This window comes from Scyliorhinus torazame, chromosome 4 (genome assembly GCF_047496885.1).
Source record: "Scyliorhinus torazame isolate Kashiwa2021f chromosome 4, sScyTor2.1, whole genome shotgun sequence".
Classification (NCBI taxonomy): Eukaryota; Metazoa; Chordata; class Chondrichthyes; order Carcharhiniformes; family Scyliorhinidae; genus Scyliorhinus; species Scyliorhinus torazame.
Window position 1 is genome coordinate 242,257,585 of NC_092710.1, and position 243,793 is coordinate 242,501,377.

Below are 243,793 nucleotides of genomic sequence, written 5' to 3' on the forward strand. Positions count from 1 at the left end.
CTGTAGTTACCTTTATTTAACTGTAACACCTTTACATCTGATTCTACCTTCTTTCTTTCAAATTGGAGATTGAATTCTACCATATTATGATCACTGCCTCCTAAGTGCTCCCTTACTTTAAGATCTTTAATCAAGTCTGGCTCATTACATAACACTAAGTCCAGAATGGCCTGTTCCCTCGTGGGCTCCATCACAAGCTGTTCCAAAAAGCCCTCCTGTAAACATTCAATGAATTCCCTTTCCTTGGGTCCACTGGCAGCATTATTTACCCAGTCCACCTGCATATTGAAGTCCCCCATGATCACTGTGACCTTGCCTTTCTGACATGCACTTTCTATTTCGTGGTGCATTTTGTGCCCCCGGTCCTGGCCACTGTTAAGAGGCCTGTACATAACTCCCATTATGGTTTTTTTGCCTTTGTGGTTCCTCAACTCTACCCACACAGACTCCACATCATCTGACCCTATGTCATTTATTGCTATTGATTTAATTTCATTCCTAATTAACAAGGCAACCCCGCCCCCTCTGCCCACCTCCCTGTCTTTTCGATAGGTTGTGAATCCCTGGATGTTTAAATGCCAGTCCTGAACCCCCTGCAACCATGTCTCTGTGATGCCTACCACATCATACCTGCCAGTCACAATCTGGGCCACAAGCTCATCTACCATGTTCCGTACACTGCGCGTATTTAAATATAGCACCTTTAATTCTCTATTGACCGTCCCTTTTTGTTTTCTTAGTGTGGTGGACCTTGGTTTACTGAGCCTTTCCATACTCTGTGTCATATTTTGTGGGATGGGGACTATCGTAACCTCTCCTGAGTTTTGTCTTTTCGTGCTTTTTTGTATACCTAAGCAGCTATGCTTCCCACTGATTACTTCACCTCTTGGTTCCCTGACTTTCCCTTCCCCCCCAATCTTTAGTTTAAAGTCCTATTGACCACCCTATTTATTCTTTTCGCCAGAACACTGGTCCCAGCTCGGTTCAGGTGGAGACCATCCCACGGTATAGGTCCCCCCTGTCCCAAAACTGATGCCAGTGTCCAATGAAAAGGAACCCCTCTTTCCCACACCACTCTTTCAGCCACGTGTTAACTTCCCTGATTCTTGCCTCCCTATGCCAATTTGCACGTGGCTCGGGCAGTAATCCGGAGATTATGACCCTTGAGGACCTGTTTTTTAATTTGAATCCTAGCTCTTTGTAATCTTTAAACAGGTCCTCTTTCCTAGACTTGCCTATGTTGTTGGTACCGACATGGACCACAACAACTGGATCCTCCCCCTCCCTCTCCAGTATCCTTTCAAGCCGGTCAGAGATGTCCCGCACCCTAGCACCGGGCAGGCAACATACCATGCGGGACTCTTTATCCTGCTCACAAAGGATACTATCTATCCCCCTGATAATAGAATCCCCTACAACTACAACTTGCCTATTTACTCCCTCCCCTTGAATGGCCTGCTGAACCATGGTGCCTTGGTCAGCTGACTCATCCTTCCTGCAACCCTGTTCGCCATCCACACAGGGAGCAAGTGCCTCATACCTGTTGGACAGAGTCAAGGGCTGAGGCTCCTGAGTTCCTGACTGCTGGTTCCCTTTACCTGCCTGACTTGCAGTCACAACCTGCTGTCCCTGGCCACTGGCAGGATTTAAACTACTTACTCTGACAGGTGTGACTGCCTCCTGAAACACAGTGTCCAGGTAAGTCTCCCCCTCCCGGATGTGCCGCAGTGTTTAAAGCTCAGACTCCAGCTCATCAACTCTGAGCCGGAGCTCTTCGAGCAGCCAACACTTACTGCAGATGTGGTCGCTGCAGCTCGCAATGGGATCTGCCAGCTCCCACATCAAGCAGCTCAAGCACATCACCTGACCAGCCATCACTGATTAATTAATTAGTTTAATTTAAGGTTATGATATCTGTCGTTACTGGTTGCAGATAATCTTGAATAATACATGAGTCTTCGATGTAAAGTAAACAAATTTATTAAGTAACGATAGAAGTAACAAATGAGTTTGACACTCTACTGAACTAACTCTAGAAATAAAGTAATGAGAAATAACTGTACAAACATATCTGAACTATACGTGGTGGCTAGGCTGTGACCTGACTCTACTACATGACTGCTAGCTAACTACTCCTGTGTGGAAAGAGAGAGAGAGCCTTTGGAAGCTGATATTTATACTGGATCTTATAATGCCCTCCAGTGGTAGTGCCACAGCTAAATGTTGTGATTCATCTTGTAGTTACATGTCTATCTGCATATCATTACATCCACCCCTTTTCTTTTTACATTTCTTGCTTGGTAACAAGGAAAAATGGATAATAATATGCAAGGTAAGAACATGATATGTATGACTTATATACACAGCAAATATATGAGAAACAAAATGTTCATAAGTCCAGTCTGTTGGGTTTCCTTCTTCTTCTTGAAGACCTTCTCAGGATACGAAGTGGTGAAGTCGATGTTTTGATTGTTCTCTGTGTGTTATTACAATTCGAATATTTGATCACTTTTGTCGTATGACCTGGACTTTTTATTCTGCTTGTGAAATCGATTCAGAATGTCATTTGCCTTAAAAACCGTGTTTCTTCGTTGTCTTGGAGCAGATATGAATTCGTGAAATTAATTGGCATGACATTTGTCTTGTGTGTACAATGTCCATGTTATGTTTGTACTCTTGCCATTGTTTTGGACTGTTCTCTAACATTGTCTTGTAGTTGTAGAGTTATACCATGTTGTACAGGTTGTTGTTTCGTGGTTGTTGTTTCTGTTATTGTTTTCGTTGTTGTTTTTCCTGTTGTTTATGTTGTGCTCAACGACTGTTCCTGGCGGATGATTTGAGTCATTTCCACATTTTTCAGTATCAGTGTCTTTTGTGGTATCTGATGTTTCATTGAGCTTTATGGTTTGAGGTTTGTGTGAATGATCTCATGTTGCACTGATCTTGGCGACACCAATCATTTCTGGTTGATCTGCTACATCTTGGTGCTCCTCTTCTGGAGTCAACATCGTCAAGATTTCAGTTTCTTACATTTGTCAAGAGTAGATGAGGTTTTAATTGATGCGGTCTCACGGGACTCATGAGTAGTTTTACTTTGATTGTTGAATGCTTCTGTATAGTTGAGCTGAGATCTGTTAGTCTCGCTGTGATCTTGCAGATCTTGTATGTTGATAGTGATCACATTGTAACTATGCTCACATACAGTGGGTAGACTTTCATTGATTTCTTGCTGTTGATTAAATGAGCTAGGCAGTCTTTCATAGTCATCTTCTAGTTGCTCAAATAAGGTGGATAGACTTTCATAGCCTTCTTCATGCATGGTTGTTACTCTGGAGTCTTTACTTAATAATAATAATAATAATAATAATCGCTTATTGTCACAAGTAGGCTTCAATGAAGTTGCTGTGAAAAGCCCCTAGTCGTCACATTACGGCGCCTGTTCGGGGAGGCCAGTAGGGGAACTTGCTTCCATTCTGGAGTCTGTCAACGATCTCTATGTGGAGGTTTCCATCGCTCTCTGTGTGGAGTCGTGCAATTCTCTCTGTGGAGTCGATCATTACTCTCTCAACAGAGTCGGTCAGTACTCTCTGTGTGGGATGTTTTCTTCTTGGCTATATGACAGGTTGCTGTCATCCAATGTATCAACGATCTGCCATTCCATCATGGTATTGGATTCATCTACCATGAGTAGAGTCGTATTGAGCTTTGCAACTGTGTCGCTGATACTATGATTATCACACCCGAATAACTCAGCCATGTCTGAGTAGTATTCTTCAATAAACAAATCATCTTCTTTGGTTTGGGATTTGTTATTGAGCTCTTCACTTTTAGACCATAAGTGCATAAGACATAGGAGCAGAGTTAGGCCACTTGGCCCATCGAGTTTGCTCCGCCATTCAAGCATGGCTGATATCTTCTCATCCCCATTTTCCCGCCATCTCCCCATAACCCCGATCCCCTAATTAATCAAGAACCTACCTATCTTGGTCTTAAAGACACTCAGTGAATTGGCCTCCACAGCCTTCTGCGCAAAGAGTTCCACAGATTCACCACCTTCTGGCTGAAGAAATTCCTCCTCATCTCTGTTTTAAAAGCTCGTCCCTTCAATCTGAGATGGTGTTCTCTGGTTCTAGTTTTTCCTACAAGTGGAAACATCCTCTCCACGTCCACACAATTCAGGCATCGCAGTATCTTGTAAGTTTCAATAAGATCCCCTCTCATCCTTCTAAAGTCCGAGTACATACCCAGAGTCCTCAAATGTTCCTCATATGACAAGTTCTTGATTCCAGGGATCATTCTTGTGAATCTTCTCTGGACCCTTTCCAAGGCCAGCACATCTTTCCTTAGATATGGGGCCCAAAACTGCTCACAATACACCAAATGGGGTCTGACCAGAGCCTTGTACAGCCTCAGAAGTACCTCCCTGGTCTTGTATTCTAGCCTTCTTGACATGAATGCTAACATTTCATTTGCCTTCTTAACTGCCGACTGAACCTACACATTAACCTTAAGAGAATCGTGAACAAGGACTCCCAAGTCCCTTCTACTTTCCGAAGCCTTTCCCCATTTAGAAAATAGTCTTTGCCTAAATTCCTCCTTCCAAAGTGCATAAGCTCACACTTTTCCACATTGTATTTCATTTGCCACTTCATTGCCCACTCTCCAAGCTTGTCCAAGTCCTTCTGCAGCCCCCCTTGCTTCCTCAATACTACCTGTCCCTCTACAGATCTTTGTATCATCTGCAAACTTAGCAACAGTGCCTTCAGTTCCTTCTTCCAGATCATTAATGTATATTGCAAAAGGTTATGGTTCCAGCACAGACCCATGAGACACACCACTAGCCATCGGTGCCAGCCTTTTAATTAATAAATCGTCTTTTTTGGCTTTGGATTTGTTAATATGCTCTTCACTTTTTAAGCTGCAAATTGCTTGTTCCGTGGTGCTGCGTAAGTTATTTTCAACTGTTTGTTCAAGTTCAGGCATTTTTCTGCCTCTCGAGGTAAAAAAAATGGGTTTTGTAGCTTTAAAACTCCTATTTTTAATTTTCAGGCAGTTTCCCTTTAAGTGTGTGTAGTCTGAGTCTTCTGATGTCATGATGCTCGTGACGTAATGCGTAGGAATCGATTGTGCACGCGCAAATCGATTTTCTTCCAGTGTGCGCTCTTTTTGTAACTGCGCATGCGCGAGAAGCTGTTCAGAGCAACACTTCTATGATTCACAGCACTCTAACCAGTACGCACATGTGCACATCCAGAAAAGACGCAAACCTGCAAAATAATGTTTTGCACATGCGTGAGAAGCTGTGCATGCGCAGAACATTATTTTGCAGGTTTGCGTCTTTTCTGGATGTGCACATGTGCGAACTGGTTAGAGTGCCGGGAATCATCAAAGTGTTGCTCCGAAGGTGATGCTTCTGTTGCTGAATAGCTATCTAATTTTCTCTCTAAACTTACTAAATTTTACGAGGTAGATACAGTGGTGACTCCTGGTACCATGTTATATTATGTTGCTTCTCCTGATAGTGTGTTGTATTACTTGGTTAAAATAACATCTGTTGTTACTGGTTGCAGATGATCTTGAAGAATGCACGAGTCTTCGATGTAAAGTAAACACATTTATTAAGTGATGATAGATCTAATAAACGAGTTTGACGCTCTACTGAACTGACTCTAGAAATAAAGTAACGAGAAATAACTGTACAAACTGTATCTGAACTACACATGGTGGCTAGGCTGTAACCTGACTCTGCTATACGACTGCTATCTAAATACTCCTGTGTGGAAAGAGAGAGAGCCTTTAGGAGCTGATATTTATACTGGATCTCGTAATGCCCTCTAATGATAGTGCCACAGCTAAGTGTTGTGATTAACCCTTTAGTTACATGTCTGTCTATATATCATTACAATTACCTAGCTGTTACTTCTGCATATTAACCCTTTATATACTCACAGATATACAGATCATTACATCCCCTCTTTTTGTTGCACATTTTCTATACTTGTAAAGAAAATTGTACAACATATTAAGATAAATAATGATATTTCTATCTGTACAAACATGATGATAGTGAGAACTATACATAGTCAAGTATCATTTATGAGTCCAATCTTTATAAATTGAGTCCGTTAGATTTCTCTCTTCTTCTTCTGTTAGATCTTCTCAACTGTTGAAGTGGTGAGTTTGAAATCTTTATGCCTCTGTGAATGTCATCTGTTTTCTTGCTGTTAAGTAAATCTTGTCGAAAAAGTGACTTATTCAAATTTGTGGTTGAAGTTGAATCTTCAGTAAATCTTGCCGGTTGCGTCGAAAAATTGCCCCCTCCACAGATTTGACGATGCAGGACCCTGGTGCTGCTTGCCTGAGTACAGTGGCCGGAGCAGACCACCCTCCCTCTGGATTCTTTAGTCTGACAGTGTCATTTTTTTGTCAGTGGATTTAGTTTGATCGCGTGCTGATCATAGAACAGCCTCTGTTCAGAACGTTCTTCCTTGATTTTGTTGAGAACTGGTATGTGATCAGGATCTTGAAATTGAATTGCTGGTAAAATTGTTCAGATCTCTCTGGTGAAAAGCATTTCAGCTGGTGATAGTCCTGAAACTAATGGCGTTGCTCTGTATGATAATAAAGCCAAATGTATGTCAGATTGTGAATCATTCGCTTTACTGATAAGTTGTTTAATGATGTGAACACCTTTTTCAACCTTTCCATTGGATTGTGGGTAGTGTGGACCACATGTCACATGTCGAAAGTTGTAGTTTTTTAAAAACTCCGTCCATTCCCAACTAGCGAAACAAGGACCATTATCTGACATTACCATTTGTGGAATCCCATGTCGCGAAAATGTTTCCTAACATGTCTTTATGACAAATGAAGATGTAAGATCAGGAAGTTTCATAACCTCCAGAAAGTTTGAATAGTAGTCCATGATGAGAACGTAGTCACGACAAGTTGCATGGGAAAGGTCGATCCCTACTTTACTCCATGGTGATGTGATTAATTCATGTTGCTGAAGTGTTGCTTTACACTGTGCATGTTGATTCTTCTGACAGGTTTCACATGTTATGACCATGTCAGAGGTAACTTTGTTGATGCCAAGCCAGTAAACTGCCTGTCATGCTCTCCTTTTACATTTCTGAATTTCAAGATGTCCCTCATGAATATTGTGTAGTATCTCAGAGCGTAGACTCTGTGGAATTACAATTTGACCATTTCTTAACAGTAGCCCATTAACTCCTGTTAACTTGGTCTGAATGTTTTGATAGTGTGGACATCGTCCTTTTGGCCAACCATGCTGGAGATGATGTGTCACCCTGAACAAAGTTGCATCTTTCTTTATTTATTGATGGATCAGTTGTAGTTTCCCATCAGATGCCAGAAGATTCTCCGTACATAACTGAGTTTGAGCTTCAATGTCTCCAATAAATTTTAGTGGTGTACTTTCTGTAGCAATTGATCTGGATAATGTATCAGCAATGATGAGATCTTTTCCAGGAGTGTATATCAAGTTAAAGTCATACCTCCGTAACTTCACCATGATATGCTGTGGAAGAGAGGTCATGCCATTTAAATTCTTCTCAATGATATGGGCCAACGGCCTGTGATTCGTTTCCACTAGAAAGATTGGAAGCCCGTACACATAGTCGTGGAATTTCAGTATTCCCGTGAGTAGTCCGATACATTCATTTCTATCTGTACATATCTGCACTCTGTTGCAGTCATAGCCCTCGAAGCACATGCAACAGGAACCCAATCAGATTGATCGTTTTGCTGTAAAAGAACTGTGCCTATTCTATCCTGACTTGCATCAGTGGATATCTTGGTTGCTCTTTTCCGGTCGAAGAAAGCAAGTTTTGGTTTGGTCATTAGTTGATGTTTAAGATCCACCCATTCATTTTGATGACTTTGTGTCCATTCAAAAGTGGTGGACTTTTTGATCAGATTGCATAATGCAGACATTCTTGTGGACAAATTTGAGATAAACTTGCCCAAGAAATTTACAAAACTCAGAAGTCCTAGAACAGCTTTCTTATCTTCCGGCGTTTTCATATTTTGGATTGCAGAGATTTTTGCGCTACCTGATCTGACACCTTGAGATGATATGGTATCTCTCAAGAAGTTTAATGATACTTGTGCAAACATGCACTTGGACTGGTTTAATTTCAATCCATACTTATGGATTCGTTGAAACACCTTTAAACGACAAATGTGTTCTTCTTCAGTCATGGACCAGATGCTTATGTCATCGACATACACCCTTACACCATCGATACCCTCAGTCATCTGCTCCATTATCCTATGGAAAATCTCTGAAGCGGATATTATCCCAAAAGGCATGTGGTTAAGGCATAAGCATCCAAATGGAGTATTGAAAGTGCACAATAATTTGTTCGAGTCGTCAAACTGCATCTGCCAGAATCCCTGCGAAGCGTCGAGTTTTGTGAAGATATGACCATTCGCCATCCCACATGTGATTTCTTCACGCTTAGGGATGGGATAATGTTCCCTACGCATATTTTTGTTTAAATCATTCGGATCAATGCAGATTCGAAGATCTCCAGATGTTTTTTTAATACATACTAGAGAGCTGACCCAGTCAGTCGCCTGCGTGACTCGAGAGATGATTCCTCGTGATTGTAGTGGTCAAGTTCTAGTTTCAACCTCTCTCGCAAAGGAGCAGGAACCCTCCTTGGTGGATGAATTACAGGTTTTGCATCTTTTTTTAGTAAGATCTTGTACTGGTACGGTAAAGTGCCCATATCTTTAAATACATCAGGGTACTGTTGCAGGATATGCTGGATTTCATCTTCCATGTGAAATGTGTCCTCAGTAATCACATAGATTCTTTGAACAAGCTTCATTATACATAGAACATACAGTGCAGAAGGACGCCATTCGGCCCATCGAGTCTGCACAGACCCACTTTAAGCCATCACTTCCACCTTATCCCCGTAACCCAATAACCCCTCCTAACCTTTTTGGACACTAAGGGCAATTTAGCATGTCAAATCTACCTAACCTGCATGTCTTTGGACTGTGGGAGGAAACCGGAGCACCCGGAGTAAACCCGCGCAGACATGGGGAGAACGTGCAGACACCACACAGGCAGCGACCCAGCGGGGAATTGAACCTGGGATCTGGCGCTGTGAAGCCACAGTGATAACCACTGTGCTACTGTGCTGCCCATTATCCACAATCTCAAATCGTAGTGTCTTTACTTTCTTGTTTGTGACTTTAAGATGGCATGAACCTCTTGAAGCGATCTGATTACCATTGTCGACGTTCAGCCTACATACAGCAGGAAGCATCTCATGTATGCCGTATCGAGAATCGTATTGAGATCTTTGTTTGTCAGGAGATTGGCTGAAACCCCAGTGTCAAGCTTGAACAATACTGGAAAATTGTTAACTTGCACTGTTGAAGTTCATTCACTGTTGGAGTTGATCATGTTGACTGGTTGAAGAGTGCTTGTTATAGTTGTAGGCTCCTCACTTTTTTCAATTATTCCCACGTGTTTTCTAATGAGACATTGTCCTCTTCTGAAGAATAATTCTCTTCGGATTTTTTCTTCTCCGATGAATCCACACTGCGAATGTTGATTGTCCTTTGTTTTAGTATCGGAGATTGAAATTGTGCTGTTGATCTGAATTGTGAAGCATAGTGATTGAGTTTTCCACATTGTTTGCCTTGAGCCGGACATTTCCTTTTTAAGTGGCCGTTGCCACATTGGTAACATGTCATGACGTCGTCTCTCTGACGCATGAGACACGTTTGTGCATGCGCAGACTTCTTTTCTTCAGTCTCGCATTTTCAAGCAGAGTGTGCATGTGGCTGAAGTGTGCGCAAGATAGCTGCCGTCCGAAATGTGTTTCTTTACTGCCTGGAATACCATTTTAATGCTCTCAACCTCGTGGTTGACTTTCGCGCCATTTTCATGGTGATAAAATTCAATATATTGGTTTTTACTCTGTTCATGAGATAAACACTTTTCAGTTGAGATTTTCAGGATTAAATCTTGCTCTCTTAACAATACTTCTCTTAGACTCTCATCACTTATTTCATACACTATTTGATCCTGGATCAGCAAATCACTCAAAGCTGCATTGTTACAAGTTTGTGCTGGTAATTTTAAATTGGTGACAAAGCTGGTGAATGATTCCCCATGTTTTTGCAAACGTTTGTTGAACCTGAATCTCTCAAAATTTTGTTTGTCTGCATTTTGCAATGGTCATCAAATTTGTTAATTATTAAATTAAATTTGCTTTTATCCTTCCCTTCAGAGTAGATGAAAGAGTTATAAATTTCTATAGCCTGCTGTCCTGCCATGGATAAAAGCAGTGTATTTTCCTAGCCTCAGTAGCGGTGGTTAAATCATGTCCTTCTAGATATATCTGAAATTGCTGTTTGAATAGTTTCACATTAGAATTAAGATTACCGGTTGGCTTGAGTTGACGTGGAGCTTGAACGTGGTCCATCGAAGGATCCGAATGCTGCGTAGCCTCCCCAGTTGAATAGTCGGTACGAATTTATTCTTTTTTCTCACTGATTCTAATCTAATCTAATCTAGTAAATTTCCCTTAAGTAAATATCCTGGTACCATGTTATATTACCTTATAATACCTTAATACTCATTTGCTTCTATCCAAGATGGTGTATTTGATGTTCATTATCACTCAAAGTCTTCAATTAAAGCAAACTGTTTATTGAGTAACGTTAACACTTAAACTGTGAGTTTGTTCTCTCTTCAACAACTAAACTAGAGATTACATTGACAAGATTAAATATTTATTAACTATGACTAACAACACTACACTCTGAGCTATCTCTCTCTACCTCTGGTTACTAGTCACTCCAAACATGAAGAGATGGGACTCTGCTTGAGCTTGTCTTTTATATCTATCTCTAGTGCTGCTATCTAGTGGTTACCGAGCTGTTACTTCTGTATATTAACCCTTTATATACATACAGATATGCAGATCACTACACCCTCCATCCCGCACCTCCACCCAACTACCCCCACAACCCAGACTCCACCCCACCCTCCGCCGTACCATCCACCCCCCCCCAAACCGGCTGTCCTCTGCCGGTGGGGCATCATGTGGCCCACCCAAGGACAACACCCACGGGAGCTCCTACAGAAGGGGGCTCCAGATGGGGGCCGCGGAGCATATCGGAGACATGGGCAGCGCCAGCCGAAGGTACTCCCGCAGGAGGGACGGTGCAAGGGCCAGAGGCCCCCGCAGTGCCAGGCACCAATGGGGATGGGGGGGTGACCATGTTAGGGCAGAACCTGCAGTACCAATCTGTGTAGCCCAGTGAACCTGGTTGGGCACAGGGTACGCACCATGCTAACATGTCTACCTTTCAGCTCCTGCAGACTATGGATATTGGAATTTAACCAGCAATGGTGGCCTTTCACCTAGTAGCCGCAGCCCTGCGGGATGCACTTCAGCTTTACGAGTGGTAGCTGCTCGAGGAGGAGGACGCTGCAGCAGCGGAGTCTGCCCCAGAAGAACAGGAGGCAACCGTTGAGGATGGAGAGCCAGCCTCCCAACAGGCTGAGGAGGAGGTGCAAAGGAGGTGTTGCATGAGGCCTCGTGTGTACTGGAAGCACCTGTTTTTTGAGGACCTGCCGGACCAGGCATGCCGTTGAAGACTCCAGCTGAGCAGAGAGACAGTGCAACATATCTGCCAAATGAGGACACACCTTGCACCGTGGGATAATGGGGGAGGACACCCGCTCCTGGTGGTCATCAAGGTGATGGTCGCCCTGAGCTTTTATGCCATGGGGTCCTTCCAGGCGCCGAGTGGGGACCTGTCCAGGATCTCCCAGAGCTCGGTACACAGGTGCATCCGGCCATCAAGGAGGCCCTATATGTCCAAAATACATTCATTTCAATGTGGACCGACCCCACCAGGATGCCCAGACAACGAGGCTCACCACCATTGCCGAGATGCCTCGGTTCCAGGGGGTGATTAATGGGATGCATATCACCCTACAAGCACCTGCAGATAATAGGCCGCTCTTCACAATCCGAAAAGGGTTCCGCTCGATGAATGTACAGCTGGTGTGTGACCATGAGATGCGCATCATGCCCATCCGTGCCCAATACCCGGGCAGTGTGCACAACGCCTTCATCCTGGCACACGCGACGATTCCCAGCCTCTTTGAGGCGCTGCCCCGGTTGGGGGGTTGGCTCCTGGGCGACAGGGATTATTCGCTGTGGTCATGGCTGATGATCCCTATCGAGAGGCCACTGACCGACGCAGAGACCTGCAACCACGACGCCCATGCCACGACCAGGGGCATGATTGACCGGTGCCTCAGCACCCTGATGATGCAGTTCAGCGGCCTGGTTTGCACTGGAGGGGCCCTCCTCTACGGTGCTGGAAGGGTCGCCCGCATCATGGCAGCCTGCTGCGTCCTCCACAACATCACGCAACAGAGGGGTGACATGCTGGAGGAGGAGGGTGTACACCGGTCCTCGTCCAACGAGGTGAGAGAGAAGATGGACAGGGCATGGGGCTCGGGCAGGCACGGGAGGCCGCACAATGTGTATGCCCCGGCCAACGTGCACGGGGCGCTCTGATCGCCTCCAAGTTCACCCTATGTGGGGGGGGGCCTGGCCAGGGGCACAGATGCCGCATCCCACACTCCCCCTCCCCGCACCCCGGCCGACGATCCCCTCACCTGCAACCCCCTCCGTGATACATACCTGCCGCACTACAGTCTACAGGCCCCGAGTTGGCAGTAACAATGGGTCTGGTCAATGGGATGGAGGATGGTGACAACCCGCTCTGCGATTAGTTTCGGTGTTCCGCATAACATAGAACATAGAACATAGAAAATACAGCACAGAACAGGCCCTTCGGCCCACGATGTTGTGCCGAACCTTTGTCCTAGATTAATCATAGATTATCATTGAATTTACAGTGCAGAAGGAGGCCATTCGGCCCTTTGAGTCTGCACCGGCTCTTGTTAGTCTGACAACATCTGACTCCTGCCTAAGGTAGCACTTTCCATGTCTACTTGGGTGATCTCTACATGCGAACTGGCCATTCCATTGAGAAATTGAAGAAACAAATGTGATATAAAATAGTTAGTTCAAATATTAGTTACAATAATGTAGATGTGAGCCAGTCTGATAGTAGTGAGTTCACAAACAAAGGACAAAGGGATTCAGAAAGCCTGGCAAGGATGGAGAAAAGGATGCTGGGTAACAAGAGGCCCAGGGTTAAGGAATGCAAAGTGAGCCAATCAGGATATATGGCCAGGTCAGGAGGTGTATAGGATGACCTATGGGAATCTTGTATGTGAAACTTGTAGCCATTTGAATGAGATTTGTAAAGATTTCTTTGTCTCCGATAGCACTCTGGAGTTCCAGGAGACCACTTGTGTGTTCTGAATCTCTGTGGAGCGAGTCAGCCTTGCAAGTTGGTTAAAAATAAATAGTACTATACCTACAAATCCATCTCGAGTTTTATTGAGGCCAGACTGACGGGTAAAGAATTCAATATTGTCACCATCACACGGTCCCAATGATTCCCTGTGGTGATGGAGGTGAGGACGCTGACGGATTTGTGTGGTACACCAGAGCATTGAGCGCTGGCTAAACTGCCGTCCCTGAGTCAAGCCCATCCCCCTTAAATGAACATAATCTGGAAATAACAGGTGCGCAGTCTTGATTTTTAAAACAAAATCAAAATTAGCCTGCAAATGGTACATTCTCTTGAGAAAATCTCAACCAGTGCAGTTGCAATCAGCTGAAAGATTCCCTTCACTGTTGTATTCTACATGCTCAACTGGTGGCATAATGGTAATGTCACTGAGCTAGTGATCCAGAGGCCCAGGTTGATGCTCTGGGAACGTGGGTTCAAATAGGTGGTTAAATTTAATTTAAATGAATAAATATGGAATTTTAAAGTCGGCCTCAGTAATCATTGATTATTGTAAACACCCATTTGTTCCTCTTTAGGGACTCTGCTGGCCTGGCCTGCATGTGACTCCAGACCCCCCAGCAACGTGGTTAATTCTTAACTGTCCTTTCAAGAGCAATTAGCAATGGGCAAGAACCGATGGCTTTGCCAGTAACACCCACAGTGTGTGAAAGGAAAATAATCTTTATATTCAGCCTGCCTCCGCAGTAGAAACCAGGCCAGCAGCAAAGGGTTTCAATGCCCACTCTTGCCATGTAGTCACTCATCTGTTCCAGTGGAACATGATACATTTTGATGACCATTTAGAACTGGACATATTTCCCTATTGTTAAAAATGAAATATCTCAGCATTTTGTCGAGGCTGTATTTCTGCTGTGGACTATCTGGTTGGGGCGGGGTGCGTTGTGTTTGGTTAGAGGTTTGGTAAATTTCTATTTTCACCCAGTTGGGTGGCAAATTGGCACAGCGGATCATCCTGCTGTACAAACCCCCCATGTTTCATTCAATTAGGAACATAGAGACAGGAAGGGGCTGTTCTGCAATTCAGCAAGATCATGGCTGATCGGCAACCTCGCGCCATATACTGCCCTTTGCCCCATATAGAACATAGAACATAGAACATAGAACAATACAGCGCAGTACAGGCCCTTCGGCCCACGATGTTGCACCGAAACAAAAGCCATCTAACCTACACTATACCATTATCATCCATATGTTTATCCAATAAACTTTTAAATGCCCCCAATGTTGGCGAGTTCACTACTGTAGTAGGTAGGGCATTCCACGGCCTCACTACTCTTTGCGTAAAGAACCTACCTCTGACCTCTGTCATAGAACATAATATCTATTAATATCTTTGGATAGGAAAAATCTATCAATCTCAGATTTAAAAATACAACTGATTTAGCAGATACTGCTGTTTTCTGAAACTGTTGCCAAACTTAGAATCATAGAATCCCTAGACTGCAGAAGGAGGCCATTCAGTCCATCGAGTCTGCACCAACCCTCTGAAAGAGCACCCTACCTGGACCCACTCCCCCACCCGACCCCCAGAACTCCACCTAACCTGCACAACTTTGGACACTTTAGAGGCAATTTAGCATGGCCAATCCACTTAACTTGCACACCTTTGGACTGTGGGAGGAAACCCACACAAATGCAGGGAGCAGTGCAAAGTCCACACAGACGGTCACCTAAGGCCGGAATTGAACTCAAGTCCCTGGCACTGTGAGACAGCAGCGCTAACCACTGTGCCACTGTGCCGGTGATTCCTTCCACCATCCTTTATGTGTAGAAGGATTTCCTAACTTGTCATTCCTGAATAGTTTGGCTCTAATCCTGGGCCTGGATTTGCATGGTCCCAATCAGGACCAAAATGGAATCCGGGGTAGGAAAAGTGCCGTCCGGGTCACGGTTCTGATGTCCCACCTCCATTCCCAACATTGGCTATTTTCACCGGCATGATTATCACGTCCGGTTATCACATCATTTATAATAGATCCTAACATTCCCCCTACTGTGATGATATGCACAAAGAAAATTTGTACATAATGTTATGCATGACCTCTGGCCACTAGGTGGCAGTGTAAACCCACCACATGACCCTTTAGTCTGGGAGTTGGGAGTAGGTCGTGCTGGATGTTAGACATATTTTGCAGTAGCTCTACCATAGTTGATTAGTGTTAGCAGTTTATTATTTTATTTATCCTAGTTATCTTATCACGTAGTTGTTCCATAATAAATTATTTAACTATATGTTCTGTAGTTCATCATTCACTTTGTCCAGTCTACAGAACATGACATGGTACCAGGATTGATGATATACTAAGAACTCGAAGATTCTATACGAAAAAATCTGAACCACTAAAAATAACTTTGAACAGTAAGGAAGAAAACGCATCTTTGCTACTAACCTTGCAAGCTACTGGCATCTGGTGCTCAACACGCGTTAAAACTTCGAAGCCTGGGATGGAAGGTATCAAGGCATCTCAATAACTTCGGATGATCGGTAATGTAGACGAGAATTGGAGGGTGTTTAAGCAACAGTTTAAACTCTATGTTGCAGCCCTTGGTCTGCAGACACAGCCCGGTGAGAGGCGTATCGTGTTGTTGCTCACTATAGCAGGTCCACAAGCAATTGAAATTTTCAACACTTTTATCTTTGAAAGCGAGGCTGACAGTAAAAGCTTTGATGAAGTTTTTAAAAAATTCGATTGGTATTGCTCCCCTAAAAAACCGAAACCCTTGAGCACTATATATTCCGAACGCGCAACCAGAACACGGGAGAGGCGTTCAATAGCTTCCTTACTGACTTGTGATTGAAGGCGCAGTCATGCAACTTTAGCACACATCAGTTGCCAATGATCTGTGATCATATAGTGCTGGTAATCTCTGATAATAAAGTTCATGCGCGGCTTCTGTGGGAAACAGACCTGCAACTTGAAAGTGCCATTCAAACATTCAAATTTGGGGCAGCACGGTAGCATAGTGGTTAGCACAATTGCTTCACAGCTCCAGGGTCCCAGGTTCGATTCCCGGCTTGGGTCACTGTCTGTGCGGAGTCTGCACGTTCTCCCCGTGTGTGCGTGGGTTTCCTTCGGGTGCTCCGGTTTCTTCCCACAGTCCAAAGATGTGCAGGTTAGGTGAATTGGCCATGTTAAATTGCCCTTAGTGTTGAGTGGGGTTGCTGGGTTGTGGGGATGGGGTGGAGGTGTGGGCTTGGGTAGGGGGCTCTTTCAAAGAGCCTGTGTAGACTCGATGGGTCGAATGGCCTCCTTCTGCACTGTAAATTCTATGATTCTGTGATATGTCATGCCAGTGAGATTGCAGCTCAGCATGCTGAATCTCCAGCATTTTGGCCCGATGGCAGAAGAGGTGGCAGATGCCATTAGTGTGGTGATGCAGCTGAATAAGAAACGTGCTCTCAGTGCGGGCGGTCATTTTGAGCGATCCTCCATTTTGTGTCCACGATGTGGCAAACGGCATTTGCCACAGCAATGCCCTGTTTATCGAAAGAAGTGTGCCATCTTTAATGGCAGGAATCATTTTGAAACCCAATGTTATTCAAGGAGAAGGCCTGAACAAACAAAGAGTATCAGCGTTATTGATGAAGTGTGCCGAGAAGACACATTCTTTGTAGACAGGATCTCCAACAAAGACAAGGAGACTCAAGTCACACCAAATAACAATGTTTTGTACCAATCTGCAGCAATAGTGAATTGAAGGCAGATAATCACAAAGAGAAGGATTGATGATTAGGGCAGCAGGGTAGCACAGTGGTTAGCACTGTTGCTTCACAGCGCTAGGGACCTTAGTTCAATTCCTTGCTTGGATCACTGTCTGGGCAGAGTCTGCATGTTCTCCCCTTGTTTCGTGGGTTTCGTTTAGGTGTCCAGTTTCCTCTCACCATCCAAAGATGTGCAGGTTAGGTGGATTAGTCACGCTAAATTTCCGCATAGTGTCCAAAGGTTAGGTGGGCTTGCTGGGTTTTGGGGTTAGGGTGGAGGTGTGGGCTTAGGTGGGGAGCTCTTTCAGGGGCCGGTGTAGACGCGCTGGGCCGAATGGCCTCCTTCTGCACATTAAATACTATCTGTAATGTTCTTTGATTGGGCTGATGTGGAATCTCGATATTGCCGTGTGTACAAAGAGCATTAGACTTTGTTTTATAAACAAAGTTATTTATTGCTAACACTACACTAACGAATAACTAAAATGTCTAAGATGAATACAGTTCAAAATAGTTGTCTAACATTAACTTACACTCAGATACTACAGAGCTACTCTAATATGCGACTGCTATCAACTCCTAACAAACACCTTCTGAAGGAACACATGGTGCATCCGGGTCCCGTGCCTGCATACTCGCCCCACCTGCAGGTCGGATGCTAGAACTACAACAGTAAAACATAACTTAAAATACACATGCAGATGATGATGATCTATTCATATTATATACAGATGATAGTCTACCTTTCATCGCACAATGTCTATTTATAAATGGACAGTACCATAAAAGGTAAATGGCACAGTGATAACTGTCAAGCTCGACACTGGTGCGAGGGCCAACCTCATCAACCTGTCCGATGTAAAAAAGCTGCGGATTCAACCAAAAATAGTTACGAGAATGGCATTGTTAAGAGATTACAATGAGAACAAAATCTCGTTGTTAGGAACATGTCAGCTTGATGTCGATGTCAAAAAACAAAATTCACATGTTGAAATTTTCTGTGTTGGCGGCGGACCACGAGTCTTTAATTGCAGTTGAGGCGTGTGAGGAGCTACAGCTAGTCCGATGAGGCTATAGTGCAGACAATGCTGCAACGGGCCCTCATCCCTCAGGAGACTCCATACTGAATGAACTACTTGAAATTTTCCAAGGTTTTGTGATGTTACCATACACTTACAAGATTCAATTGAAGGAAGATGTGATGCCTGTGATTCATTCACCGAGACATGTGCTAGAGAGAACGACTGCCTTGGGGTCATTAAGCATATTGAAGTCCTTACAGACTGGGTTAATTCCATGGTCTGTGTAAAGAAGCACAACGGAGACTTAAGAATCTGCATGGATCCATAGGATTTGAATCTTAATTCAAATTAAAAGGAACAATACGCTATACCAAAAAGGGAGGAAATAACGTGTGAAATGGCAGGAGCAACGTGTTTCAGCAAATTGGATGCATCACAAGGCTTCTGGCAACTGAAACTAGATAAAGAAAGCACCAAAATGTGCACGTTCAACACACCCTTCGGGAGATATTGCTTTTTGGCATTATCTCGGCTTCAGAGATCTTTCATCGGGCCATGGAGCATATAGTTGAGGGAATTTTGGGGGTCCGTGTGTATGTGGATGACATTATTATTTGTGGATCGACCTGGGAAGAGAATGATAAACGGCTTCTCAGCGTCCTAAAAGGTATCAAGAAAAATGGTCTGAAATTGAACAGGGCGAAATGTTAAGTCGGGGTGCACAGCATCACCTTCCTGGGAGACAAGCTGTCCATGCAAGATGTTCAGCCCAATAAAGATAAGATAAGGGCAATTCTGCAGATGCCATTCCCGAAGGATAAAAAAGGCATTTTAAGACTGCTAGACGTGATCAATTTTATGGGCAATTTCATTCCCAACTTGGCACATCTGAGGGAGACCATGAAGAATGATGTATAATTCCAGTGGTCCAGCAACCATGAACAAGAGTGGCAGGCATCGCAGGTCTCACTTCCCACGGCGCCAGTTCTCACGTTTTTTGACCCAGCCAAAAATACATAAATCTCAACTGATGCGTCCCAGGATGGTTTAGCACAGGCTGGTTTAGCACAGTGGGCTAAACAGCTGGCTTGTAATGCAAAACAAGGTCAGCAGCGTGGGTTCAATTCCTGTACCGGCCTCCTCCCCCGAACAGGCGCTGGAATGTGGCGACTCGGGGCTTTTCACAGTGACTTCATTGAAGCCTACTTGTGACAATAAGTGATTATTATTATTATTAGGATGGTTTGGGGGCAGTCCTACTCCAGCAGAATCTGGAAAGAGACTGGCTGCCAGTGGTGTATGCGTCCCGGGCGATGTCTGACACTGAACGAAGATACGCACAAGATACAAAAAAGTTGTGCCTCAGGCTCATTAATGGGTTAACGAAGTTCCATGATTGTATGTATGGCTGCCTTCATAAAAAGAAAATCTGAGCGAGATGTCGGCGCGACTTCAGTGGATGATCATGAAGTTGCAACGGTATGACTGAGTTGGTATATACGCCGGGTAAACATCTTATTGCAGCTAACACACTTTCCAGTGCTACCAGCAATGAGGAACCACTCCTGCTGGATAAGGACGTACATGTCCACGTTAACATGGTCACAGAGTCTCTTCCAGTCTCTGACAACAAGTCAAAAGTAATAAAAGAAGAAACTGCCAAGGAAAACGATCTTGCAGAAAGTGCGAAAGTATATCAATGAAGGATGGCCCAAAGGATCCTGCTCAGGTTTCTACAATATTCAAGCAGATTTGAGTGACGTGAATGGATTTTTGCTGCGGAATCAGCGGATTGTGATTCCACAGGTATTGCAGTCAATGATCCTCGTCAAGTTACATGAAGGGCACTTAGGGATAGAAAAGTGCAAGAGGAGAGCCAGGGAATAATAGTTCCTTATTTAGGGAACTAAATAAGTTCCCTGTCCTTATTTAACATTACCATGCCTCCTGTTTTCCTCCCCCCTTACTGCTGACGTTCAGTTTTTGTTAAAGAAATCGATGAATGGCTGCCAACTCCGGGCCAATCCCTGCATTGATCCTCTCAGAGCGAACTTGATTTTCTTTAGACTGAGAAACCCTACCATATCGCTGACCCACACTCTTGATTTTGGGGGCTCCGAGTCCCTCCATCTCAGCAAGATCTGTCTCCGGGCCACCAGGGAGGAGAAGCCCAGGATATCGGCCTCCCTTCCATCCTTTGTCCCCGGATCCTCCGACGCCCCAAATATTGCTAATTCTGGACTCGGAGTTACCCTACCTTCCAGGACTTTTGACATAACATCTGTAAATCCCTGCCAGAATTCCCTCAGTTTCTGACATACCCAAAACATATGAACATGGTTGGTCGGGCTACCCCCGCACCGCCCACATCTGTCCTCCACCTCCTCGAAGAACCTACTCATCTGAGCTACCGTTGTGTGGGCCCTGTGGACTACGTTGAACTGGGTCAAGCTAAGTCTAGCACAGGACGAGGATGCATTTACCCTTTTTCCCACAGTTCAGTTTCCAGCTCCCCTTCTAGCTCCTCTTCCCACTTCCTCTTCACTTCTCTGATAGGGGCCCCTTCCCACTCTAACAATAGCCTGTATATGTCCAAAACCTTCCCACCTCCAACCCTTGTTTTTGACAGCACTTTATCCTGCAGTCCCCTCAGGGGGAGGCGAGGAAAGCTTGGGACCTGTCTCCGTACAAAGTCCTGCACTTGAAAATACCGAAACCCGTTCCCACCCGGCAAATCAAACTCCTGCTGTAATGTCTCCAAGGTCGAAAAGCCCTTCTGGATGAATAACGCCCCAAATTTCTCAATCCCTGCCCACTGCCATACCTTAAAGCCGCCAGCCCCCCCCCCCCCTGCCATACCTTAAAGCCCCCAGCCCCCCCCCCCCCCCCCCCCCCCCCCCCCCCCGGGACAAACCGGTGATTGTTACAGATCAGTGATCACACTGATGCCCCCTCCAGTCACATATGCTGCCTCCATTGCCCCCACACCCTCAGGGCTGCCACCACCACAGGACTTGTGGAGTACCGAGCCGGCGAGAACAGCAGGGGAGTTGTCAGTAAAGCCTCCAGACTCGTACCTTTGCAGGATGCTGCCTCCATCCGCTCCCAGTCCGACCCCTCCCCCACTACCCACTTCCTGACCATCGATATGTTGGCAGCCCAGTAATAGTTAATAAAGCTCGGGAGAGCCAAGCCCCCTTCCCGCGGGCCCATTCCAGGAGTGTCTTCTTTACTCTCGGGGTTTTACCCGCCCATATAAACCTCAATATCGCCGCATTCATGCTTCTGAAAAAAGCTTTTGGGACAAAAAGCGGGAGACACTGAAAAAAAAAAAGCAGTCTCGGAAGGACCGTCATCTTCACCGTCTGAACCCTCCCCTCCAGCATCAGTGGGAGCATGTCCCATCTACGGAAATCCCTTCTCATTTGAACCACTGCTTAGCCCAAATTTAACTTGTGAAGCTGCCCCCAATCCTTGGCCACTTGAATCCCCTGATACCTAAAACTCCTCCCAACCACTTTAAAAGGTAGCTCCTTCAGTCTCCTTTCCTGCCCTCATGCCTGGATCATGAACATCTCGCTCTTTCCCGTATTTAACTTATAGTCTGAAAATCGCCCAAATTCTCCTAATACCTTCATGATTTCGGTCATCCCCCCACCGCATCCGGGAAATAAAGTACCAAATCGTCCGCATAGAGAGAGACCCCGTGTTCCACCCCCCCCACCCCCGCCCGTGTTCCACCCCCTGTCCCCCTCTCTATACCCCTCCAGGTATTCGCTGCTCTCAGAGCCATTGCTAAGGGTTCTATGGCCACGGCAAACAGTAATGGGGAGAGCGGGCATCCCTACCTTGTCCCCCGACAAAGACTAAAGTATTCTGACCGACCTCAATCGGGGGGCTTTAAGGTTCTAAAGTATTCTGACCGACCTCAATCTGGGGGCTTTAAGGTTCTTACATTTGCCACCGGGACCTGGTACAAAAGCCGGCCCCATTCCACAAATCCCTGCCCAAACCCAAACCTGCCAAAATATCCCATAGATACTTCCACTCCACTCGGTCGAAAGCCTTCTCTGCGTCCATGGCAACTACCACCTCAGCCTCGTGCCCCTCCGCTGGCATTATAATTACATTAAGAAGCCGTCTAATGTTGGATGTCAGGTGCCCACCCTTTACAAATCCCATCTGATCCTCTCCAATTATCTCTGGGACACAATCCTCTATTCGAGTGGCCAGCATCTTTGCCAATAATTTGGCATCTACATTTAAGAGGGAGATTGGCCTATACAATCCACAGCTCTCTGGATCCTTGTCGCACTTCAGGATGAGAGAAATTGATGCCTGTGATAACGTTGGGGGGAGTACTCCCAGCTCCATGGACTCGTTAAAAGCCTTAACCAGAAGCGGCCCCAGTAACCCAGAGAACTTCTTATAAAATTCTACCGGGAATCCATCAGGTCCCGGGCTTTACCCAATTGCATCGCCCCCAGTCCATCTATCACCTCCCCAAGCCCAATCGGGCCCCCTAGGGCCTCCACCAGCTCCTCATTTACCTTCAGGAACTCTAGTCTCCCCAGGAATTGATTCATGCCCTCCTCCCCAACCAGGGGTTCCAACTCGTATAGCTGGCTATAAAATTCCCAGAACACTTCATTCACCGCCCCCGGGTCCGTCACTGTCTTCCCCCTCATATCCTTTATTTTCCCTATTTCTCTCGCCCCCTCCTGTTTCCTCAGCTGATGCGCCAGCATCCTGTTAGCTTTTTCCCCATGTTCGTATATTGCCCCTTTTACCCTCCTCAGCTGACCCTCCGCCTTTCCTGTGGAAAGGAGCCCAAACTCCATTTGAAGTCTGACGCTCCTTCAGGAGACTGGAGGCTCCAGACGCATCATTTAATCCCATAGACACATTTGTTCAACTTCCAGAGTACCCCTTCTGTGTTAGCTGCCTCTTTAGGATGATGGAGAAAAATGTCTCTCTGGAGCTGATGCCCCTGCAAGAAGGCATCTTTTATATCTAGAGATTTGCATTCCCATGCCTTTGTGGCTAATAGGGCCAAGAAGACCTTTAAAATAATCTTTCCTGCCTTTCTACCCTTAAATCCTAATCTTCTAAGTTTTCTTCAAATCCCCTCGCCACAAGCCTGGCCTTTGCCTTATAAGTGCCATCCGGAAGAACCTTTTCCGTGCAAATCCATTTGTGGGATAGAGCTCTTGTCCCCTATCCGGTACTTCCGTGTATACCCAAATTCACTCTAACTATGCAGTTCTTGCTGTTTGGCATCTTTGATAACTTTTTCATCAAACTTATTGGAAGCCACCAAAATCTCACGTGCATGGGGGCTTTTACTGCTATTAGTATTTGTAGTCTTACTCGTGTTCCGAGACCTTGATAAACTACGTCCCCTCTCCCGCCTGGTATCTCATTCTGTACTGCTACTGTTTGATCTTTCCCTTCTGCTGTGGGATGTCCTTTCAATGGTTCTCGAACTTTTCCTTCGGACCTGTTCACTATCCGATGTACTATCTGAACTGGCACTGCGTTTCTGTGTCCTCCATTTTTGAACTTCGTGTTCCCAATCCATTGTCTTGACTCCCTCCCCTGAATGCTGTACATTCAACCAATGTTTATACTTTCCAGTGGCCTTCCCTGCTCTACTAATAACAGTTGCATCCTGCCATTGACTAGACTCTTCAGGCAAGTATGTCACTTTTGTACCAACTTTTGGCAGTTGTCCTTTCGGAAAAATGGCCTGTTCTTAATCATCAGAAGTGTTGTGTTCCTCCACAGAAACCCTGTCCATATCAGTTAACTTGTCCTCATAGTTCTGTAACACGTGCGTACCAGATGACCCTGGTTCCTCGTCATGTCTGTCTGCTCTGTCTAAATTTGAAAATTTGCAATCTGTGACTATTATCCTTGATGAATGTACGCTAACAGTTTGATTGCCATGTTGCAAAATAATTGTTTTGCCATCTATGCCTATGATCTTCCCAGGGCCTTTCCATTCATTAAAATTGTCTCTCTTACAGTATACTATGTCTCTTGCTGAAAACGGTATTTGATGGCCATACATTATGCCTCAAAGCTCTGTGAATTCTTTCAGAGACTTCTGCTTCCAAAAACACTTTTCTACTGCTATGTAATGCATTTAAATGCTCAGCAAAGGCAGAGCGAATTGTAGTCCCTTCCCAAGCTGGAGGCTGGTCATCTAAAATGGACGGAATTTTAGGATTTCTACCAAACACTAATTGATAGGGACTATAGCCCCCAACAATCTGCAATGAATTCTTTGCATGCACCGCCCATGTTGAAGCTGAATTTAGCTTGCAGTTTGGTCTATTGGCCAAACTTTTCCGGAGCATGTCATCTATTACCGCATGGTTTCTTTCACACGCACCATTACTAAATGGGCTTTCCGCAGCCGAATTCATAACTGTAATATTCACGTTTTCACACATATCCATAAACTCATCATTAGCAAATTCTCCCCCATTGTCCGTAAGGAATTTTGCCGGTGGGCCCATTCCTGCCCCTATCCATTTTTCCATGATTTGATCCAGAATTACTCTCTTTTCTTTACTTCGTACAAACGTTGATTGACTAAATCTGGTTGCTCAATCTCCAAAATGCAAAATAAATATATTATTGGCTTTATCCCAGATCTTAAGGTCCATGGCCACAATGTTGTTAAAATCCTTGACCAAAGGTAGGGTTACTATCGGTCGTGCTGGTGTCCTTCTGTACTTCCTACAAACTTCACAGCGATCACTAACCTATTCTATTAGCTTAGTATAGTCTTCATACTTTACCCCTACATCCTTTAATAAATTTTTCAGCCTCCGTGGAGGAGACAGATGCGCAAATTGCCTATGCAGTTTTAATACAAGTTTTTTATCAGCTCAAGTCCCATTTTCAACTGACATTAAAACATCCTTAACAACTGTAGTTGAAATATTTTTTGGCAGCAATGGAGTACAATAGTATCCCGACTGTGTAAATTGTAAGTCCACCGTCTTTCCAAAAACTGTTGCCTTATTCTGTTCCATATCCAGTTTCATGTGTGCTTTCTTCATCGACGGTCTGCTCAGAAGCAAAGGTATCTCACTTGATACAACATCCGTGCTAATGAAATGATTCACTCTCATTCACTCTCGCAATATTGCAAGGGATCACCACTCTTTTCAGCGACTTCAGAGTATTATCATCCCCAAACCTGAAACTTGTGGAACTTTCAAATCATTTACCTTGTTCCGATTTTCAGCATTCAAGGAGTCCAGGTAACATTTTAACCAGTCAATTCCACACACAGTAGATGTGCAGCCACTGTCCAATACAGCACAATTGAAGGATTCTGCAACCAACACCCTCATTACCGGCATAAAACTGCTCGTTAATAGGACAATGCCTTCTTTCTGGTCACTATCTTTTCCCTCTTCTGACTCTTCCGTATCATGTGTCGCTTCAAACACTCTATTATAACGTGTTGGACAGTTGAAAGCATAATGGTATTGAGAGTCACATCGAAAACATCATGCTCCGTGTATTTCTGGGGTTCATCTTCCCATTGTAGGTTCTAACTGGGTTTCTGTCTTGATAATGTCCAGGTCCTGATTTCCTTCTATAGCCTTGGAACCTGTTTGTAGCCATACAATTTTGTATCCTGGGACGCATTCCATCAGGGCCAGGAGACTTATATACCTTTAGCTCCATTAGTTTGCCCTACACTACCTCCTTAAATGACAATTGTTTCTAGATCCTTACCTGCCGTAGCCTCCTTGCAATCATCAATTATTGGCATGTTATTTGTGTCTTCCACTGTGAAGCCCGACAGAAAATACCTGTTCAATGCCTCAGCCATTTCCTCATTTCCCATTATTAAATCCTGCTTCTCATCCTCTAACGGACCAATGTTTGCCATAGCCACTCTTTTATATTTCATATATTTGTAGAAACTTTTGCTATCTGTTTGTATATTCTGAGCTAGTTTACTCTCAATCTATCTTACTTTTCTGTGCAGCTCTTTTCGTGGCTTTCTGTTGACCTTTAAAGATTTCCCTGACCTCTAGTTTCCCACAAATCGTTGCCACTTTGCATTTTCTTTCAATTTAATACCCTCCTTTATTTCCTTAGATATCCATGGCTGATTAGCCCTTTTGCTACAGTCCTTCCTTTTCACTGGTATATATTTTTGCACTGTGAAAAATCACTTTAAAAGTCCTCCACTGTTCCTCAGTTGCCGCACCATAAAGTCGTTGCTGCCGGTATACCTTCGCCAACTCCTCCATTATCCCATTGTAGTCTCCTTTGTTTAAGCACAAAATACTCAAATTGGATTTTACCTTCTCACCCTCCATCTGTATTTCAAAATCAACCATGTTGTGATCGCTCCTTCCGAGAGGATCCCTAACTATGAGATCATGAATTATTGCTGTCTCATTACACAGGATTAGATCTAGGATAGCTTGCTTTCTCATAGGTTTCATTACATACTGTTCAAGGAAACTGTTGCTGATACATTCTATGAACTCCTCCGGCAGCCTGCCTTGACCGACCTGGTTTGACAAATCAACATGTAGATTAAAATCCCCCATGACAATTGCTGTGCCATTTTTAAATGCATCAGTTATTTCTTTGTTTATTGCCTGCCCGACCGTAATGTTATTATTTGGTGGCCTCTAGACTACACCTATCAGTTACCTTTTCTCCTTACTATTCTGATTTCCACCCAAATGGATTCAACCTTTTTCTCTATAGAACCTACTTCATCTCTCACTACTGCCCTGATGCCATCTTTAAATATCAGAGCTAAACCACCTCTTACCTTCCTGTCTGGCCTTCCAAATAGTCTGATGCCCTTATATTTAACTCCCAGTCATGACCATTCTGCAACCATGGGCTGGATTCTCCATTTGCCAACGTCAAAATCGTGAAACGCGATTGGGCAGAGAATAGCTTCCAACGCCGAAATCGCGGTAGACGCCGGTTTGATGTCAAATAGGAATGTTCCGGCACCCCCTAAATGGCGTATCATTAGCGGACCTGATGCCCGATGCTCCGGGGCCTCCTCGATTCACTGCCTCTAATGGGCTAAGTTTCCGACGGTGTGGTTCACTTGTGGTTATAAAAATCATGAACCTGAGCGAGAGAGAGAGAGGAAGTAGGAAATGGCATGGAGTGAATGCGGGCTGTTGGCCCGGACAGCGGCCACCTGGGTTGCGGCGGGGGTGTTTCCAGCCTGGGCCGGACACAGGGGACTGGGGGGAGGGGAGGAGACAGGCCGAGCTGTCAGGGTGCCCCCCCCACAGGGCTGGAGCGGTGCCCAGGCACCGACCGCCATTACGGTGGCCATCTTGCTGACCACCCACCTCGGCCCTGGTTCTACACAGTGACACCGGCCCATCCCCACACACCAGCCCCCACCACAGCGCACCTCCCCCCCCCTTCCCCTGAACAGCGCATCTAATCGACAGCCACCCACCGGGGGACCACCCAGGGCCACACCCACGGCAGCCCCCAGTGAAGGCAGTGCCAGCCAATGGTGCCACTGGGAGCAGGGATGGGTACCAGGATCGTGGCACCGACGGGGCCAGATGGAGGGTGTGGGGGGTGGGGGGGACATGCGTGGGTGGGGCCCGCAGTGCCAACCAGGCCACCATACAGCCCATGGTACCTGGATGGGCACAGGAGTTTGCCAGTCTAACATGTTGGCCTTTCACTCCCTGGAGAGAATAACTTTCAGACACCAACCCACGATGGTGGGCATTGTGGTGATGGCCGCTGCTTTGCAAGATGCCCTGAGGCAGTGTGAACAGAGGCCGCTCAGAGAGGAGCAGAGCCTGCAGCAGAGGAGCAGGTTGTAGATCGGCAGGTGGTAGCTACACAAGCTGGAGGGCTGGCCGCCCAATAGGCCAAGGAGGAAGAAGAGGTGCCAAGGAGGCACCACATGAGGCCTCACGTGTTCAGTGACCGCATGTCGTTTGAGAACCTGCCGGACCAGGCATGCAGTTGGAGACTGCAAATGAGCAGAGAGTCAGTGCGACACATATACCAGATGATGGCATACCTGGCACCGCAGGGGTATGGGGAGGATACCCGCTTCCGGTGACCTGCTGCCGTTGCCAGGATGCCCCGGGTCCAGAGGTGATCAATGGGATGCATGTCGCCCTACAGCCACCTGCGGATAACAAGCTGCTGTACACAAAAAGAAAGTGCTACCACTCCATGAACATACAGCTGGTGTGCGAACAACAGATAATAATAATAATAGCAAGGCAGGTTTCAGCGGTGTTAACAGGTGATTATAGTGAACAGTTATAAGTGCAGTATGTGCCTTAGCTCCTATATCTAAACTGTGCCCTGCACCCGTGCCAACTGAACTGGTGTCTAACTTTCTGGCCTTACGGGCCCTAACACTATGCCTAGGCGGTTCCCCAGATGGTACAGCAGGCCTGCTGTGACTCGTGCCCTGCGACAAGGGTCCCCGCTGGTGCAGATCTCCAGGGGCGACCCGGCCTGGATGGGCCCGGCTGCTGCTCGGGCGTCCAGGGTATCGTGGTGTCCCCCTGTTCTGCTCACTGCCCAACAGATGCACCAGTGACAGTGGGGGGGGGGGGGTGGTCCGAGGTGCTGTGTTGTTCCAGCACCACCCCTGCGGGGCTCACCGAAACGGGCTCCAGCGCCTCCTCCTCCCTGTGGTGCCCGATGTACCCCGGGTTCTCCTTGGGACGGGGGTGAGAGTGGAGCCACCCCCTGAGGCCCCCTCTCCACCTGGCACTGCCAGTCCTGGAGGCCCTCTCTGGTCTCGACCAGGGTCTGCGCGTTTTTGGTCATGGAGCACAGGAAGTGGACCATCTCTGTCTGGGACTGTGCCTCCACCCTGAGGATCCATGCCACATCAACCAGTGAGTGGGCCACCTCCCTCTGGGACTGGAACACCTGGGTCTGGGCCACGTCCCTCTGGGACTGGGCCATGCAGCCCAATGTTTGCACCATGTTGGCCTGCGCCTGGGCAATGCCGCCGACATTCTCATTCAAGGCCTGCTGTGACTGGGCCACATTGAGGAGTGCCACTGCGATGTCCAGGTAGCTCAGGCAAATGGCTGCCTGTGAGAGGGCAGCTCTATCCTGGGCCTGGGCCTCGGCCCCCGCCTGCACAGATTGCCCCAGGCCTTGCACACTCTGACCCATATCCGCGACCGCTGCCTCCATTGCCTCCACCGCGGATGCCACCCATGCTGTGTCGGCCTGGGTGGCATACATGACCGGCACCACCCCCTGCTCCTGCAGGCGGATAGACTCCTCCACCTACGCCTGCATGTGCTGGAAGCCGGCCATCATCCTCTCCTGGCTCTGTCCCTGGCTCTCTGACTGCATCTCCACTGGGACTGGATGGCTGGGCAGCTGCTGGTTCCTGGGGCTGGCCTGCCCTCCGACCATCCAGTCCCTCGGCTGCTCCCACCTCCACCTGCTGTACTAGATGCGATGTGTGGTGCGCACCAGATCGTGTTGCATGAGCCTCTTCACCAATGTGCCCAACCAAGGTGAGTGTCTCTGAGATAGCGGAGGGTGTTGGAGACAGCTGTGACGGAAAGTCTGTGTCCTCCTCTGACCCGAACTCCGGGGTTTCCTGAGCCTCGGGCAGAGGGCTGGTGTTCAGGCTGCTCTCTCCATCAGTGCTCTGCCGTCCAACGGGCACTGGTTTAAGCACTGGCTGGGGACGGGGGTCCCCGGGTGGACCGGCCCCATCTCCGGCAGGTCCTGTAAGTCACAAGACATCATGTATGGTTAGAGAGTGTTATGGGGGGGTGTTGGGGTGGGGGGAGGGATGAAGGGGTGTAGGGTGAAGTGTGAGGGGCGCGTGTGGGGTTGGGGGGGTGTCCACACATGTGTCATAGGGATCCGCAACTAAGCAGGGTCTCACTTGTTCGACCAGCGCTGATGAGGGGCCGCAGGTCTGGTGGCTCCCGGCAGTTTTGCGAGGCCTTCTTCGGAGGCGGGGTGGGGGGGGGGGGGGGGAGGGCGTCAAACACAAACAAAGCCACTGTTAGATGTTCCAACGCATGCAGTGCAGGGGTTGGGTACATGATGGCATCAGTGGCCAGGTCATCTGGCCTTTGCGACTGGCCTGGGTGCTGGCATGTGGGGCAGGGTGGGGGTTCAGCCATCCTTGGAGAGAGGGGGGCGGCGTGGGTTACATGTGGGTGTGCGGGAGGGGGTTGGTGCCGGGGACGGAATGCTGCCTACTCACCCTGGCCGCCCTGAGGTTTCTTCCTGCACTGATGCCAGTCCGGATGACATTACATACACGGCTGCCTCTGCCACCTGCGCCCAGGCACAGCGATCGGCAGCGGCTGGTGACCTTTCTCCCGGGCCAGGGTACATGGTCATCCACCTCTCCTCCACGGTATCCAGGTGGGCGTCTCCTTCCAGCTTTCTACATTCATGTTGGCTGGGACGGTGTGTGGGGGAAGTGTCATTTAAGTACGGCTGCGTTGTATGAGTTCATGTGAATGTGGTAGTCAGTATTAGAGGTATTATGGTACTCTGTAATGCAGGGAGACCATTGGTGTAGAAGGTACTCTGTTCTCATTGGTTAAGCCTGTCTGCTGGCTCCGCCCAGCAAGGCGGGGTATAAGAGCCCGTGTCGCCCCAGCAGCTGCCTTCTGTACCTGCGCTGCTGGTGGAAACATCTAGTGTAATAAAGCCTTCAATTGTCTCCAATCTCGCTTCTGGAGTTATTGATCGAGCTTCAATTTATTACACTAGATTTTAAAGAATGGAGCTCCAAATCAAGCCGGGGTGTCTGCAACTCAGCCCCCACGCGGCAAACACAGCGGCAACCTTCCAGCACTGGCTGGCGTGCTTCAATGGATATCTCAGGACGGCCGAAAACACACCCACGGAAGACCAGAAACTACAAGTTCTGCACTCAAGGGTGAGCCCAGAGATCTACACCCTCAGGATGCGGACGACTTCGAAGCCGCAATGGATCTGTTGAAAGGACATTATATTCGCCCTGTAAACCAGGTCTACGCCTGACATCTATAGCGACGAGGCGACAAATCCCTGGGGAATCGCTGGAGGAGTTCTACAGTGCGCTCCTGGTGTTGGGGAGAAACTGCAGCTGCGCCCAAGTTTCGGCGGAAGACCACACAGAACTTTTGATCTGGGACGCTTTCGTTGCAGGTTCTGCTGAGCTCCCAAATCTGCCAGCGATTGCTGGAGAAAGAGACACTGGGCCTCAAGGAGGCACGGGCCCTTGCCAGCTCCCTGGATGTGGCCTCCCGAAACGCCTGCGCTTACGTCCCCGACCGCGCGGTAGCCCCCTGGGCAGCGCGGAACCCCTCCGCGGCCGACCCTGATGCATCTCCCATCCCCCCACAAGCTTGTGCTGCGAGACGGCCTGGCAACCCCGGGGGGGTCCCGTTGCTATTTTTGCGGGCAAGCCAAGCATCCCCGACAGCGCTGTCCGGCCTGCTCATTCTTCTGCAAAGGAAGGTCGAAAAGGGCGTGACGGTATGCCAGGCCCGGGCGGTCGCTGTGGTCCCAGGAGGCGAATACGGACCGCAACCACAACCCTCTCCACGGGCCCCGTGCAGCCAGCGGGCGCCGCCATCTTCCTCCTCCAGGGCCACGTGTGGCCTCCGGGTGCCGCCAGTTTGTCTCTCGGACACCACGTGCGATGGATGGGCGCCGTCATCTTGTACACTCCCAGCCATGTGCGACCAGTGGGCGCCGCCATCTTGGCTGGACTCTCAGGACCCCAATTCAGATGACCACACACCGCCCGAAGAAAACATCCAACTGCTGCTTGACTTGGAGTTTCAGCGGGTGCTGGTGGGTGAGTATTGAAGTTTGAAATAACTTACCTTGCAGGAGCATCTCTTGGAGTTTCAGCGGGAGCGGAGTGCGGGGGCTGCTGGTAGGTGAGTATTTAAGTAAACACTTACCTGGTCCCGTTTCTGTTCCTCTTTGCTGTTGAATTTTTAAAAGAAAATTTTTTTTTTTAAGGCGGGAACAGGAAGTTCCTCACCAATAAATTCTGGTGGAGAGGAAACCCGAGACTCTACACGTGTAGTGTCTCCCACCCGCCTTCCTCCTCTAACCTAATAATAAAACCCATTGGTGTGAGGTAAGTACCATATTGTATTATTATTATTTTTTTTTTTTTTAAATTTAGTTGTTAGCCAGATCTTGGTTGAAAGTTAGAGGGATGGCAGGGAAGGGAGTGCAATGTTCCTCCTGCAGGATGTTTGAGGTGAGGGATGCCGTTAGTGTCCCTGCTGATTTTACCTGCAGGAAGTGCTGCCATCTCCAGCTCCTCCAAGACCGAGTTAGGGAACTGGAGCTGGAGTTGGATGAACTTCGGATCATTCGGGAGGCAGAGGGGGTCATAGATAGCACCTTCAGGGAATTAGTTACACCAAAGATTGGAGATAGATGGGTAACTGTAAGAGGGACTGGGAAGAAGCAGTCAGTGCAGGGATCCCCTGCGGTCGTTCCCCTGAGTAACAAGTATACCGCTTTGGATACTTGTGGGGGGGGGGGACTTACCAGGGGTAAGCCATGGGGTGCGGGCCTCTGGCACGGAGTCTGTCCCTGTTGCTCAGAAGGGAAGGGGGGAGAGGAGTAGAGCATTAGTAATTGGGGACTCGATAGTCAGGGGCACAGATAGGAGATTTTGTGGGAGCGAGAGAGACTTACGTTTGGTATGTTGCCTCCCAGGTGCAAGGGTACGTGATGTCTCGGATCGTGTTTTCCGGGTCCTTAAGGGGGAGGGGGAGCAGCCCCAAGTCGTGGTCCAAATTGGCACTAACGACATAGGTAGGAAAGGGGACAAGGATGTCAGGCAGGCTTTCAGGGAGCTAGGATGGAAGCTCAGAATGAGAACAAACAGAGTTGTTATCTCTGGGTTGTTGCCGTGCCACGTGATAATGAGATGAGGAATAGGGAGAGAGAGCAATTAAACACGTGGCTACAGGGATGGTGCAGGCGGGAGGGATTCAGATTTCTGGATAACTGGGGCTCTTTCTGGGGAAGGTGGGACCTCTTCAGACAGGATGGTCTACATCTGAACCTGAGGGGCACAAATATCCTGTGGGGGAGATTTGTTAGTGCTCTTTGGGGGGGTTTAAACTAATGCAGCAGGGGCATGGGAACCTGGATTGTAGTTTTAGGGTACGGGAGAATGAGAGTATAGAGGTCAGGAGCACAGATTTGACTTCGCAGGAGGGGGCCAGTGTTCAGGTAGGTGGTTTGAAGTGTGTCTACTTCAATGCCAGGAGTATACGAAACAAGGTAGGGGAACTGGCAGCATGGGTTGGTACCTGGGACTTCGATGTTGTGGCCATTTCGGAGACATGGATAGAGCAGGGACAGGAATGGATGTTGCAGGTTCCGGGGTTTAGGTGTTTTAGTAAGCTCAGAGAAGGAGGCAAAAGAGGGGGAGGTGTGGCGCTGCTAGTCAAGAGCAGTATTACGGTGGCGGAGAGGATGCTAGATGGGGACTCATCTTCCGAGGTAGTGTGGGCTGAGGTTAGAAACAGGAAAGGAGAGGTCACCCTGTTGGGAGTGTTCTATAGGCCTAGGGATAGTTCTAGGGATGTAGAGGAAAGGATGGCGAGGATGATCCTGGATAAGAGCGAAAGTAACAGGGTAGTTATTATGGGTGACTTTAACTTTCCAAATATTGACTGGAAAAGATATAGTTCGAGTACATTAGTTGGGTCGTTTTTTGTACAGTGTGTGCAGGAGGGTTTCCTGACACAATATGTTGACAGGCCAACAAGAGGCGAGGCCACGTTGGATTTGGTTTTCGGTAATGAACCAGGCCAGGTGTTGGATTTGGAGGTAGGAGAGCACTTTGGGGACAGTGAGCATAATTCGGTGACGTTTACGTCAGTGATGGAAAGGGATAAGTATACACCGCAGGGCAAGAGTTATAGCTGGGGGAAGGGCAATTATGATGCCATTAGACGTGACTTGGGGGGGATAGGTTGGAGAAGTAGGCTGCAAGTGTTGGGCACACTGGATAAGAGGAGCTTGTTCAAGGATCAGCTACGGCGTGTTCTTGATAAATACGTACCGGTCAGGCAGGGAGGAAGGCGTAGAGCGAGGGAACCGTGGTTTACCAAAGAAGTGGAATCTCTTGTTAAGAGGAAGAAGGAGGCCTATGTGAAGATGAGGTGTGAAGCTTCAGTTGGGGCGATGGATAGTTACAAGGTAGCGAGGAAGGATCTAAAGAGAGAGCTAAGACGAGCAAGGAGGGGACATGAGAAGTATTTGGCAGGTAGGATCAAGGAAAACCCAAAAGCTTTCTATAGGTATGTCAGGAATAAGCGAATGACTAGGGTAAGAGTAGGACCAGTCAAGCACAGGGATGGGAAGTTGTCTGTGGAGTCTGAAGAGATAGGCGAGATACTAAATGAATATTTTTCGTCAGTATTCACTCAGGAAAAAGATAATGTTGTGGAGGAGAATGCTGAGATCCAGGCTATTAGAATAGGTGGCATTGAGGTAGGTAGGGAAGAGGTGTTGGCAATTCTGGACAGGCTGAAAATAGATAAGTCCCCGGGGCCTGATGGGATTTATCCTAGGATTCCCTGGGAGGCCAGGGAAGAGATTGCTGGACCTTTGGCTTTGATTTTTATGTCATCATTGGCTACAGGATAGTGCCAGAGGACTGGAGGATAGCAAATGTGGTCCCTTTGTTCAAAAAGGGGAGCAGAGACAACCCCGGCAACTATAGACCGGTGAGCCTCACGTCTGTAGTGGGTAAAGTCTTGGAGGGAATTATAAGAGACAAGATTTATAATCATCTAGATAGGAATAATATGATCAGGGATAGTCAGCATGGCTTTGTGAAGGATATGTCATGCCTCACAAACCTTATCGAGTTCTTTGAGAAGGTGACTGAACAGGTAGACGAGGGTAGTGCAGTTGATGTGTATATGGATTTCAGTAAAGCGTTTGATAAGGTTCCCCACGGTAGGCTATTGCAGAAAATACGGAGGCTGGGGATTGAGGGTGATTTCGAGATGTGGATCAGAAATTGGCTAGCTGAAAGAAGACAGAGGGTGGTGGTTGATGGGAAATGTTCTGAATGGAGTTCAGTTACAAGTGGCGTACCACAAGGATCTGTTCTGGGGACGTTGCTGTTTGTCATTTTTATCAATGACCTAGAGGAAGGCGCAGAAGGGTGGGTGAGTAAATTTGCAGACGACACTAAAGTCGGTGGTGTTGTCGACAGTGTGGAAGGATGTAGCAGGTTACAGAGGGACATAGATAAGCTGCAGAGCTGGGCTGAGAGGTGGCAAATGGAGTTTAATGTAGAGAAGTGTGAGGTGATTCACTTTGGAAGGAATAACAGGAATGCGGAATATTTGGCGAATGGTAAAGTTCTTGGAAGTGTGGATGAGCAGAGGGATCTAGGTGTCCATGTACATAGATCCCTGAAAGTTGCCACCCAGGTTGATAGGGTTGTGAAGAAGGCCTATGGAGTGTTGGCCTTTATTGGTAGAGGGATTGAGTTCCGGAGTCAGGAGGTCATGTTGCAGCTGTACAAAACTCTGGTACGGCCGCATTTGGAGTATTGCGTACAGTTCTGGTCACCGCATTATAGGAAGGATGTGGAGGCTTTGGAGCGGGTGCAGAGGAGATTTACCAGGATGTTGCCTGGTATGGAGGGAAAATCTTATGAGGAAAGGCTGATGGACTTGAGGTTGTTTTCGTTGGAGAGAAGAAGGTTAAGAGGAGACTTAATAGAGGCATACAAAATGATCAGGGGGTTAGATAGGGTGGACAGTGAGAACCTTCTCCTGCGGATGGAAATGGCTGGCACGAGGGGACATAGCTTTAAACTGAGGGGTAATAGATATAGGACAGAGGTCAGAGGTAGGTTCTTTACGCAAAGAGTGGTGAGGCCGTGGAATGCCCTACCTGCAACAGTAGTGAACTCGCCAACATTGAGGGCATTTAAAAGTTTATTGGATAAGCATATGGATGATAATGGCATAGTGTAGGTTAGATGGCTTTTGTTTCGGTGCAACATTGTGGGCCGAAGGGCCTGTACTGCGCTGTATCGTTCTGTGTTCTATGTTCTATGCTGCCACGACTCGCCTCGGTGACCCTGGACCAGTCTCTGCCCCGAACACTCTCGACTGCAACGACGACGGTGCTCATCAATGGGCATGAGACGTCCTGTCTGATCGACTCTGGGAGCACGGAGAGCTTCATACACCCCGACACGGTAAGGCGCTGTTCTCTCCCTGTCCACCCCGTTAACCAAAATATCTCCTTGGCCTACGGGTCTTATTCAGTAGAAATCAAGGGGTTTTGCGTAGCGAACCTCATGGTCTAGGGAAGGGAGTTTAAAAACTACCGGCTCTACGTCCTTCCCCACCTCTGCGCTGCCACACACCTAGGGTTAGATTTTCAGTGCAACCTCCAAAGCCTAACTTTCAAATTCGGCGGCCCAATACCCCCCTCACTGTCTGCGGCCTCGCGACCCTCAAGGTCGATCCGCCTTCCCTGTTTACGAACCTCACCCCGGATTGCAAACCCGTCGCCACCAGGAGCAGACGGTGCAGTGCCCAGGACCGGACCTTTATTAGGTCGGAGGTCCAGCGATTACTGAGGGAAGATGTCATTGAGGCTAGCAACAGCCCCTGGAGAGCTCAAGTAGTGGTTGTAAAGACCGGGGAGAAGCATAGGATGGTCATAGACTATAGCCAGACCATCAACAGACATAAGCAGCTTGACGCGTACCCTCTCCCCCGCATATCCGACCTGGTCAACAGGGTCGCGCAATACAAGGTCTTTTCCACGGTGGATCTAAAGTCCGCCTACCACCAGCTCCCAATCCGCCCAAGCATCCACAAATACACTGCTTTCGAAACAGATGGGCGGCTCTACCACTTCCTAAGGGTTCCCTTCGGTGTCACTAATGGAGTCTCGGTCTTGCAACGAGAGATGGACCAAATGGTTGACCGGTATGGTTTGCGGGCCACATTCCCGTACCTCGATAATGTCACCATCTGCGACCACGACCAGCAGGACCACGACACCAACCCCCGAAAATTCCTCCAGATCGCAAAAATCCTTAACCTCACATATAACAAGGATAAATGAGTGTTCAGCACCGACCGCCTAGCCATCCTCGGCTACGTAGTGCATAATGAAGTTATAGGCCAAGACCCTGAACGCATGCGCCCCCTTATGGAGTTCCCCCTCCCTCACTGCTCCAAGGCCCTGAAATGCTGCCTAGGGCTTTTCTCTTATTATGCCCAGTGGGACCCCAACTATGCAGACAAGGCCTGCCCGCTGATCCAATCCACGGTATTTCCCCTGTCGACAGATGCCCGCCAGGCCTTCAGCCGCATCAAAGCAGACATTGCAAAGGCCACGATGTACGCCATCGACGAGTCCCTCCTCTTCCAGGTTGAGAGCGACGCGTCCGACGTAGCTCTGGCGGCCACCCTCAACCAAGCGGGCAGACCCGTGACCTTCTTCTCACGCACCCTCCACGCTTCAGAAATCCGCCATTCCTCAGTTGAAAAGGAGGTCTAGGCCATAGTAGAAGCTGTGCGGCATTGGAGGCATTACCTGGCCGGCAGGAGATTCCACTGACCAACGGTCGGTAGCCTTCATGTTCGATAATGCACAGCGGGGCAAGATAAAAACGACAAGGGGCGCGATTCTCCGACCCCCCACCGGGTCGGAGAATCGGCGGGGGCTGGCGTGAATCACGCCCCCACCACGTCCCAAATTCTCCGCCACCAGACATTCGGCGGGGCGGGAATCGCGCCATGCCGGTCGGCGGGGGCGGGAATGGCGGCGCGCGGTCGGCGGACCCACCCCCGGCGATTCTCTAGCTCGCGATGGGCCGAAGTCCTGCCGCTGTCAACCCTCTCCAGCTGGCGTGGATTAAACCACTTTTTGAACGGCGGGACAAGGCGGCGAGGGCGGGCTCCGGGGTCCTGGGGGGGGGTGGGGGGGCGCGGGGCGATCTGGCCCCGGGGGGTGCCCCCGTGGTGGCCTGGCCCGCGATCGGGGCCCACCGATCCGCGGGCGGGCCTGTGCCGTGATGGCACTCTTTTTCTTCCGCCTTCGTCATGGTCTTCACTATGGCGGAGGCGGAAGAGACTCCCTCCCCTGCGCATGCGCGGGGATGACGTCAGCAGCCGCTGACGCTCCCGCGCATGCGTCGCCCGGAGAAGACCTTTCCCGCCAGCCGGCGGAGCGGAAACCACTCAGGCGCGGGCCTAGCCCCTCAAGGTGAGGACGTGGCCCCTAAAGGTGCGGAGACTTCCGGCGGCCCGACGCCGGAGTGGTTCCCGCCACTCCATTACGCTGGAAGCCCCCGCCCTGCCGGGTAGGGGAGAATCCCGCCCAAGATCATATGGTGGAGGATCGAACTCTCCACCTCCAACTATGAGATCTTATATCGTCCCAGGAAGCTAAATGAGCCTCCTGATGCCCTAACCCGTGGCACATGTGCCAACGCACAAATGGACCGCCTCCGAGCCCTCCACGAGGACCTCTGCCACCCGGGCGTCACTCGATTCTTCCATTTCATCAAGACCCGCAACCTGTCCTACTCCATCGAGGCGGTAAGGACAGCCACCAGGAACTGCCAAATCTGCGCGGAGTGCAAGCCGCACTTCTTCCGGCCAGAGAAAGTGCACCTGATAAAGGCTTCCCGTCCCTTTGAACGCCTCAGTATGGACTTCAAAGGCCCCCTCCCCTCCACCGACCATAATACATACTTCCTGAACGTGATTGACGAGTACCCCCTGTTCCCATTCTCCATTCCCTGCCCCGACATGGCCGCAGCCACCGTCATAAAAGCCCTTCACGTATCTTTACGCTGTTTGGTTTCCCCGCCTACATACACAGAGATAGGGGGTCCTCCTTTATGAGCGACGAAGTGCGTCAATTCCTGCTCAGCAAGGGCATTGCCTCGAGCAGGATGACCAGTTACAATCCCCGGGGTAACGGACAGGTAGAGAGGGAGAACGGAACGGTCTGGAAGACCGTTCTACTGGCCCTACGGTCCAGGAATTTCTCAGTCTCCCACTGGCAGGAGGTCCTCCCGGATGCCCTCCACTCCATCCGGTCACTGCTGTGTACCACGATCAACCAAACACCTCACGAAAGTCTCTTTGTCTTCCCTAGGATGTCATCCTCTGGGACCTCGCCCCCGACCTGGCTGGCAGCTCCTGGACCCATCCTGCTACGCAAACACGTGCAGGCGCACAAATCGGACCCATTGGTCGAGAGGGTCCATCTCCTCCACGCTAACCCTCAGTACACCTATGTGGCGTACCCCGACGGCCAACAGGATACGGTCTCCCTACGGGATCTGGCGCCTGCTGGATCCCCACACACACCCTCACCACCAGTCCCACCTTCCCTCCCACCAGTGCACCACACAGCCGCCCCCTTCCCAGGTGGATCGGTTCCCCCACCGGTCCCGTCTAGGGGTGATGAAGCAGCTGCCGAAGAAGCCGAAGCCACGCTCCCGGAGCCACAGATGCCCGAGCCGCCACCTGCATCACCAAAGCTACGACGATCACAGAGGACGACCGGGGCCCCCGATTGACTAATTGCTTCATTCTGAAATGTAAATAAATTTTGTAAATAGTTGCGATGTAACAAGGCAAAAACTGTACGGAGGTATATCAGGTACCTTCATAACCTTAACTTCTACCACTCTGTAATGCGAGGCCACCACCCCCGCCGGAGCCACCATCCCCGCCGGACTTTTTTTTTTAAACAGGAGGTGAATGTGGTAGTCAGTATTAGAGGTATTACGGTACTCGGTAATGCCGGAAGACCATTGGTGTAGAAGGTACTCTGTTCTCATTGGTTAAGCCTGTCTGCTGGCTCCGCCCAGCAAGGTGGGGTATAAGAGCCCGTGTCGCCTCAGCAGCTGCCTTCTGTACCTGCGCTGCTGGGGGAAACATCTAGTGTAATAAAGCCTTCAATTGCCTCCAATTTCGCTTCTGGAGTTATTGATCGAGCATCAGTGCGCCAATCACGGACCCGACGAATCCGGCGGCATGATGTTTGGGACCAGTTGTCCCAGGACACCCCCACACACACACCCTCACCCCCCGCAACCCACACTTCCCTCCCCCACAACCGGCAACCCCCCTCACCCCCCTCATTACCGAGCGATGGTGCTAGCCCATTTAGAGTTGCTGGATCGGTGCACCTGTTGAGCCATTTTTGCTGTCGTAAAACACCACTGTTTCCACGCTGGCATCAACACTTAGTCTCAAAATCGGAGAACCCAGCCCTATGTCTCTGAATTGGCCACTAAATCATACTCATTCGCGATGATTTGTGTCGTCAACTCATTTACCTTATTTCGAATGCGACAAGCATTCAAATAAAGTGCCCTTATGCTAGGTTTTTACATTCTTTGTGAATCTAAACACCGCCATTAATGACATCTCCTCAGTTCTTCCCGTTAACCTTTTTCACAATTTTCCCTGTAGTTGAACCCTCCTCCCCACATGCTAACCTACTACTTTGCTTCTCATTAACCATTATTCTTCCCGTAGTCTCACCCATCCCTTCCTCCCGACTGGCTAGTTTGAAGTCCTTGTGACAACCCTATTTATCCTTTCTGCTAGAACACTGGTCCCAGATCCTTATAAGTGTATTTATTCTAATTTGAGTTCTGCGGTTAAGAGTGGTATTCATCACATCCCCCTTTTTATAGACCTAATTACTCAGTTGTTCTTACTCAAGCCTGTCTGCTCGCCTACACTAACATTGACGTCTTCCTTCCCTACTAAAGGAGAGCCTTTAGTCAGAAGGAGTATATATGGTGCATTTGTTCAGTGAACTGAAGTCCAAGTGGACTACATCAAATGCATTTCCCTCAGCTACACACCTGGTCACCTCTTCAAAAATGTGAATCAAATTGGTCAGACATGAAGTCCCCTTAACACAACTGTGCTGACCGTTCTTGATCAATTCCTGCTCCTCCAAATGTAGATTAATTCTGTAGTCTCAAAATTGCTCCCCATAATTTTACCATCACTGAGGTTAGACTGACTGGACTGTAGTTTCCTGGTTTATCCCTTCCTTCCTTCTTGAATAATGGTACCACATTGGCTATCTACCAGTCCTTTGGAACCTGTCCCGTGGCCAGAGAGGCATTGAAAATTATTGCCAGTTCTCTTGCTATTTCCTCCGTTGCCTCATTCAACTGTCTGGGATACATTTTGTCTGGTCCTGGAGAGTTGTCGATTTTTAAGCCTGCCAGACCACTCAGAACTTCCTTGGCCCGATTCTCCGAACCCACGGCGGGTCGGAAAATCGCCGGGGTGGGGTGGGGGGGGCGCAAATCACACGACGCCGCTCCGACGCCGGTCCCATCGATTCTCCGGCGACCGAAGAATCGGCACATCCCGGAGATTTTCCACGCTCGACGGACCGAATGCCCGCCGAGTTCAGACGAGTATCGCCGGCGCCGTTCGCGTATGGTCCTACCCGGCGGGACCTTGGCGTTCATGCTGCGGGGGCCGTCCTGGCACGGGGAGGGGGAACCGACTCCTGGGGGGAGGGGCCTCCACGGTGGCCAGGCCCGAGATGGGGGCCTACCGATCGGCAGGCGGGCTTAACCCCGGTGGGGGGGGGGGGATGTTCCTCCGCGCCGGGCTCCTGAAGGGCTCCGCCATGTTGCCCGGGGGCCAGCGTGGAGAAGGCAACCCATGCACAAACTCGCGCCGGCCGTGGCGCGCATGCGCGAACTCGCACCAGCCGTGCTGGCGCCCGTATCGGCAGCTGGAGCTGCGTGAAGCGCTCCAGTGCCTTGCTGGCTCCCTGTGCAGCGCAGGATCACTGCTCTTAGGGGCCAGACGCCGCCGTCGTAATACGCTCCGGCATTTATGACGGCGTCAACACTTAGCCCCAGGATCAGAGAATCCTGCCCCCTCTCTTTCTAGGTTAATCTCTTTAATTTAAGTATTTCTCCCTGATTTCTGTACTAACACTGTCCCTCTCACGAGTGAACACTGACACAAAGTATTCATTTAGAACCCTACCTCCATCCTCCAGCACCAAGCACAAAATGCCACTGCAGTCGTTCATGGACCCTACTCTTTCCCTAGTTATCCTTTTACTCTTAGTGTATTTGTAAAACAATTTAGGATTATCCTTTTTTTTACCTGCAAGCATCCTTTCATGTCCCCTTTTGATTCTCCTCTTCACATTTTTAACTTCCCTCTTGCACATGCTATATATACACCTCTAGCGCTTCTGCTGTTTTGAGCCCTCAATATCTGCCATAGGCCTCCCTTTTTCTCCTCATCCCTCAATATCCAGGGTCCACTGGATTTATTGGTCCCAGCCTTTTTCTTGATTGGAACATGTTGGCCCTGTACGCTCCTTATTTCTTGATTTAATGAGCCCCACTAAAGCACACTCTCCTGCACCAATTCTCCAGCCACTGTTGTTTCGTCACAGATTTACCTGAAAGTGTCTGCCCCCAGTCCACTCTGATCAAATCATATCCGAACTTATTAAAATTGGCCTTCCCTCAGTTTAGAACTTTGATCTCAAGGTCATCCTTGTCTTTTTCCATAACAATCGTGAAGTTAACAGAGTTATGATTACTGTCTGCAGGGCAGCACGGTGGCGCAGTGGTTAGCATTGCTGCCTCACGGCGCCGAAGTCCCAGGTTTGATCCCGGCTCTGGGTCACTGTCCGTGTGGAGTTTGCACATTCTCCCCGAGTTTGCGTGGGTTTCATCCCCACAACCCAAAAATGTGCAGGGTAGGTGGATTGGCCACGCTAAATTGCCCCTTAATTCGAAAAAATGAATTGAGTACTCTAAATTTTTTTTTTTTTAATGATTACTGTCTGCAAAATGCTCCCCTATTGATACTTCAACCACTTGCCCAGCTTCCTTATTGAAAATTAAATCCAGGACTCTTGTAGGTCCTTCTACGTTCTGGCTTAAAGAGTTCTCCTGGATGCATTTTAAGAATTCCACTCCCTCTAAACCTTTCACACTATGACTACTCAAGTTAATATTGGGGAAGTTGAAATCCCCCACTCTCACTAGCCTATTACTTTTGCACTTCTCTGAAATTTGCCTACATATGGCTTTAGTTGAAGAGCTTTCTAAGATGTCACCACTCCTTACCGCTGTAATTGATTCCCTGATCAAAATGTGACACACTGTCCTCTTTTACCCCCTTCTTTATCTCAACTGAAGACCCTGTATCCTGATTTATTGAGCTGCCAATCCTGCCCCTCTCTCAAACATGTCTAAGTGATAGCAATGACATTATGCCCCCATGTTTTAATTTGTGCCCTCAATTCACCTGCCTTGCTCTTCAGACTCCTTGAATTAGAATAAATACCATTCAGTCTTGCCAAACTCCCTTCTGACTTAACTGGTCTGGACATTCTATGCCTTTGTGTCTCACTTGATGTCTCTTCTAATTTTCGATGTGCATCTATTCTTGCTGAACCGTCTCTCTGGATTCCAGGCCCCTGTGAAGTTAGTTTAAACCTTCCTAAACACCACCAGAAAACCTCACTGCAAGGTCAGTGGTCCAATTTCGGTTCAGGTGCACATTGTCTGCCTTGCACATGTCGCACCAGCCCCAATAATGGACACAATGTCCCAGAAATCTAAACCACTCCCTCCTGCACCATCTCTCCAGCCACGCAATCATCTGGACTAAACTCCTATTTCTATGCTTACTAACATGTGGCACAGGAAGTAATCCAGAGATTATAACCTTCAGGTTCTGTATTTTAATCTACTTTCTAGCTCCCTAAATTCTGCTTTCAGAACCTCATCCCTTTTTCTGCCTATATCGTTGGTACCAATATGTACTGCAATATCTATCTGTTTGCCATTCCCCTTCAGTATGTCCTGTCTACACAAGATTTATATCTTTTTTTAATTAATTGGCTAAGCATTTGTTGAACATTTCCCTGCTGAGCTATATTAGGCTCGGTATGTTTGTTTAATTTAGTATAATCATAGAACATAGAACATGACAGCGCAGTACAGGCCCTTCGGCCCTCGATGTTGCGCCGACCTGTGAAACCACTCTAAAGCGCATCTACACTATTCCCTTATCGTCCATATGTCTATCCAATGACCATTTGAATGCCCTTAGTGTTGGCGAGTCCACTACTGTTGCAGGAAGGGCATTCCAGCCCTTGCTACTCTCTGAGTAAAGAATCTACCTTTGACATCTATCTTACATCTATCTCCCCTCAATTTAAAGCTATGTCCCCTCGTGCTAGACATCACCATCCGAGGAAAAAGGCTCTCACTGTCCACCCTATCCAATCCTCTGATCATCTTGTATGCCTCAATTAAGTCACCTCTTAACCTTCTCTCTAACGAGAACAGCGTCAAGTCCCTCAGCCTTCCCTCATAAGATCTTCCCTCCATACCTGGCAACATTCTGGTAAACCTCCTCTGCACCCTTTACAATGCTTCCACATCCTTCCTATAATGCAGCAACCAGAATTGCACGCAATACTCCAAATGCGGCCGCACCAGAGATTTGTACAGCTGCAACATGACCTCATGGCTCCGAAACTCAATCCCTCTACCAATAAAAGCTAACACACCGTATGCCTTCTTAACAACCCTCTCAACCTGGGTGGCAACTTTCAGGGATCTATGTACATGGACACCGAGATCTCTCTGCTCATCCACACTGCCAAGAATCTTACCGTTAGCCCAGTGCTCTGTCTTGCTGTTATTCCTTCCAAAATGAATCACCTCACCTTTTCTGCATTAAACTCCATTTGCCACCTCTCAGCCCAGCGCTGCAGCTTATCTATGTCCCTCTGTAACTTGTAACATCCTTCCGCACTATCCACAACTCCACCGACTTTAGTGTCATCTGAAAATTTACTCACCCATCCTTCTACGCCCTCCACCAGGTCATTTATAAAAATGACAAACAGCAGTGGCCCCAAAACAGATCCTTGTGGTACACCACTAGTAACTGGACTCCAGTCTGACTCCATCAACCACCACTCTTTGTCTTCTTCCAGCTAGCCAATTTCTGATCCAAACTGCTAAATCACCCTGAATCCCATGCCTCCGTATTTTCTGCAGTAGCCTACAATGGGGAACCTTATCAAATGCTTTACTGAAATCCATATACACCACATCAACTGCTTTACCCTCATCCACCTGTTTGGTCACCTTCTCAAAGAACTCAATAAGGTTTGTGAGGCACGACCTACCCTTCACAAAACCGTGTTGACTATCTCTAATCAAATTATTCCTTTCCAGATGATTGTACATCCTATCTCTTATAAACCTTTCCAAGATTTTGCCCACAACAGAAGTAAGGCTCACTGGTCTATAGTTACCTGGGTTGTCTCTTCTCCCCTTCATGAACAAGGGGACAACATTTGCTATCCTCCAGTCTTCTGGCACTATTCCTGTAGACAAAGATGACTTAAAGATCAAAGCCAAAGGCTCAGCAATCTCCTCCCTAGCTTCCCAGAGAATCCTAGGATAAATCCCATCCAGCCCAGGGGACTTATCTATTTTCACACTTTTCAGAATTGCTAACACCTCCTCCTTATGAACCTCAAGCCCTTCTAGTCTAGCAGCCTGAATCTCAGTATTCTCCTCGACAACATTGTCTTTTTCCTGTGTGAATACTGCCGAAAAATATTCATTTAGCACCTCTCCTATCTCCTCGGACTCCAAGCACAACTTCCCATGACTGTCCTTGACTGGCCCTACTCTTACCCTAGTCATTTGTTTATTCCTGACATATCTATAGAAAGCTTGAGGGTTATCCTTGATCCTACCTGCCAAGACTTCTCATGTCCCCTCCTGGCTCTTCTTAGCTTTCTCTTTAGGTCCTTCCTAGCGAACTTGTAACTCTCAAGCACCCTAACTGAACCTTCATGTCTCATCTTTACATCAGCCTCCTTCTTCCTCTTGACAAGTGTTTTGACTGCTTTAGTAAACCACGGTTTTCTTGCTCGACCACTTCCTCCCTGCCTGACAGGTACATACTTATCAAGGACACGCAGTAGCTGTTCCTTGAACAAGCTCCGCATTTCCATTGTGCCCATCCTCTGCAGTTTTCCTCTCCATCCGATGCATCCTAAGTCTTGCCTCATCGCATCATAATTGCCTTTCCCCCAGATATAACTCTTGCCCTGAGGTATACACATATCCCTTCCATCACCAAAGTAAACATAATCGAATTGTGGTCACTATCACCAAAGTGCTCACCTACCTCCAAATCTAACACATGTCCTGGTTCATTACCCAGTACCAAATCCAATATGGCCTCGCCTCTTGTTGGCCTATCTATATACTGTGTCAGGAAAACCTCCTGCACACATTGGACAAAAACAGACCCATCTAAATTACTCGAACTATAGCGTTTCCAGTCAATATTTGGAAAGTTAACGTTCCCCACAACAACTACCCTGCTGCTTTTGCTCCTATCCAGAATAATCTTTGCAATCCTTTCCTCTACATCTCTGGAACTTTTCGGAGGCCTATAGAAAACCCCTAACAGGGTGAACAAACAACAAAGAACAAAGAAATGTACAGCACAGGAACAGGCCCTTCGGCCCTCCAAGCCCGTGCCGACCATACTGCCCGACTAAACTATAATCTTCTACACTTCCTGGGTCCGTATCCTTCTATTCCCATCCTATTCATATATTTGTCAAGATGCCCCTTAAATGTCCCTATCGTCCCTGCTTCCACTACCTCCTCCGGTAGCGAGTTCCAGGCACCCACTACCCTCTGCGTAAAAAACTTGCCTCGTACATCTACTCTAAACCTTGCCCCTCTCACCTTAAACCTATGCCCCCTAGTAATTGACCCCTCTACCCTGGGGAAAAGCCTCTGACTATCCACTCTGTCTATGCCCCTCATAATTTTGTATACCTCTATCAGGTCGCCCCTCAACCTCCTTCGTTCCAGTGAGAACAAACCGAGTTTATTCAATCGCTCCTCATAGCTTATACCCTCCATACCAGGCAACATTCTGGTAAATCTCTTCTGCACCCTCTCTAAAGCCTCCACATCCTTCTGGTAGTGTGGCGACCAGAATTGAACACTATACTCCAAGTGTGGCCTAACTAAGGTTCTATACAGCTGCAACATGACTTGCCAATTCTTATACTCAATGCCCCGGCCAATGAAGGCAAGCATGCCGTATGCCTTCTTGACTACCTTCTCCACCTGTGTTGCCCCTTTCAATGACCTGTGGACCTGTACTCCTAGATCTCTTTGACTTTCAATACTCTTGAGGGTTCTACCATTCACTGTATATTCCCTACCTGCATTAGCCCTTCCAAAATGCATTACCTCACATTTGTCCGGATTAAACTCCATCTGCCATCTCTCCGCCCAAGTCTCCAGACAATCTAAATCCTGCTGTATCCTCAGACAGTCCTCATCGCTATCCGCAATTCCACCAACCTTTGTGTCGTCTGCAAACTTACTAATCAGACCAGTTACATTTTCCTCCAAATCATTTATATATACTACAAACAGCAAAGGTCCCAACACTGATCCCTGTGGTACACCACTGGTCACAGCCCTCCAATTAGAAAAGCATCCCTCCATTGCTACCCTCTGCCTTCTATGGCCTAGCCAGTTCTGTATCCACCTTGCCAGTTCACCCCTGATCCCGTGTGACTTCACCTTTTGTACTAGTCTACCATGAGGGACCTTATCAAAGGCCTTACTGAAGTCCATATAGACAATATCTACTGCCCTACCTGCATCAATCATCTTAGTGACCTCCTCGAAAAACTCTATCAAGTTAGTGAGACACGACCTCCCCTTCACAAAACCGTGCTGCCTCTCACTAATACGTCCATTTGCTTCCAAATGGGAGTAGATCCTGTCTCGAAGAATTCTCTCCAGTAATTTCCCTACCACTGAAGTAAGGCTCACCGGCCTGTAGTTCCCGGGATTATCCTTGCTACCCTTCTTAAACAGAGGAACAACATTGGCTATTCTCCAGTCCTCCGGGACATCCCCTGAAGACAGCGAGGATCCAAAGATTTCTGTCAAGGCCTCAGCAATTTCCTCTCCAGCCTCCTTCAGTATTCTGGGGTAGATCCCATCAGGCCCTGGGGACTTATCTACCTTAATATTTTTTAAGACACCCAACACCTCGTCTTTTTGGATCACAATGTTACCCAGGCTATCTGCACCCCCTTCTCCAGACTCAACATCTACCAATTCCTTCTCTTTGGTGAATACTGATGCAAAGTATTCATTTAGTACCTCGCCCATTTCCTCTTGCTCCGCACATAGATTCCCTTGCCTATCCTTCAGTGGGCCAACCCTTTCCCTGGCTACCCTCTTGCTTTTTATGTACGTGTAAAAAGCCTTGGGATTTTCCTTAACCCTATTTGCCAATGACTTTTCATGACCCCTTCTAGCCCTCCTGACTCCTTGCTTAAGTTCCTTCATACTTTCCTTATATGCCACACAGGCTTCGTCTGTTCCCAGCCTTTTAGCCCTGACAAATGCCTCCTTTTTCTTTTTGACGAGGCCTACAATATCACTCGTCATCCAAGGTTCCCGAAAATTGCCGTATTTATCTTTCTTCCTCACAGGAACATGCCTGTCCTGTATTCCTTTCAACTGACACTTGAAAGCCTCCCACATGTCAGATGTTGATTTGCCCTCAAACATCCGCCCCCAATCTATGTTCTTCAGTTCCCGCCTAATATTGTTATAATTAGCCTTCCCCCAATTTAGCACATTCATCCTCGGACCACTCTTATCCTTGTCCACCAGTACTTTAAAACTTACTGAATTGTGGTCACTGTTACCAAAATACTCCCCTACTGAAACATCTACCACCTGGCCGGGCTCATTCCCCAATACCAGGTCCAGTACCGCCCCTTCCCTAGTTGGACTGTTTACATATTGTTTTAAGAAGCCCTCCTGGATGCTCCTTACAAACTCCGCCCCGTCTAAGCCCCTGGCACTAAGTGAGTCCCAGTCAATATTGGGGAAGTTGAAGTCTCCCATCACCACAACCCTGTTGTTTTTACTCTTTTCCAAAATCTGTCTACCTATCTTCTCCTCTATTTCCCGCTGGCTGTTGGGAGGCCTGTAGTATACCCCCAACATTGTGACTGCACCCTTCTTATTCCTGATCTCTACCCATATAGCCTCACTGCCCTCTGAGGTGTCCTCTCGCAGTATAGCTGTGATATTCTCCCGAACAAGTAGCGCAACTCCGCCTCCCCTTTTACATCCCCCTCTATCCCGCCTGAAACATCTAAATCCTGGAACGTTTAGCTGCCAATCCTGCCCTTCCCTCAACCAGGTCTCTGTAATGGCAACAACATCATAGTTCCAAGTAGTAATCCAAGCTCTAAGTTCATCTGCCTTACCCGTAATGCTCCTTGCATTAAAACATATGCACTTCAGGCCACCAGACCCGCTGTGTTCAGCAACTTCTCCCCGTCTGCTCTGCCTCAGAGCCACACTGTCCCTATTCCCTAGTTCTCCCTCAATGCTCTCACCTTCTGACCTATTGCTCCCGTGCCCACCCCCCTGCCATACTAGTTTAAACCCTCCCGTGTGACACTAGCAAACCTCGCGGCCAGGATATTTATGCCTCTCCGGTTTAGATGCAACCCGTCCATCTTATACAGGTCACACCTGCCCCGGAAGAGCTCCCAGTGGTCCAGATAACGGAAACCCTCCCTCCTACACCAGCTGTTTAGCCACGTGTTTGTCTGCTCTATCTTCCTATTTCTAGCCTCATTGGCACGTGGCACAGGGAGTAATCCCGAGATTACAACCCTCGAGGTCCTGTCTTTTAACTTTCTGCCTAGCTCCCTGAACTCCTGCTGCAGGACCTCATGCCCCTTCCTGCCTATGTCGTTAGTACCAATATGTACAACGACCTCTGCCTGTTTGCCCTCCCCCTTCAGGATTCCCTCTACCCGTTCGGAGACATCCTGGACCCTGGCACCAGGGAGGCAACATACCATCCTGGAGTCTCTTTCACGTCCACAGAAGCGCCTATCTGTGCCCCTGACTATAGAGTCCCCTATTACTATTACTCTTCTGCGCTTTGACCCTCCCTTCTGAACATCAGAGCCAGCCGTGGTGCCACTGCTCTGGCTGCTGCTGTTTTCCCCTGATAGGCTATCCCCCCCGACAGTATCCAAAGGGGTGACCTCTCCTTTCCTGTTTCTAACCTCAGCCCATACTACATCACTAGACGAGTCCTCATCAAACGTCCTTTCTGCCACCGTAATACTGTCCTTGACTAACAATGCCACCCCTCCCCCTCTTTTACCACCTTCCCTGAGTTTACTGAAATATCTAAACCCCGGCACCTGCAACAACCATTCCTGTCCCTGCTCTATCCATGTCTCCGAAATGGCCACAACATCGAAGTCCCAGGTTCCAACCCATGCCGCAAGTTCACCCACCTTATTCCGGATGCTCCAGGCATTGAAGAAGACACACCTTAAACCACCTTCCTGCCTGCCGGTACACTCCTGCAACTTTGAAACCTTACTCATGACCTCACTACTCTCAACCTCCTGTATACTGGAGCTACAATTCAGGTTCCCAAGCCCCTGCTGAACTAGTTTAAACCCTCCCGAAGAGAATTAGCAAATTTCCTCCCCAGGATATTGGTACCCCTCTGGTCCAGGTGTAGACCATCCCGTTTGTAGAGGTCCCACCGACCCCAGAATAAGCCCCAATTATCCAGAAATCTGAACCCCTCCCTCCTGCACCATCCCTGTAGCCACGTGTTCAACTCCTCTCTCTCCCTATTCCTCATCTCGCTATCACGTGGCACGGGTAACAACCCAGAGATAATAACTCTGTTTGTCCTAGATCTAAGTTTCCACCCTAGCTCCCTGAATCCCTATCCCTTTTCCTACCTATGTCGTTGGTACCTATGTGGACTATGACTTGGGGCTGCTCCCCCTCCCCCTTAAGGATCCCGAAAACACGATCCGAGACATCACGCACCCTGGCACCTGGGAGGCAACATACCAACCGCGAGTCTCTCTCGTTCCCACAGAATCTCCTATCTATTCCCCTAACTACGGTGTCTCCAATGACTAATGCTCTACTCCTCTCCCCCCTTCCCTTCTGAGCAACAGGGACAGACTCTGTGCCAGAGACCTGTACCCCATGGCTTACCCCTGGTAAGTCCCCCCCCCCCCCCCCATCAGTATCCAAAGCGGTATACTTGTTACTAAGGGGTTCCTTTGTTCCCAGAGATGGGCCATCCATATGCTGATGGGCCTACAGTTTCAGTCTTGTCTGGGAGCTGCGGCTCCAATATGCAGACAGGCTCTGTGCCTGCTTGCTTTCTTAACATTGTCCATTGTTCCCTGCAATCTTTGCAAATGTCCTTTTTGTATTCTGGAAGTGGCCATCCCAGATGGCTACACATCTCTAAATTTCAGCATGCAACGCAGACATGGCTTTATTTCTTTCTGGCCATCTCGTGGTGACAAATTAAACATTTGGTCTTCCTTAGAGGATGTACAGTATCGTTACATATAACTGCAAGAAAGTAAAGCGTTCTCTGATCAGTACTTAACATATTATTTTCATGTTTGTACCCTGGGGCTCGATTTGAAGTACATGATTCAAAGTATTCTAATCTCAGTCTTTAAAGCTTTGTATCTTTGTAATATAGCTCTTCCTCCATACCCCAGGACAAATTTGCTTTATAATTTTCCCAAAATATGATTTGACCTTTTTATTCATAAAATCCATATTCGTGATATTAGTAATAAATTGTTTAAATTCCTGGTGAGAGGGTTGAAATTTCCGTGTTTCCTCTAATTAATCGAACCATAGGGATAATAACCTGTTGCTGGGTCCTCATTGTTAATGGGATCGTCGATTAAGTACTGTTGGTTCCAAGAACGATGGACTTTACGATAGCGAGATTATGTTACAACGAAAGGAGTTCCGATCACATCTGAATATTTTGTTTGTTGACGTGCCTGAGCAAAACCTTGCAAAAGGTGAATTTGGTCGATACAGGAACAAAGCATTCTCTATATTTCCGATGAGATTGGGCTATACTGTTTTGTCACATGGAGATAATATGATAATATATTGCATCATCAATTCTGGTTTCAGTACTTAATTCAAAGTATGTCTAACATCTTGTTTGTTAGAGGACCATTGTTAAGTAGTCCACAACCATCCAGTGTTTCTCCCCAGTTTTAACCACTACCACTTGGGCTCTCCAGGGGCTGTTGCTGACCTCGATAATACCCTCCTTAAGCAGCCACTGGACTTCGGACCTGATGAAGGTCTTGTCCTGGGTGCTGTACCGTCTGCTCCTAGTGGCAACGGGCTTGCAATCCGCAGTTAGATTGGCAAAAAGGGAGGGGGGAATCGATCTTGAGGGTCGCGAGGCCGCAAATGGTAAGGGGGGGTAAGGGCCCGCCAAATTTGAGGGTGAAGCTCTGGAGGTTGCACTGGACGTCCAGGCCCAACAGGAGTGCAGCGCAGAGATTAGGAAGGACATAGAGGCGGAAGTTACTAAATTCCATGCCCTGGACCGTGAGGGTGACTGTCTAAAAGCCTCGTATCGGGACAGAGTGGTATCCGGAGGCTAGGGAGATCCTTTGATTGGCAGGGTGCACCGCGAGGGAGCAGCGCCTTACCGTACCTGGGTGAACAAAGCTTTTGGTGCTCCCGGAGTCCAGCAGGCACGAGGTCGCGTGGCCGTTGATTTTCACCGTCGTTGACGCGGTGGCCTGGTTGTGCGGGCGAGATTGATCCAGCGTCATCGAAGCGAGCTGCGGGTAGCTGTCGGATGCTTCGGGTGGCGAGTGTGTGCGGTTCTGATGTCGGGATGTCCGGAGACCCTGTAGGGGACAAGAAGGCGGCGCCCATTGGTCGCACATGCACCCGGGAGGAGAAGATGGCAGCTCCCATTGTGCATCTGGCGTGGGGGAGGGGGCGATAGCGGGCACGATCGCAGTGATTGCGTGGGCCTGGCACACAGCCGCGAAGTGGCCCTTTTTACTGCAGGCTTTACAAATGGCAGTGTGGGCCGGGCAGTTTTGGCGGGGGTGCTCCTGCTGACCGCAGAAATAGCAGCGGGGACCCCTGGGGTGCATGGATTGGCGTGCGGCGCAGGCATATTGGGAAGGCAGGGCCCCGGCTGAGGAGGTCGCCGGCGGGGTCCAGGAGGGGTAGGAAGGAGTAGAACGGTGGGCAGCGTGGCGGGAGGGGTACGATTACACGTTACAGGGTGCAACCGTCATGGAGAGCGCCAAGGTTTTCGTGTCCGCCAGTTAAAGCGTGGCCCCTTCCAGTAATCATTCTCGGATGCGGTCCGATGCAATCCCCGTCACGAAAGCATCGCGTGTTCGGCGGCCGTAATGGCCTGGCAGTCACAGCCCCGGACGAGTGGAATTAGGGCCCACCAGAAGTCTTCAATGGACTCACCAGGCAGTTGCGAGCGGGTGGCGAGTACATGCCTGGCGAAGAGCGTGTTCGCCTTCTGTGCGTCGTGTTCCTTAAGGAGTTCCATTGCTTTTGTGTAATTCGTGGCGTCTTGGATTAACGGGAACACGCTGGAGCTCAGTCTGGAGTACAGGATGTTTATCTTCTGAGCCTCCGTTGGCGCTGGGTCCGCCGCATTGATGTAGGCCTCAAAACATGCTAGCCAGTGAGCAAAGTCTTTCCTGGCGTCGGGCGAGTGCGATCCAGCTGCAGGCGATTGGGCTTAATTCTGATATCCGTTCTGTGGAAAATCTGACTAATAAATTGATGCACGATCAATTGCACAAAGACTAAAGTTGGGTACAACTGTGGCTTTATTACAGTCAGATGCGTGGTCTCCTGCTGCAGCTGGCGAAATGGCAGGGCACTGGAGGTCATGCATATTTATACAGTTCTCCGTGGGCGGAGCCAACCGGCAGGAGCTACCAACGAACCTGTTGTGCAGGTCCTATCTTACATCCCCTAATACAGTGGTTCACCACAGTCATCGACCCATTAGAAGTTCTGCTGGGGCAATCCCGGTAACTGCATGGCTGGGATTGTCTGGAAAGCAAACAGAAATAGGGCCAACCTGGTGCCCAATGAGCCAGGGCACTGTTTCCTCAAGCCCTGCTTCAGGATCTGTCTGGCCCGCTCAGGTAACCCATGCGCGCCAGGTGATAGGGGCCATCCCGACATGGCAGACCCTGTTGGAGCGCAAGAAGGCTGGGAAATCTTGGCCCATGAATGAGGGCCCATTATCGGACACAAGGACCTCTGGAATCCCGTGGGTGGAGAAGGCGAGGCAGAGCTTCTCAATCATCATTGCGATGGTGACAAACGCCATTCGGTGGACCTACATCCACTTGGGAGTGCACGTCGATTAGCAGAAGAAACATTTAGCCCAGAAAGGGACCAGCAAAATTGATATGGACACGGCCCAAGGTTGACCAAGCCATTCCCACAGGTACTGGGGCGGGGAGCTGCCAGTGTTCTCGACAGACGTCAAACTGGGGGGGCCAACGTCTCAATGTTTGCATCCATACCAGGCCACCAGAAGTAGCGCTGAGCTAACATCTTCATCCATGAGGTCCCAGGGTGGCCACTATGGTGGTCACTTGAAACTAACAACTAACCCTTCTCCAGGATCACCAGCAGTACTCCACAGGGTAAGACCCCATCTTCTACGCTTAACTTGGTCAACTTGGTGACAAAGGCCTTCTGCTCCCTGGATAACTGATCTGCAGTGGTGCCAATGAGGACGACGTTTCACAGGTTCACCCAGACCGGATATTTTTGCATCAATTCGCGGATACATGAGGCCGTGACAGGAAGTGTATCCATAAAATTTAATATGGCCGATAATCCATTGACACGATGGGGAGGCACGGACTCTGAAGACAATGGCAGGCGACTCAGGACATTGGCAAGGGAAATCTGGGGCCTAGGGCAGTGGCCGAATATGTATTCATAGGCCGCTCTGAGCCATCCGGCATTTGATTCGCCAACACAGCTCCAATCCTGGGGAGGGGTCACAGGTGACGATCAAAGGCTTTCAAAGGTCATAGTGTGTCAGCAAGCCCAAGTTTGCAGGTGCCTCTTTATTCACCGGAAGGTCGGGGCCCCAATGCCATTCGGAGTTTTTCCACGAAATAGAATGTAGAGGGGCCAGAATAGCAGCCAGGTGTGGAACAGATTTTCCATAATAATTAACGAAGCCCAAGAACGACCTCAGAGTCGTGGCATTGGTGGGAGCTGGAGGGATTTGGATGGCCTTCACCTTGTCCGCCACGGGGTGGAGGCCAGTGCTATCTATTCGGTATACCAGGTAGACCACTTTGCACAACTGAATAACGTATTTCTCTTGATGCAGTCGAATGCCAAAGTCCGAGAACCTGCAGAACACTGCCTCCGATTTTTCAGGTGTTCCTCTTATGAGACGCACGTGATCAAAGCATCATCCAGATAAACAGCCACTCGCGGCAATCCAAGTAGCACGCTTTCCAGGGTACGCATGCAGAAGACACTCCAAAAGGCAAACCCGTATATTCAAATAGGCCCTATTAAGTGTTGATGGTGACATAACGCGTGGCCTCATCCAACGGCAGCTGCAGATACACATTGTTCATGTCTAATTTTGTGAATGTAATGCCGCCGACCAGTTTGGAGTAAGTGGATATTTGTCCAGATGGGAAGCGGTATTCACGATGAATTCATAATCCCCACCAATGTGGGTGGGGCCGTCTGGCTTGAGGGCAGGAACAATCAGCAAAACGAACAGGCCGGATTATGTCCAATGCTTTCAGATGATCCAACTGCACATTAACTTTGTCAACTAAGGCGCACTGAACAGGACGGAGTACCGAGCCTTGGGTGGAATACTTCGGGAAAAGTCACCCAAAATAGCACATAAACCGCCGAGACTCCCTGTAGAATTCAGCTCCAATCTAGATTGCAGAGCCAATCGCGGCCCAACAAACTTAGCCCGTCCCCATTAACCACTATTAAAGGCAAGTGGGCCTCCTGGTGACCGTACACAATGGGAGACTTTGTTATTCCTGCAATGCGTTCTTGTCCTCCAGTATATGTGGCGAGCTACACCGTAGTCCTAGATAGGTTCAGCAAGCGGGTGCCCCATTGAATATCTGCAAAGTTTTTCAAATCTACCACTGACACCGCCGCTCCAGTGTCAAGTTCAATTTGCCATTTATCCGTATAGGAACAGTGATGGTAGCTACTCAAGGCACCGAGACACAGTGCAAAAGGAGCTCTTCCTCCTCCTCCGGATCTTCTAAACGGTTGGCCCTGGCCTCGACCCTGGCTGAACGGTGGCCATGGCCTAATCGTTGGGGGCGATTCTCCCTGTTGATGGGCCCCTTGGTAGGAGCAACCACAAGTAAGGCACTGATTGAGATCCAACACTCGTTGGGGGGCGTAATGCGAGCAAATCCTCGCAGGGCCTCCTGTCTCTCTGGTTTCAGCAGCCTGTTTCAGCCCTCCTTAGCTGGTGGTCGTATTCCAATTCCTGGTTGAGGGAGAACGTCCGGTGGCATTCCCAACCTCTATTATGGTGGCCCATGCTCCTCGGTAGGTGTCCCGTTGTCGGGGCGATCTCCTCAGTTCCAACCGAGTGTGATTGGCGCTTGCTTTGGCACCCCCAGACTGAGCACTGTCATGCACTAGAGTTCCTGGGCCCCTTTTCCGGTGCTTTCTCTGGAGATGGCTGTCTCCACCACGCATTTCAGGTCCAGGTAGGCCTCAGCTAGTAATTTTGTTGCGTGGCTGCATCGCGGAGTCCGCACCCCACGCAGTCTCAGAGTGTCTCATTCAGTGTCGCTCCAAATGTGCAAGTCTCACCCAGTCTTCGGTGGCGGGCCAGGAAGTCACTCAGCGACGCGCCCAGGGCCTGAGCAGCCATGTGGAACCGGAAATGGTGGACGATGAGTAGTGGTTTCGGGTTGAGATGCTCCCCCGCTATGACCATCAAGGCAGTGAATGACTGAGCATCTGAGGGGTCTAGGTGAGTCAGGCTCTTAATCACACTGTAGGTGGGCTCTCCGCAATCCATTACTAACATCACAGTTTGTCTTTCATCACTGAATTTGTTCGAAAAAAATAGCTCATGCGTTGCACATATTGCCTCCAATCGTCTGTACCTGCATTAAAAGGTTCCAGCTGCACTATGTGTGTCATTTTGGCAGTTAGTAGTGGGGCCTCCTGAAGCTCAGATGAGGTGGACCAGGCACATAGCGCTCGCTGTCCATTGAATCCTCATCGCCAGTGTTGAATCTGCAATCAGTAGAATGCATAGACGATAGTAGAAATTGCGAACAAGGTTTATTTCAATACAATTCCAATACTCCTATGCTCCCCTAAGGGTCTCCTTCCCCAACATGCACCTAGACTGGGCTTTTTAAACAACTAGGGCTCTCCTTGTGGAGGAGAATCCCTACCCCCTTAAAGGGGAAGTCCCCCCATCCTTAAAAGGGAAGTTCATATTCTGGGGCGGTCATGGGAAATCACATTGTCCTGATCCTGGGACCTCCATTAGGATTACAACAAAGGTCTTTTCTGATTTACCACCTTTTTACCTGCTAAAACCTTGTTTTCTTTCTTATCCAGTCTAGATTATTCCGCGACATCCAGGGTTTCTGGGTTTGTTGCTCCTCCATTTCATCCTAAAGGGAACATATTGGGCCTATACTCTCCATTTCCTTTTTGAACACCCTGCATTGCTCTGCTGTAGAATTTCCGACAAGAAAATGCTTAGAAAATCAGAAGCACAAAGGGTCTTGGAAGTCCTTGTTCATAATTCTCTTAAGGTTAACATGCAGGTTCAGTCGGCAGTTAAGAAGGCAAATGCAATGTTAGCATTCATGTCAAGAGGGCTAGAATACAAGACCAGGGATGTATCTCTGAGGCTCTGATCAGACCCCATTCGGAGTATTGTGAGCAGTTTTGGGCCCCGTAACTAAGGAAGAATGTGCTGGCCTTGGAAAGGATCCAGAGGAGGTTCACAAGAATGATCCCTGGAATGAAGAACTTGTTGGAAGAGGAACGGTTGAGGACTCTGGGTCTGTACTCGTTGGAGTTTAGAAGGATGAGGGGAGATATTATTGAAACCTACAGGATACTGCGAAGCCTGGATATAGTGGACGTGGAGAGGATGCTTCCACTTGTAGGAGAAACTAGAACCAGAGGGCACCATCTCAGACTAAAGGGACGATCCTTTAAAACAGAGCTGAGGAGGAATTTCTTCAATCAGAGGTTGGTGAATCTATGGAACTCTTTGCCACAGAAGGCTGTGGAGGCCAAATCACGGAGTGTCTTTAAGACAGAGCTAGATAGGTTCTTGATTAATAAGGGGATCAGGGGTTATGGGGAGAAGGCAGGAGAATGGGGATGAGAAAATATCAGCCATGATTGAAAAGCGGAGCAACTTGATGGGCCGAGTGGCCTGATTCTGCTCCTATGTCTGATTGTCTTAAGAAGCTGTTCCCAGTCTACTTTGGCCAGATCCTGCCTTATTCTAATAAAATCTATCCCAATCCAAAACCACTTTTTGCAGGCCGTCTTTTTCCTTTTCCATAACAAAGTTAAATCGTACTGTGTTGTGGTCACTATCACTAAAATGCTTCCCCACTGCCAACTGGAACACCTGTCTGGTTTCATTCCCCAGAATTAGATTCGGCACTGTGCCATCCTTTATCGTACCTTCTACGTAGTGACATAAAAAAACAGCCTGAATACATTTCAAGAAACTGCCCCCTCTAAACACTTCACACTATGACTATCACAATTAATGTTTGGGAAGATGAAATCCCCTATTATAATTACCTATTATTATTTTTACACACATCAGAGAATTATCTACATATCTGTTCCTCTATTGCCCGCTGACTGTTTGGGGGCCTATAATACAGTCCCAGCAATATGGCTGCCTTTTTTTATTCCTGAGCTCTACTCACAAAGCCAAATTTGAAGATCCTTCTCAGATATTGTTCCTCCTTACTGTCGTAAATGACTCCTTCATTAAAAATACGACACCAACTCCTCATCTGTAGTTGCCAGTCCTGCTCCTCCCTCAACTACATCTCTGTGATGGCAGCAATATCACAATTCCACGTCAATCCACGCTCTTAACTCATCAGCCTTATAATACTCCTAGCATTAAAGTATTGGCCATCCAGCTTCTCCTTACTCCCTTGTAATTCAACATGTCTGAACTCCCTCTGTCTTGCTTCCTGTGTCCCTAAAGTACTAACACTCTGTGTCCCTTCCCCCTGCCGAACTAGTTGAAACTTCTCTCAAGAGCACTAGCAAACCCAGTGACAAACAGGAGGAAGATCATCATCCAGCAGAGGATTCTGGGAGAAGTCAACTCAGTCACCTTGACTGTACTGTAGGTAGCCGAAGAACCCCTCCAGTGACAAACAGGAGAAAGATCATTGTCCAGTAGAGGCGGCAGAAAATAATTCTGGCAGAAGTCAACTCGGTCACCTTGATTATACTGTGGGTAGCTGAAGAACTGGTGACAAGGAGCAGTTAAGCCTGATACACTACATTAGTGTTTCTCACCCTCCTCCTCTAGCCAAACAAAAGGCACTGTGAGGAGGACAAGCAAGGTAAGATTCTTATTCCTGTATCTTTCTTTGGTGTACATGGGCAGAGATGGCAGTTAGGGCAGTAATATGCTGCCAGATGTGGGCGACTCGGGAGCTTTCTAGCGTCCCTGACGACTATATCTGCGGGAATTGTGACCAGCTGCATTTCCTCACACACCATATAGTTTGGTTGGAGTAGCAGCAGCTGGATACATTGTGGAGCATATGGGGTGGGGGTGGGGGTGGGGGGTGGGGGGTGGGGGGTGGGGGGGGGGGATAGCCTCTCAGAGAAAGATACCATCAGCCAGGCCTGCGGCACCACAACTGGTGCTGCTGTAGAGCAGGGTTGGGCTAAGTCCAAGCGATTGATAATAGTAGTAGGAGACTTGATAGTCAGGGGCACAGATAGGCATTTCCATGGCCGCAAACGGACTCTTGGATGATTTGTTGCCTCCCTGGTGCCAGGGTCCTGGATGTCTCTAAAGGGCTACATGGCATCCTGGAACAGGAGGGTAAATAGGCAGATATCATTGTCCATATTGGTACCAATAACATAGGCAGTGTTATAACCTGCCTACTTACGATTGGCTGGGGACTAATGACTATCCCACAATCCTATGGGAGTATGAACTTCCCCAATGAGGGGGGCGGAGAAACTCCTAGTATAAATAAGCTGGCCAGTTCAGGAACCAGCAGGAAGGAGAAGGTAGCAAGGGAAGTTACTGCTACTGTTATGTATGTATTGTTATAGTAAATAAACGTTATTATTTTGTATCCTTAAAACTCGTGCTGGATTCTTCGTGTCCCTTACAAAAGGCAGGCAGGAAGAAGGAAGAGGTCCTGCAAACACAATTCAGGGAGTTAGGTAGGGAGCTAATAAGCAGGACTTCTAGGGTAGTATTTTCAAGATTACACCCCATGCCATGTGCTAGTGAGGCTTGGAACAGGGAGATAGTACAGTTGAACACATGGCTAAAGAGCTAGTGTAGGAGGGAGGGCTTTACATATATGGATCACTGGGATGTCTTCTGGGAAAAATGGGACATTTACAAGAAGGATGGGTTGCACCTGAACTGGAGGGGCACCAATATCCTGGGCGGTTGGTTTGCTTGTGCTGTTCAAGAGGGTTTAAACTAGTGTAACAGGGGGCTGGGAACTGGAGCAGCAGGCAAATAAGTGTAGAGACTGGGGAAAAAAGTGAGACTGAGATGAACATAGCGCAGAGTAAGAGCAGGCAAGGGGAAGCTGCAGGGCTTAGCAAGACTGGAAGTCTGGAGTGCGTTTGCTCCAATGCAAGAAGTATAACAGGTAAGACAGATGAACTGAGAGCCTCCATTACTGAATGGAACTGTGGTGGTATGTATTAGGGGTCATGTGGGACTGTGAAGCCGAGATGCTATTGGCTGACAGATCCCGGGTCCTGGTTGGCTGCCGACTCCTGGCTCCGCCCTGAAGGCGGAGTATAAGAACCCAAGCTTCTCCCCGCAGCTTCATTCTGTTGCTGAGCTGCTGGGGACAAGCATCGCTTAATAAAGCCTGGATCGACTTCATCACTTCTCGTCTCTCGTGAGTCATTGTGCGCTACAATTTATTAAGCGAGCTTAAAGGACTATGGAGCTCCGGATCGCCCCAGAATGCCTGCGGATCAGCCCCCACGCAGCGAACTCGGCAGCAGTATTTAAACACTGGCAAGCATGCTTTGAAGGCTACCTCTGAACGGCCCCCGGCCGGATCACAGAAGACCAGAAAATGCAGGTCCTGCATTCAAGAGTAAGCCCGGAAATTTACCCTCTCATAGAAGACGCAGAGGATTTCCCGACGGCGCTCGCATTGCTGAAGGGCATCTACGTTCGGCCCGTTAACCAGGTCTACGCGCGCCACCAACTCGCGACGAGACGGCAAAGTCCCGGAGAATCGCTAGAAGAATTCTACGCCGCGCTGCTAATTTTGGGACGGGGCTGCAGCTGCCCGCCGGTGAACGCGATCGAACACACGGACATGCTAATTCGCGATGCATTTGTGGCAGGTATGAACTCTCCCCAAATCCGCCAAAGTCTTTTAGAAAGAGAGTCGCTAGGACTCTCAGAGGCACGGGTCCATGCAGCTTCCCTAGATGTGGACTCGCAAAACGCCCGCGCCTACGGCCCCGACCGCGCGGCAGCCCCTTGGGCTCCGTGGACCCCCGTCGTGACAAACCCCCCCCCCCCTCGCAAGCTTGCGCGGTTAAAGCGCCAGACCATCCCGGGGGGGCCCGCTGCTATTTCTGCGGACATGCGAAACACCCCCGGCAGCGCGGCCCGGCTCGCGTAGCTATTTGTAAAAGCTGCGGCAAGAAGGGCCATTACGCGGCAATGTGCCGGTCCCGGGGGGTCGCCGCAATCCCCGGAGAAGAACGAGCCAAACGCTCCCCAACCCCCCCAGCGCCCCATGTGCGACCCGCGGGCGCCGCCATTTTGGGTCCCGGGCACCACGAGGGGAGGATGGGCGCCGCCATCTTGTGACCCCTCAGCCACGTGCGATTCATGGGGTCCGCTATTTTGTCCACCCCCGACCACGTGCGATCCATGGGGGCGGCCATTTTGTCCACCCCCGGCCACGTGCGATTCATGGACGCCACCATCTTGGTAGACAACAAAGGACCCCAGCATCGACGGGTCCACGGGGTCCGAAGAAGACGCCGCGACACTACTACCACGACTGGCTTCGGTGACACTGGATCAATCGCGGCCCCGGACGCTCCAGACAACGACAACAACGGTGCTGGTCAACGGATACGAGACGCCATGCCTGATCGACTCCGGGAGCACTGAAAGTTTTCTTCACCCAGACACGGTAAGACGCTGTTTCCTGACCATCCATCCAAGCACGCAAAAGATTTCCCTAGCTGCAGGATCCCACTCCGTAGAGATCAAAGGGTTCTGCATCGCGAACCTAACGGTGCAAGGGAGGGAGTTTAAGAACTACAGGCTCTACGTCCTTCCCCAACTCTGCGCGCCCACATTACTGGGATTAGATTTCCAGTGTAACCTGCAGAGCCTAACATTCCAATTCGGCGGCCCAATAACCCCACTCACTATCTGCGGCCTCGCAACTCTCAAGGTTGAACCGCCGTCCTTGTTTGCAAACCTAACCCCGGATTGCAAACCCGTCGCCACTAGGAGCAGACGGTACAGCGCCCAGGACCGGATATTTATTCGGTCTGAAGTCCAGCGGTTGCCGAAGGAAGGCATAATCCAGGCCAGCAATAGTCCCTGGAGAGCCCAGGTGGTAGTAGTAAAGACCGGGGAGAAGCAAAGGATGGTCGTAGACTATAGTCAGACCATCAACAGGTACACGCAGCTAGATGCGTACCCTCTCCCCCGCATATCCGACATGGTCAATCGGATTGCCCAGTATAAGGTCTTCTCCACCGTGGACCTCAAGTCCGCCTACCACCAGCTCCCCATCCGCCCAGGTGACCGCAAGTACACCGCCTTCGAGGCAGATGGGCGTCTATACCACTTCCTAAGGGTCCAAACGGGGTCTCGGTCTTCCAATGGGAGATGGACCGAATGGTTGACCAGCACGGGTTGCAGGCCACGTTCCCGTATCTCGACAATGTAACCATCTGCGGCCACGATCAGCAGGACCACGACGCCAACCTCCAAAAGTTCCTCCAGACCGCTAACGCCCTGAACCTCACATATAACGAGGAAAAGTGCGTTTTTAGCACAAACCGGTTGGCCATCCTGGGATACGTAGCGCGCAATGGGATAATAGGCCCCGAACCCGAACGCATGCGCCCCTTTATGGAATTCCCCCTCCCCCACTGCTCCAAAGCCCTGAAACGTTGCCTGGGTTTCTTTTCATATTACGCCCAGTGGGTCCCCCAGTATGCAGACAAGGCCCGCCCGCTAATACAGTCCACTACCTTCCTCCTGTCGACAGAGGCTCGCCAGGCCTTCAGCCACATCAAAGCGGATATCGCAAAGGCCACGATGCGCGCCATCGACGAGTCCCTCCCCTTCCAGGTCGAGAGCGATGCATCCGACGTAGCTCTGGCGGCCACCCTTAACCAAGCGGGCAGACCCGTGGCCTTTTTCTCCCGGACCCTCCACGCCTCAGAAATCCGCCACTCCTCAGTGGAAAAGGAAGCCCAAGCCATAGTGGAAGCTGTGCGACATATACCTGGCCGGCAGGAGATTCACTCACCTCACCGACCAACGGTCGGTAGCCTTCATGTTCGATAATGCACAGCGGGGCAAAATTAAAAATGACAAGATCTTAAGGTGGAGGATTGAGCTCTCCACCTTCAACTATGAGATCTTGTATCGCCCCGGAAAGCTGAACGAGCCATCCGATGCCCTATCCCGCGGCACATGTGCCAACACACAAATAGACCGCCTCCAAGCCCTCCACGAGGACCTCTGCCACCCGGGGGTCACTCGATTCTACCATTTCGTAAAGTCCCGCAACCTCCCCTACTCTGTGGAGGAGGTCCGTACAGTCACCAGGAACTGCCACATCTGCGCAGAGTGCAAACCGCACTTTTTCAGGCCGGATAGAGCGCACCTGATCAAGGCTTCGCGCCCCTTTGAACGTCTCAGTTTGGATTTCAAAGGGCCCCTCCCCTCCACCGACCGCAACGCATACTTCCTGAACGTGGTGGACAAGTACTCTCGTTTCCCCTTCGCCATCCCCTGCCCCGACATGACAGCGGCCACAGTCATTAAAGCCCTTGGCACCATATTCACACTGTTCGGTTGCCCCGCGTATATCCATAGCGACAGAGGGTCCTCATTCATGAGTGACGAGCTGCGCCAGTTCCTGCTCAGCAAGGGCATAGCCTCGAGCAGGACGACCAGCTACAACCCCCGGGGGAACGGGCAAGTAGAGAGGGAGAACGGCACGGTCTGGAAGACCGTCCTACTGGCCCTCCGGCCCAGGGATCTCCCAGTTTCCCGGTGGCAGGAGGTCCTCCTGGACGCTCTCCACTCCATCCGGTCGCTGCTGTGTACCACCACTAACCAAACGCCTCATGAGCGCCTCCTTGTCTTCCCCAGGAAGTCCTCCTCCGGAACGTCGCTGCCGACCTGGCTGGCGGCCCCAGGACCCATCTTGCTCCGGAAACATGTGCGGGCGCACAAATCGGACCCGTTGGTCGAGAGGGTTCACCTTCTCCACGCGAACCCGCAGTACGCCTACGTGGCATACCCCGACGGCCGACAGGACACGGTCTCCCTGCGGGACCTGGCGCCCGCCGGCAACACACACACCCCCCCGACACCGATCATCCCCTCCCTGCCACCGGCGCACCCCGCGACCGCCCCCTTCCCGGGGGGATCGGTCCTCCTCCCGTGCCCGCCCAGGAGTAAAACAGGAACAAACACCGAAACGCTCCCGGAGACGACAACGCCTGAGCAAGCACCTGAACCACCACCGGGGCTGAGGCGATCAACGAGGAAGACCAGACCGCCCGCTTGACTCGTGGAATCCGCGTGACACCAAGAATGTTGATGTAACAAAAAAATTTTTGCTAATATTGTAAATAGTTCGCACAAATTTGTACATAGCCCAGTGTAGGGCTAAAACTGTAGCAACACTGTCCGAAATTTTCCTTCCAGGGCCAGCCTTGCAAACCCCTACCACCATGCGAACCACCACCCCGCTGGGTTCCTTTTTAACAAGGGGTGAATGTGGCGGTATGTATTAGGGGTCATGTGGGACTGTGAAGCCGAGATGCTATTGGCTGACAGATCCCGGGTCCTGGTTGGCTGCCGACTCCTGGCTCCGCCCTGAAGGCGGAGTATAAGAACCCGAGCTTCTCCCCGCAGCTTCATTCTGTTGCTGAGCTGCTGGGGACAAGCATCGCTTAATAAAGCCTGGATCGACTTCATCACTTCTCGTCTCTCGTGAGTCATTGTGCGCTACAGGAACTATGTCGTAATTGCAATTATGGAAGCATGGTTAAAGCAGGGAAATGACTGGCAGTTTAACTTTCCGGGATATCTTTGTTTTAGACGGGATAGAAGGGGAAACAAAAAAGAGGTGGGGGAAGTTGCATTGCTGATTCGGGAGAAGAAGCCAGCTGTGTTGAGGGAGGACACATTGGCAGGATCTTGTAGTGAGGCATTATGGGTGAAGCTCAGGAACAAGAAGGGTGAAATCACAATGTTGGTAATGTACTATCGACCTCCCAATGGCCCGCAGGAGACAGAGGAGCAATTGTGTCGTCAGATATTGAAAAGGTATGAAAAAAGCAGGGTAGTTGGGATGGGCCATTTTAACTTCCCCCATATTGACTGGGAATCCCTTACGCCCAGGGGCTCAGATGGAAAGCAATTTGTTAGATATACAGGAGGGTTGTTTGATACAGTATATTGAAAATCCAACCAGGCAGGGGGCCATACTCGACTTGGCATTGGGGAATGAGTCGGGCCAGGTGATTGATTTCAGGTGGGGGAGCATTTTAGGCTTAGCGACCATAATTCCATAAGATTTCAAGTAGTCATGGATAAGGCCCATGGGTGAGAGTGCTTAAAACTGAGCGAGGGCCAATTACACCCAAATTAGACAGGAACTGTGGAATGTGGATTGGGAGCGGCTATTTGAGGGCAAATCCGTGTCTGACATGTGGGAGCCTTGAAGTGCAGGACAGGCTTGTCCCCACAAAACTGAGGATAGAAATGGCAGAATTCAGGAACCATGGATGACAAGGGAAATTGTAAGGTTAGTAAAAAGGAAAAGGAAGCAGACGATAGATATGGACATCTAAAAACTGATGAAGACCTTGAGGAGTACAGCGAAGGTAGGAAGGAACTTAACGTGGAATTGGAATGGCTAAAAGGGGCCATGAAAAGTCTTTAACAAACATGGTCAAGGAGAGTCACAAGGTTTTGTTAGCATATATTAGGAGCAAGAGGGTAGCAAGAGAAAGGATAGGCCCACTCAAAGACAATGGAGAGGTTATGCGTGGAACCACAAGAAGTAGATGAAATCCTTAATGTGTACTTTGTGTCAGTATTCATCAGGGAGAAGGACATGACAGATGTAGATGTCAGGGATATGTGTGTGAACGCTCTTGTAAACGGTAATATAGCTAAGGAGGATGTGTTGAGTATCCTAAATTGCATTAAGGTAGACACGTCCCCGGGGCCGGATGATTAATGCGGAGGCAAAGTGAGAAATAGCTGTGGCCTTAACAGATTATCTTCACATCCTCTTTGACCACAGGTGAGGTTCCAGAGAACCGGAAAGTACCCAATGGTGTTCCCTTGTTTCAGAAAGGAAGCAGGGATAATCCAGCAAATTATAGGCCGGTCAGCCTGACATCAGCGGTGGGAAGCTTTTGGAAAAGATACTGAGGGACAGGAAGTATGGACATTTGGAGGAAAATGGACTAGTTAGTGACAAGCAGCATGGTTTTGTGCGGGGAAGGTCATGTCTCACCAACTTGATTGAGTTATTTGAAGAGATGATAAAGAAAATTGATGAGGGAAGAGCTGTGGATGTAGTTTATGTGGACTTTAGTAAGGCGTTTCACAAGGTCCCACATGGTAGACTGGTACAATAACTAAAATCACATGGGATTTGGGGTGGGCTGGCGAGATGAATACAGAATTAGCTTGGTTATAGAAGACAAAGTAGCGGTGGAAGGATGTTTTTCAGAATGGAGATCTGTAGCTAGTGGTGTTCCACAGGGATCAGTGCTGGAACTTCTGTTGTTTGTAGTACATATAAATGATCTGGAGGAAAATGTGGGTGGTCTGATTAGTAAATTTGTGGATGACACAAAATTGGCAGAGATGATGATAGTGCCGTGCATTGTCAGAAGATACGGCAGGATACAGATAGATTATTGCCTTATGGTCTGATGGAGACTTGGGCACATAAGTGGCAGCTGGAGTTTAATCCAAACAAATGCGAGGTGATGCATTTTGGAGAATCAAATCTAGGTATGAATTATACTGTAAATGTCAGAAACCTGAGGAACACTAACATACAGAGGGATCTGGGTGTGCAGGTCCACAGTTCCCAAAAAGTGGCAACACAGGTGGCCAAGATGATTAGGACGGCATATGACTTGCTTGGCTTCATCAGTCGGGGCATTGAGTACAGGAGTTGGGAAATCATGTTCCAGCTATATAAAAACTTGGTTAGGCCGCATTTGGAGTATTGCGTGGAGTTCTGGGCACCACATTATCAGAAGGACATGAAAGCTTTGGAGAGAGGGCAAAGAAGGTTAATCAGGATATTGCCTGGTATCGAAGGCGTTGGCTATGAGGATAGGTTGAATAAATTAGGATTGTTTTCACTAGAAAGATGGAGGCTGAGGGGAGACCTGATAGAGGTCTACAAACTTATGAGAGGCATAGTGAGGGTAGATAGTCAGAGGCATTTTCCAAGGGTGGAAATGTCAATTACAAGGTAACACAGGTTCAACGTGAGGGAGAGAAAGTTGAAGGGAGATGAGCGGGGTAAGTTTTTCATGCAGAGAGTGGTGGGTGCCTGGAACGCGCTGCCAGAGGATGTGGTGGAAGTAGGCACGCTAGCAACATTTAAGAGGCATCTGGATGAGTACATGAATAGGGAGGAAATAGAGGGATACAGATCAAGTAAGGGCAGAAGGTTTTTATTTTTTTAGTTAGGGCATCATGATCGGCACAGGCTTGGATTGTCAAAGGGCCTGTTCCTGTGCCTTATTTTTCTTTGTTATTTGGAGTCACATCTACAGCCGCAGAAACGCCTGTCTGTTCCCCTAATTAATTAATCCCCTATCACTATCTCTCCTCCTTCCTTCTTCCTCCCCTCCTGAATAGTGTGCCGGAAGCTTGGCTCTGACTGCATTCCCTTGAGGAAAATGGAAAACCGATTTGAAGCGGGTCCCCAAGGGATTGCTGCACTTACTTTCACAGGAGCGAAAACACTTACTTTCACAGGAGCAGGCCATTGGATTTCGGCGGGAGCGGTGCGCAAGTGATTTCTGGGAGGTAAGTTTCTCCTTTAAAAACACTTACTTTCACAGGAGCAGGCCATTGGATTTCGGTGGGAGCGGTGCGCAAGTGATTTCTGGGAGGTAAGTTTCTCCTTTAAAAACACTAAAGCACTTCTTTTCTGTTTTATTTTTTTCGACCCGCGGACTTCTGGGAAGGCCCCCCCCCTCCCAACCAATAAATTCTGGTGGAGAGGAAACCCGAGACACTACACGTGTAGTGTCTCCCACCCTCCTCCTCTAACCTAATAATAAGATCCATTGGTGTGAGGTAAGTGCCATATTATATTATTATTTTTTCTTTTTTTTTAAATTTACTGATTAGCCAGACCTTGGTTGGAAGTTAGAGGGATGGCAGGGAAGGGAGTGCAATGTTCCTCCTGCAGGATGTTTGAGGTGAGGGATGCCGTTAGTGTCCCTGCTGATTTTACCTGCAGGAAGTGCAGCCATCTCCAGCTCCTCCAAGACCGAGTTAGGGAACTGGAGCTGGAGTTGGATGAACTTCGGATCATTCGGGAGGCAGAGGGGGTCATAGATAGCACCTTCAGGGAATTAGTTACACCAAAGATTGGAGATAGATGGGTAACTGTAAGAGGGACTGGGAAGAAGCAGTCAGTGCAGGGATCCCCTGCGGTCGTTCCCCTGAGTAACAAGTATACCGCTTTGGATACTTGTGGGGGGGGGGACTTACCAGGGGTAAGCCATGGGGTGCGGGCCTCTGGCACGGAGTCTGTCCCTGTTGCTCAGAAGGGAAGGGGGGAGAGGAGTAGAGCATTAGTAATTGGGGACTCGATAGTCAGGAGCACAGATAGGAGATTTTGTGGGAGCGAGAGAGACTTACGTTTGGTATGTTGCAAGGGTACGTGATGTCTCGGATCGTGTTTTCCGGGTCCTTAAGGGGGAGGGGGAGCAGCCCCAAGTCGTGGTCCACATTGGCACTAACGACATAGGTAGGAAAGGGGACAAGGATGTCAGGCAGGCTTTCAGGGAGCTAGGATGGAAGCTCAGAATGAGAACAAACAGAGTTGTTATCTCTGGGTTGTTGCCCGTGCCACGTGATAATGAGATGAGGAATATGGAGAGAGAGCAATTAAACACGTGGCTACAGGGATGGTGCAGGCGGGAGGGATTCAGATTTCTGGATAACTGGGGCTCTTTCTGGGGAAGGTGGGACCTCTTTAGACAGGATGGTCTACATCTGAACCTGAGGGGCACAAATATCCTGGGGGGGGAGATTTGTTAGTGCTCTTTGGGGGGGTTTAATCTAATGCAGCAGGGGCATGGGAACCTGGATTGTAGTTTTAGGGTACGGGAGAATGAGAGTATTGAGGTCAGGAGCACAGATTTGACTTCGCAGGAGGGGGCCAGTGTTCAGGTAGGTGGTTTGAAGTGTGTCTACTTCAATGCCAGGAGTATACGAAATTAGGTAGGGGAACTGGCAGCATGGGTTGGTACCTGGGACTTCGATGTTGTGGCCATTTCGGAGACATGGATAGAGCAGGGACAGGAATGGATGTTGCAGGTTCCGGGGTTTAGGTGTTTTAGTAAGCTCAGAGAAGGAGGCAAAAGAGGGGGAGGTGTGGCGCTGCTAGTCAAGAGCAGTATTACGGTGGCGGAGAGGATGCTAGATGGGGAGTCTTCTTCCGAGGTAGTATGGGCTGAGGTTAGAAACAGGAAAGGAGAGGTCACCCTGTTGGGAGTTTTCTATAGGCCTCCAAATAGTTCTAGGGATGTAGAGGAAAGGATGGCGAAGATGATTCTGGATAAGAGCGAAAGTAACAGGGTAGTTATTATGGGAGACTTTAACTTTCCAAATATTGACTGGAAAAGATATAGTTCGAGTCCATTAGATGGGTCGTTTTTTTGTATAATGTGTGCAGGAGGGTTTCCTGACACAATATGTTGACAGGCCAACAAGAGGCGAGGCCACTTTGGATTTGGTTTTGGGTAATGAACCAGGCCAGGTGTTGGATTTGGAGGAAGGAGAGCACTTTGGGGACAGTGACCACAATTCGGTGACGTTTACGTTAGTGATGGAAAGGGATAAGTATACACCGCAGGGCAAGAGTTATAGCTGGGGGAAGGGCAATTATGATGCCATTAGACATGACTTGGGGGGGATAGGTTGGAGAAGTAGGCTGCAAGTGTTGGGCACACTGGATAAGTGGAGCTTGTTCAAGGAACAGCTACTGCGTGTTCTTGATAAATACGTACCGGTCAGGCAGGGAGGAAGGCGTCGAGCGAGGGAACCGTGGTTTACCAAAGAAGTGGAATCTCTTGTTAAGAGGAAGAAGGAGGCCTATGTGAAGATGAGGTGTGAAGTTTCAGTTGGGGCGATTGATAGTTACAAGGTAGCGAGGAAGGATCTAAAGAGAGAGCTAAGACGAGCAAGGAAGGGACATGAGAAGTATTTGGCAGGTAGGATCAAGGAAAACCCAAAAGCTTTCTATAGGTATGTCAGGAATAAAAGAATGACTAGGGTAAGAGTAGGGCCAGTCAAGGACAGGGATGGGAAGTTGTGTGTGGAGTCTGAAGAGATAGGCTGAAAATAGATAAGTCCCCGGAGCCTGATGGGATTTATCCTAGGATTCTCTGGGAAGCCAGGGAAGAGATTGCTGGGCCTTTGGCTTTGATTTTTATGTCATCATTGGCTACAGGAATAGTGCCAGAGGACTGGAGGATAGCAAATGTGGTCCCTTTGTTCAAAAAGGGGAGTAGAGACAACCCCGGCAACTATAGACCGGTGAGCCTCACGTCTGTTGTGGGTAAAGTCTTGGAGGGAATTATAAGAGACAAGATTTATAATCATCTAGATAGGAATAATATGATCAGGGATAGTCAGCATGGCTTTGTGAAGGGTAGGTCATGCCTCACAAACCTTATCGAGTTATTTGAGAAGGTGACTGAACAGGTAGACGAGGGTAGAGCAGTTGATGTGGTGTATATGGATTTCAGTAAAGCGTTTGATAAGGTTCCCAATGGTAGGCTATTGCAGAAAATACGGAGGCTGGGGATTGAGGGTGATTTAGAGATGTGGATCAGAAATTGGCTAGCTGAAAGAAGACAGAGGGTGGTGGTTGATGGGAAATGTTCAGAATGGAGTTCAGTTACAAGTGGCGTACCACAAGGATCTGTTCTGGGGCCGTTGCTGTTTGTCATTTTTATCAACGACCTAGAGGAGGGCGCAGAAGGGTGGGTGAGTAAATTTGCAGACGACACTAAAGTCGGTGGTGTTGTCGACAGTGCGGATGATGTAGCAGGTTACAGAGGGACATAGATAGCTGCAGAGCTGGGCTGAGAGGTGGCAAATGGAGTTTAATGTAGAGAAGTATGAGGTGATTCACTTTGGAAGGAATAACAGGAATGCGGAATATTTGGCTAATGGTAAAGTTCTTGGAAGTGTGGATGAGCAGAGGGATCTAGGTGTCCATGTACATAGATCCCTGAAAGTTGCCACCCAGGTTGATAGGGTTGTGAAGAAGGCCTATGGAGTGTTGGCCTTTATTGGTAGAGGGATTGAGTTCCGGAGTCAGGAGGTCATGTTGCAGCTGTACAAAACTCTGGTACGGCCGCATTTGGAGTATTGCGTACAGTTCTGGTCACCGCATTATAGGAAGGACGTGGAAGCTTTGGAGCGGGTGCAGAGGAGATTTACCAGGATGTTGCCTGGTATGGAGGGAAAATCTTGTGAGGAAAGGCTGATGGACTTGAGGTTGTTTTCGTGAGAGAGAAGAAGGTTAAGAGGAGACTTAATAGAGGCATACAAAATGATCAGGGGGTTAGATAGGGTGGACAGTGAGAGCCTTCTCCCGCGGATGGAAATGGCTAGCACGAGGGGACATAGCTTTAAACTGAGGCGTAATAGATATAGGACAGAGGTCAGAGGTAGGTTCTTTATGCAAAGAGTGGTGAGGCCGTGGAATGCCCTACCTGCAACAGTAGTGAACTCGCCAACATTGAGGGCATTTAAAAGTTTATTGGATAAGCATATGGATGATAATGGCATAGTGTAGGTTAGATGGCTTTTGTTTCGGTGCAACATCGTGGGCCGAAGGGCCTGTACTGTGCTGTATCGTTCTATGTTCTATGACAGCTCACATATTCCACTCAGCTGACCCACCTGCCATGTATGAAACTTATAGATACTTCATCTTACTTGCTAATTTTTCGAATTACCTAGTCTTAAAATTTACTCCTCTTATCTTAACTTAGTCTTCTTGTCTAATTCTACCTCAACCTTCTTATTCATGTATTACATATTAGAATTACTTACCACTTTACTTTGTTATGTTGGTTCTGACTTTTACTTATCCCTGGTGCTTCTCGGTTAATTTTCTTTCAGCCAGAAACATCCGTTGACTGTTTGTCTCACTTTCCTACAAACAGGCAATAATTGGCAGTCTTCCCAGTGGCATTTACATTCCAAAAGCAAAGTTGAATAAAAATTCTGGAAGTCACTGTGGCAGAGGGCAGAGGCCACAACTCAAGTCACTTCAAACACAAGGGTCCAGATTCTCCGATTCCAAGGCTACGTGCGGAGGATCTGTGACGTATTACATGGAAAAATTAATTGCCGCCCCTCACCGATCCTGCTTCCGCGGAGTGAGGGGCTGGCAGCCGCGCCACATAAAACCCCCGGTCTCCACTAAATAAACGGGCGGAGAATGGTCGGGTCCATGCATGGCGACGACCTGCAGCGGTTGTGCCGTAAAACATGGCGCCGGCCATGCGTGGACCCGATCTGCCAGATAGGGCCCTGCTGGCCATCCCCCACCAGTAGCCCCAGCCCTCGCAGAAGCCCCTCCCCGGCCAGCAGCATGACTCCCACCCGACTGTAGCGGCGCTGGACACAGTCCGCAACCGCCACGCCGGGTTCCCGCATGGCTGAGACCATGGACCATGCCGTCGGAAGGTCAGCCCATAAGGGGCTGAGCATCGGGGGAGGACCTTGAGGTGATGCATTGAGGCCATCACAATGGCGTGCGGCGCGTGCCATTATTGCACTCTCTCAGAGGGGGCGGAGCACATGAAAACTACATCAAACAGGCGCTGCCCCGGATTTCTGCATCAAAAGGAATTCTCCGCCCGATCGCCAATTCTGAAATTAGCATCGAGGAACGGAGAATCCCGGCCAAGTAATTGCAAAATAAAACTGCCTCTTTTTAACTCTCAACAGATGGTGGACTTAAATGATTTGCATCTTAAAATCGACATAGAGTGTTCCATACTGCTGTAGCTAAAACGTGGAAGCAACATGCTGCATGAAGAATTGCAGCAAAAGAGGCAATTATGGAAACACCATGAAAGACAAGTTCAAGTTTATTGCATTCCTGAAAAAATAAACGATAATCTATATTCATGTTTTGCCTACAGGAAAAAAGTCCTAAATCCATGAAGACATGTTAATGGAAGAGAAAATCTCTGCTGAGAGAAGCAAACGTGTAAAGACATCAGGTGAGGTGACTACCGTGGAACTGCAGCCGAGTGTGTCAATTTATTTATCAGGCATCATGTTCCATCAAACATTTACGCTGGCCAAATGATTATCACAGGCAGAGTACCTGGACTAGTAACGCTCTGCTGTAAATTGAGTGAGCAGCTTTTTGCATTTGCAGCCCAGCTTCTCTTTGGAAATGTTACTGAGGAGTGGGAGATTGGTGGTGGTGGTGCAGTGATGGTCAGGACTATGATTCATAATCGAGGAATGTTGGGCCAGTCCACAGTCAGCTCAATGGGCAGCCAAAACCATGGAAATAATGCAAGCAACTAGCATTACAGTCTGTGACGGCCATGTGTACGAATTAATTTGTCAAGCATCTCTCGTACCAGATCACCCAGCAATAATAGTGCGAGACCAATATTTCATAATTCAATGCCAAGGTCCTCAGTGTTATTATTGACTGATGAAGGGTATCATTTGCTGGAGGTGATAGGTTGTTCTCTGGACCATTGATATAGCTTTAGTAAGTGAATATCAGCAAACCTTTGTAAAATAGTAATTGCAAGTTATGGGAAAGACTGGAGATGATATTGGTGGTTGGTTAAATAGTGGATAAATCTGTTCCCACTAAAAATCCGCTAGGGCTTTACAAGGATACAAAAGTTCCACTAAAGTTTACTTTGACGTCAGCACATTGTCACATGAAAGGGAATTCACCTTCCATATCCAGAACAAAACCTAGACGACCACTTCCCAGAAGTAAGATAAACAAAATTATACTTGGGGGTGACTGTTAGAGAAAGGGTGGAACTAGCCACTACCTAAACTGTTTCAAACCGCAAGCAGTTTCAAACTGCACTCACTATATTTCCTAAATGTAATGAGGCAGTCCATGAATTAATCAAAAGCAATTGACTTAATCTTAAATATTTATGTTAGGCTGTGATTATGTAACTGCAACTGCTTGAAGAACTGAAACAAAAGAGGTAATTGACAAAACCTTATGGGAACTGAGTTCAGGTTTAGTGCATTCTTAAAAAGGTGAAAGATAATTTCTATTAATATATCAACTGTGGAAAAAGTCGAAAGCCTACTCGATAAGTCAAGGATGGGGAAATTCCTTGCGAAGGGAGGCAACTGGTTAAAAAAACATCTAGATAGAGGTTATTATGAAAACATCAGCTGGAGGCTGGGCGGCACGATGGTACAGTGGTTAGCACTGCTGCCTCACAGCTCAAGGGACCCGAGTTCAATTCCAGCTCCGGTGACTGTGTGGAATTTGCACTCTCTCTTCGTGTCTGAATGGGTTTCCTCCGGATACTCCAGTTTCCTCCCACAAAGATATGCAGGTTAGGTGGATTGGCCATGATAAATTGCCCCTTAGTGTCCAAAAGGTTAGGTGGTGTACTGGGTTACAGGGATAAGGTGGAGGCATGGGCTTAAGTAGGGTGCAGACTCAAAGGGCTGAATGGCATCCTTCTGCACAGTAATTTCTATGATCTACAAGGCAATCACTTTAATTACCAAGTACTATATTCTATCAATACACGGCACGGTGATGCAGAGTTTATCACTGCTGCCTCACAGAACCAGGGACGCAGGTTTGATTCCAGCCTCGGGTCTGTCTGTGTGGAGTTTGCACATTCTCCCTGTGTCTGCTTGGGTTTTCACTCACAGTCCAAATACCTGCAGGTTAGGTGGATTGGCTACGCTAAATTGCCCCTGAGCTTGCCTGTGTCATTGTGGCTATGCTTGATTTGGTGTAATGCCAATCAAGCTATAAGCCCCTGGTGACCTGTTCCAGGAATAATTAGCTACAGAAACATAAGAACGCCTGACCTATGGACTGTCAGGGTGTGGAAAGATTGAAAGGGAGAGATGTTCGAGCAAGTTTTTGCATAGACCAAATTGAATTATTTCTCAAAATTTCACAAGGTGCATTTCGCTTATATAAAGTTGTGAAGCACATTTTTTGAATGGCACACCAACATAACTGGATGATGCAGTGTGAGGGGATGATCCCAGCAGGGAATCCTTATAATAAGATGCAAATATATTGAAATGACATCAATGAAATTAAATGGTATCAATCTGTTTCTCTACAACAGCAAATTGTTCCTTAGTGAGGACCACTTTTCCAGATGGGTGGAGGTGACGCAATTATATAAGATGATCATAGCAGTAGTAATGAAGGAGACATTTGCCAGCCAGGGCAACGTGGACGAGATCATGACTGATTGTGGTGAACGCATTGCTGCTACAATTCACCACTGTATTGTATTGTATTATGTTGGTGCCCTTGTTGGCTCTGCCTGTGGCTCCACCCCCTCGGGGGTGGTATATAGATCTGCAGCCTGTAGGCAGCACTCAGTACAGAGCAGTCGCAGGCAGGCACAGATCTAGCTTATTAAAAGCACTGTTCACTTCTACTAATCGTCTCGTGTGAATTGATGGTCGCATCAATTTAATAAGCTAAGATATCACAATGGAAGCCACCCTCAAACTTGATTGACTGGAACTCGACCCACAGGCAGCTGAAGCAAAAGGAATCTTTTCACACTGGCTCTGCTGCTTTGAGGCCTACCTCCCCACCCGCCGTCACCGAGGCACAGAAGTGGAGTCTCCTCCACGCCCGGGTGAGCCACAGAATCTCTGTACTAATCGAAGACACGACCACGTACGCAGATGCGGTCGCGTTCCTGAAAAGACATTACGTGAGGGCGGTGAACGAAGTGTTCGCGCGGCATCTCACCACACGTCGTCAATGTCCCGGGGAATCTCTGGAGGAATATCTACGCGACCTGAGGGTACTTGCTCGAAACTGCAACTACAAGGACGTCAGGGCCTCGCAGCACATGTAACTCGCCATCCAGGACATCTATGTGGCTGGAGTCCGGTCCAACTATGTCAGGCAGTGCCTGCTGGAAAAGGGCGTCCTCGACCTAGAAGAGACGGTAAAACTATCCACCTCATTCGAGGTAGCCTTCCAGAGCCTAAATGCTTTCCCCTCCGACCACACAGTTTCCTCGTGGGCGCCATAGGCGCGACCATCACCCGACCCGAGGGTGTCCCAGGCCTGTGCCGCGTGGCTGCCCGCCCAACCCGGGGGGCCGCCTTGCTATTTCTGCGGTCAGAACCAGCACCCCAGGCAGTGCTGCCCAGCTCGGAACGCGACCTGCAGCGACTGTGGCAAGAAAGGACATTTTGCCAAAGTCTGCTTGGCCCGACCCAAAGTTCCAAAATCGCAGGCCAGACTCACAGTCCCGCAGACCCCGCAGCGTGGCTGCGTGCCTGCCGGTAACGCCCCCTTCTGACGTGTCATCCGCCTCGTGCTATCCGTGGGGGCCACCATCTTTAACCCTACCCGACAGGTACGACTCATGGGGGCCGCCATCTTTAATCCCGCTACCACCGACCACGCCGGCTACCCGCAGCTTGGCGCTGTCACTCTCGACCAGTCACGGCCCAAGCACCTCAAGAACTCCATGATGACCGTCCGGGTCAATGGGCACGAAACGCCCTATCTGTTTGACTCTGGGAGCACGGAGAGCTTCATCCATCCAGACACGGTAAGGCGCTGTTGCCTCCAGATTTCCCCCGCATCCCAAATAATCTCTCTTGCTTCCAGATCACATTCAGTGCAGATCCGGGGGTACTGTGTCGCGAACCTCGCGATACAGGGCGCTGAGTACACCGATTTTAAACTCTATGTCCTCCCCAACCTCTGCGCTCCTCTCTTGTTAGGACTGGATTTCCAGTGCAACCGCAGAAGCCTGACCCTGAAGTTCGGCGGACACCTACCCCCTCACCGTATGTCACCTCGCGACCTTTAAGGTCGCCCCTCCCCCGCTCTTCGCGAACCTCACCTCCGACTGTAAACCCATCGCCACCTGGAGCAGGTGGTACAGTGTCCTGGACAGGACTTTTATCAAGTCAGAGGTCCAGCGGCTCCTGAGGGAGGGGAACATCAAGGCCAGTAATAGCCCCTGAGAGCGCAAGTGATGGTCATCAGGGCCAGGGAAAAGAACCGGATGGTTGTAGACTACAGCCAGACCATAAATCGTTACATGCAACTCGATGCGTCCCCGCATAGCGGACATGGTAAATCAGATTGCACACTCCCGGGTTTTCTCCACGGTAGATCTGAAGTCCGCATACCACCAGCTCCCAATCCGCCCTGAAGACCGCCACTACACTGCCTTTGAGGCAGACGGCCACCTCTTCCACTTCCTCAGGGTCCCCTTTGGCATCACCAATGGGGTCTCGGTATTCCAAAGAACGATGGACCGAATGGTTGACGTGTACGGGCTGCGGACCACGTTCCCGGACTTGGATAACGTCACCATCTGCGGCCATGATCAGCAGGACCACGACACTAACCTTCAGAATTTCCTCCAAACCGCCCAAGCGCTCAAACCTACAACAAGGAGAAATGCGTTTTCCGCACAGCCCGAGTAGCCATCCTCGTCTATGTCGTGGAAAACGGAGTCCCAGGTCCCGACCCCGACTGCATGCGCCCCCTCCTTCAACTCCCCCTCCCCCACAGCCCCAAGGCCCTGAAAAGATGCCTCGGGTTCTTTTCATACTATGCCCACTGGGTCCCTAACTATGCGGACAAAGTCCGCCCACTTATCAAAGTCACCATCTTTCCCCTGATGACTGAGGCCCGCCTGGCCTTCAGCCGCATCAAGGCAGACATTACCAAGGCCGCGATGCACGTGGTGGATTAGTCCAGCCCCTTCCAGGTGGAGAGCTATGCGTCAGACGTCACCCTGGCCGCTACCCTTAACCAGGCAGGCAGGCCCGTGGCCTTTTCCCGTACCCTCAACGCCTCCGAGATTCGACACTCCTCTGTCGAAAAGGAAGCTCAAGCCATTGCGGAAGCTGTGCGACATTCGAGGCACTATCTGGCCGGTAGGAGGTTCATCCTCGTCACCAACCAATGGTCGGTAGCCTTTATGTTCAACAACACACAGCGGGGCAAGATCAAGAATGTTAAGATCTTGAGGTGGAGAATCGAACTCTCCACCTATAATTACGATATCGTGTATCGTCCTGGGAAGGTCAATGAGCCCCCAGATGCCCTGTCCCGCGGCACATGCACAGCGCGCAAGATGACCGACTTCAGGACATCCGGAATGACCTCTGTTACCCGGGGGTCACCGGCTTCTCCACTTCATCAAGGCCCGCAACCTGCCCTACTCCACCGAGGAGGTCAGGGCCATGACCAGGGACTGCCAATTCTGCGCGGAGTGCAAGCTGCACTTCTATCGGCCAGACAAGGCCCACTTGGTGAAGGCATCCCGCCCCTTTGAGCGCCTCAGCGTCGATTTCAAAGGGCCCCTCCCCTCCACTGACCACAAGGTGTATTTTCTCAACATCGTTAACGAGTACTCCCATTTCCCCTTTGCCATCCCATGCCCCGACATGACCACGGCCACTGTCATTAAGGCCCTGCACAGCACCTTCACCCTGTTCGGTTTCCCCACTTACGTCCACATTGGCTCCTCGTTGATGAGCGATGAGCTGCCCTACGGTCCAGAAGTCTCCCGGTTTCCCGCTGGCAGGAGGTCCTCCCCGACGCGCTCCATTCCATTCGGTCGCTCCTCTGCACAACCACGAACGAGACCCCTCATGACCGTCTATTTGTCTTCCCCAGAAAATCCACCTCCGGGGTCTCGCTTCCGTCCTGGCTGACAACACCGGGGCCTGTCCTCCTCCGGAAGCATGTGAGGAGCCATAAGTCCGAACCCCTGGTCGAGAGGGTCCAGCTCCTACATGTCTACCCTCAGTATGCCTACGTGGCGCACCGCGACGGCCGACAAGATACAGTCTGGCACCCGCCGGTTCCCCAGCGACCATCACCGCCCCTACACCGAACACCGCCCCCACCCCTACATGGCCTATACCCTCCGCCCCCCCCCCCCCCCCCACCACCATCGCCGACCCACCCGGATGAAGCTCCAGACGGCACGCTCCCGGAGTCAACGAGCCCAACATCCGTGCCCGCAGCGAAGCCGGAGCTCAGGTGATCATGGAGACCGATCAAGGCGCCGGACAGACTTGATCTGTGAGCCCACTTCACCCCCGCTGGATATCAATTTTTTAACAGGGGGTGAATGTGGTGAATGTATTGCTGCTACAATTCACCACTGTATTGTATTATGTTGATGCCCTTGTGGGCTCCGCCTGTTGCTCCGCCCCCTCGGGGGTGGTATATAGATCTGCAGCCTGTAGGCGGCACTCAGTACAGAGCAGTCGCAGGCAGGCACAGATCTAGCTTATCAAGCATCACTAATTACAGCTCACAATTTTCAAATGAGTAGTTTGAGCACTTTGCCACCGCATCCAGCTTCCTCCATCATACCAGCTGCCAAGATGGTTAAATGGAGAAGCAAAACCGGGGTCTGTACTATAAAAGCACATCGAAAAAAGGATGAGGACTTTCTTGTTTTTTTTACTCATTCAAGTGACAATGGCCATGTTTCTCCATTTCGCCAGCTGGTCAATGGGGTTTCCCATTGTGGTGCAGCCCCATGCCATCGGGTAACTCCCGGGCTGCTGGCAAAATGGAGAATTACGACGGTGGAGAATTCAGCATGTGGGCTTTGCAGGCTGAGGCTGCCATTTATTGGTTCTAGGATTTTGACCCAGTGACTGTGAAGGAACGGCGATATATTTCCAAGTCAGGATGGTGAGTGACATGCAGTGGAACATCCAGATGGTGGGGCTCCCCTGTATCTATCGCCCGTGTCCTTCTACATGGTGGTGTTTGTTGGTTTGGAAGGTGGCTGTGTAAGGATCCCTGGTGAGTTCCTGCAAATTGTACATGGTACACACTCCTGCTATTGTTGGTCGGTGGTGGAGAGAGTGAATGTTTGTGGAACGGATACCAATCAAGCGGGCAGCTTTATTCTGGATGCTGTCAGGCTTCTTGAGTATTTTTTTTAAACATTTCCAATTAAGGGGCAATTTAGCATGGACAATCCACCCACCTACTGTGAAAAACCCCTAGTCGCCATATTCCGGCGTCTGTTCGGGTACAGAGAGGGAGAGTTCAGAATGTCCAAATTGTCTAACAGCCCGTCTTTCGGGACTTGTGGGAGGAAACCGGATCACCTGGAGGAAACCCATGCAGATACAGGGAGAATGTGCAGACTCCGCACAGATAGTGAGCCAAGTCGGGAATCAAACCTGGGACCCTGGCGCTGTGAAGCAACAGTGCTAACCATTGTTCTACTGTGCCGTCCTATTACGCCCAAATTGAAATAACCTCCCCCTGGACCCCACCTTGAGTGCCTTCCACAGCTTGGCGGCCGTGACCTCCCCCGTCTCATTGAGCTCCACGTACCCCTGATGGCGACCCTCGCACACCTCCTCATCCACCAACAACCCCACATCCAGCCTCCATTGCGGGTGCTGGGCCCCCTCCCTCCACCGGTCCACTCACAAATTCATCCTGTGCGGCACGTGGTTGGAGACCATGATCGCCGAATATTCCCTCGCCAGCAATGCCTTATCCACCACAAAAATGTCAATATGGGAGTACACCCGGCGCAAGTAGAACATAGAACATAGAAAAATACAGCATAGAACAGGCCCTTCGGCCCACGATGTTGTGCCGAACCTTTGTCCTAGATTAATCATAGATTATCATAGAATTTACAGTGCAGAAGGAGGCAATTCGGCCCATTGAGTCTGCACTGGCTCTTGGAAAGAGCACCCTACCCGAGGTCAACACCTCCACCCTATCCCCATAACCCAGTAACCCCACCCAACACTAAGGGCAATTTTGGACACTACGGGCAACTTATCATGGCCAATCCACCTAACCTGCACATTTTTGGACTGTGGGAGGAAACCGGAGCACCCGGGGGAAACCCACGCACACACGGGGAGTATGTGCAGACTCCACACAGACAGTGACCCAAGCCGGAATCAAACCTGGGGCCCTGGAGCTGTGAAGCAATTGTGCTATCCACAATGCTACCGTGCTGCCCTTAAGAACAAATTAATCTACACTATATCATTCTTCCGTAATCCATGTACCTATCCAATAGCTGCTTGAAGGTCCCTAATGTTTCCGACTCAACTACTTCCACAGGCAGTGCATTCCATGCCCCCACTACTCTCTGGGTAAAGAACCTACCTCTGACATCCCCCCTATATCTTCCCCCATTCACCTTAAATTTATGTCCCCTTGTAATGGTGTGTTCCACCCGGGGAAAAAGTCTCTGACTGTCTACTCTATCTATTCCCCTGATCATCTTATAAACCTCTATCAAGTCGCCCCTCATCCTTCTCCGTTCTAATGAGAAAAGGCCTAGCACCCTCAACCTTTCCTCGTAAGACCTACTCTCCATTCCAGGCAACATCCTGGTAAATCTCCTTTGCACCTTTTCCAAAGCTTCCACATCCTTCCTAAAATGAGGCGACCAGAACTGTACACTGTACTCCAAATGTGGCCTTACCAAAGTTTTGTAAAGCTGCATCATCACCTCACGGCTCTTAAATTCAATCCCTCTGATAATGAACGCGAGCACACCATAGGCCTTCTTCACAGCTCTATCCACTTGAGTGGCAACTTTCAAAGATGTATGAACATGGACCCCAAGATCTCTCTGCTCCTCCACATTGCCAAGAACTCCACCGTTAACCCTGTATTCCGCATTCATATTTGTCCTTCCAAAATGAACAACCTCGACTTCCGGGTGCGGCTATGCAGAGCTAGGTCGCATAGTCGGTAGTTCCCGCTTGGAACGGACTTTTGGGCTCTTTTGCAGGGCCCCCACGGCATTTGTTTGACATTTCCCGGTGTGGCAAGAGGACTGCAACACTCCCCTGTGTCCCCCAGGAGTGTTGTGTCTTTTGGCTGCCAGGCCTGGCAGAAGCAGTGGAAGATTTGGCTGCAACAGGATAAACAGCATTTGCAGCATGCAAGCGGGGGAAGGGCAGTCCTGAGGACCTTTATCAAAAGTGAATTCTAACAGCAGAGGGAACAACTGTGAAAAGATCTCACCAGGGCCACTGAAGAAGCGGGGACGAGGCTTCCGGTGGCGGTCATGGAGGAGTAGGTCACGCATTCGGCAGCTCCCGTCTGGAACGGACATTTAGACCTTTTTCAGGAGTTTCCACGGACATTTTGGGGCAGATTGGTGAAGCGAACACTGCCAAAAGGATTCCCTCTCGAGACTTTTGTGCTCTTTTCAGGGCCCCCAAGGGCACTTTTTCAACGTTTCCCGGTGTGGGAAGGAGTTAATAATAGTTCCCCGTCAGTATATGGCTTTAACTAGGAGCGGGGTGACAAAAAAGGTGGTGGTGGACCAGAAGAAGGGAGGGAAGAAGGACAAAATGGTGGCGGGCGGAGACCAGGCAGCGTGGAGGCAGTGGGCGGAGGAGTAACAGAGGGTATCCAGCGCTGCCTCAGAGAGATTAAAAAGGACCTGCTAGAGCCGATGAAGGCTTCTATTGATAAGCTGCTGGAGACACAGACGGCCCAGGGGATGGCGATCCGAGAGGCTCAACAAAAGATCTCTGTCAATGAGGACGAGATCTTAGTCCTGGCGGTAAAGGTGGAGGCGCACGAGGCGCTCCACAAGAAATGGCAGGAGCGGTTCGAGGAGATGGAGAATCGGTCGAGGCGGAAGAGTCTGCGGATTCTGGGCCTCCCGGAGGGGCTGGAGAGGCCGGACGTGGGGGCCTATGTGGTCACCATGTTAAACTCGCTGATGGGAGCGGGGTCCTTCCAGGGGCCCCTGGAGCTGGAAGGGGCCCATAGAGTGTTGGCGAGGAGGCCCAAGGCTAACGAGCCTCCGCGGGCGGTGCTGGTGCGGTTCCATCGGTTCGTCGATTGGGAGTGTGTGCTCAGGTGGGCCAAGAAGGAGAGGAGCAGCAGGTGGGAGAACGCAGAGGTTCGGCTATATCAGGACTGGAGTGTGGAGGTGGCGAAGAGGAGGGCCGGATACAATCGAGCGAAGGCGGTGCTGCACAGGAAGGGGGTGAAGTTTGGCATGTTGCAGCCGGCGCGATTGTGGGTTACCTACAAAGGACCGGCACCATTATTTTGAGTCTCCGGAGGAGGCGTGGGCCTTTGTTCAGGCCGAGAAGCTGGACACAGACTGAGGGTCGGGATGGGCGATTGCGGACTGCGGTGGATATGTTATGTCTATTTTTGGTTCGGGGGGGGGGGCCTTTGCATTGTTTTGGGTTTCTTTTTCTCTGTGTTTTTCTCTTTCGGGTTGGGGAGGGTGGATGGGGCGGGTTGGGCACTGTTTTGGTTGGTGGCGGGGCCTGGTAGGTGGAGAGCGCGGGATTTTCTTCCCGCGCCGAAGACTGGGGGGACGGGACCGGGGCGGGGAAGCGAGGATTGTTTCCCGCGCTTAGAACGGAGGGGGAGAGCCTGTGAATGCGGAGCGGGAGAGGAGGGTGTGCCACACGATGGGAGGAGTCGAAGGGGAGGCGGGAGTGGCCGGGGTCAGCAGGAGTCAGCTGACTTGCGGAAGTGCAATGGGGGGAGTAAACCAGCTAGGATGGGTCCTAGCCGGGGGGGTGTGGGGGGTGGGGGGGTGTGTGGGTGGGAATCGAGTTGCTGCTGCTAAGATCAAGGAGGAGCTGGAGCGAGTGGGGTGGGTCAAGACAGGGGTATGCTGCTGTGGGGAACGGGCCGGGAGTGGGGTGCGGGCGCGTGGCTGGCCGAGGAGGGGTCATGGCTAGTTGGCGGGGGAGGGGGGTGGGTAGCCCCCTAATCCGGCTGTTAACCTGGAATGTAAGGGGACTGAATGGGCCGGTTAAGCGGGCCCGCGTGTTCGCGCACCTGAAGGGGCTCAAGGCACATGTGGTTATGCTCCAGGAGACACACCTGAAGGTGGCAGACCAGGTAAGACTGAAGAAAGGGTGGGTAGGTCAGGTGTTTCACTTGGGGCTAGATGCCAAAAATCGAGGGGTGGCGATCTTGGTGGGAAAGAAGGTGTTATTCGAGGCGTCGAGCATTGTGGCAGATAATGGCGGTAGGTACATAATGGTAAGTGGTAAGTTGCAGGGAGTGGTAAGTACTGGTCAATGTGTATGTTCCGAACTGGGACGATGCGGGTTTTATGTGGCGTATGTTGGGTTGGATCCCAGACTTGGAAGTGGGGGGCCTGATAATGGGGGGAGACTTTAACACGGTGTTGGATCCTGCACTGGATCACTCCAGGTCTAGGACGGGTAGGAAGCCGGCGGTGGCTAGAGTGTTGAGGGGATTTATGGACCAAATGGGAGGGGTGGATCCTTGGACATTTGCAAGGCCGGGGGCTAGGGAATTTTCATTCTTCTCACATGTCCATAAGGCTTATTCTCGAATCGACTTTTTCATTTTGAGTAGGGCGCTGATAGCGAGAGTAGAGGACACCGAGTATTCAGCAATAGCCATTTCGGACCACGCCCCGCATTGGGTGGACTTGGAGATGGGGGAGGAAAGGGACCAGCGCCCGCTGTGGCGCTTAGAGGTGGGGCTGTTGGCGGACGAGGAGGTGAGCGAGCGGGTCCGAGGAAGTATAGAGAGGTACTTGGAGACCAATGACAACGGGGAGGTCCGAGTGGGGGTGGTATGGGAGGCACTGAAGGCGGTGGTGAGGGGAGAGCTGATCTCCATCAGGGCCCACAAGGAGTGGAGGGAGCAGGGGGAGAGGGAGAGGCTGGTGGGGGAGATGGTGAGGGTAGACAGGAGGTATGCGGAAGAACCTGAGGAAGGATTGTTGAGGAAGAGGCGCAGCCTCCAGGCCAAATTCGACCTGGTGACCACCAGGAAGGCGGAGGTGCAGTGGAGGAAGGCCCAGGGGGCGGTCTAAGAGTATGGGGAAAAGGCAAGCCGGATGCTGGCGCATCAGCTTCGGAAGCGGGACGCAGCTAGGGAGATCGGGGGAGTTAAGGACAGGGGAGGGAGCGTGGTGCAGAGTGGGGTTGGCATCAATGGGGTCTTCAGGGACTTTTACGAGGAATTGTACCGATCCGAGCCCCCACGGGAGGAGGGAGGGATGGGCCGTTTCCTGGACCAATTGAGGTTTCCAAAGGTGGAAGAGGGACTGGTGGCGGGACTGGGGTCCCCGATTGGGCTGGAGGAGCTGATCAAAGGGATAGGAAGCATGCAGGCGGGGAAGGCACCGGGGCCGGACGGTTTCCCGATCGAGATCTATAAAAAATATATGGACCTGTTGGGCCCGCTGTTAGTTAGGACCTTTAATGAGGCAAGGGAGGGGGGGCCTTACCCCCGACGATGTCCCGGGCACTGATCTCCTTGATCCTGAAGCAGGACAAGGACCCCCTGCAATGTGGGTCTTACAGACCGATTTCCTTGCTAAATGTAGATGCCAAGGTGCTGGAGAAGGTCTTAGCCACGAGGATTGAGGATTGTGTGCCGCAGATCATCCATGAAGACCAGACGGGGTTTGTGAAGGGGAGACAGTTGAACGCGAATGTGCGGAGGCTTTTGAACATGGGATTGGGGAGGATCTCGGAAACTTACCAGGTGATGCAGGAGGAGGAGGAGGCCTCGGTGGTGGAGTTGAAAGGTAAGTGGGAGGAGGAGTTGGGAGAGGAGATCGAAGAGGGGACGTGGGCAGATGCCCTAGGGAGGGTGAACTCTTCCTCTTCATGCGCGAGGCTCAGCCTCATACAGTTTAAGGTGCTGCACAGGGCACACATGACTGGGACAAGGATGAGCAGGTTCTTTGGGGGTGAGGACAGGTGTGTTAGGTGCTGAGGGAGCCCAGCAAATCACACCCATATGTTCTGGGCATGCCCAGCGCTGGAGGAATTTTGGAAGGGCGTAGCGAGGACGGTGTCGAGGGTGGTAGGATCCAGGGTCAAACCAGGCTGGGGGCTCGCAATATTTGGGGTGGCAGAGGAGCCGGGAGTGCAGGAGGCGAAAGAGGCTGGAATTCTGGCCTTTGCGTCCCTGGTAGCCCGGCGGAGGATTCTCCTTCAGTGGAAAGATACGAGGCCCCCAAGTCTGGAATCCTGGATCAGCGATATGGCAGGGTTCATTAAATTGGAGAGGGTGAAATTCGCCTTGAGATGGTCGGTACAAGGGTTCTTTAGGCGGTGGCAACCGTTCTTAGACTTTCTAGCAGAACGCTAGACATTGGTCAATGGCAGCAGCAGCTCGGGGGGTGGGGAGAGGGGGGGGGGGGGGTGGGTTTACTTTATTTTTTTAATGTTATTTACACTGGAGGGTCTGAGGGGATGTATACATCTGTTGTGTTAAGTCGGGGTGTTAATGTTAATTTATTATTTAGGTACGGGGGGGTGGGGTTTGGGGGGGGTGCTTTTTTAGATTGTGTTTTGTACTTACCCCTGTTGGGTTCTTTTTTCTTTCTCATTTTGTTATTGATATTTTATGAAAACCTTTAATAAAAATTATTTTAAAAAAAACAAAATGAACAACCTCACACTTTTCAGGGTTAAACTCCACCTGCCACTTCTCAGCCCAGCTCTGCATCCTATCTATGTCTCTTTGCAGCCGACAACAGCCCTCCTCACTATCCACAACTCCACCAATCTTCGTATCGTCTGCCAATTTACTAACCCACCCTTCAACTCCCCCATCCAAGTCATTAATGAAAATCACAAACAGCAGAGGACCCAGAACTGATCCCTGCGGTACGCCACTGGTAACTGGGATCCAGGCTGAATATTTACCATCCACCACCACTCTCTGACTTCTATCGGTTAGCCAGTTCGTTATCCAACTGGCCAAATTTCCCACTATCCCATGCCTCCTTACTTTCTGCAGAAGCCTACCATGGGGAACCTTATCAAATGCCTTACTAAAATCCATGTACACTACATCCACTGCTTTACCTTCATCCACATGCTTGGTTACCTCCTCAAAGAATTCAATAAGACTTGTAAGGCAAGACCTACCCCTCATAAATCCGTGCTGGCTATCCCTAATCAAGCAGTGTCTTTCCAGATGCTCAGAAATCCTATCCTTCAGTACCCTTTCCATTACTTTGCCTACCACCGAAGTAAGACTAACTGGCCTGTAATTCCCATGGTTATCCCGATTCCCTTTTTTGAACAGGGGCACGACATTCGCCACTCTCCAATCCCCTGGTACCACCCCTGTTGACAGTGAGTACGAAAAGATAATTGCCAACGGCTCTGCAATGTCATCTCTTGCTTCCCATAGAATCCTTGGATATATACCGTCAGGCCCGGGGGATTTGTCTATCCTCAAGTTTTTCAAAATGCCCATCACATCTTCCTTCCCAACAAGTATTTCCTCGAGCTTACCAGTCTGTTTCACACTCCAACAATATGGCCCCTCTCATTTGTAAATAAAGAAGAAAAGTACTCGTTCAAGACCTCTCCTATCTCTTCAGACTCAATACACAATCTCCCGCTACTGTCCTTGATCGGACCTACCCTCGTTCTAGTCATTCTCATATTTCTCATATATGTGTAAAAGGCCTTGGGGTTTTCCTTGATCCTACCCGCCAAAGATTGTTCATGACCTCTCTTAGCTCTCCTAATCACTTTCTTCAGTTCCCTCCTGGCTATCTTGTATCCCTCCAGCGCCCTGTCTGAACTTTGTTTCCTCAGCCTTACATAAGTCTCCTTTTTCCTCTTAACAAGACATTCAACCTCTCTTGTCAACCATGGTTCCCTCACTTGACCATCTCGTCCCTGTCTGACAGGGACATACATATCAAGGACACGTAGTACATGTTCCTAGAACAAGTTCCACATTTGGGATTGGATTGGATTGGATTTGTTTATTGTCATGTGTACCGAGGTACAGTGAAAAGTATTTTTCTACGAGCAGCTCAACAGATCATTAAGTACATGAGAAGAAAAGGGAATAAAAGAAAATACATAATCGGGCAACACAGCATATACAATGTAACTACATAAGCACTGGCATCGGATTGAAGTATACAGGGTGTAGTGTTATGAAGTCAGTCCATAAGAGGGTCATTTAGGAGTCTGGTGACAGTGGGGAAGAAGCTGTTTTTGAGTCTGTTCGTGCGTGTTCTCAGACTTCTGTATCTCCTGCCCGATGGAAGAAGTTGGAAGAGTGAGTAAGCCGGGTGGGAGGGATCTTTGATTATACTGCCCACTTTCCCCAGGCAGCAGGAGGTGTAGATGGAGTCAATGGATGGGAGGCAGGTTCGTGTGATGGACTGGGCGGTGTTCATGACTCTCTGAAGTTTCTTGCGGTCCTGGGCCGAGCAGTTGCCATACCAGGCTGTGATGCAGCCTGATAGGATGCTTTCTATGGTGCATCTGTAAAAGTTGGTAAGAGTCAATGTGGACATGCCGAATGTCCTTAGTTTCCTGAGGAAGTATAGGCGCTGTTGTGCTTTCTCGGTGGTAGCGTCGACGTGGGTGGACCAGGACAGATTTTTGGAGATGTGCACCCCTAGGAATTTGAAACTGTGTCCTTCCCTGACAGCCTATGTTCCCAACTTATGCACTTCAATTCTTGTCTGACAACATCGTATTTACCCTTCCCCCCAATTGTAAACCTTGCCCTATTGCACGCACCTATCCCTCTCCATTACTAAAGTGAAAGTCACAGAATTGTGGTCACTACCTCCAAAATGCTCCCACACTAACAAATCTATCACTTGCCCTGGTTCATTACCAAGTACCAAATCCAATATTGCCTCCCCTCTGGTCGGACAATCTACATACTGTGTTAGAAAAGCTTCCTGGACACACTGCACAAACACCACCCCATCCAAACTATTTGATCTAAAGAGTTTCCACTCAATGGTTGGGAAGTTAGTCACCCATGACTACTACCCTGTGACTTCTGCACCTTTCCAAAATCTGTTTCCTAATCTGTTCCTCCACATCTCTGCTACTATTGGGGGGCCTATAGAAAACTCCTAACAAAGTGACTGCTCCTTTCCTATTTCTGACTTCAACCCATACTACCTCAGTAGGCAGATACTCCTCGAACTGCCTTTCTGCAGCTGTTATACTATCTCTAATTAACAATGCCACCCCCCCCCCCTCCACACCTCTTTTACCACCCTCCCTAATCTTATTGAAACATCTATAACCAGGGACCTCCAACAACCATTTCTGCCCCTCTTCTATCCAAGTTTCCGCGATGGCCACCACATAGTAGTCCCAAGTACCGATCCATGCCTTAAGTTCACCCACCTTATTCCTGATGCTTCTTGCGTTGAAGTATACACACTTCAACCCATCTCCGTGCCTGCAAGTACTCTCCTTTGTCAGTGTTCCCTTCCCCACTGCCTCACTACACGCTTTGGTGTCCTGAATATCGGCTAGCTTAGTTGCTGGACTACAAATCCGGTTCCCATTCCCCTGCCAAATTAGTTTAAGCCCTCCCGAAGAGTACTAGAAAACCTCCCTACCAGGATATTGGTGCCCCTCTGGTTCAGATGCAACCCGTCCTGCTTGTACAGGTCCCACCTTCCCCAGAATGCGCTCCAATTATCCAAATACCTGAAGCCCTCCCTCCTACACCATTCCTGCAGCCACGTGTTCAGCTGCACTCTCTCCCTATTCCTAGCCTCGCTATCACGTGGCACCGGCAACAAACCAGAGATGACAACACTGTCTGTCCTGGCTTTTAACTTTCAGCCTAATTCCCTAAACTTGCTTATTACCTCCACTCCCCTTTACCTATCTATGTCGCTAGTACCAATGTGCACCACAACTTCTGGCTGCTCCCCCTCCCCCTTAAGGATCCTGAAGATACGATCCGAGACATCCCTGGCCCTGGCACCCGGGAGGCAACATACCTTCCGGGAGTCTCGCTCGCGACCACAGAATCTCCTATCTATTCCCCTCACCATTGAATCTCCTCCTACTATTGCTTTTCTATTCTCCCCCCATCCCTTCTGAGCCCCAGAGCCAGACTCAGTGCCAGAGACCTGGCCGCTAGGGCCTTCCCCCGGTAGGTCACCCCCCCAACAGCATCCAAAACGGTATATTTGTTTTGAAGGGGAACGGCCACGAGGGATCCCTGCACTATCTGCCTGTTTGTTTTCTTTCCCCTAACTGTAACCCAGCTACTCTTGTCCTGTACCTTGGTGTGGTTACCTCCCTGTAACTCTTCTTTATCACTCCCTCTGCCTCCCGGATGATCCTCTTTATCACTCCCTCTGCCTCCCGGATGATCCGGAGTTCATCCAGCTTCAGCTCCAGTTCCCTAACACGGTCTTTGAGGAGCTGGAGTTGGGTGCACTTCCCGCAGGTATAGTCAGCGGGGACACCGGTGGTATCCCTCACCACCCACATCCTACAGGAGAAGCATGCAACTGGCCTAGCCTCCATTCCCTCTTACCTTACAGAATATAGCTGCCCTGTGGACCAACTGGAACTCCGCCCTCCGACTCTGCTCCCAGTCAGCTGCACTCTCTGTAAACTCCTGGCTCCCTTCACGCTCTTTGAGGAAATTTAGAAAATGAAATGAAAGGAGCACCTTACTCCCTCCTCACTTAACTCCTCAGTCACCAAACTCTCACAAGAGCACTCAAATGCACCAATTTCAGCACTCACTGCAAACAAAGTCTGCACTGTAGGGGGATCACTTTTATACTGTGAATCTAGCCTCTGAAAACTGGCCTGATCCAATTAACTAATTAACAAGCTCCAGCTGCAAGTACCTACAAGTAGAACCTTTGTTTATAGCTTTTTGAAAATTCACCTTCTTCTAAACCAAACAGCAACTTTTAATTTAATTAACTAAATAAAAGAAAGACTATACTTTAGATAAAAATGAAGCCTTGTACTCCCTCAGTCACCAAACTCTCAGTATAGCACTCAAATGCACCAAATTCAGCACTCAGTGCAAACAAATGCGCAAGTGGGAGAAATATGAAAATTCCTTCACCCTCGGACTTCCAATTCTCCACAGGTCCACCCCCACTTCCCCTCCACAACCCCTTCAGCTCCCTCGTCACTGCCAACACTTTCCCCGACCTTGTGCTCGACCCGTCCAAGCTTGGCTCTTTAACCGTTTTAAAATCTCCTATCATGATCAACCGGTGCGAGTTCAGGTCAGGAATCTTCCCAGCACCCACCTCATGAAATCTACATCATCCCAATTTGGGGCATAAACATTTACCAGGACCACCAACATCCCCTCCAGATTCCCATACACATCACAAACCTCCCCCCCACCCTTTCCCGGATCTGCCACAATGCTCCCATCTCGAACGTCACCCGCTTATTTACCGAAATCGACACCCCCCTCGTCTTAATGTCCAGTCCGGAGTGGAACATCTGCCCCACCCATCCTTTCCTCAACCTCGTCTTATCCCCTATCTTTAAATGCGTCTCTTGTAAAAAAGGCACATCCACCTTCGGACTCCTCAGGTGCACGAACACACGTGACTGTTTGACTGACCCATTCTACCCCCTCACGTTCCACGTGGCACTTCTGGATGAAGATTGTTGCAAATGCTTCAGCCTTATCTTTTCCGCTGATGTGTTGGGCTTTCCCATCATTAAGGATAAATAAAATTCGAAAGCTGCTTCCTCCAGTGAGTAATGGTGGCCAGAAAATCGCAATCCATAGCTTCTCTGCAAAGACACCTCTGGTGTTTCCAAAATGACTTATTCCTCCTATTCATCATCAAAAGATGCCCCTTGGTGACATCATCCAAAAACACATCAGTTTTCACATGTATGCTGACAACATAAGGTACAAAGTGTTCATGAGCCTAAACAGAAAGACAGGGAAATTTTAAGAAAAGAAATATAAATTTACGTATGTACGGTGAAGTTATTGAAGGTGAGGAATTATGCAGTGCAAAGTCTCAATGATGAAAATAGAAATGAGATATCTGTGAGATCAAGACGTTTGGGAGCGTCAAACGAGAACCCTTCTCGGGGTCCTCAGTTAAACATCATTAATCTTTAAATCAGACTAATGGTTGTTCTTTAGCTTTCACCACGTGATGCACCATCAATTATGACACAGAGATTTGTGGCCTCCTATAGCTGCTGCCGAAATGGCTGCAGTTCTGAGAGCACACACATTTATACTCCGCCTACTGGGCGGAGCCAGCAGGCAGGGATCTACCGCCGTACCTGTAGTACAGGGGCCTTACTGTAATACCCTCGTATGCAGTGCAGTATATACAATATAATACAACAGTGGTGACTACCACACCAGGCAGACAATTTTTACCTTAGTTGACCAAAAAACTGACAGGGTCAGATCAGAGGCCTTTTTAACACTAACAGTTGGAGAGTAATCTCGCACGGGATGTAAAACATACAATGAACCTCCATGCTTCCTTCCCAGAAATTTAGGTTCAAATTGCCTTCCAGGTCTTTGAGCCAGTTACATTCAATATCTTATCCGTCTTCAGTCATTTGCTAATTTTATTCTTTTGGTTTTGTAATTTTAACAAAAATATACTTTTTCACGTTACCTATATTTGTTTATGGACTGCCACTGTCTGATATCTTAATTATCGAGTTAAATTTCATCTTTTTAAGTGTTTCCCTCTCATTTCTCTTCCCACATACTTTTAATGTCCCTTCTGTAACGGGCATGGTATTATAACAGTTATAATACTAATACAGAGATCTGGACTAATAATCTAGAGCATGTGAGTTCAATTCCATCATGTCTGCCAGAATTTTAATGCATTCTTACAAAAAAATCTGTAAAAGTGCACATAAAGTTGTCATTTTGTTGAAAACCTCACAGCTCCTGGGCCTACCCATATCCCTTAGATTTTAGCTGTGTTTCATTAGATAGTCTCTAAGTCAGAAGATTGTGGGTTCAAGCCCTGCTCCAGAGACTGAGCTCAAGGTCCAGGGTAACACAGCCACAGCTGCACTACTGGAAGTCTTTCAGAAGAGATATGCATCTGAGATCTTGTCAGCTACCTCAGGTGATTGGAGGTCCTGTGGCATAACTTCGAAAATTTCCCCCCCGTATCCTGACTAATGATTCTCTCAAAATTAACCTAATTAAAAACAGTACCTGGTGATAGTCACATATCGGTGCTGTGTGAAAATTTGCTTGTGCATTTCCTACATAGCAACTGGAACTGCAATTTAAAAATCCTTCATTTGGGTAATGTATTAGCATGGATAGAGGATTGGTTAACGAACTAAATCCTTCATTTGGGTAATGTATTAGCATTGATAGAGGATTGGTTAACTAACAGAAAGCAAAGAGTGGGGTTAAATGGGTGTTTTTAGGGCAGCAGGGTGGCACAGTGGTTGGCACTGCTGCCTCACAGCGCTGAGGTCTGAAGTTAAAAACTCACCACTATTCTTAGAATTCCCCCTATACCAAAAAAAGGATCGATATTCTAAATGGTGAACATGAATTCTCACTCCCCGACTCCGATACAGGCTTCAGTGGGTGCTATTCAGGTCAAACTATATTTTCAAGTTATCCCCCGGTATAACCCATACCTTCACCGAAGAATTTTACCTACTTACCCCTCAGTAGCATTGATATCCTGGGTCCTGCATTGCTAAGTAAGTAAAGTAGGCTAATAACCACTGTCTCAGGTTAAAACTTTTAAGTTATTTTATTATTATATTTTTTTTTTTTCTTTTTAAAAGATGCAATCACTGTCTTGTAAGAAAAGTAAAAAGATCTTGCTTCTGGATCCTTCTGGGTGGTTGAAGGGACCTTCAGGCCCAACTTGACAATCAATCTTCTTTTTAAAATCTGGTCTTCTTTAGATGTATTCGCTGATGAGCTCGGTTGCTGTGTCCTATCTTTCCCATGTACCGAGCTATGAGAGCTGGCTCTGCCAGCTGTCCCCTTTCTTCGGGTTTTTATATATTTCTCAGTTATCTAGTTTTTATGACCTTATTGCAAAATAACTCTTGATTCTCTTTGATTGTAAAAAGTATCTTTGGTCTAAACATTCATTTTGACATAACCTCATCTCATAGATCTGATTACATCGTGTCCTTTGTGGTGTTCAAAATGCTTTGGTTTCAAGAGGTGTTACTTTTAATTCCTGTCATTTCCATAGTTTTATTTTCCAACTGTGTCCTCAGCTCATAATTTTGACTTTGATTTTGGCTTGAAATTATGTTTCTCGTAGACTGATAGTCTCCAGTTTTCTTTAATTTACCTGGTATTTGCAACTTTTCACACTTAGAATTATCACAAAATTCAACGTAACTCATCCATTCTTTTCCAGCTGCTCACTAAGATAGTTACTTTCAATGAAGGTGTGAGCCATTGATTTTGGCTTCATTCAAAATCCTGTTTGTCTTGTTTGCTAAGCTGCCCTATCATTTATCATATTGGGGTTCCTTGTCAGTCGCTGCTGTCTGCCGAGACCCTTAATAACTCCACCACGTGGTACATACCCCGTGGAGACCGCAGATCATCCATCAGCTGATGTCCAATTAGAGATGTCTGACCGGAGGTTTCATTGCTCAGTAATAATTTGACATTTTGATTTGTTTCTAACCCGTAAAGTTTTCCTCTGGGCTCTGTCATTTAATTCCCTCAAATATGTAGCCAATTGTATCATTAGTTTTCCCCCAATCCTGTCTGAAACATTCTTTTCTGTAGTGCAGTTCTCTTCCTTCTTGTGAAATGGCTTGTCTGTTATTTACTTTTTCCATCTGAAAAATCAAACGAACAGGTCAAGGGTGGAGAGGGCCCTATTCTTTAATTTGTACTTTCTATCTTTGTTTGAACACTCCAGAAGTGCCCTCTCCAGGACTTCCGGATTTCTTTTGCTACCATTTCTTTCCTTTTTTTTTGAACTGGTTTATTTTCCTTATCCTTTTATGTCCTTCATACAATTAAAGCCTGTTAAGCCTCCTCCTTCTGTCATTGCATCCCTGAGTGAGATTCAAAGAATCTCAAACTCCTCCTCTATTGCTCACTCAGTGATCCAATCTGGTCAAAACCTTACCCTGATACATTCCTGATATTGCTACTGCATTTACTTTAATTATTTTATTTATTTACGACCGGATTTTTATGAAGGTAAGTTCCAAACATGACATTTTAACTTTATCATCTGTCCAATCAATGCTGCTCATGGGTTTTAATTCACTGTCTTCCCACCAATTGGGTCATGTGTTTTAATTGTGATACAATTTCTTTTGCTCCAGACACCATGCTTCTCTAATTCAATTGTATTGCTACCCAGATTCTGAACCATCTTGTCTTTACATTTCACAGCTTCACTGATTATTTTCCCTGCAGTCTTAGTTGGTAGCTTCACCCACACTTCCTCTCCTACTTGATAATTTCCAGATTCACTTGGGTCCCCTTGTCCCTGGGAGACAGAGGTTCTGAGATTACTATTAAGATCAAATACTATTCTCTCAATATCTTTATCCCAGCCTTTATCATTCTGATTCTTTATTATCCAATCCTTTACTTTTCTTACAGACCTCGCAGCCATTCCATTACTCTCCGGTGTATATTTCTCGGCCCAATTGATTGCTATTCCTCTGTCAGCACAAAAGTTAATAATGGTATTATTTCTAAAGTGCGACGCATTGTCCATCCGGATCGATTCTGGCCTACCACTTGAGGTCATCATTTCTGCCAATACCTTTTTGGTAGTGGCTCCATTTGCTTTGCTGGTTTCTCTGAGGTCAATTTCTCCCGTGCAGCTATCAGTTTTGACTAAAAAGTACAAATTACCTTTGCTGCTTCTAGGAAAAAGTGGTCCTGCATAATCTAATGACCATTCTTGCATTGGTTTTTCAGTTTTGATGCCCCCATATGTTTTATTCCCTCTCTGTTCTCCACAGGCCATACATCTTTCACATTTTCTCCTGACTGCCGTTAAGTGTTGTCTCCAATAGGCTATTTTAATTCCTAACTTTTTCAGCTCCCTTGCGACTACAACATGACCTCCATATATGTGGCTTCATGTATTTGCTTCATTACCATTTGAAGGTCGGCCACTGTGTTCCCAAGAGTCCCCAAGATTATCGTTCTAAGTCTGGATAATTCATCCACTTCCTGATTCCCCTTACACAGCTCCCCAGTTCCTTTTGTGTGTGCTTTTTGATGAATTGTCTGGATTTCCATATCAGCTAAAATGTTATCTATCTCTTCCCACTGTTCTTTCTGTTCCAGTAGTTTATTTCTATCGTTCGTCCAACCGTTTACTTTCCAAAACTTCAATTCTTTCTCCAATCCTTGCTGCACAAAAAAGCTACCGGTGACAACGGTTACTTCCTGCAGCTTTCTCTGCTGACACTCCTTTAACCCTTACAATACTCCCTCTACCTTGGCTGTCTGAGCTGACCCAATGATTATTCCCTGTTCCTCCACTACTTTCTTTCCTGAATTTTTTTTAATGAATGCCCATCTGGCTTGTTCTTCGTCCTCCTTGACTTTACTACCATCAGTATATAATACCCAAGCATTCACCAACTCCGTTTTACTAACTGGTTCATCAAGTTTCTGTCCCTTTTTAATGTTATGAATAAACATTAAGTCAGGGTTTAGAAGAATGGTTTCCCATCTTTCCCATCGAGCTGTATTTGCACCTTGCTGGCAAATCTGTCTCTTAGTTAGCTCTTTTAATTCCAAAAATCTCAGTTGTGACATAAATTTTCTTACTTTCTTTTGTGACATAAGTTTTCTATCTCTGCTATTCTTTTTGTTATAGCTGCCAGACATTTCTCGATGTCTGAAAACTTTTGTTCAGCTCTCGACCAGTTACCTGTCAGATGTTTGATGGTGTCTGATTGCTATGATTAGCGAGCACCATACCATATCCATTTTTATATATGTCTAATGTAATGCTTAAATCATCCTCTTCTTGCCTCCCAACTAATGGTCCCGATATTGCAACTGCTGTCTTTAACTGATCTAACCCCCTCTGGGCCTCGCTGGTCCAAATAAAATCCCCTTTCAACGTTTCATAAATAGGTTTAGCATAAAGACTGAAGTCCTTCACTACTGGCCTTAAATATCCCAATATTACATTCATCCCCCACCATCTGGCCTGCGAAATCCTACCAACTGTCCTGGCTGGACACAATTCACACCTCTTTAACCTGGGGTTACCCCATCTCTGGATCTGTAAAGATTTAATCACCTGCTAATGGTCGCATTCTAAGCATTGTCTGGCATCTTTGAATCTGTCTATATATATATTTCTGGAACATACCTCTTCATTCACCTGAGGAAGGAGCAGCGCTCTGAAAGCTAGTGACATCGAAATAAACCTGTTGGACTTTAACCTGGTGTTGGAAAACGTCTTACCTAGATCTATACTAGTTAAGTAAGTTTTTCCTGCGACTTGCTCTAAGGTAGTTTGTGGATTTATCAAATATCTCTTATCCTTTTTCGTGACTTTATTTAGTGCTTTGTAATTTGTTACCATCCTAAATGTACCATCTGGTTTACTTATTACTTGAATTGGACTATTTGTCGAGGCATATGTGACCTCTTGAATAATCCCCTGCTGCTTTAATTCCTTGATTGTTATCTCCAGCTCGCTCTTAGCTCCTCGGGTCAAAGGATACTGTTTTTGTGATCTGTGTTGTCCTCCGTGTATTGTGTGTGGAACCTCTTGCTAATTAAACCTGTGTCATTCTTTCCTATCGCTAGGTTTGCTCCCATTAATACTTCTTCCATCTTCTTCCAAGCCTCGTCATTTAAAATACTTTTTTCTTTCTGTTTCCTTATTTCCTCCATGTTATCAATTGGTTTTAATATCCTTATTTTTCCTGTATCTATTTTTATTAAATCTTTTTCTGCCATCAGATTCTCATTTCCTGATATTGCAAATAATTCTCCTAATCTAATTTCTGGTCTAATATCATTATTCCCTAATGCTCCTTCTACTATGTATTCTTTTCCTGTAAGATTTCCAGCTTCTTCATTGATACTGGGTTATTCTGGTGGATTCTGGTGGAGAGGAAACCCGAGACACTACACGTATAGTGTCTCCCACCCACCCTCCTCCTCTAACCTAATAATAAGATCCATTGGTGTGAGGTAAGTGCCATATTATATTATTATTGTTAGCATTATTATATTATATTATTAGCATTGCGCAGGTCACGGAGACACAGCCGGAGTGATAGAGATACAGACAGTGAGAATTTGGTAGTTTGGCGCAGTAAAGTAACCAGGAAAGATAAGTGGTTAATCTAAATGTGCTGTTTTTCAGTTAAAAGTGCAGGGTAGTGTCTGATTGGCTGAAGCTGCCCCCACCATAAACTTAAATTAAACTAATTAATTAATTAGTGATGGCTGGTCAGGTGATGTGCTTGAGCTGCTTGATGATTGCGAGCTGCAGCGACCACATCTGCAGTAAGTGTTGGCTGCTCGAAGAGCTCCGGCTCAGAGTTGATGAGCTGGAGTCTGAGCTTCAAACACTGAGGCACATCCGGGAGGGGGAGACTTACCTGGACACTGTGTTTCAGGAGGCAGTCACACCTGTCAGAGTAAGTAGTTTAAATCCTGCCAGTGGCCAGGGACAGCAGGGTGTGACTGCAAGTCAGGCAGGTAAAGGGAACCAGCAGTCAGGAACTCAGGAGCCTCAGCCCTTGACTCTGTCCAACAGGTATGAGGCACTTGCTCCCTGTGTGGATGGCGAACAGGGTTGCAGGAAGGATGAGTCAGCTGACCAAGGCACCATGGTTCAGCAGGCCATTCAAGGGGAGGGAGTAAATAGGCAAGTAGTAGTTGTAGGGGATTCTATTATCAGGGGGATAGATAGTATCCTTTGTGAGCAGGATAAAGAGTCCCGCATGGTATGTTGCCTGCCCGGTGCTAGGGTGCGGGACATCTCTGACCGGCTTGAAGGGATACTGGAGAGGGAGGGGGAGGATCCAGTTGCTGTGGTCCATGTCGGTACCAACAACATAGGCAAGTCTAGGAAAGAGGACCTGTTTAGAGATTACAAAGAGCTAGGATTCAAATTAAAAAACAGGTCCTCAAGGGTCATAATCTCCGGATTACTGCCCGAGCCACGTGCAAATTGGCATAGGGAGGCAAGAATAAGGGAAGTTAACACGTGGCTGAAAGAGTGGTGTGGGAATGAGGGGTTCCTTTTCATGGGACACTGGCATCAGTTTTGGGACAGGGGGGACCTATACTGTTGGGATGGTCTCCACCTGAACCGAGCTGGGACCAGTGTTCTGGCGAAAAGAGTAAATAGGGTGGTCAATAGGACTTTAAACTAAAGATTGGGGGGGAAGGGAAAGTCAGGGAACCAAGAGGTGAAGTAATCAGCGGGGAGCGTAGCTGCTTAGGAATACAAAAAAACACGAACAGACAAAACTCAGGAGAGGTTACGATTGTCCCCATCCCACAAAATATGACACAGTGTATGGAAAGGCTCAGTAAACCAAGGTCCACCACACTAAGAAAGCAAAAAGGGACAGTCAATAGAGAATTAAAGGTGCTATATTTAAATGCGCGCAGTGTACGGAACAAGGTAGATGAGCTTGTGGCCCAGATTGTGACTGGCAGGTATGATGTGGTAGGCATCACAGAGACATGGTTGCAGGGGGTTCAGGACTGGCATTTAAACATCCAAGGATTCACAACCTATCGAAAAGACAGAGAGGTGGGCAGAGGGGGCGGGGTTGCCTTGTTAATTAGGAATGAAATTAAATCAATAGCACTAAATGACAGAGGGTCAGATGATGTGGAGTCTGTGTGGGTAGAGTTGAGGAACCACAAAGGCAAAAAAACCATAATGGGAGTTATGTACAGGTCTCCTAACAGTGGTCAGGACCAGGGGCACAAAATGCACCACGAAATAGAAAGTGCATGTCAGAAAGGCAAGGTCACAGTGATCATGGGGGACTTTAATATGCAGGTGGACTGGGTAAATAATACTGCCAGTGGACCCAAGGAAAGGGAATTTTTGGAACAGCTTGTGATGGAGCCCACGAGGGAACAGGCCATTCTGGACTTAGTGTTATGTAATGAGCCAGACTTGATTAAAGATCTTAAAATAAGGGAGCACTTAGGAAGCAGTGATCAAAATATGGTCGAATTCAATCTCCAATTTGAGAGAAAGAAGGTAGAATCAGATGTAAAGGTGTTACAGTTAAATAAAGGTAACTACAGGGGCATGAGGGAGGAACTGACAAAAATCGACTGGGAACAGAGCCTAGTGGGAAAGACAGTAGAACAGCAATGGCAGGAGTTTCTGGGAGTAATTGAGGACACAGTACAGAGGTTCATCCCAAAGAAAAGAAAGGTTATCAGAGGGGGGATTAGGCAGCCATGGCTGACAAAGGAAGTTAGGGAATGCATCAAAGCAAAAGAGAAAGCCTATAATGTGGCAAAGAGTAGTGGGAAGTCAGAAGATTGGGAAGGCTACAAAAACAAACAGAGGATAACAAAGAGAGAGATAAGGAAAGAGAGGATCAAATTTGAAGGTAGGCTAGCCAGTAACATTAGGAATGATAGTAAAAGTTTCTTTAAATACATTAAAAACAAACGGGAGGCAAAGTTGACATTGGGCCGCTCCAAAATGACGCAGGTAATTTTGTGATGGGAGACAAGGAAATAGGTGAGGAACTGAATAAGTACTTTGCGTCAGTCTTCACAGTAGAAGACATGAGTAATATCCCAACAATTCCAGAGAGTCAGGGGGCAGAGTTGAATATGGTAGCCATCACAAAGGAGAAAGTGCTAGAGAAACTAAGAGGTCTAAAAATTGATAAATCTCCGGGCCCAGATGGGCTACATCCTAGAGTTCTAAAGGAGATAGCTGAAGAAATAGTGGAGGCGTTAGTTATGATCTTTCAAAAGTCACTGGAGTCAGGGAAAGTCCCAGAGGATTGGAAAATCGCTGTTGTAACCCCCCTGTTCAAGAAGGGAACAAGGAAAAAGATGGAAAATTATAGGCCAATTAGCCTAACCTCGGTTGTTGGCAAGATTCTAGAATCCATTGTTAAGGATGAGAATTCTAAATTCTTGGAAGTGCAGGGTCGGATTAGGACAAGTCAGCATAGATTTAGTAAGGGGAGGTCGTGCCTGACAAACCTGTTAGAGTTCTTTGAAGAGATAACAAATAGGTTAGACCAAGGAGAGCCAATGGATGTTATCTATCTTGACTTCCAAAAGGCCTTTGATAAGGTGCCTCACGGGAGACTGCTGAGTAAAATAAGGGCCCATGGTATTCGAGGCAAGGTACTAACATGGATTGATGATTGGCTGTCAGGCAGAAGGCAGAGAGTTGGGATAAAAGGTTCTTTTTCGGAATGGCAACCGGTGACGAGTGGTGTCCCGCAGGGTTCAGTGTTGGGGCCACAGCTGTTCTCTTTATATATTAACGATCTAGATGACGGGACTGAGGGCATTCTGGCTAAGTTTGCCGATGATACAAAGATAGGTGGAGGGGCAGGTAGTATGGAGGAGGTGGGGAGGCTGCAGAAAGATTTAGACAGTTTAGGAGAGTGGTCCAAGAAATGGCTGATGAAATTCAACGTGGGCAAGTGTGAGGTCTTGCACTTTGGAAAAAAGAATAGAGGCGTGGACTATTTTCTAAACGGTGACAAAATTCATAATGCTGAAGTGCAAAGGGACTTGGGAGTCCTAGTCCAGGATTCTCTAAAGATAAACTTGCAGGTTGAGTCCGTAATTAAGAAAGCAAATGCAATGTTGTCATTCATCTCAAGAGGCTTGGAATATAAAAGCAGGGATGTACTTCTGAAGCTTTATAAAGCATTAGTTAGGCCCCATTTAGAATACTGTGAGCAATTTTGGGCCCCACACCTCAGGAAGGACATACTGGCACTGGAGCGGGTCCAGCGGAGATTCACACGGATGATCCCAGGAATGGTAGGCCTAACATACGATGAACGTCTGAGGATCCTGGGATTATATTCATTGGAGTTTAGGAAGTTGAGGGGAGATCTAATAGAAACTTACAAGATAATGAATGGCTGAGATAGGGTGGATGTAGGGAAGTTGTTTCCATTAGCAGGAGAGACTAGGACCCGGGGGCACAGCCTTCGAATAAAAGGGAGTCACTTTCGAACAGAGATGAGGAGAAATTCCTTCAGCCAGAGAGTGGTGGGTCTGTGGAATTCATTGCCACAGAGGGCGGTGGAGGCCGGGACGTTGAGTGTCTTTAAGACAGAAGTTGATAAATTCTTGATTTCTCGAGGAATTAAGGGCTATGGAGAGAGAGCGGGTAAATGGAGTTGAAATCAGCCATGATTGAATGGTGGAGTGGACTCGATGGGCCGAATGGCCTTACTTCCGCTCCTATATCTTATGGTCTTATGGATACCTCAGCCCCTGTGTCCACAATAAATCTCTTTCCCTTGTATTCTACTACTAATTCCCCTTTTTCTGTTTCTGTCGTTTGATTTTGGATAGCCTGTTTAAGGGGAGAAGCCGAATCTGTTCAATTTATACCGGGGCCTCCTCTGCCTCTTCCTCGGAATCCCCCTCGCGAGGATCCCGAGTACCACTCTGGTGGTTGATACCTACCTTGCTCAATCCTCCCCTGACCAGCTGCTCTTCTTCTCCTATCCTCAATGAATCTGTCTCTTTCCTCCCGACTGAGGGCAGGAATTGTTCCCTTGGTAAGTAATTTAGATTTTGTGGTGGGGGTAGTCCTTGTGACCGCAGATTATACCCGTGTTGTGGTATTGCTGGTTGGGCTAGATTTTGTCCCGTTTTGTCGGGTATCTGTCGATTCGGTGGTCTGGTCCGAGCATTTTGTGTTGAAACATTATTTTTGGCAGCTGCTGCTTTTCTTTGTTCCCCTTTTGTTTGTTTATCCTTAATTGCTTTGCCTGCCAAATCAAATTTGACCATTTCTCTTCCTATTTCTTTTCTGGGGGTTGTTAGCAGTATTGTTCAGAAGCTATTCCCTCCTGGAATCTTGGGTCCTAACTCCCTCAGGAATCTGACTACATCGGCCTTCTCTTCCTTATTAACCTCATATATTCGGTCAACATATGTTGTGAGGTGTTCCCCTGCATATGCTGCCTCTGTCATTTCTTTCATTAATTTAGCTCTCTCATTTCCCAAATCTAACGCAGTTATTAAATCTGAGACTTTGCCTGTAACTATTTCTCCCACTGTATGTAAATCAATCAATTTGGTGGATTCTCCTGATGCCCCCATTTTCTTCGCTAACTGTTTTACCCTCTGTGACTGCTCAATTCTACTCTCACCATGTTTCTTTGGGCCTGCTGTCTTCATTACTGCTGCTACTATTTTATACGGTACCATACCTCCCTGTCCTTCCTCTGAACCTGGTGTCAATGACCAAACTACTTTCTCACTTCTGGGGCACGGAATTCTTAAAGGGGCACTTCTATCTGGTTCCCTATATTCTGAGAAATGTATTTGTTGTTGTACCCGTTCTTCTTCAAGATAGGGGGTACCCTGTTGTACAAAATCTTCCAGCGGTTCTATATATTCACCGAACATTGCAATTGGTACTTGGCTATCCCGTGGAGCAAAATTTACCCTATCTATGGGAGTAGGTGCAGTTATTCGGGGTCTTGGGAGATTCTGTATCCTTTCTTGTGGTCTTAATGCTGTTATTATCCGGCCTTGTGTTCCTGTGCTGTTCCTCACTCTACTCATGGCTCTTCTGAAACTATCATACCCTTTGCTCATTTGCCAAATTTTAGCTTTGGGGGGTAACGTTTGGTAATTCCAGTAATTTTGTAGAATCAATTTGTTGACTTCCTCCTAATATTTCTCCTATTTTTAGTCCCTTAAATATAACCTCTCTTTCCCATCCTTCCTGATCTCTTGTGGTGTACTATTTTTGCCTTTGGATTATACATATATGGTAAATCCTTATTTATTGGTCGATAAGTGGAAGGTTGTTGTTGTTTCCAGTAATCGCTATAATCCCCTATTTCTAATGGTTTAGAATTTTTCCGATTCCCTTTTCTTCTCTTTGGTTTTAATATTTCCTCATTCTCTGTTGAGGATGATGATTCTTCCTGTCCCAGATCAGGAGGCGCAATAATCCCAACTAGGCTTTGTTCCTCTTCACTTTCTTGTGTTCCAAAAATATAATCTATAAATGCTCCTTCTTTATGTGTAGCAGATTGCCTAGGCCAATTTTCTTCCCAAAACGGACTTATATCTGGGTGATGAGAATGGTATCCCTTTGGGAAGTTTTCAAAGGGGTCCAAATTCCCTTGGTTATCTGGGGCTCTGGGATGTGTTTTTTCTGTCTCTGACAGGGGTGCTGGCACTTGGTTGAATTGAAATTCAGATTGCTGTTTGTTCCTGCTGTGTCTAAAAGGAATTGTGGCCATTGCTCTCGCCAAATCCTTATTATCTGACCTGCCCTAGCCGGAGGGGTTAATGCACATGTCTTTATTATCGCTCTCAGAGATTCCCTTGAATTATTTTTGAATATTCCGTCTCCTAATAATGTCAGATCAACATCTCTCCCTACACTATGTCTCAGGATTCCTTCCATGTTTGCTTGATTTACTTCTGTCTCATCCATCATACTATACTGCTGTCCGGAATTTTTTATTGATACCACATGTATAATCTTTGTTCCATGGCTCAGAGTTGTGGCTCTAGCCATCCCTTCTTTAAATTCTCCTCTTAGAACTACCTCTTCATCCATTTTTAGCTGTAACTCCGGATTGTATCTATGAGCCAATACCCCTGAAATTCCTGCCCCTAATTTCCCCTTTCTATTGGAAGGATTAACTTGTACGTCCTTTTGGGCATTTGTAAAGTCTCCTTCCACTCAGTGGATCTGCTTTCCTCCTATGTACAATTTGTTTATAAGTCTCATCTGCTCCCATTCATCTTCGATTTTACCTGGCGCACTTGTTTCAAACCCTACTGTTTTCACTGTGCTATCTGATTCTAGGACTGATTCCTCGTCATTTTCCATTTCTAAAGCTTCATTTTTCTGCAGCTGTTTACTATACTCCTTTGCCACTTCAGACTTACTTTTGTGTTCACTAGTGACCTGTATTATTTCTTTCATTTTTTTTTGTCAATGATTTTAACCAGTTTAGAGCACTCTTTGCCCACTTGAGCAGCTGCATGCTTCTGTCTGTGTCCGAACAAAATTAGTGATTCAGCTTGCTTTTCAAATGCAAATTTACAAAGTGCTTTAAGAATCCCGACTGGATCTCTATATTGCAGGTCTTTAGGCACTCTGTGTCTCCGTCTTGATACGCCTCTTTCTTCCAGGATTTTTTTTTAGCTCTTTTAATTTCTTTCATTCTTGTTTCATTGCTTTATCTCTCTTGACTGTATTCCAGGGCAAGAGAATTACCCTAATTGCCATTTTTCGGAATTCTAAGAATTTTCGGAACTCTGAAATTAAGGATAAGTACCCTTTCTGGGCCCTATCCAAGGCTAACTAAGGCACTATCTTCCTGTTTTAGTTAAGGGTCGATTGGTTATTGGTCTCTAAAGGTTTCTAGGCGCGCCCTGTTTCTCTAGGATTCCTCACAATCTGCCTCACTCTAAGGATGATTTATTTTTTGGCCTCCTTTTACCATCCTTCCTGATCTCTTGTGGTGTACCATTTTTGCCTTTGGATTATGGAAAAAATTAATGGCTGCAAGATTTTTAGTGCTGTCACCAAGATGTCTTGCAGACTTTTTCTCAGGGTCAGTATCTTCTAGTCTACTGATTTTTACACCCAACCTGAGTTTTATGTCCCCTCAATCCACAGAATATCCTTACAAAAGTCAATCACACATGACTTTCCAAACTAAACTTGGCAGGTAAAGTTTGACTCACACATAGACTAGAAACTTCTAATATTCTAGCCCCCACTTTGCTGAACTAGAAACTTCTAATATTCTAGCCTCGCTTTACCTAGAAACTTCTAATATTCTAAGCCTCCCTTTACCTAGAAACGTCTAATATTCTAAGCCTCCACGCTGGGTGCCATGAAGTTTAAAAACTCCCCACTATTCTTAGAATTCCCCCATACCAAAAAAATGGTTGATATTCTAAATGGTGAACAGGAATTCTCACTCCCCGACTCTGATACAGGCTTCAGTGGGTGCTATTCAGGTCAAACTATATTTTCAAGTTATCCCCCAGTATAACCCATACCTTCACCGAAGAATTTTACCTACTTACCCCTCGGTAGCATTGATATCCTGGTTCCTGCATTGCTAAGTAAGTAAAGTAGGCTAATAACCACTGTCTCAGGTTAAAACTTTTAAGTTATTTTATTATTATATATTTTTTTTCTCTTTTTAAAAGATGCAATCACTGTCTTGTAAGAAAAGTAAAAAGATATTGCTTCTGGATCCTTCTGGTTGGTTGAAGGGACCTTCAGGCCCAACTTGACAATCAATCTTCTTTTTAAAATCTGGTCTTCTTTAGATGTATTCGCTGATGAGCTCGGTTGCTATGTCCTATCTTTCCCATGTACCGAGCTATGAGAGCTGGCTCTGCCGGCTGTCCCCTTTCTTCGGGTTTTTATATATTTCTCAGTTATCTAGTTTTTGTGACCTTATTGCAAAATAACTCTTGATTCTCTTTGATTGTAAAAAGTATCTTTGGTCTAAACATTCATTTTGACATAACCTCATCTCATAGCTCTGATTACATTGTGTCCTTTGTGTTGTTCAAAATGGTGTGAGCCATTGATTTTGGCTTCATTCAAAATCCTGTTTGTCTTGTTTGCTAAGCCTGCTTGACCAAGGATATCTGCATTTTACAATCCTTCCCTGGCAGCTGCTGTTAACCCTTTGTGGGATCTTGCCCTGTATTCTCTCACGTTTCTCTCAGACCAGATATTGCCAGACTTCCATGTTTCAAATGACACATCTTTCCATATTTTCAATACGAAGTCTTACAACACCAGGTTAAAGTCCAACAGGTTTGTTTCGATGTCACTAGCTTTCGGAGCGCTGCTCCTTCCTCAGGTGAAGGAGCAGCGCTCTGAAAGCTAGTGACATCGAAACAAACCTGTTGGACTTTAACCTGGTGTTGTAAGACTTCGTACTGTGCTCACCCCAGTCCAACGCCGGCATCTCCACATCATATTTTCAATAACAGGTCCCAGGTTCGATCCCGGCCCTGGGTCATTGTCCGTGTGGAGTTTGCACATTCTCCCTGTGTTTATGTGGGTTTCGCCCCACAACCCAAAGATGTGCAGGGTACGTAGATTGGCCACACTAAATTGCCCCTTAATCGGAAAAAATTAATTGGGTACTCTAAATTTATTTTTAAAAATAAAATAAAAAATCGGTGTTTTTCTGGTTGCTGATCAGTGGTTAGTGGTGTGCCTCAGGGATCAGTTTTGGAAACGCAATTGTTTACAATTTACATTTACAATTGATTTGGACTATTATTGAAATGGTAAAAAATTGCAGCATGCCATGATCTTATTGAATAGCGGTGCAAGCTCGAGGGGTTGTTATATTCTTATGTATTCTGCGATTGTCAAAGGCCTCTATATAATTGCAAGTTTTTTATCAGTCCCACACCAATGAGCTGAACACTTAAGTACTCACTCAATTTGTTTAGCAAGCTGCTTCAGAAAACCACCATCATCATCACCACACAAACCGTTGCCAAAGAAGATCCAGGCAACGTGTCGCAATGTTGGCTCCTCACTCTGCAACTGGATCCTCAACTTTCTGACCCACAGACCACAATCAGTAAGAATAAACAACAACGCCTCCTCCATGATAGTCCTCAATACCAAGGCCCCGCAAGGCTGTGTACTTATCCCTTTACTATACTCCCTATACAAACAAGACTGTGTGGCGGCTCCAACTCCATCTACACATTTGCTGACGACATGACCGTAGTGGGTCGGATCTCGAACAACGACGAGACAGAACACAGGAGGGAGATGGAGAACCTAGTGGAGTGGTGTAATGACAAAAATCTCTCTCTCAAAGCCAGCAAAACTAAAGAGCTGGTCATTGACTTTAGGGAGCAAAGTACTGTACACACCCCTGTCTGCATCAACGGGGTCAAGGCAGAAATGGTTGACAGCTTCAAATTCCTGCGAGTGCACATCACCAAAAATCTGTCCTGGTCCACCCACGTCGATGCGACCACTAAGAAAGCACAACAGCGCCTATACTTCCTCAGGAAACTAAGGAAATTCCACATTGACACTTACCAACTTTTACAGGTGCACCATAGAAAGCATCCGATCTAGCTGCATCACAGCCTGCTATGGCAACTGCTCGGCCCAAGAACGCAAGAAACTTCAGAGAGTCGTGAACACAGTCCAGTCCATCATACAAACCTGCCTCCCATCCGTTGACTGTACGACACCTCCCGCTGCCTTGGGAAAACAGGCAGCATAATCAAAGACTCCTCCCACCCAGCTTACTCACTCTTCCAACTTCTTCCATCGGGCAGGAGATACAAAAGTCTGAGAATACGTACAAACAGATTCAAAAACAGCTTCTTCCCCTTCCTGCCAGACTCCTAAACGACACTCTTAGGACTGATCTGATTAATATGACTCTCATGTATGCTTCACCCGATGCCGGTGTCTATGTATTTACATTGTGTACCATGTGTTTCCCCATTACATATTTTCTCTTGTTTCCCTATTACATATTTTCTCTTCATGTACTAAATGATCTGTTTGAGCTGCACGCAGAAAAATACTTTCACTTTTCACTGTACCTCGGTACACGTGACAATAAACAAATCCAAATCCAAAAGTTAATCGCCCCGTTCTTAATATAACTAGGTTAATACAGCAAATGTGAGCCTTGCAAGTGTGGCTCATATCATAAGAATAAACTAAATAAATAGTTGTATTGGGAAATTGGTGGTCAATGGGCAAGAAGCTGTGGTCCAAGAATCTGAACAATTTTTATTTATTTTATTGCAGGATCTGCTCATATACCGGTGGCTACTAAAAGGATTTTACACTATCAGTTACTTCCACTCTTCATTTTGGGCAGTTTTTTGCTATTATTGATGCTGTATGTCAACCTATCTAACACCGGGATTAATGGTTTCATATCCATGAAAAACCTCCACATGCCTGCAAAGAATAACACCATTGTGCTCATTTGGTTTTGGCCTTTTGGTAGTACATTTGAGCTCACATCGTGTGAATCGGAGTTTAACATCAATGACTGTTATTTGACTGCAGATAGGAACTTGTACAATAAATCCCATGCTGTCCTCATCCATCACGGGGACATAAAGAGGAACTTGATGAACCTGCCCACACAACCTCGACCATTTTTTCAGAAATGGGTCTGGATGAACATGGAATCACCCAGCAATACTAAAATAAATATTGGCCTTCATCATCTCTTCAACCTGACTTTGACATATCGGCGAGATTCAGATATCCAAGTGCCTTATGGATCTTTGACAATGAGCAAAGCTCCATTAGATTTTGCATTTCCCAATAAACAATATCTAGTGTGTTGGGTTGTAAGCAACTGGAACTCTAATCATGCCAGAGTGAAATATTACTATGAACTCCAGAAATACATTAAAATCAATACATATGGTGGATCCTACTGGAAACACCTAAGTAATGAAGATTTGATTCCTACCATATCTGGTTGTAAGTTCTACCTTTCCTTTGAAAATTCAGTACATGAAGATTACATAACTGAAAAACTCTACAATGCTTTGCTTGCTGGCACCGTGCCTGTGGCCCTGGGACCACCTAGAAAGAATTATGAAAATTACATTCCGGCCGATTCTTTCATTCATGTGGATGATTTCCACTCAGCTAAAGAGCTTGCAGGTTACCTGCATGTGCTAGATGATAATAAAGACATGTACATGCACTATTTCGAATGGCGGGTAAGGTACACAGTGCGGATGACTCGTTTCTGGGATGAACATGCATGTAAAGTGTGTGAAAATATAAAACAACATCAAGAATATAAATCATATTCCAGTTTAGAGAAATGGTCTTGGGATTAAATTCTAAAATATATCTCCAGTAAATATCAGTATCTCTGGAATTCAATTGCCCTTTTCTAACTACAATAATTTTTTCTTGATTAGAAAAAAATTAGGTGTCTGAAATTTGTTTTGCGTGCTAGTGTAAAACAGGAAATATCAGATCCGTCCAATATGTGCAGCGTCTGATATTCAGTTCCATTGCAATCAATCCAAACCGCTTCTTTCGCAGCTGTGCCCGTGACTAATTTCTATTTCTAATTCTTTTGTTTAGCTGAAACAAATCTACAACTGTACGTCTTATCTAGTTGTGAGAATTCATCATACCTCTGACACTTCAGCAGACAATTTCTGAACGTCAAATTCTCATCTTAAATTGTCTTCTACTGGAAAATGCAATTACTTTTCAAAAAGAATGTTTTCATGTAAAAGAATCTTCGTAAAGCACATCCCCTGGCAATGCCGGATGTAGAAAAATATATTTTTAAAAATGCTTACTGGGGTGGCACAGTGGTTAGCACTGCTGCCTCACAACGCCAGGGACCCGGGTTCAGTTCCAACCTTGGGTGAATGTGAAGTTCAATTCCAACCTTGGGTTAATGTGAAGTTCGCACATTCTTCCCGTGTCTGCGTGAGTTTCCTCTGAGTGCTCCGGTTTCCTCCCACAGTCCAAAGATGCACAGGTTAGGTGGATTGGCCATGCTAAATTGCCCCTTGGTGACCAAAAATGTGCAGTTTAAGTGGGGTTATGGGGATAAGGCGGGGGAGTATGCCAAGATAAGCTGCTCTTTCAGAGGGTTGGTGCAGACTTTTTAAAAATAATTTTTTTTCCAATTAAGGGGCAATCCACCTAGCCTGCACATCTTTAGATTGTGGGGCGAAACCCACGCAAACACGGGGAGAATGTGCAAACTCCACACAGACAGGGACCCAGAGCCGGGATCGAACCTGGGACCTCGGCACCATGAGGCTGCAGGGCTAACCCACTGCGCCACCATGCTTCCCCAAGGGTCGGTGCAGACTTGATGGGCCGAGTGGCCTCCTTCTGCACTATAGGAATTTTAATTCCATAAATTTAAGGAAAAACTGTTCTGAAACAAATTGAACAATTGATCTGATATTGTTACTGGAGGAACTTCATTCAAATGATATATGTTAAAGAAAAGACCTGTAAATAATTTAGAAGGACTGTGAAATTTATATGCATTCATTTTGAGTAAAGTAACGATGCTTTGTTGATTATTTGGCCCTCAAGTCATCACCATGTTGCTGTGATTACATACAAATTGGATGAACTGACTTGAAGACCCACCTCTAAAGCCTCTAACAACAAGATAATTCTGTGATTGACAGGGTCTATCTATCCTGACTTTCTTCTTCTCCACCTATTTTATGCCCCGAGATTTGACAATATCATCAACATAGTGTCAGCTTCTACAGATATACTTGTTGCACCTAGCTCTACCTCTCTTTACCACTCCACTACCTCTGTGCTGATCAACTATCCATCTGAAACCCAGGTTGCTTGTGATCACAAAGCCTCATATCATTTTAAATAGTATGATCCAAAGGGCTGTTCAAGACTATGTATAATTCTGATAATAATAATCTTTATTGTCACAAGTAGGCTTACATTTACACTGCAATGAAGTTACCTTGAAAAGCCCCTAGTCACCACATTCCGGCGCCTGTTCGGGTACACAGAGGGAGAATTCAGAATGCCCAAATTACCTTACAGAACGTCTTTCGGGGCTTGTGGGAGGAAACCGGAGCACCCGGAGGAAACCCATGCAGACACGGGGAGAACATGCAGAATCCACACAGTCACTGACCCAAGCCGGGAATCGAACCTCGGACTCTGGCGCTGTGAAGCAACAGAGCTAACAACTGTACTACCGTGCCGCCATTATTGTGTTGCATTGGATCTGTCACATATTTCAAGCTGTTCTCCGCTGTATGTAAGCAGGAATTTGATGAAATAAGTTGATTAAAATCATATTGTTTATTTCATCAGTTTTCTGAATTCTTTCCATTTCAGAAATATTCTGGGATTCATGTTTCGTGAGAATTTTGCTGCTACAGGTCACCAACAAAAGTTATCACACCAGCATGTTGTAGCCATTTTTCAAAGTGAAAACTGAAAGAATTCAGCAGGTCCGACAGCAACGGCAGAGACAGGAACTGAGGGAAGAATCTTAAATTGTGCTGTGCTTCCATCCTTTGGCATAAATTTGAGGGCACACCCATCTCCACTCGCGCCCCCCCCCCCCCCCCCCCCCCCCCCCTTGCTGCCATTTAAACCTCAGCAGGACATTAATTGGCTCAGGGCAAAATGGGCACACCCATCAATAGCTGGGAGCTCTCTGGTCTCAACAACACAACCAGGAGCAGCCGCCGCTGCTTGGACTGTAGCCATGCAGTCCCCAACAAAGATCGTCACTGGAGTCAGGTAGGGAGATTAGTGGGGAGGGAGTTTCAGTGGGCGAGATATTTTGAGCCACCCTCTGGTGACAACAAACTGCTGCGGGAATATCAGACAGTCACCTACATGCCATACTCAGCATGGTCACACACCAACTGCACACTCAGGTTTAGGAACGCTTTGCAGTACATCACAAAATTTATGTTCAGCATCCAAAAAGCCACATATGTGCAGTTAGTTGATGGCATCCTGGGCAAGCCTGCTATCCCAACAAAACCACGTGCGTGTTCTGTCTGCTTCACTCTGGAAACAGAGGTTGTTATGTAATCCCCTCACCTGACTGAAAAAGAATCAGTCACTTCCCTTCTCCAGTATTAGCTAGCAAATGTTGGTGTTGTCACCTGCTCCAGCATGGAAGAACCTTGATACAAGGAAGTTCAACGTCATGGTCACCTTCACAGCCATCAAATGTATCATTCTCAACCTGTTCTGAAATTGGATGTCTGTCCGCAAAAGGTGGTGGATAGCGACACATCTTTTATAAAATGGAGACATTGCACAGACTGTTCGGTGCTTAGCTTGAGTCAGAGAGGCGCTCCTGAAGGTCTCCTGCTGAGTACGTCTCTCCTTCTCTGTGAGCAGCTTGTCCAACACTGTATTGCCTCTCCTCATTCCCTCTGACATGCTACTGGCCAAGGGAGATGGTAACTACAGCACCAGTGTTGCCAGAAAGTGATCTGAGCAGGACACTTAAAATCAGAACCATTTACCAGTGCAACACCACTTTGTCAATTTAACCAACTTTAGATAGTAGTAGAAATCAATAAACAACTAACCTGAAGGGCATACCCCTGTTGGGACTCCACCTCTTCATCTTTGAGTGGTTAGCTGGAGGACAGTATTGTCATTATAGGTGGAGGCAGTGGCGTAATGGAATTGTCACTGGACTAAAAATCCAGAGACCCAAGGTAATGCTCTGGGGACCACGGCAGATGGGGGAATTTGAATTCAATAAAAATCTGGAATTAAAAGTCTAAGATTACTATGAAATCATTGTTGATTGTCGTAAAAACCCATCTGGTTCACTAATGTACTTTAGGGAAGGAAATGTGTCGTCCTGACCTGGTCTGGCCTACATGTGACTCCAGACCTACAGCAATGTGGTTGACTCTTAAATGCCCTTGGGATGGGAATAAATGCTGGCCCAGCCAGCGACCCACAACTCATGAACGAATAAAAAAAAAAAATCAAATCACTGGCACATGCTAACTGATGTGATGATCTGTGCTAATGTTTTAATCGAAATAACATTTGACGCAGGCTATACCAGCAATGTGTTTTCATGCCACAGACACTGCTTTCCAACCAAAATGGCACTCTCAGTTTCAAAAATAGTCACTTTGCAATTACATTTTGTGGCCAATAATCTGGAAATGAACTATCACTTGGAAAAGCATAGATTAATCAATGACCACCAGCATGGATTGTTAAATGCAAATTGTGTTGGACTAATTTGATTAAGTATTTGTTGAGGTAATGGCTAGGATTGGTGAGGATAGCATGGCTAATGTGATAGAAAGGCTTTCAAAATTATTATTATTTGATAATAATTGTTTGATAATGATAATAAAAGGACAATGGCAGCCTGGATACAAATTGGCCAAGAGACAGAAAGCAGATTTTCAAACTAGGGTAAGGCTTTTAAACTTATAAAAAATGAGTTATGTTTTAAACTCTGCAGCCTGCAATTCATGGTGTTGGACTTTAAAACCTCTGATGCATTCGACCAGTTTACTTACTCAAAAATTTTCATCAGGTGCCTTTATTTGAGAGATGAACAAAGGACAAACAGGTTCACAGTTTAACACAATTCTATTACTCAAGAGAATATGACTCAGACTCAATGCTGAGCTTTGGGTTTTACCCGCACTTACAAAGCACTTAGCAGGCTTTGATCACTCGATGTTGATGTCTTCTCTGGGTCCGAAACCCAGGGCCCTTCTTGCGATGGTTGTGCCTGGGCAACTCCTAGGTTATCGCTCAAGATAACCTATCTGGCTGTGTGGAGTCTGCACGTTCTCCCTGTGCCTGCGTGGGTTTCCTCCCACAGTTCAAAGATGTGCAGGTTAGGTGGATTGGCCATGCTAAATTGCCCTTAGTGTCCAAAACAAAAGGTTGGGTGGGGTTACGGGAATAGGGTGGAGATGTTGGCTTGGGTAAGGTGCTTTTTCCAAGGGCCGATGCAGACTCGATGGGCCGAAAGGCCTCCTTCTGCACTGTAAATTCTATGATTTTTAAGATCTATCGATGCTGCTTTCTTATACTGGGAAGCTTGGATTGAGTCAAAGGTATATGCCCACCACTGTTCATTGTCTTAGCCAGAACCCAACTGGTTAACGGGAAAGACTGGGGGCTGGATTCTCCGCCCCGCCGCGCCACATTTCTGCCTCGACCCGCCAGAGGGATTCTCCGTTACGCCAGCCTGTCAATGGGGTTTCCCATTGTGGGGCAGCCCCACGCCGACAGGAAACCATCAGCCGCCGGCAAAACGGAGAATCCCGCCTAGGATACTCCTGTTTATCCATGGTGGTTCAATCAAGACACATTGTCCTCTGAAACTCCTTTTGTCTGACCAGCCATCAGCTCATTAAGGAGTCTGATGGCGTCTTTTGTCTGTTCTTCGTCCTGCTGCAAAGTTGATCACCTGTGTCTGGAAGTGGGTAATCAAAGTCCATATCGCAATAACAGGTTTATGCTTTGACTTCAGTGCATTTGCAGATGGCCATTATCGATTACATCCAGGGTTTCATGAGTTTCTGTCCTGGCCTATGTGTATCTCCTCAGCCTGTTTTCAGTACCACAAATGGTTCATGCCTTCAGGCAGCTGATATGAATCCAGTTCCACCTTCTGTAAGTTCTAGTTATTATTTGAACTTAAATGCAATTTCATTTGTTTGAGACTTTAACCAAAAAAAGGCAACAGGAGACAGTCCAGTGTAGTAACTCAGGAAACTTTACTTAAGTTATAAAGTAATACTTAACAAAGCAGGGCAGCAAATTCACGGCCATACTACAGTTCTTGCTTTACAGTTTGGCAGCAAATTCACGGCAATACTACAGTTCTTGCTTTACAGTTTAGCTTCGGGCGCAGGGCGACACTCGGCTTCGGTTCTCTCCCCGTACCCTCGTTGGGTCTTCTGCCACCCTGTGGACAGCAGGCTTTACAAACTTCACTTTCAAATTTGGTGCATGCCTTGCTCACTGAAAGCTGCTGTTTATTAACCCTGTCCAAGCCACAACCCACAGCGTAATCAATGATGTTGTTATTTCCTGATTGTCCTAAGTGAGGCGAGGCTAATTCTCCATTGGTTCAAAGGTGCGTGGTCAATCCGTGATTGGCCTAGGTGGGCGTGATCAATTCCTAATTGATTTCTCGAAGATTAGTTTTATCTATTGATATTATTTCTTATTATCCCCGGCTGGCACTCATAAGTTACTTTTGGGACCGTCCATCTCATGAAAAGTTGTTTCTGTTAGTTGCTTACAAGGATTAAAGGGAGGTTTTATGGCCTCCTTCCTGCCCATTTGTTTAGGATGGCGGGAATGTACTGTCATACCCATATGAACGTGTGTCTTGTGCATGTCGTCTAGGAATTTGCCTAATTGGTACAAGTTTCTCATCAAATCAAATTCTTGTCAGTGACTCCATTAGCGGCCCTGCCCTTCTCATTGTGGGTGTTGGAACTTGGATTGAGTCACTTCACTTTTAATACAAAGGTTAGTGTGGTAAAGGCTTACAAGTTACAGAATATTACAAAGTACTAATACAAAGGTTACAATGCAAGTTGTACTTAAAATTATAGAGTATTATATAAGTGCATTGCAATTGGCACTGTTTAAAATGTATACATGGTGTCAAATAATAATGATCTAAAGAAATGTATTATTTTGAGTTAATCACATACTGTTACAAAGTTTATCTCTAATACAAAGTTTAAGTGCTTCACACTTATGAGTTAAACTAATGCAAGAACAACTGTTTTCCTCCCTTGCACTCACAATCTCCTGTTAACTTCTCTTCTGCTGATAAGAAACGCGAGTAGTCCAAGGTCGCGAGTACTCCAGTCAACCTTGAAGGCTTCAGACGTCTGTGGTAATTTACTTCATGCATTCTCTGTGACCAGCTCACCCACTGTTAGCTCATTCGTCTAAAATCCCAAGACACTTGTCAAATGACACTCAGGAATTGTCCCATGATGTACTAACCCTAACAGCCCATGATAAGTTTAGTCCGAATTATTATATATTCTTCACTACACCAAACTAAAACTATTCATGCAAGATCAATTTCCCTGCACCCCTCCCCAGCCCTTGAGAAAATGGCAAAGTGCAGAATGGTAGCTACTCCATTACAGAGTACTGTGCACCATTATGGTAGAACTCATCCCATGCCAGTTTCGTACATACCCAGCTCAACTCTCCAATCAACTCATCTCCCCTGACTTCCAATTCTCATCAACATCCCGCCCCCTCACATAAGGAAGGACATTGGAACAAGAAAGCTCCTGGGAAGTTTTATATCAAGCCCACCTCTACACAAGGACCTCACCAATCTATCTGCTTGCCTCCCATCACACTAGCCTGTATGGCTAAGATCACCATTCCAAGGAGATAACAGTGGAGGCCCTTCTAAGCTCAGGAATCGAATACCAGTTTGGAGGTAATCATATGTCTGCTCCCTGATAACAGAGACTGCAGCTCCCATGTTCACCTCCACTTTCAATGAATAACCATTTACCAGCAGTTCCACGATTATTGGGATGACCTTGGTCGTAATGATATGGCTTAGTTGCATAGTCCGTTTCTGGTAGTGGGTATACCTGCATGGTGTGGATCAGTACTGGCCTTAGTTTTTTAACTGAACAGTATCCATCTTGCCTATTCCTATAACTTTGTCTTGGCTTTGCCCTTTGGCAGTGCTTGTAATAGTCCATCTTTTGGCATCCGCAAACCTCCGGAGCATGTTCCCTAGTATTTTTGGGGGCCATCATTGCATTTCTTTGGCTGCCAGGGGAGAGCTCCGATATTATCATTGACTATTTGGCATTTTACTTGCACAGTTGAGGAATGGTCACTGTTACATGAGGCCTCTTCCCCTAGCCAGAAGATATTGCTGTCTGACACCCTTTGTAGATTTGGAGCTCCTTTTCCAGCATTTTCCACAGAAAGAGGTATTTTGATGGCTTTTTAAAAAACCCAGATTGAGTTCTGGCAATAATTTTTTTGGGTTGTCAAGTTGTTTATTCCGCATATCAATTTGTCTTGCAACCTTTTGTTCAGGGATGGTCCAAATTCACAATATTCTTCATATTTTGTAATCTGGTCAAAGATTCAGTGACAGGTTCCCCCAGGGTTCACCCTGCTGTGTTAAAGCCATGTCTTTGGAGTATAACAGAGCGCTTCGGATCATAGTGTTTTTTTTACCAAGTCTACAAACTCGTTAAAAGTCTTTGAGTCAGGGACATCTGGAGAGGTCAGACTTTTAATCCCTTTAAGATCCCTTTCTGTTTTTCATCTCCATCAATATTAAGTAACACACATGCTCTGCGTATTGGGCCCAGTCTTCTCTGCTTGCATCGTAAGGTTGAAGTTTACCAAAGGAGGCATTTATTTTCTTACCAGAAAAGCCGCTTGTTCTCGACAATGAAGGTTGTTCGGAGAAAAGAAAACTTGTTTACTCGTCGTCGTCAATGTAATAATGTCGCCAAGACCAGTCTTCTGACACCATATCCATTTAGTTACATAATAGAAAAGGTCACAGCCATGACTTACAACACACAAGTTTCAACCCCTGGGGACCTACAGAATATTAGCCAAGGTTAGAGCAGTGGGTTTTAAACCCCCGTTGTTTGTTTCCCATTGGGATAGCCTCTGCCCACTCAATAGGAAAGTTCACACTTTGTGAGATCTATTGATGATCCCCTTTATCCTTTGTGGCCACCATATCAATATAGATGTTCAAAATCATGAGGGGGCTGGACAGCGTAGATAGGGAGAAACTGTTCCCGCTCATAAAAAGATCAAGAATGAGTGGGTCTATTAAAGTGATTAGTAAAAGAAGTGGTTGGGTCTGGAATGCACAGCCTAGAGTGTGGTGGAGGCAGATTCAATTGAGATGTTCAAAAGGGAATTAGATGATTATTTGAACAGAAACAATGTCCAGGGATATGGAAAATAACAGGCAGGAGAATGGCACTAGGTCATGATGCTACTATGCTTGTTTACATAGAAACATATGTAGAAAATAGCAGGAGGAGGCCATTCGGCCCTTTAGGCCTGCTCTGTCATTTGTTATGCTCATGGCTGATGATCAAGTTCAATACCCTGATCCCACCTTCACCCCATATCCCTTGATCCCTTTAGATCCAAGAGCTGTATCTAATTTCTTCTTGAAACTGTGCAACCTTTTGGCTTCAACTACTTTCTGTGGGACTGAATTTCACAGATTCACCAGTCTCTGGGTGAAAGGAATTATCCTCAGTCCTAAAAGGTTTACCCCTTATCTTCAAACTATGAGCCCCAAGTTCTGGAATCCTCCCACAATCAGGAACATTCTTTCTGAATCTACCCTGTCTAATCCTGTTAGAATTTTGTAAGTTTCTATGAGACCCCCCCTCTTCTAAACTCTGATGATAATAATCCGAACCAACTTAGTCTCTCCTCATATGACATTCACGTCTCATATGACAGTCCCACCATCCCAGGGATCCAGCTGGTAAACCTTCGCTACACTCCCTCCAGAGCAAGAACATCCCTCCTCAGATATAGACACCAAAACTGCACTCAACGTGCCTTACAAATGCCCTAAACAATTGCAGCAAAGAGCTTGTGCAGGCACGATAGCCTCCTTCTGCACCATAACAAAGAAAAGCACTTTTCACTGTACCCCGGTACAGGTGACAATAAACAAATCCAATCCAATCCATAACAATTCTGTATATTGCCCCCAGATTATCCGATATGCACAGTATATTATCCCAGTACCTCCAAACATAACCCCACAGTACCTCCAAACATAACCCCACAGTACCTCCAAACATAACCCCACAGTACCTCCAAACATAACCCCACAGTACCTCCAAACATAACCCCACAGTACCTCCAAACATAACCCCACAGTACCTCCAAACATAACCCCACAGTACCTCCAAATATAACCCCACAGTACCTCCAAACATAACCCCACAGTACCTCCAAACATAACCCCACAGTACCTCCAAACATAACCCCACAGTACTTTGATCATCAACAATCGTTCTGATGTTCTATCTCAAGATTTTGAACACTGAGTAGGGCCACGCGATTTCAGATCAACCAATCGGAATGTTGACCCATCAGAACACAGAGAACAGCCAATCAAAACGCAGAGCGAATGGCCAATGGGCGCACAGGGCGAACGGCCAATCAGAGCAGCGGGAGGTTGTGCCGGTGACGCGGCAGCGCAATGTGTTGACGTGTGGTTGTGACCCAGCTGGGAGCTGGGAGCCGGGAGTCGGAGTGCAGGCCGCAGCCATGGCCACAGACTGGGAGGAAATCAGGCGCTTGGCAGCCGATTTCCAGAGAGCGCAGTTCACAAGCACTGTGCAGAGGTACTGCTGTGCATCTTCCATTCATCCCCCACTCCTGATTGTACCTGTTTTCCAGGTCAGCCTCCCGCCAGTACCCGCAGATTCCCTGTCGGCACGGAGTGGCGAGCGCTCCCTTTCCAGAATTAAACTCTGGGCCTGAACACCTCTCCCTCTCTCGGAAGGGGATGTGTGATTGTTTATAGGCATGGGCGATACTTCTGCTGTGTGTGTGAAGTTTGTTTTCTTAGTTATAACGCACGGCCTGTCGTTGTTTACGTCTATTGACCAGTCTGGAAAGTTAAACGCGACTGCAGCATTTACAATTCGCACAAACATTTGCATTGACAGATGAACAAAGAGAACAAAGAAAATTACAGCACAGGAACAGGCCCTTCGGCCCTCCCAGCCTGCGCCGATCCAGATCCTTTATCTAAACCTGTCACCTATTTTCCAAGGATCTACTTCCCTCTGTTCCCCGCCCATATATCTGTCCAGATGCATCTGAAATGATACTTTGTGCCCGTCTCGACCATCTCCGCTGGCAAAGCGTTCCAGGCACCCACCACCCTCAGCGTAAAAAACTTTCCACGCACATCTCCCTTAAACTTTCCCCCTCACCTTGAAATTGTGACCCCTTGTAATTGACACCCCCACTCTTGGAAAAAGCTTGTTGCTATCCACCCTGTTCATACCTCTCAATTTTGTAGACCTCAATCAGGTCCCCCCTCAACCTCCGTCTTTCCAATGAAAACAATCCTAATCTACTCAGCCTTTCTTCACAACTAGCACCCTCCATACCAGGCAACATCCTGGTGAACCTCCTCTGCACCCTCTCTAAAGCATCCACATCCTTCTGGTAATATGGCGACCAGAACTGCGTGCAGTATTCCAAATGGGGCTTAACCAAAGTCCTATACAACTGTAACATGACCTGCCGACTCTCTTACTCAATACCCCATCCGATGAAGGCAAGCATGCTGTATGCCTTCTTGACCACTCTATCAACCTGTGTTGCCACCTTCAGGGTGGGTACAATGGACCTGAACTCCCAGATCTCTCTGTACATCAATTTTCCCCAGGACTCTTCCATTGACCGTATAGTCCGCTCTTAAATTAGATCTTAAAAAATGCATCATCTTGCATTTGCCTGGATTGAACTCCATCTGACATTTCCCTGCCTAACTCTCCAATCTATTTATATTTTGCTGTATTCTCTGACAGTCCTCCTCGCTATCTGCAACTCCACCGATCTTAGTATCATCTGCAAACTTGCTAATCAGGCCACCTATACCTTCGTCCAGATCATTTATGTATATCACAAACAACAGTGGTCCGAGCACGGATTCCTGTGGAACACCACTAGTCACCTTTCTCCATTTTGAGACACACTCCCTTCCACTACTCTCTGTCTCCTGTTGCCCAGCCAGTTCTTTATCCATCTAGCTAGTAAACCCTGAACCCCATACGACTTCACTTTTTCCATCAACCTGCCATGGGAAACTTTATGAAACGCCTTACTGAAGTCCATGTATATGACATCTACAGCCCTTCCCTCATCAATTAACGTTGTCACTTCCTCAAAGAATTCTATTTGGTTTGTAAGACATGACCTTCCCTGCACAAAACCATGCTGCCTATCACTAGTCTATTTTCTTCCAAATGTAAATAGATCCTATCCCTCAGTATCTTCTCCAACAGTTTGCCTACCACTGACATCAAGCTCACAGGTCTACAATTCCCTGGATTATCCCTGCTACCCTTCTTAAACAAAGGGACAACATTCGCAATTCTCCAGTCCTCCGGGACCTCACCCGTGCTCAAGGATGCTGCAAAGATATCTGTTAAGGCCCCAGCTATTTCTTGCCTCGCTTCCCTCAGTAACCTGGGATCAATCCCACCCGGACCTGGGGACTTGTCCACCTTAATGCCTTTTAGAATACCCAAAGCTTCCCCCTTCCTTATGCCGACTTGACCTAGAGTATTTAAAGATCCATCCTTCGCCTCAACATCCATCATGTCCCTCTCCTTGGTGAATACCGATGCAAAGTACTCATTAAGAATCTCACCCATTTCCTCTGAATCCACACATAAATTCCCTCTTTTGTCTTTGAGTGGGCCAATGCTTTCTCTAGTTACCCTATTGCTCCTCACGAATAAAAGGCTTTGGGATTTTCCTTAACCCTGATAGCCAAAGATATTTCATGACCCCTTTTAGGCCTCTTTGTTGCGCGTTTGAGATTTGTCCTACTTTCCCGATATTCCTCCGAAGCTTCATCAGATTTAAGTTGCCTAGATCTTAGAACATTAGAACATAGAACATTGCAGCGCAGTACAGGCCCTTCGGCCCTCGATGTTGCGCCGCCCTGTGAAACCACTTTCAAGCCCATCTACATTATTCCCTTATCATCCATATGTCTATCCAATGACCATTTGAATGCCCTTCGTGTTGGCGAGTCCACTACTGTTGCAGGCAGGGCATTCCATGCCCTTACTACTCTCTGAGTAAAGAACCTACCTCTGACATCTGTCCTATATCTATCTCCCCTCAATTTAAGGCTATGTCCCCTCGTGCTAGACATCACCATCTGAGGAAAAAGGCTCTCACTGTCCACCCTATCCAATCTCTGATCATCTTGTATGCCTCAATTAAGTCACCTCTTAACCTTCTTCTCTCTAACGAAAACAGCCTCAAGTCCCTCAGCCTTTCCTCATAAGATCTTCCCTCTGTACCAGGCAACATCCTGGTAAATCTCCTCTGCACCCTTTCCAATGCTTCCACATCCTTCCTATAATGCGCCGACCAGAATCGCATGCAATACTCCAAATGCGGCCGCACCAGAGTTTTGTACAGATGCAACATGACCTCATGGCTCCAAAACTCAATCCCTCTACCAATAATAACTAACACACCATACGCCTACTTAACAACCCTCTCAACCTGGGTGGCAACTTTCAGGGATCTATGTACATGGACACCGAGATCTCTCTGCTCATCCACACTGCCAAGAATCTTACCATTAGCCCAGTACTCTGTCTCCCTGTTATTCCTTCCAAAATGAATTACCTCACACTTTTCTGCATTAAACTCCATTTGCCACCTTTCAGCTCAGCGCTGCAGCTTATCTATGTCCCTCTGTAACTTGTAACATCCTTCCGCACTGTCCACAACTCCACCAACTTTAGTGTCATCTGCAAATTTACTCACCCATCCTTCTACGCCCTCCTCCAGGTCATTTATAAAAATGACAAACAGCAGTGGCCCCAAAACAGATCCTTGTGGTACACCACTAGTAACTGGACTCCAGTCTGAAAATTTCCCATCAACCACCACCCTTTGTCTTCGTCCAGCTAGCCTATTTCTGATCCAAACTGCTAAATCACCCTGAATCCCATGCCTCCGTATTTTCTGCAGTAACCTACCGTGGGGAACCTTATCAAACGCTTTACTGAAATCCATATACACCACATCAACTTATGTATGCTTCCTTTTTCATCTTAGCTAGTCTCACAATTGCCGTTTCTATTTCTCATTTTCACAGGGACATGGCTGTCCTGCACTCTAATCAACATTTCCTTAAAAGACTCCCACATTTCAAATGTGGATTTACCCTTAAAGAGCTGCTCCCAATCCACATTCCCTCGCTCCTGCCGAATTTTGTTATACTTGGCCTTTCCCCAATTTAGCACTCTTTCTTTCGGACCACTCTCGTCTTTGTCCATGAGTATTCCAAAACTTACGGAATTGTGATCGCTATTCCCAAAGTAACCACCGACTGAAACTTTAACCACTTGGTCGGGATTATTCCCCAATACCAGGTCCAGTATGGCCCCTTCCCGAGTTGGACTATTTACATACTGCTGTAAAAAACTCTCCTGGATGCTCCTTACAAATTCTGCTCCATCTACGCCTCCAACACTACATGAGTCCCATTCAATGCTGGGGAAGTTAAAATCTCCCATCACGACCACCCTATTGCTCCTACATTTTTCTATAATCTGTCTACATATTTGTACTTCTACTTCACGCTCGCTTTTGGGAGGTCTGTAGTAAAGTCCCAACAATGTTACTGCATCCTTCCTATTGCTTAGCTCTCTACATATTGCCTCCGTGCTCGACTCGTCCATCGTGTCCTCCTTAATCACAGCAGTGATATCATCTCTGACCAGCAATGCAACTCCTCCACCCCTTTTACCTCCCTCTCTATCCCTCCTGAAGCATCTATACCCTGGGATATTTAGTTGCCAGTCTTGCCCTTCCCTCAACCATGTCTCCGTAATACCAATAACATCATATCCCCAACCGCCCAACTAAATAGAGGTTAAAAAATCAAACACTTAAGCACCAACCTGATTCCCAAGCTGCACTCCGGCTCCCTCTCTCCCGCTCCGAAAAATGAAGGCCGCTGGGACCTGGGGGCAAGTTTAAACACCTAACTGAATCCCAAGCTGCACTCGCTGCGCTCCGGCTCCCTCTCTCTCTTCCGCATCAAAAAATGAAGGCCACTGGAACCAAGGGGCAAATTTAAACACTTACCTGAATCCCAAGCTGCACTCACTGCGCTCCGGCTCCCTCTCTTTCTCCCGCACCCGGAAATGAAGGCCGCAGTAATCTGGGGGCAAGTTTAAAAACCTACCTGAATCCCAAGCTGCGCTCCGGCTCCCTTTCTCTCTCCCGCCCCGAAAAATGAAGGCCGCTGGAACCTGGGGGCAACTTTAAACACGTACCTGAATCCCAAGCTGCAATCGCTGCGCTCCGTCTCCCTCTCTCTCTCCCACTCCGAGAAATGAAGACCGCTGTAACCTGGGGGCAAGTTTAAACACGTACCTGAATCCCAAGCTGCACTAGCTGCGCTCCGGCTCCCTCTCCCGCTCCCGGAAATGAAGGCCGCTGGAACCTGGGGGCAAGTTTAAACACGTACCTGAATCCCAAGCTGCACTCGCTACGCTCCGGCTCCCTCTCCCGCTCCCGGAAATGAAGGCCGCTGGAACCTGGGGGCAAGTTTAAACACGTACCTGAATCCCAAGCTGCACTCGCTGCGCTCCGGCTCCCTCTCTCTCTCCCGCTCTGAAAAATGTAGGTCGTTGGAACCTGGGGGCAAGTTTAAACACGTACCTGAATCCCAAGCTGCACTCGCTGCGCTACGGCTCCCTCTCCCTCTCCCGCTCCGAAAAATGAAGGCCGCTGGAACCTGGGGGCAACTTTAAACACGTTCCTGAATCCCAAGCTGCAATCGCTGCGCTCCGTCTCCCTCTCTCCCACTCCGAAAAATGAAGACCGCTGTAACCTGGGGGCAAGTTTAAACACGTATCTGAATCCCAAGCTGCACTCGCTGCGCTCCGGCTCCCTCTCTCTCACCCGGTCCCGGAAATGAAGGCCGCTGGAACCTGGGGGCAAGTTTAAACACCTACCTGAATCCCAAGCTGCACTCGCTGTGCTCCGTCTCCCTCTCTCTTTCCCACTCCGAAAAATGAAGACCGCTGTAACCTGGGGGCAAGTTTAAACACATATCTGAATCCCAAGCTGCACTCGCTGCGCTCCAGCTCCCTCCCTCTCTTCCGCTCCGAAAAATTAAGGCCGCTGGAACCTGGGGTCAAGTTTAAAACACGTATCTGAATCCCAAGCTGCACTTGCGGCGCTCCGGCTCCCTCTCCCTCTCCTGCTCCGAAAAATGAAGGCCGCTAGAACCTGGGGGCAAGTTTAAACACGTACCTGAATCCCACGCTGCGCTCCGGCTCCCTCTCTCTCTCCCGCTCTGAAAAATGTAGGCCGTTGGAACCTAGGGGCAAGTTTAAACACTTACCTGAATCCCAAGCTGCACTCGCTGCGCTCCGGCTCCCTCTCCCGCTCCCGGAAATGAATGCCGCTGGAACCTGGGGGCAAGATTAAACACGTACCTGAATCCCAAGCTGCACTCGCTGCGCTCCGGCTCCCTCTCCCTCTCCCGCTCCGAAAAATGAAGGCCGCTGGAACCTGGGGGCAACTTTAAACACGTACCTGAATCCCAAGCTGCAATCGCTGCGCTCCGTATCCCTCTCTCCCACTCCGAAAAATGAAGACCGCTGTAACCTGGGGACAAGTTTAAACACGTATCTGAATCCCTAGCTGCACTCGCTGCGCTCCGGCTCCCTCTCTCTCACCCGGTCCCGGAAATGAAGGCCGCTGGAACCTGGGGGCAAGTTTAAACACCTACCTGAATCCCAAGCTGCGCTCCGTCTCCCTCTCTCTTTCCCACTCCGAAAAATGAAGACCGTTGTAACCTGGGGGCAAGTTTAAACACATATCTGAATCCCAAGCTGCGCTCCGGCTCCCCCTCTCTCTCCCGGTCCCGGAAATGAAGGCCGCTAGAACCTGGGGGCAAGTTTAAACATGTACCTGAATCCCAAGCTGCACTCGCTGCGCTCCGGCTCCCTCTCTCTCTTCCGCTCCGAAAAATGAAGGCCGCTGGAACCTGGGGTCAAGTTTAAAACACGTATCTGAATCCCAAGCTGCACTTGCGGCGCTCCGGCTCCCTCTCCCTCTCCTGCTCCGAAAAATGAAGGCCGCTGGAACCTGGGGGCAACTTTAAACACGTACCTGAATCCCAAGCTGCACTCGCTGCGCTCCGGCTCCCTCTCCCGCTCCCGGAAATGAATGCCGCTGGAACCTGGGGGCAAGTTTAAACACGTACCTGAATCCCAAGCTGCACTCCCTACGCTCCGGCTCCCTCTCTCTCGCCCGCTCTGAAAAATGTAGGCCGTTGGAACCTGGGGGCAAGTTCAATCAGGTACCTGAATCCCAAGCTGCACTCGCTGCGCTCCTGCTCCCTCTCTTCCGCACCGAAAAATGAAGGCCGCTGGAACCTATGGGCAAGTTTAAACACGTACCTGAATCCCAAGCTGCACTCGCTGCGCTCCGGCTCCCTCGCTCTCTCCTGCTCCGAAAAATGAAGCCCGCTGGAACCTGGGGGCAAGTTTAAACACGCACCTGAATCCCAAGCTGCGCTCGCTGCGCTCCATCTCCCTCTCTCTCTCTTCCGCTCCCCGAAATGAAGGCCGCTGGAACCAGGAGGCAAGTTTAAACACCTACCTGAATCCCAAGCTGCACTCACTGCGCGCTGGCTCCCTCTCTCTCGCCCACTCCCGGAAAGATGGCATAGTCCATTCAGTTTGTTATTTTATATTAGCAAACCTTTGAATGGAGGAAAAATAGAAACTTAGCTTAAATTATTTTGGAGATTGTGGTTGCCACCATATGTTTGCAGAAGTTGCAGTATTTTAAAGTTCTTGGGTACACTTAATAGTAGTTTGTGTTTATGTAGCGGCGTGAATATAAGAACGTGTCCTAAGGGACTTCGGGAGCATGATGAAAAGCAATATGATACAGATCCACGTCAGAAAAGGATTTTAAGTGCTTTCAAGGAGGCTAATGAGATAGAGAAGCGGTTAGGTGGAAGAAGCTGAGCAATTTTAAATTGAGGATGCTCAAGAGTTTGTAATTAAGGATTGTGTAACTGACAAAGATCATAAAAAGGGGGAGGTGAGTAGAAGAATTTTAAAACAAGGATGAGAACTTTAAAAACAAGATGTTGCTTAACAGAAGTCGGTGTGAGCCCTTGGTGAGCAAGGCTCTGATAGATGAATGGGACTTGGTGTGATTAAAGCGCTGGGCTGCAGAGTTTTGAATTACTCCGAATTTATAGGAAACCAGTCACGTCTAGAGGTAACAAAGACATAGGTTTCAGTAACACAAAGTGAGGCAGAGTAGAAATGGGCAATCTTACCAGTGGAGCAGAGGTTGGAAGCTCATCTTGGGATCAGATACAATACCAAGGCTGTGAACATCAGAGAGCGATGAAATCGGTGGCGAAGAGCAGGGTTTGATTTGGGACTGAAGATAGTGGCTTCAGTCTTCCAGTATTCAATTGGAGGAAATTTCTGATCATACAGATCCTGAATTATTTATTTTTTTAAAGTAGAGGACTTGAGAGAGAGTTGAGGGTGAAGTAGAGTTGGGTGTCTTCAGTATACATGTGGAAACAGCTCTGTTTATAATGTATTGATGTCAAACCTCACTTAAGCTTGCAATTTACAACTCTGCCTTTGGAACTGGAATATGTCCAACTGTCTAAGCTGAGCTACAAAGTAAATACAATTCAGCATTTAAGATTGTGATCTGAGTTTTCTCCAAGATCACAACTGGGAAAGATGGATCCAAATGTTCCCTCATTGTTGGTACACATTTTACCGACTTCAACTCATTCTTGAGTACCTTACCAATCTAATTAGATAAGACTGGAATTTAAAATGAAAACAAATGTGGTTAACAAATCAGATCCCAAGGAAAGCTCTGACAGATAATTTATAGAATCACTACAGTGCAGAAGAAGGCCATTCGGCCCATCAAGTCTGCACCGACTCTCCAAAAGAGCACCCTACCTAAGTCCATCCCCCCGTAACCCTGCAGCTCCACCTAACCTTTGGAAGCTTGGGGCAATTTAGCATGGTGATCCACCTAACCTACACATCTTTGGACTGTGGGATGAAACCGGAGCACCCAGAGGAAACCCACGCAGGCACTGGGAGAATGTACAAACTCCACACAGACACAGGATTGTCTCCACAAGGCTGAAATCGAACCCAGGTCCCTGGCGCTGTGCGGCAGCAGTACTAACAACTGTGCCTTTTCTTTAATTCAAAACCTTTCAATTTCGGCTCCTTTAACCATCATTCATGCACAGGATGGACAGACAGAAATATAACAGTAGGCCATTTAGCCTTAATACCATTGTTTAACTAAAATCTATCAATCTCAGATTTTAAAATTAACAGTTGATCTCGCATCAATTGTCATTTGCGGAAGAGTGTTCCAAACCTCTAACACCATTTATATGTAGAAGTGCTCATTAACTAATCTCCTGAAAGACCGCTCTGATAATGTTTAGGCTGTGTCCCTTAGTCCTAAGCTTTTTTCTCCAAATTGAATACGTAGAAACTCTCAACTTTCTTCAATTCTTGACAACTTTGACAAATCTCCCTTAACCATCAAAATTTCACAAACACTAGTTTGTGTAATCTTTCCTTTAATTTAACTCTTAGGGCCCAGATGTCATTCTGGTAAATTTACTCTACACTCCTTCCAAAGTCCGTGTACCATACAGGGTTATTGTGGGACACTACTGGTCACATCCTGCTAATTTGAATACCACCTCTTCATCTCTACTCTATCCCCTCCCCTCAGCCAATTTCCAAACTTGCTCATCATTTGATGTCAAATCCGTGAGTTCCATCTTAGCTAACAAGCATAAGAGATTGGACTTTACCAGATGCTTTCTGAAAGTCCATCTAAAATACTTTAGTTCCCTTTTTATAAAAAAAATAAGGCTTGTTGGATTGGATTTGGGTTTATTGTCACGTGTACCGAGGTACAGTGAAAAGTATTGTTCTGCATACATTCCAGACAGATCATTCCATACATGGAAAAAAATAAGACAAACTTAAATACACAATGTAAAGACAAACACCTACATCGGTTGAAGCATATGGAGTGTAGTACTAGTCAGTAGAGACGATGCGTGAAGAGATCAGTTCGGTCCATAAGAGGGTCATTCAGGAGCCTGGTAACGGGGGAAAGAAGCTGTTTTTGAATCTGTTAGTGCATGTTCTCAGACTTTTGGAAGAGAGAATAACCTGTGTGGGAAGGGTCTTTGTTTCTGTTGCCCCTTATCCCAAGGCATTGGGAGGTGTAGGCAGTCAATGGATGGGAGGCGGTTTTGTGTGATGGACTGGGCTGCGTTCAAAACTCTAGTTTCTTACGATCATAACCTACCCTTTACAAATCCAAGTTGACACGTTCTGATCAGAAAATTTTCAAGATGTTTAGTCATCCAACTGGAATCAAAGAGTTCAGAAATTTCATGACAGCAGATGTTAAACTGACTGATCTATAGTTCTCTGGTTTCCATCTCTCATCTTTCTTAAAGAGCAGAGTGACATGTGCAGTTTCCAATCTGAATTAAACAGTTTTTGAATCAAGAGAACTTTGGACGTTTGTAGTTGGTTCTTCAGCAACGCTCCAGCCTTGGGGGACCATTTGGTCCTGTACTGATTCATACAAGCACCTTTGCAACATGCAACAAGAGTTGAGTGTATAACCAGCTTTATTTTTATTCATTCAAGGGATATGGGCTTCACTGGCGAGCCCACTGGCTTTTAAAGCAGATCAAGGCAGGCCAGCAGCATGGTTCAATTCCGGTACCAGCCTCCCCGAACAGGCGCCAGAATGTGGCGACTAGGGGCTTTTCACAGTAACTTCATTTGAAGTATACTTGTCACAATAAGCAATTTTCATTTCATTTCATTTCATTGCCCTTGAGAGGTGATGGTGAGCTGCTGCCTTGAATCTCTGTACATGTGCAGGTACACCCACAGTGCTGATGGGGAGGGAGCAGTGAACGAACAGCGATATATTTCCCCAAATCAGGATGATGAGTGGTTAGGAGTGAAATTACAGATGGTGGTGTTCCCATTTATCTGCTGCCCTTGTCCTTCCAGATGGCAGCAGTTGTGTGTTTAGAAGGTACTGCCTGCATCTTGCAGGTGAACAGAGACTGCTGGTACAGGGCTTTGGTGGTGGAGAGCTTGAATGTTTGTGCAGGAGGTGCCAATCAACAGGCTGCTTTGTCCTGGATGGTGTTAAGCATCTGAGTATTGTTGGAACTGTATTCATTCAGGCAAGTGGGGAGTATTCCATCACACACCTGACTTGTGCCTTGTTGATGGTGGACAGGCTTTGGGAGTCAGGAGGTGAGTTACTGGCCGCTGAATCCCTAGCCTCTGACCTGCTCTTGTAGCCACAGTATTTATATGGCTGGTCCAGTTCATTTTCTAGTCAATGATAAACCACAGGATGTTTGATAGTGGGGGATTGTGCGATGGTAATGCCATTAAATGTCAAGTACGATGGTTTGTTGATAACATCCCATCCAAGTGAAGAGCTTGCTGAATAGAAGAAAAGAAAATCACGACGGGTTGTGAAAATGTAGTTATACTGTAATGATACTTTTCAGCAAAGTTCCACAATCCTTTAAGTCATGTAATTGTGCCACGTTACATATCTGTCTTGGCATGTGAATACGGAGGAAAATTCCGGATACCATTTCAAATGGAAACGAACAAAATCTCATGAAAAGTTGTAACATAATTCTGGTGACAAAGTATATATTTTTAAGAATACCTATGCTAAATTATGGAATTATAGTGTGGCATCCTTTACATTTATTTAAGGGATTACTGATGCAAACCATAGCCCTATTTATTTTATGGTTGCCATAGCTAAATTCTATATGTTTCATAAACATACTCTTGAGAACTGTATGTAATTACACGGCATATACTTGATTCTTGTATTTCACATTTTATTTCTGCAGGTTGTCTGAACGAAACTGTATTGAAATTGTTGCGAAATTGATAGCAGAGAAACAACTGGATGTGGTACACACACTGGATGGAAAGGAGTATATCACTCCTGCTCAAATTGCCAGGGAGATACGAGATGAACTATATGTTAATGGAGGTGAGTGTTGCATACAAACTTGACCTCAAAAGAGATTGTGTAAGACCTACATGAAGTTAAGTGTAAAAACTACAATTGGGTTGGCCATAAACCCCTGGTTATTTTATTACCAGTCTTAAGCTTGTTGGGCATTGTTGAAACAAAAAAGGAATCTGAAAGCATTTAGCAAATTTGCTGATTATCGATGAAGCTATTTGTATTATTAAATGTGTTACATTTGCTCTGCTCCATTGAGGACATCTTTGTTAACCTGCATTTAAATGGGAAATTCCCTTGAAAATGAATCCACATTTTACTGCAGTATACAAGATAGAAAATTCAATGTTGAAAACCTTGCCTTCGCATGACTCCTGTCTCACACTATTTACTGTTTTAAGAGGTAGCCTCCAGTGTACGTTTAACTTATTTGCATGGTGTGGGTGTTGCTGGCTAGGCCAGCATTTATTGCCCATCCCTAATTACCCTTGAGAAGATGGTGGTGAGCTGCCTTCCCCAACTACTGCATTCCATGTGGTGTAGGTACACCCACTGTGCTGTTTGGGAGGGAGTTCCAGGATTTTGGCCCCGTGACAGTGGAGGAATGGTTATTGCCTGGCACTTGTGTGGCACAAATGTTACTTACCACTTGTCAGCCCAAACTTGGATATTGTCTGGGTCTTGCTGCATTTTGATATGGGCTCCCCATATCTTTCCATTTCCCAAATCATTGCTCTCTGTAATTTTTCTTCTCAGTAATTAATATTTCTTTGATCCACTGTCATAATTCAGAAAATTAGATATTTTGTAATAACTACTATAAATACCAATTGAATTGTCATTTTTGTATTTTAATGCCTTCATTAAAATATATTGTCCAGAAACTGAACTGGGCAAGTGCATAAATATTGTGGATACCAGCACAGGTCAAATGCTAGGAATTCTGAGGCAAGTAACTTGCCTCCTGACCCGCCCACAATGCCTGTTCACCATCTACAAGGCACAAGTTAGGAGTGTAATGGAATACTCCCCACTTGTCTGGATGAATGCAGTTCCAACAACACTTGAGGAACTCACCACCATCCAGGATGAAGCAGCCCGCTTGATTGCTACACCTTCCACATACATTCAATCCCTCCATCACCGACGAACAGTGGCAGCCGTGTGTATCATCTACAAGATACACTGCAGTAACTCACCAAGGTTCCTTCAACAGCACCATCCAAACCCATAATCACTGCCATCTAGAAAGACAAGAGCAGTGATACCAGGGAATCCCACCACCTGGAGGTTCCCCTCCAAGTCACTCATCACCCCGACTTGGAAATATATCGCTGTTCCTTCACTGGCGCTGGGTCAAAATCTGAAACTCCCTCCCTAACAGTGCAGTGGGTGTACCTAGATGTTCAAGAAGGTATCTCACCACCACCTTCTGAAGGGTATTTAGGGATGGGCAATAAGTGGACATAGTCAGAGACGGCCACATCCCGTAAATTCATTTTTGAAACTTTTACATGAAGGTCGCAGTCCTTTGCTTGAACTTGATATTTTTGTCCTGAACTAAGAATTGAATTTAGGATGTACCAGCACTGCATATGGAATATTTTCTATAGTTCGTTTCTAGCAATTTATGCATAGTTATTTTTCAAAATTAATTGTTTTTTTAAAAAGAAAAGCTAGCGGACAGATTTCAAAAGTTTTGCCTGGGAAAATATTTATTTTTTAAAGACTGAGTTGGGCTTATTTTAATAGTTTTTATGGCACAGTTACAAATTCCCCATATAAATACTACCTTTATATTTCAGGGAGGATAAATATCGTGGATCTGCAGCATGTGAGTATGTTTATTCGGATCATTTTTATTAAGTTTTATATCTACTTTTGACTGCTTGAAGGTTACAAACATTAGTATGGTAACATCAAAATACAATCTTTAAAATAATGCTGATTATCAATAATTGAAACACTGCTGCATTGGGAAACATGCCTGTTTTACAGTTCAGATGGAACCCAAATGTGATATAAAATCTTGAAAATGTCTTGATTCCCTGGTTCTGTCTTCAGTAACCAAAAGCTGGGGATACTTTCGAACCAGGACCTTCACCTTAAAACTTCAGTGCCTAAGGAAATTTAAGGGTGAACTCATAATATCCCATGTAAGAGCACTAGTTTCTAATAGGTTTGTAAATAGTTGCTACACCTCTTGTAATTCACTTACGTTTTTCAAAGGGATTATGCATCAAAGATTTTCTATGCAATTTTCTATGGCAAGTGATAGCTAACAAGCATTTAAGTAAATACTTAAAAGGGCAAAACTAAATAAATGTTAAATGATTGCATATTATATCGTGTAAACAAATCTACAAACCTTTTCCATTCAAATGATGCATTTCCCCCCAAATACTTGTGTTTTATTCTTCATTGATTTGTACAGTCCAAAACTAAAAATGTTAAAAGAAAACTTTTTTAAAACATTTTCTCAGATTCTTAATGTGGATCTAACTCACATTGAGAGCAAAGCAAGTGATATTGTCAAATCAGACCGAAGTATCCAGCTTGTCTTGGGCCAGCTGATTGATGAGTAAGTATTGGCAATCTCTTAATTCTAGTCAGCATTTTCTTTATCTTTTTCCGAAAGCAATCTGAGTATTTTCGTTAAGTAAAAGTGATGGTGACAGGATTTCAAAATTATAGCAAGCTCTGCTTCTTTCATTTGAAACCCAGACTCTCAGGTTCTTAAGCCTTCCAGATACCTATTTCCTTCATATCGCACACTGTCTCTTTTACCTGCCAGCAACCCCCCCCCCGCAATCCCACCTTCCCAGTTTTCTTAAAATTAATTTTGTCATCAAGCCTACTACCACCTCATCATCCCCACCACTAATTATGAGCCTTTGACTTGTGTCCACTACGTATCTGCAACTTCTGTTACTGAACTCCTGGAGTACATCAGCTCCCAATTATACTCGCACCTTTTTACTTCTCCCTCCTGAAGACTATCTAGTTTGATGCCAACTTGTTCAGCATACTTCGAATGTACCCAGAGTATTCCATTCACATGTGACCATTGTTGTTCATTCTTGCCCTTTCTGTCAGCTTCAGCATTTGTTCTCTATAAATGTCTCCCCTCTACTGTCTGTATTCATGACACTGTTCTTGCAGCTCAATTTGTTACAACTAAGGTGCCTCATCTCTTCCAGTGCCAACCCGTCCCAATCATGCATGGTAATTACTGCAAACAATTTGTATGGCGGCATAGGAAAGGTGTTTCCAATAGTTAAAGGTGAAAATATATATGCGTGCTGGGCTAATAATGGAGAGACTAATTATTTATTTGGATAGTAATGTGAATTTGATGAACCTTTTGAAGGAGGAAAACTAAATAAAGCAAGTGAGGGGTTCAAGAAAGGAATTCGAGAAGGATGGTCCAGCCGCATGAAAGCACAACTGCCAGTGGGAGAGGCAAAGATGGGCAGATTGACAAGAGTCAGAGAACAGAGTCTGGGAAACCAGATGCTTGTGTGATTGGAGGAGGCTACAGAAAGATGCCAAGGCCATCATGGGATTTAAACAGAAAGATGTAAATGTTTTAAACTTTTGCCATTGGCAATGGGAGCCAATGTTCATCAGCACAGGCAAGGTGATGGGTAAGTGGGACTTGATGTGAAATTAGGTAAGAGCAGTAAAATATTGGATTAGCTTAAATGGATGAATGGGTGGCTTATCTGGGCATGTTGTTTGATTAGCAGATGGGTAATGGAAAAGGTTGAAATGGGTAACGTTGAGATAGAAGTTAAAAGTATTTAAGATGTGCACTTCCGGTGGTGGCTATGAAGGAGTAAGTCGCACATTTGGTGGCTCTCGCTCAGATCGGACTTTTGGACCTTTTCCCCCGATTTTTTACCGGACTTGATTTGAAAAATCGATGATAGAGGCAATTTTGTACTGGATTCCCACATCAGTGCATGGAGAGGAGGGCTAGAAGTGCTAGCAAAGGCAGAAACAGACGGACAGAGAAGGCTTGGGCTGAAGCCGCAGAGGGAGAAAGCATGGTGGATAACCGGACTTCTGGCTTGTCGATCCACCGGTCAATGGAGCAGCTGGTGCAATTTATCCAGGAGAGCTTCACCAAGCAGAAGCGGGACTGTTTGGACCCGATTAAAGAGTCAATTGCGCAACTGGAACTTAGATTGGATGCCCAAGATCGGGCGATCCAGAAAGTAGAGAAGGTGCTGGCTGACCAGGAGGAGCATCAAACTGCAGTGGAGTTGGAGGTGGATATGCTGAGAGACCAGCAGAAAAGGCTCCTGGAGAAGGTGGAGGACCTAGAGAATAGGTCCCGCCGGCAGAACATGAGGATCGTTGGGATTCCGGAGGGGTCCGAAGGAGCAGAAGCTGGGACATACATAGCGGACATGTTCAAGAAGCTGCTGGGGGATGGGGCATTCTCCCGACCCTTGGAGGTGGACAGGGCTCGCAGAGCGCTCGCGAGGAAGCCACGAATGTGAGACACCCCCCCCCCCCGAGGGCAATGGTGGTGATATTCCACAGGTATTTGGATAAGGAGCGTATTTTATAGTGGGCCAAGCAGACACTTAGCTGTAAATGGGAGAACAGTTTCCTGCCGATCTGTCAGGACTTGAGTGCGGAGGTGGCCAGGAGAAGAGCGGGGTTTAACCAGATCAGGTCGACCCTTTTAAAGACAAAGGTGAAGTTCGGACTACTGTATCCGGGCAGTCTCTGAGTCACGTACGGGAGCAACATTTTTATTTTGAGTCGCCTGAGGAAGCGCTGGACTTCGCAAAAGAGAAAGGACTGGTGGCAGACTGAGAACTTTTGAACTTTGCTGCAACGTTCATGTTTAAAAAAAGTTTCTTGTTTTTCGTTTTGTGGATGCTGTTTATAATGTCTTCTGTATTGGTTTGGAGCCAGTTGCAGAGCTGAATGAGTTAAAGTTTACATTTGCACTGTTGGGGGATGATGGTGTGTTTGCTTAGATGCTTGATCTCTTGCTTGATCTTTTCTTTGTTTAGCATTTTTTTTCTGTTGGGCAATTGTGTTGGGATTGTTTGTCATTTGAATATGTGTGTATGAGCGGGTGGGGAGGGAACAATAGGTGAGAGAATGTCTGGCCCCAGGGTTGAGGGCCACCAAGCTAGCTGGGCGGGCTAGCTCACAGAAGCATAGTGGGGGGTGAGCAGATGTTAGGCTTATCAAAGGGATCAATTTACATTGTGCTGTTACTAGGGGGGGGGGGGGGGAGGGGGGGGGAAATGTTCTGCTGACGAGGGAGGGACTTGCTGAGGGACAGAGAGGAGGTCGGGGGTGGAGGCTGCCTGGGGGCGAGCCGGTGGCGGCGCAGGGCACTGGAGACTGGCTCAAGAAAGGTGATGGCTGATCGGCGATGAGCCCCACGGCTAAGCTGATCACCTGGAATGTACGAGGGCTAAATGGGCCAGTCAAGAGGGCACGCGTGTTCACGCATTTGAGAGGACTGAAGGCAGACGTGGTAATGCTGCAGGAGACGCACCTTCGAGTAGCTGACCGGATTAGATTAAGGGAAGGTTGGGTCGGACAGGTCTTTCACTCGGGACTCGGCTTGAAGACTGGAGGGGTCGCGATCCTGATCAATAAGCGGGTGGTGTTTGAGGCGGGAAGAATAGTTTCGGAAGTGGGAGGCAGGTACGTTATGGTCAGTGGGAAATTGGAGGGGGTGCAGGTGTAGTTTATGTGTATGCACCAAATAGGGACGATGTGAAGTTTATAAAGAGGATGCTGGGGTAGATACCGAACCTGGATTTGCATAAGTTGGTCATGGGAGGGGACTTCAACACAGTTATGGACCCTGGCTTAGACCGGTCAAGCTCAAAATCGGGCAGGGTGCCAGCAATGGCAAAAGAACTGAAAGGGTTCATGGAGCAGATGGGGAGGGTGGATCCATGGAGATTTGGACAGCTGAGGGTGAAGGAGTTCTCCTTCTACTCACACGTGCATAAAGTGTACTCCTGGATTGATTTCTTTATTCTGAGCAGGGCTCTACTGAAGGGGGTGGTGGACACAGGGTACTCGGTGATCACAATCTCAGACCATGCCCCGCACTGGGTTGACCAACTGGTTAGTAAAGACAGTAACCAGCGCCCGCACTGGAGGTTCGACGTGGGTCTTTTAGCTGACAAAAGAGGTGTGTGGGCAGCTGAGGAAATGTATTCAGAACTACCTGGAAGTCAACAACACGGGGGAAATTTCGGCAGCGGTGGTCTGGGAAGCATTGAAGGCGGTGGTTAGAGGGGAGCTGATCTCGATACAGGCCCACAGGGAGAAGGTCGACAGGGCAGAGAAGGACCGACTGGTAAAGGAGATATTGCAGGTCGACAGGAGGCATGCGGAGACCTCAGAGGCAGGACTTTTAAGGGAACGGCGGAGGCTACAGGCAGAGTTCGGCTTGTTAACCACAGGGAGGGTGGTGGAGCAGCTGAGAAAGACGAGGGGGGCGATTTATGAGCGCGGGGAGAAGGCCAGCAGAATGTTTGCACAGCAGCTTCGAAAGAGGTAGGCAGCCAGGGAGATAGGGAAAGTAAAGAATGGGGATGGGAACCTGGTTGAAAACTCAGCAGGGGTGAATAAGGCGTTTAAGGAGTTTTATAGTAGGCTGTATGGGTCGGAACCCCCAACGGGGCCGGAGGGGATGAGGCACTTCCTCGGGGGCTGAATTTCCTGAAGGTGGACAGGGAGCTGGTAGAAGGGCTGGGGGCCCCGATCAGGATGGAAGAGATAGCGGAGGGTCTGAAGGCCATGCAGTCGGGTAAAGCCCCGGGGCCGAATGGGTACTCAGTGGAGTTCTATAAAACGTTCTCTGGGATATTGGGGCCGTTGTTGATGAGGACTTTCAATGAGGCAAGGGAGAGAGGGCTGCTTCCCCCGACGATGTCACAGGCTACAGTTTCGCTGATCCTGAAGCGGGACAAGAACCCGGAGCTAAGTGAGTCCTACAGGCCGATATCCTTATTGAATGTGGACGCCAAACTGCTGGCCAAAATTTTGTCATTGAGGATTGTGTTCCGGGAATTATTGGGGTGGACGAGACGGGGTTTGTTAAGGGAAGGCAGTTGGTGGCCAATGTAAGAGGCTATTAAACATGATGCCCCCGGAAGGTGGAGGTAGTGGTCGCAATGGACGCAGAGAAGGCCTTTGATCGAGTAGAATGGGGATATCTGTGGGAGGTACTGGGACGGTTCAAATTTGTGCGGGGCTTTATTGACTAGGTCAGGTTGCCGCATCAGGCTCCTGTAGCGAGCGTACGGACGAGTAGGACAACATCGGACTATTTTAGGCTGCATCGGCGGACGAGACAGGGATGCTCCCTCTCCCCAATGTTGTTCGCGTTAGACATAGAGCCGCTGGCAATTGCACTGAGAGCCTGAGGGGGCTGGTCCGGGCGGGATGGTGGTGGGGGGCGGGGGGGGGTGTTGGACCACAGAGTCTCGCTTTACGCTGACGATCTGCTCCTGTATGTATCGGACCCAGTAGAGGGGATGGAAGAAATCATGAGGATTCTGGGGGAATTTGGCCGGTTTTCAGGGTATAAACTAAATATCTAAATATGGGGAAAAGTGAGATGTTTGCGGTCCAGGCGAGGGGACAGGAGAGGCGACTCGGGGAGCTGCCGTTTAGGGTGGTAGGGGGAAGCTTTCGGTATCTAGGCATCCAAATGGCGCGGGAATGGGAACAGCTTCACAAACTAAATCTGGCCCGACTAGTAGACCAAATGAAGGACTATTTTCAGAGGTGGGACACAAAGAACAAAGAAATGTACAGCACAGGAACAGGCCCTTCGGCCCTCCAAGCCCGTGCCGACCATGCTGCCCGACTAAACTACAATCTTCTACACTTCCTGGGTCCGTATCCCTCTATTCCCATCCTATTCATGTATTTGTCAAGATGCCCCTTAAATGTCACTATCGTCCCTGCTTCCACCACCTCCCCCGGTAGCGAGTTCCAGGCACCCACTACCCTCTGCGTAAAAAACTTGCCTCGTACATCTACTCTAAACCTTGCTCCTCTCACCTTAAACCTATGCCCCCTAGTAATTGACCCCTCTACCCTGGGGAAAAGCCTCTGACTATCCACTCTGTCTATGCCCCTCATAATTTTGTAGACCTCTATCAGGTCTCCCCTCAACTTCCTTCGTTCCAGTGAGAACAAACCGAGTTTATTCAACCGCTCCTCATAGCTAACGCCCTCCATACCAGGCAACATTCTGGTAAATCTTTTCTGCACCCTCTCTAAAGCCTCCACATCCTTCTGGTAGTGTGGCGACCAGAATTGAACACTATACTCCAAGTGTGGCCTAACTAAGGTTCTATACAGCTGCAACATGACTTGCCAATTCTTATACTCAATGCCCCGGCCAATGAAGGCAAGCATGCCGTATGCCTTCTTGACTACCTTCTCCACCTGTGTTGTCCCTTTCAATGACCTGTGGACCTGTACTCCTAGATCTCTTTGACTTTCAATACTCGTGAGGGTTCTACCATTCACTGTATATTCCCGACCTGCATTAGACCTTCCAAAATGCATTACCTCACATTTGTCCGGATTAAACCCCACCTGCCATCTCTCCGCCCAAGTCTCCAAACAACCTAAATCCTGCTGTATCCTCTGACAGTCCTCATCGCTACCGTTGTCACTAGCTGGGAGAGTGCAGATGGTGACGATCCTCCCAAGATTCCTGTTTCTGTTTCAGTGTCTCCCCATCTTTATTCCGCGGTCCTTTTTCAAACGGGTGAACAAAGTGATCACTGGCTTTGTATGGGCGGGCAAGACCCCGCGAGTAAAAAGGGGGATGCTTGAGCGGAGCCAGGGAGAGGGCGGGCTGGGGCTGCCAAACTTCAGTAAATACTATTGGACGGCGAATATAGCCATTATCAGGAAGTGGGTAGTGGGGAGGAGGGTTGGCTTCATGTAAGGGCACCAGCTTAGGGGCATTGATAACGGCGCCTCTGCCGTTGCCGCCAGCACGGTACTCCACCAGCCCCGTGGTGGTGGTGGCCCTGAGAGTCTGGGGGCAATGGAGGAGACATGTGGGAGCGGAGGGAGCATCGATTTGGTCTCCAATCTGTAATAATCACCATTTTGCCCTGGGAAGGATGGACAGGGCGTTTCGGAGATGGCAGAGAGCAGGATTGAGAGGATGGGGGATATGTTTATCGAGGGGAGCTTTCCTAGCTTGAGGGAGCTGGAGAAGAAATTTGGATTGGTGAGGGGAAATTAATTCAGGTACCTTCAGGCGCGGGACGTCTTACGCAGGCAGGTTTCAACCTTCCCGCTCCTACCACCAAGGGGGATACAGGACAGGGTAGTTTCCAGAGGGTGGGTGGGAGAAGGGAGGGTCTCTGACATTTACAAGGAACTTATGGGGTCAGAGGAGATGCAGACTGAGGAGCTGGGAGGAGATAGAGGATGGTCTATGGGCGGACGAGTTGAGTAGAGTCAACGTGTCCACAACGTGTGCCAGGCTCAGCCTGATACAATTCAAGGTCGTTCACCGGGCTCACATGACAGTGGCCCGGATGAGCAGGTTCTTTGGGGTAGAAGATAGGTGTGCAAAGTGTGCGGGAGGGCCAGCGAACCATGTCCAAAGCTTAGGGGATTCTGGCAAGGGTTTGCAGATGTCATGTCCACGGTGTTAAAAACAAGGGTTGCACCGAGTTCAGAGGTGGCGATTTTCGGGATGTCGGAAGATCCGTGAATCCAGGCGGAGAAAGAGGCAGACGTTCTGGCCTTTGCTTCCCTGGTAGCCCGGATACGGATATTATTAGCTTGGAGGGACTCAAAGCCCCCGAAGTTGGAGACCTGGCTATCTGTCATGGCTAGCTTTCTCTGTTTGGAGAAAATCAAGATCGCACTGAGAGGGTCAATGTTGGGGTTCGCCCGGAGTGTGGCAACCATTCGTCAACCTCTTTGCGGAAAATTAATCGTCAGCAGTAAGTTTAGTTTAGAGTAGGGGGTTAATAAAGGTGGGACCTGTAAGGGAGAAAGACGGCTTTTGCATTATGTTTATAGATTCATGTACATTGTTTATTTTGTTGTTGTTGTAAAACCAAAATATACCTCAATCAAATGTTTATTAAAAAAAACTGCTTAAGATGTAAAGGATATGTGGTTGGCAGCTCAGCTCAAAGTCAAACAAGATGTCGAATTTATAGACATTCTAATTTAACCTGAAACTGTGGCTGGGTATGAGGACTGAATCTGTGTTGAAGTTATGGAGTTTATCATAGACGCTATGGCATCAGTCTTTCCAATGTTTACTTCAGTGGGAATGAAAATTAGTCGGGGTGCAAAGTAGGTAGCGAGTTCACTACAGGCCGAGTGTCCTTTTATCTGTAATTCCAAAAAACACACTTTTTTGAACCTCATTGGCTTTCATCGCACACGGGAAGTCTAATTGTTTGTCTGCACTGTTTACCTTGCCGCTTTTTGTGGAGAACATGTAAGAAAGAAACTTATTACATGTACCCTGTATTCCTTCATCAGTTATACATGTTACTTTTCTTACCATTTTATTTACTTTAGACCACGCCTAGCCTATTGTAGTAAGTTTATATGCTGTTTCCAAAAACCGAAGTTACCTGAGATCCAAAATGCAGTCGGCCCCGAGGGTTTTGAATAAAGGATACTCAATTTGTAATACCTGTTTCTAAGTAATCACGCTAAAATAACCACAACAAATTTTTTTTTTTCTTCAACCTTTTACCCCAAATAAATTAAACATTATGAACAACTGGATCTGAGGAAAACTGACAAGTATTTAATAACCAACCATGCAGTTATCACAGCATTTTGAAAATTTTAATTTCACAATATGGCACTGGTGCATATTCATAATTATTGTAGAAATCAATGCTTGTTTGAAGTCTGTGTTACTCTGCAGTCAAATGAGTATTTTAAATAAGCTCGAAACATAAAGACAGAATGTAATATTTCTGTCACTTACTCAGAACCTACCTGGATCAGATGGCTGAAGAGGTAAATGACCGACTGCAGGAAGCTGGACAAGTGACTCTAGCAGAGCTTTGTAAATTGTATGACCTTCCAGCTGACTTTCTAACAGAGGTGAGTAGATACTATCCCATCCATTGCAATTAAAATGTTTGGGATAGCTAATGTACAGTAGTAAGGAAAGGATCAAGCAGTAAATGTAATGCTTCACTGACTATTTCTAACGATTTATTATTAATTACCTCCAATTTCCCAGGTAATAAAACTGGCTTGGTGTGTTACTAAGATCGATAGCCTTGAGTAATCAGTTGCAGTGGGACCACAAGCCTTGATAAGTTGGAATTCTTGTATATGGACTATAAAAGATGAAGGGCTTGCAAATGAGGGATGTTAAAAACTGGTGATGCTGGATAACCTATCCTGTGGCCCTTTACGGGTTCCTTTGAGGTTGTATGCTGTGTATCAAGAATGCTGTACACATGAGTTGCTCAATGTGTACAATGGAGAAGAATCAAGGTCCATCCAGCTTTTCTTCTATCATTCTGGTAATAGCATGAAATGTGCTTAGATAAGCTGACCAGAAACTTTAGAAAGAGGTGAGTTAATTTCAGTCCCACAAAATTTGCACAGCATTTGATGAACAGAGGTCCTAAAGCTTCTGCAATCTTTCCCCAACACCTCCCCTGCCCCTGGACTTGGGATCCTGTAAAAAAACCATAAGTATTGAAAATCTGAAATAGCAGTCAACAAAGCAAAATGTACAGCAAGTTTGTCAGCCTTTGAAAGAAGGCTAAGTTATCTTTATTCTGAGGGTTTCAGGGTTAACTTTATTCTGAAGAAAGGCTGCATCTAAACTCATGAAATATCTCCACATTCCTGAGATAGTGTAGCTCCAACAACACTTGAAGCTTAAAACCCATCCAGAACAAGTAGTTTGCTTGATTGGCACCTTATTCAGCTGCTTAAAACGTGCACTCTGTGCACCCGATACACAGTAGCAACAGTGCATACTACCTACGAGGTGCACTGCAGCAAGCAAGGCTCCTTTGACAACATATTCTAAACATATGGGGCACGATTCTCCAACCCCCCACCGGGTCGGAGAATCGCCGGGGGTTGGCGTGAATCCAGCCCCCGCCGTGTCCCGAATTCTCCGCCACCAGAGATTCGGCGGGGGCGGGAATCGCGCCGGTTGGTGGGGGCGGGATTTGCGCCAGTCGGCGGGCCCACCCCCGGCGGTTCTCCGGCCCGCGATGGGCCCGGCGTGGATTAAACCTCCTTTTGAACGGCGGGACAAGGCGGGTGGGCTCCGGGATCCTGGGGCGGGGGGGGGAAGATCTGGCGAAGGCGGAAGAAAAAGCGTGCCCCCACGGCACAGGTCCGCCCGCGGATTGGTGGGTCTCGATCGCGGGCCAGGCCACCGTGGGGGCACTCTTTTTCTTCCGCCTTCGCCATAGTCTTCACTATGGCGGAGGCGGAAGAGACCCCGTCCCCTGCTCATGCGCGGGGATGGCGTCAGCAGCCGCTGACGCTCCCGCGCAAGTGTCATCCGGCGAAGACCTTACGGCGCCGGCTGGCATGGCGCCAAAGGCCTTTCCCGCCAGCCGGCCAAGCGGAAACCACTCCAGCGCGGGCCTAGCCCCTCAAGGTGAGGGCTTGGCCCCTAAGGTGCGGAGACTTCCGCACCTTTGGGGCGGCCCGCCGCCGGAGTGGTTCCCGCCACTCTATTACGCCAGAACCCCCCGCCCCGCCGGGCAGGGGATAATCCCGCCCATGATTTCTACCACGCAGAACAACAGTTTCCCACTCCCCTCCCCCAAGTTATGCAATATCAGAGCGTGAAATTATGTCACCATTGTGTTGCAGATTAAAATCTCTCTTTTGCTGTAGCTATATCACATGGACTGCAAATGTTCAAGAAGGTGGGTCACCACCACCTTTCCCAACAGAAATGAGGAACATTAGCCTAGCCAGTTACACTAGTGTCCCAGAAAGAATTCAATAAACAACTGCTGCCTCTCAAAAGCCAGCTCATTATCGACTGCCGATCTTGCCCCTCACGGCATGGTGACACAGTGGTTATCACTGCTGCCTTCCAGTTCAAGGATCCCGAGTTCAAATCCAGCCTCGGGTGACTGTCTGTGTGGAGTTGGCACTTTGTTCCCATGTCTGCGTGGGTTTCTTCCGGGTGCTCCGGTTTCCTCCCACAGTCCAAAGATGTGCAGGTTAGGTGGATTGCCCATGTTAAATTGTCCCTTAGTACCAAAGGTTAGGTGGGGTTACAGAGATAGGGTGGAAGCGTGGTCTTAAGCTTAAGTACGATGCTCTTTCCAAAGGCCGGTGCAGACATGATGGGTCGAATGGTCTCCATGGGCACTAAATTCTATGAGTATACACTTGCAGCCTTTTGAGAGCTGTTATTGGTTATGCTGCTGAAGTTTGATACTGCAACAGGCTATTGTGGACCATAATTTCTCCCCAAACTTTCAGGACAACATACATCTCTACATCTGCTAATGGACGTTCCTGTCCGAAGGTTTCCAGCCAATTAAAAACCTGGCAAGAACTTGAGGTGCATGACGAATTATGGCCCTCTGCACCACACCCCATAGGCCTAGTAGAACAGAAAGATTATCAAGGCAAATGGGCAGGAGAAATCAGGGAGAAAGAGAAAGGAAGGCAACAAGTGAGTTGTATGTGACCGAGAAATGGAAATTGAAAAAAGGAGAATAATCATTTGGGAAAGAGGATAGCATTGGTGCAAATAACGAATGATAGTGAAATGAGGCCGGAGGGAAAACTGGAGCTATTGAGAGATGGATGGAGAGATAAATCGAGGGAAGAAGACCAATGAAATCACAAATCCAGACCGAGAGATCAGTGATGAGCAGCATGTGGGTAGCAAAGCTGTTAAAAACAATGCTGTTGGGCTTAAGAGCAACAGAATTTGATGGGTCGAATTTTCCATGCAACCCGCCACGTGTTTTGAGGAGCTGGCCGGCCATTGGCCGGTGGCGGGATCTTCTGGTCCCACCATTGTTAACGGGGTCTCCCATTTAATGCCACCAAAACCCGCGATGGGGACGTGCCATTGGCGTGACTGGAATGTCCCACCGATATTAGCGGCTGGAAAACTCGTCCTGTTAGGAAATTCAGCCTCACTTCAGGAAGGGAACACAAATCACTTTTGCAGTATAATATTTCTATGTTTATGAAATGACACATCCTTTGACTTAACCAGGGCAGATAAATGGCTAAATTGTTCACTTTCCAAAATGCATTCAACAAACGTTTTCTGAAAATCCTGTGTTTTTACAAAATCTAAATTGCTTCTGTGCATCCTTTGCATTTACATTTTTAAATTTAATTTTTAAAGGTATTGTCACAGCGCCTAGGCAACATTATAAATGGACAGATGGACACTTATGACCGCGGAGTCATCTTCACTGATGCTTTTGTTGCTCAACATAAGGCACGGGTTCGTGGGCTTTTCAGTGCAGTAACCAGGTCAGATTTAAGGCATTATACTTTATTATCCACACAATTAAGGAGAAAAGTAAGACTTTACAACATGAACTAATAGACCTAAAATGTGCATATTCCAATTTATAATAATAAATATTGTTTATTTTCAAAAGTAGGCTTCAATGAAATTACTGTAAAAAGCCCCTAGTCGCCACATTCTGGCGTCTGTTCTGGGAGGCCGGTACGGGAATTTCTATTGGTAAAATATTTCGGATGAATGTGATCGAACCCTGCTCACAACATGAATACCTGTAATTCCACTTTACTATTATCCTCGAAGTCTGCTCTTTTCAATAGCTAGCTATTCATTTTAGACCTGTAATTTTGTATTATCAACTGCATTTGTTAACTTACATTATGTACACTTGATTCTGACTGTATTTTTTCCCTGCACTGTTCAGGATGAATTCTAGATTATCAGTATAATCACAATGTTTATTTTGTACTTATTGTATGCTAGAGTGAATTCCTCTTGCTACTTTGTTGGTCCAGGAATCTGCTTTGTGAGGGGGAAAAACAGCTCTCTTTCAGTTTTTCAGGTTATCAATTATACAAACATTTATATGCCAGCTATATTGCATTGCCTGTTATAACAATAATTCAAGTCCGCTTTTAAAATCGTATTTGTCCCTGTGATATTTGCAGTGTGTTGCATCATTTTGGAGGAGATCGGTTTTTGCAAATAAAGTAGCTTTCTTCTTTGAAACTTAAAGGACGTTTTGGTCTGGTTTTATTTATCCTTTTGTAATTATTTACATATTCAATTAATTGACAATTCTGTAAATGTGAGATTATCTGCTGTTTTGATTGGGAAAACCATACATTAATCAGACAGTTCTTGGCATGTTAGTATGTTGAGCTTGAATTCAGAGGGAAGTATGTGTCTATGTGTGTTACGCATAAAATGTAGTACATTTTAAAATGGGATTTTTAATGTTCTTTGTCAACAGGCCAACACCAATAAGCTCTTTGATAACTCAATATAAATTTCAGGAACATCTTCTTTACTGTAAGTTGGCAATGGAATTATACAATGTTACAAAGAGAGAATTTGTACTGAAATGCAGTTAAGTAAAAAAGTAAAGTAAATTACGTCACCATAATCCCAGATGACCATAGGCTGCTTTAGCCTTTTGACAGGGAGAGCTGACTAGTGGTGAGTTAATCTGAGGATCACCACACCTCAGGCGAGGGACAAGGTTGAGAAAGCAAGGCCTTTATGAATAACCTCAGGTTATTGAACCCGCACTGTTGGCCTCGCTCTGCGTCGCAAACCAGCTGTCCTGCCAAATGAGCTAAATCGTTGGCTGGGCAGCTGGTTTGTGATGTAGAGCGAGTAGTTAAGTAGGCAACACTTATTTATATGCAGAAGTGATCTTGCAGCGTAACGCTTGAAGTAATACTGTTCAATTAAGAATATTGCGCCTCAAGTATAATAACCTATTAAAATCATTCCCAGTGAAGTCCATTTTATTTAGTTGTCTGCATACAGAGAAATAAACCACAGCACAATGAGAAACTCTATCGTATCTTGATAAAAATAGTCACTGCATTGTTTTGGTATTGAGCTCAGATTGTTTTGACTCTAATAAAGTGTGGGTTATTTGAGTACAAGCAGTAGTGGTACAACAAAGAGCTACTGCTGAAATTAAAGCCATGAAGCATATTGATCTGACAAATGAATGTTTCCCTCTCCTCCAGCATTGTCTTCCTCTCTCTCAACTATCATTATCACCCTCTTGCCCTTTTTTTAAACTCAATCTTCTGACCTCTCTGCAGCCTTTGGCATGATCTACACTATCCTCCAAGCACAAATCAGTGGAACTACCTCATTTGGTTCCACTTTTACCTACCCAATCTTAACCAGAGCATCTCTACCATGACTTCTCTTCCACTGTGGCACCAACACCTCAGGAATTACCCGAGGATCCATCTTTGGCCATCTTCTTTTAATTATTAACATACTACCCCTTCATTACGTCATCTTCCTTTCCATCTCCTGTCTCGATTCCTCCACCACTAGTGTGTTGTCGCAGTTTGCACAACGTCCTGGCTTGGATGTATTTCAGTTTCCTCCATTTAAATATTGGGAAGATCACAGAATACTATAGTGCAGAAGAGGCCCTTCGGCCCATCGAGTCTGCTCCGATGCATGAAAGGCCTTGACCTGCCCACCTAATCCCACTTGCCAGCACTTGGCCCATAGCCTTGAATGTTATGGCAAGCCAAGTACTCATCCAGGTAAAGGATGTGAGGCGTCCCGCCTCTACCACCCTCCCAGGCAGTGCATTCCAGACCGTCAGCACTCTCAGGGTAAAAAGGTTTTTCCTCAAATCTCCCCTAAACCTCCCATCCCTTACTTTGAACTTGTGTCCCCTCGTAACTGGCCCTTCAACTAAGGAGAACAGCTGCTCCCTATCCAGCCTGTCCATGCGACTCATAATCTTTTACACCTCAATCAGGTCACCCCTCAGTCTTCTCAACTCCAGAGAAAACAACCTAAACCTATCCAACCTCTCTTTCTAACTTAAATGTTCCATCCCAGGCAACATTCTGGTGAATCTTCTCTGCACCCCCTCCAATGCAATTACATTCTTCCTATAATGTGGCATACAGAATTGCACACAATGCTCCAGCTGTGGCCTCACCAAAGTTTTATACAGCTCCATCATGACCTCCCTGTTTTTGTAATCTATGCCCCGATTGATAAAAGGGAGTGTCACATATGCCTTTTTCACCACCCGATTAACCTCCCCTTCTGCCTTCAGAGCTCTATGGACAAACGCACCAAGGTCCCTTTGTTCTTCGGAACTTCCCAGTGTCGGACCTTTCATAGTGTACTTTCTTGTCAAATTATTCCTTCCAAAGTGTAACACCCTCATTTTTCAGGGTTAATTCCATCTGCCTCATATCTGCACATTTGACCATCCCGCCTATATCTTCCTGTAACCCTTTTCACTCAGTCTCACTGTTGACCACCTGGCCAATCTTTGCTTCATCTGCCGACTTTCTAATCCTACATCATAAACCCTTGCCACTGATTCCATCCCCCTTCTCAGAAACCTGGGACAGACCTTTCACAGCCTCAGCATTCAGTGTGGACTTGAGTTGAGCTTCTCACTCCATATCCTCTCCATAAAGGCTGCCTATTTTCACCTCCATAACATTGCTTGCCACCTCTCCAGCCTCAGCCCACCTACTGGTGAAAGCGTCACTCCTACCTTTGTCACTCCAAGATTCAACTATTTGCTGAATTTGGTGCATTTGAGTGCTATAGTGAGAGTTTGGTGACTAAGGAAGTATAAGGCTTCATTTTTATCTAAAGTCTAGTCTTTTATTTAGTTAATTAACATAAAAGTTGCTGTTTGGTTTCGAAGAAGGTGAATTTTCAATCAGCTTTAAACAAAGGTTCTACTTGTAGGTACTTGCAGCTGGAGCTTGTTAATTAGTTAATTGGATTAGGCCAGTTTTCAGAGGCTAGATTCACAGTATAAAAGTGATCCCCTACAGTGCAGACCTTGTTTGCACTGAGTGCTGAATTTGGTGCATTCGAGTGCTGTAGTGAGAGTTTGGTGGCTGAGGGAGTGCTGAATTTGGTGCATTTGAGTGCTATAGTGAGAGTTTGGTGACTGAGGGAGTGCTGAATTTGGTGCATTTGAGTGCGATAGTGAGAGTTTGGTGACTGAGGGAGTTAGGTGAGGAGGGAGTAAGGTGCTCCTTTCATTTTGTTTCCTACATTTCCGCAAAGAGCGAGAAGGGAGCCAGGAGTTTACAGAGAGTGCAGCTGACTGGGAGCAGAGTCGGAGGGCGGAGGTCTAGTTGGTCCACAGGGCAGTTATATTCTGTAATGTAAGTGGGGATGGAGGCTAGGCCAGTTGCATGCTCCTCCTGTAGGATGTGGGTGGTGAGGGACACCACCGCTGTCCCCGCTGACTTTACCTGTGGGAAATGCACCCAACTCCAGCTCCTCAGAGACGGTGTTACGGAACTGGAGCTGGATGAATAGAAAAGCAATAGTAGGAGGAGATTCAATGGTTAGGGGAATAGATAGGAGTTAGGGGAATAGTGGTCGCGGGCGAGACCCCCGGAAGGTATGTTGCCTCCCGGGTGCCAGGGCCAGGAATGTCTCGGATCGTGTCTTCAGGATCCTTAAGGGGGAGGGTGAGCAGCCAGAAGTCGTGGTGCACATTGGTACCAACGACGTAGGTAGGAAAAGGGGTGTGGAGGTAATAAACGAGTTTAGGGAGTTAGGCTGGAAGTAAAAAGCCAGGACAGACAGAGTTGTCATCTCTGGTTTGTTGCCGGTGCCACGTGATAGCGAGGCTAGGTATAGGGAGAGAGTGCAGCTGAACACGTAGCTGCAGAAATGGTGTAGGAGGGAGGGCTTCAGGTATTTGGATAATTGGAGCGCATTCTGGGGAAGGTGGGACCTGTACAAGCAGGACGGGTTGCATCTGAACCAGAGGGGCACCAATATCCTGAGAGGGAGGTTTTCTAGTACTCTTCCGGAGGGTTTAAACTAATTTGGCAGGGGAATGGGAACCGGATTTGTAGTCCAGCAACTAAGGTAGCCGATATTCAGGACGCCAAAGCGTGTAGTGAGGCAGTGGAGAAAGGAACACTGACAAAGGAGAGTACTTGCAGATACTGAGATGGGTTGAAGTGTGTATACTTCAACGCAAGAAGCATCAGGAATAAGGTGGGTGAACTTAAGGCATGGATCGGTACTTGGGACTACGATGTGGTGGCCATCACGGAAACTTGGATAGAAGAGGGGCAGAAATGGTTGTTGGAGGTCCCTGGTTATAGATGTTTAAATAAGATTAGGGAGGGTGGTAAAAGAGGTGGGGGGGTGGCATTGTTAATTAGAGATAGTATAACAGCTGCAGAAAGGCAGTTCGAGGAGTATCCGCCTACTGAGGTAGTATGGGTTGAAGTCAGAAATAGGAAAGGAGCAGTCACCTTGTTAGGAGTTTTCTATAGGCCCCCCAATAGTAGCAGAGATGTGGAGGAACAGATTGGGAAACAGATTTTGGAAAGGTGCAGAAGTCACAGGGTAGTAGTCATGGGTGACTTCAACTTCCCAAACATTGAGTGGAAACTCTTTAGATCAAATAGTTTGGATGGGGTGGTGTTTGTGCAGTGTGTCCAGGAAGCTTTTCTAACACAGTATGTAGATTGTCCAACCAGGGGGAGGCCATATTGGATTTGGTACTTGGTAATGAACCAGGGCAAGTCATAGATTTGTTAGTGGGGGAGCATTTTGGAGATAATGACCACAATTCTGTGACTTTCACTTTAGTAATGGAGAGGGATAGGTGCGTGCAACAGGGCAAGGTTTACAATTGGGGGAAGGGTAAATACAATTTTGTCAGCCAAGAATTGAAGTGCATAAATTGGGAACATAGGCTGTCAGGGAAGGACACAAGTGAAATGTGGAACTTGTTCAAGGAACAGGTACTATGTGTCCTTGATATGTATGTCCCTGTCAGGCAGGGAAGAGATGGTCGAGTGAGGGAACCATGGTTGACAAGAGAGGTTGAATGTCTTGTTAAGAGGAAGAAGGAGACTTATGTAAGGCTGAGGAAACAAGGTTCAGACAGGGCGCTGGAGGGATACAAGATAGCCAGGAGGGAACTGAAGAAAGGGATTAGGAGAGCTAAGCGAGGGCATGAACAATCTTTGGCGGGTAGAATCAAGGAAAACCCCAAGGCCTTTTCCACATATATGAGAAATATGGGAATGACTAGAGCGAGGGTAGGTCCGATCAAGGACAGTAGCGGGAGATTGTGTATTGAGTCTGAAGAGATAGGAGAGGTCTTGAACGAGTACTTTTCTTCAGTATTTACAAATGAGAGGGGCCATATTGTTGGAGAGGACAGTGTGAAACAGACTGGTAAGCTCGAGGAAATACTTGTTAGGAAGGAAGATGTGTTGGGCATTTTGAAAAACTTGAGGATAGACAAATCCCCCGGGCCTGACGGGATATATCCAAGGATTCTATGGGAAGCAAGAGATGAAAGTGCAGAGCCGTTGGCAATGATCTTTTCGTCCTCACTGTCAACAGGGGTGGTACCAGGGGATTGGAGAGTGGAGAATGTTGTGCCCCTGTTCAAAAAAGGGACTAGGGATAACCCTGGGAATTACAGGCCAGTTAGTCTTACTTCGGTGGTAGGCAAAGTAATGGAAAGGGTACTGAAGGATAGGATTTCTGAGCATCTGGAAAGACACGGCTTGATTAGGGATAGTCAGCACGGATTTGTGAGGGGTAGGTCTTGCCTTACAAGTCTTATTGAATTCTTTGAGGAGGTGACCAAGCATGTGGATGAAGGTAAAGCAGTGGATGTAGTGTACATGGATTTTAGTAAGGCATTTGATAAGGTTCCCCATGGTAGGCTTTTGCAGAAAGTAAGGAGGCATGGGATAGTGGGAAATTTGGCCAGTTGGATAACGAACTGGCTAACCGATAGAAGTCAGAGAGTGGTGGTGGATGGCAAATATTCAGCCTGGATCCCAGTTACCAGTGGCATCCCGCAGGGATCAGTTCTGGATCCTCTGCTGTTTGGGATTTTCATTAATGACTTGGATGAGGGAGTTGAAGGGTGGGTCAGTGAATTTGCAGACGATACGAAGGTTGGTGGAGTTGTGGATAGTGAGGAGGGCTGTTGTCGGCTGCAAAGAGACATAGATAGGATGCAGAGCTGGGCTGAGAAGTGGCAGATGGAGTTTAACCCTGAAACGTGTGAGGTTGTCCATTTTGGAAGGACAAATATGAATGCGGAATACAGGGTTAACAGTAGAGTTCTTGGCAATGTGGAGGAGCAGAGAGATCTTGGGGTCTATGTTCATACATCTTTGAAAGTTGCCACTCAAGTGGATAGAGCTGTGAAGAAGGCATATGGTGTGCTAGCGTTCATTAACAGAGAGATTGAATTTAAGAGCCGGGAGGTCATGATGCAGCTGTACAAAACTTTGGTAAGGCCACATTTGGAGTACTGTGTACAGTTCTGGTTGCCTCATTTTAGGAAGGATGTGGAAGCTTTGGAAAAGGTGCAAAGGAGATTTACAAGGATGTTGCCTGGAATGGAGAGTAGGTCTTATGAGGAAAGGTTAAGGGTGCTAGGCCTTTTCTCATTAGAACGGAGAAGGATGAGGGGCGACTTGATAGAGGTTTATAAGATGATCCGGGGAATAGATAGAGTAGACAGTCAGAGACTTTTTCCCCGGGTGGAACAAACCATTACAAGGGGACATAAATTTAAGGTGAATGGTGGAATATATCGGGGGGATGTCAGAGGTAGGTTCTTTACCCAGAGAGTAGTGGGGGCATGGAATGCACTGCCTGTGGAAGTAGTTGAGTCGGAAACATTAGGGACCTTCAAGCAGCCATTGGATAGGTACATGGATTACTGTAGAATGATATAGTCTGAATTAATTTGTTCTCAAGGGCAGCACGGTAGCATTGTGGAAAGCACAATTGCTTCACAGCTCCAGGGTCCCAGGTTCGATTCCAGCTTGGGTCACTGTCTGTGCGGAGTCTGCACATCCTCCCCGTGGGTTTCCTCCGGGTGCTCCGGTTTCCTCCCACAGTCCAAAGATGTGCAGGTTAGGTGGATTGGCCATGATAAATTGCCCTTAGTGTCCAAAATTGCCCTTAGTGTTGGGTGGGGATGCTGGGTTGTGGGGACAGGGTGGAGGTGTTGACCTTGTGTAGGGTGCTCTTTCCAAGAGCCGGTGCAGACTCAATGGGCCGGGCGGCCTCCTTCTGCACTGTAAATTCTATGATAATCTATGATTAATCTAGGACAAAGATTCGGCACAACATCGTGGTCCGAAGGGCCTGTTCTGTGCTGTATTTTTCTATGTTCTATGTTTAATACTGAAGGAAAATACTGCAGGTGCTGAAAATCAGAAATGTAAAAAGAAAAGAAAATGCTGGAGATATTCTGAGGATATGTCACTGGAAAGAAACAGAGTTAATGATTCGGGTCACAGATGCTGCCTGAGTTGCTGAGTATTTCCAACATTTATCTTTCTTGTTGAAATTATTGCAATGCTTCCTGGCCTCTCTTGATTATCTTGCTCCAAAACCCTGCTCCCCATAGCCAAATCGACACCACCCTGTTGATCTTATTAGTTCATCCCTGTACTAGTCTATATTGGCTGCTATTTCCCCCAGCTTGAAATTCTTATTCATGTGTTTAAATTCCTTCTTGACTTTTCCTACCCTATACTCTGATCCCAAGTGGTCTACTCCTCTTCTGCATGCATCAAATGCTAGGAATCCTACGGCGAGTAACTCTCCTCCTGACCACCGTCTACAAGGCACAATTCAGGCGTGTAATGGAATACTCTCCACTCGCCTGGGTGAGTGCAGCTGCACCAGCACTCAAGAAGCTCAACGCCATCCAGAACAAAGCAGACCGATTGATTGCTACCCCTTCAACAAACATTCAAACCCTCCACCACCAACGAACATTGGCAGCCGTGTGTATCATCTATATGATGCACTGCAGGAACTCACCAAGGCTCACAGAACATAGAACATTACAGCGCAGTACAGGCCCTTCGGCCCTCGATGTTGCGCCGACCTGTGGAACCACTCTAAAGCCCATCTACACTATTCCCTTATTGTCTATATGTCTATCCATAGAACATAGAACAATACAGCGCAGTACAGGCCCTTCGGCCCACGATGTTGCACCGAAACAAAAGCCATCTAACCTACACTATGCCATTATCATCCATATGTTTATCCAATAAACTTTTAAATGCCCTCAATGTTGGCGAGTTCACTACTGTAGCAGGTAGGGCATTCCACGGCCTCACTACTCTTTGCGTAAAGAACCTACCTCTGACCTCTGTCCTATATCTATTACCCCTCAGTTTAAAGTTATGTCCCCTCGTGCCAGCCATATCCATCCGCGGGAGAAGGCTCTCACTGTCCACCCTATCCAACCCCCTGATCATTTTGTATGCCTCTATTAAGTCTCCTCTTAACCTTCTTCTCTCCAACGAAAACAACCTCAAGTCCATCAGCCTTTCCTCATAAGATTTTCCCTCCATACCAGGCAACATCCTGGTAAATCTCCTCTGCACCCGCTCCAAAGCCTCCACGTCCTTCCTATAATGCGGTGACCAGAACTGTACGCAATACTCCAAATGCGGCCGTACCAGAGTTCTGTACAGCTGCAACATGACCTCCCGACTCCGGAACTCAATCCCTCTACCAATAAAGGCCAACACTCCATAGGCCTTCTTCACAACCCTATCAACCTGGGTGGCAACTTTCAGGGATCTATGTACATGGACACCTAGATCCCTCTGCTCATCCACACTTTCAAGAACTTTACCATTAGCCAAATATTCCGCATTCCTGTTATTCCTTCCAAAGTGAATCACCTCACACTTCTCTACATTAAACTCCATTTGCCACCTCTCAGCCCAGCTCTGCAACTTATCTATATCCCTCTGTAACCTGCTACATCCTTCCACACTATCGACAACACCACCGACTTTAGTATCGTCTGCAAATTTACTCACCCACCCTTCTGCGCCTTCCTCTAGGTCATTGATAAAAATGACAAACAGCAACGGCCCCAGAACAGATCCTTGTGGTACTCCACTTGTGACTGTACTCCATTCTGAACATTTCCCATCAACCACCACCCTCTGTCTTCTTTCAGCTAGCCAATTTCTGATCCACATCTCTAAATCACCCTCAATCCCCAACCTCCGTATTTTTTGCAATAGCCTACCGTGGGGAACCTGATCAAACGCTTTGCTGAAATCCATATACACCACATCAACTGCTCTACCCTCGTCTACCTGTTCAGTCACCTTCTCAAAGAACTCAATAAGGTTTGTGAGGCATGACCTACCCTTCACAAAGCCATGCTGACTATCCCTGATCATATCATTCCTATCTAGATGATTATAAATCTTGTCCCTTATAATCCCCTCCAAGACTTTACCCACTACAGACGTGAGGCTCACCGGTCTATAGTTGCCGGGGTTGTCTCTGCTCCCCTTTTTGAACAAAGGGACCACATTTGCTGTCCTCCAGTCCTCTGGCACTATTCCTGTAGCCAATGATGACATAAAAATCAAAGCCAAAGGTCCAGCAATCTCTTCCCTGGCCTCCCAGAGAATCCTAGGATAAATCCCATCAGGTCCCGGGGACTTATCTATTTTCAGCCTGTCCAGAATTGCCAACACCTCTTCCCTACGTACCTCAATGCCATCTATTCTATTAGCCTGGGGCTCAGCATTCTCCTCCACAACATTATCTTTTTCCTGAGTGAATACTGACGAAAAATATTCATTTAGTATCTCGCCTATCTCTTCAGACTCCACACACAATTTCCCATCCCTGTCCTTGACTGGTCCTACTCTTTCCCTAGTCATTCGCTTATTCCTGACATACCTATAGAAAGCTTTTGGGTTTTCCTTGATCCTTCCTGCCAAATACTTCTCATGTCCCCTCCTAGCTCGTCTTAGCTCTCTCTTTAGATCCTTCCTCGCTACCTTGTAACTATCCATCGCCCCAACCGAAACTTCACACTTCATCTTCACATAGGCCTCCTTCTTCCTCTTAACAAGAGATTCCACTTCCTTGGTAAACCACGGTTCCCTCGCTCGACGCCTTCCTCCCTGTCTGACCGGTACATACTTATCAGGAACACGCAGTAGCTGATCCTTGAACAAGCCCCACTTATCCAGTGTGCCCAACACTTGCAGCCTACTTCTCCACCTTATCCCCCCCAAGTCACGTCTAATGGCATCATAATTGCCCTTCCCCCAGCTATAACTCTTGCCCTGCGGTGTATACTTATCCCTTTCCATCATTAACGTAAACGTCACCGAATTGTGGTCACTGTCCCCAAAGTGCTCTCCTACCTCCAAATCCAACACCTGGCCTGGTTCATTACCCAAATCCAACGTGGCCTCGCCTCGTGTTGGCCTGTCAACATATTGTGTCAGGAAACCCTCCTGTACACACTGTACAAAAAACGACCCATCTAATGTACTCAAACTATATCTTTTCCAGTCAATATTTGGAAAGTTAAAGTCTCCCATAATAACTACCCTGTTACTTTCGCTCATATCCAGAATCATCTTCGCCATCCTTTCCTCTACATCCCTAGAACTATTAGGAGGCCTATAAAAAACTCCCAACAGGGTGACCTCTCCTTTCCTGTTTCTAACTTCAGCCCATACTACCTCAGAAGAAGAGTCCCCATCTAGCATCCTCTCCGCCACCGAATTACTGCTCTTGTCTAGCAGCGCCACACCGCCCCCTCTTTTGCCTCCTTCTCTGAGCTTACTAAAACACCTAAACCCCGGAACCTGCAACATCCATTCCTGTCCCTGCTCTATCCATGTCTCCGAAATGGCCACAACATCGAAGTCCCAGGTACCAACCCATGCTGCCAGTTCCCCTACCTTGTTTCGTATACTCCTGGCATTGAAGGAGACACACTTCAAACCACCTACCTGAACACTGGCCCCCTCCTGCGACGTCAAATCTGTGCTCCTGACCTCTATACTTTCATTCTCCCTTACCCTAAAACTACAATCCAGGTTCCCATGCCCCTGCTGCATTAGTTTAAACCCCCCTGAAGAGCATTAACAAATCTCCCCCTCCCAGGATATTTGTGCCCCTCAGGTTCAGATGTAGACCATCCTGTCTGTAGAGGTCCCACCTTCCCCAGAAAGAGCCCCAGTTATCCAGAAATCTGAATCCCTCCCGCCTGCACCATCCCTGTAGCCACGTGTTTAAATGTTCTCTCTCCCTATTCCTCATCTCACTATCACGTGGCACGGGCAACAACCCAGAGATAACAACTCTGTTTGTTCTAGTTCTGAGCTTCCATCCTAGCTCCCTGAAAGCCTGCCTGACATCCTTGTCCCCTTTCCTACCTATGTCGTTAGTGCCAATGTGGACCACGACTTGGGGCTGCTCCCCCTCCCCCCTAAGGACCCGGAAAACACGATCCGAGACATCACGTACCCTTGCACCTGGGAGGCAACATACCAAACGTGAGTCTCTCACGCTCCCACAAAATCTCCTATCTGTGCCCCTGACTATAGAGTCCCCAATTACTATTGCTCTGCTCCTCTCCCCCCTTCCCTTCTGAGCAACAGAGACAGACTCCGTGCCAGAGGCCCGTACCCCATGGCTTACCCCTGGTAAGTCGTCCCCCCCACAAGTATCCAAAGCGGTATACTTGTTTCTCAGGGGAACGACCGCAGAGGATCCCTGCACTGACTGTTTTTTCCCAGTCCCGCTTACAGTTACCCACCTATCTCCAATCTTTGGTGTAACTAATTCCCTGAAGCTGCTATCTATGACCCCTTCTGCCTCCCGAATGATCCGTAGTTCTTCCAACTCCAGCTCCAGTTCCCTAACTCGGTCTTGGAGGAGCTGGAGGTGGCAGCACTTCCTGCAGGTAAAATGAGCAGGGACACTAACTGCATCCCTCACCTCAAACATCCTGCAGGAGGAACATTGCACTCCCTTCCCTGCCATTCCTCTTACTTTCTACCAAGATCTGGCTAACAACTAAATTAAATTTTTTTAAAAATAATAATAATATAATAAAATATGGTACTTACCTCAGACCAATGGGTTTTATTATTAGGTTAGAGGAGGAGGGCGGGTGGGAGACACTACACGTGTAGTGTCTCGGGTTTCCTCTCCACCAGAATTTATTGGTGAGGGTCTTCCCAGACGTCCGTGGGTCGACTTCCTGTTCCCGCCTAAAAAACTAATTTAAAAAAAAAAAAAAAATTCTCAGCTCCTGCTGAAATTGACAAACCATCCAGCTCCACTCCCGCCGAAATCGACTGGCCTGCCCCTGCAAAGACAAGTGCTTTTAAAGGTTGACTTACCTCCCAGCAGCCACTTCCGCAATGCTCCCGCTGAAACTGACTCACCAGCTGATTCTCCCGCCGAAATCGACTGGCCTGCCCCTGCAAAGACAAGTGCTTTTAAAGGACAGACTTACCTCCCAGCAACCACTTCCGCAATGCTCCCGCTGAGACTGACTCACCAGCTGTTCTCCCGCCGAAATCGACTGGCCTGCCCCTGCAAAGACAAGTGCTTTTAAAGGTTGACTTACCTCCCAGCAGCCACTTCCGCAATGCTCCCGCTGAAACTGACTCACCGGCTGTTCTCCCGCCGAAATCGACTGGCCTGCCCCTGCAAAGACAAGTGCTTTTAAAGGACAGACTTACCTCCCAGCAACCACTTCCGCAATGCTCCCGCGTGAAACTGACTCACCAGCTGATTCTCCCGCCGAAATCGACTGGCCTGCCCCTGCAAAGACAAGTGCTTTTAAAGGACAGACTTACCTCCCAGCAACCACTTCCGCAATGCTCCCGCTGAAACTGACTCACCAGCTGTTCTCCCGCCGAAATCGACTGGCCTGCCCCTGCAAAGACAAGTGCTTTTAAAGGTTGACTTACCTCCCAGCAGCCACTTCCGCAATGCTCCCGCTGAAACTGACTCACCAGCTGATTCTCCCGCCGAAATCGACTGGCCTGCCACTGCAAAGACAAGTGCTTTTAAAGGTTGACTTACCTCCCAGCAGCCACTTCCGCAATGCTCCCGCTGAAACTGACTCACCAGCTGTTCTCCCGCCGAAATCGACTGGCCTGCCCCTGCAAAGACAAGTGCTTTTAAAGGTTGACTTACCTCCCAGCAGCCACTTCCGCAATGCTCCCGCTGAAACTGACTCACCAGCTGATTCTCCCGCCGAAATCGACTGGCCTGCCCCTGCAAAGACAAGTGCTTTTAAAGGTTGACTTACCTCCCAGCAGCCACTTCCGCAATGCTCCCGCTGAAACTGACTCACCAGCTGTTCTCCCGCCGAAATCGACTGGCCTGCCCCTGCAAAGACAAGTGCTTTTAAAGGTTGACTTACCTCCCAGCAGCCACTTCCGCAATGCTCCCGCGTGAAACTGACTCACCAGCTGATTCTCCCGCCGAAATCGACTGGCCTGCCCCTGCAAAGACAAGTGCTTTTAAAGGACAGACTTACTTCCCAGCAACCACTTCCGCAATGCTCCCGCTGAAACTGACTCACCAGCTGTTCTCCCGCCGATATCGACTGGCCTGCCCCTGCAAAGACAAGTGCTTTTAAAGGTTGACTTACCTCCCAGCAGCCACTTCCGCAATGCTCCCGCTGAAACTGACTCACTAGCTGTTCTCCCGCCGAAATCGACTGGCCTGCCCCTGCAAAGACAAGTGCTTTTAAAGGTTGACTTACCTCCCAGCAGCCACTTCCGCAACGCTCCCGCTGAAACTGACTCACCAGCTGATTCTCCCGCCGAAATCGACTGGCCTGCCCCTGCAAAGACAAGTGCTTTTAAAGGTTGACTTACCTCCCAGCAGCCACTTCCGCAATGCTCCCGCTGAAACTGACTCACCAGCTGTTCTCCCGCCGAAATCGACTGGCCTGCCCCTGCAAAGACAAGTGCTTTTAAAGGTTGACTTACCTCCCAGCAGCCACTTCCGCAATGCTCCCGCTGAAACTGACTCACCAGCTGATTCTCCAGCCAAAATCGACTGGCCTGCCCCTGCAAAGACAAGTGCTTTTAAAGGACAGACTTACCTCCCAGCAACCACTTTCGCAATGCTCCCGCGTGAAACTGACTCACCAGCTGTCCTCCCGCCGAAATCGACTGGCCTGCCCCTGCAAAGACAAGTGCTTTTAAAGGTTGACTTACCTCCCAGCAGCCACTTCCGCAATTCTCCCGCTGAAACTGACTCACCAGCTGTTCTCCCGCCGAAATCGACTGGCCTGCCCCTGCAAAGACAAGTGCTTTTAAAGGTTGACTTACCTCCCAGCAGCCACTTCCGCAATGCTCCCGCTGAAACTGACTCACCAGCCGATTCCCCCGCCGAAATCGACTGGCCTGCCCCTGCAAAGACAAGTGCTTTTAAAGGACAGACTTACCTCCCAGCAACCACTTCCGCAATATTCCCACTGAAACTGACTCACCAGCTGTTCTCCCGCCGAAATCGACTGGCCTGCCCCTGCAAAGACAAGTGCTTTTAAAGGTTGACTTACCTCCCAGCAGCCACTTCCGCAATGCTCCCGCTGAAACTGACTCACCAGCTGATTCTCCCGCCGAAATCGACTGGCCTGCCCCTGCAAAGACAAGTGCTTTTAAAGGACAGACTTACCTCCCAGCAACCACTTCCGTAATGCTCCCGCTGAAACTGACTCACCAGCTGTTCTCCCGCCGAAATCGACTGGCCTGCCCCTGCAAAGACAGTGCTTTTAAAGGTTGACTTACCTCCCAGCAGCCACTTCCGCAATGCTCCCGCTGAAACTGACTCACCAGCTGATTCTCCCGCCGAAATCGACTGACCATTTGAATGCCCTTAGTGTTGGCGAGTCCACTACTGTTGCATGCAGGGCATTCCACGCCCTTGCTACTCTCTGAGTAAAGAACCTACCTCTGACATCTGTCCTATATCTATCTCCCCTCAATTTAAAGCTATGTCCCCTCGTGCAAGACATCACCATCCAAGGAAAAAGGCTCTCACTGTCCACCCTATCCAATCCTCTGATCATCTTGTATGCCTCAATTAAGTCACCTCTTAACCTTCTTCTCTTTAACAAAAACAGCCTCAAGTCCCTCAGCCTTTCTTCATAAGATCTTTCCTCCATACCAGGCAACATTCTGGTAAATCTCTGCACCCTTTCCAATGCTTCCACATCCTTCCTATAATGCGGCGACCAGAATTGCACGCAATACTCCAAATGCGGCCGCACCAGAGTTTTGTACAGCTGCAACATGACCTCATGGCTCCGAAACTCAATCCCTCTACCAATAAAAGCTAACACACTGTACGCCTTCTTAACAACCCTCTCAACCTGGGTGGCAACTTTCAGGGATCTATGAACATGGACACCGAGATCTCTCTGCTCATCCACACTGCCAAGAATCTTACCATTAGCCCAGTACTCTGTCTTCCTGTTATTCCTTCCAAAATGAATCACCTCACGCTTTTCTGCAGTAAAGTCCATTTGCCAACTCTCAGCCCAGCGCTGCAGCTTATCTATGTCCCTCTGTAACTTGTAACATCCTTCCGCACTGTCCACAACTCCACCGACTTTAGTGTCATCTGCAAATTTACTCACCCATCCTTCTACGCCCTCCCCCGGGTCATTTATAAAAATGACAAACAGCAGTGACCCCAAATCAGATCCTTGTGGTACACCACTAGTAACTGGACTCCAGTCTGAACATTTCCCATCAACCACCACCCTTTGTCTTCTTCCAGCTAGCCAATTTCTGATCCAAACTGCTAAATCACCCTGAATCCCATGCTTCCGTATTTTCTGCAGTAGCCTACCGTGGGGAACCTTATCAAACGCTTTACTGAAATCCATATACACCACATCAACTGCTTTACCCTCATCCACCTGTTTGGTCACCTTCTCAAAGAACTCAATAAGGTTTGTGAGGCACGACCTACCCTTCACAAAACCGTGTTGACTATGTCTAATCAAATTATTCCTTTCCAGATGATTATATATCCTAACTCTTCTAAACCTTTCCAAGATTATGCCCACAACAGAAGTAAGGCTCACTGGTCTATAGTTACCAGGGTTGTCTCTACTCCCCTTCTTGAACAAGGGGATAACATTTGCTATCCTCCAGTCTTCTGGCACTATTCCTGTAGACAAAGATGACTTAAAGATCAAAGCCAAAGGCTCAGCAATCTCCACCCTAGCTTCCCAGAGAATCCTCGGATAAATCCCATCCGGCCCAGGGGACTTATCTATTTTCACACTTTCCAGAATTTCTAACACCTCCTCCTTATGAACCTCAAGCCCTTCTAGTTTAGTAGCCTGAATCTCAGTATTCTCCTCGACAACGTTGTCTTTTTCCTGTGTGAATACTGACGAAAAATATTCATTTAGCACCTCTCCAATCTACTTGGACTCCAAGCACAACTTCCCACTACTGTCCTTGACTGGCCCTACTCTTACCCTAGTCATTCGTTTATTCCTGACATATCTATAGAAAGCTTTTGGGTTATCCTTGATCCTACCTGCCAAAGACTTCTCATGTCCCCTCCTGGCTCTTCTTAGCTCTCTCTTTAGGTCCTTCCTAGCTAACTTGTAACTCTCGAGCACCCTAACTGAACCTTCATGTCTCATCTTTACATAAGCCTCCTTCTTCCTCTTGACAAGTGTTTCGACTGCTTTAGTAAACCACGGTTCCCTTGCTCGACCACTTCCTCCCTGCCTGACAGGTACATACTTATCAAGGACATGCAGTAGCTGTTCCTTGAACAAGCTCCACATTTCCATTGTGCCCATCTCCTGCAGTTTTCTCTCCATCCAATGCATCCTAAGTCTTGCCTCATCGCATCATAATTGCCTTTCCCCCAGATATAGCTCTTGCCCTGTGGTATATACCTATCCCTTTTCATCACTAAAGTAAACTTAATCGAATTGTGGTCACTATCACCAAAGTGCTCACCTACCTCCAAATCTAACACCTGTGCTGGTTCATTACCCAGTACCAAATCCAATATGACCTCGCCTCTCCTGCACACGTTGGACAAAAACAGACCCATCTAAAGTACTCGAACTATAGCGTTTCCAGTCAATATTTGGAAAGTTAAAGTCCCCCATAACAACTACCTTGTTGCTTTCGCTCCTATCCAGAATCATCTTTGCAATCCTTTCCTATACATCTCTGGAACTATTCGGATGCCATTAGAAAACCCCTAACAGGGTGACCTCTCCTTTCTTGTTTCTAACCTCAGCCCATACTACCTCAGTAGACGAGTCCTCATCAAACGTCCTTTCTACCACCGTAATACTGTCCTTGACTAACAATGCCACCCCTCCATCTCTTTTACCACCTTCCCTGAGCTTACTGAAATATCTAAACCCCGGCACCTGCAACAACCATTCCTGTCCCTGCTCCATCCATGTCTCCGAAATGGCCACAACATCAAAGTCCCAGGTACCAATCCAGGCCGCAAGTTCACCCACCTTATTCCGGATGCTCCTGGCATTGAAGAAGACACACTTTAAACCACCTTCCTGCCTGCCGGTACACTCCTGCAACTTTGAAACCTTACTCATGACCTCACTACTCTCAACCTCCTGTATACTGGAGCTACAATTCAGGTTCCCAAGCCCCTGCTGAACTAGTTTAAACCCTCCCGAAGAGCATTAGCAAATTTCCTCCCCAGGATATTGGTACCCCTCTGGTCCAGGTGTAGACCATCCCGTTTGCAGAGGTCCCACCAACCCCAGAATGAGCCCCAATTATCCAGAAATCTGAAACCCTCCCTCCTGCACCATCCCTGTAGCCACGTGTTTAACTCCTCTCTCTCCCTATTCCTCATCTCGCTATCACGTGGCATGGGTAACAACCCAGAGATAATATCTCTGTTTGTCCTAGATCTAAGTTTCCACCCTAGCTCCCTGAATTCCTGCCTTACATCCCTATCCCTACCTATGTCATTGGTACCTATGTGCACCACGACTTGGGGCTGCTCCCCCTCCCCCTTAAGGATCCCGAAAACACGATCCGAAACATCACGCACCCTGGCACCTGGGAGGCAACACACCAACCACGAGTCTCTCCCACAGAATCTCCTATCTATCCCCCTAACTATGGAGTGTCCAATGACTAATGCTCTACTCCTCTCCCCCCTTCCCTTCTGAGCAACAGGGACAGACTCTGTGCCAGAGACCTGGACCCCATGGCTTACCCTTGTTAAGTCCCCCCCCAACAGTATCCAAAGTGGTATACTTGTTACTAAGGGGAATGACCACAGGGGATCCCTGTACTGACTGCTTCCTCCCAGCCCCTCTCACCGTCACCCATCTATCTTGATTCTTCGGACTAACTACATCCCTGAACCTTCTATCTATGACCACCTCTGCCTCCCGAATGATCCTTTGACTGCACCTTCCAAATCCATGACCAATACCATCTGGAAGGACAAGAGCAGCAGATACCTGGGAACCCATTCCCTGGAGGTTCCCCTCCAAGTCACTCTCAACCCTACCTTGGAAATATATTGCCGTTCCTTCACTGTCACTGGGGCAACATCCTGGAACTCACCCCCTATTGGCACAGTGGGTGTACCTATACCTCAAGGACTGCAGTGGTTCAAGAAGGCTACTCACCACCACCTTCTGAAGGCAAATAGGGATGGGCAATAAATGCTGACCTAACCAGCGATATCCATAGCCTGTAAATTAATAAAAAGAAATCCTACCCATGCCACCTGAGCCACAGTTTCAGAATTTTTCTGCTTTCCCCCTCCTCTTAAAACCCCTCATGGCTTTGTTGCTCTCCATCTGTAATCTCCTCGCCTTATGTTCCCAAAACAAAACTATGCCCCTATCGCTTGTCATTGGGTATTTCATTTAGACCGCAAGGCAGAGGAGCATAAGTAGACTATTTGGTGCCTTATTCAATCCGATCATAACTGATCTGATGTAATAATCCTCGACTCCACCTTATACCCATAACCTTTGATTCTCTTATTTATTAAAAATCTGTCTATCTCAGCCTGGAATATATTTAACAACACAGCCTCTACAGCTTAACCACTCCACATAGAACCTTCTCTGGACTGTCTCCAATGCCAGTATATCTTTCCTTAGATAAGGGGACCAAAACTGTTCAGTGTTCCAGGTGTGGTCTAACCAGTGCCTTGTTTAGTTTTAGCAGGACTTCCCTATTTTTATATGCCATTCCCTTTGAAATAGAAGGCCAAGATTCCATTTGCCTTCCCAATGACCTGCTGAGCCTCCATGCTAGCTTTTTGTGATTTATGCGTGAGGAGCCACAAATCCCTCTGTGCTGCAGCTTTCTTTAAATAATACTCAGCTTCTTTATTCTTCCTACCAAAAGTGCATAACTTCACATTTTCTTAAGTGATATTCCATCTGCCAAGTTTTTGCCCGTTTACTTAACCTGTCTATATATTTCTCTGTAGGTCACTTGCCTTCCCACCTATTTTTGGTGCCTCTGACGAGGGAAGTGAATGTACTGTTGCCAAGTCATTAATATTTACCCTTCATCCTCCCTTAGCTGTAGTGCATTCAGCTGCCTGGGGTTCACACTTTGGAATCCCCTTCCAAATCCCACTTCCTTAAAGCCCTCTTTAAAGTTCACCTCTTTGCCCAAACTGGATCTCTCCTCTCTTAATATCAACTCAAGAAGCTCAACATCATCCAGGACGAAACAGCCCGCTTGATTGCTTCCCCTTCCACAAACATTCAAACCTTCCACCACCAACGAACAGTGGCAGTCGTGTGTGCTATCTACAAGATGCACTGCAGTAACTCACCAAGGTTCCTTAGACACCACCTTCCAAACCCATGACGACTACAATCTAGACGGACAAGAGCAGCAAATTCCTGGGAACCCCTCCACCTGGAGGTTCCCCTCCAAGTCACTTACCACCCTGACTTGAAAATATGTCACCGTTCCTTCACTGTCGCTGAGGCAACATCCTGGAACTTCCTCCCTAACAGCACAGTTGGTGGACATACACCTCAAGGACTGCAGCGGTTCAAGAAGGCAACACACCACCACCTTCTGAAGGGTAACTAGGGCTGGGCAATAAATGCTGGCCTAACCAACATCGCCCACATCCCCTAAATTAATTTTTTTTTTTAAAGCTGCTTTGGTTCAGCATTTATTTCTGATTGCAGCTCTTTGAAGCACCATGCTCTTGTCCTTATAGATTGTAGGTCTATTTCCCCATGTTAAAAAGCATCATACTTTTATTGAGTTCTTGTGTAAGTTCTTAATTACCATCTCCTGTGGTGACTGTTCCTCATAATTCTTAACTTAGGTTAGGAATCCACTGCAGAGCACCAACACAATATTTTTCAATGCTCAGTACCACAATGCTCAGTGCTGTGGAAGAAGAATTGCAGACTAGACCAGCAATATAAAATAAGTGGTATTCCGCTTTCTAGGTAACTCAGCTGGGGACGACTCCATTCCTCCTGGACCTTGCTTCTTGACCTCCAGGCACTACACTTTCAAAGGAATCATGCTCCATATTCTTAAGAGAGAAAAATGGTGGTGGTGTAGGAACACCAGCCTCTAACATTCTTGTCCATGACAGAATGGTGCTCAGGGCAAGAAATTCCCCATAATCTCTGGGGAAAGTGGTGCCAAAGCCGCAAATAAGGACAGAAGGCAGGTACTCCTGGTGCTGGCTTTGTGCAAGAATTTCTGCTTGACTTTTCTTGTTGGGTGGAGTCTCAGTCCTCTTTTGCTGGACTCCTGGCTTGGCGCCAGGTTCAAAGACATATCAAGAAAAGGGAAGCCTGCATTACTGATCTTTTGTGGGCAGTTTTCTTCGAGGTCAGCAGTGAATGATGTCACTTCACCGACTGGGTTAGAGCTTTTTATTCTTGAGGCTGAAATCATGAAATATTTGAGCATTTCTTACAATCACTCTGCATGGATTATTATTTTTTGCAGATTTCCTTGAAGAGTTTATAAGCAGTGGCCGTTTGAATGGAGCAGTGATTGGTGGCAGACAGGATAAGGCTGTTTATATTCCTGACATCTACTCGAGAACACAAAATAACTGGGTGGATTCCTTTCTCAAACAAAATGGCTATTTGGGTAACTTTTTAACATTTGCTGTCACAATTATTAGAAAACCTTATTGAAGTTAAGATCTTGAAATTATGGATGATCATTTTGTGATGTATAGAAACCTAGAAAATAGGAGCAGGAGGAGGATATTTGGCTGTCGATCATGGCTGATCATCCAACTCCATAGCCTAATCCTGCTTTCCCCCCATTTCCATTGATGCTCTTCGCCTCGTGCCGGTAGATGCCAGGACATTCCTCTTCTGGAATTTGCTTGACTCACCACGCCTCGCAAGATCTAAAGCGATCTCGTGAGATGTCATGAATTTGAATCCTATCCATTTTGGGTGGGATCACTTCTTAGCAAATCTGTATATTTTGAATCAGACAGCTAGTCTCACTCTGATATGCATTCACACGATCTACCCAAGGTGTGGTATCAAACCGGCATCTTGACGATCTTGGGCGAGTGCCGTTCAGTGCTGGTCTTCACAAACAGCAACCAGGTGGAATGGCACTTGTGGGGGCCTGCCAGGGGCTCGGAAGCCCCCAGATGCTTGCCCTCTGGGCAGGGTGGAACCCTGCCATGGCTGGTGCCAGCCTGACACCCAAGCACTGCCAGCTGGCAGGGCCAAGATGCCAAACTGGCATTTTTCCTGCGACACGGATTGGGATCGGGCTGCCCTGTGTGGGTGCAGAGGGTTTGGGGGTCGCATCAGGGGGGTGAGAGATTGGGGTGCCATTTTAAGTGGAGTCCCAATCTCCTTCTGCACTGAGGAGTTCCAGTGAACGAGGCTCCTCAGTGCAGAAAACGGGACAAGTGCGGCCTCGCCGGGACGTTCCCTGCTGAGGCCCTGTATCTTCCCAAATGAGTGTTCAATAGCATGGTGTGTCTCGGCACTCCAAGCACTGGGAAATACCTGGCTAATCTCACTCATTATGGGATTCTGTTCCCATTCGGGTAGATTGCGCCCACAATGTGTTGGCCTCAAACTACTTCCTGTGGTAACGAGTTCCACAGGCTCACCACTCAGGGTGAACACATTTCTCCTCATCTCTGTCTTAAACGTCCACCCCATGCCCTTGGAAGGTGGCCCTTGCTTCTGGACACCCCCACCATCGGGAGTATCATTCTTGCATCGCATCTACCCTGTCTAGTCCGGTTAGAATTTTAGAGGTTTCTAAGCGATCCTCCCTCATTCTTCTGAACTCCAGCAAATACAACCTTAACTGACTCATACGTCAGTCCCGCTATTCCAGGAGTACTTCTGGTAAACCTTTGCTGCACTCACTCTCGAACAAGAACACCCTTCCTCCGATCAGGAGACCAAAACTGCACACCAAACTCCATCGAAGGACACATTCAGTCCAATTTAGACTTCAAAATCAGACAGACTAGTACTCATAGTGGCCAAATTTGAAGTAGAGGTTGGAAATCACCATCTAGATGCATGTAAAGAAAATGTGAATCTGCCAAGAGTAGCTTGCAGTTTGGTTTGGTCTATCTCGGACGAAGGGCTTGCAGTCTGACGTTATCTTGATAATGTGTTGTTGAGCAGTTTTTTGTTAAATATGTGCAACAACTTTATTGAAAGATAAAATTCCTCCCGTTTATGACCTAGTTTATAAAGTTTGTCTTGTTGCCAACTTTTTCTGTTTTTTTTATTTCCTTTTTCACAAGGTAGAAAATATAAAACATTGAACATGCAGAATACCAGCCAGAAAACCTATAACATAAATGTTTGAAAATAATAAAGTTCGGACTCTTATTTCATTGGCCTTTATCTTTTCTAAGCTCAGTTTTTAAAAATCTATCGATATAATTAGTAGTTGTGTACCCAGTATAAAGCATAGCTTTAAAAAGGGCCTTGCCTAAAGATACAAATTTTCCAATGTCAATAGGGCACAAAGAAAATCTTAATATTCTGTCAGAGTTGAATTGAATAAATATAAATGAAAACTAAGAGTTGAGTCTTTCAAAAACAGGTATCACAAGAGCAAACCAATCAACTTTATGCTGTTTTCAGTCATTGAGCACGATCTAACGGAAAAATTTCGAAGTGCAATTTATGGCGGGTTGTGCTGCGAATTTCCCGCGAGCTCTGCCGGCGATTTCCCCACCGTTACCTAACCACATTTAAAGTCACTTTTTTGGGGCTCTTTTTTTAAAAATGTGCACATAGGATGTGGGCGTCGCAGGCTGTGCCCGCATTTATTGCCCATCCCTAACTGCTCCTTCAAGGGCAATTAAGAGTCAATCACATTGCTGTGGGTCTGGAGTCACATGTAGGCCAGACCAGGTATGGACGACACATTTGATTCCCTAAAGGACATTAGTGAACCAGATGGGTTTTACTAAAATCGACAATGGTTTCATGGTCATCATTAGACTTTTTTATTCCAGATTTTCTTATTGAATTCCAATTTCACCATCTGTGGCAGGTTTTGAACCTGGGTCCCCAGAGCATTAATCTGGGTCTCTGGTTTACTAGTCCAGTAACAATACTGGACTAGTAAACCGCCTCCCCTGGGGAGCTTCTCACCAGTTTTACCCACACTTCGAATTATTTTCATCACGGGGAGCTGAACTCATTGGCCAGGCCGGCTCCTCAAGGGTTTGGGCCGCCATTTTGATACACTGCCCCAGTCTATAAGCGAGTACCCATGGACACTCTCACCCCCAAACACATGGGCAGTACCCCACAGCCCCCCAAGTGAGGACATCTCTCTATGGGGTCGGTCAGTGCCCCCCCCCCACTTTTTCAGGTCTTCCCATGCCCCCTTTCGGTTGGAACTCCATGCTTCACTCTTTTCCCTTCCCCCCCCCCCCCCCCCCCCCCCCCCAAAACCTTCCGGAGGCCCCTTCATATCCACCTTCCAGAGTGACAGTGCCAAGGTGCCCGCATTCCAGGGGTGGGGCCAGGGGGGGCACCCTCCACTATTCCCGGCCACCAAGGGCAAGGAGAACCCCTGGGTGCCGTTCTGCGTAGCCCATGTTTGTGTGATGTGGAGATGCTGACATTGGACTGGAGTGGGCACAGTCTTGCAACACCAGGTTAAAGTCCAGCAGGTTTGTTTTGAATCACTAGCTTTCGGAGTGCAGCTCCTTCCTCAGGTGAATGAAGAGGTGTGTTCCACAAACACATATATAGATAAATTCAATGATGCAAGATGAGACTTTGAATGCGTGCCTTTGCAGGTAATTTAGCCTTTACAGGTCCAAACGGTGCGACTGGAGAGAGGGATAATCACAGGTTAAAGAGGTGTGAATTGTCTCAAGCCAGGACAGTTGGCAGGATTTTGCAGACCCAGGCCAGATGGTGGGGGGGGTGAATGTAATGAGTCATGACTTTAACCTGGTGTTGTAAGACTTCTTACCATGTTTGTGTGGAGGAACAGACCTCTTCATTCACCTGAGGAAGGAGCAGCGCTCCGAAAGCTAGTGACATCGAAACAAACCTGTTGGACTTTAACCTGGTGTTGTAAGACTTCGTACTGTGCTCACCCCAGTCCAACGCCGGCATCTCCACATCATGTTTGTGTGGACCAACACTGAACAATGCCCAGCAGGGCACTCCCTGGGGAGGCCGTTAAATACCACGAGGCCGGTAGATCCCGCGTGAGTATGTGTTTATAAAGCCTACTTAAGTTAGCGCGGCTTGGTCCTGCCCATTGTGGGCAGGATTCTAGCCGCGCTGCCTTGTAGGATTGAGTAGATCCCATGAGGCAAAGTGGCCACCGGGAAGCCCGCAGGTGGGTTCATCCGGCATCTACCGCCACTTTGCACTCCTGGTTGGGCGTGACATGGCCGGTCGATCGCTCCCATTATTTTCTTTAGTCACTCAGGCCTATTCATAAATGCGAAAATATTTTGGAACATTTTGTATAGTTTTGTGTTGCTGAGGGTGACAAATGAGACGAGGCAAGAGTGAAAGCTATTCATATGGAAAATGATAAACAGTCTTATCACAAGGAGAGATAGAGAATACAAACGAAGAGGGAATCACCAGATGAACGCTATAGTTACAAAAGTCACAGGACAAAGGGCTCTGTATCTAAATGCACATAGCATTGAAAACAAAATAGATGAACAGATAGTGCAAATAGAAATTAGTAAAAACCATCTGATAGCCATTACAGAGACATAGCTGTAGGATGATGTAAACATGTTTTTAAGTCAAAGATAGATAGATTTTTGAAAAGTCAAGGAATTAAGGCTTATGGTGAGCGGGAGGGTAAGTGGAGCCGAGTCCACAAAAAGATCAGCCATGATCTTATTGAATGGCAGAGCAGGCTTGAGGGGCCAGGTGACCTACTCCTGCTCTTAGTTCTTGTATTCTTATGTTCATATGTGCATTGGAACCTGAATACTGAAGGGTACATGATATTTATCAAGGTCAAGAAACTGGGAAAAGGTGAAAGGGTGCTCTATTAAATCATAGTATTAGCACAGTAGAGAAGGGTTGCCTAAGTTCAGAAAACCAGGATGACCAGGCAGTTTGGGTCGAGATGAGAAATGATAATTTCAAGAAGTCACTTTGAGTGGTGTACACAGTACCCACAGGCTTGGACGGAGCACAAAGGAAGAAATTATGATAACTTGTCAGAAAGATATGTGACAATCATGGGGGATTTTAATCTACATATAGATCAGATGGGCAAAACCTGAGATGAGGAGTTCATAGAATGTTATCAAGATAATTTCTTAGGACAGCACATTCTGGAACCAGCCAGAGAGCAGGCTATACAAAACCTTGGATTGTGCAACGAGATAGGATGAATTAATGACCTCATAGTGAAAGCATCCCTAGGTAGCAGTGATTATAATATTGAATTCGACATACCATTTGAGGGGAGAGAAGAGTGGTTCCAAGACTGGTATATTGAACTTAAATCAGGACAATTAGAAATCACGAAAACAGCTAGCAAAAGTGAATTGGCAAATTAGGTTAAGGGATGCACTGCAGATATATTTCAAAATACACAGAATAGATACATTCCAATGAGAGAGAGAAATTTCATGGGGGGAACCCAGCATCCGTGGTGAACTAAAAAAAAATCAAAGATGGTCTCAAACTTAAAAGAAAAAGTACATGGATGGGTGACAGGTCAAAAGATTGGACAGGGTATAAAAAAATCAAAGAATGACTAAAAGATGATCAAATAGAGTAAGCGAGAAAGCTAGCTAGAAATATAAAAGGGGTAAGCGTTTCTATAAATATTTCAAGAAGAAAAAAGTTAACAAAGTGAATGTAAGTTCTGTAGAAAGTGTGTCCTGGAAATTAATAATGGAAAATACGGAGATGGCAGATGAATTGAGCAGGTATTTTGCATTACTCTTCGCTATAGTGGATACAAGTAACATGCCAGAAATCGCTGTAAATTCGAAAATGGATGAGAGGGAGGAGCTAAAAAGAAATTGCATCGTCAGAGAAATGGTACTGAGTAAATTGTTGTAGCTGTGTGCAGGCAAGTCCATGGGCCCTGGTGGAGTTCATCCTGGTGTCTTGAAAGAAGTGACTAGTGAAATCATTGCAGCATTGGTTTTAATTATTTAAAATTCACTAGATTCAGGGAAGCTTCCATTAGAATTGTTTATTGTGAGATGAAATGGACACAAAAATAGGGAGGGTATGCTTCAGTTATATAGGGCATTGGTGAGACCACCTGGAGTACTGTGTACAGTATTGGTTTCCTTATTTAAGGAACGCTTTGGAAATAGTTCAACGGAGGGTTGTCTCTTGAGGGAAAACTAAGCAGGCTAGGCTTGCATCTGTTGGAATTTAGGAGAATAAGATGCAACTGAATGAAACATAGCATATCCTGAAGGGTCTTGACGGGGTGGATGTGGAGAGGATGTTTCGTTTTGTGGTAGAATCTAGAACTGGGGCATCTTAAAAATTAGGGGTCCCTCATTTTTTCTGTGGTTTGGGAATCTTTGTGAATCCTCAAAAGGCAGTGGAAGCAGAGTCTTTGAATATTTTTAAGGCAGTGCTCGAAAGATTTTTGATGAGCAAGGAGGTGAATGGTTAGTGGGGTAGGTGGCAGTGTGGAGCTAGGTTACAGCCAGATCAGTCACAATCTTAATGAATGGTGGAGCAGGCTCAAGGTGTCAAATGACTTACTCCTAATTCATATGGTGGTGCATGGGTAGAGGGAGATTGCTTCAAAAGGTTTTGATGCTGACCTTAAATAGGATGGGGCAATAAATGCTGGTCTAGCCAGCGATGCCCACGTCCCGTAAATGAATTTTAAAAAATACTGCGTCAGTTAGCCATCGATTGGTAGAATCTTAAAAGACAGAACAAGGTCATTTCATCCATGTGACGCACCCAAGAGCTGCCTGGCCTGATCACATTTTCCTGCTCATTCCCCAATTATATTTTTTTAGCAAATCCAAATCTCCTTGCAAATAGAATAACGGGCCAAGAATTTCCTTGGAGCTGTTTGCACTCGGAGGTTGTAACTTTGTCGGAAGCATGGTATTAATAGGTTTTTCATCAAGCTTCCAAATAGGCTGTGGGAGGACTTCTGAGAAAATTCTGGGCTGTAGAATAGAATACTGAACAGGTCATTTGCATCTATCAAGTCCGTGTCCCTGATTTTCTCCTCATGTGCCACCTAGTACAATTGTGCTCAGTTATCCTTTTAACAGTACACTTTGTAATCTCAATCCCTTTAAAAAAAAAAATAATGAAGGCTCTGCTTCAATACGATTTTGGGGCTGTTGGTTCCACTCTCCTATTCAAAGAACTTTCTCTAACTTTCAAAATAATTCTTGCAATCATTTCAAATGTGTATTACCATGTTGTTCTCTGCTGAAAACAATGTGTAATTATTTGTTTTTAATTTCTGTTTGTAATCTTGGAGCTCTCTGTCACATCTAGACTTTACCGCATCTAGTAATGAAAAGTCCTAACTCTAGCCTTGCGCCCCTGGTTATGTGCTATTAAATCTTCTCTGCCCTTTTCCCATTACTTTTATTTCCTTGCTACAATGAAACACCCAAACTATTTACCATAGTAAATAGGTTTAACTAAAATCTTATACAAAATCCAATTAGTTCCTTGCTTTTGTATTATATGCCTAGAAATAAAAACCAAGGACGCCATTTGCCTTTTTTTACTGTATTAAATGAGCGGTTTTCTTATGAAGAAAGGTTGAACAGATCAGTAGCATACCAATTGGAATTTAGAAGAATGAGAGGTAATCCTATTGAACCATGTTAGATCCTGAGGGGACTGAGCGGATGAATGCTGAGCGGACATTCCCCTGGTAGGACAGTCCTGAACTTGGGGACACAGTTTAAAAATCAGAGTTCTCCCAATTAAGACTGAGATGACTTAGGGCACGGTACGGTAGCACAGTGGTTAGCATTGTCGCTTCACAGCTCCAGGGCCCCAGGTTCGATTCCCGGCTTGGGTCACTTTCTGTGCGGAGTCTGCACGTTCTCCCCGTGTCTGCGTGGGTTTTCTCCGGGTGCTCCGGTTTCCTCCCACAGTCCAAAGACGTGCAGGTTAGGTGGATTGGCCATGCTAAATTGCCCTTAGTGTCCAAAGGGGTTGGGTGGGGTTGCTGGGTTACGGGTATAGGGCAAAGTTCTGGGCTTAAAATGGGGGTGCTCTTTCCAAGAGCCGGTGCAGGCTTGATGGGCTGAATGGCCTCCTTCTGCACTGTAAATTCTATGTAATCTATGAGAGGAATTATTTCCTCCGAGTGTCATTAATTTGTGGGATTTTCTTCCCCGGAGAGGCTGGGTCATTGAATATAAACAATACGGAGTTCGTTTTTTGATCGTCAAGGGTTATGAGAGGCAGACAGGAAAGTCAGCCACAATCTGATCAGCCATGATCTTATCAAATAGCGGAGCTGACTTGATGGGGGCCACACCTCCCAGTTCTGCACACAATGCACCAGTTGTGGCCTCACCAAGGACCTATATAATTGCAGCAACACATCCCTGCTTCTATATTCGAAACCTCTCGCAATGAAGGCCAACATACCATTCACATACCATTAGCCTTCTTTACCGCCTGCTGCACCTGCATGCTTACCTTCAGCGACTGTGTACAAGCACAAGGACACCCAGGTCCTGCTGCATACTCCCCTCTCCCAAATTACAACCATTCTGGTAGTAATCAGCCTTCCTGTTTTTGCTTCCAAAGTGAATAACCTCACACTGCATCTGCCCACTCGCCTAACCTGTCCAGATCATGCTGTTGGACCCCTGCATCTCCGTCATAATTCACCCTCCCACCTAACTTGGTATCATCTGCAAACTTTGAGATGTTACATTTTGTTCCCTCATCCAAATCATTAATATATATTGTGAATAGCTGGAGTCCCAGCGCCCTGTGGTACTGCCAATTTGAAAAGAATCATTAATCCTACTCTTTGTTTCCTCTCTGACAACCAGTTTTCTATCCACCTCAGTGCATTTCCCCCCAAACCCATGCGCTTTAATTTTGCACAATAATCTCTTTTGTGGCACTTTGTCAAATGCCTTCCAAAAGACCAAATATACCACTTTGACTGGCTCCCCCTTGTCAACTGTACTGGTTACATCTTCAAAGAATTCCAACAGATTTGTGAAGCATTATTTTCCCTTCATAAATCAATGCTGACTCTGATTGATCCTGCTACTGTTTTCTAAATGTTCTTGTCAAAATCAATATTTTCCCGCTTCTGGAGTAGAAAGATTCAACACACTCGTTAAGACAGAATAACAAGCTTTATTTTCAAAAACACCTGCATGCAGTAATGGCTGAAACTTGAAGTCAGAGAGCAGTCAACAAAACTGCTGAGTCTTTCGCAAGTTCCGTGCTTTCACGGAGAATTAGCTCAATATTTATACATTATCATTATCAAGATTGTGACAACAGTACAGTCAGGAGTTTGATCGGAAATACATAAAAGCATAGACCAGACCATGTTTGGTCATATCACTCATACCATTATTTAGTCCTTGGAGAGAACATTGAAAGGTCGGAATAGACTTGTTTCTTCCTGAACTTATATTGTTTTAAATTCCTACGGCCCTGGGTTATGACGAGTTAGTTTTATCAGGAGTTGCCGAGGTCCGGTGTTTTGGAATGGCTCGACCTTCGCTGATCTTTTCAGACTTCAAGTTATGCAGAGTTGGCCTACGGCCATACTAGTCTGCAAATGGTTAGGGCAGCATTCTTACATGGCCTGGTGAGCTGGAATGAGTAGTTTCAGCCTTTCTTGGATTGTATCAAACCTTTTGACCAGTCTTCCCATTGACCAGTTTTCCCATCATTCCATTACTTAATTCGTACCATATCACATTCTGCTATAAAGTCCTTGATAATGGATTCAAGAATTTTCCCCACTACCGATGTTAGGCCTACTGGTCTATAATTCCCTGCTTTCTCTCTACTGCCCTTTTGGAATATTGGAGTGACGTGAGCTACCCTCCAATCTGCAAGGACAGTTCCAGAGTCTATAGAATCCCAGAAGATGACCACCAATGCATCCACTATTTCCAGAGCCACCTCCTTAAGCACTGGAATGTTATGACGTGCCAAGTACTCATCCAGGTACTTTTTAAAGGATGTGAGGCATCCTGCCTCTACCACCCAGGCAGTGCATTCCAGACCGTCACGACTCTCTGGGTAAAAATAAGTTTATCATGACTGTGTCTCCTGTCCATTAGCCAGTCTTCTATCCGAGTTAATAAGTTACGTCTAATCCCATCTGATCTCACCTTGTGAATTAACCTTCTGTGCGGCACCTTCCGGAATTCCAGATATACTACATCTACAGGATCTCCATTATCCACTTTGCTTGATATATGTTTGAAGAACACTAGCAAATTAGAGTGATTAAACATGATTAGTTAAACATGATTTGCCCTTTATAAAACTATGATGACCCTGATGGATAGCACTTTGGCATTCCAAATGTCCTTGATAATTTCTTTTTTTATAAATTTAGAATACCCAATTATTATTTTTCCAATCAAAGGTCAATTTAGCGAGTCCAATCCACCTACCCTGCACATCTTTGGGTTTTGGGGGTGAAACCCAAGCAGACACGGAGTGAATGTGCAAACGTCCTTGATAGCTGATTGTAACAATTTTCCAACAATAGATGTTAAACTAACTGGTCTGTTATTTCCCACATCCTGCCTCCCTCCCTTTTTAATAAGGGCGTTACATTAGCATTTTTCCAATCCACGGGAATCTTTCCCACGTCCAGGAAATTTTGGATCTTTTTAACCAATGGATCCACTATCTCTGCTGCCACTTCCTTTAACACCCTAGGATATAGGCATCAGGCCCGGGGGACTTGTCTGCCCTCAATCCCAAAAGTTTGTTGAGTACCGTTTCCCTATTGATGCGGATTGTTCCAAGTTCCACCCTTACTATTATCTCTGAATTCTTCCACTGTGAAAACTGAGGAAAAGTATTGATTTAGCAACTTTGCCATTTCTATGTTCCTCACTATTAACTCACTGGTTTTATCTTCTAAGGGACCAACATTCACCTTCGTGATTCTCTTCCCTTTTATGTACCTGTAGAAGTTTTTGTTATCCTTTCTGATACTCTGTGCTAGTTTTTATTTTCTAATTTACCTTGGCTCTTTTATTACTTTTTTAGCATTCCTTTGTTTGTGTTGGAAAGTTTCCCAATCTTCCAGCCTGCCACTGACCTTTGCAATACGATATACCTTTGTTTTTGTCTTTATAATGTCCTTCATCTTGTTTAGCCATGGATGTTTTTTACCCCTTTTCCATCTTTCTTCCTCACTGGGATATATTTTAGTTGTCAGGAATTGAGTATCTCCTTAAACAACTGCGATGCTCACCAGCTGTCCTACCTTTTAGCCTTCCTGCCCAATCTATTCAGACCAAATCTGCCTCCGTAATTACCTTTGTTTAATTCCAGAACACTAGTGTGGGACTCCACTTTCTCGCCCCAAACTGAATGTTGAATTCTACCATACTATGGTCACTACACACAGAATACTACAGTGCAGAAGAGGCCCTTCAGCCCATCAAGTCTGCACCGACGCATGAAAGGCCCTGACCTGCCCACCTAATCCCACTTGGCAGCACTTGGCCTACAGCCTCGAATGTTATGATATGCCAAGTACTCATCCAGGTACTTTTTAAAGGGTGTGAGGCATCCTGCCTCTACCACCCTCCCAGGTAGTGCATTCCAGACCGTCACCACTCTCTGGGTAAAAAGACGTTTTTCCTCAAACCCACCCCTCAATTTGAACTTGTTTCCCCTCGTAATTGAGACCTTCAACTAAGGGGAACTGCTGCGCCCTATCCACTCTGTCCATGCCCCTCATAATCTTGTACACCTCAATCAGATCACCCCTTAGTCTTCACTGCTCGAGAGGAAACAACCCAAACCTATCCAAACAGTCTTCATAAATTAAATATTCCATCCTGGGCAATGTTCTGCAGAAATCTTTTCTGCACCTGCTCCAGTGCAATTACATCCTTCCTATAATGTGGCAGCCAAAATTGCACACAGTGCTCCAGCCAAGGCCTCACCAAAGCTCTATATAGCTCCATCATGACCTCCCTAGTGGATCCTTAACTATGAAGTCATTAATTAATCCCTCCTAATTACAGAATACCAAATCCAGAGTAGCCTGCTCCCTGGTTGGTTTCCCAACATACTGTTCCAGGAAACAATCTCTAATATGTTCAATGAACTCTGCCTCCAGGCTACCTTGCCAATTTAATTCATCCAGTCTATGTGCATATTAAAATCGCCCATTATTATTGCCTTACCTTTCTTGCAAGCCTCCAGTATTTCCTGGTTTATCCTGTGCCTCACTGTAGAACTACTGTTTGAGGATCAATAGATTACTCTGACCAAAGGTGTGTTCCCTTCGTTATTTCTTATTTCTACCCAGACTTATCCCACATCTTGATCTCCAGTGCTTATGTCATTTTTCATTACAGCGCTGATCCCTTTCCTGACCAGCAGGGCTACGCCACCTCCTTTTCCTTTCAGTCTATCTTTCCAAAATACTGCGTACCCGTGGATATTCAATTCCCAGACCTGGGGCAAAATTCTCCAGAAACGGCGCGATGTCCGCCGACTGGCGCCCAAAACGGCGCAAATCAGACGGGCATCGCGCCGCCCCAAAGGTGCGGAATGCTCTGCATCTTGGGGGGCCGAGCCCCAACCTTGAAGGGCTAGGTCGGTGCCGGACGAATTTCCGCCCCGCCAGCTGGCGGAAAAGGCCTTTGGTGCCCCGCCAGCTGGCGCGGAAATGACATCTCCGGGCGGCGCATGCGTGGGAGCGTCAGCGGCCGCTGACAGCTTCCCACGCATGCGCAGTGGAGGGAGTCTCTTCTGCCTCCGCCATGGTGGAGACCGTGGCGGAGGCGGAAAGGAAAGAGTGCCCCCACGGCATAGGCCCGCCCGCGGATCGGTGGGCCCCGATCGCGGGCCAGGCCACCGTGGGGGCACCCCCCGGGGCCAGATCGCCCCGCGCCACCCCCCAGGACCCCGGACCCCGCCCGCACAGCCTTGTCCCACCAGTAAGGTAGGTGGTTTAATTTACGCCGGCGGGACAGGCATTTTAACGGCGGGACTTCGGCCCATTCGGGCCGGAGAATCGTGCAGGGGGGGCCCGCCAACCGGCGCGGCGCGATTCCCGCCCCCGCCGAATCTCCGGTGCCGGAGACTTCGGCAACCGGCGGGGTCGGGATTCACGCCAGCCCACGGCGATTCTCCAAACCAGCGGGGGGTCGGAGAATCTCGCCCCTGGTCTCCCTGTACCCACGTTTCAGTAATCCTCCGCAAGTCATAACCTTTTGTTTCTATTTGCGCCATTAGCTCATTAAGTTTGTTACCAATGCTTCTTGCGTTTAGATACAAAGCTTTTAAATTTGTTTTAATGTCAAATTTCCCTACTCTTTTATAATTCCGTGGTGCATAAAGACATTCACCTTTTCTGTCCCTCAATTTTATTTTCTGGTAACCATCCACCACATTGCTAACCTGCACTCTTACCTCCTCCTTTAAATTGGGTTTTCTAATTTCCCATAAAACTGAACCCCCCCCCTCTCCTATTTAGTTTAAAGCCCTGTTTACAGCCCTTGTTACGCGATTTGCTAGGACTCTGGTCCCAGCATGATTCAGATGAAGAACGTCCCTTCGGAAGAGGGACCAGTTGGCACCAGTACCTCTTCCCAGGTACTGGTGCCAATGAGCCATGAACTCAAACCCATTTCTCCCCCACCATTATTTGAGCCACGCATTTACCTATTTAATTTATTGACCCTGTGCCAATTAGTTCATGGCTTTTTGGTTCTGCTTTTTAATTTAGCTCCTAACTGTTCATATTCCCTTAACAGAACCCCTGTCCTTGTTCTACCTATATCGTTGATATCTATGTGGACCATGACAACTGGATCTTTGCCCTCCACTTCAAGTTCCTCTGTAACCAGATGAGATATCCTGAACCCGAGCACCTAGCAGGCAATACAACCTTTGGAATTCTTGATCTTGGTCACAGAGAACAGTATCAATGCCCCTAATGAGACAATCCCCAATTACGACTACATTTCTTTTCTCTCTCTTCCCCCGCCCCACTTGAATGGCTACCAGTACCATGGTGTGTGGTCAGTTTGCTCATCCTCTCTGTAATCTCCGTTCCCGTCCACACACGGAGCAAGTATCTCAAACCCGTTGGATAAGAATAAAGGCTGAGGCTCCTGCAAACCAACCTCCTGGGTCTCTCTACATCGTTCACTCGCAGCAACACCCTCCTGTCCCTGACCACTGGCTGAATTCAAGTTAGTTAGCCTAAGGATTGTGACTGCCTCCTGGAACACAGTGTCCAGCCAACCCTCTCACTCCAGTGTGTGTTGCAGTGTCCGAAGCTCAGCATCTAGATCATCAACTCTGAGCTGGAGTTCCTCAAGCAACCAGCACTTACTACAGATGTGCACACTGGGAACCACAATGGGGTCCACCAGCTCCCACATCATGCCGAAACAACATATCGCCTGACTCTCCATCTCTACTTTATTTATTTAGTTTTTAATTTGGTTTTTAAACTCAATTTTTTTATTTTATAAACTTTTTAAAATAATCTCTCCTTTTTTAAAATAAATTTGAAGTGCCCAATTCTTTTTTTTTCTAATTAAGGGCAATTTTAATGTGGCTAATTCACCTACCCTGCACATCTTTTGGGTTGTGGGGGTGAGACCACGCAGACACGGGGAGAATGTTCAAACTCCACACGGTCAGTGACCTGGGGCCCGAATCGAACCACGGTCCTCAGTGCCATGAAGCAGCGATGCTAACCACTGTGCCACTTATAAGTGCTGCCCACTTTTGATCTCTCCTTATTACCTCTGTTTGAAAGCAATTTAGAAACTGTAATAAAATGGGTTTTCAAATTTAACATCGCTTCCCTGTAGCCAATCAAATATCAGCCTTCCTGTGATGTCACTTTCAGGGTTAGTTTCAGTGAAAGAGCGAGCGATAGAGAGAGTTAGAAAGAGAGAGAGAGAAAACTGTCCTACCTTCCGAAGCTGCTCTCTGTTTATTTACCTATCAGCTGCTCTCCTCTCAGCTGTTGAAATTAAAGGTCTCTGATCCCTGGTCAGAATTTAAACTGTCTTTTACCTTCCCGAGCTGCTCTCTGTTTGTTTACCATTCAGCTGCTCTCCTCTCTGTTGCTGAAATTGAAGGTCTCAGATCCCTGGTCAGAATTTAAACTGCCTTACCTTCCCCTTAGCCTATCTGTGTCTTATTTCTCCTTTCAGTCATCACCAGTTTACTTCAGGTTGCCAACCCAGAGATTGAGGGAGACAGTGGCGTAGTGATATTGTCACTGGCCTAGTGACTAAGGATAATGCTCTGGGGATCTGGGTTTGATTCCCATCAGGGCAGTTGGTGGAATTTGAATTCAATAAAATAATCTGGCCATGAAACCATGGTCGAGTAAAAACCCATCTGGTTCACTCATGTCTTTTAGGGAAGAAAATCTTCCATCCTTACCTGGTCTGGCCTACATGTGTCTCCAGACCCACAGCACTTAAGTGTTCTCGGGGATGGGCAGGTATTTATAACACCTCCGAGGTAATGTGAATGAGAATTGGCTTGTTATTACAAATTCTTTAGTTTTCTTGAATTTTTTGTGATCCAAATGTTATTTTTAATCGCTAACTTGAATTTTTCACCTACCCGAAAGCCAACCACACCAGATTAGTTTCGTGATTTGAATCACTCCTTCCTATTACTTGCCAGTTTGTGATCTGTTTTTGTCCTCTATTCCAATTGAACAATATTTTTGCGTTTTCATTCACCTTTGGTCTTATCAACCAAACTGCTTTTGACTTACACACATGTAATCAATCAGATATTTGATCAGCCTTTGCTTTGATCAGTTATACCATTTTGCCATTCTGTGGCATGACACGACAGATCGGAACGCGACAAGATTTTATTTTACATAGATAGGCGTAGCCAGTTTATTTCTGGGTACTTGGACTAACTTGCACTTTGCTTTGATATTACTGGCTGTTATATCCGTGGTGGTGCTGAAATTAATATAGCCGTACGTTTTTGAATACTCATGGATAAGGACAAGAGCTGTCCTCGAGTGAGGGTGCTAAATTGGGGGAAGGTTAACTACAACAGAATTCGACAAGATCTGGAGAATGTGGATTGGGAGCGGCTGTTTTGAGGGTAAATCCATATTTTATATGTGGGAGTCTTTTAGAGACCAGTCGATTGAGTGCAGGACAGGCATGTCCCTGTGAAAATGAAGGACATAAATAGCAGGATTAGGGAACCATGGATGACGGGAAATTTTGAGACCAGTCCGAAAGAAAAAGGAAGCGTACATAAGATCTAGCATACTTACAGACAAAGCTTTTGACGAATACAGGAAAAGTATTCTAACTGGGAGTTAGGAGGGCTAAAGAGGTCATGAAATGTCATTGGCAAGCAAGGTCAACATCTCAAGGCCTTTTATACATCTCTAACGAGCAAGAGGGTAGCTAGGGAAAGAGTAGGCCCACTTGAGGACAAAGGAGGGAAGCTCAGCATGGAGCCGGAGGAAATGGGTGAGATCCTTAATGAGCACTTTGCATTGATATTCACCAAGGGGGTGTTTAGCACAGGGCTAAATCGCTGGCTTTGAAAGCAGACCAAGGCAGGCCAGCAGCACGGTTCAATTCCCGTAACAGCCTCCCCGAACAGGCGCCGGAATGTGGCGACTAGGGGCTTTTCACAGTAACTTCATTTGAAGCCTACTTGTGACAATAAGCGATTTTCATTTCAGGAGAGGGACATGACTGATGTTGAGGTTAAGATTGGGTGTGTGAATACTCTAGGACATATCAGCATAATGAAGGAGGAAGTGTTGGATATCTTAAAATGCATTAAGGTAGACAAGTCCCCTGGGCCGGATGGGATATATAGGTTACTGTGGGAAGCAAGAGAGGAAATAGCTAAGGCCTTGACCGATATCTTTGCATCATCTTTGACCGCAGGCGAGGTTGCAGAGGACTGGAGAATAGCCAGTGTTATCTCTTTGTTTAAGAAGGAAAGCCGGGATTATCCAGGTAATTATCGGACAGTGAGTTTGACGTCAGTTGTGGGGAAGCTGTTGGAGAAGATACTAAGGAACAGGATTTATTCACATTTGGAAGCAAATGGACTTGTTAGTGATCGGCAACATGGCTTTGTGTGGGGAAGGTCATGTCTTACCAACTTGCTAGAGTTTTTTGGGGAGTTGACAAAATTAATTGTTGAGGGAAAGACTGTGGATGTCGTCTACATGGACTTTAGTAAGGTGTTTGACAAGGTCCCTCATGGCAGACTGGTACAAAGGGTAAAGTCGCATGGGATTCGGGGTATGCTAACTAGATAGATAAAGTAAGAAGTCTTACTACACCATCCACACCATAGATGGATAAAGAACTGGCTTGGCAACAGGAGACAGAGAGTAACAGTGGAAAGGAGCTTTTCAGAATGGAGTTCTGTAACTAGTGGTGTTCCACAGGGAGCAGTGCTGGGACAACTTCTGTTGGTAATATATATAAATCATCTGGAGGAAAATGTAGATGGTCTGATTAGCAAGTTTGCAGATGACACTAAGGCGGAATTGCAGATAGTGAAGGGGACTGTCCGAGAATACAGCAGAATATAGATAGATTGGAGAGTTGGGCAGAGAAATGGCAGATGGAGTTCAATCCGGACAAATACGAGGTGATGCATTTTGGAAGATCAAATTCAGGTGTGAATTATACAGTAAATGGCAAAACCCATAGGAGCATCAACATACAAAGGGATCTAGGTGTTAAGGTCCATAATTCCATGAAAGTGGCAATGTAGGTAGATAAGGTGGTCAAGAAGGCATACGGCATGCTTTCCTTCATTGGTTGGGCATTGAGTACAAGAATTGGCAGGTCATGTTACAGTTGTGTAAAACTTTAGTTAGTTGGAATATTGCGTGCAGTTGTGGTCGCCACACTACCAGAAGGACATGGAAACTTTGGAGAAAGTGCAAAGAAGGTTTACCAGATAGTAGCCTGATCTGGAGGGTGTTAGCTATGAAGAGAGGTTGAATAAACTCAGATTGTTTTCCTTGGAAAGATGGAGGCTGAGGGGAGATCTCATTGAGGTCAAACTTATGAGAGGTATAGACAGGGTGAATAGTCAAAAGCTTTTTCCCAGGGTGGAAGGCTCAATTACAAGGCGCCGCAGGTTCAAGGTGAGAGGGAGAAAGTTTTGGGGAGATGTGTGTGGAACGTTTTTCACGCAGAGGGTAGTGGGTGCCTGTAAAGTGTTGCCAGTGGAGGTGGTGGAGGCAGGCACAATAGCAACGTTTAAGATATATCTTGATCGACACATGAACAGGCGGGGAATAGAGGGTTACAGGTAATTTGGGCAATAAGTAGTAGGTCTAAATAAGGAATCTGGATCGGCACAGGCTTGGTGGGCCGAAGGGACTGTCCCTGTCCTGTAATGTTTTTTGTTTTCTGTTATTTTTGAACTGATACTGATGAGAATAAAATTGCTGTACTTGTCGAATTTAATATTAGGATCATGTGGTTTCACTTTACTCCATTTTACAATTTAAAATGAAAAAACTTTGGTGAAAGAAATAAATTCCAGGTTTGTAAGACAAAAGTGACCAGTGAAAATACATAGAAACATACAGTCAATAGAAGCCTGAGGAGGCCATTTGGCCCTTTGAGCCTTGTCCGCCGTTCATTATGATCTTGGCTGATCATCAAGTTCAATACCCGATCCCACCCTCTCCTCATATCCCTTGATACCTTTAGCTCCAAGAGCTTTATCTAATTTCTTCTTGAAATTATACAACGTTTTCACCTCAACTACGTTCTGTGGTAGTGAATTCTACAGATTCTCCACTCTCTGGGTGAAGACATTTCTCCTCATCTCAGTCCTTAAAAAGTTTAGCCCTTGTCCTCAAACTATGACCCCCTAGTTCTAGACACCCCCCCACCATCGGGAACATTGGGCAAAATTCTCCAGTATCGGCGCGATGTCCGCCGACCGGTGCCAAAAACGGCGCTAATCAGTCCGGCATCGCGCCGCCCCAAAGGTGCAGAATCCTCCGCATCTTGGGGGGCCGAGCCCTAACCTTGAGGGGCTAGGCCCACGCCGGACTGATTTCCGCCCCGCCAGCTGGCGCAAAAGGCTTTGGTGCCCCGCCAGCTGGCGCGGAAATGACATTGCCAGGCGGCGCATGCGCGGGAGCGTTAGCGGCCGCTCACGGCATCCCCGCGCATGAGCAGTGGAGGGAGTCTCTTCTGCCTCCGCCATGGTGGAGACCGTGGCGAAGGCGGAAGGAAAAGAGTGCCCCCACGGCACAGGCCCGCCCACGGATCGGTGGGCCCCGATCGCGGGCCAGGTCACTGTGGGGGCACCTCCCGGGGCCAGATCGCCCCGCGCCCCCCCCCCCCCCCCCCCCAGGACCCGGGAGCCCGCCCGCGCCGCCTTGTCCCGCCGGTAAGGTAGGTGGATTAAGCCACGCCGGCGGGACAGGCATTCTAGCAGCGGGACTTCGGGCCATCGGCCCATCGCGCTGCCAACCGGCACGGCGCGATTCCCGCCCCCGCCGAATCTCCGGTGCCGGAGAATTCGGCATACGGCAAGGGCGGGATTCACATCAGCCCCCGGCGATTCTCCGACCCAGCGGGGGGTCGGAGAATCTCGCCCATTATTTCTGAATCTACCCTGTCTAATCCTGTTAGAATTTTAAAAGTTTCGATGAGATCCTCTCTCCCTCTCCTAAACTCCAATTAATATAATCCTAACCGACTTAGTCTCTCCTCATATGTCAGTCCTGCCATCTCAGGAATTGGCCTGGTAAACCTTTGTTACACTCTCTCCATAATAAGAACAAAGATCTGTAGAGGGACAGGTAGTATTGAGGAAGCAGGGGGGCTGCAGAAGGATTTGGACAGGCTCGGAGGGGCAAAGAATTGGCAGATGGAATACAATGTGGAAAAGTGTAAGATTATGCACTTTGGAAGGAGGAATGGAGGCATAGACTATTTTCTAAATGGGGAAATGCTTAGGAAATCAGGAGCACAAAGAGACTTGGGAGTCCTTGTTCACAATTCTCTAAAGGATAACGTTCAGGTTCCGTTGGCAGTTCGGAAGGCAAATGCAATGTTAGCATTCATGTCGAGAGGGCTAGAATATAAGACCAGAGATGTACTTCTGAGGCTGTTTAAAGCTCTGGTCAGACCCCATTTGGAGTATTGTGAGCAGTTTGGGGCCACATATCTAAGGCAGGATGTGTTGGCCTTGGAAAGGGTCCAGAGGAGCTTCACAGGAATGATCTCTGGAATGAAGAGCTTGTCATATGAGGAACGGTTGAGGACTCTGGGTCTGTACTCGTTGGTGTTTAGAAGGATGAGGGGAGATCTTATTAAAACTTACATGCTACTGCGAGGCCTGGATAGAATGGACGTGGAGAGGATGTTTCCACTTGTCGGAAAAACTAGAAGCAGAGGACACAATCTCAGACTAAAGGGACAATCCTTTAAAACAGATGAGGAGAAATCTCTTCAGCCAGAGGGTGGTGAATCTGTGGAACTCTTTACCGCAAAAGGAGGCCAAATCACTGTGTCTTTAAGACAGTTAGATAGGTTCTTGATTAAAAAGGGAATCAGTGGTTATGGGGAGAAGGCAGGAGAATGGGGATGAGAAAAATATCAGCAATGATTTAATGGCGGAGCAAACTCGACGGGCAAAGTGGCCTAATTCTGCTCCGATGTCTTATGGTCTTATTCTTCCTCCGATAAGGACACCAAAGCTGCACACAATGCTCCAGGTGTGGCCTCACCAACGTTATACAATTGCAGTTAAGACCTATTCCTATACTCAAGTCCTCTCACTATGAAGGCCAACATACACTGTTGTTAATCTTGGGAATCTGAATCTCAGTTAATGAGTTCATACATTTGTCACTGAATAGACCAGTGTCTTTAAACCCAAACTATAACTAATTCCAGCACACACACATTACAGCCTAGTGAGTTATATTGACCTATATTTTTCAGGAATTATGTTGCTGAGCTTGAAAAACTTCTTGGATGTGATTATTTACCCACATTTATGAACAATATCATTGTTACTGTGTGAGAATCATATAGTAGCATATCTGCATTCATGGATTGCAATCAGGAGTTATTGGTAATTGTTGGAGGGCAGATTGCATTTAGACACCACCTTTTTAAGGCAATTTATCTTTTTTCCTCTGTTCTAGAATTTGACACTTTGTGCAGACTGGGAATCCCAGACCCTGTGAATTACATAAAGAAGCGATACAAATCTGCATCGATGACCACCTTGAAGGCCGTTTGTGTTGGACAAACTATTGTAGATCAGGTAGAAGCTTCAGTAGAGGAGGCTATCCGATCAGGCACCTGGATGGATGTACAGGTACTGCTTTTATGGCACACTCTCATTAAGTAAGCTTTCAAATTCTGGCTCTACAATGAAGGAACAAAGTCTAATTTTACAAAGAAAATAGACTTTCACAACATTTTGAACTGTAATTCATCAGATTTGGCAGTGGAATGTCAATTTTTAAAAAAGTTTTGGTAAGGCATTTATTATTTCTTTGTTCATAAAATGGAATTGGAACACTATCAGTCTTTTTATGAACTTGCACTCCTAGTACTAAGTGTATATCAACACCTTTGAGCTGTTGCTCCCTAACTCACCCCAAGCGTCTTCTAAAATTATCCTACTGTGTTGCATGTGCCAAGAAAGAGTGTGATACTGCATGTATTGTTCCTGGGTCAAACCACAATAGCCTTGTTCAATAAAGCTACTGTACCTAATTGCATTTGTAACAGATATATGCTAGGTGTTGTGTTCAACATTTTCAAAAAGAATCTGTTAATAATATTAATTACAAAAAGTATTAACATTTTTTTGTTAAATTTAGAGTTAAATTTATTTATTTTCCAATTAAGGGGCAATTTAGCGTGGCCAATCCACCTAACATGCACATCTTTGGGTTATGGGGGTGAGACCCACGCAGACACGGGGAGAATGTGCAAACTCCACACGGACAGTGACCCAGGGTCGGGATTCGAACCCGGATCCTCAGTGCCGTAGTCCCAGTGCTAACCACTGCGCCACATGCCGCCCAAAACATTATCAGCATAATTTAATTGTGGTGCCTGCCCCAAATGGAGAATGAGGAGAACTGTCATGGTTTGCAGTAATGAGCAGTTCCTAATACCATCCGTGGATAGTACCATGGGCGACACGGTGGCACAGTGGTTAGCACTGTCACTTCACAGCTCCAGGGTCCCAGGTTTGATTCCCGGCTGGGCCACTGTCTTGTGCGGAGTCTGCACGTTCTCCCTGTGTCTGTGTGGGTTTCCTCCAGATGCTCCGGTTTCCTCCCGTATGTCCAAAGATGTGCAGGTCAGGTGGATTGGCCATGTTAAATTGCCCTTAGTGTCCAAAAATGTTGGGTGGGCGTTACTGGGTTGTGGGGGTAGGGTGGAGGTGTGGGCTTAAGTAGGGTGCTCTTTCCAAGGGCCGGTGCAGATGCGATGGACTGAATGGCCTCCTTCTGCACTGTAAAATCTGTGATGCCATATACTTAATGTTACTAACTACTTTCCACAATGTAACACCAGTCTTCCTTACCTCTAGGAAAACATTGTTTCATGATATAATCAGGATATTATTTTCAGATGAGTTCAGTCAAGGAAAATGGTATTTTTCAGTTCTAGGCAACAAAATGTGCCCAATACCAAGTTTAGGAATTTTCAACACAGATAAATGTGGGAGCAGCAAGAGGAGAAAAGTGTTAGATTAAGTTTAAAGTTTGCTGGCTACTTCTGCAGTAGAAATTGTACAAATCTTGATACTTTTGAGGCCCACCAACATGATTTGAATACTTTTCTTTGTGTACAGCCTCTGTTGCCTAGTTCATTCTCTGTGGAAGATGCCTCCATTTTACTCCAGCAAATGATGAGGACAATGCAAAAGCATTCTGCCCCCAGGATTTTCGGGGACACTATCGTAGTCAGCGAGCAGTTCATCGGCAGCTGTGTATCTCTCTTTGAGCAGATGATGCAACACAAGGCTGAAAAGGTAAGGAAGCCTTGATTGAAATCCTATTCAACTTTGCAGCAGTAGAAACAAGGCCAATGATGAAAGGTATTTTATAACTAAAAATTAGTGCAGTGAGCTGAAAGAATTTTGAAATTGTCATTCGATGTTCTCAATGCGATTTGTTGTTTGGAACTTCAAGATATGCTTTTTTTGTTCTCAGCATTCTTTCCATTTAACATTTGGTGGTAGAACATTTCAATCTGTCTTGTCCCGAGTCTGAAGTTTCCTGCCTAAGTCTATCTTTCTCAGTTCCATCCTTCCTGTCTTTAAAAACCTCATCAAGGCCATACTTTTTCACATTTATGTTCAGGTATCCAAATCCTTTCCTGTTTACCATCTCTTTCCCCTTGTAAACTAGTTTAGGGAGTTAGGCTGGAAGTTAAAAGCCAGGACAGACAGAGTTGTCATCTCTGGTTTGTTGCCGGTGCCACGTGATAGCGAGGCTAGGAATAGGGAGAGAGTGCAGTTGAACACTTGGCTGCCGGAATGGTGTAGGAGGGAGGGCTTCAGGTATTTGGATAATTGGAACGCATTCTGGGAAGGGGGTACAAGCAGGACGGGTTGCATCTGAACCAGAGGGGCACTAATATCCTGGGAGGGAGGTTTTCTAGTACTTTTCCGGAAGGTTTAAACTAATTTGACAGGGGAATGGGAACCGGATATGTAGTCCAGCAACTAAGCTAGCCGATATTCAGGACGCCAAAGCGTGTAGTGAGGCAGTGGGGAAGGGAACACTGACAAAGGAGAGTACTTGCTGGCATGGAGATGGGTTGAAGTGTGTATACTTCAACGCAAGAAGCATCAGGAATAAGGTGGGTGAACTTAAGGCATGGATCGGTACTTGGGACTACGATGTGGTGGCCATCACGGAAACTTGGATAGAAGAGGGGCAGAAATGGTTGTTGGAGGTCCCTGGTTATAGATGTTTCAATAAGATTAGGGAGGGTGATAAAAGGGGGGGGGGAGTGGCATTGATAATTAGAGATAGTATAACAGCTGCAGAAAGGCAGTTCGAGGAGTATCTGCCTACTGAGGTAGTATGGGTTGAAGTCAGAAATAGGAAAGGAGCAGTCACCTTGTTAGGAGTTTTCTATAGGCCCCCCAATAGTAGCAGAGATGTGGAGGAACAGATTGGGAAACAGATTTTGGAAAGGTGCAGAAGTCACAGGGTAGTAGTCATGGGTGACTTTAACTTCCCAAACATTGAGTGGAAACTATTTAGGTCAAATAGTTTGGATGGGGTGGTGTTTGTGCAGTGTGTCCAGGAAGCTTTTCTAACACAGTATGTAGATTGTCCGACCAGAGGGGAGGCAATATTGGATTTGGTACTTGGTAATGAACCAGGGCAAGTGATAGATTTGTTAGTGGGGGAGCATTTTGGAGATAGTGAGCACAATTCTTTGACTTTCACTTTAGTAATGGAGAGGGATAGGTGCGTGCAACAGGTCAAGGTTTACAATTGGGGGAAGGGTAAATACGATGTTGTCAAACAAGAATTGAAGTGCATAAGTTGGGAACATAGGCTTTCAGTAAAGAACACAAGTGAAATGTGGAACTTGTTCAAGGAACAGGTACTACGTGTCCTTGATATGTATGTCCCTGTCAGGCAGGGAAGAGATGGTCGAGTGAGGGAACCATGGTTGACAAGAAAGGTTGAATGTCTTGTTAAGAGGAAAAAGGAGACTTATGTAAGGCTGAGGAAACAAGGTTCAGACAGGGCGCTGGAGGGATACAAGATAGCCAGGAGGGAACTGAAGAAAGGGATTAGGAGAGCTAAGAGAGGGCATGAACAATCTTTGGTGGGTAGGATCAAGGAAAACCCCAAGGCCTTTTACACATATGTGAGAAATATGAGAATGACTAGAGCTAGTGTAGGTCCGATCAAGGACAGTAGCGGGAGATTGTGTATTGAGTCTGAAGAGATAGTAGAGGTCTTGAACGAGTACTTTTCTTCTGTATTTACAAATGAGAGGGGCCATATTGTTGGAGAGGACAGTGTGAAACAGACTGGTAAGTTTGAGGAAATACTTGTTAGGAAGGAAGATGTGTTGGGCATTTTGAAAAACTTGAGGATAGACAAATCCCCCGGGCCTGACGGGATATATCCAAGGATTCTATGGGAAGCAAGAGATGAAATTGCAGAGCCGTTGGCAATGATCTTTTCGTCCTCACTGTCAACAGGGGTGGTACCAGCGGATTGGAGAGTGGCGAATGTCGTGCCCCTATTCAAAAAAGGGACTAGGGATAACCCTGGGAATTACAGGCCAGTTAGTCTTACTTCGGTGATAGGCAAAGTAATGGAAAGGGTACTGAAGGATAGGATTTCTGAGCATCTGGAAAGACACTGCTTGATTAGGAATAGTCAGCACGGATTTGTGAGGAGTAGGTCTTGCCTTACAAGTCTTATTGAATTCTTTGAGGAGGTGACCAAGCATGTGGATGAAGGTAAAGCAGTGGATGTAGTGTACATGGATTTTAGTAAGGCATTTGATAAGGTTCCCCATGGTAGGCTTATGCAGAAAGTAAGGAGGCATGGGATAGTGGGAAATTTGGCCAGTTGGATAACAAACTGGCGAACCGATAGAAGTCAGAGAGTGGTGGTGGAAGGCAAATATTCAGCCTGGATCCCAGTTACCAGTGGCGTACCGCAGGGATCAGTTCTGGGTCCTCTGCTGTTTGGGATTTTCATTAATGACTTGGATGAGGGAGTTGAAGGGTGGGTCAGTAAATTTGCAGACGATACAAAGATTGGTGGAGTTGTGGATAGTGAGGAGGGCTGTTGTCGGCTGCAAAGAGACATAGATAGAATGCATAGCTGGGCTGAGAAGTGGCAGATGGAGTTTAACCCTGAAAAGTGTGAGGTTGTTCATTTTAGAAGGACAAATATGAATGCGGAATACAGGGTTAACGGTGGAGTTCTTGGCAATGTGGAGGAGCAGAGAGATCTTGGGGTCTATGTTCATACATCTTTGGAAGTTGCCACTCAAGTGGATAGAGCTGTGAAGAAGGCCTATGGTGTGCTAGCGTTCATTAACAGAGGGATTGAATTTAAGAGCCGTGAGGTGATGATGCAGCTGTACAAAACTTTGCTAAGGCCACATTTGGAGTACTGTGTACAGTTCTGGTCGTCTCATTTTAGTAAGGATGTGGAAGCTTTGGAAAAGGTGCAAAGGAGATTTACCAGGATGTTGCCTGGAATGGAGAGTAGGTCGTACGAGGAAAGGTTGAGGGTGCTATGCCTTTTCTCATTAGAACGGAGAAGGATGAGGGGCGGCTTGATAGAGGTTTATAAGGTGATCAGGGGAATAGACAGAGTAGACAGTCAGAGACTTTTTCCCGAGGTGGAACAAACCATTACAAGGGGACATAAATTTAAGGTGAATGGTGGAAGATATAGGGGAGATGTCAGAGGTAGGTTCTTTACCTAGAGAGTAGTGGGGGCATGGAATGCACTGCCTGTGGAAGTAGTTGAGTCGGAAACATTAGGGACCTTCAAGCAGCTATTGGATAGGTACATGGATTACGGTAGAATGATATAGTGTAGATTAATTTGTTCTTAAGGGCAGCACGGTAGCATTGTGGATAGCACAATTGCTTAACAGCTCCAGGGTCCCAGGTTCGATTCCGGCTTGGGTCACTGTCTGTGCGGAGTCTGCACATCCTCCCCGTGTGTGCGTGGTCTTCCTCCGGGTGCTCCGGTTTCCTCCCACAGTCCAAAGATGTGTAGGTTAGGTGGATTGGCCATGATAAGTTGCCCTTAGTGTCCAAAATTGCCCTTAGTGTTGGGTGGAGGTGTTGACCTTGGGTAGGGTGCTCTTTCCAAGAGCCGGTGCAGACTCAATGGGCCGAATGGCCTCCTTCTGCACTGTAAATTCAATGATAATCTATGATTGATCTCGGACAAAGGTTCGGCACAACATCGTGGGCCGAAGGGCCTGTTCTGTGCTGTATTTTTCCATGTTCTATATTAAAAGAGCTGGGAGGTTTGTCACAAGAAGGTCCCAAAATAAGTGCCAGTAATTACTGCTAGAGATTAAAGAACCAATGTTCATGCAGAATTATCCTGTCACAGCTGGACTGGTGATTGTGGGAGCTTTCACTAGTGAGTGCAATCACAGAATTGTTGCAGCAAAGCGCCATTCCATTGCCTTCTCACCGTAGCCTTGCGCTTTCTTCCTTTTAGAAATTAGGAGCAGAAATTGGCAATTCATTCCTTCGGGCCTACTCCTGCTTCCTTACTCCAGTTGAGTCCATGCCATTCTTCAATACAAGTTTAACATAACCTTCTTGCTCTTGTACTCCATGCCTCTTTAATAAACCTAGAGTACGCTTTATTAACCGCTCCCTCAACCTGTCCTACCACCTTCAATGATTTATGCACATACATACCCAGGTCCCTCTACTGCATCCCCTTCAAGTTGTACCCTTTATTTTATATAGTCTTTGCACTCTTTGTAGCAAAATTAATCACTTCCCAGTTCTCATTTGCCATATGTTAATCTATTCCACCAACCTATCTGTGCCCTTTTTGAAGTTCTACACTATCTTCCTCACAGTTCCTAATGTTTCCAAGTTTCATATCATCTGAAAATTTTGAAGTTGTACACCAAGATTTAGATCATTTATTTATATATATATATATACATATAAAGTGCAAGGGCCCCAACACGGATCCGTGGAAAATACGCTGCAAACCTTCCTCCAGTCTGAAAGACATCCAATAACCACTACTCTGTTTACTCTCATTCTGCCAATTCTGTGTCCATGTTGCTACTGTCCTTGAGGACATAGCCGGGAAATTTGTTGCCGCCATTTCACAGAGGTAAATAGGCCCTGAAGCATCCAAAATGGCAAGTTGCATATGCATGTTTCAGAAGTACACTATTTGCAATGAGGGTAAAATAAATAGGGATTCTGTCTGCAACCGATTTTTATAATTTTATTTGATTGGATTGGATTTGTTTATTGTCACGTGTACTGAGATACAGTGAAAAGTATTTTTCTGCGAGCAGCTCAACAGATCATTAAGTACATGGGAAGAAAAGGGAAGAAAAGAAAATACATAATAGGGCAACACAAGGTACACAATGTAACTACATAAGCATCGGCATCGGTTGAAGCATACAGGGTGCAGTGTTAATGAGGTCAGTCCATAAAAGGGTCATTTAGGAGTCTGGTAACAGTGGGGAAGAAGCTGTTTTTGAGTCTGTTCGTGCGTGTTCTCAGACTTCTGTATCACCTGCCCGATGGAAGAAGTTGGAAGAGTGAGTAAGCCGGGTGGGAGGGATCTTTGATTATGCTGCCCGCTTTCCCCAGGCAGCGGGAGGTGTAGATGGAGTCAGTGGATGGGAGGCAGGTTTGTGTGATGGACTGATGGAGAGTGTATTGGAAAGCATGCCAGGAGCAACACCAGGCTTACCTAAAAATGAGGTGTCAATCTGGTGAAGCTACAAAATACCGCTTCTTGCGTGCCAAATAATATTCGTAGCAAATGATAGACAGAGCTAAGCGATTCTACAGCCAACGGATCAGACCTAATCACTGTATTCCTGCAACATCCAGCCATGAATGGTGGTGAACAATTAAACAACTTACTGCAAACACTGCAGACTTACTGCTTAACAGCTGGTGATATTTAAATTGGTTTGTGTGATGGACTGCGGTGTTCACGACTCTGAAGTTTCTTGCGGTCCTGGGCCGAGCAGTTGCCATATCAGGCTGTGATGCAGCCCGATAGGATGCTCTCTATGGTGCACCTGTAAAAGTTGGTAAGGGTTAATGTGGACATGCCCAATTTCCTTAGTTTCCTGAGGAAGTATAGGCGCTGTTGTGCTTTCTTGGTGGTAGCGTTGACGTGGGTGGACCAGGACAGATTTTTGGAGATGTGCACCCCTAGGAATTTGAAACTGCTAACCATCTCCACCTCGGCCCCGTTGATGCTGTCAGGGGTGTGTACAGTACTTTGCTTCCTGAAGTCAATTATCAGCTCTTTAGTTTTGCTGGCATTGAGGGAGAGATTGTTGTCGCTACACCATTCCACTAGGCTCTCTATCTCACGCCTGTATTCTGACTCGTCGTTGGTCGTATCATCAGCAAACTTGTAGATGGAGTTGGAACCAAATTTTGCCACGCAGTCGTGTGTGTACAGGGAGTAGAGTAGGGGGCTAAGTACGCAGCCTTGTGGGGCCCCGGTGTTCAGGACTATTGTGGAGGAGGTGTTGTTGTTCATTCTTACTGATTGTGGTCTGTTGGTCAGAAAATGGAGGATCCAGTTGCAGAGTGAGGAGCCAAGTCCTAGGTTTTAGAGCTTTGATATGAGCTTGGCTGGGATTATGGTGTTGAAGGCGGAGCTTTAGTCAAGAAATAGGAGTCTGATGTAGGAGTCCTTGATTTTGAGATGCTCTAGGGATGAGTGTAGGGCCAGGGAAATGGCGTCTGCTGTGGACCGGTTGCAGTGGTATGCGAATTGCAGTGGATCAAGGCATTCTGGGAGTATGGAGGTGATGCGCTTCATGATCAACCTCTCGAAGCACTTCATTATGACTGAAGTCACGGCCACTGGACGGTAGTCATTGAGGCACGTTGCCTGGTTCTTCTTGGTACCGGTATGATGGTGGTCTTCTTGAAGCAGGTGGGGACAACTTAGAATTATATCACTGTTCCTTCACTGTCAAAATCCTGGGACACCATTCCTAACAGCACTGTGGCTGTATCTATACCACATGGTCTGTAGTGGTTCAAGAAGACAGCACACCACCACCACCTCCAGGGCAATTAGGGATGAGCAATAAATGGTGGCCTAACCACTGAAGCCCACATCCCTTGAATGAATTTTTAAAAACTGGCTTTTAATTCCAGATTTTTTAAATAAATTGAATTTCAATTCAATTGGCTACTGTGGTGGGATTTGAACCCTTGTCCCCAGACATTAACCTGGGCCTCTGAATTACTCACCCAATGAAATATAATGAAATGAAAATGAAAATCGCTTATTGTCACAAGTAGGCTTCAAATGAAGTTACTGTGAAAAGCCCCTGGTTGCCACATTCCGGCGCCTGTTCGGGGAGGCCGGTACGGGAATTGAACCGTGCTGCTGGCCTGCCTTGGTCTGCTTTCAAAGCCAGCGATTTAGCCCTGTGCTAAACAGCCCCTTGACATTACCACTGTACCACCATTTCCCCCGGTAAGCCTTCTGTTTATCCAAATTGTGGGAGCGGGGTGGTGCTGACACCTGTTTGGGGAGTGCTCCAAGAATTGACAGCAAAGAATGCGGCAAGTGCTGGACCTGCTGTGACTATTACGTACAGCCTAACCACAATTCCTTAAAGGAACCTTTGTGGGCTGCTGTGAAAATGTAATTTAAAATAATTACTTTCTTAAATAAGAAGCTGAGAGAAATACAGGCATCCCTCATGTCCCAAAGGATTGTTACTAGTCCTTCTAATCCTTGCTTAGCCCCTCTTGTGATCACTCTCGCCACTGCCCCACCGTCACCTCACATAGCACCTTCCCCATCCCCCTCACTCTCAGGACTTTAAGCGGTGCGATTAAATGTTTGCAATTTTTCTCTTACAAGGAATGTATCTTGTAAGCATATTCATTTGCGCAGATTGCTTCAATACCGGTTTCTTCAATCTATAGATGACAATTCAAGAAATAATCCGAGTTCAGTCACATATTCCTGAGTGTTCGAAATAAAACTCTGTTTTTTTTCTTCAGCGTGAAATAATTGAAACTGGCCCATTTCAGTTTTGTGTGGTGCTCACAGATTGTGACCCAGAGGCCTGCCCAATATTGCCCACCAAGGTGTGTGTGTCTGCACTGGTGGAGGATGGGATAACAGCTGTGAAGATCGATGGTGGCAACCTCTGAGCTCTCCTCTTGAGGTGTTCTCATGGGGGGGGGGGGGGGATATGCCAGCGCCATTGGATGGAGGTTCTGCGGGAGAATGGACAAGTGGTCAGTCAGAGGGAAGGACCATCATCCTGGCAGAAACCATTCACCTCTGCGGTGCAGGCCAATCTCTGTTGGTGACCAATCTACCTTCGATCACCCCAACAATCTCCAGGGTCCGTTCTTCATAGAGGGTGAAGACCCTGAAATCTGGCAGACCGCCTGCCAGGGGCATCAAAGACCACAGGAAGTGGTCAGCAGCAGGGTGTCCACACCTCTGATGTGCATCCTGGGAAACACCTAGACATAGCGGCAGAGCACAGAGGGCTAAGCAGATAGAGGATGAGAGGATCACTGAGAGGGTACAGGCGGTGGGGGTGCAGCCGTAAGGGATAAGGGAGGAGTAAGGGATAGTTGTACAACATGAAAACACGTTACACCCGATATATCTGAAGCTTCACGTTATTCTGCACTGCGGACCGCCCTGCACCCCTGGCCTCAGCCCCACTGACAGGAGTCAGACAATGGCATAGATTGAGGAGCACCTCACTGCTGGTTATTATCTCCCTCCTGCCTTGTATATAGACAGTGCAGACATAGGCCCATCACTGTGGAATAATGTAACTCAGACCCTGGGAAGGTGGAACAGGGTGATTGGTGGTGGTGGGAGGGGGCGGGTAATGGGTGGTTGGATGGGGGAATGATCAGGGAAGGGCAGGGTAGTGTGAGGTGGACCGGGTTTGGGGCAGGGAGGGGGTTGGGGGGACTGGGTTGGAGAGGGGAGAGATGGCAGACAAAGCCACGTCCTAAGAAGCAGGCGAGAATGAGGGCCTCCTAGTTCTCCGGATATGCCGAACCATCACTGCCACCGCCTGGAGTCCACCCTCCAGCTGGTCCCACGGGTCCACCCAGGCTGGTCCTCCAGCCCTTCCTGGTCTCGCTCCTCCTCGGAGGTGGCGTGTGTTGTTCCTCCTCCAGCACATCGCTGCTGAGCCGGGTTGTGGAGAGCACAGCAAACCACCACAAAGCAGGTGATCCTCCAGAGTGTGTACTGCAGTGCATCACCCGAGTGGTCAGGGAATTGGAATTGCCTTTTAATAAATCTGATGCGCCGCTTAATGACAGCCCGGGTGGCCACATGGGCCTTGTTATATCGGGTCTGCATCCAAGGATCTGGCCTCTATACTGGCACCATTAGCCAGGTCCTTATACCCCCCCCCCCCCCCCCCCCCCCCAAGTGGTTAGCCTGGGGTGTCACTGGAAGATGCCGGGGATCTCTGACTGCACCAGGATGTAGCTGCTGTGCTTACTCCCAAGGAAACATGCACACACGTGCATGATCTTGAGATAGTGGTCGCACACAAGTTGGCATTCAGGGAGTGGAACCCTTTCCTGTTAATGGAAGGAGCTCCCAGACTGCCCCGTGCATGCAAGCTATGGGTTCACACGACCCAGAGGATGGTATGGTGGACCCGCGGGTACCTAGCCATCTCGATCCCCAGCCCAGGGGCGGACTCCCCCCAACGCTGGCGTCCCCGAGCACTGGGGCTGACTGCCCGATTTCAAAGGAGGCTCTCTCCTCCTCTGATCTCCACAGCTGTCATTGTGTGAGCTTCGCCAGTGAGATCACGGGAGGCCAGTCGATAGGGGGTCCTTCCCATTAATGGAATCAAAATTATTCTTGATTGGTAATTATTGGTTTCTTGACACGCCGCGGCAGATCCAGATCTCAACAATGGGAGCAGACCGGTTAGATCGGAAACCGATCAGCGTCCGGTGTGGTTTCCGATTTCGGCCTCTCCTGCCATTAACCGGCCCGCTCATTTCCGTGACAATTGCGGCACAGCCGGGAGATTGCGTCCTGTGTTTCCTCAATTAACATAATGATGATTGACTTATAAATGAGAGAAATTTTGACTTTTCTTGATTAATTCGTTGGTGCAGCATGGTGGCACAGTCGTTAGCACTGTTGCCTCTCAGCACCAGAGATCCTTGTTCAATTCTGGCATTGGTTGGTTGTCTGTGTGGAGTTTGCACATGAGTGCTCTGGTTTCTTCCCACAGTCCAAAGATGTGCAGGTTAGGTGGATTGGCCATGCTAAATTGACCCTTGGTATCCAGGTTAGGTGGAGTTACGTGGTTGGTCAGGGGAATGGAACTAGATGGGGTCCTCTATTGGAGTCTCAGTACTCGATGGGCCGAATAGCCTTCTGCATGTGGGGATTCAATAATTCTCTGGCTGACCATTCAGGATTCCAACAAACATGTAAGGGTGGCACAGCAGCACAGTGATTAGCACTGTTGCTTCACCGCGCCAGGGTCCCAGATTCGGTTCCTGCTTTGGTTTGTGCAGACTCTGTACGTTCTCCCTGTGTCTGCATGGGTTTCCTCCGGGTTCTCTGGTTTCCTCCCACAAGTCTCAAAAGAAATGAAAATCGCTTATTGTCACAAGTAGACTTCAAATTAAGTTACTGTGAAAAGCCCTAGTCGCCACATTCCGGCGCCTGAACGGGAAGGTTGGTACAGGATTCAACCCGCTCTGCTGGCCTGCCATGGTCTGCTTTAAAAGCCAGCTATTTAGCCTTGTGCTAAACCAGCCCCTATAGATGTGCTTGTTAGGTGAATTGGACATTATGAATTCTCCCTCGGAATTCTCCCTCCGGCGCCAAAGTGTGAGGACTGGGGGGTTTTCACATTAACTTTGTTGCAGTGTTAATGTAAGCCTACTAATAAAGATTATTATTATGAGTGAATTTAAAAACGGGAATTGAGTTTCAAACCACTCCAACTTTCACACTGGCTCATTTGATTGATAAAGTTGATATATAGGGACTCTCCTCGAGTTTTATAAAGGTAGGATGCCTTTGAATATGCATTGAACCTTTTGAAAGTTAAATGTTGGCACAGTTGATCCACACTTCCTCCTATTCTGATATATCCCGTAGCGACAGGGCTGTCCTACATTGTTCAGCTATATTTAGTTAACCCTAACCCTTGAGGAGCTTTTCTCTTTCTGTTTATGTAGAAGGAAATTCTAGTCACTTGTGAAAAGATTAAAGATGGCGGGTGGAACCTTGCCAGAATTTGCCAAGTGTCAGGCTTGGACAGAAACCTGGCATGTAACTCCACCAGTTGCAGGGATTTCTCCAAATCTTGATCCTTTTGGACCAAAAGGAATGAGTGGGTGTGATTTACACCATCACTGTGGCGGGGTGGGACATCATAGACCAGCTCATAGACCTGCTACCAGCTCCAAATTGATCGAAGAACGCCCCAATCAATGTTGCAGTCTAACAAGCCCCCAGCCCCCATCACGGGGTATAGGGGAACCCCTGGACAATCCTCTAATTTCCGATCCCTCTTCTCTCTCTCACTCTCTCTTTTCCCCTCCTGTGGAGGTATTGGGGCACCACCGGGCAATCCTCTGGATTCCGATCCCTCTTCTCTCTCTCTTTGCCCCTCCCGCGACTGCCTCGCGTCTAGCCGAAGAGTGCTGTGAAGCTCACCGACGTGAAGCCATATGACGGGTCAAGTGCTAACAATATATAAATGAATCCAAACCTGTTAAAATGAGACTTCCCCCCCTTTTGTGGGTGCAAGTCTCGTGATGTCAACGGCAAGGGAAGTCAGAAAACTTGATCTCTGGCAAGAATCACGTTTCCTGGTTCACATGAGATTTTTCTACCCGTGTCGCCGATCCCGCAGATGTGAACGCGAGCTCAAAATCTCGTCCTATGTCCTTCAGGTGATCGTTTTTTACTCCATTATCTGCCAGTTGATATTGTTCTGTTTTTATTTTTGCTGCTTGGAACTTGCTTGTCATCCTTTTCTATGACTATCGGGTTTGTACATTCTTTGCATAGAATCTTTAAAATCCTATTTTAAAATCCTAAAATCTTCAGTTTTAATTTAAGCTGTGTTCACATATTGTATTTATCCATTGCCAGTTTACTTTTTCTTAGGAGGTACAGAACAACCATGCCCATGTATTAACAGAGGAGGATCTGAAACAGGCTGCTATTATTGCAGAAAGTATGATTTCAGTTAAAAAGGACAGGCGGGAGGACAGGAAGAAAAGAGCATCAGGTGGGTTTATAAATAATGGTTTGGAAACATGCTCTTGTATGTGTCCTTTAACTCATTTTGTTCAACAGCTTTTAAAGTCCAGATAGATTCACAAATGTTCAAAACCATTATTTTCCCCATGGATATTTAAACACTGGTGTTATCTTGAAATTTTGTTTTCACCAGTAATCAGAGAAGCGATCTACCAGCTACGCTGAACCCGAAAAGCAACGTGTCGCAGCGCAACATGGACAATAAATGATGGGAGACCCCCCCGCTCCCGGGATCTGCCCGGCTTGCTGTGCCTTGCAAGATCTTAACGCGATCTTGCGAGACGTTGCGATGTGAAGCCCGCCCATTGTGGGCAGGATCACCTTTTGGCAAATCTGAAAATTAGAGCGCGACAGCTAGTCTCACTCAAATATGCATTCCCTGAGGTAACCAAGGCTTTGGGATCTACCCCTTTTGCCTTGGAGACCTGTAACGACTGCCGTTCAGTACTCACCTCCACAAACAGGGACCAGATGGAACAGCACTCATGCAGGTCTCCCAGGGAATCAGAGGCCCCAGGTGCTTAACCTCTGGGCAGGGTTCCAGCTGGGCATCCTCTTAATGAGTTGAGGCTTGGAGGATTCTGGGGGTCGCATCAAGGGCTCAAGAGATTGAAGCTCCTCAGTGCAGACAACGGGGCTGAGTACAGCCTCGGCTGCGCGTTCCTTGCACCGGATGGGCATTAGATAGGGGGGAAAAAGAGACATTTTCTGTCTAAGCTTTTCATCATGCACATATCAGGATATTTCACAACAATGCAAATCAAAGAGAAATTACAAATTTATACTGCATGAGAGTGAAATACAGGTTGGTTGGCAAGTCACTAGTCGATGGTGACTGACTGTTAACTGCCAAACATTATTTGAAATTTAAATCAGGCAGCTTGACTCTGGTCAAGGTAGTGCTCTGAGGAATGACCCAACAAATGGCTGTCACGCATTTGTTTTAGATGTAACAGGTGTAATCTGTGTACATATTCTTTCTGTCTACAAAGAGCCCTCTATTAATATATGTTGCTTCCAGTATGCAAATACACCACACTGTGAACCTGACTGGCGATCTAAAATTAGTTATCAGCATAAAGCACACTGCAAATTATTTGGCAAGTGTTGTCCAATCATGGAACCACATCTACTTTTGAATGCTGTTTTGAGTTTTACAAGCATGGGCTGGTTGGGTACGGTCTGTACTTTTCTTATTGCGCACAGTGGAAGAGACAGTCTGTTTGATATGATCCGCCAGTCTTTAGCACAGTGGGCTAAACAGCTTGCTTGTAATGCAGAACAATGCCAGCAACGCGGGTTCAATTCCCGTACCGGCCTCCCCGAACAGGCGCCGGAATGTGGCGACTAGGGGCTTTTCACAGTAACTTAATTGAAGCCTACTTGTGACAATAAGCGATTGTTATTATTACTATTATTATAATACCTAACATCATGGGCGAAATTCTCCCCCAACGGCGCGATGTCCGCCGACTGGCGCCAAACACGGCGCCAATCAGACGGGCATCGCGCCGGCCCAAAGGTGCGGAATGCTCCGCATCTTTGGGGGCCGAGCCCCTCAATGTTGGGGCTAGGCCGACGCCGGAGGGATTTCCGCCCCACCAGCTGGCGGAAATGGCGTTTGTTGACCCGCCAGCTGGCACGGAAATGCGTCGCATGCGCGGGAGCGTCAGCGGCCGCTGGCAGTTTCCCGGCACATGCGCGGGAGCGTCAGCGGCCGCTGGAGGTTTCCCACGCATGCGCAGTGGGGAGAGTCTCTTCCGCCTCCGCCATGGTGGAGGCTGTGGCGGAGGCGGAAGGGAAAGAGTGCCCCCACGGCACAGGCCCGCCCGCGGATCAGTGGGCCCCGATCGCGGGCCAGGCCACCGTGGGGGCACCCCCCGGGGCCAGATCGCCCCGCGGCCCCCCCCCCCCCCAGGACCCCGGAGCCCGCCCACGCCGCCTGGTCCCGCCGGTAAATACCAGGTTTGATTTGCGCCGGCGGGACAGGCAATTTCTGTGCGGGACTTCGGCCCATCCGGGCCGGAGAATCCAGCGGGGGGTCCCGCCAACCGGCGCGGCCCGATCCCCGCCCCCGCCCAATCTCCGGTACCGGAGACTTCGGCGGGGGCGGGGGCGGGATTCACGGCGGCCTATGTCGGAGAATGACGCCCCAGATTCCACATTACTCAATTGTGTAAGAAGCAGAATATCTTTTTGGTTTGACAGCACCATCCTGTTAATGGTGAATACCACTCTTGTTGTTACTGCAGAGTAGCAGCGTGAAACAACTAGCTTTACCTATTGCTCAATTTTTTAAGATGCCTTGCCCTTCCAGGATAATCTGAGGTGGACTGGGCTCTTCTTGGGGCCAAAAGTGATGGCCTCATAAGTTTACACAATATACACCGCAAGACGACCTAATGAAGGTAGCCATTATCCTAGAGGAAGATACAGTCCACACCCAGCTAACTCATGCTTGCAAAATTTAAAACCGCATGTTTAAAACTGCCCTTGAGGAACCAAAACTGAGCGTCAGTGAGCAGGTTACTGTTAAGCAAGTGTCCCTTGATAGCGCTATTGCTGACCCCTTCCATCACTTTACTGATGATTGCGAAAGACTGATTGGCTAGGTCGGAGTTCTTACAGCAAAACTACTGCTAATGCCTTCCATTCAGCATTGCATATTTTCATAGTCTCAAATCTGGGGCGTCATTCTCCGACCCCTCAGCGGGTCGGAGAATGGCCGTTGGCTGCTGTGAATCGCGCCCCCGCCGGTTGCCGAAGTCTCCGAAGGGAGAAAAGTCGGCGGGGCGTTAATGGCGCCGCTGACGTCGGAGAATGGCACGGGTCTGCGCAAGGCAGCCGATTTTGGGCCTGCCGATATTCTCCCTTCCGGATGGGCCGAAGTCCCGTCGACGTGATGACCGTTCACGTCGACGTAAATCAAACCTCCTTTTCATCGGTGTGAACCTGTGCTCCAGGTTCACGCCGACCAGCGTGGAGGTGAGTGACGGCCTGGGGGGTTGGCCGCTGGGCAGTCGATGGCGTGGCCGCAGTCTGAATGTGTGGGGAGAGGTGTGTCTCGGGGTGTGTGTGTGTGTGTGTGTGTGTGCGTGCGGCGGGGGGGGGGGGTTAGAGTGGGCTGGGCTCCGTCGAAGTGCCAGGAGGGGGGTCCGTGCCGGGGAGGGGGATGGGGGTCCGTGCCGGGGAGGGGGATGGGGGTGGTCCGTGCAGGGGAGGAGGATGGGGGGTCCGTGCCGGGGAGGGGGATGGGGGGCGGGGTCCGTGCGGGGAGGGGGACGGGGGATCCGTGCCGGGGAGGGGGATGGGGGGTCCGTGCCGGGGAGGAGGTTGTGGTCCGTGCCGGGGAGGGGGACGTGGTCCGTGCCGGGGAGGGGGACGGGGGGTCCGTGCCGGGGAGGGGGATGGGGGGGTCCGTGCCGGGGAGGGGGATGGGGGGGTCCGTACCGGGGAGGGGGATGGGGGGGGGTCCGTGCCGGGGAGGGGGATAGGGGGTCCGTGCCGGGGAGGAGGTTGGGGTCCGTGCCGGGGAGGGGGACGGGGGGTCCGTGCCGGGGAGGGGGATGGGGGGGTCCGTGCCGGGGAGGAGGATGGGGGGGGGGGGGTTCCGTGCCGGGGAGGAGGTTGGGGTCCGTACCGGGGAGGGGGATGGGGGGTCCGTGCCGGGGAGGGGGGTGGGGGGGTCCGTGCTGGGGAGGGGGGGTGCGAGGGCAAGTGAGTTGGTCCACCTGGCCAGGTGCCAGCCTCCAACAGTTGGACCCATGCGGTCCATGCCACCTGGCTGGGGGGAAGGAGGGGATATGGGCAATGATGACATGTCATCGTTCTCCCCCCCCCCCATCTCAACCAGGCCGTCATGTTTTCCGATCATCCAGCGATGTTGGCCACCGTGGCGGCAGCCGCTAATGTCCATGTTGCCCTGGATGAGGAGGAGGAGCGTGCCAGAGAGGCGGCGCAGGCTGCCGCAGAGGGGCAGGCGGCAGCCGCCCAGGCTGGAGGGACACCTGACCGACAGGACGAGGAGGGGGATGAGGACGTCGCGGCCCCACGGCAACGGAGACACCCGAGGGCGCCCCGTGTGTACCGGCCCCGGCAGTCATACCAGGACCTCACGGACCGGGAATGCAGGAGGAGACTCCGGATGAGGCGGGAAACCGTGGCACACATCTGCCACCTGCTGGCACACCTGTCACCGCGTGGCACTGGCGGGGGACACCCTCTCCCCGTGTCCGTCAAGGTTACGGTGGCCCTGAACTTTTATGCAACGGGGTCATTCCAGGCACCGAGTGGGGACCTGTCCGGCATATCGCAGACATCGGTGCATCCGGGCAGTGACAGATGCCCTATATGCCATGGCGCACCGCTACATCCGCTTCCCTGTGGACCGGGCCAGCCAAGATGCCCGGGCCGTGGGCTTCTCTGCCGTGGCCAGGTTCCCCATGGTCCAGGGCACGATTGATGGGATGCACGTCGCCGTGCGGCCACCTGCAGATAACAGGGCCGTGTTCACCAATAGGAAGGGGACCTATTCGATGAACGTACAGGTGGTCTGCGACCACCGCATGATGATCCTGCAAGTCTGCGCCCGTTACCCAGGCAGTGTACACGACTCATACGTGTTGTCGCGGTCATCCATCCCCAGCATGTACGAGGGACGCCATCCCCGGCTGAGGGGCTGGTTGCTGGGCGACAGGGGCTACCCATTGCGATCGTGGCTGATGACGCCTATACGGAGGCCACGCAATAAGGCGGAGAACCGCTACAATGATGCCCATGTAGCGACAAGGGGAGGTTGGGGTCCGTGCCGGGGAGCGGGACGGGGGGTCCGTGCCGGGGAGGGGGATGGGAGGGTCCGTGCCGGGGAGGAGGATGGGAGGGGGGTCCGTGCCGGGGAGGAGGTTGGGGTCCGTGCCGGGGAGGGGGATGGGGGGTCCGTGTCAGGGAGGGGGATGGGAGGGTCCGTGCCGGGGAGGGAGGTTGCGAGGGCAAGTGAGTTGGTCCATCTGGCCAGGTGCCAGCCTCCAACAGTTGGACCCATACGGTCCGTGCCACCTGGCTGGGGGGAAGGAAGGGATATGGCAATGATGACATGTCGTCGTTCCCCCCCCCCCCCCCCAAACCAGGCCGTCATGTTTTCCGATCATCCAGCGATGTTGGCCGCCGTAGCGGCAGCCACTAATGTCCATGTTGCCCTGGATGAGGAGGAGGAGCGTGCCAGAGAGACGGCGCAGGCTGCAGCCGCCCAGGCTGGAGGGACACCTGACTGACAGGACGAGGAGGGGGAGGAGGATGGCGCGGCCCCACGGCAACGGAGGCACCCGAGGGCGCCCCGTGTGTACCGGCCCCGGCAGTCATACCAGGACCTCACGGACCGGGAATGCAGGAGGAGACTCCGGATGAGGCGGGAAACCGTGGCACACATTTGCCACCTGCTGGCACACCTGTCACCGCGTGGCACTGGCGGGGGACACCCTCTACCCATGTCCGTCAAGGTTACGGTGGCCCTGAGCTTTTATGCAACGGGGTCATTCCAGGCACCGAGTGGGGACCTGTCCGGCATAACGCAGACATCGGTGCATCCGGGCAGTGACAGAAGCCCTATATGCCATGGCGCATCGCTACATCCGCTTCCCTGTGGACCGGATCAGCCAAGATGCCCGGGCCGTGGGCTTCTCTGCCGTGGCCGGGTTCCCCATGATCCAGGGTGCGATCGATGGGATGCACGTCGCCGTGCGGCCACCTGCAGATAACAGGGCCGTGTTCACCAATAGGAAGGGGACCTATTCGATGAACGTACAGGTGGTCTGTGACCACCGCATGATGATCCTGCAAGTCTGCGCCCGTTACCCAGGCAGTGTACACGACTCATACGTGTTGTCGCGGTCATCCATCCCCAGCATGTACGAGGGACGCCATCCCCGGCTGAGGGGCTGGTTGCTGGGCGACAGGGGCTACCCATTGCGATCGTGGCTGATGACGCCTATACGGAGGCCCCGCAATGAGGCGGAGAACCGCTACAATGATGCCCATGTAGCGACAAGGGGAGTGATAGAGAGGTGCTTTGGCGTGCTGATGATGCGTTTCAGGTGCCTGGACCTCTCTGGGGGCGCCCTCCAGTATCGGTCAGATAGGGTCGGCCGCATCATTGTGGTGTGCTGCGTCCTGCACAACATAGCCCAGCAGAGGGGCGATGTGCCGCAGGCAGAGAAGGGCGGAGTGGAGGAGCAGCAGGAAGAGGCGCAGTCCTCCCCAGATGAGGGGGATGGGGGTAATGGTCAGGGCTGACGGGGTAGACACAGGCGAGTGGCTGTCCACCGTTACCGGCTGGCCCAGCGGGCACGGGACAGACTGATAGCCGCCCGCTTCACTGACTAGATGGGCGTGGGAATCGGGTAGTATGGCCACAGACCGCACACCATGGCAACAGCCGACCACCCACACCCCCCACCCATCCACCCACCCAGCACCCTCACCCCCCTCCCCAACCCCACCCGCATGCACACCACCCCACCCCCCCCCCCCCCAATTGCCGATCCACCTGCGGCACAACGTGCCGGGCTCACACAGTTGCGGGTGGACGCGTGTCTATTGCAGGCCATGGAGGATGATGACAACCCGCCCTGCGGTGAGCTCCTGGCTCCACATCGTTGGACTATGTTTGACCCATGGCCACAGTACAACATCCACCCGGACCATCCCTGCCTGCGGCTGTGACACTGCAGCGCACGGTCCCGTCCTCTGCCCAGGGGGATGTTGATGGCGGCCCAGGGGAAAGGGGGCAGACTCACCTGGGGCTGAGGTAAGACCACCCCTCACACACACACTTGCACTCAACGTACATGACACCCCCGCACGCTTTGGACAGAGTACAAAGGCAGCTTCTGTAGGTGTAACATTGACTTTAATAACCAAAGGAGTTCATGCACGTGCCCTAGCCCCTAAAACTCATCTGTGCCCTGCACCCGTGCCAACTTACTCAGTGTCTAATTGTTTGGCTTTACGGGCCCTTTGACTACGTCTACGTGGTTCCCCAGACGGTACAGCAGAACTGAAGGTGGACTCCTGTGATTCCTGCCCTCTGACACGGGATCCCTTTGGCGGCCATTTCCTGGGGCGTCCTGGCCTAGATGGGCCAGGCTGCGGCCCGGGCGACTGGGATAGAGAGCTGCCAGCCTGTCCTGCCCGTTGCCCACCCGATGCACCTGGGACGGAAGGGGGGGGGGGAGTCCGAGGTGTCGCGGTGTTCCGGGACCTCCCCTACAGGGGGAGCCGGGATGGACCACACCACCTCCTCCTCCCTCGGGGTGCCCGATGGCCCCCAGGCCTCTACATGGGTGGGGGATGCGAACAGACTGGCCATCCGACGCCCCCCCCCGACATATGGCGCTGCCAGTCCTGGAGGCCCGTGCTGGTATCGACAGGGGTCTGCAGGTTTGCAGCCATGGAGCCCAGGGGGTTGGCAAACCCTGTCTGTGACAGTGCGACGCCGGCTTGCACATGGCCACTGGCGCCGATGCCCTCAGCGATGGCCTGCTGAGACTGGGTCATGGCCTGCAGAGACTGTGCCATGGCCTGCAGAGACTGGGCTATGGTCTGCTGAGACTGGGCTATGGTGTTGAGCGCCTCTGCCATCTGGCGCTGGCACTGGCTCATGGCCTCCTGTGAGAGGGCAGCCGTGTCCTGGGCCACAGACGCCGCCTGCACGGAAAGCCCCAGGCCTCGCAAACCGTTCCCCATGTCTGACACCGTCGCACCCATTGCCTCCACCGCGGACGCCACCCGTGCGGTGTCGGCCTGGGTGGCACGCATGACCGGCACCACTTCCAGCTCCTGGACGCGGGTGGACTCCTCCGCCTGCGACTGCAGCCGCCGCAAGCCGCCCGTCACCCTCTTCGCTCGTCTCCGGGTCGGTGGTTGCATCGGATCTATGTTTGGGTGTGGAAACTCCAGGAACCCGGGATCCATCTGGGCGGCAGATGTTCGCTTGGGCTGGGCTGCCCTCCGACCGCCCAGCCCCTCTGCTGCTCCTACCTCCACCTGCTGTACCGGGGCGGCTGTGTTGTGCGCACCAGTGAGTGTACCAGACGCCTCATCACTAAAGTGCTCAACCGAGGTGAGTGTTTCTGCGATGGTGGAGGGTGTTGGTGACAGCAGTGGCGTTGTGTCGTGCTCTTCGTCCCACTCTGAGTCCATGGCACTTTGGGGGGGGGGTGGTGGCAGGGGTAAAAGGCAACACTGTTAGGCAGGTATATGAATGCACGCCATCGGTTGCGCGTGCATTGCAGAGGTTAAGGTTAGGGCTGGATTCACTTGGGGATATGGGGGAGGGGGGGATATGGGGGAGGAGGGATATGGGGAGGGGGGTACGGGGGAGGGGGGCTATGGGGAGGGGGGCTATGGGGGGGGATATGGGGGGGGGGATATGGGGATGGGGGAGATATGGGGAGGGGGGGATATAGGGGAGGCTCACCCTGCCTGCTCTGACGAGGTCGTTCACCTTCTTGTGGCACTGGGTGCCTGTCCGTGGTGTCAGGGCCACAGCGGTGACGGCCTTTGCCACCTCCCTCCACAGACGCCGGCTGTGGCGTGGGGCAACTCTGCGGCCGTGCCCGGGATACAGGGCGTCCCTCCTCTGCTCCACTGCGTCCAGGAGCGCCTCCACATCCCGTGACTCGAACCTCAGGGCTGAGCGGCGTCCAGTCGTGTGTTCCAGTCGGGTGTTCCGGTCGCGTGGGGGGGAGCAGCGCGGCCTTATGAGCCGTCACGCCGTGCGGCGCGTATGACGCTGCACGGCGTGAACCACGTGCGCAAGCGCGGATCCCGTTACGTCGCTGCTAGCCCATTTCGGGCCGGAGACTTTTGACCCATTTTTCCGGCGTGACGCAAGTCGGATTTGCGCCGTTTTTTGAGCCGATCGGCGGACTTTGCGCCGATAACGGAGAATTTCGCCCCTGATCTCCACAAAAACATAATACAAGTAGTTGACTCTTGGCCACTGGTATTTTGACCCTGACAAAAATCTCACTGCCTGGATATACATGCTGTGACCCTTACCACCAACTTGTGCCTTTGCCTCTTCCTCCTACTCTTTCTCCCTGAAAAAAACCTTGCCTCACTGTTGCCTTCCCACCCAAGATTCATCCTGAGATATCCTCCATGTTGTTCACAGCCTCTGTCTGCCCTGAGTGACTTCATCTTTGGTGATTTCAAATTCTATTGCAGCTCCCCTGGTCTCCTATTCTTTGGATTCACTGTCCTGTTCCCCTTCCATAGAAACTTTCCTTCTTGTAATCGTGGCCACCCCTCAACCACCTTATTTCCTCCTCTACTCCCACACTCTGTCACTGACAAGACTGTCTCCGGCCACTCCCTTGTATCCTTTCTCATCCATATCCTCCTACTCATTTCTTTATTTGCCACATCAGGCCAAATTCAGCCAAGTTATTTACAAGCATACATTCAAACTTCCAAAATGTGGCCCTTGATTGGACATCGCAGTACCTCCAACTGTCCAGGTGGCATGATGTAAAATTTTCCTCCCTAAACCTCTCTGCATCTCCTCCTCTCTGTGACAATCTCTTTAAAGCCCAGCCCTTTGACAGGGTTTTTTGCCCACTTCTCATACTTTTTCCTCCTTTGGCTCATAAAATATATACCTCAGAGTACCTTGAGATACTCTCTTGTGGGAAAGATGCTATATAAATACAAGTTTGTTTAGCAGCGAAAGTTGGGTGCAAAGTCAGTACCTGCGTTTTAAATTTCCTCCATTAGATGGCGCTGGAAGTCTCAGAGCAGGAGGTGGCGGTAATGCTCGAGAAATCAAGATCAGAAAAAATAAGAAGAAGGGAAAGCGAGATGACGATAGTGATGAAGAGACGTCAGCTACAAGTATGTTGTGAGAAAACCAGGATTAATTATCGATTATATTTCTTTGACCTTCAATCTAGTAAAGTAATACATTCACTGTGATTTGGCTGCTAATGTAACATTGCTCACAATATTGTACAGCAATGATATATTCTATATGTTGAAACTTAAAAACAGTAAGTAAATATTGAAGATTATTGATGTATAATTCAGTTTTCTGTTCAGTAACAATAGAAACATTAATTAAAATTGTTCAGTTAGATTTCTAGGTCGTGGATTTCCATGTACGTGGGTGATATGATTTTACTGCTGTATCTTATCATTTAAGAAGAACATATAAATTAGGAACAGGAATAAGCTATTCGGCTCCTTGAACCTCCATATGCTCAGATCATGGCTGATCGTATTGTGGCCCAACTCCACATTGATCCACATTGATATTTTCTCCTCAGGTTGCCTTTTATGTTATGTGGCTGTATCCACCACTACCACAGAAAACATTAGCTAGCTTTGAAAAGCTATTGTATGTATCCTTAACCTTCTCTGTTGAAAAGCTTTTTGTTAGAATGAGAAACCCTCGTGTTATGTTGGTGAACCTTCACTGTAATTATACCCTACTTTAATAATTCTCTAATAATTGGATGGCTATAACTGCATGATATTTCAACCGTTGGCTGAACCAGTATCTTACAGGAAATCAATATAACTTTTTTTATGTTCAGATGTTGCTGTATCTGAAATCTAGAATCCCATTTGGTTTTTTTTAATGACCTTTACTGGCTGCATCCCCACTTTTTAAACATCTTTGAATTGGCTCGCTTTATCAATCTGTACTTCCCACTGTTAAAAATATTAGTACGAAGTCTTACAACACCAGGTTAAAGTCCAACAGGTTTGTTTCGATGTCACTAGCTTTCGGAGCGCTGCTCCTTCCTCAGGTGAATGAAGAGGTCTGTTCCAGAAACATATATATAGACAAATTCAAAGATGCCAAACAATACTTGGAATGCGACCATTACCAGGTGATTAAATCTTTACAGATCCAGAGATGGGGTAACCCCAGGTTAAAGAGGTGTGAATTGTGTCAAGCCAGGACAGTTGGTAGGATTTCGCAGGCCACATGGTGGGGGATGAATGTAATGCGACATGAAAGCACTCCATATCTGGGGAATTTAGTTATCTGTATTCTGTAATCTGAAAACGCCCATTTATCCCTGAGTGGAACAGATCTACTTCTAAATAACCTACTTACTCGCAAAAATGAGCATTTTCAGGCCGTGAGCTAGTTTTCTTTATATTTAGAAATAAGTTTCTGTTACTTTGATACTGGGCAGATGTTATTTGTTTGTGCCTGGGAGTGTGCTAGGATTTCAGTGCTGTTGTTGTGCTATAATCCAGAGACGAAGAGTGTATCTGTAAACCTAAATCACTGAGAGAAGGGAACTGAAAGTACAACTATGTCATGAAAGAGTTCAGAACCAAAGATATTACTGAGGCTTTGGGGTGATACTTTAAAGTTTTATTCTCTGCCTTTGTTAGGTAAACACAAACAAAAGGAGATACTTTTCATGGCACAAGAAGAAATTGAAGGCATTTTGAGAAATCAGCTTCAAGAGTGTCCCGAGGAACTGATAAGTGAACTTGCGGAACATTTAATCAGGTGAAGTCAATCATGTAGCATCTTTCAACGCCTTAGGATGTCTCAAAGCATGTAACTAAGTACTTTTGAAGTGATTGTTCTAAAAAGGGAAATATGTCAGTTAATACCCCACAAACAGCAATGAGATAAATGACCAAATAATCTTAAGTGAGACAAGAACAGAAGACACTGGAAAAACTCAGTAGGTCTGCCAGTATATACTAGGAGAGAAACAGAGTTAACATTTCGAAACTTTAGACTCTTCTTCAGAACTGAAGGGAGGGAGAATGTGTTAGAACTGTAGAAACTAAATAAAAAGTAGCAACTTTCACGAATAAAAAGACACATGGCCTGGTGTGAGAAGGCGAGGGGGGGGGGTGTTGCATTAAGGCAATGCATGCCTGGGATATTAAAAAAGGGGAGATGAGAGAAGAGTGGAAATTGGAAACAAAATTGATGAAACTTTCCAGGTCGAGACGGGAGCATGAAGCGCTACCGATACAGTCAAAGACCATAAGACATAGGAGCGGAGGTAAGGCCATTCGGCCCATCGAGTCCACTCCACCATTCAATCATGGCTGATTTCAACTCCATTTACCCGCTCTCTCTCTCCATAGCCCTTAATTCCTTTAGAAATCAAGAATTTATCAACTTCTGTCTTAAAGACACTCAACGTCCCGGCCTCCACCGCCCTCTGTGGCAAAGAATTCCACAGACCCACCACTCTCTGGCTGAAGAAATTTCTCCTCATCTCTGTTCTACAGTGACTCCCTATTATTCTAAGGCTGTGCCCCCAGGTCCTAGTCTCCCCTACTAATGTAAACAACTTCCCTCCGTCCACCCTATCTAAGCCATTCATTATCTTGTAAGTTTCTATTAGATCTCCCCTCAACCTCCTAAACTCCAATGAATATAATCCCAGGATCCTCAGACGTTCATTGTATGTTAGGCCTACCATTCCTGGGATCATTCGTGTGAATCTCTGCTGGACCCGCTCCAGTGCCAGTATGTCCTTCCTGAGGTGTGGGGCCCAAAACTGCTCACAGTATTCTAAATGGGTCCTAACTAATGCTTTATAAAGCTTCAGAAGTACATACCTGCTTTTATATTCCAAGCCTCTTGAGATAAATGACAACATTGCATTTGCTTTCTTAATTACAGACTCAACCTGCAAGTTTACCTTTAGAGAATCCTGGACTAGGATTCCCAAGTCCCTTTGCACTTCAGCATTATGAATTTTGTCACCGTTTAGAAAATAGTCCATGCCTCTATTCTTTTTTCAAAAGTGCAAGACCTCGCACTTGCCCACGTTGAATTTCATCAGCCATTTCTTGGACCACTCTCCTAAACTGTCTAAATCTTTCTGCAGCCTCCCCACCTCCTCCATACTACCTGCCCCTCCACCTTTCTTTGTATCATCGGCAAACTTAGCCAGAATACCCCCAGTCCCGTCATCTAGATCATTAATATATAAAGAGAACAGCTGTGGCCCCAACACTGAACCCTGCGGGACACCACTCGTGACCGGTTGCCATTCCGAAAAAGAACCTTTTATCCCAACTCTCTCCCTTCTGCCTGACAGCCAATCGTCAATTCATGTTAGTACCTTGCCTCGAATACCATGGGCCCTTATTTTACTCAGCAGTCTCCTGTGAGGCACCTTATCAAAGGCCTTTTGGAAGTCAAGATAGATAATATCTATTGGCTCTCCTTGGTCTAACCTATTTATTATCTCTTCAAAGAACTCAAACAGGTTTGTCAGGCACGACCTCCCCTTACTAAATCCATGCTGACTTGTCCTAATCTGACCCTGCACTTCCAAGAATTTAGAAATCTCATCCTTAACAATGGATTTTAGAATCTTGCCAACAACCGAGGTTAGGCTAATTGGCCTATAATTTTCCATCTTTTTCCTTGTTCCCTTCTTGAACAGGGGGTTACAACAGCAATTTTCCAATCCTCTGGGACTTTCCCTGACTCCAGTGACTTTTGAAAGATCATAACTGACGCCTCCACTATTTCTTCAGCTATCTCCTTTAGAACTCTAGGATGTAGCCCATCTGGGCCCGGAGATTTATCAGTTTTTAGACCTCTGAGTTTCTCTAGCACTTTCTCCTTTGTGATGGCTACCATATTCAACTCTGCCTCCTGACTCTCCTGAATTGTTGGGATATTACTCATGTCTTCTACTGTGAAGACTGACGCAAAGTACTTATTTAGTTCCTCAGCTATTTCCTTGTCTCCCATCACTAGATTACCAGAGATTGATTTCTACCATATTATGATCACTGCCTCCTAAGTGTCCCCGTACTTTAAGATCTTTAATCAAGCCTGGCTCATTACATAACACTGAGTCCAGAATGGCCTGTCCCCTCGTGGGCTCCATCACAAGCTGTTCCAAAAAGCCCTCCTGTAAACATTCAATGAATTCCCTTTCCTTGGGTCCACTGGCAGCATTTGGTCTAGTGTATTTGCTGCTCCAAATGCAGTCTCCTCTGCAAAAGGGAGACTAATTGCAGGCAGAGTGACCGCTTTGCAAAACACCTTCGCAGTCCATAAGCATGATCCCGACCTTTCTCTTGCTTACCATTTTGACCTTGCTCTCATTCCCACATGTCCATCTTTGGCCAGCTACAATGTTCCAGTGAAGCCCAGCACAAGCTGGAGCAGCAGCATCGCATCTTCCGATTGGGCACATTGCAGCCCTTGGGACTCTTTGAGATTGGCAACTTTAGATTTTGACCTTTCTCCTCCAGCTTAAATCCACCCCCCCCCCTTTTTTTTATGTTCCATACGTGCATTGCTTCTGTGCAAACTCCACTCTCACACCAGGCTTTTGTTCTTAAATTTGCTGCTTTTTGTTGCAGTTCATTTGCTCTAATACATCCTCCCTTCAATTCTGACAGAGTCAAAGGACTCAAAACATTAACTCTATTTCTCTCATAATAGATGCCTGCAGACCTGCTGAGTTTTTCCTGTGCCCTCTGTCTTTGTTTCAGATTCCAGCATCCACAGTATTTTGCTTATTTTAATCTTAAGTGATCTTGGGTGAAGAATTAGTATTCACCAAGACACTGCAAGAACTCCTCTGCTGCTATTCAAATAGCATGTTTAATATTTATAATTAATTGTTATTTATAACCACAGTAGAACATTTATGTTGTAAACATTTACAATAGAGATGCTGACAAGCTGAGGAGAAGTAGATTATGCAATAGAATTGCTAACTGAAGGAGTTTCATTTTTAACATCTTAATGAAATGCAATATTTCTTTCCAATTTATAGCAGTGTATTTGGTGGACAGTACAAGATTTGTTTTTCGTAGGACTGATTGATTTGCACAAACATAGCTGATCACTGATACCTTTGAATATCAATTTATAATTATATGCTATGTATCCTCAAGGGCTCATGAAGACAGATGATCTTACTTGCATTGAGGCACAAGGAGTTAACACTTCAAACCAGTTAATCAATTATTGTCCAAAGAGAAAATGGTGGAAAATCTCAGCAGGTCTGACAGCATCTGCAGGGAGAGAAAAGAGCTAACATTTCGAGTTCAGATGAAGACAAAGCGTCATCTGGACTTGAAACGTGAGCTCTTTTCTCTCCCTACAGATGCTGTCAGACCTGCTGAGATTTTCCACCATTTTCTCTTTGGTTTCAGATTCCAGCATTCGCAGTAATTTGCTTTTAATCAATCATTGTGTTTTCCTCCCCTGATCAAATCTAGTGTACTAACTGCCTAATCACTTTACGTTGACGAGGTATTTATTGTATTTCACCCTTTACTTAAAAAGACAGTGCAGTCTTGGTTATACATGCAAATTCAGTGTACAAATTGCTCCGAAGATATCTTTACCTGTAGTTGTCCTATGAGTGATGCTCCATAACAAATGCCAGAGTTCAGATTAATCTCACAATTCCAATGTCTTGTTTTGTCCCCTTCATTTTTCCCTGTAACCTCCATCTGTATATCAATCAGTAGATCCTCATGAATGGTGGTGGTCCTGAGGCTGCACTTTCTGATGGTTGCTGCTGCCCTCATGCAACCCAAGTTTGACAGATTTTACTTCAGTAAAATATCACATTTCCCTGTATTATAGCAATTACTTCACCTCAAAAAAACAGCTGTGTAAAGGTACAAATGCTGGATAGTTTATTGTAACTGAGCACTGCTATTTCTGACAGATGGATTAGTTGTAAATGCTCTTTACCTATTTCAAAAAATTAAGGAAACTAGACCTACCCTCCCAAAATTCCTTTTATTCTCCGCTATTCTGGGAGAAACAATGTGTGATGGCAATGGGGGTAACTCAAGGAAAAGGTGGACATAAGTTTGAAAGAAACCAAATGATTCAGACCAGGCCTGGAATTAGACATAATGTCGGTAAAACAGGATGAGTCCAGAAACCTCTGGATTTGATCAATAGGGCCAATATTAAAGAAACAGATTTGATTCCCAATATTGGGTTCTGAAGAAAGGTTTCAACCCCAAGTATCAACCCAACTCCCTTCTCGAGGCAGATCCTGCATTCGGAGTACCCTATATTCTAGGATGTAGCTAAAACTTGAGGTTACTATAATGTTCGGCCGGAGGGCTACAGAAGCTTAAATAGAAATTCCAATAATAAGGAATGATCCAATTTGCAGCATAATCATGCTTTTGTTCTAACTTTTTAAGGTATACCATTTGGCTTGGAGTAGGTAAGCTACACCACAGCAGTCTTTATTTTTTACTGTTACTTGCAGGTTTGCCAGCACTCTGACTCACTATATCACTGATTCAATACAGATCTTGTATCCAATTCAATCTTCCATTCAGTTCCCATTTCAGCAGCTTTCTATCTATGTTCCCCAGTCCTGGGTGGCATATTAATTTATATACAAATAGAGAGAGAAAAAGCAACTGAAAAAACAAAGCAAAGAGAGAGATGGGAATTCTACAGGCAAAGTAGGGTGAGGGGTGTACTTTAGCATGTGACCAGCCTTTCTGGAATGAGAAGCTAAAGGCTTAACCTATTTTAACAGCTAGACCTGAATAATACGATATTGAGTGACTCTGACCTAAAATGGAAGGGAAGCAGAAGAAAGCCAGAGGGCGGGATTCTCCGGGAATCGTCGTGCAGAAACAGCGCAGTGGAGTGGCGGGAACCACTCCGGCATCGGGCCGTCCCATAGGTGCGGAATCCTCCGCACCTTCATGGGCTAGGACGGCGCCGGAGTGGTTTGCGCCCCGCCGGCCAGCGTGGAAGGCCTTTGGCGCCTCGCCAGCTGGGGCCGAAGAGACTCCGCCGGCCGGCGCGGGTCCGCGCATGCGCGAGAGCATCAGCGTCTGCTGACGTCATCCTCACGCATGCGCAGGGGGGGTTCACCTTCACGCCGGCCATTGTAGAGGCCTACATGGCCGGCGCATAGGAATAGAGTTCCTATGACCGCGGGCCAGGCCACCATGGGGACACCTCCCGGGGCCAGATCGCCCTGCGACCCCCCCCAAGAACTCCGGAGTCCGCCCGCACCGCCAGGTCCCGCCGGTAAGGGACCAGCTCCAATTTACGCCGGCGGGACCGGCATGGAACGGGCGGGACTTAGGCCCATCGCGAGCCGGAGAATCCGGACAGCCCCGGGGCCCATTGAGTCGCGCCAGACACCGCCATTCTCCGAGGCGAGCAGCGCGACTCAGGCCACGCCGGTTTTTGTGGGGTGGGAGAATTAGGAGGACGGCAGGGGTGGGATTCACATCGATCCCCGGCGATTCTCCCACCTGATGGGGGATCGGAGAATCCCGCCCAGAAGGTCTAGAGGTTGTCTGTTGGGGTCAAGGCGAGTGCAGGAATGGAGATTCTGGAGCAGTGAGTGAAATGGGGTGAGAGTTCCAGACAGGGGAAACATGGCTTTGTCCCTGGACATCAGAGGAGTGACTGTGCTCCTCCTCCTCTTTGTATATACGCACACACCCCTCCCAACAGCAAAGGTTGAATTTATGCAATCTAGTTAATGTAGTAAAACACAGAAGCATTAACGAGCAAAATTTAGTAACCAGCCATATTAGGACTTATAGTGCCAGTCTAAAAAGGTTTTAAGGAGCATCTGAAAGAAGGAGGGAGAGGTTTATAAAGGAAGTTCCAACGCTAATGCTGAATACATGGCTGCCAATGGTGGAGAGATGGAAATTGAGGATGCTCAAGAAGCCAGAATTGGAGGAGCACAGAGATTATGAAGGACTGCGGGACTTCAAGCCAGAGGGAGGCAAGGCCACGGAGGGATTTTTAAAATATTTTTTTTTTTAAAAGAACTGACCATGAGCCAATGAAGGTCAATAAACACTGGCTCCAAACAAAGGGCTTGTTGTCGGGCCAGCTTGTAGCTGCCAGTGCAGCAGCTGTGGCTGTGGTTAATGCGCATTGGGGCCCTACTACCGTAGGACCTTAATTTGGATGCACTTAGATATTAACAGAGAGGCCTCCTCATGATCCTGAAAATTCAAAGATTTTCATATCATGACAGACCAAGTAAAAGGTGGATTTTTCATTCCATTTTCACACCACCCTCACAACCCCACCCCTCTCCCCACACGCCCTGGCTTGGTAGAAATTTACTCCAGGTGGTGGGTACATAGGGAGTTAGAATTCCCGTCAAAGAATGTGACTTGGAAATTTGGTGAGTGCTATAGAACATATTCGTCACCAAAATATTAGAACTTGCACCTTACATTGTTGTGGAATGAACTAGAGAATCATGTGATATTTGAGTCTGTGACTCGAATACTGCTTCTTCTGCCTCACTGCTTATCTCCAGAGCCCCAGCTGACTGCGAGGATTCAGGACAGGGAAGGGGTGAGCGAGAACATGTGAATGATAACATGTTATAACTGCCCCGCTCTGCATTTCTGCACCACTTTCACAATTCTGGTTTTCCGGCATCAGATCTGGATCATAGAATAGGATCGCAGTTTCAGGAGAGGGAAATGATGATAGGGTGAGTCAGGAAGCGGGGGGTTCAGCATGAGGGTGTGTCAGGCACAGGGAGAGAATGCAAATCAGAGGTCAGGGAGGGGAAGGATCTGCAGCAATCTGAAGGATCAGGGAGTAGAAGGTTCAGGAAGCAAAATGGAGGAGAGCAGGGAGTAGTATAAATAGAAAATTACATTTGAAATAAAATTAGTTTAAAAATATAACTAAGTTATCTCATTTACCAATGTAGAAATTTAGCAATGTATTTCAACTACCGGATATAATTCTTTTCTCTGGTGAAGAAGACTCTGCAGACCCTAACTCCAGTTTTAACATTGATTCTATGGGAACATATTTCTTCTTCAAATTACCAATTTTCAGGAACGCAAACACAACTTTAAGTGAGGACCTGCAAGGTGTACTGCTCTTTGTTGAAAGAGGTTTATAATGTTTCTTCTTTTAATAGACCTTTGAATAAAAGCTATCGGGAAGTGTTGCATTCAGTGTTCGTGTCCACTGCCACTTCAGCCTCGGGTGTCAATAGGAAAAAGACTGTAAAAGAACTGCAGGAGGAGGTCTTGAACTTTCATAACAATGTAAGATTGTTCGAAAAAGGAGCCAAACTCTTTCCAGGTAAAAACCACACTCTGTAATACTGTGAAGAGTTCCCTAGTGGGCAGCACGTTTGCACAGTGGTCAGCACTGTTACCTCAGAACGCCAGGGAAAAGGTTTGATTCCGGCCTTGGGTGATTGTGTGGAGTTTGTATGTTTTCTCCGTGTCTGCGTGGGTTTCCTCCCAAGGTCCAAAGATGTGCCGGTTAGATGAGGTGATGGGGATAGGGTGCATGAAAAGGTCCTTGCTCACATACCCGTACAGCTCTTGCCCAAAATCTTACCCTGTGTCACCTATATCTATGGGAACAGATTTTTTTTTTCTCTACGTTATCTGAACCTTATATAATTTTGTACAGATTTATCAGATCTTCCCTGCTCCCACAAGGGAAAAACACTTTCTCAAGCCTAACCTTGTAACTAAAATCCCTCATCACTGAAACTATTTTTGTAAATCTTCTTTGCAGCCCCTCAAGGACTCTGACGTCTTTCCTAAAGTGTGGCGACTGGAACTAGGCGTTATACTGTAGCTATTGCCTAACCAGAGCTTTATAAAGGTTGAGCATAATTTCCCTTCTTTTGCACATAATACCTCAATGAAGTCTAAGGTCCCATATACTTTGCTTAACTATTCTTTCAATATGTCCTGCCCCCTTCATAGACCAATGCACATGCACCCCTCGGTCGTTCTGTTCCTGCACACTCTTTGGAAGTATGCCATTTAGACTTTGTTGCCTCTCTGATTCTTTCTGTCAAAATGCATCACCCCGTACTTCTCTGTAATGATTCCATCTGCCAATTGCCATTCTACTCCAGCTTACCCGAACAGGCGCCGGAATGTGGCGACTTGGGGCTTTTCACAGTAACTTCATACTTGTGACAATAAAAGTTTATTATTACTCTGACAGCCTATTACATAGTCCTGTTGCAGTCGATTGGTATCACCATCATTGTCTGCCCTACCACCAAGTTCGCATTAAAAGTAAATTTTTAAATTATACTCTCTATTTCAATATCCATGTCATTTACAGAAAAAGCGGTCCTAGCACAGAACCTTGAAGAAAGCTACTTGTCTAGCGCCTTCCAGTCTGAAAAACAACCACTAACTTGCAGTTTTCTATTCTTCGGCTAGTTCTTTTATCCGAGGTAAAGGTAAGGTCAAGTCGCCATAGTCTTTCCCCCTTTGAGGGGGAAAGCTGACTGGTGATGATTTAATCTGAGGACCACCACACCTCAAGGTTGAGAAGGCGGGGCCTTCATGAATAACCTCAGCTGGTACAGGAATTGATCCCATGCTGATGGCCTTGCTCTGCTTCACAAGCCAACCAACTGAACTAAACCGGCACCAATGTTTATCCACATTGAAACTGATCCTCATGCCCTCCAATTCCATGAGGCTCGATTTTGTTAAGCAGCCTTTTACTTGGTACTTTTCAACGGTAAAATCCATATAAACAACATCTATTGTTTTCCTTTCCTCAACCTTCTCTGTTGTTTCATCAAAAAATCAACAAGATTAGTGAAGCACAATCTGCCTTTTACAAATTCAAATTGGCACTCCTTAATTAACACGGCCCTCTCCAAGTGCTTGTTGTTTTGTTTCCCATGAATGTTATCTTTTTCAACTTTACCCACTATGGTGTTAAACTGACTGGCGTGTAGCTACTATCAATGTCCTTTCTTGAAAAAGGTTGTTGCTTTTGCCACTTTTCAATCCACTGGCAGCTGTCCCGCATCTAGGCGACTAGAATTATGGCATGTTCTTCCCCATCACCACTCCCGCTTCCTTTAGCAACCTGGGATGCAAGCCATTGGCACCTAAAAACACAATCAGCCTTTCTTGTATATCCTTTTTATCAATTTTCACCCCATCCATTACTTCTACTATCTCTGCTCCTGTTGATATTTTATCCTCACGCTCTTCAGGTGTACTCATTAATTATTCTAGCCTTGCCCTGCACCTCTATGCATATATCTTCCTCTTTGACCCTAAAAGACTCTTAATTACCCATTTACTTTTTGCATGTCGATAGAAGATTTTGGGCTTACTTTTTATGTTAATTGCCATTCTTTTCCCATATTCTCTCATTGCCAGTCATAATTTCCTCTTAATTTCATCTCTGAATCTATTGTAATCTGCCTAGTTCTTGCTTGAAGAATTCACTTGACATGCATCCTATACCTGTTTATTTTGTTTCATCTATTTTCTACCTCCTGCGACATCTGAGGAGCTCTATCTTTGGTTCCGTTTACCTCTTTCCCCCTTGTTGAAATGTACCTAACCTGGACCTGAAGCACTCCTCCTTAAAGATCATTGTTACAAATTTTCCTCTCAATTGTTTGTTCCATTTTATCCTGGCCAGATCGTTGGATCCTGATTTGGAAATTCAGCCCATTAATTCTGTTCCTCTCCAAACATTCTGCCTGACGTTCTGACATTTCTTTCAGATTTTCAGCTTTTGTATGCAGTGGAAATGACGTGTGATCTTTATGGAAATTATTGTATTTATGGATCAAGCTTATCTGTGCGCTTGGCATTTCACTAACTGTAAACCTCATCAACAGTCTATTTACTGCAAATGTTTACTATGTATTAGTGCAGTGACCATTGCGCTGTGCATCCAGGAAGTGCAGTTGTTTGCCTACTGTGATGTGCTGAGAATTTGTCAATGAGTCAACATATGCTTGATGATCACACCTGCCTAATGGTGTTTCCCTTTGATAATTATGCCACACAAAGCAAATAATGTTCTTGGATATTTTAGATGACACGCACGTTCAACTAGGAAAACATTTATTGAAGACCATGTGTACCGATATTTCCAACCTTCTTTTCAACTTCTTGGCTGGAGACTTAATGATGGCAGTGGAAACCTACACTACAATAACGCCCGAGGTAGGGAGAGCTGAGTCACTGTGTGTGGCGGAAAGTTTCAATTATCCCTAACGGCATATTATTTTGTCATCATCAGTTGTGGAGATTTGTCCATAATTGTGGTGTTTGCACCTGTAGCTATCAAGCAGTTTTCGATTTGCAACGTAAAAAGTTTCTCTATTCTCAAGATAACCCTGGGTCAAGGATGTGAAGATTGTGTGATTGTTTATTTCAGGCTAAAGCACAAAGATTAAATAATTGAGCAACACATGCTTTACAAATCAATGCTATTACTGGTGCAAGGGAGGAAAGGCGGCTTGTATCCTCCAGCGTTATTGATCTTTAGAAAACTATTTTCATTGCTGTATATTTTGCCTCACTGTGGCAGAACCTGGCGGTTCCAGGATGGTTACAAAGTAGTGTTTGCAAGTGAAGCATCTCTTAATACATCAGTTTATATTTATGTAAATGCAAATTGTCGGAATTCTGATTTTTTTTTTTTTTAAATGTTCAGCTTAGGTTGAAAATGTTGGCGAAACTACCTGAGGAAACCAGAGGTCCTCTCACAAAGCTCCATAATGCTCTGAGTGGCAAGGTAAGTTTTGACTTTTCAGCTATTGTTCCGTAAAGTATAATTAACCTTGACTAATGAAGGCAGAATTGTAAACAATCACTTCTTTCTGTGCTGTGTCATTGTGTACAAGCTGACTAGTGTAGTTAGAATTTCCTAGTGGATAGGGATCAGTCCTTTATGTAAGCCGTACCATCAAGGTTGCCTTCTTACAGTAGGCTTAGGATACAAGTTCTCCATCTTGTAAACTGTTTCTACAAGGGATCCAATCCCTTGCTCGTGATCCCTTGTACTAGAACCATAGAATCACTGCAGTACAGAAGGAGGCCATTCAGCCCATCATCTGCACCAACCCCCATATGGAGCACCAAACTCGAGCCCACGCCCCCATCCTGTAACCAAGTAACCCCACCTAACCTATTGGAGACCGAGGAGCAATTTAGCATTGGCAAACCCCCTATACTGCTCATCTTTGGACTGTTAGAGGAAACCATAGTACCCAGAGGAAACCCATGCAGACATGGGGCGATCACCCAAGGTCACAATCGAAACTGGGTCCTTGGCACTATGAGGCAGCAGTGCTAACCATTGTGCCTCCCTAGTTCTCAATGTGTCTCCCGATGCAGAACCATCCAGTTTATACAGTGAAAAAATATATGCCCCCCAACATGAGTGCCTATTGAAAACAGCTATACTTTGTCATGCATATTGTGCATGCATGATATTTCATTGAAAAGATAGAGGGGGCGAATCTCTGCGGCACGGACCAAGTGCCCGCGCCATCGTAAATGCCGTCGCGTTTCACGACGACGCGAACAGGGCCTGGGCACGACCTATTCTGGCCCCCACAGGGGGCCAGCATGGCGCTGGAGCAGTTCACGCCACTCCAGCGTCCTTACGCCGCGCCAAATGGGCGCCGTGCCAACCCGCGCATGCGCAGTTGGGGCATCACAAACCCGCCTCCCATCCGTTGTGCAATCATCGGCCAACATACCCACTTATGACCTTATGATGGAAGGAAGGTCACTGATGAAGCAGCTGAAGATGGCTGTGTCTTGAATGAGGCCCAGGAAGGTTTGTGAGTGCTAGAGCAGAAAGTAATGAGCGATCTGCAATGGGTATTCTGCCTCAGCAACGCTGGTCAAGTCACAAAAGCTGTTCCGGAATTGCAGTCAGGTCTATAGTGTGCTATTAACTGATGCTGAGCAGCTTGCCTAATGACCTTGCTGCCGCCTAGTGGGAAGAGAACATTCCTTCTGAACTCCTTTACCAATGTCTCCAGAGCAATGTCCTAGAACCAGGGGAGCTTTGCTTAATCCTTTTTCCTTTTATGGTTAGAAACCTTCAGTAACGATCATCTGCAGCTGGGCGGTATGTGGCGCAGTGGTTAGCACTGGGACTGCGACGCTGAGGAACCGGGTTCGAATCCCGGCCCTGGTCACTGTCCGTGTGGAGTTTGCACATTCTCCCCATGTCTATGTGAGATTCACCCCCACAACCCAAAGATGTGCTGGTTAGGTGGATTAGCCACGCTAAATTGTCCCTTAATTGGAAAAGAAAAATATTTGACTACTCTAAATTTATTTTAAAAAACAATCAACTGCAGCCAAATGTAACTCCCTTTAAGAAATGTTAGTTGTCTTTAAATGGTGTCGAGGACATCAGATATTTTCATCTCCCTTTAGAAGAGCGATTATCAATAGAACTAGTAATGGTGGCAGCCTGCCTAAAAATAGAGCTTCTGACCAATTTCAATTCCTTGTTATTCTCACTTGATTTGACGCTGCCACCTACACAGCACTAATGCCTGTTCCACAATCGGAATGAACTTCTACTCTTCATCAGTCACTCGTTATGATGTCTTGTATTGTTGAACCATGTTAGAAATCAGCTTAATTTTGAGACTTTTCACTTGATATCAAATGTGATAAATTTCAAAGAGGGCAGTGTTTTAGGGTTCGTCCTGACTTGGGCAACTCCACCCAATATTCAAGTGTTTCTATGGGGGAACAACAAAATGTTCACCCAGGATGCCTCCAAATGGAAGTTTTCTGAACTTTTATCTTTTCCAGCCTGTAAAACTCCACCAGGTTACTCACCCACACCCTTGGTTTTGGAGGCCCCGAGTCCCTCCATTATAATAATATCTGTCTGCGGTCTACCGGGGAGGCCAAGGCCAAAACAACGGCCTCTCTCTCCCACTGGACTCCCGGATCTTCTGACACCCCAAAGATCGCCACTTCTGGACTCAGGACCACCTTCGCCTTCAGGACCACGACATAACATTGACAAACCCCTGCCAGAATCCCCCAAGCTTCTGACAGGCCCAAAACATATGGACATAATTTGCTGGCCCATCCGCGCACCACCCATACCTATCCCCCGCCCCTTCAAAAAATCTGTTCCTCCTCGCCACAGTCATCTGTATCCTGTGGACCACCTTAAACTGAATAAGGCTAAGCCTAGCGCACAACGAGGATGCATTCGCCCTCCTCAGACCCTCCTCCCACAGCCCAACCTCCAACTCCCTACCCAACTCTTCCTCCCACTTGCGCTTCACTACCCCTATCGGGGCTCCCTCCCAATCCAACAGCTACCCAACAGGGTTGGGTAGATTTTAGAAACCAAAGGGCAATCAAAAGTTTGAAAAGGTAAAAAGAAGAACATGAGAGCAAACCAGCCAGGAATATCGAAACAATGAAATTGTTGGGCTTTTGCAAGTATATAAAAATTTCTGACACTTTACCCAGTTCAGTAATTTTAAACCTGTACTTGTGCATGGTGAAGCATCGACGTCCATAAGCAATAAGTAACAAATAGGGCAATGTATTTAAAACAGAATTATCTCTTGAGGAAATATTCGCTCTGAGTCAATAGGGGATTTTGGTTAACTGGCTGTTTTTCTTTGTTTTCCATCAAGAGTATAGAAGAATTCCTTACCACATTGGATGGTGTAGCAGAAGTCTGTGGAATTATGCTCAAAAAGGGAGATAAGAAGAAAGAAAGGTAAAACTCATGAACTAGAAATTTTGCAGCAGAAAATTAATCATCAGCTCTTGGAGTTAATATTATTGTGATTCTGGACATGTGGATAACTGATTATTCTGGCGAAAGGTCATTGCCCTGAAACATAACTCGGTTCCTCTCTCCGTATTGCTGCTAGACCTGCTGAGTGATTTATGTTTTTATTTCCAAATTTTCTTTTGTTTTCAAGACTCAATGATATTGTACATACATTTTTTTCTTAAATGTCTTTAACAGACATTTAAATTGCTGTGAGGTAGTTTATTTCAGAGGATAATTAATTGTTTTGCAATTTCTCAACCTTTCCAAATATTCTTAGTAGAAGAGCAAATAAAAATATAAATTGCAGGACATCCACAGCAGATCTATGGAGAGAGAGACACAAAGTTAATGTTTTGGATCGTTGGCTCTTGGTTGCTAATTTTTAATTTGGTCATTTCTCGTAACCACGATAGAATAATAAAAGATTGTTGTCTGCAGTATTACCATTGAGCCATGTAGCTTGTAAATCAGGGTTTTCACAGAAGTACAGATTCAGTGCAGATCTGTTTTTTTTCATTCTTGAGATGTGAGCTGACGAGGACAATTATTGCCCTTCCCTAATTACCTGTGAGAAGGTGGTGGTGGCCCTACTTCTTGAACCCCATGCAGCCCATGTGATGTAGATAACCCTACAGTGCAGTTGAAGAGGGAGCTCTAGGGTTTTGACCCAGCAACAGTGAAAGAACAGGAACACATTTCCACCTAAGGATGGTGTGTGACTTGGAGGGGAGCCTGCAAATGTACATTGCCTTTGTTGTTCTAGCTGGTAGAGGTCATGGGTTTGGAAGGTGCTTTTAAAGGAGCCTTCATGAGTTGCAGCGATATATCTTGTACGTAGTACAGACTGCTGCCACTGTGCACCACTGGTTGAGGGAGGGGATGTTTAAAGTAGGGGATGGGGTGCCAATCAAGTGGGCTGCTTTGTCCTGGAATTTGTTGAGCTTCAGGAAAGTTATTGGAGCTGTACTTATCCTTGTCTTAAAATGACTTTGTACACACGGGCTGACTTATCCAATATGCTCTCTTGTCCTAGGCAAGTCATTTTCCAGCACAGACAGGCATTACTTGAGCAAGTTAGGGGCACTGAGGACCCAGCACTCGTTTTGCATCTGACATCAGTTCTGCTGTTCCAGCTATCGACACACCACATGCTTCACGCACCTGGCAGATGTGTACCACAGATTATTACTTTCCTTATCACCAAGATTCCTGAGGTAACTTGTAATCTTAAACACTGTTCAGTGTTAAAACAAACAGTTTATTTTTAGTGTACACCAACATCAAATGCCATGTACCTGTTTTATATAAAAATATAAATTGTGTGATTTATCAAACCAGTGCTAATTTTCCTAATGGCTCTTAGCAACATCAAATGCTGGATGATTATTTTTATAATGTTTGTAATCTGCAGGCAGTGAGTATTTGTACAGAATTTCCTTTGCAAAATTAAATAGATAGGTAAATCACCTTATTAGTCCAGTGAGCATGCTTGCTAAACCCAAATAGCTTTTCTCATTGGCTCGTTGATGTTGAAGCAGCATAAATGAGAGAGAGCCATTGGGTATTTAAGTTCCATTGTTTGCCTTCATTACCATATTGCAATGATCTTGCCCCTACTTGTGGGAGTTTCCTGCATCTTTGAATGGCTACCATAAATTCATGTCAGCCACAAATGAGAGAATTTCAACATCATTGCCAATCTTTTGGATCCATTATGTCTCTTTTCTGCCCATTTATGGGCCACAATAGATTTAGAAACCAGTGCCACAATAATACCGCCCTGAGTTCTGATCCGACTGCTTGCATTGTTGATTCAAAGTGTGCAGCAGCCATGGACCTGGGTGGAAGAAATAAATGTTTTGACTAATTCAACCCCAAAGATGTGTGAATGTGGATTGTTCTGATCACACTGCTGTTCCTATGACATGACTTTAACTCAGAATTTGAACCTTTCCCACAATGGTATGCAAATTTTATTTGAGAAAGTATTCTTGTATTAAAATCCACGATCCATATAAACCACATCTTTTGTGTTCAGTTGCAAGAAGTAACTGTTACTGGTGACGGGAAAAGCTATTTAAGTTGGAGCCTTGTTCTTTTCCTCAGGATCAGTACAAACTCCTACTGAAGTACCAAGGTCTAGTAGTGAAACAACTCGTAGGTCAACACAACAAAGCAGGCCAAGGAGATGATGCCCTGGGCGAGTGCAACAGCATTGAGAAAAAGGGTGAATATGACGTAGAGACAGTTCGAAAGGAGCTACAAGAATTAACGCCTATGGTCAAAGACCTTGTACTGAAACCCAGAAAAACATCTCTGACCGAAGAGTGAAATACCAGTTGAGAGATCTTTGTGGAATGGCCTAAGCCTACAAAGAAACTTATGTCATTATAACTGTTTAATGCATATCAAAAAAATTCCACCTGTATCAAACGCAAGCAACTGCTTCACTAAAATACATTTTATTGATTAAATATGTGACATAAAGATTGCAGCCAGTAATTTTATTAAAATTAATCAATCTACCAGTCTCTGTCATTTCAAATTGTAACAAAGAATGTTTTAGTGGGCCGACGAGGGAGATGCAGGGTGAGGGGAGCGACGGCGGGCAGGACATGGAGCCCAGGCAGGCACGGTAGGCCGCACGACGTATGCGTCAGGGCCAATGCGCACGGGAAACTCTGATCACATCCAGGTTCACAAGTAGGGGCAGGAGGGAAACTGGCCAGGGGCACGGACACCGCATCCCACCCACACAACCCCCCCCCCCCCCCACCTGCCTGCAATCCCCTCAGTGACACATACCTGCCGCACTACAGGGTGTGGGCCCTGGGTTGGCAGTAACACCGGGTCTGGTCCATGGGATGGAGGATGATGACAACCCACTCTGCGATGCGATCTGGTGCTCTACATCGTTTGACCACGTCAGACTCCTGCCCATGGTAGCACTTTCCACTGTCACCTGGGTGATCCCTGATCAGAGCTGGACGTACTGGCGCTGGAGGGTGTGCATAGGTGATTCACTAGGTTAATCCCAGAGTTGAGGGGGTTGGATTACGAGGAGAGGTTGAGTAGACTGGGACTGTACTCATTGGAATTTAGAAGGATGCGGGGATCTTGTAGAAACATCTAAAATTATGAAGGGAATAGATAGGTTAGATGCGGGGAGGTTGTTCCCACTCTATAGAATTCCTTGCCCAGTGAAGCAGTTGAGGCTCCTTCATTAAATGTTTTCAAGATAAAGATAGATAGTTTTTTGAAGAATAAAGGGATTAAGGGTTATGGTGTTCGGGCGGGGAAATGGAGCTGAGTCCACAAAGATCAGCCATGATCTCATTGAATGGAGGAGCAGGCTCAAAAGGCCAGATGGCCTACTCCTGCTCCTAGTTCTTATATTATTATAATTGATTGATTTGCATTCTCCTGCAGGCCTAATGTAGCAGATCCCTTGAAACTTCCAATTTTGTCAAAACATTCTGAGCATTTTGATGTTATGTAATCACCTGAGGTGAGAGGAGTAGTTTATGAGGTTGATCTGTCTTTTGAGTTCTGACTCAATCTATGGATCAGCACTAGTGCAAGGTCACGGTATGTCGGTAGACCTATGATCACCGGGCCTTTGATCTCCACAATGTAAAACATCTGTGGACTGCCAGAGGAAGTGATTGTACTTGCACTCTGTGAATCCCACATAAGGAAGAAGTGAACCATTGTAAGCTAAAAAATGTGCAGTAGTAGCGTAGTAAAGGAAGGAGTGTCAACCACCAGTTAGTATATATACATTTTACTTTGTAGCAAACCTTCGTAACCTTGAAGGCATTTGCCAAGTCACCCAGAAACCACCACTGGTCTTACAAAAGATCTTGAGCTGAAGAACGTTTTCAGATATGCAATGCCTGATTCCCGGTGATACAAGCTGCACGTATTGCCAATTCCTTCATGTCCTTTCTGTAGAGCGCAGGCCAAACTATGCGCAATGTCTAACTATGAATTAAGTAAGGTCCCATACAAGATCAAAATCACCACCTTGTTTTTGTATTCTATGCCTTTAGGTGGAAGACCAAGATTTTATTTGTCATTTCCACAACCTTATCTACTTGTGTTATCACATCTGTCCAGTGGATAAATACTCATGTACCTCTCCTATAAAACAAATTCCCTATTCTTACTTCCATTCACATTTTTTTCTATATTGAGCAGCAACCGCCATCTATCTGCTCATCCAGGATCTTTCTCCATTAGAAGAAGACAAATTACAGGCTGATATGAAGATGCATTTGAAGTTCTGAAAGCATAGGACTGGATGGTTAAGAGTGTTTCCAGCAGCTGAGGGGTTAAGGATGAGGTTTCTTCAACACCAGTTAAATTTAAGAACTTGGGTAAAGAGGGCAGGAGAACATTCTTTACGCATACGTGTTGAAATTGCATTTCATTTGACCCATTTTACAAGCATAAAATGAGGCAACAGGAATAACTCCAATCTAAAATAAAATCGGTTGGAGTGTAACACAGTTGCTGACCTGTGTAGGTCTAATTGAAGTGCATTGTTTTGAGTGAGATGCAAAGAAAGATGGTGCTGTAGGGTGTAGCCATCTGGGATGGCCACTTCCCGATTACAAAATGGACAATACTGAGAAAACAAGCAGGTTCAGGGTTTGTCTGTTGATTAGAGCCGCAGCTCCCAGACAAGACTGAAACTGCAAAGCCATTTCCATACTAATGAACCATCTCTGGGGACAAAAGAGTAACATTTAAGTAAATGATACCAAGGCAGACACCCCGGCGCCAGAGGAGACCAGAACAAAGCAGGCCAACAGCCACCTAGGACATGCCCAGCCATCAGGGCACTCACCCCTCTATTGGAGGAAATCGATAGGAATGATTGAGAAACGGCCCAATTAATTGGGGCCAAGTTCAAGGCCCGCCCAAAAGCGGGCAAAGCCCCTTTTGGGTATAAGACGGATCCCCCAAGAGAGCATCGTTCTCTTGGCTCCGGCTCTCACTGAGGAAAGACCTGCCCAACAACTGCACCAGAACAAGTAAGTCCAAGGTTAATGCACACGACCAGATAGACGACCTTAGCTGTTCCCCTTCACTACTTCGACCCCAGCAGCCTCAGAAACGAATAACGGACATTGTTCCTCTGACTGAGTAGGCGCCCGAAGCTAAGTATAGGCTTTGGCAGTAGTGATAGTTTAGTCTGTAGTATTTGTGCATGAGTATATTTAACTGTGTGTAAATAACTAAGCATTTGACTTTGAGCTAACTAACTGGTGTATCGAGTCTTTGATCAGTATTCGGTTTGAACCTTGTGGCGCTATCGAAAGATACCTGGCGACTCCAGAGCAAAACGTAATTAGAATTAAGGAAGGCGACCATATTCAGAGCCAAATAAAGAGAGAAACAAATAGCAACATTTACTGGTGGCTCTGATAGGATTCGACTTAGAAATGACCTAGTCACTCCGAGAATACCCAAATTTGAATTGGAATTCAGTTGGAAACAAAAACCACAAGTGCAAGAACAATACTGATAAAACCTCCGAGATTCGGAAGTGTGTTAATGCATGCGTACTAACAGGGATATAAGGTAAACCTGAGAGATTTTGTTGCGTAAAACTGTCGTGAGTTTTGTAGACCGGAAAATAGCGTAAGCCGTACCTGTGTTTACATCACCACTTTTTCGCCCCCTGTTCCAAATTCAGTAGAGAGAGAAAATGGCAATGAAGGCAATGGAGCGCCTTATGAACCCCCAAGAATTTGAGGTCGCAGCGACCAGTAGAGTTGGACAGTGTCCCGTATGGGAAGAGGAAATCAGAAAGTACCTCCAAGGGAAAGAATGGCCCCTTTGGAGCGAATTCTGCATGAATGATGAAACAGGTCCTGGGAGTATAGGACATACTTGGTGGGAGAACCTGTCAGAGATCGACAAGAAGTGCTTAGGGAAAGCCCCGCAAGCCGATGGCAATCGTGTCCTGCTTGGCACAATTGCGAGGCACAGAGGAGGTCGTTAGGATGCTCCGTTGAGATAGAGGAGAGAGAAATAACGAGGGAGATGTGAGCGAGTTTGAGAAAGAGAATAAAGATTTGAGAGAACAGTTAGCAGCAAGGGACAGAGAGGTGGATGATGCCAAGCGGGCACACCAGTCTTGTCTCGCCCATTTGAGTAGTTTTCAGACCCAGTACGATAAGGCCTACCAGGACACGCAACGTGCGATGTTGGTAAGACAAGAAACCGAGCAACAGGTAGAGAAGTTGCAGAAACAATGCAATGATTTGAAAGCAGCCCTACGAGCGCTCCACACTTCCACGACGGAACAAAGGCAGAGCTCGGTAGATCACGCAAAGTGCCGGAAGCAAATTGCAGAATTGCAATCTCTGCTTTCTGTCCCGAATAGGTTTCACAGTACGTTTGGACCTCAATTAGACCAGAAAAATGGCCCTGATTGGCAAGAGTTACATGAGACTGCCCACAGATACATACATGGGACATGTATGCAACAATAGCCCCAAAAAAGGAAAGCACCCCGACTGAACAGGCAGAACACACCCCCATGAACCCTGTAACCACACACCGCAGGGCCGCAGCAGAAGGAAACGCAGATTTCCTGTATACAACCCCGTTAACCGTGACCCAATTACAGGACGCGTGTGGAAGAATTACACCGTTCCTTCCCACATCAGACCCCCACCAGTTTTTCGCCAGAGTTAAACAGCAGGCTACCAGGATACCTGGACGAAAAGGAGCAAGTGAACAGTTTTAAGCCTCGATCCTTCAGTCGTGGCAGTCCTTCCCGACCCACAGAATGTAGGAGGAGGCACAATCCAAGAGATGCACACAGCGATCCTAGATGCGATTGGCTATAACAGAGGAGACCCCGTAGAAGGCCTAAACATGTGTAGGCAAAAGAACAAGAACAAAGAAAAGTACAGCACAGGAACAGGCCCTTCGGCCCTCCAAGCCCGTGCCGACCATGCTGCCCGACTAAACTACAATCTTCTACACTTCCTGGGTCTGTATCCTTCTCTTCCCATCCTATTCATGTATTTGTCGAGATGCCCCTTAAATGTCACTATCGTCCCTGCTTCCACCACCTCCTCCGGTAGCGAGTCCAGGCACCCACTACCCTCTGTGTAAAAAAACTTGCCTCATACATCTAAACCTTGCCCCTCTCACCTTAAACCTCTGCCCCCTAGTAATTGACCCCACTACCCTGGGGAAAAGCCTCTGACTATCCACTCTGTCTATGCCCCTCATAATTTTGTAGACCTCTATCAGGTCGCCCCTCAACCTCCATCATTCCAGTGAGAACAAACCTAGTTTATTCAACCGTTCCTCATAGCTAATGCCCTCCATACCAGGCAACATTCTGGTAAATCTCTTCTGCACCCTCTCTAAAGCATTTCCTTCTGGTAGTGTGGAGATCAGAATTGAACACTATACTCCAAGTGTGGCCTAACTAAGGTTCTGTACAGCTGCAACATGACTTGGCAATTCTTATACTCAATGCCCCGGCCAATGAAGGCAAGCATGCCGTATGCCTTCTTGACTACCTTCTCCACCTGTGTTGCCCCTTTCAGTGACCTGTGGACCTGTACTCCTAGATCTCTTTGACTTTCAATACTCTTGAGGGTTCTACCATTCACTGTATATTCCCTACCTGCAGTAGACCTTCCAAAATGCATTACCTCACATTTGTCCGGATTAAACTCCATCTGCCATCTCTCCGCCCAAGTCTCCAAACAATCTAAATCCTGCTGTATCCTCTGACAGTCCTCATCGCTAACCGCAATTCCACCAACCTTTGTGTCGTCTGCAAACTTACTAATCAGACCAGTTACATTTTCCTCCAAATCATTTATGTATACTACAAACAGCAAAGGTCCCAGCACATCCCTGCGGAACACCACTGGTCACAGCCCTCCAATTAGAAAAGCATCCTTCCATTGCTACTCTCTGCCTTCTATGACCTAGCCAGTTCTGTATCCACCTTGCCAGCTCACCCCTGATCCCGTGTGACTTCACCTTTTGTACTAGTCTACCATGAGGGACCTTGTCAAAGGCCTTACTGAAGTCCATATAGACAACATCCACTGCCCTACCTGCATCAATCATCTTTGTGACCTCCTTGAAAAACTCTATCAAGTTAGTGAGACACGACCTCCCCTTCACAAAACCATGCTGCCTCTCACTAATACGTCCATTTGCTTCCAAATGGGAGTAGACCCTGTCTCGAAGAATTCTCTCCAGTAATTTCCCTACCACTGAAGTAAGGCTCACCGGCCTGTAGTTCCCTGGATTATCCTTGCTACCCTTCTTAAACAGAGGAACAACATTGGCTATTCTCCAGTCCTCCGGGACATCACCTGAAGACAGTGAGAAAACAGAGCACCCCACAGTGTTTGCTGGACGCTTGTGGATACATTTTACAGTGGTTTTCGGAGAGTTACCCGGGCCCATTTGTCCGCAGATAATATGGCCAAATGGACTCGAATCCTAGTCTCTCATGCGACAGAGGCAGGACAGAGAGTTTGCGCAAATTACAACCCCTCACACGAGGTCCACAACGAGAAATGGGTTTTGAAGCAATTGTCCCGCACTTAGGAGCAATCAGTCCAAGGCAAAACCGCATTTGCAAAACCCGAGGAAGAGGAGGCAGACATGAATCCAGTTAAAGCGCACCAGAACCCCACATGGGTAAATGAGGGCAGGAACAGCCCACAGCAGCCTAAATCCCAGGAATGTTACAACTGTGGACAATTAGGACACTTTGCACGAGAGTGCAACACGCCCCAAAAGCAGCAGAGAAACCAACAGACAAGCACCCTAAATAAGAATAGGGCAAAGCCAATCCATAGCGTTAGTGCCCGTTCAGAGAACGCAGACATGAATGGCACCGACTGACGGTGTTCGGGCTCCACAACTTGGGTCTGCGACACCCTTTGGGACAAGTCCAGTAGACCGGTCGTATTAGGCAAAGTCCGGGGACATCCCGTAGAATTTCTTTGCGACACAGGAGGCACCCGCACCACACTCAATTCCTCCACGATGTTTCAGCGAGACACGTGGCCCACAACAGACACCACCACACTCAGCGGCTTTACAGGTCATTGACAACAAGGACCCATCACAGCCCCAGTAGCGATACAAATAGGGAACATTACAACTAAGCACCCCGTAGTTTTGGTCGATCTACCCCAGACAGCTGAACACATCCTAGAAATCGATTTTATGAGCTCTCACAACCTCTCTTTTGATCCAGTTAATAAATGTGTTTGGAAAATGGCAAAGGCAGCACGAACCCCCGCCACGCTCACAGTTGGAGACTATGAAAACAGGATTAGCTCAGTAGGAGACTTCTGGTTCGACCCTCGAGCCATTAGGCAGGACAGACAGGTTAGGGAAGTCCTGCAGCAACACAAAGCAGCATTTGCACAGCACATGCACGACTGTGCCAAATAGCTGGCTTGGTGAACATTAGCAGGTCCCAACCCCAGACCCCAAAAGCAGTATGGTTTTCCCCAAGAGGCAGAGGGACAAATCTCCAAAGTAATAGAGAATTTGCTTGATCAAGGCGTACTCAGATCAGTAGCCTCCACAAATAACGCACCAATTTGGCCCATCAGGAAACGCGATGGATCATGGCAACTGACCATTGATTGCCGGGAACGGAACAAAGTAACCCCAGTAACAGCCCCCACCGTAGCCACGTGTCCCGAGACCATGCTCAAACAGGGAATCCAGTCAAAATGAAATTCAGTTTTGGACATTAGCAATGGCTTTTGGTCCATTCCATTGGATAAAGCGTGCCAATATAAATTTGCCTTTACATTCCAGGGACAACAGTATACGTCGACGTGCCTTCCACAAGGCTTCCACAACTCCCTCTCCATTTTCCACCGACAGCTGGCAAATGGACTAGCAAAATGTTCCTGACCCGATTGTCTGGTCCAGTATGTAGATGACTTGCTACGACAGACAGACACATGTTTCGCTTCTCGCCAAACTCCTAGCAATCCTAAAAGAAATTGGATGTAAAGTCAACCCCAAGGAGAACCAGATTTTGCAGGAAAAAATGATTTACTTGGGTACAGTAATCACACATGGTAAACGCGAGATCGAGCAAAAGAGAATTGACTCGATCGTCAAATTGCCCCTTCCCCATAACGAAACAGCCCTCCGGTCATTTTTAGGACTGCTTGACTACTGCCGAAACCATATTGATGGTTTCGCCACAAAAGCAGCGCCCCTATCCGATCTCCTCAAGAAGCAGGCACCTTGGGAACGGCTTCCACAGCACACAGATGCCGTGGATGCTTTAAAAAGAGCCCTCAGCACAACCCCCGCATTACAGGTCCCAGATCCACTTTCCCCGTACACAATCGAAGTTGCAAGCACTGACCGAACTCTTTCGGCCGTACTCCTCCAGGAACGCCATGACCAATTACGCCCCATGGCATACGCCTCACGCATGTTAGATCCTGTCCAGCAAGGATTTTCTGCCTGCAAAAGGCACCTGCTTGCGTTTTTTTGGGCAGTACAGTACTTCGCCTTCATTATAGGACTCAACCCCATCACCATTCTCACTGAACACACCCCAACATAGCTATTATTAGATGGTCGACTTAAAGATGGCACAGTCAGCCAAATCTGCACAGCCCATTGGACCCTTCTTTTACAGGGATGGGACATTACAGTTAAAAGAACCAAGACCCACACTTTCCTAGCCGATAATTTGGAATATGCAGGTACCCCACATGAGTGTAAGATCATCACCACAAAACACAACACAGGCCCATTTATACCTAAGTCAGCTCCCAGGAAAGCAGGTAATACACCCCAGACACGCCAGCCCACAGGCACGTGCGCACCCCTGAAAATTTATGTGGATGGCTCCTCCACAGTTTTGAAAGGAAAGAGAATCACCGGTTGCGGCATTTACGTAGAGGACGCGCAGGGACGCCCTAGATGAGATTTCACTAAAGTTGCCAGGATATATAGGCTCGCAGGCAGCAGAACTGGCATCCATAGCATACATCGTGACCACCCCGACTCGTTTCCGACCTCAGCAGACATATATTCGGACAGCTTATATGTCTGCCAAAGCTTAACGGAATTCCTACCCCTGTGGGAAATTAGAGGATTTGTTTCCGCAGATGGAAAGCCCCTATCTCAGCCCCATTACTCTGTCATATCCTAGAGACAGCTAAAGATAGGAAATATGGCATAATTAAGGTTCGCTGTCATCACCGTTCTTCCCCCCCCCCCCCCCCTCGTAACGTTAAAGCAGCCGCCCCAGCGAAGGCAGGTTCCAGGCATGGTTACTTTTGGAACCCCCCCCCCCCCGTGAGTGCATCCCAGTACACACGGTTCAGGTCACACAGACCAACATTTAGGATCTAGCAAAAGCCCAGAAGGAAGATGAAAAACTCAGGGAAGTTTTAAAAGGAACCTTCCCAGCCCCGTACGATAAGTTTAAGAACACAATCACCACACATGACGGTGTGATTTTGAAAGAAGGCATTTATGTATTTCCCTGCCAGGACAGAAACCAAATTATTTGTCAGTTCCATGACAATCATGGACACCAAGGCATTGAACCCACCCTAACCCACCTCAGACCTCTCTGCTGGTGGCCTGATTTAAAAGCTGATGTAACCCATTACATTGAAAATTGCTTGATCTGTGCCCAGAACGGTCCAGACAGGTATGCAAGAAAGGATCAGCTTAGTCACACCCGCCTGTTAATGGCTCCTGGACGAATTTGCAGATAGATTATATAGGATCCCTACCCACCTGCAGAAATGGTTGTAAGTACGTGTTGGTGGTCATCGACACCTTCACAAAAGGGTGGAAGCTTTTCCATCGAGAACGAATACAGCCACAACAACAGCTAAAATATTAACACAGCACATCTTTACAAGATGGGGCCTCCAACGCAGTATAGAGTCCGATCAAGGCTCTCATTTTACAGGGCGAGTAATGAAGAACGTCCTCACAATTTTCGGAATTAGGCAGAAGTTTCACATAGCCTACCACCCCCAGTCAAGCGGCATTGTAGAGAGGATGAACAGAACTCTAAAAGCCACTCTCAGGAAAATGGTGCAACAGAACAACAGCACCTGGGACTCAGTTCTCCCATTTGCTTTAATGTTCTTAAGAAACACGGTATCCACGTCCACAGGATACACCCCCCACACTCTCATGGCCGGACGCCTCATGAAAGGGACAGAATATTTATTAGGACTGAATTTGGCCAGCCCCGCAGTCACCACCCTCATGCATGGAAATGCTGTACAGCAGCTAATTGTGAACATAAAGGCAGCCCAGCTCGCAGCAGCTGTGAGACTTGGGACCAGGAAGAAACAAAGCAAAGCTTGTTTCGACAAAAAGGTACACGCCACCGAGTTTGTAATAGGGCAGCAACAAGTGATGCTTTCCCTATACAACTCCAGTTCATTCCTTTCCCCCAAATGTTCCGGACCGTACTCCATTTTGGACAAAGTAAGCCCCTCGGTATACAAGATCACATATCCCAATGGCAAGTCTGCGTGGTTTCGCATAAACCAGCTCAAGGCTTATGGCTCGCAGAACAACCATGCACACCACATCTTGCTCGCAGGAGCAGACGAGCATGCCCCGCCCACAGATGACATATTCCTACCCTCCCCCAGCCAGTCCAGCCCGTCCTCAGACAGAACTTCAACTCCACCCCCAGAGGCACAACTCCGCCTCTCCCTTCCTTCCACCAGCAGCTACAGCGACAGTGATAGCGACAGCAATGACGACAGCCACAGCACACCACGTTATGATTACACCCCTGCACCAGGCCCCACTCCCAGCAAATCTGAGCATGATTCCAGTGACCCCTTCGAAATCACATCCATCCATGACCATGACCCAGACCCACCTCCCGCCGATTACGGATTAAAACCTAGTAGCTCCAAACTCGACACACGATTCTGGCACCAAGCCAATTCATTCAGGCTCATCCGGAATAATGAGATGGACCCCAATTCGTCCCAAGCAGCTTTAGCCAAACTACTCCAGTCACGAGTATGGCAGCCGGGAGAAGATGATGACATAGAGTCTGACTCCCACCAAACGAATCCCTGTGCGACCCTGTTCGCTACTGATCAATGAGGTGTCCACATGATGGAAAAAAGGAACCGATGGAGAGTTATGGTGTCCTTTCTGATGGAACCTGCACCATGTTTGTTGTATGTTTGTTCGTTTAATGTACATGTTTGTTGTTTGTGAATTTAAAAGTTCTCATGGCCCCACGCCACTACCCTTTTGACACCCAATGGCTGTTAATGGAACAAGTTTGTCAACAGACAACCGTTCAGAGGAACTAGTTTGTCGACAGATACCAATCATAGCTACTCTCCTGATTCGATCACAAGAGGCAGCCCCCACGACGACCACATTCCTACCCATTCTTGCCGGTCGCTCAGGCAGTGGAGAAATGGCACTGGTCCCCGCCCTGCCTGAGGACCCCCCTCTGGTCAGCTACGCTTGGGTAGAGCACAAACGACACTGATCACCGTCCTACCCGGGGATTCCATCCATTTCTTATCTGCCGCGGCCCAGACCATTTTGGCTCGTTAAGTTCAAAATTCTTTTGTTTGTTTTTGGTGACCCTTAGATTGCTTCCGTATGCTATTTACATCCTCAAATCGCACAATCTGCGAGATGGCTCGCACTGTGTCAGTATTTTTCTCGGATGTCTTGTCCCAAATATTTGGTTTAAAAAAAAATAAATGAGGGAGTCATAGCTGGTGACCAATCATAATGGGTAATTGACAACAAAGGACAGACAGACAGACAGACATACGAGATCTTAAGCACGATAATAACAGATATTATGCTTATGTCCATAGAACTCCGAAACCTCAGGAAACCCAGAGGCAGAAAAAGAAGACAGAAAGACGGAAAGGTGAAGACAACCCTCATGTTCACCTGGATCTGAGTGGGATCCCTTCAGTTGCACACGGGCGCTACCACCCTGACCCCTACCACACAGGCCATGAATGATTCCCACCCCTACCATACACTACACCCCGAGATCATTAACCCCGAGACAGTTACCGACACCCCGAACTGGTGTGACAAGTTTATAACTTGGTATTCACTATCGTACATAGTAGAATCACTCTTAGTACTGGCGATACTTTGCAGTGTCGTGCAGAAATGTAGACTCAGAAAATGGAGGAGAGCCTACCGCTCTCCCACCCCGGTGTACACGTCTAGGTCCCCTATTTTCGGACTTCACCAAACCCCCCAACCCCTTGAGTGAATTAAAGTGCATCCGTTTTTCTTTGTGTGTTTCGTTCAGTAAAGAAATGTAAACCTCTGTGCTTGACTGCCAAGCCAGAGAAACTTATGTTGCTGCTATTTGTACATTTAAAATGTTGTAGAATTATTTTTGATTGTTTGAGTGAGGATAGTTTATTGAGGATAGTTAGAGGTTCCAGTTTTTTTATTTTGTAATGCATGCCTGAATGTCATAGCGCCCCGTAGAGTTTTATAATGATGTATGTATGTAAAATTATTTTAGGTAAAAATTGTGTTTCATAGGATAGGGCAGTGTAGAGCCCGTGAAGTGCTTATGGGTGCCCCGCTTGGTCAGAGAACGAAGTCGACGTGGTAATGTGATCCTTCCCGCTTCACGTTGAGGATAACAAGGCGTGAGTGTAGCCATCTGAGATGGCCACTTCCCGATTACAAAATGGACAATACTGAGAAAACAAGCAGGTTCAGGGTTTGTCTGTCGATTAGAGCCTCAGCTCCCAGACAAGACCGAAACTGCAAAGCCATTAGCATACTAATGAGCCATCTCCGGGGACAAAAGA

At 47.3% G+C, this 243,793-nt stretch overlaps 2 protein-coding genes and 1 long non-coding RNA gene across 3 annotated transcripts; 2 read left to right on the forward strand and 1 right to left on the reverse strand.

Annotated features, from left to right (window-relative positions):
* Positions 1-107,066: 107,066 nt before the first annotated feature.
* Positions 107,067-111,006, forward strand: LOC140411486 (4-galactosyl-N-acetylglucosaminide 3-alpha-L-fucosyltransferase 9-like). The gene is made up of 2 exons (XM_072500578.1): positions 107,067-107,085; positions 109,946-111,006. Exons 1-2 carry the CDS (start codon positions 107,067-107,069, stop codon positions 111,004-111,006), a joined length of 1,080 nt encoding a protein of 359 aa, XP_072356679.1.
* Positions 111,007-120,874: 9,868 nt separating this feature from the next.
* ufl1 (UFM1-specific ligase 1) lies at positions 120,875-231,463 on the forward strand. Its single transcript, XM_072499561.1, has 19 exons — positions 120,875-121,056; positions 132,441-132,586; positions 134,368-134,396; positions 135,046-135,143; positions 143,563-143,677; positions 146,940-147,070; positions 148,039-148,097; positions 168,590-168,736; positions 189,467-189,642; positions 191,140-191,319; positions 203,195-203,318; positions 213,125-213,241; positions 214,760-214,880; positions 222,280-222,446; positions 225,192-225,322; positions 225,816-225,896; positions 228,793-228,878; positions 229,972-230,152; positions 231,045-231,463. The coding sequence occupies exons 1-19, from the start codon at positions 120,980-120,982 to the stop codon at positions 231,267-231,269; spliced, it is 2,391 nt and encodes a 796-aa protein (XP_072355662.1). The 5' UTR covers positions 120,875-120,979; the 3' UTR covers positions 231,270-231,463.
* LOC140410856 (uncharacterized) lies at positions 130,425-218,831 on the reverse strand. The gene is made up of 3 exons (XR_011940750.1): positions 218,723-218,831; positions 134,931-135,003; positions 130,425-130,628 (listed from the first exon to the last, which is right to left on the reverse strand). It is a non-coding gene; the product is annotated as an uncharacterized lncRNA (long non-coding RNA).
* Positions 231,464-243,793: the final 12,330 nt, after the last annotated feature.

Bases quoted from the DNA above. Each gene is read 5' to 3' on its own strand.
- ufl1 (XM_072499561.1), top strand. From the start codon at position 120,980: ATGGCCACAGACTGGGAGGAAATCAGGCGCTTGGCAGCCGATTTCCAG. The intron at 143,678-146,939 runs GTGAGTAGATAC...TAATTTTTAAAG, and splicing joins CAGCTGACTTTCTAACAGAG to GTATTGTCACAGCGCCTAGG. The intron at 148,098-168,589 runs GTAAGTTGGCAA...TATTTTTTGCAG, and splicing joins TCAGGAACATCTTCTTTACT to ATTTCCTTGAAGAGTTTATA.